Source organism: Dreissena polymorpha, chromosome 3 (assembly GCF_020536995.1).
Source record: "Dreissena polymorpha isolate Duluth1 chromosome 3, UMN_Dpol_1.0, whole genome shotgun sequence".
Classification (NCBI taxonomy): domain Eukaryota; kingdom Metazoa; phylum Mollusca; class Bivalvia; order Myida; family Dreissenidae; genus Dreissena; species Dreissena polymorpha.
In genome coordinates this window covers 141484612-141772969 of record NC_068357.1, presented here as the reverse complement: position 1 = coordinate 141772969, position 288358 = coordinate 141484612, and the positions used below count along the sequence as shown (strand labels likewise).

The following is a 288358-nucleotide window of genomic DNA, read 5'->3' as shown; positions in this document are numbered from 1 at the left end:
TTTCACAAACACAGCTCTTGTTTTTATGATGAAACTTTTCAGGGCTATATCTTAGATACAAGACTTCAACATGAAACTTCTTGGGTGTATTGATATCAATGATGAGAAGTGCCAGGCACAAGAACCATAACCCTACACTTTCTTAAATTAGAGTTATTGCCCTTTGTTGTTGTTTTTAATGTGTAACATTTTAGGGCTATATCTCAGATACGCTACAAGATTTCAATATGAAACTGCATGGGTGTATATATATCAATGAGGGGATTTCAATGCATAAAAACAATTGCGCTACACTTCAATATTTTTTTTAGGATTTCCGTATACCATACATGTCAAGGGATTTGCACCCATCCATAAACAAACTACTTTGTGGAGGTAATGAATTCAACGAATTTGCTTGTTTAATTTACATTGTTTGAAAATCAATGCTAAAATACATTTGTACAACAAAAAACACAATTTTGTTGTATTGACACTGTACACATGCCTATAAAGTAAACGTTCAGGAGTATCCTATATTGAAAAAATTAATGCAAAACACGAATCAACTGTTCGTTTTTTTTCATAAAACCTTGAGATTTCTGGAAGTTAGCATGTGTTAACATATATATTCACTACAAACTCATTTTCAACATCCACTTGAGGTTAAAATCGTTTATACACTGTGATTATTACTCTAGTCTAACAAAAGACAAACTTAATGTGAATTTAGAGATAAGTAATAATCGAAAAGGACCAAACTTATCTGGCACATTATTACTCCTGAGCAATTTTTATTCAGGAAATGAAAAGCGATATGTGAACCTTTTTTAAGCTCACCTTAGCACAATGTTCTTATGGTTAGCTATCACCTTTTGTGTGTCTTGCGGCCTCAACAGTTTTTAAATGGTTCCGGTTGGTTGAAAAACATGGCGGCAAGGGGCGGAGCATTTTTCCTTTTATGGTTATAGTAAAATCATGTTAACACTTTAGAGGCCACAATTAGTGACAGTCTGATTTTCATGAGACTTTTCAAGAACATGTGTGTGAATGATATCTTTGATTACTTTAAAAATGGTTTCGGTAGGTTGAAAAATATGGCCCCCAGGGGGCCGGGCATTTTTCCTAATACTGCTATAGTAAAACCTTGTAAACACTCTAGAGGCCACATTTATTTCCAATCTTCATGAAATTTGGTCAGATGATTTGTCCCAATGATATCTGGGAAGAGCTCGATAATGGATCCGGTGGTTGCAAAACAAGGCTGCGAGGGGGCGGGCCATTTCTCTTATATGGCTTTAGTAAAACCTTTTTAACACTTTAGAGGCCACATTTATGGTTTGATCTTCATGAAACTTGGTCAGAATATTTGTCCCAATGATATCTTGGAAGTGTTTTAAAATGGATCCGGTTCGTTGGAAAACATTGCCACCCGGGGTGTGGCATTTTTCCTTGAATGGCTATAGTGAAACCTTGTTAACACTCTAGATATCACATTTATTGTTTAATCTGCATAAAAACTTGGTCAGAAATGTTGTTCTAATTATATCTTGGATGAATTCTAAAATTGTTTTGGTTGATTGAAACACATGGCGGCTTGAGGGTGGGCCGTTTTTTCTTAAATGGCTATAGGAAAACCTTGTCAACACTCATAGTCACATTTATAAACCAGTCTTTATTGAACTTGGTCAGAACATTTTTAGCTCACCTGAGCACAATGTGCTCATGGTGAGCTTTTGTGATCGCTTTTTGTCCGTCATGCGGCATCAATATTTTCCTTGTTTACACTCTAGAAGCCACATTTATTGTCCAATCTTCATGAAAGTTGGTCAGATGATTGGTCTCAATGATATCTTCGATGAGTTCGAAAATAGTTACGTTTGCTTGAAAAACATGGTTGCCAAGGGGCGGGGCATTTCTCCTTATATGGTTATAGTAAAACCTTGTTAACACTCTAGAGGCCCCATTTATTGTCCAATCTTTATGAAACTTGGTCAGAAGATTCATCCCAATAATATCTTGGATGAGTTCGAAAATGATGCCAATTGGTTGAAAAACATGGCGGCCAGCTGGCGGGGCATTTTTCCTTATATGGCTATATATTTGCCTTGTTAACATTCTAGAGGCCACATTTATTGTTCGATCTTCATGAAACTTGGTCAGTTGATTCATCCTAATTATATCTTGGACGAGTTTGAAAATGGTTTGGGTTGGTTGAAAAACATTGCCACCAGGGGGCGGGGCTTTATTCCTTATATGGCTATAATAAAACCTTGTTTACACCCTAGAGGCCACATTTATTGTCCGATCATCATGAAACTTGGTCAGAAGCTTTGTCCCAATAATATCTTAGATGAGTTGACAAATAGTTCCGGTTGGTTGAAACACATGGGCTACAGGGGGCGGTTCATTTTTGGGTCACTTGAGGTCAAAAACTAGGTCACTAGGCCAAATTAAAGAAAAAGCTTGTTAACACTATAGAGGCCACATTTATTGTCCAATCTTTATCAAACTTTGTCAGAACATTTGTCCCAATAATATCTCAGCTGAGTTCTAAAATGGTTCCAGACAGTTGAAAAACAAGGCTGCCAGGAGGCGGGGCAGTTTTCCTTATATGGCTATAGTAAAACCTTGTTAACACTCTAGAAGTCGTATTTTAAGTCCAATCGTTATGAAACTTGGTAAGAACATTTGTTTTAATGATATCTCGGCCGAATTCTAAAATGGTTTCCGTTCGTTAAAAAACATGGCCGCCAGGGGGCGGGCCACTTTTCCTACTATTGCTATAGTAAAACCTTGTTAACACTCTAAAGTCTCATTTTTAGTCCAATCTTCTTGAAACTTGGTCATAACCTTTTTCTCAAATAATATCTCGGCTGAGTTATTAAATGGTTTCAGTTCGTTAAAGAACTAGGCCGCCAGGGGGCAGGGCAGTTTTGCTTATATGGCTATAGTAAAACCTTGTTAACACTCGCAGTCACACTTATAGTCCAATCTTCATGAAACTTGGTCATAATATTTGTCTCAACGATAGCTCAGTTGAGTTTGAAAATGGTTCCGGTCAGTTGAAAAATATGACCGCCAAGGGGCGGGGCAGTTTTCCTAATACACCTTGTCAACACTCTTTTATAAGCCAATCTTCATGAAACTGGGTCAGAACATTTGTTCTTATGATAGCTAGGCTGAGTTCAAAAATGGTTCCGGTCCGTTGAAAAACATTTCCGCCAGGGGCGTGCGAATTTTCATTATATGACTATAGTAAAACCTTGTTTACACTCTAGAAGTCACATTATAGTCCAATATTCATGGAACTTGGTCTGAAGATTTGTTCCAATGATAGCTCTAATAAGTTCCAAAATAGTTACAGTTTGTTGAAAAAATTGGCCGCCAGGAGAGCGGCAGTTTTCCTTATATGATTATATTAAAACCATGTTAACACTTTAGTTGTAATGATGATGTTGGTGCACAATGGTGATGATGGTGATGATCATTATGATGGTGGTGATGATACGTTTAATGGATTCAGAAAAATTAACAATTTAACAACCCAAATATCTAATTATCATTATTGCATTACTCAAATTAATGATTGCCATTACTTCAGTTTGTTATCCCCGCCGAAAAAATTTTTGGAGGGGATATAGTAATTGGTCCCGTCCGTCCGTCTGTCCGTCCGAAACTTTGTCCGGAGCATAACTCCAAATCTATTCAATGGATTTACTTTAAACTTAGAATATAAACAGATGGCAACTAGGAGAAGTGCAGTGACCAAGAACCATAACTCTATCTACCTTAGTTTTTTAATTATCTCCCCTTTTATATAATTTTTAAGTAAATTTTTGTCCGGAGCATAACTCTAAATCTACTCAAGGGATTTACTTGAAACTTGAAATATAAACAGACGGCAAGTAGGAGAAGTGCAGTGACTAAGAACCATAACTATATACCTTAGTTTTTTAATTATCTCCCTTTATTTAGTTTCAAAGTAAATTTTTGTCCGGAGCATAACTCTAAATCTACTCAAGGGATTTACTTGAAACTTGAAATATAAACAGATGGCAAATAGGAGAAGTGCAGTGACTAAGAACCATAACTCTATCTACCTTAGTTTTTGAATTATCTCCCTTTATTTAATTTCAAAGTAAATTTTTGTCCGGAGAATAACTCTAAATCTACTGAAGGGATTTACTTGAAACTTTAAATATAAACAGATGGCAAGTAGGAGAAGTGCAGTGACTAAGAACCATAACTCTTATCTACCTTAGTTTTAATTATCTCCCTATTTTTAATTACAAAGTTAATTTTTGTCCGGAGCATAACTCTAAATCTACTGAAGGGATTTACTTGAAACTAGAAATATAAACAGATGGCAAGTAGGAGAAGTGCAGTGACCAGGAACCATAACTCTTTTAGCCATAGTTTTTGAATTATCTCCCTTTATTTGTTTTACAAATATTATTCAACTCTCTAAAACAAATGTTGTCATACAGGCAAACACATTTCGGCGGGGATTTGGCACTACTGTGACAAGCTCTTGTTATCTTTATTTTTGCAGAAATTAATTATAGTGGTAAAACCAATAAAACAACAATTATTCTTTTATACCTAATGATAAAATATGACATTTCTGCAGTGAAAATAAACAAATTGTTATTTACACCGGTGAAAATAACACATTTTTGGAACTATTTTTCTATTTTTAGATTATCATATAAAGATTTTTATAATCACGAGTGAATTAAAATTGGTATTCCACCGAATCAAACACATTTTCCTTTTATTTTATGCTTTTTTAACCGTTTATTTACATTGTAAAGAGTTTAACTGGAGAATTTTGCTGGAATAGTGACGTCATATCGTCGAAAAAATGACGTCATTTTGGGTATTGAAATGTATTGAGGCACGCCACGGGAGAAAGGGTAACTTATCACCGAAAGGGAAACAGCTTTTAATTATTTTCTTGAAAAGGGGGCATACACGAAACAGAAAATTTTTTCATGTCAGAGTAAGAACGTTTGTTATTTCACTCATGATCATAGAAAAATAATATTTTCTATGATCACTCGTGAAATAAAAAACGATCTTACACTAACATGAACAAATATCCTCTATATGTTACATATAAATCTTATTTGACCTTTCATTCACTTATTCTACTCTCTATAAAACTCATTTATACACGTGCTTGCATTGTTGCAGTTAAATAGCCATGTGGTTATTGAGTAACATTTCCTGGAAATTGGCCCCAATTAACTGGGCAATCCCATCAAAGACCTTTTTCTTGATGTCAGATGGATACCATTAATAAGATTGATTACAACTTGAAACGTTTTAGGCCTACAGTGTGCAGTCAGCCAGTAGTGTGTGTGTGATTATGAAAGATTTGTGATTTTAACAGGTTTTATTGTTGTTTCAATTGGACATATCATTGCAAGGTGAGCCTGAAAATTGTTCCAGATGTTAAAAAAACACTATGTCAAAAATATGAACAATTTGGTAGTAAAAAAAAATAAAATTATCACACCTCTTAAGAAGCTCAAAACTGTTTGGTTAAAAAGAAAATATGTTTTGGCAGTTGTTTGTGCAAAAATAATGTATTTATACAACATATTTTTGTGCACTTAAATTACAAATAGTTTGAGAGTTGTTTTGATATGATAAATTTTCCAATGTATTGTGTTTACTTCTATATTTGCACTCATCTCATTTGTATCTATGAGAAAGATCAAGTGATGTTTTGTACCTTAAAAGAAGATCAATGTTGAATTTCTAGTACATTATTCTCATACTCATTTACTTCTATTCAACCGACTTTGATATATGATAACAATTCAACATATTGTATTAAATAAAATTTTAATTATTCAAAAACTATTTCATAAACACTCAATCTATTGAAAAAATATAGTTGTTTTCAGTATATAAAGCTGTTCTAGCAAAAACATGTAACTATAGTCATCCCCTATAACATCCAAAGATGCTGAGCCATAATGCTGATCTCATGATCTTAAAGCTGGACAACAATTTGTGGAAAAAATGTACTTCCATTTTCTTCTGCTGATGCTCATTATTAAATTACTGTCCTCATATTACTTTTATCCAAAATATAGCTTTGTCGCAACGGATAACACATGTCTATTTAAAAAAAAACCATAAATACACACACACACACACACACAATTACTTATAACGCATATATGTACATATCTGCCTAAACAACAAACCCTTTCTTTCCACAAAACAACGTTAACAACCCTTGCTTTACGTAAATGCTACTCATGTGAGAGACTCCGGGCCACCATGGCCGTCTTGCTTGTAATGATATCATGGATCAGTTCGAAAATGGTTCCGGTCTGTTGAAAAGAATGGTCGCCAGGGGGGGGGGGGGGGGCATTTTTTTCTTTCTTGCCTATATCAAAACCTTGTAAACACTCTAAATGTCACATTTATAGTTCAATCTTCATGAAACGTGGTCAGAATATGTGTTCGAATGATATCTTGGGCTGCACATAACCGGTCAGTTCCTTGGTATCTCAGGTGAGCGACTTTGGGCCTTTTAGGCCCTCTTGTTAACTTAGAATCATCTACATCTCGAACAGGAATATATACTTAATAACTACCAAGTAATAAGAGAATATAAATCACTAAGCAATTAGTTTCATTAATAAATATTACATAAGCGTTTACCGGTACCTTGCTTTAAGTTACAATAATTAAGCATACGTCAAAAGAAATTATATACAAGATGTGTAAATGACACATGACACGAAGAAAATATATTTACTTAGATCAAACGATTTATCCTTTCACACACATATTTTGATTTTTTATGACCGAGTGCATTATTTCTAGATTTTATTATTCCTTCTGCAAACAAACAACCTCACGGTTATGGTAATACGGGCAAAAGCCCGCGTAGCGGGCGTTGACCGTTCATACATATGGACATTTAGACATAAAATTGACTTAGGGATACATTTAAAAAAAATTGCCACGCGACATATATTTTCGCGATGCAATTATCTCCTTTGAATACTTATCTTGTCCATGTTCTGCCTCCGTTTGTTTAGTTACGAATTTATTTGATCCGATTTATTCGATATCTTAATGCTATTATTATCCTCACAAATCAATAAATAAAACTGTTTAAAAAATTGATTCGCTGAAACACGAACATCGGCGTTGATTTTGAGTTCTCAAATTTTTAAGGGGAGCTACCCACTGCGCATGCAGCGTCCGGTGTTTACTTGTCAGAATTTGTGACGCATTTTCCACTCGCTCTCAGAGAGCAGTTTTCCGTGTGATCATGGGCAATATTCTGGTGAGTTGTGGTTGTTATCCAGAAACACATTTATTCACAAAATTAACGAAATGCCGATTTAACATTTTAGTCTTTTAGCTTATTTTTAACGTATTTACACCGCGTCTGCTCGCAATTTGCCGATATCCCAAAAGGTTACATATAACTATATAAAGTTGAAGCCTAAAACCACAAAATCTAATACCGTTGGATTTTCGTACCAAAATCTTTCGTAACAAATCTCCCAGATTCCAAATCCATAACAAAACCAAGACATTTATAAATTGTCTGCATCATTCATCAAATTAAGATATTTGTTGGTTTTCCGTTTTTAGAAGCTGTTCTGCCAAGGCAAGAGCTGGGCATCACACACACACACGCCATTCTATCGAGCAACATTGACAGTTTTGGTTTCCAGAAATCAACAAAGGAGGGATTCCTGAACTATCAAAGTTTCCAAGCTATACACACAGTTATTAGCTGTGGTTATCTTATTTATTGGTTCTTTTGGTTTACTTTGATGGAACGTGTGTGAACTTTTATACAACTTTGAAAAGTCTATATCTGTCTATCTATAAACAAAAATCAGCTATGGCATTATACGATCAGATGTGCAAACATTGTCAAAGGGTTGTTAAATTAACAATTTGAAGGCAATTATGCAGAAGAAATATGAAGGTTCCCATGCACATTTTGTCTGTATATAGACGAGTGTCTGCCAATACAGATCAAACTAGTAATACAAAACTTACCACAAGTATGTAAAAGCACTAAGTACTTGTTGTGATCATTTTTAATAAGACAGTGTTATTCTAAACAGTAGGAAATAGCTTGTTTAGTTAATGCATAATGCCATTAATATGATTTCCTTTGTATTCATTTGCGTAATTAATAAATTGGTTGTTACTTGTTATTCCATGATAAATGTTTTATGCGCTAGTAGAAAAACCGGCATTGTTAATTTTGTAATAGGTAATTAAATGTTACTTCATTGATTCCACAGTTTTTCAAATGATAAAATTTCATATTCGTAAAAATTCTTGTATACATAAGTTGATGACAGTGTTTTAGTATTACTTATTGTGTAACTATTATTATATGTGAATGATGTGATTATTATTTTATATGAATGATGTGAAGTGTTTTGTATCTCCACACAATACCAGATACCTTTTTATATATGTACTGAATATATATATATATATATATATATATATATATATATATATATATACTAACATCATGTACATGCTTCTGCTAGAGGCAAAGCCAAGAAAGACAATGACTGACATAAATAAGTTCATATGATTACTGATAATCTATGTTTTATTGTATGTGTTATTTGAATGTTTAAATTTAAAATAAATATGGATGATATAACATTATGTTTATTTGCATTCAAATTGTAACTATACAGCTACAAACTAAGTGTATGCAGTTTAGACTGTGATTTATGAATTGCTACAAAATGGCTAGTTTTTTAGTGGCGACAAAATTTAAACTACTCGATAATAGTTTGCGAAAGAAAATTAGAACCCTGCAAGATACCTGTATTTATTAACTATTTTAATTGCAAAACAAGTATGCTGTCTTTCTGTTCCACATAATTATACATTGATAATTTAAAAAATCCTGTCAATCAAAATTAATTTGACACATCATATTATTTTGATTATGTTAAATCAGTGTATGCTTAAATCAACTGCGTTAGCAAGCTTAAGTTGAATTGAGATATTTGCTGAAACAAACTGTTTCCTGGGTAAGACCAGTACTTAGCGTCTTTAAGGTGATCTAAAGAACGCTCCCACTTAAGGGATCAATACAGAGACGTCCCAGTGACTTAGCAGACACCATATCCACTATACCGCAGCCATCGAACCAGCAGACATTCAAAATTATAAGATGCCATACCTTAAAGCTAGGAACATGTTACTCGTTTGAATATTGTTTTTTGATGCTTTACTTTATTATTGAAACCACTATAATATTTTGAACACAATAATGTCCATATATTTATTATAAATACATGGTTATCAAAAAAGCTTTTGCCCGTAAATTAGGTAACACCTATAATCATATTATACTATTCCATTATTCGGGGTAGTTGAAACGTGTAGACATAATCGCTGAAAATTAAAATCTACGCGTTTATGGCCGCTTTAAAGTATTCAGTAGAAGAATACCCGCGGCAAATTTATCGACTAAATTTCTTTTTGTAGTAACCCAATGGTGCAAATTTAAAATCCAAACACGGAAGTTTTGTGAACAGAGAAGTATTCATTTACGCGTCGATGAATCTTCGATCAACACTGTAACAGGTACACTGTGTTATAGATTAAATAACCGGACCTAGCATTGAATCCTGTGAAAAACATTAAAATGGTAAGTGTATATTTTATTTATCTTTAACCATTTCACGGTAAATACTATCTTAAATATTTCATAGATTTTATTTTGAACGCGTAATTGTATCTGGGCCACAATTTGTGTCGTTTGAACATACAGAGAGTAGTCCGGAATTCCTTACACTGAACAGTGCTACATCTTTTACGCTGTGCACAGACACAGTGATGTTGCCAAAGTTCAGGGGATTTATATCGAACCAGCCTATGAAATATTCGAATACATTAATTCGTGTCTGCTGGCTTTATGTTAAGGTCATTTAAAGCGAAAAGCTGGGTAAAACAGCTACGCAGAAAAAGCGCAAGTGTTCTATACCCATGTTATGGTCAGAGACTGGTTGACACCGTGTGAACTGCTAGGGCAACAAGTAATGCATAAACAACAAAGTACGGGTCCACAGGGCTGTCTTTATTACTACCTAATTCGTGAGTAAAAAGTATTGCTCGCAGATTTATTTTTTAGTTTATTTTCATCAATTATCTTATTGTTTGTTTTGAATTTGTATATGGTGTCAAAAATCAAAAGCTTTGTACAGGGCATTTCATCACGAAATTATAGTTTAAGTGTTATATGTATTCAAAATTCCAACAATATCTATTTAATATGATTGCAAATTTTCTTTATATTTGGTTCTCATTATACTTTTTAAATCATACTTTCTATGCTTTCAGAAGTCAAACATAGGACCATGTTGTTGTTAATTTTCTAATTTATCTCTATAACATACATAGGATGAGTGCACACACATCTCGACCGGTGCGTTAAGATACACTCTTATAACGATGAAGTGTATATATGTGTGCGTGGGTACGTGCGTTTGTGTGTGCGGGCGTGTGTGTAGCTGATTCTTTTACAATTCTTATAACACTTTATTTTCTGTTTTCCCAACAGGCGGATCTGGTAATGAACTTTACGACGACCTCCGAGACGAACCTAACAGTTAGCGCACACGATGAAACTAGTGTAAGTAAACGCGTTATAGACACATCATATGAGAAATCGTTTGGCTCGAAGTTTGGATGCTTCGAAGTTTTCTTGTCCATCTTGTTCTAGTAATCGGGGTTCGACTGAATTGTAATGCGGGGATAGGCGCGTGAAATTGTTTAACCTTGTCGTTTCACGTCTAGATACAATAGGCAAGTCACATAACACGCAATAAAATAATAATACAGTGTATTTATTTCAGTTAATATGTAAACTGATCACTGTTTTCCTCTTGTTCCATATTAGACAAGAAGCATAATGTTAAAATCCTTATAACAGTTCATTTTCTGTTTTCCCATCAGGGGGGTCCGGTGATAGTATTCGCGATTCTCGCTGTTCTGTTGTTCCTTACGTTTTTCATCTTTGCCGCGTTTGTCACTCGGCATCGTTTAAAGCTACTCAAACACGAGCGAGAAATAATAGCCTTGCAAGAGAGGAACACTGTCGCGCGGCCGGTCTCGAAGACGATTTCCCCTAAATACGATAGCGCCATCTACCTAAATGAGGTCCACATGAGAAGTCGTACCCTGAGTCAGACCTCAGCCTTATCTTTCATGGATTCTGCCAGAAAAAGAATGACCATTCAAATCCACAAAGAGCAATTGAATGTGTACGGCAAATGTTCAAAGATAGGGTTGCTGATGATGACCGCTCAGAGCTACTACAAGTCACATACAAACACGACCGAAGACGTTCCTGTAGAAGCTTTAAATGCAGTTGATGCTGCGACAAACCGGAAAACTGTCATCAGTAAGCTGTTAACTAATGATTGGCAAGAAGGCTTGCCTACGTCATTGATCTTTAATGAAAACGCCAGCACATCGAGCCAAATAGTTAAACAGAATAAGGGCATATTTATTCATAAAACGATCGGTCCAAAAGGAGGCCGTATGAACATTTCTGGCGTTACACTGGATATACCTCCAGATGCACTTGTGGATGATACCTTGGTTTCTCTGGGTTTACTTTGGAACGAGGATTTCGCTCCACCTCTAACTAAAAAACAAACCATCCTGAGTCCACTGATATTTTGTCAGCCTTCTGGTTTGAAGTTCAAGAAGCCAGTTAAGCTGACGTTTCCACACTCGGCCTACAGCATTACGTCCGATTGGGTCCCTACAGTAATGAAGAGGGAAGGAAGTCTCGAGAACCATAGTCAATGGGAAACACTGACACTAGCGGACTACTCACAGAGGGATGTCGGGAAGCATCGCATCACCTTGCATTTAAATCACTTCACTTTATATACACTTGTTGGGGAGTCAAAGCCAGCAAAAACGGCTGCAAAATTGGTCCATATTGTGGCGTTTACCAACCAATTGAAGCGAGGTTCTCTGTTCAAGCCGAGGATATATTGTCTGAACTCATACAAAGATGAAGTTGAGGTAATTTATTAAAGCAATAACACATTTTCACTTTCCTTTCGTAAACTCATGAGTAAAATTTGTAAGTAAATATGACAACGTATATTACAATTGCCAATTTAAATGGACTCGATCACAGGTTTTCATAATTTACAAATGCGTCATGAAATGTGTAATCATAATTCGGTCCGTTTTTGAGAGCCTTTACTTGAGAATAAATAAATATTGGAATCGCAATATACATGTTTTGTCATTCATGCATTTATATAAAGGATTTTTATATAACTTAGTTCAGAAAATATGTAATTTTATTTCGCTGTTGTTTTTTTGTCCAGCAAAACAGATTATAAAAATTATGATAGTAAAAAATGATTTCATTTATTAACAATTCCTGACATTATTAGATAGTTTAAACACCAATGAGTGAAAAGTAAACGATATTTTAGACACTCTATTTCACTGTCTGTCTGGCATGTTTGTTACATGTTTTGTTTTGGAACGTGATCATAGATAAGGGTCACATTGACATACATCAGCGAGATCTTTATTTGAATTTAGACTTATTCTGACCGCCTCGACAATTAAATGTGAGCATTAAATAACATTCACCTGTATACTTGTCATTGCTGTATTTATGAATGATTTTATAGCCGTTTGTACTCAGTTGAGTACATTGGCCCCTTCTTGTTTAATGTTATGAAAAATGACTTAGAATACCATAGCCCCGCAAAATAAAGATATTATTGTTTAAGGAAGTTCAGAAACTTCAGAACCAGTTTGAAGGCGTTTCTAAGCTCTCTGACACCAGCGGTTTAATAGTCCACGACACCGAACACGACATCTTGGTAGAGCTCGTCAAACTAGGCGATGGATGGCAGCTGAACGGAGAAAGAACGGAGGTGAGGGGTAAGACTAGCAGTTCATTAATTCAGGATAGAAATGGGAAGAAATGCAACTACATCTGCGGATAGACTGGTCAGGCTTGTGTAGGAATTAAACTTCAGCTGTTGGTAGATTTGTAGTATGTTAATACGGTAAAACAGAACATACGTGGATCGACATGCAACTTCAGCTCTGGACAGGGTGGTAGTTAGACCAGATGGTAAAACAGTATAGAGGTGGGTACCGGTAAGACAGGAAATACTTTGTTCGGAATACAACTTGAGCTGTAGTACGACTAGCCGGATAAACAAGATACAGGTGGGTATTGATTCCAGATCGGGTAGATTGGTAGAAAGTGTAGACGGTTTGGCAGGTTTGTTGTTGATAGGAATGCAGCTAATGCTTTGGATAGACTGGTAGTAAGAGTAGACGGTACAACAGGATGGAGGTGGGTCGGAATACAAATGCAGCTCTGGCAATACTGTCTGTAAGACTAGACTGTAAGACAAGAAAGATCTGGGTAGGAATGAAACTTCAGCTCGGGCTTTATTGGTTATAAAACTAGAGGGTTATACAGATTGGATGTGCGTAGGTTGCAACTTCAGATGTGCATAAAATGGTAGGTAGACTAGCTATTTAGACATTATTGAAGAGGGTAGGAAAGCATCTACTGCTTTGTATAGAAGGGACGTTATGCTAGACGGCAATACGGGACAAAAAATCACACACACGAAACTTCATCATTCCTCTATTTTTTTAGGTATTGCCATTTGAAAATGTGTGGCATGGTTTTCAACCTCACTGCACTTTCGTTATGCGTCAGGAGAAAACAACTGCGTATGAAATAATATGCGAGTTCCACGTTTATCAAGCAGGCGACGACAACAGATTCGCCAAGCTGAAGATCGCCGAAGCCATGCCCATGGTACGTGCAAAGTCCTTATCACGTTATCTCGGTGACCTTCCTTATTTTATAAAAAAAATTAAACGGTTTTTTTAAGCCATAAGGTAGTTTTTTTATAGCTTTTTTACATAGAAGATGACATCGCTTTTTAGCTGTTAATAGACGATTATGATGACAGCTGAGGCGCCATGAGTGCTGAGTGATGTGATGAATATCAATCTATGAAGTTTGATGTATTTTAACTGACTAAGTAATCTTGTACAATTATGAGTTCTTTTAATCGACAATGCATTTATACATTCAATTACTATAATCACTTATACAGTTGTAGTATAATCTTAATTATCTTGACACTTGTTGACAAAATGTCCGTGTTGCGGGAACGGCAAATTCTGTTTTTGTTTGCTGTTTGGCTTTGACCTCATAACATATTTAAAATGTGTTGACAAAGTTCTCAATTCACAAAAGGCCAACTCAACATCAGCCTTCCTTCGTTGAAATCTGGCAACCTGTCCTACTGACATCAAGGCAAAGGCATACACATCTCTTGTAAGACCCCATCTTGAGTATGCGGCATCCGTTTGGGATCCGAAAACACGATCCAACATCAACAAATTGGAGCAGGTCCAACGAAGAAATGCCCGCTTCTGCACAGGTGACTACCGATACACCAGCAGTGTTACTGCAATGATGAACAAGCTCGGTTGGCCAACACTAGAATCCAGACGCCAAACAGCCAAAGTTGTCATGATGTACAGGATCGTTAACAACTTAGTGGACATCAACGCCAGAAGTGTACTCATACCAGCAGGAGTGCACACCAGAGGTCATGCAACCCCCTTCATAGTGCCAATTACCTCCGTCAATGCCTACCAGTTTTCCTTCTTCTCAACTGGATTACGCCTCTGGAATGGTTTCCCAGAACAGGTGGTCACTTCCCCGTCCATAGATGTCTTCAAGACTAGGATTGGGGAGCTATACAAATAACTCTTGAGCAAAATGTTTTTATCCTGATTTTAACCATTGTTCTTCCCTTCACACGTGAACATAGTTCACAATTGTTCGACAATGTCCCAGAGAGGCCCATCACATTAACCGAGAGATAGAGATAGAGATAGAGAGAACGATGAAATCTTAAATTAAGAAAATCAGCATTAATTGCATCAAATGATCCATTCATAAGCCATAACATATGTTGAACATAATACATTGTCCGTTTGCGTGTTGATATTAATACATAAGCACCTACATTTGTTCATTCAAAATATCTATTTTTTGGCCGTTAATGTGTAACAGTGTTTGCTTTTATTTTACAGCCACCCAATTGTGTTGTCCCAAGCGACAATATTTGTTGTTGTTACAAAATCATCCGAAAACCGTAGAGCATTTTCATTATATAAAGCTGGCTTAATATAATTTGAGGCGGTTAGAATTCGGCTAAATTCAAAGGGTAATAGATACCGAATTTATAGACGAGACCCTTACGGAGATCGCTTGTATGTTATATTATTTGACTAGAATATTTTATGAACGCAAGGTTACCGTATATATCCTGTAGATAAAAATATTGGACCTCAGAAACGTCCGGTTAAATAGCAAAATAAATTTTAATGAACACGTCTTCGAGTTTAGTGCGTTTTTATTCCACCGAACTACGCATAATAGTGTTTATATACATAATATTTTCCTTGATATAGTACTTCTTTGAGTTTTATTTTTGATTTGTTGTGTTGAACATTCCTATTGTCATGAACTGATAACCCGCAACAATGTTTTTTTCCCAAACTTTAATACAAGTTTTGTAGGATAGAATTTACAGAAATGATTTGTAAATATATGTTGTTCCGAAAATCTTTGGTTTTGTAAGATTTGGATTAACTATGTTCAACCAAAATGTACCAATGTGTCTCTATATTACAATATATGTCACTTTCGCTTTTCAGGTATACACAATTTTAAATTTTACCCAAAGGACGTGTTTCTATTTAAGCCAAGTTCACCTCTGACCCCGACTGAAGAAGATCCTGTAGAAGATCTCATTAGAGAGTTAATCATTCTCCTCGATCCGCTAAACACGTCTGGTTCAGATGCCGGTGATTGGCGCCACTTGGCGGAGAAATTGAACGTTAACGTGTCAAGAATACGGTGGCTTGAGGTTCAAAGTAGTCCCACGCGCTTGTTGTTAGAAACGTGGCTGGAGAGCAAGACACCATTGTCTGAACTGAGGGATATATTGTTAACAATTAACAGACCCGATGCCGCGGGGGAAGTTGATAAGAGAGTGGCGATATTAGAGGGAGAAGTTGGTAGGACAGTAGCGATATTAGAAAGACATGCCGAATCATGACCATCGAACTTTAGGACAGTGAGTTGGGAACGGACCAAATACGTGTTTGTACAAGATGTAGTATGTTAAGTTTAGTTTAAACATACTAGTAGTATGTTTGAATTAGACATTCGTGATTTAAAGAAGAACTCCGTATTTTCGTGTACTAAAGAACGGATATCTGGATCGGAGCATAGTAAAATTTAGTTATCATTTCTATTTAATTTACATTAAGTGTAATGCAGTTACTTTTTCCATTTGCGTGACTATAAAACACTCCGTCTTATTAAATACAAACCCACCAAAACTCAACATTTGACATTGTTTAGTGGCAAATATAAAACGGTAAATTGAAAATTATTTAATGACGATACATAATTGTCGGATGTAACTTGTATAATAAAATAAACGTGTTGGTTTTCATAATCAATCTAAGACAAACATTTGTTGCATGGGCTGAAACAAGGCGCTTGAATGGATTGTTGCTTATTTAAATAAAGATTTAAAGGGGAAACACAATTACAATTATATTTAACAATTTATAGAGAATATTCTATAGGCATAGTGAATATGTTGAAATAAAATATCGTTTTTTTCATGTGTTTGTATATGTTGGTAACAAGGAACAAATCAATTTGAAACCCTCCTTCTTAAATGATTGAAAAGCGGACATTTTATATTAAATAAATGCTTTTATCGGTTTTACAAGAAGACAGATTGGTATGTCAAACGGGATCATATGACATGACTTTAAATTGTGCACGTTTTATTTTAATGCAACTATGGTAAATTTTATGGCGATTTTATTTATATCTTCTGCTGGAAAATCACATACAAACCTAAAATACAGAAGGTTAAACCAATAGAAAGCCAGTGCATCCAAAAAATACGCTTTATTTGAATCGACTATCACTTGTTTGTGTATATCCCTATTTAAATAATTTTAATTGTTTATATTATATGTGTATAGATATCGAAGTTATCGGGTGCGTGTACATGACGCTTTGATTAATCATCACCTCGACCAGCAGTTGGTTTAAGGCACATGTAATAACTAAACAAAAAAAAAATTATCAGCGAACGTCGAATGGGATATCATATTATCTAACTTAAATCTTGTTATACACTTTTAACACAGATTATTTTTGTATTTTATTATGTGTAATATTGAATGCAAATATAGTCAACCGCTTAACGCCAAAAATGCCCGAACATTTAATATTTACAGGAAAATAACAATGTTTCAGCTGTTTACGACGAGACCTGTCAAAACGGAAGATATCGTCTCTGAAATTTGTTTGGACTTTTAAAGCGTACCTCCTTTGTTGGAAATGTTCACTGCAGCCGGCTTAGAGCTGAGCATTACAGCTCGAATTGACATGAATTGTGGATACTTTAATAGATGTCACTTTATATACAAGATTTTGTTAAGATTATGTTAAAAAGGTCAGATTAATTTTGCTTTTAACTTTTGTTTAAACGTTTATTAACGGAGACAGACATTAAAATACTTCAATATCACACCACTCCCAAAACGGTTACACAATACTTACAACATTTAATGTTATGTCATTAAAATATGTACAATATTAGGTGCAAGTTAAAGTTAAATTAGTTTCAAAAAAGGTTTAGGCCACAGCTCCAAAATGAATGAGGTTTAAACGGCTCCTTCTTTTTTAGTATTTCAAATAATATGGTAAACGTATGGCATTTATTTATTAAAGTCCATTTCCTTGCATAAATATAGTTTAATAATTACCATTCTAAGTATTTCAAATTAAGTGAGTCGAAATATATCGTCGTAAAACACATACACGTGAATATAAAGGTGATTGAAAAGAGTATCTGAAATTAATACTTCACATATATTTGATATAAATTATTCCCAAACATTCATTAAAGACTTTAAATTAATATTTATTTACATAACTTGATTGTCTTTTTGTCACATGTTTATCATCGTCGTCGTTTCATCGCACAATGGTCATCCTTACTCCAAATCGAGTATGTCCTCGTCTTTGACGGGACGAACTACACGCCGAGAAATGTGAGATGTTTCTGCAGGTTCAATATGATAACCAATGCCTTTGTCTCGTAACTAAGTTACTAATTATAATTGATCCAACACAGGTACGTCGTTTTTACGAAATATGGGGGAGCATTCAATATACATCGTTCATGTCATTAAAGGCCACAAATGGATCGTGAATGTGTTTGTGTGGGAGAAAAGGCAGACAGAGAAGCTTGCGCACGAGATCAATAGTTCCTTGATCAGGCATGTAACCAGTAGACAAGCCCGTGTTATGACAAGGAAAATTAACTATAAAATCTCCAAACAAGGCACTCACTCAAATATTAGATATAGATGCTTTAAAAAGTTTGTGATATCCAGGGCCGGCTCCAGAGAGGACATAACTGGGGGGGGGGGGCACACAATTTGTTCCATAAATCAAATGCGGGGGGGGGGGGGGGCGGGGCGGCCACAAGAAGTCAGTGTATAATGTACGGTCATATATCAATACGTTTACACTTAATATAGGTGATTTCAACATAAAGAAGTAATTATAAAACGCTGTCTGTTAAAGATGTTTAATTTTTATTTAAAATTGTAATTTACATTCAACAGTACAACAAGTAACAAATACACTCAGGCTCCAAATGGTAGGGGCTGGCAGCTAAGTTTAACCACACTGAGCTGGTAGGTGGACTCTTAACATGACAAGTTCTGAAAATAAAAAAAAGAGAGACAAAAATCCATATAAATATAAAATTCAGTTGAATTAACTATGCAAACATTTTATTTCAAAATATACACAAATACCGTTGGTCTGATCAATATTTCAATTACCATACTTTATCAGAGCATGATCAAATGTGAATAGAATTAGTTAAACATGCAAAAGCTGAAAAAAGTGCACAAACCATTTGATAAAATTCAATTTTAATGAAATTAATATCTACAAGATGTATACGTAGCGGAACAGGCATACAATGTATATTATTCTATATCCAATAAATTCATCCAATCCGCATTCTTCATATGTACCACGTGACCGTCCAATATATTCCGGTATTGGATCCAAAAAGTCTGTACTTTTTCCATATTGGACAGTTGAGTACAAGTGCACTAAGCAATTGTTTTATAACGATAAAAGCCGTGACCGAGAAAAAGTATCCGAATGTACTATAATCGACTCACACGGGCGCTTGTCTTGAAAATAGCATAGATGCAATTAAAGCATTTTTAAATCAAAATTTAAATGAAACAAAGAGCTGAAGAAAAGGATATAGAATAAAAAGCTTATTAGACGTTTAAACTGTACAATACGTGATATATTTGGACTCGCACACAGTTTGAAGTCATATTGGGCTCGACTAACGGCTCGTCCAATATGACGTCAAACTGTGTGCTCGTCCAAATAAATTATATCTCCATATTGTACAGTGAAACGTCTAATAACCTATAATTATTGTATGGGCTTTATTTATTGTACTATTAGTATAAAGAAATTTGTTTATACATTTACGCTCAATCTTTTTGTTCCTATATTTCAATACTTTAGAGTTAAACAATTAAAACATACTGAATAAACTTAGCGCAATAACCTATAATTATAATACATTAAAAAAAATTCTTACCTTAGACTCGACAACTTTGGCTCAGAATCAGACTCTATGTTTTTTGGTTTGTTGAATAGACCAAAAAATCGATCCGTTGTTGCCTTTCGCTTCATTTTTATGGAGACAATGCCGTGGTACGCTGTATTATATACCGCAAGAAAAGTCTCCATATCTTATGTTCCCATGTTAATTACATCTGACAATACAGTGTTAATTGGTATACTTGACATCAAAACAAGGTTCAAGATCATCCAGACGCTTATTTAGTGTTAATGACAGACGCTTTATGTTGCCCATCCGCTTAAAATATCTGCCGAAAAGAGAGCATATCGCACTCAAGAGATACTTGCGACGGCGATAATCGAGTCTTAACGTACAACAGGTGCCCCCCTGTGGATTGTAGGCAGTAAGGTTGGAAGGGGCACGTCTTCTGTCGGAAATCGGGTAAATCGGGACATCTGGCCAACTTTGTTTCACAAAAAAACACTTACAAAAAAATAAGGCTTGAACGGTTGGGGGGGGGGGGGCGTGCCCTCGTGCCCCCCCCCCGGTAAATCCGTGCCTGATATCTGATTTCCAATTAGATCTATCGGTTTCGCAACTAAATTTAATTGAAACTGTTCACGATCCAAATATGTCCCTTCAATCATTATATAGAATTTTGAATAGCGTTCTAGAAAAGCACGCCCCTTACAATCAAAAGAGAATAAAAAGCACACATATGCCAAAATGGATAAACAAAGAAGTATGCGCGATAGAGATCATTTCCGCAAAATTAAAGACTGGTACAATTATAAACTGTTACGAAATAAAGCTACTGCATTAATTCGCAAAAGCAAGAAAGAATATTACAACAATGCTGTTAAAAATTGAACTAGTACGGCACATATTTGGAAAAATTTGAAAATGATATCTTATAATGACAATGATCAAAACTGCGCAGTCAATTTGCCAAATAAAATTTTAGTGAACGGTGTGTATGTTGAGGACAAAAGTAGGATCCTAATTGCCTTAAAGTAACATTACTACTCAAAATCAACGAAAATGTCGTACAATATTTCGTAAAATAAAGCTAAGCAATTGAAATCATTGTTCCTTATGGCCATTGTCGAAATTTCAGTGACAGTGATCATGCTGTCTTTAAGACTGAAATCTTCACGGAGTAAAGGGCAACTTCCCTACAAAGTTCATGTAGTTCGATACCATAATTCAATAAAACGTATGAAAAAACATTATTACCGTTCTTGTCGTTACATTCTGCATCAAGACTAACTGTCCAGCGCCGTTTGAAACCTTTGTTTACATACATTTCAACTAACTGACATTTTAAACATACGAGTGATTTCATTGGTCCAATGCGGAGGTGTGTCTTTACAACTGGAGATTTCATTCATAAAGAATACATGATCACTGTCAACTGGGTCATGCGTGTTGTGTATCGTGTTATTTCTTAAAAGTTGACCCAGCATTTGTAAAAATATTGCAAGACATATACATTTCCAGAAAGGAAATTCATTTCTGCGTTGAATAAGACCGAGATCGTGAAAATCGCTGCAAAATTGATGAAGATATGGCTGTTCAAAGCGATGCACCCCGTTTTGTGCTGATTTTGAGTTGCATACCTTGTTATATATATATTTGATAGTGAAATTTTTTTTTTCAGAAAAGTTAATTTTTCGTTATAATATGATTATTTATCATTCAAAATGATGTTTTCACTAATTAATATCATAGCCACACGCTAACCACCTGTGGACTAGAGTATGTGTTCTCGAAGTAGAAGACGATTTTCGACTCGAGTGCATAGTAAGTGTTTGGGAATTGTGTCATCCACCATTATGGCGTGACGGATTCATTACGGCGTACAACTTTATCTGACTTCACTACTGAAGATGAATGAGCTGCAAAATCAAGCTATTTAGCTAGCCACTGAAGGTCACAACTTATTGATTTTGGGCTCAGCTGGCACGGAGAAAAATTTCGTCGTCAATGAAGTGAGTAAAGAACTGTCAAGGCGAGGAAAAATTGTGAAATTTACCTGTTCAACAGGAATAGCTTGTTCTGTGTATAGCCAAGATGTGAAGGCAAGTACTATTCATCAATTTCTAGGCCTGATGGATGGTAGATATGGTGCCGAAGATATTTGTGACCTGTTCTTATATTCGCCACAGTTGGAAAACGTCAACAGCACAAACTGTATAATTATTGATGAAATAAGCATGATCAGTAAGCGAACTATATGCTTAATTGAAAGAGTGTGTCGTCTTAAGAATGGGGAAGAGCCGTTTGTGGGCATCAGATAGTGCTGTGCGGTGACTTTTGTCAACTTCCACCTGTAGCCAACCGACTATACAGAGATGAGGGGGGAGTTCTGCTTTGAACATGATTCATTCAATGAGTGGTTCCCACACACAAGGTGGTTCTGAAGGAAAACTTAAGGGTTGAAAGCACAAACGCCTTAACCAAAGCTATTAACGAAGTGTTTTCTGGATTAGTCACGCAGAAAAGTACTTCATTCTTAAAAAGTTTGAGACGACCTCTTAAATGTTGTTCCTGGCCAGTCAACAATCAAGCTTTTTGCCAAAAATGACTTGGTAGATGACTTCAACAGAACTTTGTCAAAGCTCTGCTGAAGACGGAGGTTCAGATCTCGAGTTACTACAGGACAAAACAGCTCCAAAATATTATGGCTGAAGGTTGGCTCTGAAGGTTGGTTGTCCTGTTATCCTAATCCAGAACCTCTCTGACAAACTCTACAATGGTTTATGTGGAGTTGACAACAGTGTTAGTAAAACAGACGGGGTGAAAGTCCAGTTCAAAGGTTTCACCAAAGTCATCACTGTACAAAAAGTTACATTCACAGGTAAGATAACAATTCCATCTGTTCTACACCTTCTACAAATGTAAACATGAATATTCTCCTTAAATTGTCTTTACTCATTTGTGCATGGGATGATTTTGCTGAAGACTACTCTTATTTAAGTTAATCAATTTGCAGAAAGCAATTAATAATGCTGATTTATTAATCAATTGACCTTGAAAAGTTTGACGCAATATGATAACTGGGTTATTATGACTTTATAAGCAACTTCTCTAGTATTGGCACACTGTTTTCAAATGTCGTCTTGTGCGAGATGCGAGAGTGTATCAATGGAGCTAAACAAAATCTCTTGACAGGAGCTTGGTTGCCTTAACCTTTAAGGTTAGGTAGTAACAATGCAACTGTGTGTATGATGCTCATGCATGGAAGACATCTTTTTTGCACCAAGCTGACCTATGAGTGTATAAGCATGGGAAACAATTTGTCTTAAGGTAGCGCACCTCTAATGATTTCCCGCGATTTCTTCGAAGGTTGAAGAGCCTACTATTAGGTGCCGTAGCCTAGTGGTTAAGGCGATAGACTAGAAATCTTTTGGGATATTCCCGCGCAGGTTCGAATCCTGCCGACGACGTATACTTTTTTGCGACGCGTTTTATTTATTTTCTAACGTAATTTGATTTAATATGGCATATAAGCTATATTGATTGTTAAATATGTTGCATTTTTTATGCACATTCTTCAATTATTAAAATTAAAACGTTATGACGAAATTGGGTGATTTACTGTTGAAAATACGAACGGTAAATCTGTCTATTTCTTGGTATTTTTGCTGTTTATAGTGTTTCTATAAAAACTAAGTTTAAAATATGACTTAAATGATACTATTTTGAATTTTATGACACTTTGTTTTTAACCGACCCAATTTTTACTTGGCTGAAATCACTTACATTTCATGGCGCTCTTCCATAGATAAAAATTTGTAAAAAATAAATGTCTGTAAAAGAATACTTATTTCATCTTGTTTAAACTTTAAACACCTTTACAGCATCTGTACACACCAACTGCATGCCCATATTTGGAAATTTGAATGAATTATGGAACTTGTATATACCCCAGGGGTGAAAATAAACTGGACAAAAGCCGAGCGTGGGGGTGGTTTTGAAAAAATCGGTATATTTTTTTAAAAAGCATGGAAAGCCTACCTACAAATTTGCATGTAGTTCAGTAAAATGATGCTGATTAAGAAAATAATTACTTAGATTATATTTGGATATGTGCCCATTAGAGGTGCGCTACCTTAAGAGAAATCTCCTTTATAATTTCATTTGGTGCGACTGAGATGAAATTAAACTTCATTTGACAGATTATTCTTATATTTCAGTGTTCAATCCATCTATGAATGAGAACAGAGCATGGAGAAAGCAGTATCCTCTTAAATTGGCATTCGGCCTCACTATCCACAAGGCACAAGGAATGACACTTGACAGGTACAGTAACAGGCCTAAAATGAGTGGGAGCTTTCATATTGTTGATGCTTTGCCAGTAAATGTCACAAGGAGACTAGCATTTTGACTTTCTATTGAAGTTGTTTTTATAACAAAACTAATGAAATAAGATAGTTAAATAAAAAAATATCTTTACTTCAGGATATGAATAATTATTATTGTGATTTCATAGTATAACAATGTTTCTTTGTATGACATGTATAAGGTCTATTTATTATCACATATCACATAAATCTACAGATATTGCCATTAACAATTTCCATGTTTCACACAAATATTCTCATAAGAGCAATATGTCCCTTTATCACAATGATTTGTACCCTACCTATTGAATTTCTTAGTATTCCATTACAATTTTTATTGTGTTGTGCCAGGTTCATGAACAAGTATTAATACTGAACATAAATGGCTGTCTGAACTCAACATGGTGTGAATGAAATTCATTTGAACTTGATTACAAATAAATATTTTCTCACATAATACATAGATAATTAAACACTCAATAATTCTTTAGCACATGCTCAAAATTGTTAAGCGTGGAGACTTGTAAGAAAACCCTAGTTCTATTAGACACGTTTTAAAACATGTTACATTGTTACTGTCATGAATGTTTATATATGTATTTACACACAACCTTTTTAACAGGGTTGAGGTAGACTTTAGGGATATATTCCCGCCTGGGCAGCTTGAGTGGCACTCTAACATACAAGAAGACCAGAAGGACTGCGGGCCATCAACTACCATCCGAGATATGCACTGAAACCTGCAAAGAAAGTGGCATACTTCATGGATCAGATCCCAATGGAAACACTGACAGATAAGAGCTGTTGCCATATAAAGATAAGGTAAATATTCAACTGTTAGCTTGAATTAGTTTTGGCAGCGACTAGTTTCGATCCTGTTGTGCAATAAATAAAGACAACAGAAAGAAAGAACCGCCTTTAATAACAGTTGATTGGTTTTAAAACTATAGACACACATAAGACTGGCTTAATACAAATAAGTTTTTAAAATATTACTTGTTTATGACTTTATTCAGTCATTTCAAAGTTTTCATTAGATTTTTTATATGGGGCAGATGATAGAGATTTGTTGGATTCGAACTAAATAAGGTGTGTTTCATTGGGCCTATTATACAGGAACCCTTATACGTAAAACATAAATGGCATATTTGAAATGTGCAAAGCAGACCACAAGTTAAGTATTATGAGCATGTAACACATTCATTAATGATTACAACACTCAGCATTAACTCATTTATGCCTAGTGGACTCTCCCATCCTTCTAAAGTGGATCAATTTATTTCCAAAATTAGCGATATCTGGTATATTTATTTCTATATTTCTAACATAAATTCCTGAAAGCAAACAGCGCAGACCCTGATGAGAAGCCGCATCATGCGGCGTCTCATCTGGGTGTACGCTGTTTGCCAAGGCCTTTTTCTAGACGCTAGGCATAAATGGGTTAAAAGTGCATCCTGATCTTTTCATGAATAAGTTCTGCTTTAAAAGCATTTTCATGTACATTTTAACTCCTGTGAGCCTGTAACAATTTGTAGTAGACAACTTTAAATGGAGGTTCTATTTTTTTCATGCAATAATCTATTTTAAAAAATGTACTTGTTGACACTTTGTTATCAGGAATAGGAAGGCGTCAAACAAATACACCAAACTTGTATTTTTTCTTCTCTTGTTAACATACTTGAAGAGTAACATATGCCACAGGTGTAGGTAAGAAAACAGCATTTTGAGCAGCTGTTTTTGCGTGTTATATTTAACTAATTATGTTCATATGTATATAATGGACCCGCATAGATATACTGAAAAAGTTTTTTGTCAAATCTTAAATTTTGAACGTTACAAAAAAAGGTGAGCACCCCTCCCCTCATTAAAATTATTGTTTATTTAATTGCACATATCAATTTTGATCAGATGTTTAAACACTATAATCCTTTGAAAACATTTTATTAAGTGAACAAAATTCAACAGACATAAACTCTTATCGTTTGGTAAAGAGTTATTAGTGTAGCATTTACCTGAACTGAAGTCTCGGCCTTCTTCCATTTCAAAGTGTTCAATGTTGCAGGCAAGAGAGGCCTATGATTGCTGGTGACCAAGCAGACAATGAAGATGACACACAGGAGCAGCCCATGTTGACAGACCCAACTGTTGAAGAGAGCTAGATACTACTTGTAAAATTTACTTATACAGTTTCTACCCAATTTTTCCATTTAGTTGTTAAACCCATATTTAAAAAGTAGGGTTATATTACTTGCTTAGCTTATTTCGGTCGGTCAGTAGGTAGACCGGTATGTTGGTCAGTAGACCTAACTGTTTCAGATCACTAACTTGAGAACTATACAAAATACAATCCTCATAATTATTTGGTATGGAGGTTGGTCATGAGCAGTAGATGACTAGGTCAGTAGGTCAATGTCATATGGTACAATAAAGGTCCATGATAGATAAATAGATTTTGATAAATAACTTGAGATTCATACTACCTACAGTCCTGATATGTTATGATTTTTGTCGTGTTTATTTATGCCCATGAAGGGTGGCATACAGTTTTTGAACTGTCTGTCAGTCAGTTAGTCTGTCCGTCCTAAAACTATGAAATTTGTCATAACTTTTGCAATATTGAAGATAGCAACTTGATATTTGGCATGCATGTGTATCTCATAGATCTGCATATTTTGAGTGGTGAAAGGTCAAGTTCAAGGTCATCTTTCAAGGTCAAAGGTCAAGATCAAAGTTTGCAATATTGAAGATAGCAACTCGATATTTGGCATGCATGCGTATCTCTTGGAGCTGCACATTTTGAGTGGTGAAAGGTCAAGGTCAAAGGTCAAATATATGGCTTCAAAGCGGCACAGTAGGGGGCATTGTGTTTAACAAACACAGCTCTTGTTTCTGTCAATGCATAATAAAAAGGTGTGATGATTATGATCCAAAACAATCTTATTTTGAGTGTATGCAGACACATTTGGGGTTTAGGCACACATGCTTTTTAAAAAGGATTAATACATAATTGGTCCTTGAAAACATTGTGACAAAAGGAGATGTTGCCCATCAGGTTCGATATATTTTTTAGTCAAAATATTTTCAAATTTCGCATGCTAGAAGATGCAAGAATGCATCTGTTGACATTTAAAGAGAAAATATTAACTCACCCTCACCACTCATATACTTATGGCTTTGATGTTTCTTGTAACTGTCGTTGATGATTTTTTCCTTTTTGTTTTGGCCTTCATGTCCACCAGAAATGGAACAGACGCTGTTGATTTTCCTGCATTGGATTTATGGGATATGGTTGTCTATCCTATTATTATACTGTTTATAGTTTTCTTGTACTGAACCACATTTGGGCTCGCATTGGCGCCATTATAAGTAGACCTTTGCTGACAAAACACATTTTCAATAACATCAGAATTTATCAAACCTGGTGTAATCACTGATGGAACGTCAAGCCCCATTTTACACAAACTTATGAATCCTCTGATGCTGATATGAATGCCCTCATGACACTGCTGACAAAATACATCCTGACATTTCCTTCTTTGACATAGAGTTATCTCGCTGTATGGTTGATTCCCAATCCGTAAACCATGTGTCAATGCTTTCAAGTTGCCTTAAGCGCTTATCACGTTTGTCCTTTATTGGCCGTATATCCCTGAATATATGAATGAGTTGTGATGTCTGTTCTATCAACTCAACAAGCCCATTTAACGCTGCACCTTTTTCGCCTAAACTTTCCCTGTACACCTTCAGAGCATGCAGCATGTCGGCATCTAACACTTGCTCAGCAAGGTGATTTCTCATTTTTGTTTGAGAGTCCAAGTATACGTGTTCATTGGTCAATTTTCGATGAAGTTGAAGCCCGTTTTGCCGATCCCATAGATAAAAAACAATAAGCATGTCCCAGTGAATTTCATATTCTTTGATTTTGACAGTTCTTGTGTACTTAACATTCTTTTCCCGGTCCCGACTTTTTTGTAAACTATTGCGGATTTTCTTCAGAACGTGTGATATGTCCATAATAAATGCCACTGGTTGAGGGGTGCAGGGGCTTATTGCAACATAACTTTTGAAATTGTCAACACACAGGTGTAAAAAAGATCTATTTGCCTGTGCGCCGTCCATGCTAGTGTACATGTACATCACTTTAAATCCAAAAGTATAGAGCAAGTATACTGCCCGCAAAAATAAGGAATCTAATTCCGATGCCTGGATATTATCAGTCACAAAGTGGGCAAAGGGAAATCGGAACCCGTTGAAGCATAGAAAGAGAAGCTGCAGTATGTGGGTTCCTATTGCCTATTCCCTACTTCCAGTTCGCAGCTGTCGAAAGGCGTCCCCCTCTGCCCCCATATCAGTGAAGCCACTTAGTTCTAGAACGCTTCCATTTTTCTCTATTTGTATGTCCTGTTGAATCGACATTTCATCAAATATTATACCACCAATTCGTTGATTTTCCTCCATTTTACGTCTACTGGCTTCCTCCCACATCCATTTGAAGACCGAGCTATCAAAGTCGGGTTCTGGTTTCAACGCATTTTTGTATTGGATAAGTATCCTCTTTGATGGCAGCACCAACATTTTGCTTTCACAAAGCATTTCGTAGCATTTTGGGCTCCGATTGTACAGTTGCAATGCAGTTCCAATGAAGCTTTTTGACCACCGTCTTCCTTTTGGATGTCTATCAACATGTTTGGATTGTTCTAACAACATAGCAATCATTACTTTTGGTTCATTAGGGAAAACCTTTGCAATGACTTGAATGCTAGTTTCTTTTTCCATCACACACATTGCATTTAACTGACAGTCATCTTTAACACATGGCAGTGTAGATTTCTGGGAAACATTTTCCTTTCCCTTAACACGAAATGTCATTTTCTGGCAGATCCTGCATGTGTTTGACTTTGATATAAATGCCACAGCCCTACGTTCTTGAGTTATCATCCGGAAACAATATAACCCCTCATGTGCTTCGATGGGTGGCATAATAATGTGAAGGAATTGATTTGGTACTGTATAAATCATTGTGATAAAAGGAGAAATTGCTCATAATGAGATTAACTGATAACATCTGGCTTTTTGTTTGGTTATGGGCTAATTCTATTATTTTATATAACAATAAATCCATTATTTATTATGCCCCCCTTCGAAGAAGTATATTGCTTTGCACATGTCGGTCGGTCTGTTGGTCTGTCGGTCCGTCCACCAGGTGGTTTCCGGATGATAACTCAAGAAGGCCTGGGCCTAGGATCGTGAAACTTAATAGGAACATTGATCAAGTGCAAAAAATGTGAAATTTCAATGCGAAAAGGGTCTAAGTGACATTTTTTCAAATAACTTTTTTGTTTCTGAAAATTCAATAATGTTTGTTAAAAATGTGATTAAAACAGATTATTCTCTATCAAACTTGCAAATATAAAGCCTTTATAGTTTATTGTGTTTATTTGATACAGTTTTAACCTTCTCCTGTGAAATTTTGAAAAATGCACTTAGAGCTGTTTCGCTTTCACCCCTAATATTGCTTTTATATTTTGCATACTTGTTTACCAACATCACCCCAACCTATATTCCCCCTCCCCATTTTTTTAAAACATCATCAAATAAATTACCACACCCCACATTATACCCCCTCTCACTCCCCCCTACCCCCACCCCCCAAAAAAATGTTTTTGTAAACATCTAATAAATTACCACACCCCACATTATTCCCCCCTCTCACCCCCCCCCCCACGCCCCTACCCCCACCCCCCCCAATTTTTTTTTAATTGTTTTTAACATCTAAGAAATTACCAAAAGGGCTAATTAGAAGGGCTAATTGTTGGGTATCTTAATCAATATATATATGTCATTTTAAAATTAGATTAATTTACAATTACAGTTAAATACATATTTTATACAGCTAGCTTTCCATCTTTAAGTTTTTCGTCATATATGGTATGTATACATTTTCCCAGTTTCTTACTGTATTAGTAAATATCATTATGTTTACACTTTAATACATATTTACACTTCGATGACGATTAACTTCGTGCATGTCGTAGTTAAATAAGCGCACGTCTCTTTGTTGTCTATAAATATTTTAGTATACAATCATATTTTGAGTTTGTTACTTTGAAGCGTTTAAATGCATTTAATATGTGTGTTACATAACATTCATGCACAATGCCAGATACGAATGAAACCCACCAATGTCACGCGAATCGTGATAGCCTGTGCCGTATTGTACAACTTGAGATTGATGTAGGGTGAACCATCAATGGAGCCAGAACAGCTGGGTGTCGCACCGCAACGCGGCATGTTTCAAGCGGCAAATGATGGCAGACGAGTCCGGGACGAGTTGTTGCAAATTACTTTATGTAAACATTATTTGATATTATGATAAGGATAAAGCCCCACATCACATACAAGGATCATTCCTCACAACGCATACAAGAATCATTCCTCAAAGCATATTCATGGATCATTCCTCAAAGCATATTCATGGATCACTCCTCAGAGCACATAAAAGGATCACTCCTCAGATTTTCACCACATTTTTGTTTATTTGTTTTGAAATGTGTATGTGTTTAAAATTGAACTAGTAACGAGGAACAATTCTAAAACATCGTCATTAATTACATGCTGGTGATTTTTTTCATTTCGTCCTTTTCTCACAAATTCTGAACATAAGCATGAGTGCATTTTTACGTGAAAATTTAATGACACTGTACATAATTGCAATAATACGAGAACTATATGAAATTCAATAAAGAAAATGATAATACATGCACACATAAACTGGTTAATCATTGTCTGAATTAAAGGCTATTCTCTATGAATAGAAATTTTATTCATTTTTTGTAATTTTTGGATTGCAATTTCAGCCATGACATTAATTTATCAGCAAGCGATGCTATCTTTTTGTAATAGGCCTCTTGCGACACTGCCAGGCTGTTCTGTTGCTGAAATTACGCTAGCTGCATTTCTTTCAAGGATCTGAAAATTATTTACAGTACATATGCATTAAAGTGATATAATGGGCATTTTTCACTGTTGAATTAGGCTGAAAAGAATTAACAGGTCAAAAGAGTTAGTTAAAATGTGGTTACTGACCAATTATCTGCAACTCATCTTGCTACCAGTTGTTTATAAAAATAATATATATATTTTATATTCGATATTCTTACGTGACCCACATGATCCGTAAAACAAAATTATGTCTTTGTGTCGTATGAACGAATCTGCACTAAAACTAAATTTAGTATCACATCGTACATACAGTTGTCAAACGAAAGTACGCTTGAAATTCAAATACATTATTTTTCTCTTTCCGAGATAATGTTATAGTATGTTAATGCTGCATTAACAAATACAAGTGTATATGCAGTGAAAACACCAAAAATAAACAACGATTGCGATAGACACCTATAAACTGTTAGATGCCCATAATATCACTTTAACTTACTTTGTTGTTAAAAGCTTTATACAAGTTAAAATTAACCATGGTATCTTAACTACCATTTTTGGTGTTTTCACTTCATATACAATTATATTTGTTAATGCAGCATCATCATAAAACAATATCCCGGAGAGAGAAAAATGAATATCAACCGTACTTTCGTTTGACAGCTGATCATGCACGTACGATGTGAATCTAAATCAAGTTTTAGAACAGATTCTTGCATACGACACTAAGACACAATTTTGTTTTACGGATCATTTTAATTAGAGGACTGGGACAATCATGTAAAATATCGATTATGATATATTATAAACAACTGGTAGCAAGATGAGTTGCAGATAATTGGTCAGGTACCACATTTAACTAACTCTTTTGACTTGTTAATTCTTTTCAGCTCAATTCAACAGTGAAAAATGCGCATAATATCACTTTAACGTGATATTATGGGCATCTAACAGTTTATAGGTGTCTATCGCAACCGTTGTTTATTGTTTGGTATTTTCACTTCATGTACACTTATATTTGTTCATGCAGCATCAACATACTAAAACAATATCCCGGAAAGAGAAAAACAATGCATTTGAATATCAACCGTACTTTCGTTTGACAACAGGTCATGTATAAACGATGTGAACCTAAATTTAGTTTTAGTGCAGATTCGTTCAAACGACACAAAGACACAATTGTGTTTTAAGGATAATTTCGACTTACGGGACTGGTAACGTAAGATATCGAATATAAAATATATTTTTATAAACAACTGGTAGCAAGATGAGTTGCAGATAATTGGTCAGTTACCACATTTTAACTTACTCGTTTGACCTGTTAATTCTTTTCAGTTAAATTTAACAGTAAAAAATGCGCATAATACCACTTTAATGTTATAAAATCGTGGCATACCCACCTCCCCATGGAGTACATGGAACGTCCTTTTCAAAATTTCAAAGGCTCTTTCTGTACAATTCCGTGTGCCGATGTGAGCGGCATTGTATCTCTGCTAAGCTTCTTACACTGAGAAGTAATAGATGATTTTCTTATGCATATCATTACATGTTGAAATTTACATTTCATTTTTTATACACTCATCAATTTTAGATAACTACATTTGTACATAAAAATGAATGGATTAATTATGTCAATACAGGGTACTGTTTTACTAAGCTACTTACGCAATTAGTCGACCTACGCACATATTCTTGCTACATTACAATTGTGTATATTTTTAATGAACTGAACATTACAAGTAACAATTGTATTGCCTTTATCTGAAAGAAATGCAATCCAATTAATTTAAAATAATTGCGTAAGTTTAAAGCTTGCGTAAGTAGGTTAGTAAAACGGTACCCTGATACGCAAATAAAATAAATACGTCTAAGATACAGTTGTTCATAGTAAATAAAATGTGTACTCTCTTTACCTGGCTGCAGGAAAGGCGTCATCAGAAAAGGACGACACGGATAACCGCTGTCACCCAGTAAATATCCACGCGAAGGGTCTGCAAACAATATATTAAAGCAAGTCATTTCAGCGATGTGTTTTTACGTTAAATAACTATAATCATACTACATGTATTCAAAACTTAACATTTCAAAGAATTTAAGAAAATTAATTATTTGAATGTTTACAATAAAATGTGTGTCATTATTTTATTTTCGACATTTTTGCAATGTATAAAGGGTTAATTATCTTAACATCAAATGGACAACTTCAAGTTGTAAAAAATATGATAGAAAGGAAATTGATAATTAAGTAATACATTGATAGTGACTGGCCAAATGCTGCCTAAAGGTGGACATCCGAATTTGTGAATCGTGACAGCATCCATGCCAACATGCGTTTATGCTAGTGAACATCCCTGTATAGTGATAAATGTATTAATAGTCTGGGTAAAATCGCTATCAAAATGATATCAAAATGATATAGGTTGATTGTGATCGTATTTTGCTCTAGTAATGAAACATCTTCATTAATTTAGTATAACACGTATTGTAAACTAGACAATAGATGAAGAACTGCACTTACGCTTTGTCGCTGTCTTGGATTACTTGCACTGAGTAACGTCCAGGATATTCTTGGATTTCCAAGGAGAACGTAAATACAGAATACTTCTAAGAATAGCAGGACCGGAACTGAAGACTATTTCCCAGAAGTCACCGCGTTTGGGGTCCGGACTGTCGAGTCAAACCGGTCTCCACCACACTCCTCCCCGTTCTAACAAGCCCCCCTCCCTAGCCCAATCTAGCTTTCCAATCCCCGTCTAAGGTTTAACCCTATAATTTTTTAATACATAACCAAATCTAAGGCATTTAAGTCATCAGGAGAATATTAAAATTATTTATTCCCACCCACTGAGCTGCCCGTCCCCAGGTTACACCATATATTACACCACACAGCTCATATCCCTTCCCCCACATGACCCACCAGAAATCTGGCCAAAACCACACCAATCCATTCACCACTCCCCCCCCCCTCCTCTTTTTTCTCGGTGTACGAGTCCACTGGACCCGCAATACCGGCTACTTAAACTTGGCTCCAGAGGGAATGACAACCAAATGCAGATGGCGCTGCATTTCTAAACAACTCCCACTCTTGGACCACTTCCACCTTCCACCAATCCGCTCATCAACATCATCACAACACTAAACATTGGACATTTATTCACATTAACAACACATAACACTAAACATTTATCCGCCGGACGAGCCTTACAGGTTATAGAGCAACCTTCCATTCTCCAGCGAGGCCTGGAGGATTTCGTCAAGGGTCGTCTGTCGGATCTGTGCAACCGTCCGGGCAACCTCTCCAACATAAGATGGGGTGTTATGCCACTTTCGCTGTACCGGCAGGTATGGCGAATCAGTTTCTACCAACAGACGATTCAGAGGGATCCTTCGAACAGCTGCTCGCTGTATCTCGTCGAACTGGGCAACTGATCCAGCGATGCTGAAGTAGCACCGAGGGAAAGCCGTCGACCACCCAAGCACCTGATCCAGATTACCACCAAAACAGTGCAGATGCACCAGCTGTGTGGGGCTGGTGTTTTCTCGCATCAACCGAAGGGCGAGGGCACTAACCTCACTTGAGTATCTGTCCTGCCCCCGGAGATGCAAAATCACTGGCCGTCTAGGACAAGCCAGCTCCAGCAGCCCCACAATCATGCGCTCCTGCAAGGGCCATTCCTGTTCAGGTGTGGTCCAGTCTAGACCTATTTCCCCCAGAGCCACCACCCCCTCCTTTCTCAACTCCGCCTCTACCAACCTCACTGCTCCTTCAACACTGGCATGAGGTTTTTTCGGATGCAGCCCAACGGCCGACCCGAAACCAGGTGCACAAGGGTATACCTCTGGGTAAGTGGCAGGATCGCAGAAAACGACAACTCCACCACTCACCTGCACTGGCACTTCCGGGACAGGCCCCTCAGCATGCCCTATTAACCTCTTCAGTGAATAAACCATGAGCACTCGACCACTCCGGTCCAAGTGGAAGTGACTATCGAATGCAGAAGGTACTACATTCCTAGAGCACTCCCACTCTTTGACCACATCCCTCCCCAACACCTCCATATCACACTCCAACTGGACCCCTCCCATACTCTGGGACTACGGCCACCTCTCTCACCTCCAACTGGACCCTCCCAGATTCTGGAACTACGGCCACCTCTCTCACCTCCAACTGGACCCTCCCAGACTCTGGGACAACCACCACCTCTCTCACCTGCACCCTGACCCTCCCAGACTCAACACTCGACTCTGGCGGACACGTCCCAGACGCTTGGGTCACTACCGCCCCACCAAGAACCTGCTCCAAGTCTTTCACGGTAACCCCTCCCCGCCATATGAATCTTTGGTTAAAAAAGTTAGCCCGAAGGCTCTCATCCCCAAGACACAGCATGGCGGCTAACACTCTCCAATGAAACAGGAGAGCGCGCGAATTCACCCGCGAGACATGGAACTCGTCCGGAACATGCCAGAGGAACCTCCGACATATCCTCTCCATCCCCTCTCTGTCCCGCTCGTACAGACAGGAATCGGCCGGAATGGCTAGTGGTAACCGATGGAGATAAATCATGGCCTCATCAATTGACCTGAAACCCAGGTTCTTGATATTGCACATGACCCCCGAGAGTCTAACACCATCCAATGCGGCTTGTCCCATGTCCGACCTCGGAAAACAGTTGGAAAATTACAGTCCTCTACATGCTTGCGTCGGAATATGACCCGCTTGTGGCAAATGGGACATTCCTTGCCAGTTTCCGTCCTCCTCCCTTTTACCGGAGACTCCTCCGTCAACTGGGACCTAGATCGGTCTCTGACCCCCGATCCCCCAGGAACCTTTTCCCTCTTTCTCGCCCTCGACCTCCCTCCGTCTTGGCCTATCTCCTCACTTGAGCCTGCTCTAAAGTCAGAAACGGCCCAAGCTGGAGCACCCCTCCACTCTAATATCTGATCCCCACTTTCCTCCACAACTGAAGACGAACCGGGACCCCCTCCAACCAGAATATCCACCTCCATCTCAGAGAGATTGAGTCTTATGTCTTTTCCGGTTGGAGCCAACTCCCACATCACGCTCACCCCATTGCCTTCCTCAATGCCCATCATTCCACTAGAGTCCTCAGCCCCTGAGGAGAGCCGAACAGTATCAGCACCCTCCTTGTGCCGAAACTCTGGGGGAACTTCGGCCGGACCTTCCACTTCCGCCTCTGAATCATAGATGAGTATGGCCTCTCCGACCGAGGTTCCCTCCACTTTGACCTCTTCCTTGACCGACAAGGGCGGAAACTCTTCCATGCATGGTACCCGAGCCGGCACTCCTGCTGTCCCGGGCACCACCATCATCCGCCTCAAACTATCAGAGATTGACCCTCCAGGGGTCCTCTGCTTCTTCGGCACACCCAAAACCCTCGCGATGAACTCATCGCTGAGGATCAAGTGACCGAACTTTCTAACCGCCGCCACAAAGGTATACTTACCCCTCCTGCGAGCAAGCCTAACCTGTCCCTCCACCGCAGCATGGACACGACCATGATCCAATGGCTGCATTGTCCCCAGATCCACTACCAAATCTCTTCCGGACACCCACAGCACCCCCTTTGCTTTGGCCTCTTCTACCTCCGAGAAGATGTTCCGGCCATCAACACGATAACCAACTCCAGCCATTCTGCAACAGAGCAAAAACAAGTCATTTGTCTATTGCCTCGCAATCACACTTTCCACACTCAGCTTGCATGCTCACTAGTACTTTTTAACCAGACCGGCATTTGGGGCATTTATACAAGTCAATTTCCTCACCTTCTTCTTCAGTCATCCCGACGCATCTCCCATGAAACCATTCCTCACACCTGTCACACGCAATCATGAAAGACCCATCATCTACCCCTTTACAGACACAATATATAGGAACACTTGACCCCTCAGCACCGTTTTTGAAACTTTCTTGCTCCTTAACAATCAATGTCGGAAAATCTTTCATCCTACATTTTTTCATCCGATCATGGTTAACGTTAACCTTCTTTCCTTTCAGTCGTACCTGATACAGGAAAGCAGAATGTTTTTTTACAACCACTCCAGGCCCTAGCCATTGAGGTAGCAATTTCTTTGCTTTCCCCTTTTTGCCGGCCACATCCAGAACGTAAGCCGCCTCTCCAACCTCATATGCTACCTGGTTTAATCGCACATCGTGGTCCCTTTTCATGTGGACCTGAACTGTGCCCAGGCATTTATGGGCTGTCTCATGAGGTGACACCATACTCTTCTCCAACTCAAGCACATGATCACTAGCAGGCAACCCTTGTGAAGGAGAGCTTGGGTACACTAACTCTGCGGAGGTATTCACCTCCCGACCGAGCTTAATGCGATAAGCAGTGAACCCAGTACTCCGACACACCGAAGACCGCATAGCTGCTGCGATGTGTGGGAGCTCAACATCCCAGGTGTTCTGCCTAGAACCGACATAGCACCGAACAGCATCCATAAGTGTACGATTGTATCTTTCCACATTACCATTAGTACTCGGCCGATACGCGGTAGTACGAGTCTTGTGGATATGCAACAGTTTACACACTTCGGAAAACAGCTCACCCTCGAAATTTGACCCCCGATCAGTCATTTACTCCATGGGTATTCCCAGCCGACAGAACACCTGATTAACCATGGCATCTGCTGTCACTTCGGCTGTCTGGGAAGGTAGTGGGATACATTCCACCCACTTCGTAAACTGATCAACAAACATCATAACGTATCGATTTCCCTTAGGTGTCACCGGGAGAGGTCCCAAAAAGTCTATATGGACCCTCTCCATGGGCACACCCGAGTGAAAGAATACCATCTCCCCTCTTGGCTTGCGAACTGGCTTCTTGCTTACAGCACATCGACTACACTCGGACACAAATTTCACAATGTCACGAGACATTCTGTGCCAGAAATATCTCCCTTTCACGCGCGCTATCGTCCTCGACTCGCCCTGGTGCCCTGCCATTGGTATGTCATGATTTAAAGCCATGACCTGCTGTCTCATTCCACTGGGAACCAACAATTGAAGACTGTCGTTTTTGGGATTTAACCTCCAAATCAGGTCATTGGCTAGTTTAAAACAATGTCGATTTACCCAGTGCAACTTGGAAGCAACGTTGGCAATAAAAAGTTCTCCATCAGGCGGATCGGTGCCATGGAATAACCATTTCCTCAGAAACTGGAATTCCACCTCCTGCGCCTGCAACTCCTTCACACTCTCGTCTTTCTCCCCGACCTTGGACGTGTCCTGGGAGTTTGCGGATCCACTGACGGTAACTTATTGAACCCTTGGTTAACATTTGTGTGCCAGTGGGACCACATAATCTACATCCTCTATGAACTTACTCCACTTTTCCTCTGCCCGCTTACACATTGAACATTCCCCGCAAGGTAGATCCACTAAACGCACACCATGCTCGTAATGATTGTCTGTATCAACACCCAGTCGAGACAGGGCGTCTGCATTACCATGCTTATTGCCAGGTCTGTGAACGATTTGCATATCGTACTGACTCAGCTCCTCAATCCATCTGGCTATTTGTCCTTGTGGCTCCTTAAAGTTTAGAAGTCACGTCAGACTACTATGGTCAGTGCGTACCAGGAACTGCCGACCAAGGAGGTAATGGCGGAACTGCCGTGTGAATCGGATCACAGCCAACAGTTCCTTACGGGTGGTTCAGTACCTCACTTGTTCTATGGTGAGAGCAAATGACCCGTAACATATGACCCTTGGGTTGCCCTCCTTAATTTGAGTTAACACTCCACCAATAGCCTTGTCAGACGCATCCGTGTCCAGCACAAACGGGTCGTTCGATTCAGCAAACCTAACACTGGAGCCTCCACCAATGCTTTCTTCAGATCAAGGAAAGCTGCTTCCTGATCATCACCCCACCTGAATTGCTTCACTACCTCGTACAACGACCTAGATCTTCCTTCGTAGTTTTCAATGAACATCCTATGATAGTTCACTAACCCCAGGAACCTTTCAAGATCCTTGCAACACAGAGGAACAGATCAACCACCACTCTGGTGTCATTAGGCGACAGCCCCAATCCATCTGGCCCAACGATACGCCCCAAAAATTCCACTTCATGTTGGAACAACTCGCATTTTTTCGGCTTCAACTTTAATTGATACGGCCTTAACCGAATGAAAACATCTCTAAGAGTTTTCATGTGCTCGGCAAATGTTTTATTCATTGCCAGGATGTTGTCCAAAAATGCGAGGACACTGTTCCACGTCAACCCCTGCAACACCAGGTTAACCACCCTGGCAATCGAGCGGGTGCATTGCACAACCCAAAAGCCATTCGCACAAATTCAAAGAGCCTGTATTTGGTGTTAAACGCCGTTTTCTTCGTATCAGACTCTTTAATTTTAATTTGCCAATACGCCGAATTGGCGTCGAGCTTGGAAAACCACTTTTAAATGGATCTCCTCGTGCACGAACGCTACCGGAGTTCTCCGCACTTTCGCCTCACCGGTTTCGCAAATCCGGTATCAATGCAGTGTTCAACGGCTGTGAGCTTTCCTAAATCAAACTCACTCCTTGCAAACACATCTTGGAACTCAGTAAGCAAAGAACTAAGCTCCTGTTGCTCCCCTATGGTCAGGTTTGCTCGTGACCTTTCCATGAGGTCATGGAGATGTGCCGGTAAAACTGCCTCTGTACCATTCTCCAGCCCCTCCACAATCCGGTCAGGAGAAAACTCCTGTGGCACCGGTTCAACAAGCCTAGCCTCTTCCGCTCTACCCACAACTCGCCCTTTCCTAGTCTTTACCGAATGATCGGACGGGTTCAGCATAGCAAGCCTCAACTTTCCTTCACCTGTATGTACCGACATAGGCACTATGAGGTCCACTCCTACCCCCTCAACAACAAAGGTATCAAGCTTAGTCTCAACAGAACAGGGTACCAATGCTACAGAGTTCGGTGGAATTGACATAGACTTGTTAACCTTAATCTTAGCCACTCTAAGACTATCACTCACCACATCCTCGCTCATTGACACTACTGTGTCCCTGATGCTTATTGTGGACCTAGGCATATCTATCTTTATTCCAGGCTTGAAGTTCAGTCCCAAGCATGCTGTCTTCTATTGGCGCGACATACACTTTCTCAGTGAATGTCTGACCCCCAATCTCAATATTGACGGGGCCAACAATTGCGCTTTTCATACACAAATCCCGACCAGCGGTCATAACCGACACCTGTTCTAATACCGGTATATCACCTGGTATTTTTTGAACACCCTATCAGACACCAAAGTCACCTCCGCCGCTGTGTCAATAACAGCCTGCACAACAAGGCCATCACCCAAGGTCAGGTATATACGAAACATTGAGTCAGACCTTACTTGACATATAACAACGGATTGGCTCTCTTCTTTTGGAGTCATGCTAGGACCACTTACATTGAACCCCTGCCGTTTAAATCTGCAAACCTTACTGTTTTGCTTTCCTTTGAGCCAAGGGTTTTCCCCTGCTCATCAGCTGTGACATTCGGGCAATCTTTCTTCATATGCCCATATCCGTTACATTTGAAACACCGGTCATTACGGACAGGTGAAGGAGTCCTGCTACGCAACTTCGGACATTCCCGCTTAAAGTGTCCGATTTCGTTGCAATTGTAGCATTGCCGGCTTGGGGAAGTCGTTGGACTCCTACTCCGCCTTTCCAGTAGTTTGTCCAATTTCCCCATAACCGCATCCAACTTCTCCTCCAACCGTCCAAATCGTTTCTCCAGAGCATCAACCCTCCCGTTGATCGTGCTCTGTTCTCCAACCCTCACCTCCGCCGATTGTACATCCTCTGCACATACTACCTTTTTCACCGCCTTTGGCCGTCCATACATCAGGTCATGCGTGTGGATTGCCCACTTCATTTTATCTATAGCCTGCTCTATAGTTTGTGAGCGTTGGTTAATCACCTGTTCTTCCGCCTCTTTCTCTCGGGCCCCCATACAGAACCGCAATATGGCCTATTGGGTCATGAAGGCATCCGGCAGTTCCCGGAATGCCTTACCGGCCAACGTCAACACTCTATCCACCCACTCATCAAGGGACTCCTCCTGTCTTTGTGTCGCACTCGAGAATGTTACCATTGCCGTCTCCGGCAACTCACGGTAACCGAACCGCCTCTCCAGTTTTTCCACCACTGCCGCATAGGTCATTTCTACGTTCCTATCCGTAGTCAGTGCATAGAACTCACTGGCCCGATCTGTCAAACACAAGCAGAGATAATCTTTCTTTTCCTTCTCCGTCCATTCGAAGATTGAGGCAAACTTCCCGAAATTCGTCAAGAAAGCCTGCCAACTCCCTTTGCCATCATACGTCAATAATTTGGGCAAAGATTGGAGCCTCGCCTTTTGTTGTCCCACCCCGGCTCCTCCCATTTTGCCCCCGTTTGAGGGTGCAATATTCTTTCTAGCCCCCTGTTCCCCTTCCTTGGCCTCCGGCTTCAAGGGCGTATCATTAGTGGGTACCCTGTCTGGCACCACCTGTGGCATAGCCCCATACCCATGCGGCATTGGCGGCATGGGTGGGAACATATAACCCCCTGGCCCTCCCATCCAAGCATAAGGATAAGGATGACCTGGCTGCCAACTACCAGGGTGCATTCCCGGATACATGGGCATGGGGTACCCCGGGTACTGCCCCCACTTTCCATTTTGCTTTCCTTACTTGGGTTTATCCCCGAATGCATCGGCGTAAAACCCGAGTATGAATAGCCACCACCTTCAACCTTTCCATTTTTACCCAGGTACATTCCCGAATGCGTCGGCATAGGCGGGTATTCCGGATATGGATGTTCTACTCTCTCATTCCAACCATCCTTATACCTAAGCCGTGCCCCCGACTCTCTACTTTTAAAAGAGTTGACTGGGGTCGACAGTGGTCCACTCAACCGAGCTTGATCGATGACCGTTGTCCACCTTTGGATGGTTTCTTTGCCATCGTCAACCTGCTCTTTCTTTTTTACCTCAGTCTCACCCTTACTTTTCTCCGTTTCCGATTTGCTGAAGCGTACCATGCTCCAGAACCCTTCGAATTCCCGAAAATGTTGGATTTGAGTTAGTAGCTCCCTTGTCATACGACCTTCACTGTCCCTAATATGTATAATTGCGTCTGCAACCTTTTTGCCAACGCCTGGCAAGGTTTGCAACTCATCCGATGAGGTTGTGTCTAGATCGACCGTGGGATTATAGGTTGCCATTGTGAGTATTAAAGACAAACTCAAAATATATTCTTTGTTTATTTATTTTATTATGTAACTTGGGAAATGCTGAAATTGCAGTCAAAAATAAACAAAAACAAAATTGAAATGGATCCTTTATTTTTTATGTATTCTTTGAAAATGCCGAGGTAGCAATGCTGTGTAATCACAAAAGATAAACTGCAGTTATGAGGAATTCTCAAGAAAAATAATCAAAATGACAATTAGTGAATTTAATCACTTAATTAACAAATAAATAAAAACCCAATAGTTCAAAATACCGCGCAGTGATGTCAATATCACCGGTGAAACAAAAAAAAATCAAAATGCGATTTAGTGAAACGAATCACTAAATGAAAATAATATGATCGCGTGGAGATATCACCTAGTGAAGATAAGAACTGTCACCATGTGAAAATATCACACAGTGAAGCTATCACATAGTGAAAATATCACCGAGCAAAATTAAAGCGGGTATATACGATTTTTATATGTGCTGAATTGTAAAATATTGATACAAATATGTTATAATAACACACAATATGCAAGAAAAATGATACATTTAAGGCGAATTTTATAAAATACAGCAAATACAAATTAGCGCCCCGAGCCGATTGTGACGAAGATAATTCGTAATTATTTTCCTACAATAACCGATGCATTCGTCTTTTTAGTAAGTGTTCATGTGTCGTATGAATCGATATCGCTGCAGGGATTTCAAATGAACCGTTAAACTAAATTTAGATTCACATCGTACATGCATGATATACATGCTGGTGAATTCGGCTGTACAGCCTTTTTCGATTTCAGAATTAAATATCTGGCTTATTAAGCATTTTTCGACACATGTTCTTCTTAACTTTTATTTTAGTTTATATTGCAATATATGTATAATAAGTTTTTTACACATTTTATATTAATCAATAAATATTTGACAAGATCGTATATACCCGCTTTAAGATCACTCAGTGAAACAAAATTCACTGCATGAGATTAATCACGCAGTGAAACAAAATATTATTAGGTGAAAATATCACCGAGTGATTCCAATATCACCAAGTGATGTTACTGTCACTGAACAGATAAGAGTTCACTAAGTGAAACAAAATTCACCACATGAAATAAATCACGTAGTGAAACAAAATATCACAAAGTGAACAACATTCACCGAGTGAATAAATACACCAAGTGACCAGCCGACAAAGCACAGCAGTTCATACAGCAGTTGTGTTAAAATTAACTGAGAAGAAAAAATATATTACTTAAAAGTGTTTGCTGTAGTGTAGCCTCCAGTATTTACGTTTAAGAAAACGAAAGTAAAAAAATCCCAAATTTGAATATAATACAGTTGATAATGACTTGCCGTTGCCTGAAATACGATAACGTTAGTCGAAAACCAAATATGAAATACAATTGAACAACAGGGAGATAACTATTTACAGAATAACTAAATTTAGAAAGTAATTACACAGTTCGATAGTAGCCTGCAACCCGGGTGAATCGCGGTACTTAAGGAATATTCATTTGCGTCTAGAAACTATCTTCAAATATCAGATAAATAATTTATAAGACAAACATATCTGACTTAACTTCATTGGAAAATAGCCTTTTTATGACGAAAATCCTTCAATTTTAACTGCGGTATCAACAAAAACAACACCACTGTCCGCCATTGTTGTTTATTTTCCCTCCCAGTTGACTCGCGGTAAAAAGGTTAAACGCCAATAATATTAAATTTAACATGAATAAACATAAAGATCTGACATACCATTCAAAGTAACAATCAATAACGTATATAACAATTAGAACATATGGAATTTAAGACATCAAATAAAATATATATCACAGTTATGTTCAAGCAGTGTCTAATTCTGATTCTCAATATTCAAATTATTGTTCATGTTCATTCATTCTTCTGCGCAATTGGGACACCTGAAGAAGCTATCTCGCCTCAAGAAACGTACATCAGTGCAGAAGCTCAGATGTACCCAATGTGCACACACACTACATTCATCCTATTTCACAAAAACAACCGAAACATCCTTCCTCAATGCAGGTGGACTACTTTTCTTACACACACAGCATACGTCATCTGTGTAACTTTCAAGAGATGAATCAATTAGCTAAATATTGAAGTGTTTATATAGCCTGACCTATCGAAATAATTTAAAAATCGATGGTGTGTAACCCCTTCACAAAGAGAATAATATTGGTAGTGTCTGACCTAAGCAACCGAAAGCAGACGAACTTAAAAAGTGAACAAGTTGAAAGGGAAATTTCATTTTAACATGGATTTTTACATAATTTTGGTTTAAAATGATGTTTTAAATCGTTTTGGGGTAGTTACCTACCAAAAATCTATTCATACTGGCAGTATAAGATGTTTTCTGTCAGATTTCAAAAGTAGGTCACGCAGACAAACACAATCCCGAGGGCGCTAATGAAATACCGCGAGTCAAAAGGACCCGCGACTCAACCGGGTTTGAGTATACGCTGTTCGACGAAATCTGAAAGTTTCAAACACACTTAAAAATATAGTAATTAGCATGAGTTCCGGAAAAAGGCGTAATACTAGTTTAATATTAGGGTAAATAGGGACTATATGACCTAAAGTTACTTAACAAATGTTTAAAATAACAGACAAACAGGAATGTTGTTAACTAAAATTCAAGATGGCTGACAATTTACTTTGTTAATAATGGCCAATTAGAAATTTAAAATACGTATAGATTTTTAGCTCGCAGCGCCATTTATTGTAAACTAGACAATAGATGAAGAACTGCATTTACGCTTTGTCGCTGTCTTTGATCACTTGCACTGAGTAAGCATAGCCTGTATAAATAGTAACAAAAAAAATCGATACACAGTCCTTTAAAATTTAATATTGACACACAACCAAAACAAAAAAAAAAACTGTAAGGCGCCTCAATTAATTTTACAATCTGTCATGATGACGTGTGTCACGATGACGTATACTTGTCCACATGTATGAGATTTTACTCAGAATTTCATGAAATGTTCACAGCAGAGCACCTACAGTGATTTATCAGGAACATCAGTGTTGAAGAGGATCTTTTGTGTTTGAGAAATAATTAATTTGAGACTTATAGATTTAAATCAGATTTTGAAGTACTGCAATATATAGGGTAATTCGCCCTTGGTTCGGACGGGTTAATAGTTTATGGTTGCTCCTTCGCACTGTGTCAGAAGCCGGGACCCGGCTTTTTACACTTTATACACAGTTACTTAAGGATCATGTTTATAAATAAATTACTCGGTTTCCGACTTATTTGCGATAAATATTGTGTAATTTTACGATACTACCAATTTAGCCCTTAAGTCGGACACATTCGCCTTTGAGACGAACACTTTTTCCCGTTGGCCTGCCCATGTAAATTAAGTTTGAAAAAACAACAACATAAGACCCCTAATAGATATCAAGAGGATAATCAGTATTATTTTAAGCACATACTGAAATAAGCCGGATTTCTTTTGTGTGTCTCGGGTATTTCGACCATATCATCATCACGAAAACGCCAACAATTATTTGGGAACGAACTGTACACTACAAACATAAATGGAAACAGGGTAGCTAACAACACTTTTATACGGTAGTTTCTCATAAAGCGTTGTTTTTTCTTTTATACATATGTTTAAATTACAAAATGCATAACATACACATAAAATTGATTACGTCAATTGATTACGTCATATATTTAGTTGCTTTCTTGAAGATTGTGTGTATAATTAAATGAGCCGCGTTCTGGGCTTAGTGCCTGCAGTGAAAGTGTAAGGAATGTGGCTGCTCTTTGTATTTCCTCCATGTAGTGTACATGGACTTGCCTACAGGGTGTTTTCCCTGATTCAAAATGTTTAAAGTGGCCTTTTCACGTTTTGGTAAATTGACAAAATTAAAAAAAGTTGTTTCAGATTCGCAAATGTTCGTTTAAGTCATGATATTTGTGAGGAAATAGTAATATTACTGAACATTTACCATGCTCTAAAATATCCATTATATGCATCTTTTGACGATTTGAAAACCTGAAAATTATAAAGCGTTGCATCGCGAAACGATTGAATAATTTATAAAGTTCTGTTGTTGTCGTAATATTTTGGGAAACTACGAGGATTGCTTATATAGGTAACAAGAAATATCTTTAAAAAAGATATACGGCGTAAATAGTTTAATGAATGAGATCAAGTATAGCGAATGTCTTTTTCTGTGCAGTTCTTAGCTGCATCACACGCAGTACGGGATGTTACGGGGAGTTTTCGCGGCTTATTTTACATTATAACATATTGCTGGTCATAAACATATAGATACAAAACAGAAAACCAAAAGAAGAATGGAAGTGAAATTTAAACATATGAGTCAACCGGCCACACGAGAAGTATCCGTATTTATAGGCGCGTTCTTCGAACAAACCTGTTTTAGTGGTTTGTCGGGCATTGTTATTTGATTCGATTATTAACAGTATCAATTATCATCGTGCTAATGCTTAAAGTGATATTATGGGCATTTTGCACTGTTGAATTGAGCTGAAAAGAATTAACAGGTCAAAATAGTTAGTTAAAATGTGGTTACTGATTAATTATCTGCAACTCACCTTGCTACCAGTTGTTTATAAAAATATATTTTATATTCGATATTCTTACGTGACCCACCCAGTCCTGTAAGCTGAAATGATCCGTAAAACAATTTCGTGTCTTTGTGTCGTATGAACAAATCTGCACTAAAACTAAATTTAGGTTCAACTCGTAAACGCATGATCAGTTATCAAACGAAAGTACGGTTGATATTCAAATGCATTATTTTTCTCTTTCTGGTATATTGTTTTAGTATGATGATGCTGCATTAATTAATATAAGTGTATATGAAGTAGAAACATCAAAAATAATCAACGGTTGCGATAGACACCTATAAACTGTTACATGCTCATAATATCACTTTAGTACATTAGGCAATATGGACGAATAATTATTGTTAAATTTATCAACAATAATATTTATCATTGTATTGTTGAAAACACATTAAGAATCTATTATTTACATACCATAATTATATTGCTGAATATCTTCATTTAACATATTTCTGGTCTAAAGAAAATTCCAGGTCACCTAGTTCACGGATAGCGTCTTTATTATATAACGATTATTTTACTGGCCGCCAACTCCGGTGATGACCTGTATATAAACTCTGAATGTCCGCGAATTGACCCGATATACCTCGCGGGTTGAAATGCAATGCTTTAAAGTGAGGCCTCGCTTCCGCTGCTCTTTATACTTTTACATGTTAACATGTTGACAGGAATAAGGAAGTAAGTACTAAATATGAGAACATAGCCTTTTAAGTATAAACGCTCTTGCGCTGGTAATACTCTGAAAATAAAAGGTGTACGCAAAAACTGTATTGATGTCGAGAATTGAGTGTAAACTGTTCTATCTATTAAGCCTTTTCATTCGAGATAAAATTGTTTCATACAGTAAAACAGTGTTACAAAGACGCGGATATGTTTCCAATGTTCTGGTGGTATACTCAAATCAGCCAATGGAATAAATGAAGTGTATTCATTCGTACCTAGCCGCGGGAAATTTTATTGGAATTTTATTGGACACTTACAAAGGTCAGGCTAAGGTGAAAAGCTGGCTTATGCAGCTTACGCCGAAAAAAATACATCCACTCATAGCATGAGCACGAATGGTCGAGTGGTCTTAGCAGGAGACTTTTTACTACAGGACTCCAGGGGTCTCAGTGGTTCGAGCCCAGTGGATGGTTACATTTTTTTCTTTTTTTAAATTTTATTCTTTTTTTCTTACTTGAGATTTTTAGGTCCAATGTTATAATTTATCAATATAAAGCATATTATGACAAGCTTCAATACATGCCAAAATCTGTGAAAAGGCCCCTTTAAGGTATGATTTCAGCGTTGACGCCGGCAAGGCACTTTCAACAACTGAAAGCGGACTTAAAACTGGTTCAAGAGATATTTCATCTTCTGGACGACTCGTGACTGTAAACGAAAGAAGTTTTTGTGAAGCGCATAACAATTAGGTTAAACATCTTTTAAGTAAGATTACATCCAGCTTAAAAATATACAACGTAGTTGCGGTTGTTTAATAAATCAAAATGTTATGATGAAATAATAATTTGTAAGTTTATAAAAGAATTTTATTCTGCGCACCAACGTGTTCCTGAACAATTTGAAACCCCCGTATTCATCCATGATAATTCGTATCTCCATTTCTCCTATGGAATCATAATCGACTGCGTTGATCTGATTGCTCATTTGATAAGCAGAAACTGTTTCAGTGCACCAAATGCTCGTGATGTCGCAAACTTCATTTGATGTGGTTATGGGCGTCTGTTCTGCCTGCGCTTCTTCGGAAGGCAGGTAAGCAACGTCGGGAATCGACCCTAAATTTATAATAAATTAGTTAGAAAATGCTTTTACATAAATACTCGACCGTAAAATTTCACAGCATATGTATTTAAAAAGCACTTCTAGGAATGCCTTAAGGCAATATATCTTCATACACTCGCACTTTTTTTTAATTATTGATTTATAAATATTTCATAAATTCCAAAAATATACATTCTTGTCTGATAACTTTCTACCTGGATTGTACGGGCAAATACCAGTCGCAACAACCTAAAGAACTGTTGGTGTCCAACAGGCACACCTGTTTTTGGCGGTGAACTCGTGCACCTCTTTGCTCCAAGACTTTTTAAGCGATTTGAACATGGACCTTACAGAAAACGCATTATTATGAAGTACAATTTGTATTTAAATATTTGTTTTGTTTCAATATGGTGTCTGTAGTTGCGATATAGATGTATAGTTAAACCTTCTTTGATTAAAAAGACCTTTTAAAAATATATGAAATTTGATGATCGTATGTTAAAATAAGCAAATGTATAAACTGAATTAATATAATAATTATGTTTTTATCAAACGGTTGCGTAAAATGAGAAGTCTTGCTTGGCAACTCCACCAATAATTTTGAGTCCTTGCTAACTGAATGAGCTCAACGTGATGGTGAGACTCGTGCCCATCCATCACGAGCATTTGGGGTCTCTCTAGTCCAAAATTATGTACATATAACAAAAATGACATCGACTTTTTTTAAATAAGCATTCTACAGAGGCTGAAATCGGTTAATAAAGCTGATACTCTTAAAATATTAAGAACTGTTTTGTTCTAACGAATTAATATGTTAATATGAAAAATACAAAAACCAAGACCAACAATAACAACCACGACACTACGAGTCTATGCAATTGTAAATAATCATACAAACGCAATAGAGCAAAGGCAAAGGACTTCGCCTACGAACCTTCAAGAAAACTTCCTCAAACCAGAGCTGACAAATTCCAGATTTCATCCAACCCGTACTCGGCACGCTTATGTGTGTTTTTGGCGGAGCGTTCTGTGTATCATAGGAGTTTAGGGCACGCATAGTTTTACCATGAACGACATGTGGAGGCAAGTAAGTTTCTGCAGCGTTGCCACAAGCCACAACAGTTACCAGTTCCCTAGATGCAGAGGCTTTTGCGTGAACTATGTTTGGACCTTTAATTGAATAACAGCTACAATTATTTAAATGTTTAGCCATGACTAAAATACTTAAATTGTTGTTGCTATAAACACGTGCTGGCATCAATAAAATGATTTTTTACGTTAAACAATTGCTTGTTGTTACCTCAAATATGTTTGTATGAGGCAACCTACTTTATAATTGTTTAAGTGATACTAATAACCAAAATGCGCGTTAATCGGCAATACACTGTGTTTAATCGTATGCTTATAATTTAAGGTTTATGGAATTATGAAATCCCCTCCACCATATTTTCGTTGCAAAACCCTTTGGGAAACTCTCCTTACCGACAACATTGCCAACGTATCTATATTATAAATCATATAATATTGGTTGTCAATAAATGATGTTTACATTCCATGTGTTTATGAAAATATTTGTTCCAAATATCCCAACTAACTTTATAAGATTGTAAATTACATTGCTTCAAAATTCACTTTTAATTTATAATCGAATGTTTAAAAAAAACATAACGCATACTATTAGAGCGCATGTAGCGACACATTTAAACAGTCGCCGTGGCTAAGTATATATGGTATCCGCCTAGCGAGTGGGGGGTCAGGGGATCGATCCCTTCTCTGGACGCTTTCTTACGGTCTAATGCACCAAGTATAGGTTCCACTCAGGAAACGGTCTCAAGAGCGCTTCAATAAGCCTTTAGCTTTCAATCAAATGTAGCAAAAATAAATAGGTTAAAACTAAACTCAAAATGTAAAATGACACATGTGCATGTATATACCGCAAAAAGTTCTGTTTAGAGAAACCTTTGCCGATCTCTGCTCGTTTGAATGCGATTTGAACCATTCTAATTCTTGCGATGCATATAAAAGGGTTCCTTTTCCCCATTTCGACCCACTGGAATCTTTTCCTGTATTTCTATCATGCAGAGTTGATGTTGGTACTCCGTAAGTTTTCGCCGCTTTTCTTAAACTGAGAGCTCCAGTAGCTACATCTGCCGCAGCACATTAGAGACCCTCCAAAGAGTATGACATTGACTGTAAATGTAAATGACGAACATGAAGACTTTGTTGTAATGATAAACCAATGTTATTTCACCACAACGATACAACATATTACAATTATAATGAGTCCATCCTTATGTCATCAATCGAACTCAAGGCGGCTTCTCGATCATTCGCACTGAAATGTTCCATGATGTGACTTGTTAAGAAGACATGGGATTTTACTGAAACATAATCAGCGTGGGGTTTTTTCAGCCGCTGACATCCACTCTAAAATTGTTTCAATAACTTTTTTCCGTACAACCGGACAAGCCTTTGTGTATGAAACATCCAGTTGGTACATACGGAAAACATACAGATGATCAAATAATGTTTCCTGTAAATATAAACCAAGCATTAGTTAGTGTAAGTGAGGTGTCTATAATGCCAACCTCTCTATTCGCCATCTTGGAAGGCACAGCAGATGTCACATGGTACATTTCCCGATGAAATGTCGTGAGTCGGAAATTATAATTATATGTAGTCTTATTAATAGTTATAGCGGGGTTGGTAGAACTCACGCAGCAGCATTATCAGCAGTAGCAGATGTGCTAAAAAGTATAAAAATGCATTTATTTAATTCGCGCTTAAGTCGGACACCCGTCCGACTCAAGGGCGAAATGTATTTGACTCAAGGGTCAATCGCCTAGTTATACAGATTTATTCTTAAAACTATGATATTTACATTTTATAATAAAAACATGTACAAAAAGTAAAAAAAAAATATGTCTGTTTTCAATGTTCATTACTCAACTAACAATGTAATATACATTCGACCTAAAAGCCGACGATATTCGTAAGTAAAATATTTGAAATTCCCGCCTGAAGAAAGTAAACATACCTTTACCCGAAGAAAGATCGATAATGACGTCATATGTAGACTGGTTTTTATCTTGCAGTAAAAAAGTCGTGCGTTTGTTTGCATATGACGAAAAAGGTGAAATAACACCAAAAACAACGTGGAAATCGTCCGACTCAAGGGCAAGGTACCCTATGCACTGTATAAAGGATCAGTGAATCATCTATCTTTGCTTTTATTGCTGGATTTCCACGGCTCGTGATAGCGACAACAAACCAATTTTTCATTTTAATGAAATGGTAGTCTTATTTATTTTTGGAAAGGTATCATCAATACAAGTTTAGATCTGTTTATTTTTGTAAATCGGACTTTGTATAGAGGAGTTACAGCCCTTGGATTGTTTTCAAAATCCGGATTTATCTGCCCTTTTTCCGCTGAATATATATTTAAAATTATTAACAGGATATATGGTTGTAATACATCTCTGAAAAGATCTCAATGAGACGAACACAGAATCGCTTTTATTTTTGACAGTATATAAGGCCACGACTTTTATATTTCTTGGTTTACAAAACCGCCGACCCTAATTTTTGGAAAATGGGAAAAAAAATAAAATCGGAAAATCGTCTTTTTTTTATATATTTGATTCCCGACCGCACTGAAAAACGAGCGAAACGAGAAAAAAAAACGATCCGGTTTGAGTACGGTTACGAATAAAATCAAGTAAGTACAATCAACGATTGGTTCACATATATTACAGAGATCGGGATATTTTTCAATGTGACACAGTATGTACCAGTCCTTTTATGGGCACTTCTCAAAATTTATTTAATTACAGACAATAGGAAACTCAGCATCAGAAAAATGTCGACCGCATCAAAATTTATTTCCGAGTCTGTGACGCAACTATATTGTTTAACATGTTTATTATATTAAACAAACCCGATATTATAGTAGATAAAAAAGTATTACCTTGCAATTTGATAATTAGTATAAATAATCCAATAAAACACTGCCATTATTTACGATATATGTGTTTAGGAATTTTGTTAACACGTCCGCCATAGTTTATAGGAACTGTACAGAAAGTTTAGAAATCGGAACAAATCGGTATATCTCGGAAAATCATTGATAAATGTATTTGTCGATTTAATGCTTAGGGCCGAGTAATTTCGGCAAATCGGAACTCAACTTGCGTAAAATACTAGCTCAATTAACCGTTAAACTCCGCCTCCATTCTCTGCAAAAGATTCGAAGGCGGAGCTATGCACGTGCTATTATTAAATTGGAGGATTGCAATTGTCTTGATCCAATCAAAAATAGCAATTGGAAAAAATGAGTATAATTAACTCTTTCCACTCAGAAGCAAAGTGAAAATGTCTATGTGCAAATAGCATAAAACCAGAAACAGCCTTCGAGTAAGGCCACGACTTTTATATTTCTTGGTAAACGCACGATTGGTTCGGCATATTGACAAAGGAAGCCAATTTTGTCGGCGCGAAATATGTCGCTTTATTGCTTCAGACAGCAAGCGGCTTTCCTTTGATGACGTCAAACTGTCAATTCACACAGACTGCACATTTTCGGAAGACTTTAACTGGCTCCTTGTTTACAATTCCAGTAAAAACACTTGCTAACATTAAACTTTGGATTAAATTATCAAAATAAAGCAAAAGCCAAGTTGACAAATATGATTGTATTAATTCGCGTCAGTTCAAATAAGACGTTTTGCGTTGTAAATCAACGAGTTTTCATGACAACAACAACTTTAACAAACATTACCGTGACGACGCGGGGATCGATCTACCTCGATTTTTTTTCATGGACGATGCCATTAAGTACAATAAGAGCAAACACATACTTTGTGTATGAGTAGTTTATCTTATATAAGATTTATGCAACGGGCATCGCATTGCGTAATGGTGCGCATCGAATGACGGAAATGAAGCGCAGTTTTTCGTTTTAGTGGGAGTAGAACGCATGGCATTTAATGGAGTGTTTAAAATTGCCTGATGTTTCAAAAGGTGCTTTTAGGTGACTCATTTCATTTGAAGATATAGATGTGTTTCATTGCATAATTTGATTTTTCGTCTCTGTGTTAAGGTTATAAAAGATATGATGTCTTTGTTCTGATGTTATTTGTATAAACTTATTTTTCCAATGATGTTTTTTTTTTTTTTTTTTTTTCGACCGCCCGATGGACCATTTTCAAAATAATTTTTGTAAACCAATAAAAAAAAAAGTCGTGGCCTAAAGGATTTACAACTCTTTAATGTGTTTTGAAAATACGAAATGCGTCCATTTTCTAGATTTTTAATGCAAAATATGGTTCTTATAAATCATTAGAAAAATCTCATTGAGACAAATAAATATATATAAATATATATGTGTGTAGATATTTAAATAAGCATGATTACGTTATAGAACAGAGAGATGTATTGGATAACAAAACCCCACCCCAACCTAAAACTCCCCAATACCCTGGTATAACCCCCAAAACAATTTTAAACGTTAGCAATTGCTGTATTCCACAACTACTTGTCAGTACTGATTCATGTCACTCTAATGTAATTTGTTTCTTAAGGTAGCGCACCCGTAATGATTTCCCGCGATTTCTTCGAATATTGAAGAGATTTTTTATCTGTTTACTAATGAATATCTAATTTAAGCTGGTACTAATGTGAAGTTGTTGTGGCCGACAGAATTTAGGGATCTTCCCGCGCAGGTTCGAATCCTGCCGACAACGCATACTTTTTGCGACGCGTTTTATTTCTTTTCTAACGTTATTTGATTTAATATAGCATGTAAGCTATGTTTGTTGTTAAATATGTTGCAATTTTTATGCATATTTTTAATTTTTTATAATTAAAACAACGTTATGGCTAAATAAGGTGATTAACTGCTGAAAATACGGATCATTCATGTTGCTTTTTTTTTCAAAACGTAAGCGGTAAATCTGTCTATTTCTTGGTATTTTTGCTTTATAAAGTGTATCTATAAAAACTCAGTTCAAAATATAACTTAAATGATACTATTTTGAATTTTATGACACTTTGTTTTTAACCAACCCAATCTCTACTTGGCTGAAACCACTTACATTTCAAGGCGCTCTTCCATAGATATCGTTATAAAAAATAAATGTCTGTAAAATAATACTTATTTCATCTTGTTTAAACTTTAAACACCTTTACTGCATCTGTACACACCAACTGCATGCCCATATTTGGAAATCTGAATAAATTATGGAACTTTCATATACCCAAGGGGTGCAAATAAACTGGACAAAAGCCGAGCGTGGGGGTGGTTTTGAAAAAATCTGTATATTTTTTTTAAAGCATGGAAAGCCTACCTAAAACTTTGCATGTAGTTCAGTGAAATGATGCTGATTAAGAAAAAAATACAATAGATTATATTTGGAAAAGTGCCCATAACGGATGCGCTACCTTAAAAGGTCTAATTTAAAGAAATATAAAGTGTGCATAAAATTGGATACATATTAAAGGGGCCGCTCAACAGATTTTGGCATGTATTGAAGCTTGTCATTAAATGCTTTATAATGATAAATGTAAACATTTGAACTAAAAATATCCAGTAAAACAACAAGAATACAATTTACAAAGAGGAAAAAAAGTAACCCTAAACAGGCCTCGAACCACTGACCCCTGGATTCCTGGAGTAAAAAGCCATCGGCTTAGACCACTCGACCATCCACGCTGATGTTTAGAGCGAATGTAGTAATTAGTTATAAAAGCAATCCTCGTAGATTCCCAAAATATCGTTTCGCGTCGATACGACGCTTTATCTGTTGGACGGCACCTTTAAATAAAAAAGATGAACTGCATGTCAGTACATTTTCTTTAAGTACGTCATGTATGAATGTAAACGATAAGAACTAAAAGTGATATTATGGGCATTTTTCACTTTTGAATTGAGCTGAGAAGAATTAACAGGTCAAAAATATTAGTTAAAATGTGGTAACTGACCAATTATCTACAACTCATCTTGCTACCAGTTGTTTATAAAAATATATATTATTTTCGATATTTTACGTGACTCACCCAGTCCTCTAAGCCGAAATGGTCCGTAAAACAAAATTGTGTCTTTGTGTCGTATGAATGAATCTGCATGAAAACTACATTAAGACTCACATCGTACATCGAATCATTTCCGTCGTCAGTTGCCAAAACCAAAGTACGGTTGATATTCAAATGGATTATTTTTCTCTTTCCGGGATATTTAGTATGTTGATGCTGCATTAACAAATATAAGTCTATTTGAAGAAACACCAAAAATTAAACAACAGTTGCGATAGACACCTATATCCTGTTAGATGCCCATGATATCACTTTACGCACAGTGGATAAACGAGTATAATTTCGGTAATCGCATGGCATGATTCACATTGAATTTTTAAAATAACATTACTACTCAAAATTAACGAAAATTTCGTACAATATTTCGTAAAATAAAGCTAAATAATTAAAAATCATTGTTCCTTATGGCAATTGCCGAAATTTCAACGCCAGATGTGGTCTGGTAAAATAGATGTTTGTTGATACAAAATGCTCGTTTTTATTATGGTTTTAACATGGTACCATTTTAGTGTTCGTGTGTCGTATGAATAGATATATTCACAGGAAATAAGCACGGAATTTATTGTGTCCACAAATAAATAAAAACGAGCATTTTGTATCCACAAAAATCTATGTAATCATACTAAATAGAGCGTTAAAATTGTGTCTATTGCTATAAGGAACACTGATCGTTAAGGTTTTAATTTTATTTTACGAAATACTTCACGAAATTTTCGTTGATTTTGAGCGTTATAGAGACTTTAACGCTTGCAATACAATGTGCAGTGGTCGAAAATATCGAAAGCACGTGCTTTTAATTGCAATACTTGGTGCCGTGATTTTGTTTATCCTCTGCGTGAAGTGAAAACAGTAACTGTCAAGCTTTCCTTTAGTGGCTGGAAATTTGGCGGCTGGAATGTATCAACGTGCTGTCAATTCATCTGCTCAGTTACAATTTTTAAGTCTTAGTCCCGGTTATGGTCGGCTAGGTTATCTGAGTATATGGCGTAGTCGTTGTCGTATTTTATATTTAACCAACGCGGGAAGCCCGGCACCTGAAAAAGTAATATTTAGTCAAAATTATCCTGTTAATATTAAATTATTATCAAGAGTTTCCTAGTGACCAAAACACATTTCCCCTATCATCTAAAAACTTTTGCTTCACCCGCTTACCAACCAACAGTGAACCATTTGCATCATCCCCTGGCCCAGTTTTTTTTAATGTCTAAGGCCCCTCTTACTAATTTACAAACGTTTACCCTTAATTCCTCCACACTTAGATTGACCCTTTTTCGATCAACCACTTTGCTGAAAGCAACACGCCAGGATCCGCTTTCTGCTTAAAAACTTTCTTTCTGAAACGTAACTGAACCTTCAAGGTTTCTTCCTTTTCGTTTACACTCTTTTTATCAAATTTAATTCCGAATCTATTTGCTCAGCACTCTGCTACTGTCTAAAGAACTGCATATCTGCAGTTTCCTTTTCAAGTTTTTCAATTCGTTTCTTTTCCTGCCTTTCCTTAGCTTCAAACTGAATCCTTTGATTTTCAAATCTTTTATTTCTAATGGCTCTATCCCTGTTCTTGAATTTGTCACGTTCATGTTTTACTTCCTTTACTTTCAAAGATAAATTTGTCTATGCTGGCAAATATCCAGCAATAAAAACAAGTATTGTTGAAGGTCTGCTAGAACAGACTGCAGGAGACCAATCAAATTGGGAGTGTTACGGAGGAACTCGATCATTTTTTTAAAGAAAACATTGCCAGCATTTACAAAAAGGATATTAAAGCGATTGCCTCTCAACGGTTGCAATTGCAAGGATAGATAACCATTGTCGGTTAAGAACGGCATGATAAATGACGGGCAAATGCTTTACAATCAGTGAAAAGTAATCTTACAGTGCCTGACAGACCATTGCGTAGAAATGATTTGTTTTCTATAGGAATATCTCCCTGTAAATGAGAATTTCCAACTTCATATATTGTCTTCCGTGCAGTTTCTGCCATATGCACAAGGGAATTTAGACCACAGAAAAAGTTATTCATGTGACTTATGGCCATTTTAGACTCTTCATTGAGTATTTCAAAGTTATCTATTACTTCGGGCACAATTTCATCGCGGTACCCTTTTACTATTTCGTTAAACTTCTTTTCCATTGAAGCCCTATCACTCATTGTTTTTTTATATATATTAACTAGTATTTCTTTCACAGCATTATCATTAGCAGATGCGGTATTAATGTCACTGATAATTTCTTTAAATGTGTCAAGCGTATGTAGCGATGACTGTGTTGCCATGTCCCTCATACCTGAGAGGAGATAATTGCCCTCTCCATCTCTACTTGCAAAAGATCCCCACTTCTGTCCGTATTACCTAGCTTCATCAGTGTGTAATGCAGTGTTTTTATGGTCAGATTTAGCACTCAATATTTTTTCTTGCAATATACCCTCTTTCTAGCGACCAGTTTTGAATAGTGCTTTTGCTGGGTAATTTATTAGGTTTCTTATTCACTAATTTTAACACACATTTAATTACACTACAAACATGTTCAGTTGACACATGATTGTTCATTAACGTGTAAACACATGCATGCAGGTCACTTATTAATTCTTTTTTCTCTTCATTGTACAACATTATAGTATCATTTTCAAGTTCTCATAATTTTTCCAAGTCATTTGTTAAATGGTCTATAGTTTCATTTAAGTTTCTTAGTTATTTTTATACATGTATTCAGTATTCTGTTCAGTCAGTCTTCCTACATGTTCATTTAAATCTTGATTTTCTCTCATGATAATATCTATGCTCTCTTTCTGTCCAAAGTCTTCCTCTCCCTCCAATAAGTTTCGCGGGTAGCTGTCCTCTTCAAGTCACGCTTTTAATTTTCAATTTTATGAGTAGCTTTCTCTAAACTTTTGTCTAACTGATTCAGTTCATTACTTAAATCTTACTGTCTTCCATGTCTTTACGGGTATCATGTAATTCTAATGATAGCCTTCAGTTTACAATTATTAATAAATGAGTATGATATGACTGCACAAAATTATACATCTATGTGTGCTTTGAAAACGTAAAAAGAATGTATCTCTGACTGTCAGTGTGTACAGGAATATCAGACTGTCCGGTAACTGTTTTGGGCGTACTTCGGCACAGCCTCAGTACCTCCAAACGGTAGTTTCATGTTCCTTTCCCAATCAACAACCAGTAAGAATCTTATTTTATCATTTATGTAATGAAAATATCAACCAACCAAACACGATCGCTCGAAAAAGACACGGCAGCAAAATTATAACACTTAAAGTCCCCCGTCCATACTTATTTTCATAGTCCGAATTGGAAGAAAATGTGTTTTTATCGAAGATATCACTGAAAAACCGGTGTGAAAATCGTTAGAAAGAAACTATATATAACGGGTTTACGTTGAGTATGAGTGCGGTTAAGTACGAAAAATTTATTATTTCGATTCTAATCACAACAATACAACACTCGTATGAATAAAAAATGATTAAAGTATAATCATTAGCAGTCTTACCGCTCTGCCACTTTTTTGTAAACCATAGCAATCACTTGCGGATTATCATGTTGCATGTTAAATGGCTGCTGAGAATTTGATTGCATTGAACCACTTTCTTCAGATGATGATTTTGGAACGGGAAAAGTGTATGAAGTCTTATGAAAGTCATCCAAATATTTGGCGCTTTTAACTCGTTGTTTAACTTAAAGTGATATTATGGGCATCTAACAGTTTATAGGTGTCTATCGCAACCGTTGTTTATTTTTGGTGTTTTCCCTTCATATACACTTATATTTGTTAATGCAGCATGAACATACATTTGAATATCAACCGTACTTTCGTTTGACAACTGATCACGCATGTACAATGTGAACCTAAATTTAGTTTTCGTGCAGATTCGTTTATACGACACAAAGACACCATTTTGTTTTACGGATCATTTCGGCTTACAGGACTGGGTGGGTCACGTAAAATATATAATATAAAATATATTTTTATAAACAACTGGTAGCAAGATGAGTTGCAGATGATTGGCCAGTAACCACATTTTAACTTACTCTTTTGACCTGTTAATTCTTTTCAGCTCAATTCAACAGTGAAAAATGCCCATAATATCACTTTAAGTTAGCCTACGATGCTTTTTATCAGACGATCCACATAGATAACTTTTCTTTCAATTTTTGTTTGACACAAACCCATAAATTGGTATACCGCCTTGTTTATTCGAATTTCTTCCACTTTTTGAATAACACTAAAGTTGTGTGAAATTTCTTCGTGAACCATAATGATTAATGATGCTGAATATATCTGAAATTGCAAGACAAAATATGTTTGTATATGCATACTTACATAAATACTGGCTGGCCATCGCTTCGCTTTCCCCGACAAAATGAAATTGAAACTGAGGTGTACTATAATGATCTGGAACAAAAAATAAAGAAAACACAACTTAAACTAACAAAAAATAAAATAAATTGGTATAAAAGAATAAATTAAAATAAAATAAATTAAAAAAGACAGAAAAAACGTAGCCAAATATCTCCGCCTGTGTATCAATATCCTCAGATACACAGCCGTCGGACATGAGGTCAATATCATACTCGAGTTCAGAGTCTGGAGGCAGTGTCTCGTCCGAGTCACACTCTGATGCTACGGTCCTGGTCGAACTAGACACTGACCCATACACTGACTCGTCCGATCTGGTATCATCACTGGCTGATCCACCATATTGAGAAAAAATATACATATCATCGTACCAATGTGGATCTTGAGCCTGGGGCACTGACTCAACGGCCCACCAAGACTCTGAATCAGGTTCAGGCATCAAGGAGGAAAATAAATCAGGATCAAATGAAATCTGAAACGGAATATCGGTAAGAAAACGAAATAAAAGATCCAAACGAGCATCATGAAAAATCAAAGTGGGTGTGGGAAATAAATGAAAATGATAATTGTAACCAAAATATGACAAATAAGGTTCAGGAACGTTAAATTCGGGATCATAATTGCGTAAATAAACATAAAGTAAACTGTCGGAGGTCACTACAGTTCTTGCCATTATGCCAAAGTAAATTTCTCGAATTTATATGCAAGTTAAAGTCTGAAGTAAAGAGCACATAAATAATTTGAAGTGAATGACAATTGACATACAACATATAAAATCACATATAGAGATAACATTAATACAATAAAGATCAATTGGACATGAGTGAATTAATCCATCACAAAAATTAATTTCATAATCATATTCAATATTCATCATTTCATGCAAAACATATTGTACATGTACTGTATACCAGACATGGCAACATGAATATCAAACTATATCTTGCACAAGTTCGCCATAAGAACACATTAAATGTACTTTCAGTTACCTATTTTTATCCCATTTACTTCTAAAACCTACGAAACTGTAGCAAGATCGATCGTTGTTTGTTTACATCCGCAAAATAGAACGTCCGATTTTATCCGGTTTTTCGCTCCAATTCACAGTTTTTTTAATGTCTATGCGCGGGCTTGCAACAAGGTAATTCGACGCGATACTTTAAACTCTAACTTAGAAATGATCATATTTTGCATATGTGCATGAAGCACCCGCGTGCTTGCTACAGTTTCTGAATAAAATGATGGGTTTTATTTTTTGCACCCCGACAGCTTGTTTTGGGTTTAAAAGCAGGGAAGGTTAGTGGGTGATAAACAAAAAATTATACAGAGGTCAATCAATCGCTTCGCTTTGACGCCATTAACTTCCAGACTTCAGAATACACCTTTTCTCGTCGAAAATTAGGTCAAAACGAGAAATGGCAATGTCAACAATATGGCGGACGCCGCATGCGGAAGTAAAATTATTCAATATTCAAGCCACGTTTTTCAATCTATTTATTCACGTTGCGCATTTAAAATGGTATTAATCGGTAAAATAATGCTTTATTTTCATATATGATATAAGAAACTGAATTGTTTACCTGCGTTTAGCTGTACAACGCCACTAAAAACACTGACCTATTTTACCATTGAGCAGAATAGGCCAATCAAAAACGCCGAGCCTCGTTGTCGTCGCTACTCGTGAACACATTTGTTCCTTATCATGTTTGGATTGACAAAATGAAATTGGAGCCACAAGTTTAAGATAAATCAGTGTTATTTAAATTGCTCAAAGGACTTACTTGTACAGTTCGCTAAATACAGTATAGTGTGGATTTATTGTTCAAATGAATAAGCATACCACTGCATAGACAGACATAAATTCATCTCACCTCTATGGTCGCACGTTGCCTGTACATTGAGGGATTGGAATCCTTTCCGATTAACATAGAACGATTCTCCATCACCTCCGGGAGAAATAATGCGAACATGGTTGCCATCTACGCAACAGATAACTTTCGGGAAACACCTCAACGCGAAAAAAACAGCCATAACGCAGCGTCGGTCAAGGGAAACATGATCACATTGTCTTTCAGTGTGAATATACAGTCAGTCACGTTCGTCACTACCCGGGACACAGTAGCAATGTCTACGCCGAAGGTTTCACCGATGATTCGGAGAAATGCCACTGACGCCAGAAACCACAATGTCAGAAGAACTTGTTGCCGTACGGTGAGAGCCTTGCTCCGTCGTGTCGGTCTCCGTAGCGACGGCTCCAACAGTCGTACAAGTCTGTCAATGTTGTCGGAAGAAAACCTGTACCTCCGGCGCACCTTATTGTCCGTCATGTCTGTCTTGTCGGTTAATTCGTCTAAATTGTCGAGGTCTGTGGTGTCTGACCAAGTGAATGTCGGCCATCTTTGTTGTGGTTAAACACGCTTACCATGGCAATGAAGTGGGTAAAAATTAGCCATGGTAAGGGCGTGGTTAAATAATGTTAAATCGTTTATACAACTGGATTAACTTAACTACGGTTCATTTTAACCATAGTAAAAGTATTAACTGTGGTTAAATCGTTTATACTATTTGCTCCAGCACTGCATTGAAAAAAACATGGTACGTCCCCAACGCATGTAACGAACATAACAAATCTACATCAAAGTAAGTTATACATATTTTTTTTTAGCTCACCTGATTGCTCAGGTGAGCTTTTCTGATCGGTCTTTGTCCGTCGTACGTCCGTCCGTCCGTTAACATTTGCTCGTAAACACTAGAGGCCACATTTCTTGTCCCATCTTCATGAAACTAGGTCAGAAGCTTTGCCCCAATAAAATCTCGGCCGAGTTCGAAACTGGGTTGTGCCGGGTCAAAAAGAAAAACCTTGTAAACACTGTAGAAGTCACATTTTATGTTCAATCTTCATGTTACTTTGTAAAATGTTTTTCTTAATGATATCTTGATTGACTTCAAAAGTGGTTCCGGTCTGTTGAAAAACATGGCTGCCAGTGGGCGGGGCAGTTTTCCTTATTTGGCTATAGAGAAACATTGTAAACACTCTAGCAGTCACAATGTTTGCCCAATCATCATGAAAGGTGGTCAAAACATTGATTTTGTTTATATCTCGGACTAGTTCGAAAATGGTCCAGATCGGTGAAAAAACATGGCCGCCAGTGGGCGGGGCATTTTTCTCTATATGTATATAGTGGCAGTTTTCCCTATTTGGCTATAGAGAAACCTTGTAGACACTCTAGAAGACACAATTTTTGTCCAATCATCATGAAAATTGGTCAAAACATTGGTTTTATTGATATCTCGCACGAGCTCGAAAATGGTTCAGATCGGTGAAAAAACATGGCCGCCAGTGGGCGGGGGCATTTTTCTCTATATGTATATAGTGGTAGTTTTCCCTATTTGGCTAAAGAGAAACCTTGTAGACACTCAAGAAGCCACAATTTTTGTCCAATCGTCATGAAACTTGGTCAAAACATTGGTTTTATTGATATCTCGCACGAGATCGAAAATGGTCCAGATCGGTGAAAAAACAAGGCCGCCAGTGGTCGGGGCATTTTTCTGCATATGTATATAGTGGCAGTTTTCCCTATTTGGCTATAAAGACACCTTGTAAACACTCTAGAAGTCACAATTTTTGCCCAATCATCATGAAAGTTGGTCAAAACATTGGTTTTATTGATATCTTGGACGAGTTCTACAATGGTTCGGATTGGTGAAACAACATGGCCGCCAGTGGGCGGGGGAATTTTTCTCTATATGTATATAGTGAAAACGTTAACACTCTAGAGGTAACATTTTTTGCCCAATTTTCATGAAATTTGGTCAGAAAATTTGTTTCTTTGATACAAGAGTTGGGTTTAAAAATGGTTTCGGTCAAACCTTGTGATCGAACACTATGGAAGTCGTTATTGTTATGCCCCCCTTCGAAGAAGAGGGGGTATATTGTTTTGCTCATGTCGGTCCGTATGTCTGTCCACCAGATGGTTTCCGAATGATAAGTCAAGAACGCTTAGGCCTAGGATCATGAAACTTCATAGGTACATTGATCATGACTCGCATATGACCCCTATTGATTTTGAGGTCACTAGGTCAAAGGTCACGGTGACCCGAAATAGTAAAATGGTTTCCGGATGATAACTCAAGAACGCTTACGCCTAGGATCATGAAACTTCATAGGTACATTGATCATGACTCGCAGATGACCCCTATTGATTATGAGGTCACTAGGTCAAGGTCACGGTGACCCGAAATAGTAAAATTGTTTCTGGATGATAACTCAAGAACGCTTATGCCTAGGATCATGAAACTTCATAGGTACATTGATCGTGACTCACAGATTACCCCTATTGATTTTCAGGTCACTAGATCAAAGGTCAAGGTCACCCGAAATAGTAAAACGGTTTCCGGATGAAAGCTCAAGAACGCTTATGCCTAAGATCATGAAAGTTCATAGCAACATTGATCATGACTTGCAGATGTCTCCTACTGATTTTCAGGTCAAAGGTCAAGTTCACGGTGACTCAACTTAGAAAAATGGTTTCCGGATGATAACTCAAGAACGCTTACGCCTAGGATCATGAAACTTCATAGGTACATTGAAGTGACCCAAAATAGTAAAATTGTTGTACTCAAGAACGCTTATGCCTAGGTTGATGAAACTTCATAGGTACATTGATCATGATTCGCAGATGACCCCTATTGATTTTCAGGTCACTAGGTCAAAGGTCAAGGTCACGGTGTTTCAACTTAGAAAAATGGTTTCCAGATGATAACTCAAGAAGGCCTATGCCTAGGATCATGAAATTTCATAGGTACATTGATCATGACTATCAGATGACCCGTATTGACTTTCAGGTAAAGGTCACGGTTACTTGACACAGTAAAATGGTTTTTGATGATAACTCAAGAAAGCATACGCCTAGGATCACGAAACAATATAATGGTCAAGTTGATAGAATTTTCATATTAAATCAATCAAAAATGGAATTGATCATGTAGATGTTTTGAATATCTTATTACTTTGTTATCCATCTGACATGTGTGCATTATAATCATTGCATCTTTTTTAAGATGTTTGTGGTTTAAAGTTTTTGTTTGTTTTGGTAATTAAACACAAAGCACTAAATTGACAATTTCCAGACAAACTAACAGTGGGCTGACCTTGAAACGATGCAAGATGGAATGTAATTCATTTGTTTGTTTTGTAATTTAAAATCTTAACATGTCAACTATGAAAACACTATACAATTATTATTTTGTTATCAGACTAGGACACTACAGTTCATATGTGCTCTAAAATATACAAGTACACAACAACAAACACACACAACTCAATTTGATAGTAACCCATTGATGCCTAAAATTGATTATGAGAGAAAGGAAGGAATGAGTCTTGCTGAAGGATACACACATTGATTGTTTATGAAGTTAATGTATGGGATCAGGAATAACATTTTGTTGTAATTTGTTGGTGTGTGAGCTCTGGTCAACAGGCTGTGTTTAAAGAAGACATTAACAATGGATATATGCTACTTCTGATAAAGGGTTCTAAAATATACTGCTACATGTACCAAATTAAGGTTTGGAATGTAAATTGCTAACTGTTGGCTACATTGATCATGACTCACCAATGACCCCTATTGATCTTCTCGTCACTAGGTCAAAGGTGACAGTCACAGTGATTCAAAATACAAAAATGGTTTTCAAATGATAACTCAAAAACACTTTCACCTAGGATAAAGACTTCATAGGTACATTGATCATGATTATAAAAATACCCCTTTTGAATTTCAAATCACTATATCAAAGATCAACATCACAGTGACTCATAACAATAAAATTGTTTCTTGATATTTACTGACAATGCTTACGCCAAGATTAATGATCTTCATAGTTACATTGATCATGGCTGGCAGATGACCAACATTATGTTCAAGTCACTAGGTCAAACGTCTTAATAACAATGACTCAACACTGTAAAATGGTGTCCAGATGACAACTCAAGAAACCAAGGTCAAAAGTCAAAGTCACAATGACTAATATATATTTATATTCACACAATGGCTGCTATTACAACTGACAGCCCATATGCAGGCATGCATGTTTTACAAACAGCCCAATACATTTGGTAAAAATTCAATGAACACACTCTTCTCAGGTGAGCGAACTAGGGCCATCTTGGCCCTCTTGTACTGTTTTAGGTTGGAAATTCTTTTTCAATAGACGTGTTTTATTATTTCACATGATCCATGCTTTTACATTAATGGAAGACATCTTTTTTGCGTGGGTAAGTATTAACAAGCCCTCTCTATCACTAAAGAAGAAAGAACCTACTGAGAGCCCCAAAAATGTTTCACTTTTAATATTTGCTGACTAAGAATGTTTATAATAAAATAAATACAAAGATTACAAATAATGATGCATTTCTGGGAACCTATTTAAAAAGAAATGACTGTTGATCTTGAGAACAACTGCATGTGTAATAATTATGTTTACACAATGATTGTCCCCTACCGGTGAAACCAGAGAGGACTTATGGTTTGCGCTCCGTGTGTCTGTCAGTCTGTCACACTTTTCTGGATCCTACGATAACTTTAAAAATTCTTCAAATATTTTCTTGAAACATGGACATATGGCATTATTGAGATTATGCACGTCGTTTCATTTTGTTCCTACGTCAAGAATTCTGGTTGCTCTGGCAACACATAGACTAGAAATATTGCTGAAGATGGTGGATCCTGTGATAACTTTAAACGATCTTCATATGTTTTCATGAAATTTGAAACATAGATAGATGGCAATACGGAGATTATGCACGTCATTTCATTTACGTCAAGAATTATGGTTGCTATGGCAACAAATAGACTAGAAATATTGCTGAAAATGATGGAGTTTTACCGGTAGGGACAATATTGCTTGACAATAGTCTTGTTTAACATGTTTTCAATAAATTGGTCTATATAGTTAATACTGTACCTTTTGTGTCTTAAAACTTAACATGTTTACGTTCACTCATCTTATTTTCTTGTTCAACCTGTGCAATATGTAAAAAGCCGGTTCGCCTCTAGTATGAATGTGGGATATTCACGTAATCTAAATTTTATAGCATATCATAAAACACTTAAGAACATCTTAAAGCAATCCGATACAATATTGTATCTATTCCTAACATATAAACAACTACATTGCGATTAGAGATATACGATCCTCCGATATAGCCTCATTGTCTAATGAAACACACACACACGAAACATGTCATTCAAGTTATTGCTGTACAGGCGCGTATATTTTTTGTAATGGACTTTCCGCGTTTTTGCGCAATTCAAATAACATCAACACAAATGGGCGACGTTACGAGAGATTTATAGATCGTGTTGTTATTCCGGTAGGTACAACGTTGTCATGTTAGCCATACTACTTTGTCGTTCTGTATATATATATATATATATATATATATATATATATATATATATATATATATTATATATATATATGTGGTGACTTAACAGACGAGAGTGATTATTTTAATTGCACGTTTATCTGACGCAGGTTTATTGAGGTATTGTAAATAACATCTTATGCAAACTCACGTATAGACAAAACAAATACCTTGATGTGCGTCAACACATTTAAATTCAATTTGATGTCTTCATCATGAAGCGTTCTATTTACTTTGTTTATGCTGTAACACTTATCTACTAGTATAGATGGAAAAACCTGTGATTGAAATTTGAAAACAGTGATGTTTACGTTGTGTTGTGGAATTGTATATCAAGAAAATTACGTGTAAGTTTGTTATGTATCGTTAATTATTTGATCTGATTTCAAGTTTATCGAAATTCTAGCTAGATCTATGACTAATTGACTCATACATGCACCATGTTCTAAAGTATATGATGTGTGCTTTAAAACGTAACACTAAGTGAAACGATACGATGAGGTGACATTGTCGAATAATTCGTAAGGTAAAGATAGGACAGCATAGTTGATATTTCGTAAAATAATCATATAATATTATATATAAGAATAATTATATATAAATAATCATAAAATACCATGACTACTTTCACCATACAACACACTTTTGTACGAAAGATTGTTAAAAACGATATCGCTGTAAACGGGTACCAAAGATGTGTACAATAGTACAGTTCATCACATGCCATAATTCTAAAAATAAGCAAGGACCGAAATAATGACCTTAGACAGTTTGAATCCCAGCAGGCGCATTTCAAGAATACTTAAATATGCATATTCGAATTTTTACAGTTTTTTTAGTCGATTCATTTAAATACATTTTTCACAAAAACGAAATTCTGTGGACATGTCCCTTTAATTCTCCATTTAATTACATTGTTGACTTAATTATTCTTCCCTATGCAAATGGAATGTGTTTTTCAAAGCCGTGAGCTAGTTTTAGAAGGAAATGTTGGGGGATAAGACGAACAGAATTATTTTGAATGGTTAAGAAGGAAAAAAACATACCATAGCATTTTTAAAACGAGGTAATAGGGCATATAAATTCCGGCAAACTGAATGTTCAATATCATTACACTATTTAGTTGATAAAGAGCTGAAATTTACCATTTTATCATTTTAAAATTAACTGTAAAACTATTAGATTTAATAGCCAGACATTACAGGCATAAAATGTTCCTTTATGCGTGGAAGCTTATTTCCAAACACGTTATATTCAGCATTGAAATTTTATTTTATAGAGTGTCGTGATTTGTAGGATAATCGAAAACGTTATTTCTCTCTTTTACGCATTAAAAATTAGTATCACACAATATAATCAATAGACTTATTTATAAATATGTTCAGTTCTAAAAGATATTTCGATAATAGTTATTTAACATAATTTAATCAAGTTATTTAAACAACCATATGAATGTCAATCTCTAAGGCCTATACATTAAGCTGTTGTTAGTTTTTCATTAAATTAAACTAGAATTAAATCCAATTACCTCAAGAAATACACGTCAAATCCATCTTGGACAGCTTCCCCGAAAAATAATTATATAGCCACCCGACCTGTTGCAAATTTGGGAAAATACAAACATTTAGGAATAGTATAAGAGTGTAGGATTTTATTGATGTATATATTAAAAATAGACACAGTTTGTTATTGTATTTATAGTTACTCATAAAACGAGTCATTGTTATTAAAATTCGCAGAAATAATAGCCGGGGTATTAATTCCATGTATAATTGCACCGAAACTTAGTCTGTGTATTAGAACCAGAAAAGAGTTATAAATATATTTACGATTTATTTACTGTTATAGTCTCGAAATTGGTTTTTCAATAAACGTGTATTTAGTTATCTAGCTCCATGCTTTCAAATTTATGAAAGGCATCGCGTTGGTCCGTATTCAAAAGCTCGTTCGTACAGTTCAGAAACCTACTTAGACCCCATAAGATGTTTGAACATATGTTGGCTGAGAATATTTAGCATAAATAAAATGTTTTGAATTTAGAAAAAACATCGGTTCTGAAGGTTCGATGGTTGATAACTAAAATGTATATACGTGCATCACTGTCAATACTCAATAAATAAACTTTTCGCTCACAAGTAAACAAAACGGTTCGTAAAACTTAAGACATACTTCTGTGTAAATCTTTACGATGGAAGGTCGAACATTACAAAAATTAATTGCCAAAATGTATGACAGTCATGCATATTGTCATAAACCCCATTTTTAGCTCTGCGTTTTCGGAGAAAACCCGAGGTATTGTCATAGCCAGCTCGTCGTCCGCCGTTTGACATCCGCCGTCCGCGTCGTGCTAAAACCTTAACATTTTGTTAAGGTTTTGAACATTGGCTCTTAAAGCAAAGTGCTTCCACCTACAACTTTGAAACTTCATAAGTAGATGCACCTTGATGAGTTCTAAACGCCACAACCATTTTGGGGTCACTAGGTCTAAGGTCAAGGTCACTCTGACCTCTAAAAAAATATTCTGACAAGCTTTCATTTATTCAAAACTGCACCCGTAGCCGAGCGTGGTACCCGTTATGCGGTGCTCTTGTTAGATTGAAGTGCATTCCTTTTTGGAACTAAATGCTATTATGCGTTTTTATATTTACTTTCGATGTTTGAAATATTCAGGTATGGTTCGCTACGCGCCAGGCTACTGTACAGTTGTGAGCTTAAAGCGAGATTATACGATTTTGTCAAATATTTATTAAAGTGATATTATGGGCATCTAACAGTTTATATGTGTCTATCGCAACCGTTGTTTATTTTTGGTGTTTTCACTTCATATACACTTATATTTGTTAATGCAGCATCAACATACTAAAACAATATCCCAGAAAGAGAAAAATAATGCATTTGAATATCAACCGTACTTTCGTTTGACAACTGATCACGCATCTACAATGTGAACCTAAATTTAGTTTTAGTGCGGATTCGTTTATACGACACAAAGACACCATTTTGTTTTACGGATCATTTCGGCTTACAGGGCTGGGTGGGTCACGTAAAATATATAATATAAAATATATTTTTATAAACAACTGGTAGCAAGATGAGTTGCAGATAATTGGTCAGTAATCACATTTTAACTTACCCTTTTGACCTGTTAATTCTTTTCAGCTCAATTCAACAGTGAAAAATGCCCATAATATCACTTTAATTTATATAAAATATGTAAAAAAAACTTATTAAACATATATTTCAATATAAATTAAAATAAAAGTTAAGAAGAATTTGTGTCGAAAAATGCGAAATAAGCCAGATATTTAATAAGCCAGATATTTAATTCTGAAATCGAAAAAGGCTGTACAGTCGAATTCGCCAGCATGTATTTCATGCATGTACAATCAAGGTGCCTGTACCACGTGACTTTTTCGGCTATGTGTGGGACAATCGGATGTCAACAAACCATCGCTTCAGGTAACGTTTCTGATAATTTCTTCATTAATTCAAAACCATTTTCAAAAAAAAACAAAGACGAGAGCCCGGTCATTGTAAAAATACACAACTGTGTTAAGTTTGCGCAAAATTAATTTAGTATTTTTCCCAAAAAGTGCAACCGCGCGTTTGAAAAGACACGAATTGAAATGCTATGTGTGAAATATTTTTTATTCTATCAACAAAAACGTTCATTATAATATTGTCGAAGGTTTAAAAATAGGGCGGACATTGTAATTCTTCATAGAGAAGCTGCATACATTGTATGTTTGCACAAATACTTCTGATTCGGAGTGTGTGCTTAAAAATGCAATAATGCTATGTGTGGGACACGTTTTTGAAATGCTATGTGTTGTATACAAACTAAACTAGAGAATCGAAAGATTGACATAAACATCAATAATATTTTAAGTCTGTCTAAATAACAAAAGTTGGTCAATAAAACATTGTTGGTGCTGTTTAGCGTGCTTAAAATATGATAATCACGACGTTCATGTTACTCAAAATTATCATGATTGTCGATAATTTATATTCATATTTTTTACTTATAGAATGCCATTTGTTTGGGAACAGTGTGGTAGAGAGGTCAAAACACATTCGGGAATCTCCAAACACAAAGCCACCTACGCACGTGAAGGAAAATATTTCTGTTGCGGCAAACCTTTTCTTGTGATTTTATATAAAATTGATTGTTACAAAATGTTAAATTTTCAGTGAATTGTTACTTCCAACTAAGGCACTTGTTTAATACACAAAATCGTAAGGATTGTTTGTGCAAGGTGTCATGTGAATATAATTGTAACAAAATTACAAAATGTGTTATTGAACTTATGGTTGTGTGCTTTTTATCAGGAATGTGTAAACATATTAGACCGTAACGAGAGTTATTAAAAAAGCATAAAGAGATAATACAGCATTATTTAAACAAATAGACAAAAGGATCAATAACTTATTTTTTCTGTAAAATCATGTATTCGTTTCTAAATCCTATTGAGCTATCTTATATATCACGCATGACAATTATTTATGTATTTTTTTTTTTAAGTTTTACAGTTTATTTCATGTGTATTTTGTTCTTTTCAGGGAGATTAAAATATTTTTGGTGCACCTTTAAAGCGGGTATATACGATCTTGTCAAATATTTATTAATTAATATAAAATGTGTAAAAAACTTATTATACATATATTTTAATATAAACTAAAATAAAAGTTAAGAAGAACATGTGTCGAAAAATGCTGAATAAGCCAGATATTCAATTCTGAAATCGAAAAAGGCTGTACAGCCGAATTCGCCAGCATGTATATCATGCATGTACGATGTGAATCTAAATTTAGTTTAACGGTTCATTTGAAATTCCTGCAGCGATATCGATTCATACGACACACGAACACTTTCTAAAAAGACGAATGCATCGGTTATTGTAGGAAAATAATTACGAATTATCTTCGTCACAATCGGCTCGGGGTGCTAATTTGTATTTGCTGTATTTTATGAAATTCGTCTTAAATGTATCATTTTTCTTGCATATTGTGTGTTATTATAACATATCTGTATCAATATTTTACAATTCAGCACATATAAAAATCGTATATGCTGAATTGTAAAATATTGATACAGATATGTTATAATAACACACAATATGCAAGAAAAATGATACATTTAAGACGAATTTCATAAAATACAGCAAATACAAATTAGCACCCCGAGCCGATTGTGACGAAGATAATTCGTAATTATTTTCCTACAATAACCGATGCATTCGTCTTTTTAGAAAGTGTTCGTGTGTCGTATGAATCGATATGGCTGCAGGAATTTCAAATGAACCGTTAAACTAAATTTAGATTCACATCGTACATGCATGATATACATGCTGGCGAATTCGGCTGTACAGCCTTTTTCGATTTCAGAATTGAATATCTGGCTTATTCAGCATTTTTCGACACATGTTCTTCTTAACTTTTATTTTAGTTTATATTAAAATATATGTTTAATAAGTTTTTTACACATTTTATATTAATTAATAAATATTTGACAAGATCGTATATACCCGCTTTAACAATCATGTGATAATAAACAAAGTGTTATCTCTTTTTTTAAACATGATATACAATAGATGGCTAACTTTCTAAGTGTCGTTTTCTTACTACTATTAAGGAGTTTAATAAATTTGAACATACTAGGTCGCTTGTAATAGAATTCTGGGATATATTTGATTCTTTCTTCTAGGTATAACGGACACATTAGTATGAAATGGTACTCATCTTCGATATCGTTACAGCTACACAAGGGGCATATTCTTTCGTTCCTGTCAATATTATGATGTCTGCCTGTTTCAATTAACAATTTATGAGATGAGAGACGCATTTTGGCAATAATCCTTCTATGTTTTTTGTTTTCAATTAAATCTAAATACGATGACCTTTCGAATGTAGGTTTCAATTCTTTATACATATATAACGATGTTGACGAATCAATGTTAGTCCTCCATTCAGCTACATACTGATCTCGCAATCTTATTTTTAATAAAGGGATGAATTTGTCGATATTAATAGATTCTGGGAATAACCATACATCTCCAAATCCTGAATGGTTAAGTATATCGCGAACTTTTGATGACCAATTCACTGTATTATTTCTTTGAACAATTTCTGATCTTTGCATATTTATAACAGTGTGTAAAATACAGTTACTTTGTTTTGTTTGATATAGTTTTAGAAAATATTTAACAATTCTTAAATAGCGTCCAATGATTAAAGGGAAACGACCGACTTCCGCATACAATGACAATGAATTAGTTGACATCTTTACATTTAATAATCTTTTACAGAATTTTCTGTGAACACGTTCAATATTATCGGCAGTTATAAACCCCCATACTTCACAATTATAATTCAAAATTGACGCAACATATGAATCGAATAACTTGAACATGATATTTATTGGGACTACCATCTCTTTTGTTATAGAAAACAATCTATTCATTGCTCTTGACGCTTTACCATACAAGGTGTGGCTGGTGGCTGGTATGTATGATCCGCCACTAGATAAGACGATACCTAAATAGTTAAAGTTACTAACTATTTCAATTTCATTGCCTTTGAATGTCCATTTATAATTTTTGTTCAAGACACCACCCTTTCGAAAAACCATTATCTTTGTTTTATCAATATTTACAGTTAAGTTCCACTTATTACAATAAATTTCTAGGTTGTCTAAAGATTGCTGTAAGCCTTCTTTGGTTTCGGAGAAAATAACTGCATCGTCCGCAAATAGGAGTAGATAAACCGATAATTGATCAAGTGTTATACCAGCGTTTAAACCGTTTTGAAGACTGAATTCTATATCATTCACAAAAAGTGAGAACATGATCGGCGATGTTATTTCCCCTTGCAATAGTCCAACGTTGCTACTAAATAAGTCAGAAAGGGAACTCATGTGTTTAACTTGCAGTTTCACATCATTGTACATCGAACGAATAATAGCCATTATCTTGCCATCAACTCCTGATCGAATCATTTTGTACCAGAGCTGCCCCCTATTTATGACGTCATATGCTTTCCGGTAATCGATATAGCAGCAAAAGAGTTTATGTTTATTATGCAGCTGTTTTTCGATTAAGGCATTGAGAATAAAAATTGCGTCGGCTGTGCTACAATTCGGTTTAAAACCAAATTGTGCATCCGTTATGATATCATATGATTCTGCCCAAGATTTTAAACGTTCATTTATTATTCCAGTGAACAGTTTAGCAAAGCAGCTTATCAGCGTGATGCCCCTGTAATTGTTAGGGTCGGAAACATTTCCGCGTTTATAAATTGGTAAAATCACTCCGGACGACCAGCTTTTTGGGAATAGTTTAGTATCTAAAATGTAGTTAAATAATATTTCTAAAGGTCTGGCTATAAAATCGATTGTTTCTTTGAAATATTCGTAAATAATATTGTCATGTTACCAGATGGTGCAAGTAATGCAGTGAAAGAAAACAATTAAAGTAAACATTAAATACACATTTGACAATTCAACAAATTGAACAACATGTATTGTTTATTACTTGGTGCGGTGGTAACAAGATCTTGCAGCCCCTTTTATGACCGGGTCGAATGAGTATTTTCATTAAACATCTTACATTATTTTCAGTTATTAAGATTTCATTTGAAATTGAGTTCATGAAGTATTAATACAATAAAAAATGTTTGTTGGTATAATAAACCCCCAAAGCCAAGACTTTCTTGCGATGATCATTTGTTACTTGTTAATTAGATCATTTATATGTTTGTATAGCAAGATTTGTTACTTTGCGAATACTGATGTACTTCTTTATGTACTTGGTGCTTTAATTTCTATTGTAACATGTGCATGCTGGTTATAAAGCAATGTTATTATTAATGAAGTGTTTATTTTGATATACTTAAGATATTCATATGGAGATGATATTGGAAACTAAATGAACTTAATAGACCACAAACAATCATCATTGGATTTATATTGTTATTTCTTATGAAACAATTGTTTTATTAACATATATACTCAGATTTTATATTAATCTAATCAATTTCATTAATAACATAGATACAAAACACATAAATATACACAAATATCAATACATACACTTGGTTTTGATTATGCCAAAATACATATTAAATGGTATGTTTGCATAGTTAGTTGAAATAGCTTTCCGTAAACATCACAGAATGAAACTGGGTCCGTCTCTGTCACTGTGGTTTTGATAATTAACTTGCCGCATAACACCTTCCGTGTGGTTTGATGGTGTTCATTTAATTCTAACACAGCTTCGCGCCTTAAAGCGTTACAAATCCTTCGACTAATCCTTGTCAAGTCTGAAAAACAACAGAAGTAAAACCCATTTTAAAGCAAGTGTTTTTACTTTCTTTGTCATTCATTTACAAAAAAGGACCGAATTTAACAATCAGGCAGAAATATCAATCATGATATTTATTTAAAGACAATAAGTAAAAAAAAAAATATAGTTCAACATAACGTGTTTGTTAAAAAAAGACCATTGGTTGGATAACAATTACGCAGTGTATTTTATTTAAAATTTATGTTCAATTAAACATAAATTGTTTAAACATTACACAATTACTTCAGTATTCCATCGTGTAACATTTGGTTAATTTGATATATTTTCAGTACAGATTGAAGTATATGTTTTAGATTCTTACAAAACTGTGTTCAGATTGAATGCAGAACTGACGGGAAAATTCTTGCATACCACACATAGCATTTCAAAAATGTGTCCCACATATAGCATTATTGCATTTGTATACACAAGACTCCGAATCAGATGTATATGCGCAAACATACAATATATGTAGCTTCTCTATGAAGAATTACAATGTCCGCCCTATTTTTTAAACCTTCAACAATATTATTATGAACGTTTTTGTTGATTAAATAACAAATATACCACATATAGAATTTCACTTTGTGCGTTTTCAAACACGCGGTTGCACTTTTTGGAAAAAATACTAAATTAATTTTGCGCAAACTTAACACAGTTGTGTATTTTGACAATGACCGGGCTCTCGTCTTTTTCTTTTTTTTGAAAATGGTTTTGAATTAATGAAGAAATTATCAGAAACGTACCTGAAGCGATGATTTGTTAACTGCCGATTGTCCCACACATAGCCGAAAAAGTCACGTGGTACAGGCACCTTGACAATTTGAATCTAAATTTAGTTTAACGGTTCATTTAAATTCATGCAACGATATCTATTCATACGACACACGAACACTAACTAAAAAGACGAATGCTTTGGTTATTGTAGGAAAATACTTGGGGGCTAATTTGTCTTTGCTGTATTTTATGAAATTTGTCTTCAATGTATAATTTGTCTTGCCTATTTTGTGTTATTGTAACATATTTTATCAATATATAACAATTTAACACATATAAAAAATCGTATAATCTCGCTTATGTTTCATAGGTAAGAATCGGCCTAGATGTCTATTTTTGAGAGTAAGAGAAATCTTGCATTTTAAGAGACAATTGGTTGACCATTGGAAAACACACACACTAGGACCAACCCTTATTATGATATTATTATTACAGCAACACATCAATTAGTGATATTAACGTCCGACAATGTTTGAGCCACTGAATGACAGCGAAAGGTCGTGGGCTGGGGTTACTTGTATTTAGTCGCATTAAATGGTTCTTGTGATGTTTAATGTGCAAGATTGCGATGGATAAATTCTGAATAACCGAATACAAATAAGCCATGCTCTGTGAAAAGGGGGTTTAATACGTGTGCGTGAAGTGTCGTACTTTGACTTCACCATGTTCTTAATACCATGTTTGTTAAAAATATATCACTTACACCCTATGTAACAGCTTTAAATTGGTTTTACGAACCCAATTTTCGACTAACGGTCTAATAATAAATTGATGTTAATTAAAAAACGAAAGTAAAAGTACAAAGGTAGTATCAATTTGATTAATTGGAAAGTTAAGATCAATATGAATTAGATCAACTATGAATAGTCAAGTAAAACCGATAAAGAAAAATTAAAATCTGCGTAAAATCAAAATCATTATTCCTCCGTGGACTTCTTATTGTCACTCATATAATGCTACTCGATGGTGGTAGTAAAGTATCGTAATATAGTGGTAGTACTCTTTGTAGGGTCAACCCTATAAAGTCGCACACCACAATCTTCGACGTATATAAGCTTCGTTGAGCTTTCATGAGCTCGCTGACCTGACCAAAAGCTGGTCCTACGAGTGATTGTTGTAATTATTATTATTATTATTAACATTCCTGGAATGCTTGTTGATCACGAAGAATCATTGTCTAATGTGTTAAATCAGTTCATCAACGCCATGCCTTTACGTTGATTGTTTGGCATGGCGTAGGCCCGTATTCAAAATGTTACTTTGAATATTTGCTGGCTAAGAATCTTAGGTTTGAAATAAATAAAATGTTTAAAATACATAATACAACAAATTATGTTTGAGAATACCTATTTTTATACGGTAAGTTATAAATGTTGATCTTTAAAACAAATGCCTGTGGAATGTGCTATAGCCCATACAATTTATTCTACACTAATAGCGGGTTGTTGTTTTAAAGAGTGAATTTGTTCACACATTTTTTGTTAAATAATGCTTTAACGATGTATTGGCATATTTTTTATAAATAGTTCTATAAAGGTAATACAGTAGTTGTAAATGTTCACATGTTAGCCTACACTCATTGGTTATATGTTGTTCAATATCGTCAAAATGTATAAAGCCGATTCATATCTAGTATCAATGTGGGATCAAATGTGCCACATTTATTTTACCAATGTTTACTTTTAAAAATCCTTCTTACTGTAGAGTACATCTGCTGAGACAAAATATCTCGGTATACAATCAAACACCTTGCTACATTGCTCTAATTATTATGCAGTGCGCTGACTTAGCTTTGTCAAGCGTCAAAACATTTAAATTCTACGCTTTTGTGTGTTTATCAAGAAGCTGTCTGTTAACTTTTTATGTAGCTATAGAATACACTATTTACTACTATAGATGAAAAACCTTTGTTGGAATTGGAAAACAGTAACAGTTATGCCGTGCTGTTGAATATAATATTAGAAAGAACAGTAAAGGTAAGTTTGTTTTTGACCGTAAATTATTTTACCTGATTTCAAATTGAATCAAATGCACGTTAGATAAATGACTTATCGACTTATGAATGCCGAATACTGTGTTTAACCCCTTACCACTCCGTTTAACGATACGATGAGCCGACATTGTCAAATAGTACGTAAATATGGGAAGCAAATTTGATATGCTGTAAACTTATCAGTAAAGAGGGGCGGCTTTCTATCATCGGGTACTATTTTTACTTACAATATTCAATATTAACCTAAGTTATTACGAATAATGGTTGAAAAAAAAACGAGATCGCTGAAAATTGGCACTAAAGATGTGTACAACCTCACAGATCAACGCAGATTAAAAATAAAATAAACTGGCTGACGTATTTTTATTAGATAATTATTCTCGTTATTAAGCTATTTAAAGTGATATTATGGGCATCTAACAGTTTATAGGGGTCTATCGCAACCGTTGTTTATTTTTGGTGTTTTCACTTCATACTCACTTATATTTGTTAATGCAGAATCAACATACTAAAGCAATATCCCGGAAAGAGAAAAATAATGCATTTGAATATCAACCGTACTTTCGGTTGACGACTGATCATGCATGTACGATGTGAACCTAAATTTAGTTTTCGTGCAGATTCGTTCATACGACACAAAGACACAATTTTGTTTTACGGATCATTTCGGCTTACATGACTGGGTGAGTCACGTAAGATATCGCATATGAAATACATTTTATAAACAACTGGTAGCAAGATGAGTTGCAGATAATTGGTCAGTAACCACATTTTATCTTACTCTTTTGACCTGTTAATTCTTTTCAGCTCAATTCAACAGTGAAAAATGCCCATAATATCACTTTAAGTACACATATTCGAATTATTACAGTGTTTTCATATATTTTATTTAAAGACATTTTTCAAAATACGACAATATGTGAACGTGTCCGTTTAATTCTCCGATAAAACTTCCTTATGATTATTACATGTGTTTGTTTCAAACTTAAGTGCCTTCTAGTTTTGAACGAAACGCTCATGTTGGAGGTTTTTATTCACAGTTAGAATTTATAATGGGTTGGTAAGTCAAAAACAACATGTTATACCATTCTGGCACAGCGATAAGGAAACATATAAATTTGATAAATTTCATATAAATTGTCCTTTTACGTTTTGTGTGATAAATAGCAGAATCTATCATCTTCTCATTTTCAACATTAAATGTAAAACTATTTATTGTAATCGAGAAACGTGGCGCGCATTTAATATTCCTGCTAACCTATTTCCCAACGTACAATATTGATTCATCTGAAACATTGAATATTCATGTGTTACTAGCTCAGCATAAGCAGTGTCATGCCTTATAACTTTGTAAATATAGGTTAATGTATGCATGCCCCCGCCGTGAACATTGCTATGGCGTACCATTTGGGTCGAAAGTCAACAAGACCTAAAAAAAGAAATGTACTTCGACGTACAATATGTACGTCGAAGTAAAAAAAATTGTACTTCGACGTACAAAATTCTACTTCGACGTTCAGTTTTTACCGACCATTGAGTGTTAGCCAATCAGAAGACGCCTAACAGCTGTTGCTTTTAGAGATATTGACATCGAACATTATTATTATTATTTATACCAAATTATGCGACTATCGACCGATAAAGGCATAGATATTGTGCGTATTGAACTTTATTATTATTATTTATACCAAATTATTTATTGACCTGGCGTGGCGGAATTAACCTCTGACTTACATGTATGCAAATAATGGTTATCACAAAATACGACCAAACCAAGGAAGATTTTATACATTTTTAATCCCGTAATCGTTTGGTAACTGTTTGGTTACCGTTGGAAATTTCCTACACAGTAATGCGCTGGACCGTGATACTCCGCCCCGCATGGTCAATAAATACTCACAACACGCTTGATAATTTTATTTTTAAAAAAGGTAACCTTGAATCTTCTTCGTATTGGTATATAATCTATTTCAATGCATTAAATACTTGAAACTTCTTTTATTTCAATTTTGGTATTTTGAATCATTTTGTCCTCAATAAAAGTGATATTATGGGCATTTGTTCACTGTTGAATGGAGCTGAAAAGAATTAACAGGTCAAAAGAGTTAGTTAAAATGTGGTTACTGACCACTTATCTACAACTCATCTTGCTACCAGTTGTTTATGAAAAATATACATTATATTCGATATTTTACATGACTCACCCGTCTTCTAAGTCGAAATGATACGTTATCCAAAATAGTGTCTTTGTGTAGTATGAACGAATCCTCACTAAAACTAGATTTAGATTCACATCGTAAATCGAATCATTTCTGTCGCCAGATGTCAAAACGAACGTACGGTTGATATTCAAATGCATTATTTTTCTCTTTCCGGGATATTGTTTTAGTATGTTGATGCTGCATCAACAAATGTAAGTGTATATGAAGTGAAAACACCCAAAATAAACAACGGTTGCGAAAGACACCTATTAACTGTAAGATGCCAATAATATCACTTTAAAAAAGAGATTCTTAACATTTATTATGAATAAATCTGAAAGAAAAGCGGCTCAAGAGACGAGTGTTTTGATTTGCTGTTCAGAGAATTTGTACGTCGAAGTACAAACATGTACGTCGAAGTACAAATTCTACTTCGACGTACAAATATATACTTCGAGGTGTACTTCATATTTGTACTTCGAAAGTACGATTTTTTACTTCGACGTACATATTGTACGTCGAAGTACATTTCTCTTTTTACCTAGTAGGTCTTGATGACTTTTGACAAAAAATGGTACGCCATACATTGCAGACTGGAATAATGCGATTTCTATTTCCACGTGAGGCCGCCTGTATGTGTGGAGGATTTCATGTCCGGCACATAATGGGATCGTTCACGAGTACATTTCGAAATAGATATCAAAATGACGTGTCGCGTGCTAGCTTAAGTGAATACGAATTCAGAGAAAGTTGATGTTCATGTCCGGTCATTTCTTTATTGTTGCTCATTGGGTTTCGAAATAAATTAGATCAAATTATAATATTATTAAAGTCGCGAGACGCATATAAGGACAATGACCCTCTCGTAAAGATCACAATCGCGGCTTACACTGAGTTTATGTGGGTGTGTGAGTTTCAATGCTTGGCTCATCTGCGTCTCGTCACGTTGTAAGTGGACTCGAAGTGGCCATTCGTAGGGAACGCGAAAACTGCATTCTGTTTTGTACGGAAGCGTATATGGTACACCCAAAATATGGCCATGTCGGATTAGTTTATATCGACTTACTGTGAAATAACATGGTTTGTCGTCATAGTTTTGTAGGTTTTTTTCCCTTAATTATACCTCATAACGACATTAAGTTAAAGTCTCGACGAAAATGTTTCCGGCTTTTCCCGAAAAAATATTTGGTCGACATGATTTAAGTCGACAAATCAACATAAGTTTTGGCTTCATGCTCTTGTGAAAATGACTTGCCATCGTAGTTTAAGTCGATACGATGAGTTATTTTTACGCCATGACCCCCTTTTCATATCATGCCGTCATAGAATATGGTACACCCCAATAATATGGTCATGCCGGATTAGTTTATATCGACTTAGTGTGAAATAACATGGTTTGTCGTCATAGTTGTGTTGGTTTTTCCCTCATAATTTTTCTCGCCATAACGACATTAAGTAAAAGTCTCGACGTAAATGTTTCCGGCTTTTCCCGAAACAATATTTGGTCGACATGATCTAAGTCGACAAATCACCATAATTTTCGGCGTCATGCAATTGTGAAAATGACTTGCCATCATAGTTTTATCCGACACTATGAGTTATTTTTTACGCCATGACACCTGTTTCATATCATGCCGTCATAGAATGTTGACATGACAGCATCAGGGTATACCATATACGCTTCCATAGTTTAGAGAACGGATTTGTTATGGATTTAGTTAAAATTATGTTGGGAAAAGTTAAACTAATCTTGGCTTAAGTTGCCATTTTGTTGTGGTAAGTTGACATATGTTGGGTTAAGTTTACATTTTGTTAAGTAAAGGTAACTTAATACTTGGTGAAGTGGACATTATGTTGGGTCAAATAACTACTTCTTTTATTTTGGGCGAATGTTCCATAATGTTGGGTTAAGTTGACATTATATTGGGTTAAGTTAAAACAAGGAAAATGTGATTTACGTTGTGTTAAGTTGATATTATGATGAGTCCGGAATTCTTACTGTTCAGTCAAATTGGTATTATGTGTATCATGTCCACCCATAGTATCGGTCCTCGTAAAGAATACATACGATTTTTGGAAGTGAAAAAAAATACAAAAACATTCATGTGTGCATGTGTTATATGCCAATATATAGTTAAATGTGTATTCTTGGAGTTATTTGCTTCATGTACAATTATCTCATAGTATCGGCCCTTCTGATTGGTTGCTAAGATTTGTAACTATGCGCATGTGTTTGTTCTAAAAACTTACTTAATGGAAAAACGAAACTCTTTCTTATGTTGTTCTTAAAATATTTTTATATTTTATTAAAAAATACGCGACATATCAAACGTTTGATAAAGCTACTATTTATCAATACAAACTAAGATAATGCGTATTACGTAATTAAAAATCATAGCATCACCCTGGAATAAACATGACCTACTTTCCAACGAACACCGGGAATCACGAGAATTACCGTCGTAATAGTCATGGGCAACCATCAAATAAATGACAATTTCTAAATATTGAAAAAAAACATTAACTTTCCAGCACTTCTTGAAGGTTTTTCGTTACAGGCATGATACTATGAGCAGGACCGATACTGTGAAAGAAATGATAGTAAAGTTACCGCAACATAATGCCAATTCAACCCAACATAATTTTCCTTAATCCAACATAATATCAACTTAGAATAATATAAACTTAACTCACCATAATTTAAAATTAACCCAACTTGATGTTAACTTACCCCAACACCATGTTAACTTGACCCAACATAGTGTACACTTAACCCATCATAATGCTATCTAAACCAAACACAATGCAAACTTAGCTATACAAAAATTCAACTTTCCCCAACATATTGTCAACTTAACCCCACATAATGTTATCTTAACCAAACATAATGTTGAATTGACCCAACACAATTTCAATTAATTTAGAAACCAAAATAAACAGTAAAATCATTTTATGGAACAATAAAGACATAACTACTAACAAGCATTGGTTTGAACGAAACATAAAATATGTAGATCAATTGTACGACTACAGAATAAACGACTTCTATTCCTTTGATTACTTATGCTACATATTCGGAATACATACAAGTAATTTCCTGATGTACTACACATTGATCAAAAGTATACCCGTACATATTAAAGCTGCTACCAATACAAATAACACACCATGTACTCTTTTCTGTCTTTCTTTTCTTAAAAAAAAATATATATTAGCATATTTTGTATAACATGTTTGAACATTATTATTGCTTCCTGGTATCAATTTGTTTTATAATCACATACATGTATACATTGTATGTCTTATATTGAATAAAAAAAAGTCAATTAAAGTGATATTATGGGCATCTTGCAGTTTATAGGTGTCTATCGCAACCGTTGTTTATTTTGGTGTTTTCACTTCATATACACTTCTATATGTTGATACTGCATCAACATACTAAAACAATATCCCGGAAAGAGAACAATAATGCATTTGAATATCAACCGTACTTTCGTTTTGACAAGTGACGACATAAATGATTCGATTTACGATGTGAATCTAAATGTAGTTTTCATGCAGATTCGTTCTTAAGACACAAAGACACTATTTTGTTGTACGGATCATTTCGGCTTAGAGAACTAGGTGAGTAACGTAAAATATCGAATATAATGTATATTTTTATTAACAACTGGTAGCAAGATGAGTCGCAGATAATTGGTCAGTAACCACATTTTAACTAACTCTTTTGACCTGTTAATTCTTTTCAGCTCCACTCAACAGTGAAAAATGCCCATATCACTTTAACCAACCATATCATTTTCCTCTCAACAAAAAGGCAGTAATGGCGTTCCATACATTCGAGTTTTCGTTTCGCTGTTAATTGGGTCTTTCTCCGACAGGGATTTCATTATTTTAGGTATCGGAGTGTTCCCAGCACTCCTACCAATTGACATTACCATAATCACGAAAGTTAATTTTTAATGCTAGCTGCAATGTCCAGCTTAACCGCGTTCGTTGAATAATTTTCAATACGGGAGTGATCGTTTGGTGTGTGTGTGTGGTGTGGGGGAAAGCCGGAGTACTCGATGGAAACCCCACATGTTCGGCATGGTGAATTCCATCCTAACTCACATGCATACCTGAAAGGGAATAGAAACTAAATTAAAAGTTAAACTATAAAAAGCTAGGAGGACAAAGCTCGCGATATTATAAACTATAATTGAATAAATTGGGAAAAACGAATTTCTGTTGCATAAAGGCAACTGTCTACCAATAAGTAATGAAATAATAACGAACATTTTTATTAAGTTTTGAGATCACATTTAGATGGAGAAAGACCAAAAAGATATTTAACATTATATTGAATATTTAACATAACATTACCTTTCGATGATTCCGTACCTTTTTGTCTCTCCTTATTTTTGAAAATGCGAGAGTTGACAGGCGATATTAGTACAAATATCGCGTTTCGCTTGGTGTATCGCGCAAAATATCAAGTATCGCTTCGTGTGTCGTGTGTCGCGGTCTGAAATTAGACCGCGATACACGAGATTCGGATAATATGGGCGATATTTGAAAAATAAAAAAATCGTGTATCTCTTCGTGTCTCGCGCAAAATATCGTGTGTCGATTCGTGTTTGTTTGTCGCCTTTTGAACGAGAGACACGATATTTTGCGCGATACTCAAAGCGACACACGATATTTTGCGCGATACACGAAGCGACACACGTTATTTTGCGCGATACACGAGGCGACACGCGATATTTACCACGATATATCGCCTTTTAAGCTACCTACACAAGGGCGATATTTCGTGGTACATTCTCGCGCGTCGCTTCGTGTATCGCGCAAAATATCGTGTATCGCTTCGTGTGTCGTGTGTGGCCCTTGATAATAGTAGGGCGAGATTATAGGTGGCACACACTGGATTCCGTAAAAAAGGGGATATTTTTACGTCATCAAGCATGTGCATCAAGCATTAACGCAGACTCTCAGCGATATTTATAATAAATGGTTAAAAAATTACTGTAGCACCGTTTAAAAAACGCGAGAGTCGACAGGCGATATAATAACAGCGATTTTAAACAGTACAAATATCGCGTGTCGTTTCGTGTATCGCGCAAAATATCGTGTGTCGCGCAAAATATCGAGTATCGCTTCGTGTGTCGTGTGTCGCGGTCTGAAATTAGACCGCGATACACGAGATTCGGATAATATGGGCGATATTTGAATAATAAAATATCGTGTGTCGCGCAAAAAAGTATGTGTCGCGCAAAATATCGTGTGTCGTTTGTCGCCCTTGATGAAAGAAGGGCGAGATTATAGATGGCACTATCCGGATTCCGTACCAAATACATGCTAAACATCGTCAATGAGGATGTAGTCAATTAGGTCACCAACGTACTAACATTGAGATTTCAGCAATCATATAGTGGGATGTGGAGAAATCGGACATGATATATATCAGTTTATCATTCAGTTTTAGAATGCCGTTTTCGTCGGTATTATTGTATGTAGGTGATCGTTTCGGGAACACAAGTGTACATATAAGTTTAATTTTATTCTGAAGGAACGTTAACGTTTGAAGTATCTTATGTATTTACTATCACTTAATATTCATTGCTGAAAAAAGTCTCGTTTAAAATAAGGCTAAAACCAGAAGTAACAAACACCGATTCTCTGTCCGACAATCACCATAAAATTATTTTTTTGAAGATTGCTGTCTAGAAAACCGTCAATATCGCCAAGGCCATTCTATCATGTTTCGTTCAGACTGTAAGGTATTTCTTCGTTACATCGTTTAATCGATGTAGTGTTTAAGCCTATGCCTCATGCCTATGTTTGCACTAGAACGGGCATTCGCACTCTTGATTGTATACAACTTATATATCATACTTGCAGCACGCCCGTATGCGTGTACAATTGTGTATCATGGTTGTGTTGGAAATAATTGTTTACCTCACATGCTATATATATGCACTTACAAATCTAGCATATACATGCGTTACCAACTCACGAATCATATGGCAAAATCCTTATTACTTTAATGTATTCACTTTTTTATTTATACATTCACATTTGCCATCAACTCTATCATCGTGGGGCATCGATCTATCGAATCTAATTAGGTTTTGTGACACATGTATCCCCCCTATTACATAGACTGTCAGTTAGTGTTTACTCACGTGAAGTCTAGTAACTTCACTCCTCAGAAAGTTATTATTATGAATTGTTAACTATCGGAAGTCTTTGTCCGAGCTAGGCCCAAGTTCAAGTGGATGCGTGTAAATTCCCACCATGGCTATGGCGAAATGGTATCCAGGGTTAACCCTTACAAAGAGTGTCGGTATGAGTAGTCGATTTTGGTACATGAAGGATCGCGAAGAATGTGGGACCAAATAACCATCATTTAGAAATGACGCTTACGCGCGGTGCTATATTAAGTGTATACGGATATAGAGAAAGTTGATGGTCAGGCCCGGTCATTACTTTATGTTGCATCATGAGGTTTCGAAATACATTTGCCCAAATCATCATCTTATCAAAACGACGTGTCGCGCGCAAGAATAATGACCCTCACGTTAAGGTCAATGTCACATTGGTGTATACAGATGCTTAGTTATGTTATTTAGATACCGATTAAATTAGACAAAATAAATCATTGTATAAAAGAATATTTCCATGAAAGGGATGCACGAAATGAGAAAACTTAAAAGCTCGATTGAAAAGTACTTGAAACATATTATATTTAAACCGAGCTCTAGGAAAACAGGGCTTAATGCATGTGCGTGTGTATATTCTTCCATTAACTTCGCGTGTTTATGATTTTTTGTTAAAGAAGTCTCTCCAAACCGAAAATACCCCTGTGGCTGGGTAAAGCTACGCTGGTCAAATATGGCATTAGACCCATTTTCGCATAACGCGGGTAATGTATGTATGATTTCCAGGCTGATCGGACATAATTGATCATATTAAAGGGTCTCAACTACTTAAATCATTATACACCAACTCAAGAGTATTCTTTCTTTTAGAGCCCCAGTTCACTACGATTGTATTACGATCAATTTTCCAACGTGACTCGTTAATTTGTAAAGAAGTTATTTGTTCACTTTGTTATTACACATTCATAAATAAATGTCAAATTGAGGACAGAAAAATGCAGTTCATGTCGCGTCGTTCTTTTTATTTATTTTACTCGAGCTATGTACATTTATACACATTTAGACGTTAACTGATTCAGTTTTCTGAAAGCCATACAGGAAGGAATTTCATGTAAACTCGAAAATCAGCATTGATCGGACGATCATATTTGCGCTGACATTGTTCCAATTGTTCTAGACAGTTTTTTTTTTGTATTATAGGTTTATCTGTGGACAATCTTTACTCCAAAAAAATATACAATTATGAAGTAAAATATAAACCCAATGTTGAATGTCCATTCATAAAACAATTAACGCTCGTTGAGGCGGACAATTCTACAGGAAATATGTTCTCATATATAGATATTTTTATTTCAGAGTTGTACGCGGTACATCGTCTATTAGACACAAAATACCGGTCATTAACGACATATTAATAAGTGGGGGGTTTTGATGACCAGTTTCAATATTATTTTCGTATTTTCTGGTTCTATTTATATCCGATTGTTTCTACGAAGATCAATATGTACGTAGTTATTCAATATAAAAGACATAGAAATCAATACCAATTTAGATTGTACGACAGGAAACTAAAAACGAACAGTTCTGTGACTGTGCGTAAAAAGGACAGTTTATCAAGATGAATTTACAAGATTTTCAGGTATGTTTATGTTAGCATTACCTCTCGCCATATTAGCGTAGGTAAATACTACGAACATTTACCCACAAAATTCAAAAAAATACAACTTTTTTCTTCTTTTTGTTTAACAAGTCTCAGTTTATTTGCAGAACAAATACACGTTTTGGGCAAAATATTAATAAAAAATACGTAAATATGACCTCAAAAATGGACTACTTAACACAAAGCATTTAACATTAATAAATAATTAAATGAATAAGTAAATACATCATTTGTTTATATAAATAGTGTTCTCGTGAAACACGTGAGAAACTAACTAGCAAGGTAATCATTTTGTTTTACATAACATGTTAACTAAATTAAGAACCGTATCTTAATTGTCTCGTGGTTGTATATGTGAACTTGTTTACAGTAAATACAGATCATTTAAGTTTATACTTAATTCTCAAATCTCGATATTGTGTAAATATACTTCAAAAGGGATATTCTCCTTCAGCCACGTAAGTGCGTCACCTTTTTACATTTATGTTTTCTTTAGCATTGTTATTATATCTTCCGATTTCATTTTCTAATGAATAAGCACTAAGTCTAAATCTTGTCAGAGATTGTCAATAATAATTATAATTTTCAACTCGTTTAATGTGGTTGACATAATAATCAAATTTGTTGTTGTATTTGCAATATTCATTCTTACGTCTTTTTAGCCTTTATTTTTAAAACCAATTTTTGAGAGTAAGTATGTTCACGATACAAAAACTTGGGTTTTAAGCTATATATATATATAACCCAAGGTATATATATATATTGACATTTAAGTATCGTCTATATCAGTAATAAACATAACAAATCAGGGTTGTCATTATTAACCGATTGCCGATCGAATTCATCGGTTAAAATCGCTAGAAAATCGGTTGTTTTTCCCGAATCTTTAAAATTGCGATCGGAAGTTTTGATGACGCAAACCGACAATAATTGACGAGGAATAAAAGTTGGTAAAGTAGAGCGACACCCGGTCATTCAGTCAGTCCCTTAACTCCGCCTAAGAACTACTGTTTTCAATGAATTTCTCAGCGAGTGGCCAATATTGATTTTTCCAGCTGTCAATCAATCTTGGTAAGCACGTCAACCAATCAGCGCTCAGGCAGCCGAATACACGCCGACCCCACGTGAAACTGTATCAAATAGCTGTACATTTCACTGATTATTACTGACCGTATTTCAACGAATGTAGCACTGTAGAGCGTAATTCACTAGTTTTTTTGTTAGAGAAAATTTTTCTTCATATTAAAAAATGCTCTTCGATTTTCTACCAAGATAAAAGATATTAGCGACCTCTGTGCTACGAAGTCATTATTCAGCATCTAAATATTTAAGTCCACGCTTTCAACGAGGAAGAATGACGTGATGTTATACATGAAGTCTAATTTTGGCATGATTTTCATCTGTACATGAAAAACACGAGAAATGTGTCTCTGTTGCTAGAATTTTCTTAATTTTCCGTGAATAATGAAATCTGAAAATGATTTCAGATAACACATTTAATTATACGCATTTGAAAACCCTTAAATTAAATAATGCATTTTGTTATACAAATGGTCATAACACATAATATAATAAGTAGGTAAATAACGTGTTTTGAGATTGCCAAACTATGCATACATATAGGTCTACATGCATGAATGACCTGACAAGTTATATCACGATCGGGAATGAAAAGTACTCGGTAAAATTTAAAGAAAGACGCGTTTTTATTTTCAGAAATTAGCTTTCACTTTCGCAAACTTTTCTGAAAGGAGGTACATGTAACAGTTTAGATTGAGTCGTTGATTTGTCGTAATTACTAAATATAAACGGTTCTCAATGCTCTCAAATCGCGTCACCTTATTCACTTATGTTCAATTGGAATTCCCCAATCCCACAATTCAATTTGTATATGCACTTGCGTTAAATGGTGGACGACATTCATCGTCAATATTGGCCGTAATTTGGTTTTGAAAAAAAAAAGAAATCGTAATAATACTGGATTATCGGGTAATGGATAGAATTGGAACATGCAAAGATCTAATAATATAATATGTTTTTACATTGTACAGTATACAAAAAATGTAAAAATCTTAAAATTTTCTGTTCATTTTAGACCTCATTTGAACTTTTTTGGGCTCTGAGAATAGCAGTATTTTGTCCCTAAAATGTCTAGAATTCGTTTTCGGTCGGGGGGCTTCGCCCACCTGACCCCCCGAACAGGGTATTTCCCTGGACCTACAAGGGGGCCTAGGCGGCCCCTTGACCCCCAGCCCAATCGGTTACTATTCCAAAATAATTCTTTGTTTACAATCATAATGACGACCCTGCAAATATTATCAAAGAGGCTAGCCTTTCTTGGCCCGAAATGTTATATCAATCGTTTGTGAGAAGGAATTGTTATCAGCATCTTAAAAGCAGGATTTGACATAACACATTTTGATAGTGTGACTTCATCCTATTAAGCATCTTACAACTAACACCCAACTGAACTACTTTTTCCCACAATGCGTGATGTATAACCGTGTAAAATATATTGGACATGCTCTGTGAAAAGGGGGTTTAATGCATGTGCGTAAAGTGTCGTCCCAGATTAGCCTGTGCAGTCCGCACAGTCTAAACAGGGACGCCACTTTCCTCTTAAACTGGATTTTTGCTTAAACGCGACCTTCTTTAAACAAAAACATATCATAAAAGAGGAATGTGTTGTGCCTAATCATCCCGTGCGGACTGCACAGACTAATCTGTGAGGCACTTTACGCGCATGCATTAAACCCCATTTTCATAGAGCACTGCTCATATGTTCCTTTGTTTAAAAAGGCGCAGTACAGTTTCATTTCATTTGATGAAGCGTGTTTAATTATATAGTGTAGTATAACCATTAATTAAATATATTTTCACTTTTAATCAGTTATAACCAGAACATTACGCAGAAATGATGACAATATTTAAGACATATGTGTTTACACGTGTGGAGCCTCGATAATTAGATGATTTTTTTCACGTTTTTATATATTAGAACAATCAAGCATTCTGCATTACTCTCTTAATAAAGTCCTGTGTAAAAATATAGCTGAAATTTGTAAAGTAGGGAAAAATAAAATCTGTGTAGTCAGTGCAAAAATCGTCAACATTTCCTGTAAGATTTCTTTGTTTGTCTTTACGTAGAGGAAATCTCTTTTATTACTTCTTTCATAGACAAAGAACAATCTAGATTAAAATTGGATTGAACGCTAAATGCCCGCTTCGTATTGTCTGATTCTGTGTGCGCGGCCGATGCATATAGTATCTCTCGCACTGGCAAGTTGATATCACACAAATTATTGACTTTGTTGATACAATTTTCATTTTTGCTAAAGAAAATCCACACACAAACCATTGGAAACAACGTGTGTTTTTTAATTAAAAAAAGTAAGCTCGCCATAAAATCTCTGAAATCCAATTATTGCCGAGGGTGTTGACGAAAATTTAATGGCGGTTAGTGTTAAAGTAGAAATATTTTACTTTGCAAATCAATCAATATTCACTACGATTAACATTAAGCATTATTAAAACGCGTAGTAGTGCATTTTTGGTTATTCTTGAAAGAATTGTTAACAATTACCAGGCAACAACATCGCAAAAGAGTTACTACAGCGTTTTATGATTTCGCAATAAGAATGTATTTGGTGTCATCTTAATATACATGGATTCACCTATTGCCCTACATATCAATCTAAATACGTACTCTAAAGACAATAACCGAATAAGTGATAGTGATAACTGAAGGGTCGTCAAATGTGTGTTAGTGTGTGTGTGTGCGATTTCTCGCAAGAGTTGTCGCCTTTAGACGTATTATAATTGCGATAACGGTCAATAAAGGGGTAAAACGAAATTCGGGACCTCGCCTTAGTCGAATCAAATTGTACCTTTGCCCTTAAACAGCCAGAAAGATAAAACAACGAATGTTACAAGTCTCGCAATAATGTTAGAAAGTAATTTGAAGGAAGACATACATGGGTGGTAACACACTTATATGATATTGTACCAAGCATAACATTTAACTCATTCAGGAATGTGTTTTATCATCTTGTAAGTACCTGTTTTCTCACAAATGGGTGATCTTTGTTTTTAAAACGGTATGTTCTTCTCTAATTATTGAAACGGGTTTGTCAATATAGATGACTCGTTGCACATTACATTTCAATGAGTGTATATGCTGTTTAATTTATTCTTTAGCCATGCATTTAGACAAGTACTTCTCAAACAATAATATACCATAGGCGTATAACGCCTCGCGCCATATACCATCGGGACATTTCCTCGACAGCCTGTCAATTACACGTACATGTATAGACGTTCTGCACGGCTCTGACGTATGTTATCGCTTATATTACACATCATAATAATGTACTCCTTTAATAAAAATAATTTCCGAACATTCTTTCGGAATTTTTATGTTTTTTCAACTGTTTACGCAATTAACGAGGTATCTCGTGTGACGTTATTTTATGACGAAACACAAGTTAAAGATGGACTATCTGAATTTTAGGGACCACACATGGACGTGTATTTTAAAGTAAAATATTTTTAAGAGCATTCGATAAATAAAAAAACGTATTTCGGATTGTGTGTTTGTAATGCATGATTGAAAACTTACATAGGAATAAAATGAACCCATCTAAACAGTCATTCGATTTATTAAATGGCATTTTAGGTCAGGATGAACTTGTTTCCAATTACAGTGTTGTTTAAATTAAATTTAGAGTTATTTTAGTGGTCTTCTGTAATGTTCTTTTGATTAATTTCGCGTATTGTATACAGATGCACTCGATAGGACTGTGTTTATTTGAGAATCCAAATTGAGATTCTTTACATATATGTTCACGTTTAATTATAAATGCGATTTTCCAGAGTGTTTCCAAATATTTTAGACTTGTTTACAAGTGTGATACCTTAATTGTTAGATCAGACAATACCAAACTTCCTCGGACCGACGGACATATCTGACAGATTATGACAAGTTCCGATCGATTTTGCAATTTCGTCGGACGAAAATGTCCGACTCCAAAAAATATAATAAATATCTTTTATAATCATCGTCTGATTCTCCGTGGGATTCCAATATTTGCCATCAAAACATGTAGAGCTAAATACGTTAATACCAGTGTCGTTTTTATGTTTTCGATCTATTTTTGTCCTCCAATAAGAATAGCTCGCACATGTTCGGTTATACGCGTTATTTTCCGAAATAACTCGGATCACGCGATACTATATTCGTAAAATATTCTGAACGAAGAGACGGAATTTGCCGAGTGTGTTCCGATGTATATGAAATACAAACTGTTGCAATTCGGAAATTTCCAAACGGATATTTATAAAGTACTAGTTCCACGCTCATATGTGCATGTCAATTCGCAAAATGCGTGAGCCGGGACCATGAAGCAAGGTGCTCGCATATGTTAGAGGTCAATTGACATGACGCCTTATCTATGATCGCTCCGCCCACTAGAATTGATCCACCAATCAGCGATCGATTAATCGGGCGCACTCGTTAGCAACGACCTGTCCGCCATTTTCTAGACAAGCTACATGTTTAGGTTCTTTTATTCCAACGAGTTTCTTTTGTTTTCCTCTTAAAAAAAACGATTAAAAATGGTTAAACGGTGTCAATGGGGATTATGCAACTCGGACAATCGATATCCTGAAAGATTAGTTGGTGACATTTAATTTATATCGTTTCAAAAGCCGAAAAGAGATCTTGAGAAGTGTAAGAGATGTATAAATACATGCGGTCGTCACCACGAACAACTGAACGTCAACACTGTCAAAGACAATTATAATATATTTTTATCGGATATACTAGCAGATTTAAATAGTTTATGTTATCGATCTGATTATCACATAATATTTCACTTTTTTTAAAATAGTTTTATCAGTTACTAGGTCAGAAGTGAGGTTCATCTACATTACTTAAAGAGAAATAAAACCCAGCATGAAGCCTAATTCATGCTGTGTTTTATTACCCTGATAGTAATGCACTTAATTGACATCATACATGTTATTTGAAGATGACATGTGATATATTATCTTATTAACGGTATCATCACATTTGCACTCATGTGGTGTCACCAATAAACGCTTTTAATCCACACTAGGAGCTCGAATGCCTAGATCTCATTTTTTAAACGAGTTTCGTTTATTTTGTTCGGATTAAAAAACGGAAATGAAATATGGCAAAAACGGTGTAAAAAGGGTTAATGCAACTCTGACATTTGGTATCCAGAAAGATAAGTTAGATGAATTAAATTTATACCATTTCCAACGCGGCAATGCGGTCTTGACAAGAGCGAGTGGAAGCTTCAAGAATTACCGAGATCCCCTTTATAGAACATTAATTTATTTCACAAACTTGAAATGCAATATAAGCAATAACTAAGCATTATTAAGTATGTATTATGTCACGTGTGCATGTAAAATAATTGAGAATTTTGGTACCCAATTCGTGTAACTTTACGAAATCCCCGTTAAAAATCGCGTTTCTGTGTGAGTCAGAAACAAGTGAAAACCATTTTGTTTTTATTTTAATAAAGACTTATCGATAAATGCTATTGTAAAAGAGATATTATTACTGATATTAGTTAACGAATAAATGCGGTAACTTCGGGAAAGTCGGTACCTGCGCGAGCGTCTGATATTGGTAGCCTTATTAATTTATAATAGCCTGACCGTATTCCATTTCGTAAAACGCTAATTTTATATCAGACAATGTCCAAACGTACTGTGTTGTTTTTGCGCTTTAAATTATAGTGATTGATAAATGTCCCATAAGCAATGTTTAATATGATTAATATCACTTTTATACGCAATAACATGTCGGATTGAGGAACCCACCCGGCGTCAGAAAGCGCGTAAAACTTCACCGAATTCCCAGTTATAAAGCGCTATTTCGTGTCAAATACACGGGTAGGGGGGGGAATGTATCGGTAATAATTTTGTTAATAACACGGGAAAATACCGGTGAAGTGTTAATTTATTGCAAATACCACCATTACACGTAATAACGGGTTCGATTTCGGTAAGCGCGCAAGCGTTTGAGAGCGTGTTTAATGTACCGATTTACCCGTTATAAATAGCTGATGTTCTCTTTAATCGTATTTTTTTTTTCATTTGCAGAATAACTAAATGGCATCAACCCCTTTACAAGTTTAATATGGTGTTAAACAAGTCCATAAAATCATCCGGTATATCGCGTAAATCTATATGCAGTCTATAGGCAAAGAAGCCATTTTGGTGTTAGCTAGTCTAGGTTTTCTTCCCGTTGAGCCACGTGATTAAGTGGGCGGAGCGATCACTGATAAGGCGTCATGTCAATTGTCTTCAATGGTAACAGCATTGCGAAGCGAAAATAACGTTGACGTATAATTGTTTTCAGGTGATTTCGTTTTCAAAATATTGTTGTCTTCTTTCCAAAAAACTATTTCACAACTAATTTTATTGTCTTTATATTTTTTGTATTGTGAGATTTGCCATATATGCTGAGGTTTCTTACCAAAGTATTACCTGGTACTGATACTATAATATTGAGAATATTGGCAAAACAAATTTGTCGAGACTCAAGTGTTTAATCATCTAATAATTGAAGGTACCTCAGATGAGCAGGAGACTGCTGAATCTGATAATGTCGTAGACTTTGACGCAGAAACTCAACAAATCAATTATCAATACTGTAAAGTTGACGAGAGTGATTACTGTTCAGATTTTCAGGAGGAAGGAGACAATGAGAAGAAGATAATCAATTATTTGAATTCCAATCTCTATTCCGATATCTGATAATATCTAGTAATATATAGTAACATACTTGTTTTATGATATTCCTAGATAGAACATACTTGATATATGTTATTATGATATAAATAAATACTATGTGTAACCGTCATTTCATTTTGTGTTTTCTCTCTTTTTGTTTGGTCTGACAAACACTCATCCGGTCTGACAGAATTTGTCAATTCGTCAGACCGAATGTCTGACATCAATCTTGAAGTTTGGTATTGTCTATTAGATCGAATATTCGCTTCGCCATTTTTATGGATCGGAACAAAAGCGCTTTTTACACAAAGAGCTGGATAAATTCCTGTGCTAAAATATAGCGTGAAATATATGCAAGATAGTGCACAACATCTTGGCAATCAATGAAAAAAACTTCAACAATTTCTGTAAGATCACTTCTTTTATGTCTTAAAGTGATATTATGGGCATTTTTCACTGTTGAATTGAGTTGAAAAGAATTAACAGGTCAAAAGTATAAGTTAAAATGTGGTTACTGACCAATTATCTGCAACTCATATTACATATTTTACGTGACCCACCCAGTCCTGTAAGCCGAAATAATCCGTAAAACAAAATGGTGTCATTGTGTCGTATAAACGAATCTGCACTAAAACTAAATTTAGGTTCATACTGTACATGCGTGATCAGTTGTCAAACGAAAGTACGGTTGGTATTCAATTGCATTATTTTTCTCTTTCTGGGATATTGTTTTAGTATGTTGATGCTGCATTAACAAATATAAGTGTATATGAAGTGAAAACACCAAAAATAAACAACGGTTGCGATAAACACCTATAAACTGTTAGATGCCCATAATATCACTTTAACATAGAGTACCGGAATATCACTTCAAATTACAATTAGGCAAACAACATTTATTGAAAAATTATAATCCTGAACAACTTATAAACATTATGTGTTGAACATTGCTGACAGTTTGCTTTTCTGTGTTTTTTTTTTATAATTCATACATATAAATCTTTTTGAACATATTTATTTCGGATATATTTTTTATATACTTCAAGAACTCACGCGAGTTACATTTACTCAGTGCGCACACTTAGTTGTTGTTTTTTCATTGTAATACGCAGTTTAACTGTGCGCTTCACCAATACTTACTTCTAGCCTTCAAAATTGTACCCGATTAGCATCTCTATTTCCTAAAGTAAACAATGTTTTGTTTTTATATAAAAATAATTTTACTAGTTTACAATCAGTATTAACACATTCATTTCCTTTAAATGAGGTGTTTTTCGGAGTGACGGAGTGAATGATTCACCATATAATGAATAAGTCTACCATGTATCCTATAGATAAAGGAATTATATCCCTTTAATTGTTTATAAAAAGACTGTAAAACATCGTAAATACGGTAAGATCTTGCAGTAGTTTCTCATTCACATCAATGTTGTTGTTATCTTCCCATACTATTTTTCATCATAAACACATGTATCGGGACAAGATAGATTAGTCGAATACTTACTAAATTATATCAATTTAGTCAATCATTCTACAATTCGAGTAAGTCAAGAATAGTCATGCCATTTAATAACGAAAACTACGCACGTTAATCGCGAGTTACGACGACATCACCGGTCTGTTTAAATCCCCTTATTGAATTGGATATTTATTTACCGGGGGTATTTTAAAATCAAATTTACTGGAGAAAAGATAAATTCGTATAAGTTCAAATCGTCAGATGGGAAATAAAACTTAATTAAATATTTATCCGTTTCAGTAGCAATAAACGATTCCTTAATCTTTATGCAAATGCAACATAGCTCATTGAAATTAACAAGTTCAATGTGACCCGAACATGTTTTCTCATAACAGATTATTAACACTAATCTGCAACTTTAAGCTGTCTTATTAAACAAAGAAATGTAAGTTAATCATAGTCATGAGAAAATTTATTATTCTCTATTATCAAAAATACCATAAAATACCATAATATCCCCCTTATAATTATAAATAACAACTTAACAATTTATTTCCTTATAAATAATAAGACATCGACGAACTAGGATAGGGTGTTTGTATTTGAAACGGCTTTCGAATTTCGAACAAAATAAAAAGAGAATACAAATTAGTAGTGACAATAATAAAACACAATTATGCCTTTATTTTTGAACCCCTCCACTTTCTAATAAACCATTTGAATAGTCTTTTTACTGTAAAAGACCAAGTTGCAAACATTTGTAAAAATATACAAGCTAACCGCCTTCAACAAACGGTCTACTTACCACACAAGCTAACTGCTTTTAAAAACTGAATACACACACCGAATGGCTTTAACAAATTAGTTCAAAAAAAAGAAAAAAAGGTCAACTTACCACCCAAGCCAATTGGCGTTACACATCAGGCCAACTGGCCTTAAACAAAGCGGTTCACTGCCCACAAAACATGCACACATAAGAAACCAACAAGTAGCTTAATACAACTTATACATAATTCATATTACTAACAGTTTCTATTCATTTTATAATAATAAATAACGCCTTTTACAGGTGCTACCAACAGCACATCCTTTAAGTCACTGATATAATGCTTTATTACTTTCCTCATAAACCTTAATTCATTGACAACGATAATCTGTCTTTTAAAGAATCTGTGACATAACTGTCTTTCTTGGACACAAATTTCCATCTAGCATGTCTTTGCCACAGTCGCCCCACAGCTTTGTTATTAACACTAATTGATGCACCACTATCATGAAATGAATGAAGCCCATATTTAGAAGAAAAATAGCTAAATTAAAGTCATAATGCCTTTCATTTCCAGTTTTGGAAAAAGAAAGAGAATTACCAAGCCAGACCTTCTCTTCTGGAATTCTCTGCAGACCATTCTGCTTCCAACCGGAAATTATTCCGTATGTCGAAAAATTTATTGTACAAAAGGATGTGAATTTCAGCCATCAGCACGTTTTTTACAGTTGTAGCGAATTTTATAAATTTGGATAACTTATATCCAGTGGGTTATCCTTTGGTTATCTTCACTTTAAGGATATCGTTTGGGTTAGCGATTGCATAAATAAGATATCCGAACAACTGCATGTTTTTATTAAGTTTTGTGTCAGATTTAGCAAAGGTATTTGACTTACGTTATCTTTATCCGAATAAGGTTATCTTTTGGATTGGCTTAAGTTATAAGTATTTATACAATTGGCTACTGTCCTCCGTGCTTTCTTGCTCCTTCTCAGTGCCGGCTTACCCATAAGGCAGGGTATGCAACTCTAAGGGGCCCAATGAGACCGTGACGACTTGACAAAGTCAATTACTTTATATCAATTTTATGTTCCGTTTGAAGGCTTTACATTGTCTTACCAAGTCACAAGCATTTATTATTTGCAAAAAAACGTATTGTTTTGCTGGTTATTTGCTTTTCAAAATGTCACTTTATAGCTATAAAATGACATTGCCAAATTTTATGTTTTGCCAGCCTTGCGCTGGCAGGCTTATTTAAAGAAGTGTAATCGACTTGACACTCGCGTTCTAGTAGACACTGGGCCGATTAGGGGCCGGGGCTTGGGCCCAAAAAGTGTCACTGTCTATGGGCCTTCACGGTGCTAATCCGGCACTGCTCCATCTCCTTAAATTATGCCCGTCAAACACACCTCGAATTGCGAATCAATAGATTTGCAAATCATATAAACCCCCTAAACGAGAAACCCGTGCATTTTTCGCGCTAAAGCCTAATGGAGAAACCCTTGCATTTTCGTGCCTTAACATTACCGTGCTTCCTCTTTAAAAAACTGTATGATACCAATACGATACCGTATTTTTCAAACCGATAATAATATCATATATTTCTATATAGAAATAAACGTTTGTTCATTATGCCATGGACATGGTTATTCTTAATATTCTCCAACGTACTCTGGTACCGAAAAGAGCGGTTTACATTAGCTGTTGGTGGTTCGTCGCGTTAAGGCATATCCGATTGCGTTGCTGGTGCCTGGATTAACGCGGCGGTATCTCTGGTCCGAGATCTGGGGTTGAATTATCGACCGTGTATGCCTTAAATTTGATTTATAGTCTGTCGCAGATCAAAGATGAGCGCGTATATCCGCCACGGGCATGTCACATGTATGGTTGACAGTTGAATTTCACGTGTGAATTCGTCACTTACGCGTTTTTCGACTAATGTTGTTTGGTCCATCACTTTCTGTTTAATAGTCAATTTATCTTGGAAATAAATGGGATAACGAGTGGTCGCTTAGAGCCCGCTACGTAGTTTCTAATTCTGTGTGCGCGGTCGATGCGTATGGCATCTCTAGCATCGGGCATTACCTGGTCGATTTCACAGTATTCATGGATTTCGTTGATGCAATTTTCATTTTTGCGAGCATCGAATATATTTTCCTAGTTGAAGTTTAAGAAGAGTTTATTATTTTTCATTAATGGATCTTTCAAGTGTACAACTTCGCCGGAAAGTTACGAATTATCGGTCCTTTTTGTAAATGCGTTCTACATTTGTTCCAACTGTAATGTGCTGATCTGTCATTTCCGTTGAAAGTTCCGTGTGTTTTTCATGCCTTGTTAGCAATCAGATGTACGACTTAATATGGTTTAAAGTTGACTTTATTAGTTGACTTCATTTTGTGGCATAAGTCATACAAGTTCAATCCTTCGTCTTTTTTTGCGATCAGTAGCCACATGCTTACCTATAATTTCTAAGAAAAAGACCCCATATGTTGAATATGAATTGTAAGTAATATGCGTATGAAATAAAATGAGGTAATGGCATCGAGAGGTCAGTTTCTTGTTGGAAAGGCATATTGCAATATTGAGTCAAAAAGCTATGGTAGAGAAAATCAACACAAAAACCATATAGGCGCACAATGTATTTTTAAGAGAAAGAAATGATAACTAACTCTTCGTCAATTCATTAAAACCCAGTTGTTGCTGAGGATTAAGACACATATTTAATAGCGGTTTAATTCAAATGGAAAGCAGTTTTTTTGTCGAATCAATCTCTCTTCACTTATTTATATATATATATATCATATATAAACGCTTGGTATAGTGTATTTTGTGATTACAATGTAATCCCAAAACACATATATATAAATATAAATTATCTTCCAAAAGCACACTTTAGTTTGTACGTTTCGGAAAAAGCCACGGCTACAGTTTTTAATTGTTTATGATGTCGCGAGTAGGGTCTATTTGGTGTCATCTTATACATGGATGCACCTATCGCCCCTTTGTGCCACTGGGAATGCGTAATCTAAAGAGGATAAGGGCTAGTGATAAGTTAAAGGTCATCATTCAGGAGGTTTGTATGCGATTTCTGTTCGAACTAGCCTTTAGACGAAGGATACTATAGTTGTGATACTGGTTAGTAAGGGGGTACCACACATTAACATAATTTGCTTTCTGTTTTCGAGGCCCCGGTTTTGTCGAATCAAAAAGTACTTGTGTCATAAGAACAACGGATGTTATAAGTATTGAAATAATGAAGGAAAGTAATTGTAAGGTAAGAGACACATGCATATTAAACACATGTATATTATTTAAACAAATAATATTCTGCGCATGGCAACAATTAACATCAATTAATTCCAGAAGAGGTTTTGTTAAAACATGTATTCGTATAAATGGGTGACCTTTGCTTTAAAACTTTTTTTTTTCTTCTCTAATTATCGAGACGTATATAAATGCATATGACTCGTGGCATATTAAACTAAATGCGCGTATATTCTGTCCAATTTATAATTCAGTCATGTATGTGTTATATTTGACATTGTTGTGACGCGTTTGGAAAATACAAATATGGAATATATGTTCCGTATTAGTGCTCATTTTTTACGTATTTGGATAAACTTGCATGTATGGAAGTGTGGGCTATTGTGTGAACACATATGCGTCGCTATAAAACGATAGTAACGTCATGAATTATTGTCTTAAACTTCAATATAATATAATAGGTATTTTCCGAATCTGCATAACTTTGGGAATTGCCATCTAATCTTTGCGTGAAAATTTTTAAACCGTGACCCATTTTATCCACCTATGGTATTTTGCTTTAAAATAATAACGGTTAAAGGGGCCTTTTCACAGATTTTGGCATGTTTTTAAGTTTGTCATTAAATGCTTTATATTGATATATGTAAACATTGGATACAAAAAGCTCTAGTAAAAAGTCAAGAATAAAATTTTAAAAAGAAAAAAAGGTAACCCTCAGCAGAGCTCGAACCACTGACCCCTGCAGTCCTGGAGTAAAAAGTCTACCACTTAGACTACTCGACCATTCTTTCGAATGCAATAACAGATGTATTTTATACTTTATATAAGCAATCCTCGTAGTTTCACAAAATACAACAGAACTCTCCAAATTATTAATTCATTTCGCGTTGCAACGCTTTATAATTTTCGGGTTTTTAAATCGTCAAAAGATGCATATAATGGCTATTTTAGAGCATGGTAAATGTTCAGTATTACTCTTTCCTCACAAATATCATAACTTTAAGGAAATTTGCGAATCTAAAACAACTTTTTTCAATTTTGTCAATTTACCCAAACGTAAAAAGGCCCCTTTAAAAGGATATTTGATTTTGAAAGGAATTTATATTTCTGAGCTTTTGTTTGCACCAGCAGAAAAGTTAGATTAATAGGCCCATTCAGGAGGAAGCTTGTGCTCGCCGTTCAATGATGTCGTTAAAACAAAAACACGCGTTTATCGACTAAGCGAACTGGTTGAATCCCCGATTTCGGAAGCATTTGAACTTGTTTGGTCGCATGCAGGTATTCCGGCTTCCCCTCCCGCTATATTAGACCAAACCGAAATTGAAAATCTTTCTGTAACAACCAAATAGTCGGGAATTGAGATTTTTTTTAAACAATTCGTCCCAACTTTCGTGATACAAAAAAAAGCAAATAAGGTATGAGATCTGAGACACACTCCGGGTCGTTACATGGTGCAAACTTATTGGTGTCTATGAATTAAATCCTCATGTTATCTTTACATGACACCAACGTTGTAACGCTGTATTTTTTATTTATTCTGTTAACTAATTAAGTGCTTAATCATGTATAAATAACATCAAACCAAAGCATTTGAAAATATTTTCGTCTTTCTGTAAAATGAAATATTAACAAGAAAAAAAGTTTTGAAGCTTGGTACACAGAGTCTCTGATTTAAAGAACAACTACAAACTTGGCAGTTATTGTTGATGTCTGCCATTTAATGACTTAATGTTGTTAATTGCATGGCATATTCACCAGCTGTTTAAAAAAGAAATATTCAAATGCACTAACTATTCGTGAGATTTTCACATATTAAAGTATTGCTATACACGAGGTACACGAAAGATGTTTCAGTATAAGGACCTGTTGTCTGGTGTTCGTAAGACGGTACAACTCCTTATATTAATAAGGCCATCAGAGTTGTGTTTCTCTTGTTCGTCTTACGTTAAAAAATATGTTTTAGCTTTGCATTGTACATGGTGTTCGTACAACGATTAAAGGCATAGTTGTCCCACTTTGGTCGTCAGATATTCGCTGTCAATGCAGTAGATATTAACCAGGTGTTAGCTGAGTATTTCAGTCAAGTTTGTTTTCTACATTGCCAACAATGTGTGTACCATGTGTAAACACTATCAAACATAATTCAACATTTAAATTTCACATGGAGAACGTTTTGACGAGTAGTCACCTGTCGTACCATAATTAAGTCATGGTTACTCATTGTCAAAGTCGGATTGAACACTATAGCAAAACTTTGTTTACAACGTTTAACCATTGTTTAACTTGATGCAATGGGCTTATTCTTATGTAGTAATTCTGATACGAATTAACAGCTCATAGCTATTACGAACAAGTCGCCACGGGAATTTGTATCTCGTGTCCATTACTTATGAAGAGTTAAGTGCTTCCGATTTGCAATCCCGATTTATAATTGTATCATATTTTTATAATTACACATGTACATTTTACGCAATTGTTGTTATGATGTATGGGGTTACAATCACGACATTTTGAAAGTTTTTGCATTAACGTTACTTTATTTAAAACAGCCCAGTTGGTATGGAACTCGTAAATATACAGTTGGTATTCGGATATCCGCATCCGATATGCGAAGAGATCCGGATGTCCATATACATGTGTACATTGAATAACCTACTTAACGTAACAACACTTTGAATTAAATATGAAGCGTTTGATAAAAAAAAATATATATACAACTAGATATATTATTTCTATGATTTCTGTCTTACAAGTGTATGTTGTTTATAAAAAGATAAAACTTTGCAGAGTGCGTAATTTCATTTTAAAAACATCGAGCAAAAGAATTTCAGAAACACAAACGTTCGACATTTTTCGAAAGTAAACTGTTATGTAGAAGAGAACTTTGGTATACTTTTTTATCTTAATGTTAAATTAGGATGAGGTATTCCCATAGAACATGTGTACATCAAGTATCGCAAGGTGGCCGCATGAAGCACACTTCTCATTGAGTGATCACCGCCGATCGACAATCGAAAGTAAATTAAGATATTAACATCGAATGTACACACTATTTTCTGAAAACAAGTCGAAACAAAATTCAATTATGCTACCTGCATTTTTTCGAAATGCGAATGTACTGTTTTCAATTTGCCCGTGACGTTCAGGGTTTTCAACTGCATTTAAAAATAAGATCAGGGTAGCAGAAGGTCGGAAAATCAAAGATAAAAGTTACATTAAGAAAGCTGAGAGCTATTAAGCAAATTTGATAAACAATTATTAACAAATGTAGGATGTCAATGTACATTAAATGTGCTTCTTAATAATGATACTTGCTTGTATAAATTTTCAATCTTAATTAGATAGTGTTACCGTGTCTGAACAGAATGATAATGTTGACGAACAAAATAAACATAAATAAGGTTGTAATGATATCGTTAGAAATATAGTTATATAATTACGCATATAATTGATACTCAGAAATAAATATACAGTTTGATATTAATTGTCTGTTAGGTTTTTTGATGTTTATATGCACCGGCTCCCCATGATTCAAACTGCAAATTAACGGATATTTGTCGTTTATTTTGAGCATTATGGAGATCTACTTAAAAATAGTCGATGCTAAACACATTGTGAATTAAAAGATGAGCATTTTTATTCAATAATTTATTTGGCTATCCAAATATTTGTTACCTAAAATTCAGGCATTTAATTTGAAAATTCTAGTTTTAAAATAATGGTTTTGTATCCATTTGTTTTACGTTTTTATTTTTACAATTAGTACACTAAGCCCAACGGAAAGCAATTTATCAACCTGTTATCCAGCAATTCAGTTTGGCACGGAAATTGTATATATTATTAAAAGAACTATGAAATTTTGGTAAGTGAATACACCGAAAAATTTCGTTTACGGATTTCTGGTCATTGTATTATTATTGCTAAAATGAATATACCTTTGTTGTAAGTACAGCCATTTAAGACTGTTGTCACTTACATGATGAATTGGGTGTTTTGAGGATACTACATCTTTATATTCAGATTGAAGAAATATACGTTGAATTTACAACACGTAAATGAGCAAACACGTTTTTGATTTGATTAAGTCATGTTTCGTAATATTGTCTACAGAAGTTTTAATTAACTTATTGTGTTAGTATTCATGTATAAATACACTAGAATTGCAATGCTTAAATGTCTTAAGATGGTTCGAATAGAATGAACTTATCTTTAACGTGTGTGACACACTTTATACACAATATTTGGTATCGCAATTTACAATCAAAAACCATTTTCAAGTCTGACATGACAGCTTCTGTCCATTCACAATTGGATAAGGGCTAGGTTAACTTGTGTTATGATTATCATATAGGTCAACGTGTTCAAACAATATCGTCGGCTGTAATTCGTTCATCCGACAAGGTACTTTTACTTACTCTTTGGAGCTGGTGCGAAAAAGACGCATGTGTGTGCAGTATTTGTACAATCATGTGGGTTTTGAGCAGTCTGAGTAACGATGGACTGCTGTTGCACTGCAGTTACTGGAGCAGATATTGAGATTAAAATTTTACTTTTCCCTTTTATTTATTCTTATACCGTTTGCTAGGTTTGATATTCTCCGGAATGGTAGCAACTATAGTAGCCGTTTTGTCCGTCCGTACGAAATCTTATTTTGATGAAATTGAGTTTGCATGGGTATGAAAAAAATTACCCGGATAATTGTTTCGTTTATACTTGATGTTTCCGTCTGTCCTTCCCTCCGTCCGTCCGTCCGTAATTCCGCATTTCCTTCCAACCTTCCGTCCAACACAGTTTGTTTCCCGCGCGAGCCTTAAATAATCAGACATTGATGAAACATGATATGCAACATCCCTATAAGGGTGGACACGCGCAGCGTTGTCAGGACGTTCAGGTTCAGTGATTGTTCATGGAGTTATTGCCCTTTTATTAGTAACACATCACTTCATTTCACGCGTGATTTCGGCATTATTAATCCAAATTTGATGATACTTGATAAGCATCATCCATACATGATTGACAGGCGCATCCATATAGTGTCATTCCGGCCCAATGATTTATCATTGAGTTTCCTTTCGATTATTAATATTTTACAATTTGTTTCCACACGAATGCACTTATTTTAAATTTCAGCTTTGTTAAGTCGTAACGGCTTTTTAGGGAGTTATAGCCCTTTGCTTAATAATATGTTTTTATTTCCTTTTCTGCGCGAGTTCACATGAGGTTATGATCCGCATTGAATAAACTTTATATTCAGCATTCAAATAATGTGGATATGCGCATAATTGTCAGGTCGCTTAAGTCGAATGATTTTTAGGGAGTTCTTGCCCTTATATTAATATTTAATTTTATACTGATATTTTATGTCCGGCGAGACGTAAGTAATAAGTGATCCGAGTTTCTTGAAATTTCACGAACAATTATATGCATTGTTCCACTCCTTTGATTTTTTCGATAATATTTGGCCTTTTTATAATAATTCCTTTCCATGTTAGATTAGATCAAGTATCAAAATCTTATGGCACGTCATATGCAGCAACTATATTGGTGCGTATAATTCAGACTCATTCGTTGAGTAATATGACGATTCATAAACAGATCTATCAAGAGACATTTGTGTATAGATCTTTGATTAGCATTATTAATATAATGACATTTTCTAATGAATTTAACGTTTCTGTATCAGAGCATAGTAACCGTTGAATCTTGTTGAATCTCAAACATCAGTATCCCGAATGTTCACGTTATGTCACTTTGTTCCGCTGCGGCGAATTTTTAAGGGAGTTATTAGCCTTTGAACAAAAGTTCGTTTCCACATAATAAACCCGTATATCGAACAATTCTATCATCGGGGGAGCTTCAATCACTGTCAGGTATATTCTTGTTTTTCTAGTAATTTGCAATAGTCGCCAATTAACCTTGATACTTTTCGTACATACACTGAAACCTGCCAATTATCTCAACCCTTACAAACACTTCTTATGTTTATACTTGCAGGCTAACGAGTCATTCCTGCCACAGATGAGCCAACAGCAGTATGCGGAAAAGCCTGGTGCGGAGCAAGATGAACCGAGTGAAAAATATGGCTGCCTGAGATTCAAACCAGCGTAATGCTAACCTAACTGTATCCAAGAATTTGCTACGACGAAATATTATTTCTAGAAAAACAATTACATTCTATAACTCAACGTGTGACATGAACATTTAAAATTAAAACGTAATGTACCTGTTCGTTTGATAATTGCTTTAAGAAAAAAACATACAAGTATCAGTCGCTTGTTATTTTTTATTAATTTAGTGTTTAACGTTGTTGTTGATTTTTTTCGTCTTTTGCGTTTGGTTGAAAATCATTGTGCGAGCACTTGATATTACACGTCGTTAAATTGCGTCATTTCAGATGTTTGCAGCGCATGAATACTATTAAGGTGCACGTATTCTGGCAGTGCGTGTTCTGCTTCTTTGAGGGCTTTATCGTGAATGGCGTCATCAACGTTGTCCTTGTCGCCTTGGAGAAGCGCTACTCCCTCCCCAGCTCTCGTTCCGGCCTTATCGCCAGTGCCAATGACTTCGGTTCCATCATTTGCTCAGTTCTCTTCGGATATTTCGGCGAGAAGCGCCACAAGCCCCGACTGATGGGAACCGGGATACTTCTGATGGCCACCGGCTCATTGGTGTTCTCGCTTCCGCATTTCATCGGCGAGGCTTATAAGTACAAAGTTTCTGCCGGTAAAAGAATACAGAGTAACCTATATTATTGATTTCATGGTGGTTTTGTCATGCCCGTTCTAACAGATTTATCGAAACACATAGCGAACTTGATCTAAGGGCTTGGAGCATATACTGAGTAATAAAAGTTATTATATATATATATTATATATATATATATGTTTTTATAATTATAACGATACGGATGGTATTATTAATGCTTGATACTAGTATTTAGCAAACGCAAAAATGTATACTAAAATTCTGATTTGCAAGTTGACCATAGTTCCATATCAACGTTAAAAAACTAATGTGGTAAATGCCTCTCAACGCTACTAAATTTAATCCTAGTCAAAATGAGTGTACTCTTTGTTTACGTACGTTTCCTTTAAAAGAACGAGTATATTTTTTAATATTCATTTTAATCTTCCTCCAATATCGACGTAGACGTGAACGCTAGCACCAACATCTGCCTTCTGGATGACAACGTCACAGATACGTGCTCCACGCGCGCTGCAGCTGACGACACCATCGCGAACTCGGTGGTGATGTACTACGGCCTGCTCATGGTGGGCAACATACTGCTGGGGATCGGGGCGGCGCCGATGTTCACCATAGGGCTCTCCTACATCGACGAGAACTGCAAGGCAAAGTTAACAGCCCTATACATCGGTAAGTAAATGGATTTCACTAAGCGTCCACCGCACCGATGTGCGCTATCTCAGATACAGTAAATGCAAGACGAAGTAGATCATTCGGTTTATGAGTCAGCTGTTTGCACCTGATGCACTGGAAACGATGTCAATACGTTAATGTATAAATTACAAATCATGCTGGTACACTTACAGGCCCTTAGTAACCGAAAACAGTAAGGTGCATCTGAAGTGCATTAAATGCAATGGTATGAGGCTTGGTATGAGCAATGTGTCGCCACGGACCTGCATACATGTAGTCCTAACATAATAACCCGGGACTACATGTCTGCTGGTATATTATTAAACAATAATTTCCCATAAGGTTTCCAAAAATCCACTGCGGACCGAAATGGCCATTCAGGCTCAGATTCAAATAACTACAACGATTGATTCGGGGCGAAATTTTCAGAACGTGTAATAGCTTCTAACTGTTAACGTTTCTTGAACGCGTTGCTTAAACATTGCGTCCCGCAGGCTGGACGTTCAGTTCCGCCGCGGTGGGTGTGGCAGCCGGCTACGTGGTGGGTGGCCAGACGCTCAGCCTCTTTGTGGACATCGACAAGGTGGATCCCGCCAGGTGAGAGGCGTGTCACGGGGGAAGGGGCATTTATCTGCAGGGCTCGTATTTACCACCATAATCTTAGACTAAATAATAAAGAATAGTCTTAGACTCAAAAAAATACCTCAGAGTTTTCATATATATGCAGCTAAACGTGGTTATAATATGAGACGCGTTCTGAGAAAACGGGGCATAATGCATGTGCATAATGCACCGGATTAGACTGTGCAGTCCGCACAGGCTAAACAGGGACGACACTTTCCGCATAAACTAGATTTTTGCTAAGAAGAGACTTTCTTTAAACAGAAAATATCATAAAAGCGGAAAGTGTCGTCCCTGATTAGCCTGTGCGGACTGCACAGTCTTATCTGGGATGACACTTACCGCACATGCATTAAGCCTATTTAACCCAGAGCGCGGCTCATATCAATAACATATTGTTCTAAACAAAGAATTATAATCGTAAGTGTTAATTGCTATTGAATACTTAACTTTCAAGTACTTTTAGTAAATTATAGTTTTAAAAATAAAAATAATTATGATTTTGTAGACTTTAGACTAAAAATTAGTTGTTAGATACGGACCCGGATCTGATGCTCGCAATACTGAATACAATGCTGAAATAGACATTTTTGCCAATGGCTTTTGAAGGAGTTATATCTGAGGTTGTGGTAAATATGTTATTTACGTGTAAGCATCACACTCAAGGTGCAAAACTGCAGGCGTCTTTGTTCATCGCTGTAAGTTAAAAAGCGCATAACGCATTGCACAATAAGTGAAAATGTTGGTGTTCAGAAAGCCACCATAATTCAGTTTGAAAGTTTTATATGATACTCGAGATAATTTGAAGTATATATGTGCGATTCAGGACACACACATGGGTCATCATTATATCTTGTTTTCATTAAACCATTATAGAAGCTGTAAGGTGTATTTTGAAATTGCATACACAACGTTTGGAAAAGTCTCAACCCAATCTTTTATTCCTATATATGCACACACGGCTTTTCATCGTAATGGCTTTAATGCGCAATTAATCAAATCATTTCACGTGATTTCCAGCGTTCCACTAACTCCGGCTGACCCCCAGTGGGTGGGCGCATGGTGGATAGCGCCTCTCATAGCCACGCTGGGCTTCCTTGCCGTCGCATTTCCTATATACGGTTACCCGAAACGCCTGCCAAGTAAGTGCGAATAAGTGGTTCAATTAAACGCCTGCCTAGAAAGTAAGAACCAGTGGTTCAATTAAAATGTTGATATCTAGAATATAGCAGGACACTGCCTGATCGCTTTTTAATATATATGAGGCATGCCGAGCCGTTGTTTTATTTGTGCCGAGCACAAAAATATCGGGCAGCTACCTGCTTATCGTACTTCTACATCCCCATTTTAAAAGAAATAATTAAATATACGTACATATTTATATTATTTGAGATGTTTGACGTGTTAATAATGATCTTATAGTTTTTCAACGAGCATACACAATTGCTTAGGTTACAAAGAAGTCCAGAAGGCTCGTGCATCAGAGGCTCATGGGGGAAACGACGAACTAACTGCCAAGGTCAATTTCGGAAAGAGTTGGAAGGATTTTCCAAAATCAATTTGGTTCTTGGTAATTAATTTATTGTACCTGAAAAGGGTTGATAGTATATTGGTAAACAATAAATATTTAAGTTATTTTTAGCTCATCTATTTTTTGAAAAAAAATTATGAGCTATTGTCATCACCTTGGCGTCGGCGTTGGCGTTGGCGTTGGCGTTGGCGTTGGCGTTGGCGTCGGCGTCCGGTTAAGTTTTGCGTTTAGGTCCACTTTTCTCAGAAAGTATCAATGCTATTGCATTCAAACTTGGTACACTTACTTACTATCATGAGGGGACTAGGCAGGCAAAGTTAGATAACTCTGGCGTGCATTTTGACAGAATTATGTGCCCTTTTTATACTTAAAAAATTGCAAATTTTGGTTAAGTTTTGCGTTTAGTTCCACTTTTCTCAGTAAGTATCAATGCTATTGCATTCAAACTTGGTACACTTACTTACTATCATGAGGGGACTGGGCAGGCAAAGTTAGATAACTCTGGCATGCATTTTGACAGAATTATGTGCCCTTTTTATACTTAGAAAATTGACAATTTTGGTTAAGTTTTGTGTTTAGGTCCATTTTATTCCTTAAGCATCAAAGCTATTGCTTTCATACTTGCAACACTTACTAACTATCATAAGGGGACTGTGCAGGCAAAGTAATGTAACTCTGACTGGCATTTTGACAGAATTATGTGCCCTTTTTATACTTAGAAAATTGAAAATTTGATTAAGTTTTGTGTTTAGGTCCACTTTATTCCTACAGTATCAAAGCTATTGCTTTCATACTTGCAAGATTTATGAACTATCATAAGGGGACGGTGCAGGCAAAGTTATGTAACTCTGACTGGCATTTGGACGGAATTATGGGCCCTTTATACTTAGAAAATTGAAAATTTGGTTAAGATTTATGTTTTGGTCACTTTACCCCTAAAGTATCATAGATATTGCTTTCATACTTGGAACACTCACAAACTATCATAAGGGTACAGTAAAAGGACAAGTTGCATAACTCTGGTTGTCATTGTTACGGAATTATGGCCCTTTTTTGACTTAGTAACTTTTAATATATGGTTAAATTTTGTGTTTCGATCCACTCGAAGTATCAAGGCTATTGCTTTCAAACTTCAAATACTTACATGCTATCATGAGGTTACTGTACCTGGCAACTTGAATTTTACTTTGACCTTTGAATGACCTTGACTCTCAAGGTCAAATTATTAAATTTTGCTAAAATTGCCATAACTTCTTTATTTATGATTAGATTTGATTGATACTTTGATGAAACTACTCTTACCTGACATACCACAATAGACTTCACCCAAACCATCCCCCGTGCCCTCCCCCCCCTCCTCCCCTCCCCCCCCCCCCCCCCTTAATTTTTTTTTTTTTTTTTTTTTTTTTTATAAGATCATCTCACAAATGACCACCACACCCTCACACTATACCCCCACCCCACCCCCCCCACCCCCCCCCCCAAATTTTTTTTTTGATTTTTTTTTTTTTTTTTTTTTTTTTTTTAAGATCATCTCACAAATTATCACCACACCCTCACACTATACCCCCCCCCCCCCCCCGATTTTTTTTTTTTTTTTTTTTTTCGCTTTTTTGGAAGATAATGTAATAAATGTCCACAACCCCACACTATACACCCCTCTTCACTCCACTCCTCCCTCCTTTGTGATTGAAAATGAGAGTCCCTTCACCTTTAAAAAGAAAATAGATGAGCGGTCTGCACCCGCAAGGCGGTGCTCTTGTTTAAATTTTGTACTGCACCGGTATTACGCCGCAAATCGCCAATATTACCATACAGTAGTATAATTATATTGGCATTATTTAATACACATATACACAATGGTTTTGATTTCCATTTGCATTCGTTGAAATCGTGTGTAAAAAAACGTTATGTTAAACATGTGAGAATGACCAATCAACTTATATGTAATCAAACTCAAGGTGACAAATCCTACGTACGTGTTCATCTGCTTCGGCGCTGCAGTCGAAGCTCTGATCATCGGAGGCATGGCGACGTTTGGGGCCAAACTGATTCAAGAGAAATTTAACGTGGACATCACATATGCCGGCACTGTTATGGGTAGGCGTTTAATTATAAAAGACTCATTTTAGATGTAGGTTTTCAGTTAGTGTTTGCACATGGACTGAATACTTCGTGGGTAGGCGTATAACATCCATACCGTTTTTCAGTCACCGTTGACACACGGGTTTACATGGTAATGATTAAGTGTGTTGACAAATTGGAAAATGGGCAGATAACATACATTTCAATGTAGGTTTTCGATCAGTGTTGACACATGGAAAAGCACAGTCATTGGTAGGTGCAAAGAATTTATTGAGAGTTGAACCCATAAGCTGGCACAGTCATGGCTAGGCGCAACGCATCCATTAAAGCTATGTTTTCAGTCTGTGGTGACACAAAGAGTGTACAGTCGTGGCTTTGCTTATAACATCCATTTAGATCTAAGCTTTTGAGTTAGTGTGGGGAAATAGGCTGGAGAAGTCGTGAGAAGGCGTTAAGCATAGATTTGGATGGAGGTTTTCAGTCAGTGTTGACTCATAGTGTGGCACAGTTTCAGCTATACGTAAAGCCTCAATTTGTTTTCACTCAATGTTGATAATGGATGGGTCCATTCATTGATATGCGTGTATAACTTAATAGTCACAATAACATCCGTTTAGACGTAGGTGACGAGACACGGGTTGGTACAATCATGTTACAGCGTATAGCGTCTAATAAAATCTAGCGTGTCCGACAGTAGAGACACACAGACTGCCAATGCCATGGGTAGGGGCGTAGGATTCATGTTTCTGTGTGTTTTAAGTTAGTGTTGAGATGTGTTTTTTAATGTCGGAACATTGGCCTGTACAGTTATGGGTAAGCGTATAATATCCATTTTGATGTAGGTTTTCAGTTCATGTTAAAACATGGTTGGTATAGTTTTTGGTAGGAGTCTGACACCCATTTAAATATAACGTTTCCATAAGTGCTTAAAAAATAGACGGGAGCTGGCGAATGGAAGTGTATACCATCTGTTTAGATGTATTTTGTATTGTTATCACGTGGGTTTGCACCGTAATGGATAGACCTATTACAGCCATTAAAATAAAAGTGTTGATACAAAAGGTGATGTTTCAATTGATTGATTGGTTGCATTGTATGATTAATGTAGATGTAGATTCAGGGTTGAAACATGGACAGGCACCGCCGTGATGGGTAAGCGTATGACATTTATTTAAATGTAAATTTTCGGTCAGAGTTGACACATGAATTCATGAGTAGGCGTATAACATCGATGTGGATGTTAGTTTTTAGGACCAATTTAGTGAATGGACACATTTGCTGCCACCGTAATTCATGTGTAGAAGAATGTCATCTATTTAGACTTGAGTTTTCTGTCAGAGCTGACACAAAGACTGGCACTGTCATAGGTGAGCGTACAGCACCCATTTATATGTAGGCTTTCATTTAGAGCGAACACATCGTCATGGATAGAACAAATGACATCCATTTAAATGTAGGTTTTCAGTCAGTGTTGACACATAGACTTGGACCGTCATAGGAGGAGTATTACATCCATTTTGAGTTCGCTTTTCAGTCAGTGGTGAAACATGGGCTTGCGGCATAATGTATAGGCGTATATCATTCAATTAGATGTCGGCATTCTGTCAGAGTTGAAACATAGGCTGACAGAGTCATGGGTAGGCGTCTGAAATCCGTATACATAAAGCTTTTCTGCCAGAGTTGACACATGGGTCGGAATAGTTATAATTAGGCGCACGATATCTATTAAGATGTAGCTTTTCAGTCGGTTCTGACAAATAGGGTGTCAACATCATGGGAAGGCGTCTGTAATGCGTTTACATGAAGGTTTTCTGTCAGAGTTGACACATGGGTTCGCATTCTAATGATTATGCAAACGACATCAATGAATTAAGCACACTCAATGAATTTTCGTAAATTTGTTTTTGTATGCTAGGCATTATCACCATACCTGGTTCCGGTGGAGGCATGCTGCTGGGTGGATACCTGGTGAAGCGTTTCAACCTAAAGTGCCGGGGCATCATCCGGATGTGTGCCGCCTTCATGGTCGCCGCCTGCCTATGCGGCCCCTTCATGCTCGCCCAGTGCCCCAATGACCCTGTGTACGGCATGGATAGCCCCTACATGCAAGGGTAAGCGTATATACTATTAGTAACATGACTTCTCTCGACCCCGTTCGGTGGGATATATGGCCTGTAAATAAATATTTTTCGAGAGCGCTTCTGACCTAATATGGGCAAATAAACGGAATCCACATGTCCAGGCTTAGACAATTAACGAAAAATATGTGTAAGTACATACCGGTCACTGTTGTGCTATGTTGTTCTGCAGCTTTTGGCTTATCGAATTTATTCAACACACGTTTGTTGTTGACTCGGAAAGTAGTTCCAATTAAACTGGATTTGATTATGAAAACATATAACTCAATATTGCGAACAATACAACTCTAGAAACTCTATCGGAAGAGGATTTCTGGTCCTTTGCCCATAACATTTCCTTATAACAAAAAAAACTGCATATAGCCCTCTGAAAACCCAACGCTTTGCGCAACATCAGCCACTGTATTTCATAAATGGATCAATATCAGCCACTGTGTTTCATAAATAGATAAACATCAGCCACTGTATTTCATAAATGGATCAACATCAGCCACTGTATTCCATAAATGGATCAACATCAGCCACTGTATTCCATAAATGGATAATAATGCCATTATAATGGTCATGAATAATTTAGATTATCCTGTTTATGATGTATTCCTTTTTTATACTCTTTGTATCCGAAACTTATCGCAATATTCTTTCCTTTTATTCTAAATTATAACCCGTAATATTTAGTTGTAAACGTATTTAATTATAAAATAAACATTTATTAGCATTATTCAATTTATTGAAATGGTTCAAAATCCCAACGCCATGTCCTTTATTTCAGCTCCCCAGCATCTGGACTAGTTTCCGGCTGCAACGAACTCTGCGGCTGCACTACCGAAGGCTTCGAGCCATTGTGTGCTCAGGGAACCATCTTCTTTTCGCCATGCCATGCCGGATGTACGGACTCCATTACCATCGACGGAAAAAAGGTATGGTCACAAACCTACAGTCTAAATGACGTGGTCGAGGTCGGGAAGCAATGCGTTACAAAATTTAATTACGACTTGTACTCGTTTATTTGAAATATAATGTTTAAATTCAAATCTTTTTTCTTTACATCAAATTCAAATCTTGTTGCTTCACATTTTAATTCAAATCGGGTGCTTCACATTTAAATTAAAATCCTGGTGCTTTACATTCAAACTCAAATCCTGGTTCTTCACATTTAAATTTGAATCCTGATGCTTCACATTTTAATTCAAAGCCTGCTGTTTTACATTTTAATTTAAATAGCAGTGCTTCACGTTTAAATTCAAATTCCGGTGTTTCACATTTTAATTCGAATCCTGTCGCTTTACATTTAAATACAAAACCTAGTGCTTTACTTTTAAATTTAAATTATGTTGCTTTATATTTACATTTAAATCCTATGTTTCACATGTAAATTCAAGTCATGATGTTTCACAGACCTATGCAAACTGCAGCTGTTTGGCCAACGCGACCACTGCCCTGTCGACCAACACGTCGCCAAGTGACGTCACTTCCTTCCAGCCGGGCAAGTGTTCCGGAAGTTGTCCGTGGCTGTACGTGTTCTGTGCAATGTTCTTGGTTACCATGGTGCTGACCTTTGCTACTATGTCACCCGGGGTCGCAGCATTGTTCAGGTATGTTCGACGCAAACTTCTAAATGTAACATCTTGATGATTTCAGTATGGTATAGTAAGTTAGTGATCTCCAAAGTTTCAGAAAGTATGAAGTATGGTATTGAACAGTGTGTTTTCTATATGATATTTTTGTATTTTAAGTACTATTTTCAAGTATGATTCTTTATGTTTTCAATATGATTAATAAAGTGTGTTATTTGGATGTGTTAAGAATTGCGTTTGAGGTATGGTATATTGGCTTCATATGAGCAGTTCGTTCTGTAATGACATGCGAAAGTCCCATGCTTCATTTTATATATAAAAATCGAATCTACAGTTTTGAAGATGTTTTAAATTGTATTCATTGAAGATGCAGAACTGTTTACAGTCAATATTAGAATAAGAGTTATTTAAGATTAAGCGTTGTTAATCAACAATAAACAAAAATTTAAAGAATGTTACAACGTTTAAAAAATGTTTGTTTAGAAAAGTAAGCAATTGGTTTATTTCAATGCCTTTCAAAGGATTAACATCGAAACTGCGTTTCTATGCCCGCAGATGTGTACCTGATAATCAGAGGTCGATAGGCATAGGTGTCAACCTGTTGTTTGTACGTTTAGTGGGTAAGCTCAGATTTGAAACTTTTCACATGCTCAATATGTAAAATCGAGCCACCGTTGAGTCAGATCCGAGATCGTCTTCAATCATAAACTTTACCATCCATCCATCCGTCCCTCCTTCCTTCCGTCCATCCGCCCATCCATTCAACCATCAATCCGACCATCAATCTATCCATTAAAGTATTCATTTAGCTATCGGTCCGTACATTTACGTGCAAACGTTCCATATTCGTTGCGCTAACCGTTTTGGTTTACATTCTGTGTGCTTACATACTGATACTTCCATTGCAAAGAATGACCTCATAAAACGTCAAAGTTCACTTTCTCGTGCTGTATAAAGTCTATTCGACAATTGTAGATTCAAATACAAGGGCGTGCTTTTCATGCATGCATTGAATACATGCTTATTCAGTATAAGATCTCTCATACCGAAATCCTACGAAATGTGAGTTTACTGGTTTCTAACCTTGTCACTGGCAGGTACGACCACGGGCCCGGTCATTCTGGGCGCAATTATCGACAGCACGTGCACCATTTGGCAGGACACGTGCGGCACGCGTGGCTCGTGCTGGATGTACGACAAGAGCGCAATGGGAACGCGTATCGTGTTGTGGTTTATGGGTCTCAAGGTGGCCGGCTGCCTACTGTTCCTCATAGCGTCCATCGTGTACAAGCCGCCGCCAACGGAGGAAAAAGTCGTTACCATCGAAACCGTAGCTACTGTAGAACATTTCAATGGTGTGGCCAATTCAGACAATGGGAATATATTTATACGGTCTAGAGACTCTACAAGATTATAGTGTTGCCGGGGTTAAGTTTGTGTTGATACTTGCGTGAGTCACTGGTTACCGTTTTGGGAATTACAACAATATATTAATTAAGTCGGAAATATATTAATATATTAACTGTAAATAAATTATTGTTTCTCATTCTGTGATAAAATATGAAACTCATCAAATATAAACAAATGCAAACAACAACCGACGGATTGTTAACAATTGTTATGTTAACAAATATGTACCTAAATAAGGAGTTAATACGATGTGATACACTGCAAGGATATTAATACATACTAAAATACACACTATTAGAAAAACATATTCACATCAAATATAGTAAATTAATATTAAATATAGATGATTCACATTCAAAGGAAACATACCTTTATTTGAAAATTGGTGATAAATCGTGAAGGCTTACACTGGCTGGGTGAGCACAATCAGTGATAGGGGAGTCGAATCTAAGTGATATCAAATATTGGAAGTTTTTTTTTCAAAAGGGAAATGTATATTTTGTGAACCGAGTCGTTCTCGGTCTAAAAGTACGGAAGCTTCGTGACTTTTACTGTACATATAAACCTTACATATTTATATACAGAAAGCCACGCTACATTAATCGAGTATAAATTAAATGATTTATAAAAAGAGATGAAATATCAAGACAATACCTCAGTACTAACGGGGTTTTGTTTATTCAATTCTAACGAATGATAATTTGGAATGTGACAATAGCTCACACATAAACTACTTGTGCTGGTGGCTATATACAAATATATGTTTCCGGTAGTAGACTTTCAAGAAATACTATGTTAACCCATTTATGCCTAGCGTCTAGAAAAAAGGCCTTGGCAAACAGCAAAGACCCAGATGATGCGGCGTCTCATCAGGGTCTGCGCTGTTTGCTTAAAGCAATTTCTATAAGAAATATTCTAAATAGAAAAAAATATACAACACATCCCTAATTTTGGAAATAAATTGATCCTATTTTGAAGGATGGGAGAGTCCACTAGGCTTAAATGGGTTAAATAATATGAGCCACGCGTTGGGAAATCCGGTGCATGTGCGTAAAGTGTCGTTCCATATTAACCTGTGTTGTTCGCAAAGGGTAATAAGGGATGACACTTTACATTTGTATGGTATTTTTCGTTAAAACAAATGCCCTTCATAGCGAAAATCGAGTTTAAGCGGAAAGTGTCGACCCTGATTAGCACGTGCGTCTCTTTACGCACCTACATAAAGCCCCGTTTTCACAGAGGGGGTCAATTATATTGCTTTTAATTAGATACTTTAAGTATTGCATGTGATTAAATAATCAACTAATCTTTTACTATAAAATTGAATTAAACATTACAAATTGCAAATTATTATTACAAATATAATACACATTCCAGATATTATGCAAAGATGGTGATCATAAAATAACCATATCCACATAAAGTATTTATTACTTTTTTCAAACATAAAATACGCATTTCTTTCAGGGATTACGCAAGTAAAAAAACTTATTTCGTCATAATACACCCACGACTTCAAGCATCCGGTATAAGGCAACAGGTATTCTGTTTACATAATATTGAGGGATTTAATACATAAACGATAACACCAACATGTAGATTAACTGAAAAGCAAAACATAAACGATAAAATTGAGTGCGTCGCTTAATATCATCAACTGCATTATAAAGTTGTCATGATCACCTACATGTATTTGTAAATGAAACTGTTGGAATGTTTACCCGTGTTTTAATATAATCAGGAATTCAGCTGTTACTACGGGTAATGTATGGCTTCATAAACATGTATCAACTATAATTTGCTGTTTTAAGTTGAATCGACACATAACCAATTATAAACCCGTGTTTTTATATTGTTACATACAAAACGCCTGTCAATGTTACCGTTTGTCTTGAGGAAGAACTTCAGCAACGTTTCTCTCATGAATGCATAGTTTCATTGAATTTATATTTAGGTTAATACTATTTGACAGTAATTTAAATCGTATCGTTAAGTAAATTTCATGTTCAAGATCAGCAACGTGTTATGGGTCACTGAATCAGAAATAAAAACATTACAACTGTCTGTTAAAAAAAGGGCACAGACATAACTTGCAAGATTAATCATTACATGTATTGAAAAAACTATGAGCCGCAATGAAAGAAGCATGTACACAAGTCCATCCAAAATACTACTCGACAAACGTTATCAAACCGAAACCACTTTTCTCGTACATTCGAATTCTTCATAAAATTTAGTAAAAAATGTCAAAGCAGGAAGATGGTCGTCGTTAATGCCTGCTCCCAAGCAGTTAATCAATGGGGCAATCGGGGCAATTTATTATTGCTGCCAGTATGCGACTGTACACACCGGTAATTTTTATTTCACAAATTTTGACGACTATCATTTGTTATAAATTGCATTGTTTGTTTGCCGTCCTAAAATGATACTGGATACAGGGAAACAATTAAATATTGGGTTTACAATCTGCCATACAATCCTTGTACTTTATCACGTTTGCATGCGACGAACACTGTGACAGCAAAGATTTACGACTTAAATTTAATCAAATAAATCGTCTTAAATGCGAGAATCAAAGAAACCGACAGTGGGCAGTTCAAAAGAAATATAATGATAACAATTTCGAAGGCATGCAAACAGCATGTACCTTACGATGAATCTGCTTCAGTTAACATTACCTGTTTCATGTATCTAATACGATGCTAGTTTAATCAAACAAAAGAACATTGTTATAATGTTATTTGTATGGTTCAAGGGTCGATCGTGCGGTCATTAATGTTCAAAACCTATAGACAGACGTAAAAAGCATTGATGGAGTGCTCAAGAAAACTCCAGGCTTATTGAGCCAATGTCGAAGTTAAGTAAAATATCCAATGTCAAATAAAACAAATCAACCACTCACATTGTGTCAAGCACATGTGACAATAGATCTGAACCGGATTGTCAAACGAAATATCAAGAATAAAGCCCAAAGTCTAAACATAAGGTCAACCATATTACCTACTTCAAGTACATTATATTGTAAAAAAGATTTACAAAGACAAGTACCTTCGTAGAAGGAACGCTCAATACCAGATTGGATTTCATACGCATGAGCCTGTCACTGTTCGAGGGGAAAAGTCAATATGTAAGTAATGAACAGGCATAATGCAAACTCACAGTTAAAGGACATATAGGAGTCTAGAAACATTATCAGGAGAAAAATGCATGTCCCCGTCAGCTAGTATTATACGATAAGCGGAACTCATTATTACAAATTAATTGTTTAATTATTGAAACTGGTGATGGCCAATGTAGAACGTATTTTGCTTAATGCAGATCATATTTTGCATAATGCGTCAATTACAACAAAACTATCCGTAATAATTTGTTCTGAGCGTAACGTTGTCCAACATGGCTGGATTTTAAAATATCTAGATATTATTAAAAGGCCGGGAATTCACCCACAAGACGATGGTCTGAACATCAAGGTCACAATTAAACAAAGAAGCTCAAAACAAAGTATGTTTCACAACAAACATTTTCCAAACACTTGTTAGAAGTTATAACCCTACTGAGATGGATTTGCGCACGCAAACTCCGAATCCTTGGGTCGAAGCTCAAGGTTACAAATCATGGACAAAGGCATACTTAGACAAATTAACACAGATTTCGACCAAATTTACTTTAAAAGACCCAACACAAGCTAAAGCAAAGAAAATACAACTGCATTGACGGTCGTATTTTTTATATTTAAAAAATGATTTTGACGACATGACAATTGTGTTTGTATCTGGATCTTGTTTTCGGTTATTCAAACTTAATACCAATGGAAGAGATAATACAAGATGGTGATCATAAAATGATCATATCCGCGTTAAGTATTTATTGCTTTTTATACAAAATAGACGCGTTACGGTAAGGTATTACCCCCGTTATATTTTGTCATTATACACACACGACCGCAAGCATCCGGTATTTGGCAATAAGTAGTCTGTTAAACATTATATTAGGGTTGTAGATTATGAAGATTGTATTCACTAAAAATCAAATCATAGTGGGGAAAAGACGATGTCTATCCGAGTGTGAAATTAAAAGACATCAAACTATCTATATTTCGTAATGGATTGAGACCTCTGCACCCTTGCATGTTACCGTGTGAAAACAAGTTGCTGACTCAGTCTGGGCCATCCTTCTCCTGCCACCAAGAAGCAATCGTAAAACTTAATAACGTTTTTTACTTTTTATCTTGTGGCATTCTTGTATCTGTGGCTGCTGCTATAGGAAAGCAAATGTCTGACTTAAAAACCACTACCTAGTTCATCCTTCTTTTCGATTAATAAATTCATTATCACCATGAACACGTAAATTTCACTCACGTGCGCGCGGTATCTTGGGGATGGTGGCAGAGGCGGGATCGTGGTATTTTAACTATTTGGGAATGGTGACCCAATAAACATGTTCAGCTAATCATCAGTTCACATACATTTAGACACGCCATCAATCATACTTTTGCGGTGTTGACTGAAACTAACCCGATACAGTTTCATCAACAGGGATCCTTAACATGTACTAATTCATCTTTACATTTACCCGTCGATTCAAGACACTGTTCATTTCTGCGTTGAAATTAACTCAAATTAGTATTCATATCGTAAGTGTATTGAACCGAACGCAAGCTTTTTTACCTGTGATATATTAATGCTTATATACATTTTTAACATAACTGGTAATACAATACATTAACTCTTCATATAAAATATAATGTACATCAATACCACACAAAGCTACTTTTATAATGTGCATCAAAAACAAGTTATAGAAAGATGATCATAAGGCCGTTTGCATCGATTGCATAAACGGTTGTAAATAATTAAGTGTGATAATTTGATTACCACATTTATTTACGTGGTTATTTTACCGCAGAATATTTTCCCTTGTATAAATGATGGTAACTGCGCGGTTATCTAATCATATACATTGTTTAACTTACCGCGGTAAAACTACCAACAATGCAACACAAAAATGCCGTAATTTTCGCGCAATTCGTCAATTTGACAGACGAACAATTTACAAAATTGCATCTGAGACTTTAAAGCGGCAGAAGCTTTCAGCAAAAGGGAAATCAAAGTAACAACTGAGTTTATTAAAACAAGACTATTGCCAAGCAATAAAAGTCCCCTACCGGCTCCACCATTGTCAGAAAATCCACCATTGTCAGAACTTTTTTTGTTGTTGCCATAGCAACCAGAATTTTTGACGTAGGAACAAAATGAAATGACGTGCATACTGTCCATATTGCCATCTATCCATTTTGGAAGTTTCAAAAATATGAAGAACTTTAAAAGTTATATCAGGATAAAAAAACACACCATTTTCAGCAGCATTTCTAGTCTATTTGTTGCCATAGCAACCGGAATTTTTGACGTAAGAACAAAATGAAATGACGTGCATAATGTCCATATTGCCATCTATCGATGTTTCAAGTTTGAGGAAAAAATATGAAGAACTTTTTAAGTTATCGCAGGATTTTGAAAGAACACAATTTTTCAGCGGTATTTCTAGTCTATTTGTTGCCATAGCAACCATAATTTTTGACGTAGGAACAAAATGAAATGACGTGCATAATGTCCATATTGCCATCTATCCATGTTTAAAGTTTGATGAAAAAATATGAAGAACTCACATTAAATAGACAACAATGCCCTCAAACGAGAGAAATTTATTAAAAAACGACCAAATTAAGCGAACAGTGAGGGATATTTCGCCTGATGTTGGGCTCGAATACTCGACTGCCGAAGTAATAACACGCGTTATTTGCACTTGAATTAACTTTTTTTTTCTTACACACGGGCGACGCAAATAACAATTCATAGATCTACAATTCATCAAGTAATGGCAGAATATCGAACAATAAGCATCTGTTCTCATATATCCGAAACCATAATCGAACTTGGCCGACAAAAAAACGTGAGAAAATATGTTCTGAGCAAGTTTCATGAATATTAGACGACGAATGTGACTTCTAGAGTGTTAACAATAACCATACATCGAAACTCACACCCTTTGTTGATGGCCATATTGTTTTAAAGGACGGCATCCATTTCAAACTCGGCATAGATATCATTGAAAAAAGTTACCCTTAGGGTAGCCAATGTTGATCCCTGGAGCAAATGTTGAATAAATAAAATTGGTACACGAAAACGATTTTAAAACTATATACATATAAGAATAACAAGTTAAACCCAGGGCGAGGCTATTTTCGACTCCAGAGGCAAGAATTAAACAATCTTGTTAGATGACCACAATAACATGTTGCATAACCATTACCAAACCTCTGGACCTTGTAGTTTTCGAGAGTAACATTTAAAACGTATCCTCTGTATTTTATGAGCGCAACAATATCAGACAAAGCTGGTCCATGTTAAACTCGGAGACATGATATTAACAAACTTGGCAGAAGTCCACTACTTATGTTTACATGTCATGTTCGAGTCTTCTTTACGCAAAGGTTTCCGATGATACGAGTTTTTAGCATAAGAGAAAGTAGTTGATCTCAGTGGAATGTGTTAAACAAACGTAATAGAGAACCACCGTATGATTTTCATGCTCAATACCAAAGCCTTGGTACTTGCGGTTTCTTTGTTTTGAAGAGAAGAGTTTTTAAGTTTTCTCTACATACATATAAGGGAAACAAGATAGCAACAAGGTGCAAATTTTAACTCTTGGGGCGAGATTTGAAGAAAATTGACAATAGATCACCTTATTAAATGTCTACTATAATACTTCTGGGCCTTTGTGTTTCATAACAGATTTTGAATCATTTTGCTAAAAACATCTTTGTAATATGTGGCGTTTAAAGGTTGAACTCAGGGTAATGCCTTAACAATATTTCACGCTAAAGATAAAACCCTGAAATGTGTTGTTTTTTCAGAGAAAGTTTCATTGTTTAATCAATTTAAAGATATGGTGACCTACATATGCAAGGATTTTTCACATGGAGCTTATTTAAATCTGCTCAGTGGTTCAGGAGGAGAAGTCGTTAAAGGAAGTAATAAACTAACACACGCACTCCACTGTCTATCATCACCACCGGAAATAGATTACCAGCGAAGCGAAAGTAAACAAAACAACCATGGAGTGCAGTCAGTATTTACCTAAAATATCTAATAATAACTCGCTCCTGGATAACTCGTGCGTGTTAGGCATCTTACAGAAAGATTAATATGTTTAAAAATGTGTATCTATCTTGCAATTCGTATTGATGAAGCGTTATTTACACAAATGTATGACTGCTTGGTACCGGGTTGAATTTGGAACTTCTCGGAGAAACAGCTTTTCTTTCATGATTACATGGTTTGCCATCGGGTATGGAGTTAATTTCCTATTCTTATATGCAATATATACCATATTAACGCTATTTATTGTCTTGGTTTGATTATTGTTCGTGGAAAGCTATTAAAGTAAAATAACTGTAGTGTACGGCGAATAGTTGTTTATGGCAAAAGTCGTGTACGGTGAATAGTTAAAGTCATGTACGGCGAATAGTTGCAGCGTATTAGCCCAAGTTTTCGCAAATTAAAATGATTTTAAGAAAATATTTTTTCAATGTACATATATTTTCTTAAAAGCGGACTTTTGCCCGATTTAATGATGTATAAATCTTAATTTTAAACGTTGTTTTTGCCCCCCGAATAAATACGCAAACACAGCACATGTGCTGACTTTGCGGTTGAACGCTACAGCGCTGTGAACAGAAAGTCAGCCAAGTTCCAATAATTACACGAGTTGAATATAAATTTCTGATTGGAATCCACTTGTAAGTAAATATTTTATCGATTCATCTTGATTTTGAAACATAACTACGATGAAATACACTAGAATCGTATTAAACTAGAATACGGACTGAACAATGGTCGATCGATTTATCATACACCGCATTGATATCTGCCTGATCTATAGAGAATAACATGTTACTATCTGATCTTTTTGTTATATATCAGGCAAGGCTTAGAATACTATAACGGCGAGGCTTGCCGAGCTGTTATTTTATTCGCACCGAGCCTGATATATTACAAAAAGATCAGGCAGCAACCTGTGTTTCTGTTTATAGCGATATTTTCATTAAAAATCGGGGACGTAGAGGTATGATTAACAGAAAAACAGGTTAGTGCCTGATCTTTTTGTAATATATCAGGCTCAGCACGAATAAAATAACGGCTCGGCAAGCCTCGCCGATATATTAATCTAAGCCTTGCCTGATATATTACAAAAAGATAGGACAGTAACCTGTTATTCTCTTTGTAGCAGGTGCCCATAAAACAAAGCATTTTTTTAAATATCAACAATGCATCAGTCGTATTCTTTGGCCATAAACGGTCTCATCGTAAAGAATATAAGTGTATTTATTTGTTTTATACCAAGATGGTCACGTATTTGCGAAATTTTCATTTATTTTCCCTTACGAACTCAAAACTATTTGTCGTACACAATTTAATTTTATTTTGCTATACACCGTACATGTCAGGTTCTATTCGCCGTACACAACGAAGTTTATATTTTAGCCAAATATTTGCATACTAACTTGATTTTTGGGCTGAAGCTGGCAAAAACCTATAGTTTCTATAATTCTATTTGCACACCATTGCAAAATTCGGCAAAATTATTATATTTTCCTCGGACAAAAGGAAAAAAGATGTCCCAATAAACTTAATTTTCGGCACCAGGTAGCTGATGATTGATCTATTTCAACACTCGAATTTATTAATAAAGAACTCCCAACTACTTACGATATAAGTTTGATGTCCACTATTAATTTGTTACACCTTTTTTTTGTAAAAACGTTCGCGATAAAAATGGTAAACTTTAGTCTTTTCACGAGCACTACCTCTTGCGTGATGTTTAATTTCGCTTCGATGGTTATTTATTTCCGGTGGTGATGATAGACAGTGCACTCACTCACGTACGGATACCACGGCATCTTGAAAGCTCTCCGTGAGCACTACAGGTGCAGGTGAGCTTTAAATACTCTCGGCTAGTGTTGTTGCTTATCTTCAATTATTCATATCAGAATACTACAGACTTTGCCAGAGCAATCTGATTAGAGATAATCTTGCATGGTATTGTGCACCTCGTCCAGTCCAAAAAAGTCCTGCACACTTTATTTTAGCTTAACAATATAAGCAATCCTCGTAGTTTCACAAAATATAACGACAACAACATAACTTTCCAAATTATTCAATCAGTTCGCGTTGCAACGCTTTATAATTTTCAGGTTTTCAAATCGTCAAAAGATGCATAAAATGGATATTTTAGAGCATGGTAAATGATCAGTATTACTATTTCCTCACAAATATCATAACTTAAACGCAAATTTGCGAATCTGAAACAACTTTTTATAATTGTGTCACTTTTTACAAAACGTGAAAAGGCCCCTTTAAGAAACCGCTGGTCGAGATGAGGATCAATTAATGCGTCATATACATACAGCCAATAACTCGGGTGATATTAATAAACATGTACTTTAAATAATGTATCAAGGAAGTTACATAAACGTACGTTTATTGCAGTCAATAAAGATGTATTTGCATGACGCTTGGCTTTTGATTGGTTTATCCTGATGTATGCGTAGGTTGGCATTTGCTTGTTCAGCAGTAGTTATAAACTAAATCACCATTAATCGATTCTATTTTCAATGACAACTTACAGTTACCATACTATTAACCATAGGTGCTTTTAAATAAGACTCAAACATAAATTTAACCACAGTTGCTTTTAAATAAGACGTACTCGCTTTCAAGTAATAATCTCGTAAGGACGAAAATCATTATTCATCTTAAGCAATCGATTAACCCTTATATTACATATAAGCTGTGCAATATTTAAAAACAGAGTTTCAAACTATTTTGTTCCGTGTTGCTAACAATTACAAACAAATCAATAGAACAGTGTTTTTATTTCAAAATATTCACCATGTGTGTAGAACTTTCGCTATCAATTGTTATAGACATGCGTCATTTTGTTTTCTTTTCAATCTTTCTTCTAGGAAGCAAAAATCCACTTAAGCGTTTCAGCAAAGTCAACACAAGTTTGTTTGTGTTTGATTATTGTGTTTGACAAACTCGCTTATGAAATGGTTATATGTGTGCTAAATCAGGCATGCAGAAACGTATATGCACCATTATCATTTAATAAGTAAAAACTAATACTTCTATATATTTTACGTAAACAAGTTACATCCGACAATTATTTTATAGTCAAGAAGGCATTTTCAATTGAAATTTTGTAATTCAAAATAAACAATTAATTGTAGTTTGGGTTTGTTGGAACTAACTAAGCCGTTATGTTTTATAGCAATGAATTTGAAGAAAACGTAAACTTAACGTAACTATTCAATTAAAATGATAACTATATTATACGATTCTCCGGGTCGAAGTCTTTCATTCTTAGTTTATTTTATGTTAAACAAACTCAGCGAGTGACCTGTTCAGAGTAAAACACGAGTTTTTCCCATCACTGATGTCCAATGCTAGCACCCTACATCCTGTACCAATATGGTACATTCTAATGGAATACAAACAAACAAGTACTCGATAGATAACATTACAACTCACTTTCTTTAATTGCGATCGTCATGACTCGGCATGTGTTTCTAATATCGCTGCTCTCTTATCAACTTCCCCCGCGGCATCGGGTCTGTTAATTGTTAACAATATGTCCCTCAGTTCAGACAATGGTTTCTTGCTCTCCAGCCACGTTTCTAACAACAAGCGCGTGGGACTACTTTGAATCTCCAGCCACCTTATTCTCGACACATTAACGTCCAATTTCTCCGCAAGGTTGCGCCAATCACCCGCTTCCGAACCAGACGTGTTAAGCGGGTCGAGCAGAATGATTAGTTCTCTTATTAGATCTTCTAGAGGATCTTCTTCCGTCGGGGTCAGGGGTGAATTCGGCTGAAAGGGAGCACGTACATTGGGTTAGCTTTTAAATGTTGCACAATTTGCATGCATTCTATTATTGGCACGCACTGGATATTTGGTGTAACTTAGCTTAAAATGACCAAAGATTCCCAGTAAACATTTATTTACAAATCATTTCTATAAATTATCTACTATGAAACGTTTTTTATATTATGAAAAATGATTGTTGCGGGGCTAATGTGTTCAATATGACTGTTAAACAAAACCCAACACATTTGAAAAAGACAACTTCAAGAAGTAATGTATGAAAAAAATATTTTCACATAAACTGTACCAGTAAATATAGACATTGAATTAATAAATGCTCTGTCCATAAGTGGAAACATACTTGTACAAGATTATTCAGTAAGTTAAGATACAACTTACACCAGATTGATATTCATCACGCGCAAAAGATGCAGAATCAAGTTTGAAGGGTTTTCGTAAAAATTCGCGTGTTACTATGATGTTTATATGGAACGAACAAATATTATCGTTAGAGGTCACATCACTCAGCTTTCATGGCGAATAAGCTTTATCAACATAAACGTCAATTAACAGTCAGAACAGCCAAAGCGTTAAACTAGCCTACTATGAACAGATTGCTGATACTGCTATATGGCTAAAACATTACAAGTATTCGGAGAATATTTTTTTTTTAATACGACCGGTCACCAAGATAACGTAATAATGAAGATGCACGTACCATGGGCATGGCTTCGGCGATCTTCAGCTTGGCGAATCTGTTGTCGTCGCCTGCTTGGTGAACGTGGAACTCGCATATCATTTCATATACAGTCGTTTTCTTCTGACGCATAACAAAAGTGCAGTGAGGTTGAAAACCGTGCCACACGTTTTCAAATGGCAATACCTAAACAAATAGAAAAACGATTTCGTGTTGTTTGTGTTTGATTGTTTGTGTCGTAGTACCGTTAAGTCTTCCCGTCCACCCAAAGCAGTAGATGCATTCCTCACCTTCTATATGCTGTCTTAAAGGCTAGTCTACCCACCATTCTATTCACGTCTAAAGACGCAACCTTCACTCTCGTCTACCTTACCGTCGGGTCAACCTTACAGTCCATTTCTATCCATCTCAATCTATTTTACAACCACGTCATAAAACCAGTCTACTCAAAGCTGAAGGTTGAATGCAAACCCATCCTAATCTTACCAACTACTCTTACTACCAGCCCATACATAGCTTTAGCTCAATTCCTACCAACCAACAACCTGCCTTACCGTCTTAACCTTCTTCCAATCTAAATTTACATTTAGTTGGACTCCTACCAACGTGTATGTTGTCTTCCCGACTAGTCGTGCTACAGCTGAAGTTGCATATCTATCCACCTCTTTAATGTATTACCGTCAAGGCTTACTACCAGTCTGTCCTCACTTGACATTGCATTCGTACCCATCCCAATCCTGTCTTACCTTCTTGTCTCACTATTAGTCTACACACAGCATAATTTGCATTCCTACCCACTTCTATCATGTCTTGAACTATTCTTACAACCAGTCTACCCACATATGCAGTTGCATTCCTTCCAATACATATGCTGACGTTATTAAAGGATATGTTTATAACTCACCTCAGTTCTCTCTCCATTTAGCTGCCATCCATCACATAGTTTGACAAGCTCTACCAAGATGTCGTGTTCGGTGTCGTGGACTATAAAACCGCTGGTGTCAGAGAGCTTAGAAACGCCTTCAAACTGGTTCTGAAGTTTCTGTACTTCCTGAAACAACATTATATATATATATATATATATATATATATTGAGTAAGGTTGTATTTGCTAAGCCATTATTCAGAAAAACATACTCAATTTTATTAATAATATTGATGAAATCATACATACATATGCTATAGGTTTACCCTTGAGGGTTATCAAACGAATATGAAATGAAAATGAAATATTCGATGAACTATGCGATATAAAATTCTCGATGTAAATGCGTGATTGACAAATACATGTAAATTGAGACTCTTACATTTCTCTATTGTGTAGTAAACCCTCGCAAAAATGGACCGAAATATTAGTAAATACTTCCTGAGATATTTCTATATATCGATTTTGTGAACAAGTGCCTTTAAATGACTAAGTGCAATATACGCCGGCATATTCACTTACATTTGTACACATGGTTTTATGCAAGGTTAATGACAACTTGTATATTAATTGCCTTTATAAATTACCTCAACTTCATCTTTGTATGAATTCAAACAATATATCCTCGGTTTGAAAAGAGAACCTCGCTGCAGTTGGTTGGTAAATGCCACAAAATGGACCAGTTTTGCAGCCGTTTTCCCTTGCTTCGATTCCCCAACAAGCGTATATAAAGTAAAGTGGTTTAGATGCAAGGTGATGCGATGCTTCCCGACATCCCTCTGTGAGTAGTCCGCTAGTGTCAGTGTTTCCCATTGTCTCTGGTTATCGAGACTTCCTTCCCTCTTCATTATCTTCGGGACCCAATCGGACGTAATTCTGTAGGCCGAGTGCGGAAACGTCAGCTTTACGGGCTTCTTGAACTTCAAACCAGAAGGCTGACAAAGAACCATTGGACTCAGCATTGTCTGCTTTTTAGTCAGAGGTGGAGCGAAATCCTCATTCCAAAGTAAACCCAGAGAAACCAAGGTTTCATCCACAAGGGCATCTCGGGGAATATCCAGTGTAACGCCAGAAATGTTCATCCGGCCTCCTTTCGGACCGATCGTTTTATGGATAAATATGCCCTTATTCTGCTTAACTATTTGGCCAAATGAACTGGCGTTGCCGTCAAAAATCAATGACGTAGGCAAGCCTTCTTGCCAATCATTAGTAAGTAACCTACTTATAACAGTTTTTCGGTTAGTCTGCGCATCGACTACATTTATAGCTTCTGCAGGAACGTCAACTGCCGTGTTGGTATGTGACTTGTAATAGTTCTGAGCGGTCATCATCAGCAAGCCTATCTGTGGACAGTTTCCGTATACATTCACTTGCTCTTTATGGATTTGAATAGTCATTCTCTTTCTGGCAGAGTCCACGGAAGATACGCCCGAGGTCTGACTCAGAGGACGGCTTCTCATGTGGACCTCATTCAGGTCGATTGCGCTGTCATGTTCAGGGGACATCGCCTTGGAGACCGGAGGCGAGAGTGTGGTCCCCTCTTGCAAGGCGATAATTTCTCGTTCGTGTTGGCGTAGCTTTAAACAAAGCCATATGACCAACGCGGAAAAGATGGCAATTGTCAAAAACAACACGACATAGATAAGTATAAGGGGTGGCTCCGTCCATTCCTGTTGGGAAAAAATAAAATAATGTGTAATAAGGATTCAAATAGTCAACCAGTATGTATGTATGTGCATAAAATGAATTAAGATGCAGATACTGTTATGTATATAAAATTGTACTTACGAGTATGACATAATTTGGTATTTGTTGCAAATATGTAACTGTATCATGCGACAGTTGTTTGGAAAGCTCAGTAATCTCTACATACTTTTAAAGAAAAGTCTGGGAGTAAGCTAACACCGTGATAACCCGACGAGAATGATATAAGTAGCCACATGAACTCCGGGTAAAACTAGGCTTCACATCGTTTATATTTCTGTTATTTTACATACAAGAAGCACGTGTGGACATATATGTCATATATCGGACATAAACTTTACAAGACTCCAAGAGGAAAAGAAACTATGATAAGTTGGAGTGTACAATTCCGGTTAAATTGTCTGTATTTGCGAAATGGAGCTTGTTATAACCTGTAACTTCTACAGGATTCATCACTGTCTGTTACACATACCGAAAATAAGCATAATATACAATAAAATTTACGAATTGCCTTATCTTGATGAAAAACAACAACTTAACTAGTTGTTCAATCACTCAGTATATAAAATAATGACAATCAATAGTGAATTGGGATTCTACATTTTAAATCAGTATGCATAGGATGACCTAAACCTATTAGTTTTATTCGTTTTATAATATGTCGTACAGCACTGTTCAGAATTAACATCGCTGTTGATCTCGCTTACGATACATCAGGTAGTCTTAAATAAGACATGGTTTATTTGTCAATGCCTACAGGTTTTTAAACAGTTAAAAAGTGCATTTAATGCAAAATGTAGAATGTATTTTTAAATTACATACATATGCCACAGTGCGTGGGAAAAAACTTTTGTTTGGTTGGGATACCAAAACATATCAAATACGTTTATGTTTTCACGTCTTATTGCATATTTCGATAGCTATAGTTAAAAATGAATTTATCTAAACAAACGTATTTATTTTGATAATTACCTCTTCATAAAATATATATTTTATTTGAAGTAGTATTCACTATTAAAAGGTTTAAGATAAATAATATATAAACTTACCATTTTTGTGTCGAAGATTTTTTTACAAGTCCGTATAGGTATTCATTAACACAGTACACCTTTTTATGAACTGATCGCAAATACACGCCTGAGACAATGAATACTTCTCTGTTCACAAAACTTCCGCGTTGGTTTCTTAAATAGACATTATTGCGTTACTACAAATGGAAACTGGTTTTACTCGATACGTTAACCTCGGGTATGCTCGTAAATCATTTATAGCCATAAACGCATAGCGTTTAAAGATATGGAACGCCATAGCTGTCTTACGTTGTTACATTTCTTTCTGTCTTCTTTAGAAGGTGTCTTATTATGTCAAACCGTCGTGATATCTTGTCCATATTTGTTGTTGTCTTGTCAAAACACAGTCGTATTATGTCAAACCGTTTAATGTGGTGCTGACTTGTCTAAATATAGTCTTATTATGTTAAACCGTCGTATTATCTTGTCCAAATGTGATGTTGATTTGTCAAAACACAGTCTTATGATGTCAAACCGTCGTGTTATCTTGTTATCTTGTCTGAATGTAGTGCTGACTTGTCAAAACACAGTCTTATTATGTCAAACAGTAACCCTGTCCAAATGTGATTTTGACTTGTCAAAACACAGTTCTACTATGTCAAACCGTCGTGTAATCTTGTTTAAATCTGGTGCTGACTTGTCAAAATACAGTCTTATCATGTCAAACATTCGTGTTATCTTGTCTAAATCTGGTGCTGACTTGTCAAAATACGGTCCTTTTATGTCGCACCGTCGTGTTATCTTGTCCAGATGTGATGTACACTTGCAAAAATACAGTCGTATTATGTCAAACAGTCGTGTTATCTTGTCAAAATCATGTGCTGACTTGTAAAAATACAGTCCTATTATGTCGAACAGTCGTGCTATCTTGTCAAAATCATGTGCTGAATTGTCAAAATATAGTCCTATTATGTCGAACCGTCGTGTTATCTTGTCCAGATGTGATGTTGACTTGTGAAAATACAGTCTTATTATGTCGAACCGTCGTGTTATCTTGTCCAGATGTGATGTTAACTTGTCAAAATACAGTCTTATTATGTCGAACAGTCGTGTTATCTTGTCAAAATCATATGCTGAATTGTCAAAATACAGTCCTATTATGTCGAACCGTCATGTTATCTTGTCCAAATGTGATGTTGACTTGTCAAAATACAGTCTTATTATGTCAAATAGTCGTGTTATCATGTCCAGTCTGCTGCTAACTTGTCTTATTACCGAATTACCGAAATCCCCGCTTTAAGTCTAAGTTTTTTCAACAGAAGTTACCAAAAGGGGAGATTGTTGATAGGTTTTTGTCTGTATCACTGATTTCTACAATAAGAAAGCACTATAATGATTATTTACCATTGAAGGTTTGTACAGTGGGGATTTCGGTACCGTCGCGCGTCTTTGTTCTCGTGTAGAATTACCGAAATCACCGCTTTGAGGCAACGTATGCTGTCAAGAGTACTTAATAATGAATATTAATATCATTATTTGCACATTAACATTTATGCGATGCCAAAACCCAATCATACCGATGACATATTGACCCTTTAAGGCGTATTTATTGGGGATTTCGGTACTCGGCGGGCAAATGTAGAATTACCGAAATCCCCGCTAAGAGGCAACGTATGCTGTCAAGTGTGTTTAATAATAAACATTAATACTTTTTTTTTCAAGTTATCATTCAAGCAAAGCCAAAAACCAATCATACAAAAGACATTTTGACCCTTTTAGATGTAAATATGGGGGATTTCGGTACTATGTGGGCGAATGTAGAATTACCGAAATCCCCGCTACAAGTCAATATTTTTCAAAAGAAGGGGGATATTGTTGTTAAGTTTTTGTCTGTGCCGCTGCTTTCTAATATCAAAAAAGCCCCCAGATGATTTTTGACACTTGAAGGTCTTTACAGCGGAGATTTCGGTACCTGATCGTGCTTGTGCAAATATGCACTATGAATTCATACTCGGAATCCCAATAATAATGTTTATGATTTAGTTTTTCACTATCAAGCTTGGATAAAAACAATGTTTTATCAGTGATTTCAGTGTATTTTGCAATATTCTATCTTAATAAATAATCAATATTAATGGGGAATTCGGGGGATTTCGGGGAATTTCGGTAATTAAGGGGATTTAGGTATTTCTACACAACGCTATATTTTGGTCAACAATATAGAAACGAACATCATGAAAGTGAACCACATCACCGATGTGAACGACATCACTGAATTTGACATAATAAGACAGTGTCTCGACAAATCAATACACATTTTAACAAGATAACACTATTATTTGACATAATAAGACTGCGTTTTGACAAGTCAACACCACATTTGAACATGATACCACGACTGTTTGACATAATATGACTGTCTTTTGACAAGTCAACGTCACATTTTCACAAGTTAACATGACGGTTTGACAAGTCAACACCACATTTGGACAAGATAACACGACTGTTTGACATAATAAGACTGTGTTTTGACGAGTCAACACCACATTTGGACAAGATAGCATGACGGTTTGACAAGTCAAAACCACATTTGGACAAGATTTCACGACGGTTTGACATAATAGGACTGTATTTTGACAAGTCAACACCACATTTGGACAAGATAACACGACGGTTTGACATAATAGAACTGTATTTTGACAAGTCAACATCAAATTTACACAAGATAATACTACGGTTTGACATAAAAGGACTGTGTTTTGACAAGTCAGCACCACATTTGAACATGATAAAACGACTGTTTGACATAATACGACACCTTCTTAAGAAGACAAAAAGAAATGTGACAACGTAAGACAGCTATGGCGTTCCTTAAAAGAGGCCTTTTCACGTTTTGGTGAATTGACAAAATTGAAAGAAGTTGTTTCATTTTCGCAAATTTTCGTTTTAGTTATGATACTTGTGAGGAAACCGTAATACTGAACATTAACCATGCTCTACAATAGCCTTTATATGCTTCTTTTGACGATTTAAAAACCTGACAATTATAAAGCGTTGCAACGCGAAACCATTGAATAATTTGGAGAGTTCTGTTGTTGTCGCTATATTTTGTAAAACTACGAGGATCGCTTTTATGAAGTATAAACTACATCTATTATTGTATACGGAAGAATGGCCGAGTGGTATTATGCGCACGCTTTAACTCCAGGACTCCAGGGGTCAGTTGTTCGAGTCATGCTTTTTTATATATTTTTTTATTTTATTCTTGATTTTTTACTAGAGCTTTTAAGATCCAATATTTATAAATATAAACCATTTACTGACAAACTTCAAGGCCCCTTTAACGGTTATGTAGAGAAGTTATCAAATATGCAGAATTTCAAGTACCATTAGGTGAAATAAGATAATTGAGAAATAATTAACTTGGTCATAAAGTAGAAACATTTTTGATGATGCGACGAACGTTTGATTCTTTGTATGTGTGAATAATGTTGGAACTTTGCAGCAGGGTACCTGTACAAGTGTTATATAAATATGTATGTATTTAAATTTATTTATTAGTAATTTTATTTGATCCTTTGACGTTTTAGTTCTATTAAATATGTTCCTCTTCGAGATATAGATGATTTCTAAATCACAAAGGGTTAACATATCGCTTTTGTTTTCGTGAATTAATGTTAATCAGATATAATAATAAGCAAAAAAAGGCCCTTAGCGATTATTAATTAGTTATCTCTAAATTCGCGCTGAATTTGCGATGTGTATAAATATAATATAATCACCGTGTATAAAAGAATTGAACGTCAAGCGGTGGTTGTGATTGAGATTGTAATTAATATACATGCACACACCTGCTTATTTCCAGCAATCGCTTGATTTAAAAGTATATATGAAACGACGGTTTGTATATTTTATTAGTTTTTTTTCAATACATGATTCTGCGCAACGTTTAATTAACAGTGTACAATAAACTTGAATTATGCATGGTGAACATGCAATTTATGGTAGATATTTTGAGACGATGTAAATACAAATATTATAGGACTTACAAGAAATAATTGAACGACTTATTGTAATGGCTTATAAATTTTGTTTTCGACTTATTGCAAATGATTTTCACAATTTCTAACTATTTTGATTTCGCAAACAAATTTTTTCAAGAAATTGCTGTATATGTTCAATGTGCACGACCAGTTGAGCCGCGTTCTGAGAAAACTGGGCATAATGCATGTGCGTAAAGTGTCATCCCAGATTAGCCTGTGCAGTCCGCACAGGCTAATCAGGGCCGACACTTTCCGCTTAAACTTGATTTTCGGCAAGGAGGGACTTCCTTGAAACTAAAAATACCATAAAAGCGGAAAGTGTCGTCCCTGATTAGCCTGTGCGGACTGCACAGGCTAATCTGGGACGACACTTTACGCACATGAATTAAGCCCAATTTTCTCAGAACAAGACACATTTAGATTGCATAATTTTAAATTTCTTCTTTTCGCTACAACAATGAAAGAGTACCTCTGCAATAATGCCACCATACAGCCCAGAGCACGAGTTAATACGGATTCTACAGACGTGATGTAAACTTTGATGAAAAACTGCATCTGCTCTTTGCGACAGACGACCAACTTGCAACGACATGCTTCGCGTATTCACATCGGTGGTATATCTATGTGAATTAAAGTTAAAGTGATATTATAGGCATTTTGCACTGTTGAGTTGAGCTGAAAAGAATTAACAGGTCCAAAGAGTTAGTTAAAATGTGGTTACTGACCAATTATCTGCAACTCATCTTGCTACCAGTTGTTTATACAATATATTTTATATTCGATATTCTTACATGACCCACCCAGTCCTGTAAGCCGAAATGATCCGTAAAACAAAATTGTGTCTTTGTGTCGTATGAACGAATCTGCACTAAAACTAAATTTAGGTTCAAATCGTACATGCATGATCAGTTGTCAAACGAAAGTACGGTTGATATTCAAATGCATTATTTTTGTATTTCCGGGATATTGTTTTAGTATGTTGATGCTGCATTAACAAATGTAAGTGTATATGAAGTGAACACACCAAAAATTAACAACGGTTGCGATAGACACATATAAACTGTTAGATGCCCATAATATCACTTTAAGCGAAGTCTTGAAAAAGATCACATAAATTCAATAGGCTTATGTTTGATAAAATAAACGTCTTTTGGAAGCTTGTTTATATCAAGTTTTTAACTCATAAATAAAGAATGAAAAGCCGGAGACCATAAAAATTTAACAGTTTCGCATTAATGTCATGAGTGTTCCCAGCATGCAGCCAACGATCCAGGTATAAATTAGAAGAGGATAACAGCCACTGATAATTGTGTCAATCTATAGAAGATCAGCTTGAGTCTGTGTGATTATGGTAATTATGGAAAATGTCGCAATTTGCATACCCTTTAATTTAAATAAAATGCGTTTAAATTTTTACAAAAATATGGGACTAAAAATTCAAAAGTGATATGTTGCTCATAATGAATTATGTATATAAGAACGGTTCAAAATTGTCGTAGCAAGTCAAATAAAATATGTTTTTTAATGGATTGCAGCTGGTTGAAGACATAGTGTGCTATTTTGGTGGCTATATGAAAGGCTCACGAAGTGTGTTTCGTGATCAGGTTAGATGGAGAAGTTTGGAGAAGTGCTCAGGTAGATATTGCAATACATTGAATATCCGTAAACAATATTTATTTAAAATAAACTTTCTTTATACATGGTGTTAAGTCTTGAAAGTAAACGTGTCAATGTTATCGTCAATTTCCACACTGCATATAATTAAATTGGATGATGTTTAAGTACTCATTTGCATTACTCGTTTTCATTTTTCTTTCTTTATGTTCACATAACACGGGCTTGTCTACTGGTAACATGCATGATCATGGAACTATTGATCTCGTGCGCAAGCTTTCTGTCTGCCTTTCCTCTCACAAAACACATTCACGATCCATTTGAGGCATTGAAGGACATGAACGATTGAATGCCCCACATTTCTCGTACAAACGACGTACCTGTGTTGGATTAAATATAATTAGTAACTTAGTTACGAGATACCTCATTGAACCTGCAGAAACTATCTCACATTTATCGGCGTGTAGTTCGCCCCGTGAAAGACGAGGACATCTGGAGTAATGATGACCATTGTGCGATGAAACGACGACGATGATAAACATATGACAAAAAACAATCAAGTTACGTAAATAAATATTAATATAAAGTCTTGAGTGATTTTTTTGCGAATAATTTATATATAATATATTATTGTGAAGTATTAATTTCAGATACTCTTTTTAATCACCTTTATATTCATGTGTATGTGTTTTACGACGATATATATGTCGACTCACTTAATTCGAAATACTTAGACTGATAAATATTAAACCATATTTATGCAATTGCCTTAAATAAATAAGTGCCATATTTTTACCATATTATTTGAAATACTTAAAAGAAGGAGCGGTTTTAACCTCATTCATTTTGGAGCTGTGGCCTAAACATTTTTTTTAACTAATTTAACTTAATTGCACGTAATATTGTACATATTTTAATAACATTGCATAAAATGTTATAAGTGTTGTTTAACCGTTTTTGGAATGCTGTGATATTGAAGTATTTTAATGTCTGTCTCCGTAATTTAACGTTTAAACAAAAGTTAAAAGTAAAATTAATCTGACTTTTTTAACATTATCTCGTATATAAAGTGACATTTATTTAACTACCCACAATTCATGTCAATACGATGTGTAATGCTCAGCTCTAAGCCGGCTGCGGTGAACATTTCCAACAAAGGAGGTACGCTTTAAAATTCCAAACAAATTTCAGAGACGATATCTTCCGTTTTGACAGGTCTCGTCGTAAACAGCAGAAACATTGTTATTTTCCTGTAAATATTAAATGTTCGGGCATTTTTGGCGTTAAGCGGTTGACTATATTTGCATTGAATAATACACATAATAAATACAAAAATAATCTGTATATACAGTGTATAACAAGATTTAAGTTCAATAATATGATATTCCATTCTACGTTCGGTGATAATTTGGTATTTTGTTTAGTTATTTGCCTTTAAACAACTGCTGGTCGAGGTGATGATTAATCAATGCGTCATAAACACACACCCAATAACTCATGCTAAATGCATTCAATATCTATACACGTATAGATCTACACAATTTAATTTATTCAACTAGGGATATCCACACACAAGTGATATTCGATGCAAATAAAGAGTATTTTCAAGATGCATTGGCTTACTTTTGGTTTATCCTTCTGTATTTTAGGTTGGTATGTGATTTTTCAACAGAAGATATAAATACAATCTCCATAAAATTTACCATAATTGCATTAAAATAAAAACATGCACGATTTAAAGCCATGTCATATGATCCCGTTTGACAGACCAATCTTTCTTCTTGTAAAACTGATAAAAGCATTTATTAAATATAAAATGTCCGCTTTTCAATCATTTAAAGTCTCTATAACGCTAAAAATCAACGAAAATCAGTGTTCCTTATAGCAATAGCCACAATTTCAACGCTAGATGTAGTATGATTACATAGATTTGTGTAGATAGAAAATGCTCGTTTTTATTTATTTGTGACCACAATAAATTCCATGTTAATTTCCTGCGAATATATCTATTGATACGACACACGAACACTAAAATGGTACCATGCTAAAACCATAATAAAAACGAGCATTTTGTATCCACAAACATCTATTTTACCAGACCATATCTGGCGTTGAAATTACGACAATGGCCATAAGGAACAATGCTTTTTAATTGTTCAGCTTTATTTTACGAAATATTGTGCGAAATTTTCGTTGATTTTGAGAAGTAATGTTACTTTAAGACGGAGAGTTTCAAATTGATTTGTCCCTTATTACTAACATATACAAACACATGAAAATAACGATATTTTATTTCAACATATTCACTATGCCTATGTAATATTCTCTATAAATTGTTAAAGATAATTGTCATTGTGTTTTCCCTTTAAATCTTTCTTTTAATAAGCAACTATCCATTCAAGCGCCTTGTTTTAGCCCATGCAACCAATGTTTGTCTTAGATTGATTATGAAAACCAACACGCTTATGAAATAGGTGTACCGGTATGTTTGTTTAATATGGAATGTAATATGTTAACATTGATAATACTATTTATGTTATTATACAAGTTATATCCGACAATTATGTATCGTCATTAAATAATTTTCAATTTACCGTTTTATATTTGCCTCTTAACATGCAATGTCAAATGTTCAGTTTTGGTGGGTTTGGTTGCTTTGTATTAAATAAGACGCAGTGTTTTATAGTCACACAAATGGAAAAAGTCACTGAATTATGCTTTATGTAAATTAAATAGAAATGATAACTAAATTTTACTATGCGGATATCCGCTCTTTAGTACACGAAAATACAGAGTTTTTCTTTAAATCATAAATGTTTAATTCAAACATACTACTAACTTTAGTTAAAATTAAAATGCTACATCTTGTACAAACACGTATTTGGTCCATTTCCAACTCGATCACTGTCTTTAAGTTCGATGGTCATGATTCGACATGTCTTTCTTATATCGCTACTGTCCTACCAACTTCTCTTTTTAATATCGCCAATCTCTTATCCACTTCCCCCGCGGCATCGGGTCTGTTAATTGTTAACAATATATCCCTCAGTTCAGACAATGGTTTCTTGCTCTCCAGCCACGTTTCTAACAACAAGCGCGTGGGACTACTTTGAATCTCCAGCCACCGTATTCTCGACACGTTAACGTTCAATTTCTCCGCCAAGTGGCGCCAATCACCCGCATCCGAACCAGACGTGTTAAGCGGATCTAGGAGAATTATTAACTCCCTTATGAGATCTTCTACGGGATCTTCTTCAGTCGGGGTCAGAGGTGAACTCGGCTTAAATAGAAACACGTCCTTTGGGTAAATTTAAAAATTGTGTTTACCTGAAAAGCGAAAGTGAAATATATTTTGTAATAAAGACACACATTGGTACATTTTGGTTGAACATAGTTGATCAAAATCTTACAAAAACAAAGATTTCCGGAACAACATATATTTACAAATCATTTCTGTAAATTGTATCCCACAAAACTTGTATTAAAGTTTGGAGAAAAAAAAACATTGTTGATGGCCTATCTGTTCACGACAATAGGAATCTTCAACAAAACAAATCAAAAATAAAACTGAAAGAAGTATTATATGAAGGAAAATAGGATGTATATAAACACTGTAATGCGTAGTTCGGTGGAATACAAACGCACTCAACTCGAAGACGTGTTCATTGAAATTTATTCTGCTATTTAACCCGACGTTTCCGATGTCCAAAAAATATTCTAATCTACAGGATATATACGTTAACCTTGAAGTTCATAAAATATTCTAGTCAAATAATAAAAAATACAAGCGAGACCCTTACGTGTCTCGTTTATGAATGCGATATATATTGCCTTTGAATTTAGCCGAATTCTAAACGCCTCTAATAAAATAAAGCCAGCTTTGTATAATGAAAATGTTCTACGGTTTTCGGATGATTTTGTAACAACAACAAATATTGTCGCTTGGGATATCAAAATAAGTTGGCTGTAAAATAAAAGCAAATACTGTTACACATTAACGTCCAAAAAATAAAAATTTTGAATGAAAAAAAAGGTAGGTGCCTATGTATTAATATCATCAAGCAAGGGGAATTTATTATGTTCAACATTATGTTATGGCTTATGAATGGATCATTTGATGCAATTAATGCTGATTTTCTTAATTTAAGATTCCACCGTTATATGTGCAATGTATTACTTTTCTAATGATTTGAGAACTTTGTCAACAAATGTTAAATATGTTATGAGGCCAAAGCCAAACAGCAAACAAGTACAGAATTTGCCCTTCCCGCAACCCGGACGTTTTGTCAACAAGTGTCAAGATAATTAAGAATATTCTACAACTGTACAAGTGATTATAGTAATTGAATGTATAAATGCCTTGTCGATTACAAAAAACACATAATTGTACAAGATTACTTAGTCAGTTAAAATACAACAAACTTCATAGATTGATATTCATCACATCACTCAGCACTCATGGCGACTCAGCTTTCTCATCACAATCGTCTATTTACAGCTAAAACGCGATATTATCCTACTATGTAAAAAAGCTATTAAAAAAAACTACATTATGGCTAAAATTCTACCAAAAAAAAGTACCGTTTATTTTTTTTTTAATAAGGAAGGTCACCAAGATAACTTGATAAGGACTTTGCACGTACCATGGGCATGTCTTCGGCGATCTTCAGCTTGGCAAATCTGTTGTCGTCGCCTGCTTGATAAACGTGGAACTCGCATATTATTTCATACGCAGTTGTTTTCTCATGACGCATAACGAAAGTGCAGTGAGGTTGAAAACCATGCCACACATTTTCAAATGGCAAGACCTAAAAAGAAGAGGAATGATGAAGTTTCGTGTGTCTGTGTGTTTTGTGTTCCTTATTACCGTCTAGCCATACGTCCCTTTTATACAAAGCAGTAGATGCTATCCTACCCACTTCAATCATGTCTTAATGACTAGTCTACCTGCCATTTTAACAGCATCTGAAGTTGCATCTTACGCACGCACCTCCAATCTGTATAACCCTCTAGTTTTATAACCAATAAAGCCCGAGCTGACGTTTCATTCCTACCCAGATCTTTCGTGTATAACAGTCTAGTCTTACAGCCAGTATAGCAAGAGCTGCATTTGCACTCCGACCCACCTTCATCCTAGTGTTCCGTCTTATCTTACTACTAGTCAATCCAAAGCATTAGATGCATTCCTATCAACCACCAACCTGCCAAACCGTCTACACTTTCTACCAATCTACCCTCTCTGGCATTCATATCCACCTGCATCGGGTTTATCCGGCTAGTCGTTCTACAGCTCAATTACCCAGTCTGTCCTTTCTTACCGGTACCCACCTCTATACTGTTTTACCGTCTGGTCTTACTACCATCATGTCAACGCTGAAGTTGCATGTTGATCCATGTCTGTTTAGTTTAATCGTATAAACTTACTACCAATCTGCCAACAGCTGAAGTTTAATTCCTACACAAGCCTGACCAATCTATCCGCAGATGTAGTTGCATTTCTTCCCATCTCTATCCTGAATTAATGAACTGCTAGTCTTACCACTCACCTCCGTTCTTTCTCCGTTATGCTGCCATCCATCGCCCAGTTTGACGAGCTCTACCAAGATGTCGTGTTCGGTGTCGTGGACTATTAAACCGCTGGTGTCAGATAGCTTTGAAACGCCTTCAAAATGGTTCTGAAGTTTCTGAACTTCCTTAAACAATAATAAACAATGACCATTATCTATGATCACGTTCAAAAACAAAAAAATGTAACAAACATGTCAGACAGACAGGGAAATAGAATGTCTAAAATACCGTTTATTTTGCTGTCATTGGTGTTTAAACTATCGAATTATATCAGGAATTTGTAATAAATGAAATCATCTTTTACTATCATATCATCTGTTCTGCTGGAACAAACAACAACGAAATAAAACAACATATTTTCTAAACTAAGTTATATAATAATCCTTTGAATAAATGCATAATTAACAAATACATGTATAGTGCGACTCCAATATTTATTTATTTTCAAGTAAAGGCTTTCAAAAACGGACCGAATTATTAGTACACATTTCATGGCGTACAGTTGTATTTGTAAATTATGAAAACCTGTGATCGAGTCCCTTTCAATTGCCAATTGTAATATACGGTGTCATATTTACTTTCAAATTTTACTCATGAGTTTACGGAAGGAAAGTGACAATTTGTTCTTGCTTTAATAAATTACCTCGGCTTCATCTTTGTACGAGTTCAAACAATATATCCTCGGCTTGAAAAGAGAACCTCGCTTCAGTTGGTTAGTAAAGGCCACAAAATGGACCAGTTTTGCAGCCGTTTTCCCTTGCTTCGATTCCCCAACAAGTGTATATAACGTGAAGTGGTTTAGATGCAAGGTGATGCGATGCTCCCCGACATCCATCTGTGAGAAGTCCGCTAGTGTCAGTGTTTCCCATTGACTATGGTTCTCGAGACTTCCTTCCCTCTTCATTACTTTCGGGACCCAATCTGACGTAATTCTGTATGCCGAGTGCGGAAACGTCAGCTTCACTGGCTTCTTGAACTTCAAACCAGAAGGCTGACAAAGAACCATTGGACTCAGCATTGTCTGCTTTTTAGTCAGAGGTGGAGCGAAATCCTCGTTCCAAAGTAAACCCAGAGAAACCAAGGTGTCATCCATAAGGGCACCTGGGGGTATATCAAGTGTAACGCCAGAAATGTTCATACGGCCTCCTTTCGGACCGATCGTTATATGAATTAATATGCCCTTATTCTGTTTAACTATTTGGCTGGATGAGCTGGCGTTTCCATTAAAGATCAATGACGTAGGCAAGCCTTCTTGCCAATCATTAGTTAACAGCTTGCTGATGACAGTTTTCCGGTTTGTCGCAGCATCAACTGCCTTTAAAGCTTCTGCAGGAACGTCTTCTGTCGTGTTTGTATGTGACTTGTAGTAGCTCTGAGCGGTCATCATCAGCAACCCTACCTTTGGACATTTGCCGTACACATTCAATAGCTCTTTGTGGATTTGAATGGTCATTCTTTTTCTGGCAGAATCCACGAAATATAAGGCTGAGGTCTGACTCAGGGTACGACTTCTCATGTGGACCTCATTTAGGTAGATGGCGCTGTCGTATTCAGGGGACATCGCCTTCGAGACTGGACGCGCGACAGTGTTCTTCTCTTGCAAGGCGATTATTTCTCGCTCGTGTTTGCGTAGCTTTAAACGGCGCCGAGTGACAAACGCGGCAGAGATGAAAAGCGTAAGGAGCGACAGGGCAGCGAGAATTGCGAATATCATCACCGGACCCCCCTGATGGGAAAACAGAAAATGAACTATTATAAGGATTTTAATTTTTAACATAATCAGCTTCTTGTCCAATGTGGAACCAAATGAAAACATTGATCAGTTTGAATATTAACTGAAATAACATGTACTGTATTATTCTTTTATTGCGTGTTATATGACTTGCCTATTGTATCTTGACGTGAAACGACAAGGTTAAACAATTTCACGCGCCTATCCCCGCATTACAATACAGTCGAACGCCGATGACTAAAACAAGATGGACAAGAAAACTTCGAACCATCCAAACTTCGAGCCAAACGATTTCTCATATGATGTGGCTATTAACTTACTTACACTAGTTTCATTTTTAATTCTTGCGCCAGCTTGTGCGATCGTCGGGGATATCGTCGATGTAAAGTTCGTTACCAGATCCGCCTGTTGGGAAAACAGACAATAAAGTGTTATAAGTATTGTAAAAGAATCAGCTACACACACAATTAAACGCACGCACACACACACGCACATACCCACGCACACATATATACACTTCACACTTCATCGGTATAAGAGTGTATCTTAACGCACCGGTCGAGATGTGTGTGTACTGTTTATCATCCTATTTATGTTATAAAGATAACTTAGAAAAAATAACAACAACATGGTCCTATGTTAGACTTCTGAAAGCATAGAAAGTATGATAAAAAAAGGTATAATGAGAACCAAATATAAAGAAAATTTGCAATCACCATCATATTAAATGAATATTGTTGGAATTTCGAATACATATAACACTTAAACTATAATTTCATGAAATGCCCTGTACAAAGCTCTTGATTTTTGACACCATATACAAATTCAAAATAAACAATAAGATAATTGAGGAAAATAAACTAAAAAATAAATCTGCGAGCAATACTTTTTAATCACGAATTAGGTAGTCATAAAGACAGCCCTGTTGACCCGTACTTTGTTGTTTATGCAATACTTGTTGCCCTAGCAATTTTCACGGTGTCAACCAGTCTCTGATCATAACATGGGTATAGAACACTTGCGCTTTTTCTGCGCAGCTGTTTTACCCGGCTTTTCGCTTTAAATGACCATAACATAAAGCCAGCAGACACGAATGAATATATTCGAATATTTCATCGGCTGATTCGATATAAAATACCTGACCTCTGGCTACATCACCGTGTCTGTGCACAGCGTAAAAGATGTAGCACTGTTCAGTGTAAGGAATTCCGGACTACTCTCTGTATGTTCAAACGACACAAATTGGGGCCCAGTTACAATTACGCGTTAAAAATAAAATCTATGAAATATTTAAGATAGTATTTACCGTGAAATGGTTAAAGATAAATAAAAATACACACTTACCATTATAATGTTTTTCACAGGAATCAATGCCAGGTCCGGTAATTTAATCTGTAACACAGTCACTGGGGGCTGACGAGGTATAAGCGTAGTCCGTTTCGCTACGACGTCGGGTATATGTTTTACTACGAAAACATTTTGTAAATACATATGACATCGAAGAACGGAACAGTGGAAATTTGTGTTTAAAACAGGTAAGATAATGCTTTTGTAATAACAAAACTCTGAATTTAAGCACAATGGCATTTCAGAGATCTGTTACATCAAATTATGATTCAACATGTGTCTGGTTTATGCGGTTAAACATTAAATATACCGCTGATTTATTAAACCGAAGTCAAGTTTCACTTAAAAAAATGCAATTAAGGTTTACAACTGTGTTTAATTGACACAATTTTACAATTTCCATAATGATGTATGTATCGTTAAGCCACTGGTGTGTTTATAAATGTGTAGGGTGATCGACTTATCAGAAATAAAGGCTAAATAGTATTATTATGCATGATCGTGTCTCTGACAGTATACGTATATGCCTCGCTACGACAACGCTTTAGCGTGTATGCGTTTCTCACGGAAGACGTATTGGTTATCTCTCAAAGGCGAAATAAAGAGAAAAAAAAATAATACAGAGTCATCGAGTGGCTGGATTTTTCCTTTTCGGAAGAGGTAGTAACAACGACAAAAGATGACCCGAAGCGCACAGTCGACATGGTAATGCACATTATTATCGTATTATTAAATTCATGACTAGGCCAAACGAAACGATCAAAATCGAAAATCCATATATAAGACGACAGTTGAGAGTCGAGAACCTAATGACGTCGGTCTCAATAAAAATTACGCATCTTCACTTTGGGACAATGCCTTATACGTTCTTTTGGATAGAGACCGACGATAGGTTTTTAGCATACGGTATTCTTTATCAAATAACATTCGTTCGATCCTCGTTATGTCCAACTCGCTAATCTCGAAACACTGCTTATGTCAAAGTAAATCCCATGTCCCAACTTCGATCCTTCTTTATCTCATACGGATTTTGATTTTTACATTGTATATATATCAAAGCGATTCTTGAAAATCTGTTATCGTCAACTAATTTTGAGATGAATTTCATGTAAGTATACATGATTTTAACTGTAAAATCAACACATGTAACAGCCGTAAGGTGTGGAAAGTAGGACCCCAATGGCACAAATCCGCAATTGCTTAATCAATGTATTGTTATACAGGTGTGGCAGTGGGTTTCTGTGACATGTTATTGTTTACTGCGAACACGACGGCCGGTAAATTTACCTCGTGTTACAAAGCGGTTAAAGCCAAGTCTCACTCTGATGCCGGCGGAGCCCCGGTGCGTGATCAGGAATCTACCTGGATGAACCGGGGCCCTACCGGGATACCGATGCTCCACCGGACGACCGGGGACAACCGGGGCTCCACCGGGAAAGTATTAAAATGTTTAATACCTCCGGGGTGAACCGGGAGTCACCGGGAACGACCGGCAACGACCGGCGTGGCACTGGGAACAACCGGGACTGCATCGGGAACAACCGGGACGGCACCGTAGCCCCACCGGGGCCCAAACAGACCCCGGCAGAGCTACGGCGAGCCTGGTGAATGCCGACAGAGTCCCGGTATAGCTTCGGTTCATAAGTAAACCGGCGCTCTGACGGTGCCGTCCCGGTTGTTCCCGGTGCAGTCCCGGTTGTTCCAGTGCCAAGCCGGTCGTTGCCGGTCCTTACCGGTGACTCCCAGTTCATACCGGAGGTATTAAACATTTTAATACTTTCCCGTTGGAGCCCCGGTTGTCCGAGGTTAAACCGGGGCGTTGCCGAAGCTTTGCTGGTGTATGATGCCGGTATAGCCCCGTTGAGTGCCGGCGTAGTGACGGTATACCGGGGCTCTGCCGGAACGCTGCCGGCTTTCACCGGGGATCAACCGGGGCATTACCGGCGACAACCGGGGCTTCACCGGGATAAACCAGTCCGGGGTTGACCGGGACTCTGTCGGGCTGTTGACCGGCTTCAACCGGGGCGGCACCGGGAAAAAGTGTGACCGCGTTAAAAAAATGTCTAAGAATCATCCCGATTCTCGCCTGTCGACCTGCGTTAGCAAACCGGTATGGACCAGGGCTCTACCGGCAATAGTGAGACTTGGGCTTAACTTTCGGTTTTCCTTTTTCTGTTTTCGTCTGCGGGTTTCTCCAGATATCCCCAACTATTTTTGTATGTCGTTACAACTTCGAGATAATGAGAATAATATATTAATAATAATAAATAATCTGACAATGGACATGCTGTGTTTATTCGTGATATCTTTTGCACAAGACTTTCTGTGACTGTAGATTTTGTCGGAATTATCAATTTGCCAGAAACCGGATTGAATGTAATATTTTCAGCATACTTGTTTATGTCGCCACCAATAATATTAAACGTGCGATTTTTGTATTGTACACCTGGTGCAGTGTCACAAGGCATCTCCCACATAAAGGACACCTTTCCGTTTGGATGTTTATGCGCACAATGAAGCACGGCATCTTTTGCACTGGGAAATGGCAGTCTGCAGTAACTGCAAACTGCATGCGATATGTTCGAAAATGATACAGAAACTTCGTTGAGTAACCTATACATTATATTTGTACTTCGTAGCACAACCAATACATACCCTGTGCGGAACCTATACATAAAGCGACTTGTAATTTCCTTCGAAACAAACCATTTGGATAATTAAAAAAAAATGTTCGTAACCTGGTTTGTACTTCAAAATGTGTAATGTACTCTGAATCAAAGGAACATAAAGTATTATTCAATTTAAGTTACCGTAATTGGCTATTTTAACAGAATAACCACCTGATGCATTGCTTCAAATCAAAATATTTAGATTTAAGCTCAAAATAAATGTAAAGGTTGCAACTACGCACAATTGTAATTAGTTTCTTATTGAAAATAAGTACCTACCATTACTGGATGTTCCGTTTTCTAATCCATAAATACCACAAAAGATTAAACTCGCCTGATTAAGTAGTGTATTTACACAATGTTTTCGTAGTAAAACATATACCCGACGTCGTAGCGAAACGGACTACGCCTATACCTCGTCAGCCCCCAGTGACAGTGCACCTGTTACAGTGTTGATCGAAGATTCATCGACGCGTAAATGCATACTCTGTTCACAAAACTTCCGTGTTTGGATTTTAAATTTGCACTGGTGTCTGGTTTTAGTTTTTAGTGGTAAGTGTTTGCATATGCATGAATTATTTGACACGCCTCGTTGTTTTAAAGGAATAGGACGCGAGCTATCGATTAAGGGGCAACAACTCAAATATTGTTTGAAAGTCTGTCGAAGATTTATTTGGATTGACATACGTACTGGAAATATTGCTTGGTTATCGACCGACTGTGAGTTAACGGCTGGACAGATTTTTTTGAAGTGAACTTTTTTGAAAGGTTGTCCAATTGCCCATAGGAGGATCAATGGATGCTTTTGATTAAAGCTACTTTTGACATTTTTGCGGCCCGCGAAGACAGGTCTATGATAAATTCTAGTTAATGACCTTGTTATGATTCCAATATCAGAGGGTGGGGATTTTTTATGGCTCTTTGTCAATTTTTTTCTCATTAAACATGATTTTATATAATTATTTGAATATATTGGGCTACTAAACAAAATACTATCCAGGGTACGTTTGTTCCACCTATGGTTTTAGTCGATACATTTGCCGCGGGTATTCTTTTACTGAATACTTTAAGGCGGCCATAAACGCGTAGATTTTAATTTTCAGCGATTATAAAAAGGAAGTTCTAAACGTTTCAACTACCCCGAATAATGGAATATTATATTACCATAACCGTGAGGTTATTTGTTTGCAGAAGGAATAATAATGCACTCAGTCATAAAAAAAAATCAAAATATGTGTGTGAAAGAATAAATCGTGTTATCTAAGTAAAGTCATACAATATCAAAATATGTATGTGAAAGAATAAATCGTATGATCTAAGTAAATATATTTTCTTCATGTCATGTGTCATTTACACATCTTGTATATAATTTGTTTTGACGTATGCTCAATTATTGTAACTTAAAGCAAGGTACCGGTAAACGCTTATGTAATATTTATTTATAAAAACTAATTGCTTTGTGATTTATATGCTTGTATGACTTGGTACTTATTGAGTATATATACTTGTTCGAGATGTAGATGATTCTAAGTTAACAAGAGGGTCTGAAAGGCCCAAAGTCGCTCACCTGAGATACCAAGTAACTGACCAGTTATGTGCAGCCCAAGATATCATAAGAACACATACTCTTACCACGTTTCATTAAGATTGAACTATAAATGTGACACATATAGTGTTTACAATGTTTTAATATAGGCAAATAAAGAAAAAAAAAAGCCCCCCCCCCCCTGGCGGCCATTCTTTTCAACAGACCGGAACCATTTTCGAACTGATCCATGATATCATTACAAGCAAGACGGCCATGGTGGCCCTGAGTCTCTCACATGAGTAGCATTAACGTAAAGCAAGGGTTATTAACGTTGTTTTGTGAAAAGACAGGGTTTGTGTTTTAGGCAGATATACACATATATGCGTTATAAGTAATTGTGTGTGTGTGTGTGTGCGCGCGCGCGGGGTGTGTGTGTGTGTGTATGTATGTGTGTGTTTTTTTATGTATTTTTTTTAAATAGGCATGTGTTACCCGTTGCGACGACGGTATATTTTGTATAAAAGTAATATGATGACAGTAATTTAATAACAAGAGGGCCAAGATGGCCCTAGTTCGCTCACCCGAGAGGAGTCGGTTCATTCAATCTTTACCAAATGACAAACTTGACCTGGATATTGTCCAGACAAACATCCTGGTCAAGTTTCATCATTATTTCATCTGCGAGTCATGATCAATATACCTATGAAGTTTCATGATCCTAGGCGTAAGCATTCTTGAGTTATCATCCAGAAACCATTTTTTCTAAGTTGAGTCACCGTGACCTTGACAGCCATTGTGTGAATACGTTATCTGGCACTGTGACCTTGACCTTTGACCTAGTGACCTGATAATCAATAGGGGTCATCTGCGAGTCATGATCAATATACCTATGAAGTTTCATGAACCTAGGCATAAGCGTTCTTGAGTTATCATCTAGAAACCATTTTTACTATTTCAGGTCACCGTGACCTTCACCTTGGATCTAGTGACCTGAAAATAAATAGGGGTCATCCGCGAGTCATGATCATTGTACCTATGAAGTTTCATGATCCTAGGCATAAGCGTTCTTGAATTATCATCCAGAAACCATTTTACTATTTCAGGTCACCCCTACCTTGACCTTTGACCTAGTGACCTGAAAATCAATAGGGGTCATATTCGAGTCATGATCAATGTATCTATGAAGTTTGATGATCCTAGGCATAAGCGCTCTTGGGTTATCATCTGGAAACCATTTTAATAGTTCGGGTCACCGTGATCTTGACCTTTGACCTATTGACCTGAAAATCAATAGGGGTCATCTGAGAGTCATGATCATTGTATCTATGAAGTTTCATGATCCTAGGCATAAGCGTTCTTGAGTTATCATCCAGAAACCATTTTACTATTTCAGGTCACCCCGACCTTGACCTTTGACCTACTGACCTGAAAATCAATAGGGGTCATCTTCGAGTCATTATCAATGTACCTATGAAGTTTCATGATCCTAGGCTTAAGCGGTCTTGAGTTATCATCCGGAAACCATTTTACTATTTTGGGTCATCGTGACCTTGACCTTTGACCTAGTGACCTGAAAATCAATAGGGTTTATCTACGAGTTATGATCAATGTACTTATGTAGTTTCATGATCCTAGGCCTAACCGTTTTTGAGTTATCATCCGGAAACCATTTTACTATTTCGGGTCATCGTGACCTCGACCTTTGACCTAGTCACCTGAAAATGAATAGGGGTTATCTGCGAGTCATGATCAATGTAGCTATAAAGTTTCATGATCCTAGGCATAAGCGTTCTTGAGTTAGCATCCGGTAACCATTTTACTGCTTTGGGTCACCGTGACCTCTACCTTTGACCTAGTGACTTGAAAATCAATAGGGGTCATCTGCGAGTCATGATCGATTTATCTATGAAGTTTCATGATCCTAGGCATAAGCATTCTTGAGTTATCATCCGGAAACCATTTTACTATTTCGGGTCATCGTGACCTTGACGTTTGACCTAGTGACCTAAACATCGATAGGAGTCATAATTATGCGAGTCATGATCAATGTTCCTATGAAGTTTCATGATCCTTGGCATAAGCGCTCTTGAGTTATCATCCGGAAACCATCTAGTGGACGGACGGACCGACATGAGCAAAACAATATACCCCCTCTTCTTCGAAAGGGGGGGGGACATAATGAGAAAACTGCCCCCCCCCCCCTCCCAGGAGCCATGTTATTCAACCGACCGGAACCATTTTTGAACTCAACCCTCGTATTAAGGAAACAAATGTTCTGAGCAAATTTCATGAAAATTGGGCCAAAATGTGACTTCTACTGTGTTCACATGTTTTCACTATATACATATAGAGAAAAATGCCCCGCCCACTGGCAGCCATGTTTTTTCACCAATCCCGACCATTTTTAAACTCATCCGAGATATCAATAAAACCAATGTTTTGACCAACTTTCATGATGATTGGGCAAAAATTGTGACTACTAGAGTGTTTACAAGGTTTGTCTATAGCCAAATAGGGAAAACTGCCACTATATACATATAGAGAAAAATGCGCCGCCCATGTTCTGACCAAATTTCATGAAAATTGGGCCAAAAATGTGACTTCTAGAGTGTTAACGTTTTCACTATATACATATAGAGAAAAATGCCTCGCCCACTGGCGGCCATGTTTTTCACCGATCTCGACCATTTTCGAACTCGTCCGAGACATCAATTGAACCAATGTTTTGACCAACTTTTAAGCGTGAAAGAACATGCATTGTGTCGTATGACGTGTTAATAATGACGTCACGAGTACGCGCACATAATATTTGTAAATAATGTTTTTTGCTTTTTGAGTTGCATTATGTGTTAAAAATATATTACATCTTGGTATCAAATTGTTTGTTTTGTTGAATCTGATTCGATTTTACAAAAATGATTACTTTATATTTCAGCACTGCCGAAATAGAGGAAAATTTATGCCACAGTGGTTTATTTCGACAATGCACGTCTGATGATGGGATAAAAGGTTTTACCTTAGCCGTATTAAGAAAATGCTCCGCCCCCTTGGGGCCATGTTTTTCAACCTACCGGAACCATTTTCAAAGAAATAAAATATATCATTTACACAAATGTTCTTGCCAAGTCTCATGAAGATTTGAAACTAGTTGTTGCCTCTAGAATGTTAACAAGATTTTACTATAACCATAAAAGGAAAAATGCCCCACCCTCTTGCGGCCATGTTTTTCAACCAACCGGAACCATTTTAAAACAGTTTACTGCTGTCGCCGCAAGATGCACAAAAGGTGATAGTTCACCATGAGAAAATTGAGCTCAGGTGAGCTAAAAAAGGTTCACATATTGCCTTTTCTTTTCCTGAATAAAAATTGCTCAGGTGTAATAATGTGCCAGATAAGTTTGATCCTTTTCGATTATTACTTACGTATCTCTAAATTCGCATTAAATTTGTCTTTTGTGAGAATAGAGTAATAATCACAGTGTATCAACGATTTTAACCTCAAGTGGATGTTGTAAATGAGTTTGTAGTGAATATATATGTCAACACATGCTAACTTCCAGAAATCGCATGGTTTTATGAAAAAAAGGAGACGATTCGTGTTTTGCATTAATTATTGAAATATAGGATACTCCAGAACGTTTACTTTATAGTCATGTGTACAGTGACAATACAACAAACTTGTGTTTTTTGTTGTACAAATGTATTTTATCCTTGATTTTCAAAAACAATGCAAATTAAACAAGCAAATTCGTTGAATTGATAACCCCCACAAAGTAGTTTGTTTATGGATGGGTGCAAATCCCTTGATATATATGGTATAATCCTTACAAGAAATATCTTTAAAAAAAGATATACGGCGTTGATAGTTCAATGAATGAGATCAAGGATAGCGAATGTCTTTTTCTGTGCAGTTCTTAGCTGCATCACACGCAGTACGGGATGTTACGCAGAGTTTTCACGGCTTATTTTACATTATTACATATTGCTGGTCATAAACCTATAGATACAAAACAGAAAACCAAAAGAAGAATGGAAGTGAAATTAAAACAAACGAGTCAACCGGCCACACGCGAATAATCCGTATTTATAGGCGCGTTCTTCGAACAAACCTGTTTTAGTGGTTTGTCGGGCATTGCTATTTGATTCGGTTATTAACAGTATCGAGAATCATCGCGCTCATGCTTAATACATAAGTCAATATGGTGGAATAATTATTATTAAATTAATCAAAAATAATATTTATCATTGTGTTGTTGAAAACGCATTAAGAATCTATTAATACCATAATTATATTGCTGAATATCTTCATTTAACACATTTCTGGTCTATAGAAAATTCCAGGTTACCTAGTTCACGGATAGCGTCTTTATTATATAACGATTATTTTACTGGCCGCGAACTCCGGTGATGACCTGTATATAAACTCTGACATTCACCCACTGGCCGCGAATGTCGACCCGATACCTCGCGGATTGAAATGCAATGCATTAAAGTGAGCTCGCTTCCACTGCTCTCTATACTTTTACATGTTGACAGGAATATGGAAGTAAGTACTAAATATGAGAACATAGCCTTTAAGTATAAACGCTTTTGCGCTGGTAATTCTCTGAAAATAAAAGGTGCACGCACAAACTGTATTGATGTCGAGAAAAACTCGAGAGAGAGTGTAAAACTGTTCTACCTATTAAGCCTTTTCATTAGAGATAAAATTGTTTCATGCAGTAAAACTTTGTTACAATGACGCGGATAAGTTTCCAATGTTCTGGTGGTATACTCAAATCAGCCAATGGAATAAATGAAGTGTATTCATTCGTACCTAGCCGCGGGAAATTTTATTTGAATTTTATTGGACACTTACAAAGGTCAGGTAAGTTAAAAAGCTGGCTTAATACAGATATGCCGAAAAAAAATATTGAAGAGTAGGGCAATTGTTTTTATGCATTGCGATCTCCTCATTGATATTTATACACCCAAGCAGTTTCATAATGAAATCTTATAGCGTATCTGAGACATAGCCCTTAAAAGTTACACACTAAAAACAACAACAAAGGGCAATAACTCTAATTTAAGACAGTGTAGGGTTATGGTTCTTGTGCCTTGTACTTCTCATCATTGATATCAATACACCCAAGAAGTTTCATGTTGAAGTCTTGTGTCTGAGATATAGCTTTGAAAAGTTACATCACAAGAGCTGTCAGAGGACAGCGCGCTCGACTATTTGAGTGCTTGACAGTAAAACGTAAGCCATCATGGGGTAATTGTTCAAATTATTCAATAAGGTCAAGGTAATAAATAGTTCAGGTAAATTTTCCACAATGTATTGAACATCTGTAAAGACATGAAACGAAAACAAACTAAATAGATGTTATTTCAAGTTTGATAGCAATAGCTTGGGTGGGAAGTTTGGACGGTTCTTCAAAAAAAAGTAAAGGGGTAGGGGGGTGAGAGGGGGGGTATAATGTGGGGGTGGGGTAATTTATTAGATATACGTTTTAAAAAAAATGTTGGGGGGGGGGAGGTTGGGGAGGGGAGGGATTCTGGTAGGGGCATGGGGTATTGTTTGGGTGGAATCCATTGTGATATTCAGGTTTTAAAGTGTTGTTTTGTCAAAGTAACAATAAAATGTGATCATAAATAAAGAAGTTATGGCAATTTAAGCAAAATGTTCAATTATCTTAGTGTAAAAGGGACCATAATTATGTAAAAATGCTTGATACAGTGGTCTGCTCTTGTTTATAGGTTGGGGTCATGTTGGTAAACACGTATGAAACATATAAAAGCAATATGTCTAAGGATATAGGAAATATTTGAGGTAGTACGCAAACTTTAACATAGATTTATCAATAATATGAGTGTAACTAAAGTAATATGCATATTGTAAATGGGGCGTGGGGTATTGTTTGGGTGGAATCCATTGTGGTATTCAGGTAATTTTTGTCAAAGTATAAAAACAAATCTGATCATAAATAAAGAAGTTTAGGCAATGTAACTAAAGTAATATGCATATTGAAAATGGGAAAAGGGCCATCATTCTTACAAAATGCTTGATACAGTTGTCTGCTCTTGTTTATAGATTTGGGTGATGTTGGTAAAGAAGTTTGCAAAATATGAAAGCAATATGTCAAGGGACATTGAAAATATTTGAGAAGGTATGCAAACTTTAACGTAGATTTATCCAAAATATGCATATTCTACGTGAAAAAAGGGCCACAATTCTTACAAAATGCTTGATACAGTTGTCTGCTCTTGTTTATAATTTGGGGTCATGTTGGTAAAGAAGTATGCAAAATATGAAAGCAATATGTCAAGGGACTTTGAAAATATTTGAGGTGGTATGCAAACTTTATATAGATTTATCAATAATATGCATATTCTAAGTGAAAAAAGGGCCCTAATTCTTACAAAATGCTTGATACAGTTGTCTGCTCTTGTTTATAGGTTGGGGTCATGTTGGTAAAGAAGTATGCAAAATATGAAAGCAATATGTCAAGGGACATTGAAAATATTTCGGGTGGCACGCAAACTTTAACATTTGCATGCTAACGGAACGCTAACGCCGACGTGAGTAGGATAGCTCCACTATATATACTTCACATATAATAGTCGAGCTAAAAAACAAGAGCTGTGTTTGTGAAACACAATGCCCCCTACTGCGCTTTAAAGCCGCATGGCAGCTATTTTAGAACAAGAGGGCCATGATGGCCCTGTATCGCTCCACTGCTGAAAAAAAGGCTGAAACAAATATTCTCTGTATGTGCAAATACTTAATATAGGCCCTATTTAAGCACATGTACACTTTTGTGACTCCCTGGGCTGGGTCAAATTTGACCCAAGGGGCATAATTTGAGCAAACTTTGTAGAGGACTACTATATCTCACTACATACCAAATGTGTTAGCCATAGGTCCTAGAGTTAAGGACAAGAATATTTTTAAAGTTTTCACAAAATAAGCAAGATATAAGCGTATATAATGTTTAATTTTGTGACCCGCGGGTCAGGGTCAAATTTGACCCAAAGGGCATAATTTGAACAAACTTGGCAGAGGACTATAAGATGTTACTGCATACCAAATTTGGTAGCCATAGTCCCAATGGTTTTCGACAAGAAGATTTTTAAAGATTTCACAAAATAGGCGCTTTATAAGCGTTTATTCAATTTTGTGACCCCCGGGGCAGGGTCAAAGATGACCCCAGGTGCATTATTTAAACAAATTTGGTTGAGGTTTTTTAGATGTCACTACATACCAACTTTGGTAGCCCTAGGCCCAATGGTTATGGACAAGAAGATTTTTAAAGTGTTCACAAAATAGGCCCCATGTAAGCAGATGTTCAGTTTTGTGACCAACCCGGGCAGGGTCAAATTTGACCCAAGGGGCATAATTTGAACAAACTTGGTAGAGAACTATTGGATGTCACTACATACCAAATTTGGTAGCCCTCGCCTTATGTTTAAGGACAAGAATATTTTTAAAGTTTTCACAAAATAGGCACTATATAAGCATATAATCCATTTTGTGGCCCCCAGGGCAGGGTCAAATTTGAACCCTGGGGCATAATTTGAACGAACTAAGTAGAGGACTATACAATGTCACTACATACCAAATTGTGTAGCCCTAGGATTAATGGTTATGGACAATTTTTTTTTAAGTTTTCACAAAATAGGCATTATATAAGCATATGTTCAATTTTGTGACCCTCGGGGCAGGGTCAAATTTGACCCCAGGGATATAATTTGAACAAATTTGGTAGAGGACTATATACCAAATTTGATAGCCCTAGGCCAAATGGTTATGAACAGGAATATTTTTAAAATTTTCACAAAATAAGCCCCTTATAAGCATATATTCAATTTTGTGACCCCCGGGGCAGTTTCAAATTTGACCCCAGGGGCATAATTTGAACAAACTAAGAAGAGAAATATTACATGTCACTACATACCAAATTTGGTAGCCCAATGCATATGATTATGGACAAGATTTTTAAAGTTTTCACACAGTAGGCCTTATATAAGCATATGTTCAATTGTGTGACCCTCGTGGAAGGGTCAAACTTAACTCCAATGGCATAATTTGAACAAACTTGGTAGATGACTATAAGATGTCACTTCATACCAAATTTGGTAGCTCTAGGCCCAATGGATATGGACAAAAAGATTTTAAAAGTTTTCACAAAATAAGCCCTTTATAAGCATATATTCAATTGTGTGATCCCGGGGCAGTTTCAAATTTGACCTTTCCCCAGGGGCATAATTTGAACAAATTAAGAAGAGAGCTATTACATGTCACTACATACCAAATTTGGTAGCCCTATGCCATACAGTTATGGACAATAAGATTTTTAAAGTTTTCACAAAATAGGCCTTATATAAGCATATGTTCAATTTTGTGACCCTCGGGGTAGGGTCAAACTTGACCCAAGGGGCATAATTTGAACAAACGTGGTAGAGGACTACAAGATGTCACTAGATACTAAATTTGGTAGCCCTAGGCCCAATGGATATGGACAAGTAGATTTGTAAAGTTTTCACAAAATAAGCACTTTATAAGCATATTTCAAATTTATGACCCCCGGGGCAGTTTCAAATTTGACCCCAGGGGCATAATTTGAACAAACTAAGAAGAGAAGTATTACATACGGTTATGGACAGAAGGATTTTTACAGTTTTCACAAAAAAAGCCTTATATAAGCATATGTTCAATTTTGTGACCCTCGGGGCAGGGTCAAACTTGACCCAAGGGGCATAATTTGAACAAACTTGGTAGAGGACCATAAGATGCCACTACATACCACATTTGGTAGCCCAAGGCCAAACGGTTATGGACGGGAAGATTTGTAAAGTTTTCACAAAATAAACCCTATATAAGCATATGTTCAATTTTGTGACCCCCGGGGCAGGGTCAAATTTGACCCCAGGGGCATAATTTAAACAAATTTGGTAGAGGACTATTAGATGTCTCTACATACCAAATTTGATAGCCCTAGGCCCAATGGTTAGTGACGAGATTTTTGAAAGTTTTCACAAAATAGGCCTTATATAAGCAAATTTATGTGACCCCCGGGGCAGGGTCAAATTTGACCCCAGGGGCATAATTTGAACAAATTTGAAAGAGGTTCACCCCAGGCACATTCCTGAGAAATTTCATCAGAATTGGAGCAGTAGTTAAGGAGAAGAAGATGTTTAAAGGAAAAGTTAACACACAAACGCACGACGGACACAGGACCATGACATAAGCCCCGCTGGCCTTTGGTCAGTGGAGCTCAAAAAAAGACCTTTGACCTTGAAGGATGACCTTGACCTTTCACCACTCAAAATGTGCAGCTCCATGAGATACACGTGCATGCCAAATATCAAGTTGCTATCTTTAATATTGCAAAAGTTATGACCAACCTTAAAAGTTTTAGGACAGACACACACATACAATGACAGACAGGCCAAAAACAATATTACCCTGATCATTCGATCCAGGGGCATAACAACAAAGGGCCATAACTCTTATTTAAGAAAGTGTAGGGTTGTGGCTCATGTGCATGGCACTTTTTCTCATTGATATCTATACACCCATGAAGTTTCATGTTGATATCCTATATAGTTTCTGAGATACAACATGAAGCGGGGGATAATAAATATATAGGACTTGCTTAAAATCATTGAAAGACATATTGTGGTGGCTTTTATCTTTTTTTTATAATGATTTTACGACTTATTGCTTATTATTGTCAAAATTTCAAACAATCTTTTTAGTTTTGCAACACATATTCTTAAAATTCTTGATATCCCTTTTTTCAGTCTACAGGTACATTTATGGTGTATGATATTTACTTTCGCTTTCATTTCGCTAGAAAAATGAAAGCGAACATCTGCATATTTGCCACCATACCATGGAGAAAGTAAAAAAATTTGTTGAAAACAACATAAATTACCACTTAAGTAAATTTCAAACTCAATAAAATCAAAAGATGCGAAATCTGATATAATAGTTGTGCGTGAATATGGTGGATGTGCTGGTGATTTAGACAGAACTTCCGTCAAACCAAGCCAATTCAAATGATTCGTTCAAATTCATCACCTAAATTATATGTTACATCATGATCAATACTGATGTTGGTTAAACAATGTATAATCTAGAGGAAAAGTGTATTGAACATGGAACTCTAATTTACAGACTCTTAATATATTTTTCTGGCAATAATACTGGTGAAAAGAAGAAAAAAACTATTTAATTCTTCTGTATATAGTCATTTTACAGTAACGATAGAATATGAAATAATTCAAAATTTATTGTATCCTAAACTCAACAAATACTGCACCTAATAACTGAAAAAATCGAATACGTTACAGTACAACTACTGGTTCTGCCAGTATTACAAATTCCACGCTAATTTGTTTCGTTCTTGAGAAACATTAAGTTCTTTAAAAAATTTACCTCATAAATAAAGTTGAACTCAGACTACTTTTCCATTCAGTAGGAGCTAGGGTTAAATTAAATTCCCACCTATTAATAGGTTTTTGACAATATATGACAAAATAAATGTTAAAAATCAGCTGTTAATGCTACAGATAATTATAACAGTACGCTAATAAATGCCTGTGTACATGTTGTTGTAAGGCAGTCTGTACACAATCATAAATAGAGTAATCATAAACAATAATACAAAAATCAATATGGTATTTTGTATAGCAGCACATTCAAACAAGAAACCGTCGGAGACGGGTGATGCTCCCCAAAGTTTTTTTTTGTCACAATATTGCACTGTATATTCAGATAAAAGGAAACGTCTTGAGGGCACAGTAGTTGGGGGGGGACAATATTTTTATAGAAAATTTCAAAGGGCCATAACTCTATGAAAATCATCCGACCAGAACCCGCTTATAATATGCACATCTCTTCTTGGTAGTGAAGCTTCCCATAAAGTTTCATTGAATTCCAGTCATTAGTTGCTGAGAAATAGCCCGGACAAGAATTGCACTATATGTACAGTTAATGGAAAATTTCAAAGAGCCATAACTCTGTGAAAAATCATCCGACCAGAACCCGCTGATAATATGCACATCTCCTCTTGGTATTAGAGCTGCCCATAAAGTTTCATTGAATTCCGGTCATTAGTTGCTGAGAAATAGCCCGGACAAAAATTGTGCACGAACGGACAGACAGACGCACACACAGACAGACGAAGCGGCGACTAGATGCTCCCCCCAAAATAAATTTTGGGGGAGCATAAAAACATTATGCAGCAATAAACAGTTATGAGGCTGTGTAGATAACATGTCATTCAAAACATTTAAACCTGTACCCAAAACAAAGACATTAATTAATTAAATTAACTATGCTATTTTCATTTAATTTCCCATTTGAGCAATGTCTTAAACTCTTAATGTTTACCTGTTCCACAAACCAAAAAAAAAATACAAAATAAAATTATCATAAATTTCACAATCCTAGTTCTGGCTACCACTTTGATTTAGCACCAAATTTAAAATTGGTACAAACGTGTATCTAACTTATGATAACATTAATAATTTCAGCTCACAATTCCCACAAAAGCAATATTGTTAAATCAACACCATAAAAATAAAACAGCAAAAATGTAAATAAATTGAATACCTGAATTAATATAGTAAATCTATTAACCAGATGTAGACAACATTCACTCTTTAATTATATATTATAAACTTATTTCTTTCTCCAAGTATGTACTGTCACCTTATTTTGCACGATGCATTCTAATTACAACTACATTTCCTGGGTATTACAAGTCTAGCAACAAGGTGCGGGGGTCTTCAACAGCAGATTTAATCTTTCTAAGGAAAGTGACTGCCTCTCTACCATCTACGAGTCTGTGGTCATAGGTCAAGGCAACATACATCATAGGCCGAATCTCCACCTGGAATACAGTTTTAATGTTTTAACATCAACAAAGAATTGATTAACTCTTCATTTATATAAACAGGTTAGTCATTGGCTCACCTGATACCAGAAGGAACTAAACTATTCTGAGAAGGTGGAATTCAGCAGAATAGAAGTCTTTTATTGTACACATATATTCAATATCTAGGCACATAATTATGACAAACTATTTTTAATTGAAACTTAGAACAATGCTGAGCAAGTTTCATAATGATTGAACTAAACAAGGTCACCGCATAACAGGTGCCTCGTTCGGCTACAGGTGCAGTTTTGAATAAATGAAAACTTGTCACTTTTTTTTTTTTAAGAAGTCACAGTGACCTTGACCTTTGACCTAGTGACCCCAAAATAGGTGTGGCGTGTAGAACTCATCAAGGTGCAACTACATATGAAGTTTCAAAGTTGTAGGTGGAAGCACTTGATTTTAGAGCCAATGTTAAGGTTTTAGCACAACGCGGACGCGGACGTCAGACGGCGAGCTGGCTATGACAATACCTCGGGTTTTCTCTGAAAACGCCAAGCTAAAAATTAACTTCAAGATAGATAACAAGGTTTAAACTATTTTATGTGATTTCAACTTTGGACACAAAAGTAAGCATAACAAAAAGCCTCAAAAGTGAACATACAAGTGGAAATGCATGTGTATACCTTGCCATTGACAGCCACAGGCCGATCAAAGATCCCATGCATGCCCAAGATGGCGGACTGGGGAGGGTTGATGATCGGTGTGCCAAACATGGAGCCAAAGACGCCTCCGTTGGAGATGGTGAAGGTACCGCCATCCATGTCCTCCACTGCAAGGTCACCAGCACGAGCCTGAAACACAACAATGAGCTTTTTGACTGTCAATGCAACATTATGGGAGGTCTAACACAACATGGGGCTTATTGACTGTCTATGCAACACTAAGGGCTTTCTCACACAACATGGGGATTATTGACTGTCAATGCAACACTATGGAGGTCTAACACATCCATTGGACTTATTCACTGTCTATGGAACACTATGGGATATCTAACACAACATGGGGCTTGTTGACTGTCAATGCAACACTAAGGGCGGTCTAACACATGGGGCCTATTGACTGTCTATGCAACACTATTGGAGGTCTAACACAACATGGGGCTTATTGACTGTCAATGCAACACTATGGGAGGTCTAACACAACATGGGCTCATTCACTGTCTATGCAACACTTTGGTAGGTCTAACACAACATGGGGCTTATTGACTGTAATTGCAACACTATGGGGGGTCTAACACAACATGAAGCTTATTGACTGTCAATGCAACACTATGGGAGGTCTAACAAAACATGGGGCCTATTGATTGTCTATGCAACACTATGGGAGGTCTAACACAACATGGGGCTTATTGACTGTCAATGCAAAACTATGTGAGGTCTAACACAACATGGGGCTTATGACTGTCAATGCAACACTATGGGAGGTCTAACACAACATGGGGCCTATGACTGTCTATGCAACACTATGGGAGGTCTAACACAACATGGGGCTTATTGACTGTCAATGCAACACTATGGGCGGTCTAACACAACATGGGGCCTATTGACTGTCAATGCAACACTTTGGGAGGTCTAACACAACATGCGGCTTATTGACTGTCTATGCAAAACTAAGGGCGGTCTAACACAACATGGGGCTTATTGAATTTCTATGCAACACTATGGGAGGTCTAACACAACATGGGGCTTATTGACTGTCTATGCAAAACTAAGGGAGGTTTAACACAACATGGGGCCTATTGACTGTCAATGAAACACTATGGGAGGTCTAACACAACATGGGGCTTATTGACTGTCTATGAAACACTATGGGAGGTCTAACACAACATGGGGCTAATTGACTGTCTATGCAACACTATGGGAGGTCTAACACCACATGGGGCTTGTTGACCGTCTATGCAAAACTAAGGGCGGTCTAACACAACATGTGGCTAATTGACTGTCTATGCAACACTTTGGGAGGTCTAACACAACATGGGGCTTATTGACTGTCAATGCAAAACTGTGGTTGGTCTAACACAACATGGGGCTTATTGACTGTCTATGCAAAACTAAGGGCGGTCTAACACAACATGGGGCTTATTGACTGTCTATGCAAAACTATGGGAGGTCTAACACAACATGGGGCTTATTGACTGTTTATGCAAAACTAAGGGCGGTCTAACACAACATGGGGCTTATTGACTGTCAATGCAACACTATGGGAGGTCTAACACAACATGGGACTTATCGACTGTCAATGCAACACTAGGGGAGGTCTAACACAACATGGGGCTTATTGACTGTCTATGCAAAACTCGTGGCGGTCTAACACAAAATGGGGCTTATTGACTGTCAATGCAACACTATGGGAGGTCTTACACAACATGGGGCTTATTGACTGTCAACGCAACACTATGGGAGGTCTAACACAACATGGGGCTTATTGACTGTCAATGCAACACTTTGGTAGGTCTAACACAACATGGGGCTTATTGACTGTCAATGCAACACTATGGGGGGTCTAACACAACATGGGGCTTATTGACTGTCTATGCAAAACTGTGGCTGGTCTAACACAACATGGGGCTTATTGACTGTCTATGCAAAAATGAGGGTGGTCTAACACAACATGGGGCTTATTATCTGTCTATGCAACACTATGGGATATCTAACACAACATGGGGCTTATTGACTGTCTATGCAACACTTTGGTAGGTCTAACACATCCATGGGGCTTATTCACTGTCTATGCAACACTATAGGAGGTCTAACACAACATGGGGCTTATTGACTGTCAATGCAAAACTATGGGAGGTCTAACACAACATGGGGCTTATTGACTGTCCATGCAACACTATGGGAGGCCTAACACATCCATGGATCTTATTGAATGTCAATGCAACACTATGGGAGGTCTAACACAACATGGGCTTATTGAATGTCAACGAAACACTTTGGAAGAGCTTACACAACATGGGGCTTATTGACTGTCTATGCAACACTATGGTAGGTCTAACACATCCATGGGGCTTATTCACTGTCTAGGCAACACTATAGGAGGTCTAACACAACATGGGGCCTATTGACTGTCAATGCAACACTATGGGAGGTCTAACACAACATGGGGCTTATTGACTGTCAATGCAACACTATATGAGGTCTAACACAACATGGGGCTTATTGACTGTCTATGCAACACTATGGTAGGTCTAACACATCCATGGGGCTTATTCACTGTCTATGCAACACTATAGGAGGTCCAACACAACATGGGGCTTATTGACTGTCAATGCAAATCTATGGGAGGTCTAACACAACATGGGGCTTATTGACTGTCCATGCAACACTATGGGAGGCCTTACACATCCATGGATCTTATTGAATGTCAATGCAACACTATGGGAGGTCTAACACAACATGGGGCTTATTGACTGTCAATGAAACACTATGGGAGGTCTAACACAACATGGGGCTTATTCACTGTCTATGCAACGCTATGGGAGGTCTAACAAAACATGGGGCCTATTGACTGTCTATGCAACACTATCGAAGGTTTAACACAACATGGGGCTTATCGACTGTCTATGCAAAACTAAGGGCTGTCTAACACATGGGGCTTATTGACTGTCAATGCCAAACTGTGGGAGGTCTAAAACTGCAAGGTCACAAGCACGAGCCTGACACACAGCAATGAGCTTATTGACTGTCAATGCAATACTATGGGAGGCCTAACACAACATGGGGCTTATTTACTGTCAATGCAACACTATGGGAGGTCTAACACAACATGGGGCTTATTGACTGTCAATGCAACACTATGGGAGGTCTAACACATCCATGGGGTTTATTGACTGTCAATGCAACACTACAGGAGGTCTAACACAGCCACAGGGCTTATTGACTGTCAATGCAACACTATGGAGGTCACACACAGTCATGGGGCTTATTGACTGTCTATGCAACACTACGGAGGTCACCCACAGCATGGGGCCTTTTGACTGTCTATGCAACACTATGGAGGTCACAAACAGCCATGGAGCTTATTGACTGTCTATGCAACACTATGGAGGTCACACACAGCATGGGGCCTTTTGACTGTCTATGCAACACTATGGAGGTCACACACTACCATGGTGCTTATTGACTGTCAACACAACACTATGGAGGTTACACACAACCATGGGGCTTATTGACTGTCTATGCAACACTATGGAGGTCACAGACAAACATGGGGCTTATTGACTGTCTATGCAACACTATAGAGGTCACACACAGACATGAGGCTTATTGACTGTCAATGCAACACTATGGAGGTCCCACTCAACCATGGGGCTTGTTGACTTGACAGTCATTGACATGCAACACTATGGAGGCCACACACAACCACGGGGCTATTGACTGTCAATGCAACACTATGGAGGTCACACACAGTCATGGGGCTTATTGAATGTCTATGCAACACTATGGAGGTCACACACAGCCATGGGGCTTATTGACTGTCTATCAGGCCTCGACACTAACGGTGGTCCGGGGACATGAGGCCCCCAGATTTTGGCGAGGACCACCAGTTCTTTCAAGCTGGGTGGTCCTCCAGGAACCCTAAATTTATAGAACCACTTTGTCTTGATTGACCTTTGAACTTTTAAAAGTGCCTCCAATGTTTAAAGAGCGGCGTATACAAAAAAATCGGTCAAATATTATCCGAAAATGTACTGCGAATCGAAAGCACGCGACTGAGCATTAGCGGCCAGCGTCTGTCAGTTGTAAATATTGATTTTCAACGATGTAAGCGACCTACAGTGCAGAGAGTATATTGAAATCACTGAAGCGTGTAAGTGTTACAAACGGTGTTTTGACTGCTATTGTCAAGTTTTATGGGGGTTATTATCCGATTATTATGATATTGAGCCAAAAAAAAGTAACACTGGGACAAACTGTCACAACGATCAGACATTATAATAATTATTAGGGCCGCTATTTCTTTAATCAAAACCATAGGCGATCGGGCTGGCAAAAGCATGTAAATTGTAATTTCTCTACAAAAACGCATGCGGGTATACACTACTTTTCTACAGGTATTTGTGAGCATTTCTGTGTAATAGTTCCATTATTATAACGTCCTTGGAAGGATATAATTTGATTAAGATACCAACAATTTCTGAAATAAAAAGTATATCGTTCACTTGGTGTAGTATATTTCGGATATGTTAAAATTCGGACCTTTAAAGATACACATGTATGTGTTTGTTTGTTGTTGATAGTTTGTAAAAAAAATTATGCTTTATGTTATTTAAGGCCACTAGAATAGATGGTGGTAATTATCTGGGCCTTTCTGTCAGGAAATAGGCGTGAAAAACTATAATTTAATTGATCCTGAAAATCATCTACCACTAACAGAAAACGTTTTAACAACAGAAGCTGATGTATGACATGTCCAAATGACCATATATAACTGTTTAACAAATTAAGTGAGATGATTTATTTTCTGATGTTTTATATTTCTTTTTCCCCTTTCAAATGATGTAAATTGGTGTGATTCTATGTTAAAATAATTAATTTTGAAACATTTAGGCAGCATACTGTTTAATACATTAATTTTAACATTGTTATATTATTTTGGTTATCTGTGTTGTTTATCAAGTTGAAAAAATGGTATTTATACACAAATAAAGCTAATTAAGACTTACGAAGGTATGACAAATGAAGGTACTTATTGTTTTTTATGTAATAATATACTTTTTAAAGTGATAATATAGGCAATGACATAAATGTAGTAAGGTTTCTTTAAATGATTGTTCTTATTAATAAGGTTGGAATAATCAACAGTTTTCACAGCGCAAAAAAGTTGCAACAAGTTTTGTTGGGCCAGTGAAACCCGTGAATGCGCGTAATTACCTTTTATTTCTTAAAAGTTTATAATAAGAACTTCCGAAACGCTAAGTTTTGGCGGCGAAGGGCAATGCTGAAGATGATAATGCTGAAGATGATTATGACAAGTATGACGATGCTGATGATATTGATGAAATACATGATATCAAAAGTTTACAAGACAAGGTTATGAGCTTTTAATGGGTTAGCTTTTAATGGCAACAGACTTGAATATAGGAAATAAAAATATGTACTAGTATGATTCTTGTACTTATTTGCCCTTACGCCGAGAGTAGCCGTGTGTTGAAACAAGAGGGAACCCTAGTTTGGATGAGGGCCACCAAAAGTTGAAAGTAGGGTGCCCTCCGGGTACCCTGTCAAAAAAGTTAGTGTCAAGGCCTGTCTATGCAACACTATGGGAGGTGTAACACAACCATGGGGCTTATTGACTGTCGATGCAACACTATGGAGGCCACACACAGCCATGGGTCTTATTGACTGTCTATGCAACACTATGGAGGTCACACACAGCCATGGGGCTTATTGACTGTCTATGCAACACTATGGAGGTCACACACAGCCATGGGGCTTATTGACTGTCTATGCAACACTATGGAGGTCACGCACAGCCATGGGGCTTATTGACTGTCAATGCAAAACTATGGAGGTCACTTACAACCATGGGGCTTATTCACTCTCTATGCAACACTATGGGAGGTCTAACACAACGTGCGGCTTATTGACTGTCAATGCAAATCTAAGGGCTGTCTAACACATCAGGCTTATTGACTTTCTATGTGAAATTAAGGGCGGTCTAACACAACATCAGGCTTATTGACTGTCTATGAAAAATTATGGGAGGTCTAACACAAAAAACATAGGGCTTATTGACTGTCTATGCAACACAATGGGATGTCTTAAACAACATGGGACTTATTGACTGTCTATGCAAAATTATGGGAGGTCTAACACCACATGGGGATTATTAACTGTCTATGCAAAACTGTGGGAGAACACCACATGGGGCTTATTGACTGTCCATGCAAAACTATGGGAGGTCTAACACCACATGGGGCTTATTGACTGTCTGTGCAACACTATGGGAGGTCTAACACATCCATGGGGCTTATTGACTGTCAATGCAACACTATGGGAGGTCTAACACCACATGGAGCTTATTGCCTGTTTTCATAAAACTTTGTGAAGTCACAAACAACATGGGGCTAATGACTGTCTATGCAAAACTGTGGGAGGTCACAAACAACTCTGGGCCATTGACTGTCAATGCAAAACTATCGGAAGTCACAAATAACATGGGGCTATTGACTCTATGCAAAACTGTGGGAGATTTAATTGGTTTATAATTGACCATGCAAATGGCAATAGAAACTTGACCATGCCACAAAACAAGGTTTCTTACCATTTTCCAATTAATTATTTGCAATTAACTATGCAATCTGAAGTTATATATGTAAGTAAGCAGCAAGTTTAGTATATAATAACTTTCAGCAAGATTTGTTATTTTATGACGCCTTAAGCCCATATTCCAGCCAGATTTACAGCAATCTCAGCAACTTCATAAAAAACTGGTTGAAAAATCAAATTATTTTTATGGGATCATTTGAAAATTTTATCAGTTGTGATTGGTCCTGAAAGAGTTACAATGCTGCAACACAACGTTCAGGAAAACATTCAACAAGAGCACCGCCTTGCAGGTGCAGACCGCTCATCTATTTATTTTTTTTAAAGGTGAAGGGACCTATCTCAATTTCAATCACAAAGGAGGGAGGGGTGGAGGGGTGTATATAGTGTGGAGGTGTGGTCATTTATTACATTATCTTCCAAAAATGCAACAACAAAAAAATGGGGAGGAGGGAGGGGATTCTTGGGTGGGATGGTTGGACAGTATTTCAAAAATAAAATAATAAAAATAAATATTTGTGTATTTTAACCATGTTTAAAAAAAAATTTGGGAAAGGGGGGTATATAGTGTAAGGGTGTGGTGGTCATTTATTAGATTTAAAAAAAAAAAAAAATGGGGGGGCGGAAATTCGGGGGGGGGGGGAGGGGAATGGTTTGGGTTTAGTCTATTGTGGTATGTCAGGTAAGAGTTGTTTTGTAAAAGTATCAATCAAATCTAATCGTAAATAAAGAAGTTATGGCAATTTTAGCAAAATTTAATAATTTGACCTTGAGAGTCAAGGTCATTCAAAGGTCAAGGTAAAATTCAACTTGCCAGGTACAGTACCCTCATGATAGCATGAAAGTATTTGAAGTTTGAAAGCAATAGCCTTTATACTTTAGAAGTAAAGTGGATCTAAACACAAAATTTAACCATATATTCAAGTATTTAAGTAAAAACTGGGTCATAATTCTGTAAAAATGACAACCAGAGTTATGCAACTTGTCCTTTACTGCCCCCTTATGATAGTTTGCGAGTGTTCCAAGTATTAAAGCAATATCTATGATACTTTAGGGGTAAAGTGGACCAAAACACAAAATTTAACCAAATTTTCAATTTTCTAAGTATAAAGGGCCCATAATTCCGTCAAAATGCCAGTCAGAGTTACATAACTTTGCCTGCACAGTCCCCTTATGATAGTTAGTAAGTGTTGCAAGTATGAAAGCAATAGCTTTGATTCTTTGGGAATTAAGTGGACCTAAACACAAAACTTAACCAAATTTTCTATTTTCTAAGTATAAAAAGGGCACATAATTCTGTCAAAATGCCAGTCTGATTTACATAACTTTGCCTGCACAGTCCCCTTATGACAGTTAGTAAGTGTACCAAGTTTGAATGCAATACAATTGATACTTTATGAGAAAAGTGGACCTAAATGCAAAACTTGACTGGACGCCGACGCCAAGGTGATGACAATAGCTCATAATTAAAAAAAAATAAATAGATGAGCTAACAAAGTGAAAATACAAAAAAACACATGATCAAAAGCAAATAGTTTAAAACATTAAACAAATGCCACAATCTCATCCTTTTCTCACCTTCTCTCCTAATGCATTGATGGTCTTCTCAATTTCAGCATAGTTCATAGTTTCTACATTTCGTATCACAGGAACAACTAAGCCCTGTAAAATACATCATAACTCTGTAGTTAATTGCATAGGTCATGCTTAAGTCAAGAATGTTGGTACTAAAAAAAACAGTCCATTTATTCATACATAGAGCTGTTATTCAACATTCTTATTATCTGTTCTTTGACGGCATTTTTACTTTTGACGTGATATACTACAAGTAACATCCAAAAGTAAAGTTTAGGAAAATAATATCAAATTATTAAGGATTCTCAGATATTCCATGTGGCCAACCCTCAATTTGTATTTTCCCTTTCTTTCAATAACCATTTGAATGTAATTACAAATTTCACTCTTATGAAGATAAATGTTGATGAAGCAAGATTTATTTGGGTATATATTTATACATAATTGCATTATATATTCTGTATGATTATTTCAGCTACAATAAAAGAACATATACCAATATCTATTCATTGCTTAGTCATTTTAAAAATGATATACTGCAACACCTTTATATGGTAGAAGTTGTATTTAGGAATAACATATGTCACAACTCCAAGTACTGCAATATCATTTGTATTTCGCTTGACATTATTTTCTTGTATTTACCAATAGAAAATGCATGGTATGTCAACATTTCCCTTAAAAGGAGCACTAAATATGATGATCAGTAACAAATATTCACCATCATACCCAGGCTCACAAGTTGCTAATAAATAATTTACGTTCATACATTTTAAATCCCTCTAGCAGTTTAAGTTTTTGAGTTGCACTCTACTATAACAATAGACTTACACACGAGTTTATTCACGCCTTACATGAAAGAGAGAGCTTAAAGTAACATTACTACTCAAAATCAACGAAAATTTTGTACAATTTTTCGTAAAATAAACTTAACCAATTAAAACCCAGTGTTCACTATGGCAATTGCTGAAATTTCAACGCCAGATGTGGTCTGGTAAAATATATGTTTGTAGATACAAAATGCTCATTTTTTTTATTGTTTTTCATATTTAATTTCAATTTTAATTTCCCGCAACAATATCCATTCAAACGACACATGAACACTTACAGGGTGTTTGTGTGTCACATGAATAGATATATTCGCGGGAAATTAAAATGGAATTAATTGTGTCACAAATAAATAAAAACAAGCATTTTGTATATACAAAAATCTATGTAATCATTCAACATCTAGAGTTGAAATTATGGCTATTGCTATAAGGAACACTGATTGATTAGGTATTCACTTTATTTTACGGAATACTTTACGAAATTTTCGTTGATTTTGAGCGTTATAGAGGCTTTAACACACTTCACATCAAAACAAATTGCAATTGGAATTGAGCTGCAGCAAAAGTAAATAATTGGCCAGACATGGTCTCTCTAACCCTTCACTTACTTTGGGTGTTGACACAGCAACACTGATATCAATATAGTCTCTATATAAAGTATCCTCGCCATCTATAACAGCGTTCACCACTGGCTGATCCTGAAGTGCATACGCTGATGCCTTGATGAAGGCAGACATAAATCCAAGCTTCAAGCCGTGCTTTTTCAAGAATGCATCCTTGTATTTATTTCTCATCTCAGTAACGTTGCTGAAATAAATTAAGACATTATGTAATGTCAGTGATTTCTTTCATTCCCCTACAGTTTGGCCTCTCACTTTGTTTGTTTTGTTGGTAATAGGTAAATCCAAAATGAAGCGTTTCATCTCATGTCAATCAGCCTTACTAAAATACCTTAATACTTGCATACCACACCCACATCACCTGACCTCATTTAAAACTTGACATTGACCTATGTTTTGACTACGCCTAATACAGGAGGTCCTAAATCATAGTATAACATCAATATGTTACATGTATATGGATGATGTCTTGAACACTTACCAACACACACAAAATCCCACATGGCCTTATTTCGACCTTGATATTAACTTACTTTTGGACTTATTTTCAAGGTCCATTGTCTTGGTTAACCAAAAATGACACATTTCTTACGATATCAATACCACTTGTTTTGATACAGCTTTGACACTTGCGTAGATGTTATATATGAACACTATCAACCCAACCAATTCACCCAAGCTCATTTTGACCTTGACAGTGACCTTCTTTTGGACTTAATCATATGGACCGATGAATGGTAACTGACAAGGCTTCATATGGACCAATGAATGGTAACTGACAAGGCTTCATATGGACCGATGAATGGTAACTGACAAGGCTTCATATGGACCGATGAATGGTAACTGACAAGGCTTCATATGGACCAATGAATGGTAACTGACAAGGCTTCATATGGACCAATGAATGGTAACTGACAAGGCTTCATATGGACCGATGAATGGTAACTGACAAGGCTTCATATGGACCAATGAATGGTAACTGACAAGGCTTCATATGGACCAATGAATGGTTACTGACGAGGCTTCATATGGACCAATGAATGGTTACTGACAAGGCTTCATATGGACCAATGAATGGTAACTGTCAAGGCTTCATATGGACCAATGAATGGTAACTGACAAGGCTTCATATGGACCAATGAATTGTAACTGACGAGGCTTCATATGGACCGATGAATGGTAACTGACAAGGCTTCATATGGACCAATGAATGGTAACTGACAAGGCTTCATATGGACCAATGAATGGTAACTGACATATGGACCAATGAATGGTAACTGACAGGGCTTCATATGGACCAATGAATGGTAACTGACAAGGCTTCATATGGACCAATGAATGGTAACTGACAAGGCTTCATATGGACCAATGAATGGTAACTGACAAGGCTTCATATGGACCAATGAATGGTAACTGACAAGGCTTCATATGGACCAATGAATGGTAACTGACAAGGCTTCATATAGACCAATGAATGGTAACTGACAAGGCTTCATATGGACCAATGAATGGTAACTGACAAGGCTTCCACTGGGAGCTTATACATTTATTATGCCCAACATCTTGCTTACTTTTTATTTCCAATCTGTGGCTTTCAGATTGGGTAAAATAATATATGTTTTAGACATTATCCAAATACTTCTTTGTTCCATTTTTTTTCCATTAAATACATTGTTAAACTGAAACTTTATAATTTTAGTGCATCTAAAGTTTCCTCTTACAAACAAGATATTTATAATGTATTCTTAAATTTCTTTAATGTGCCATTTTTGGGTAATTATGTTTTTATTTTGATTAAAAATCATTATTTGTTGTCACTGAGAAACAGCCAATTTTAGGGGGGGGGGGGGGGGGGGGGGCATTTCATTTGTTTTTTTAATCACTGATGGTACACACATTATCACTGATACTTAAAAGTCATATTCCAAATAATATTTTTTACACATTTAACATTTTCAAGCAAACAGGTCATCTAATACTAAAAAAAATATAAAATTCTAAAGTCTTCAGAAACCATTAATCTTCATGCTTTGTGTAATGTAAAATGCAAAAGAGAGCATGGGTTCACCAAATAACTTTACCTCATGTCAATTTCATTAAAAGTTGTCAACATAGCACACGTGTTTTGGGCATCCTTCAAACGTTGGGCAATCCTCTTCCTCATTCTATTCATTTTTACCTGAAAACAAGACATGCCTTTTTTTAATATCTAAGAAAACAAGATGTGTTTGAGAAACACAATGTCCCCTATATATGACCTTGACCTTGTGAAGGATTACCTTGACCTTGGGAAAGATGACCTTGACCTTTCACCACTCAAAATGTGCAGCTCCATGAGATACACATGCATGCCAAATATCAAGTTGCTATCTTCAATATTGCAAAAGTCTTCATAAAATAAGCGATTTGGGCCACATATATTTGACCTCTGACCTTGAAGGATGACCTTGACCTTGACCTTTCACCACTCAAAATGTGCAGCTCCATGAGATACACATGCATGCCAAATATCAAGTTGCTATCTTCAATATTGCAAAAGTATTCATAAAATAAGCGATTTGGGCCACATATATTTGACCTCTGACCTTGAAGGATGACCTTGACCTTGAACCACTCAAAATGTGCAGCTCCATAAGATACACATGCATGCCAAATATCAAGTTGCTATCTTAAATATTGCAAAAGTATTCATAAAATAAGCGATTTGGGCCACATATATTTGACCTCTGACCTTGAAGGATGACCTTGACCTTGACCTTTAACCACTCAAAATGTGCAGCTCCATGAGATACACATGCATGCCAAATATCAAGTTGCTATCTTCAATATTGCAAAAGTATTCATAAAATGAGCGATTTTGGCCACATATATTTGACCTCTGACCTTGAAGGATGACCTTGACCTTTCACCACTCAAAATGTGCAGCTTCATGAGATACACATGCATGCCAAATATGAAGTTGCTATCTTCAATATAGCAAAAGTTATTGCAAAATGTAAAAGTTGGCGCAAACAGACAGACCAACAGACAGACAGGGCAAAAACAATATGTCCCCCACTACTATAGTGGGGACATAAAAAGTAATTTTAAAGATATGCCACTGCAAAATAATAGTAATACATGTCCAGCAATCACAGGATGTTTTAAGTCCTATCATTCAATAAACTTTATATACTGAACTATGGCCTATGGCGGGGGGTAATTACATAAATTAAGAGGTCAAAGATGTTATGAGCTTGGCATAGAAGGTTATTAAAATATTGCTACAATACAAATACGACTTTTGCTTAATGTTGAACCAGACAGATCACAGGTACCTACCCTACTTTCACCTCTAGTTCCGCCTACTGGTCCTGCCTCAGTAGCAGCCATGATTACTGGTGCAGCAGCTTTAGGTTTTACATCCCCTACTGGTACTGAGGACATGGGAGCAGTTGGAAGGGGTCTTGGAGCAGGGGCTGATGTTGGGATGGGGCCAGCTGACCCCTTGGCAGGGGGAGGAGTCACAGCAGGGGGTGGGGGCGTGGCAGCCTTGGGAGGTGGCGTCTCAACCTTTGGTGCAGCTTTTGGAGCAGGTGCACTGCCACCAGCTGCTAGATTTAGATTGATATAGAAACTGATAAATAGACAATTATGTAACAGTGGCCAATGCTCACATACCACACATTGTAATATCTGTAAAGCACATGTGGTCGAAACCTACATCATGCTTATTGTACACCTTCAAAATTCTATGTGTTTGAAGTCATGGTATCTGAAAACTTTATAATTAAGACTTTCACACAAAAAGATCTGTAATAGTCAATAGCATATTTAATTTTATTGTAAGGCATCCCTAATTATCCATCTACCGTTTTGAACATTCATACAGATTAGAAGAAAAGAACAACATGTCTGTAATAATGATATATTTCTCCAAACCTCCGACAGTAATTGTACAGATCTGTTTTCCCGCCTCCACTGTGTCCCCATCAGCAACCAAGAGAGAGGTTATAACACCTGAGACAGGACTGGGGATCTGTATAGAGGTCTGAAATACAGAAAAAAGTTGTTACATCCAGTGCTGGTATTAAAACGCAAAAGGAATGTTCAATTTTAAGGTTTCCAAGACAAGTTGAATGCTTTCCAGCTACCATATTTACGACTTAATGCCAGCTATTTGAACTAAGGGTTCTTTCGATGGACAACCTGTTTTCAACAGAACAGGATTGAACCACATTGTACTAGACATGTGTATTTTGGGCACAGATGCCCCCACATTCCACTTTTGTCTCAAAACTCCACAAAATAGTTGTTAATAAAATAATTAATACAAATAATAGATCTAAGTATGCAAAATGTCAAACTTTGTGTAGGGAAGCATAAACAAGAGCATCGCATAACGGGTGCCACGCTCTGCTGCTGGTGCGTTTTTTAATAAATGAAAGCTTTTCAGAATATTTTTTTAAGAGGTCACAGGTGACCTTGACCTTTGACCTTGTGACCCAAAAATGGGTGTGGCATGTAAAACTAATCAAGGTGCAGCTACATACCAAGTTTCAAAGTTGTTGGTTGAAGCACTTTGATTTTAGAGCAAATGTTCAAAACCTTTACAAAATGTATAGGTTTAAGCACAAAGCGGGCGACACGACGAGCTGGCTATGACAATACCTCGGATTTCCCCGAAAACAGCCGAGCTAAAAACAACAGGATTTCACATAATAAACTAGCAAACATATGTATGAAATTAGCCACAGAATTCCTACCAACATATTGTTAATTAATTTCCAGTTATGGAATATCCCAAACAATTCCACTTGCACTTTTGAAATTCACAAGGAAAATACATGTGCTCTTTTGTACAAAATAAATTAATTGATAACCAAGTGATGCCCTAGTAAGATGATTGGATGGTATTGCAGACTTTTTTATTATGTTATAAGATGTTTATGGAAGCATCCATAATGTACAAGACATAACTAAAGAAAGACATTCCAACATACTTTGTCTGTCTCAACCTCTGCTATAACATCATCTACCTTCACTACATCACCAACAGCTGAAATGACATCCAAAAGCAGTGTTTAGCGAACAACACTTCAAAAGTTCTCTAACGCAACATAACATGGATATTTAAATTAAATGTATGAATTACATAACTACTGTGCATTCCACTTTGACCCCTGTCAAGTGTAGACCAATTTGAATTGTTCAAATACATCAATGCTGTCTGTCAATGCAACAAACACACATGACATCAGAAATAAGGCTGCAAAATACTGTGCAATTTCCTCATATATTGAACAACAAAAATATGCACCACTAAAAACAAATCATCGACACTTGTGACAATTTAATGTTCACTTAAACATCAATTTATATGCATTAAATATTACCTACATTGGAATAAGTGTCATTTAATATTTACTTATAAATATTTATATTCTCATTAAATTACCAAACAGGTAGAGATTTTACCTTTTTCCCATCTGATGTCTCCTTCTGTGATAGACTCTGCAAACGGGGGGCATTTTATAGTCTGTACCTCATTACCTTACAAAAAAAAAGAACTATTATTCAGAAAGCATCTTTGAATTCCATAGATGCATACTTGTACCTTCCTTAACTGATCTTGTTTTAACTTTAAACAGACATAAAAACTGTGCAAATATGATTAAATATTGAATATATAACATATTTAAACAATTTAAAACAATTATTTTTAACTCTTCTTTAAATTATATATTTAATTTCTGATTTCAAATGAATAAATATGTATTGATTAAATTTATAAATGTTTTGATTGAACTTTTAAAAAAGATACATACACAACTTTGAAACCAGGAAATTATCTTACAAAGTGCTGATGATGTCCTAATGTAGCGGAGGCTGTAGTGAAGAGTACATGCTGTCTGTGAACTGGATGCTCTGAAAAAAGGGGAGATATGTAACTGAGGGGTAATCACATGATTATCTTAAAGAGGTCAATATGGCCACATTCATGCAGAGACAGGTATATTTTACAGATTATTACTTTTATTAATGTTTGAATTGCTACAAAATTTCTTAGTGGGATCACAAAAACTCCGATAAGAACATTAATAGTGAGTAAACTCGAGATAAAAAGCGAATATTAATACGAAATAAACACTTATTACTTTGATTCTACACACCCATGAAGTTTTAAGCTGTAATGTTGTATTGTACCTGAAATATAGCCGTTAACAATTCAATCATACAAAAAAAACAAAGGGCAATCACTCTTATATCAGAAAGTGAAGGGTTATGGTTCTTAAGCAAGGCACTCCTCATTTATATCAAAACACCCATGAAGTTTCATGTTGAAGTATTGCATGGTACATAGTATCTGAGATATAGCCCTGAAAAGTTACATTAAGTAAGATATAAATGGCAATAACTCTTATTAAAGAAAGTGCAGGGAAATGGTTCTTGAGCATGGCACTTCTTTTCATTGATAGCTATACATCTATTAAGTAACATGTTGATATCTTATTTAGTTTCCAAGATATGGCCCTAAAAAGTTTTGTGACAGATGGAAAGACAGACTGACAGAATTACAGACTGACAGATGGAAAGCCAATGCTATATCCCTCTGCCTTTGGCGGGGTATAAAAAGATAACTGTACAGTACATTGGACTTCAGGTATTGTTTTACTTAAATAATTAATATACACTTTTTCACACTATATTATTATATGATATTAAGTAAGCTCTATAACTAAATTAGCTTAAAATCTATTTTATTTTAAAGTGATATCTATCTCATATAGTTTACAATAAGGAATTTCTCTAAAGAATTAGGTATTTTGTGTTCATCAAATTTCCAAAGTATTCAAAAAATTACTGTATAGCAAAAAACTTTTTTTTCCTAAAAAAAAACAATTCAGTTAAATATTATACAATTATTGACTTGAAGGCAATTGATTATGATCTGGGTCAGTCAATATGTTTTCCTGCCAGTTTAAATCAGATCAAATTCTAAGGTCCTCTATAGTCAACTGTTTTATTATATGACCTTTATGATGGTAATATTAAAGCATATAACAAGCATATATGTTAGGCCAAGGGTTATTATTACTGAATGATGTCAATAACAGTAAGTCAGCTGAAGCGTCCACGCTACGTTTAAACTAGTCAATTTTAGCATCTAGATTTAAGCGGTAGTTTAAGACCAAACACATACTGTATTATGCTTGGAAAACTGGACTTAAACAAATATTATTATATTGTCTTTCTCTTTCTAAGGCCACTGTCTTAGCCAATGAAAATGTGTTCATTCACAGATCATTTAACAATTGTGTTATTCACACACAGAAACCTTTAAGCAAAGAAGGCTAGTCTTCCATAGCTTAAAAATAAATAACAGCAATTCACTCACCTGATACAATGAGGCGGTGTTGGTTTGTTGAAGCTTGAGACCCCTTCCATGTAAAAAAAACAACAAATATACGAGTTCATTATGATATATTAAGTTATTTTCATTTTACAGAGTTGTATTTTTATTCCATCTCTTTCCTCAACATAAAAAATATACCATTAAATAAAGGGCCAATCCCGAGACCCCTTGAAACTTTACCATTAACAAGCAAATTCGTTGAATTGATATCCCCCGCCAATATGATTCTGGACACAAAAGTGTTATATCTGACACTCAAAAAAGCATTTTTTCAAGATACAAAGGGCCATAACTCCTTTATTATCCAATGGTGTACAATGCCATTTGGCATGCATCATCCTCTTATCCATATATATATACTCATACCAAGTTTCAATGAAATCCGCCAAAGCACTTCCAAGATATGGCTCCGGACACAAAAAAGCATTTTTCCAAGATACAAAGGGCCATAACTCTGTTATTAACAAATGGTGTACAATGCCATAAGGCGTGCATCATCCTCTTATCCATATATATACTCACACCTAGTTTTATTGAAATCCGCCAAAGCACTTCCAAGATATGGCTCCGGACACAAAAGTGCCGGACAGACGGACGGAAAGACAGACGGACAACGCCAAAACAATATCCCTCCGCCTATGGCGGGGATAATAAGGAAAACTACGCTGACACCTTGCAGTCATATTTGTGAACAAAAAGTGATATTAGATATAACATTTCAGGCTATATTTTACATGCAGCAAGAAATCTGCTGGGTGATAACAGACATACCCTATGAACTATCTGTCACATCAATGGTGATAATGGTTAAAATGGAATTGACAGCTTTGGTTTAAGACCCGATGTGTTTCATTTTTGATTTACTGGTTTGTTTAAGTAAGTCCAAACAACAACACTTTGAAAATATAGTAATAGAAAATGTCTCCGAAATTTTAATGAGCTCTGAGACATACGCAGTGTTCTGCCTTGAATCTTTACTGTTGGGGACAGGGACCCTTTAGGGTAAATAAAGTGGGGACAAAAGGGAAAAATCTGGGAACACAGAAATATATTTGTAGCAGAATTAAATTTTCAGAAACTAATAACCTTTTACTTGCACTCTAAAACTGGCTTGATTTCTTCCTACAGCCAGTCCACAGGATGTAACATTCTAATTCAAATTGAACATTTTAAATAATCAACATATTATCAAAATGTTGAACAGTTACAGGTACATAATGTCTACATCTACATCTGTCTACATCTCAGGGGTCTAGCTAGGTTCAAAATTTAGGGAGAAGTCACTTCTCCCAAAGACCAAAATAGGGAGAAGTGGCAACTTTTCAGGGAGAAATGGTACTTTTGCATCCAGGGGTCAAGCTAAGCTGAAAATTTCAGGAGATGTCACTTCTGTACAGTTGCGTCATAGGTCTTCATTTTACATGTATTTTGCGGCAAATTAAAGGAGAAGTGGTTTCCATTCAGCTTTCAATCAACTCTTTACTTGTCTTATACCCCTCATTAAACCGTGCCAATTATCATTAATCAGAAACAACTCATATTTCACACTTTGGGGGACAACATTTACAAATACAAACACACACTTAAGTGTTTATTTTTGTTATTGATGTATTTAACTGAGTTTAAGTAATATATTTAACACTTAACATGCTATTTATGTGATAACTGATAAGCTATTTCAATAATACATGTAGAGGCTGAAATGGGTGATGGAATTCAAAAGGCTGCATTTCATTTATAATAAGAGATGTCAAGTGTATAAAACCTACATTTTTCTTATTTGTAATTGATTGTAAATTATTCTGGTACTTTTTATTTTATTTTTCCTGTACAGGTGTATCAAATAAAACTTCAATTTTAACAAAACCAGTAATATTCATAATCTTCTTACTTCCTTGTAAATTTTAAGAAAATCAAGATTAAATCGAATTTATATTGTGCTACAATTTAAAAAAAATAAAAATTCATTTAAAATCTCATTTTACAGCACAGATTCCAAATCTTACCTGTGAATGAGCCCTATATTTATTGCCAGTGCTAGGTTAACTCTTCCCATTTGATCATTCCTTTGTATTGTTTTAATGGGCCATTTAACTTTGCTGAAGTATAGTTACTGGTAGCCAGCACAAGGCAATTAATCAAGGCTTCACCTATAAACAATTTTAAGAACTCTAATAGCTCCCGCCTGCGCATTTTAATGTTCAACTTTGCATGACCTGTCAATGGGGCAACTTTTGGCTGAGAATTCTTCTGTGTCCAATTCTTCACATCAAATTGATTTTAATGGTCAATGTGTGGCACAAACAAATAATTAAAAGGTGGAGAAGTTATGTCGCCTTCATGAAATTAATTAGCGACATAAATATTCCCTTGGCGAGCAAATCGCCCACTTCGCCCACTAGCGAGACCCCTGCATCTACTGGGAATTCCCTTTCAAATTAGAATTACCGATTGTAAAGGCGTTTTCTTTTTTTAGTGCTTAATGCACAAACTGCATGTAGTTTTGTTATTGTCAAACAGTAACCAAGAAAATTCTCGAAGCCAGTTTGCTTTAATGTTAAGGGGCAGACTTTTTTTTCGTCATTGCTAAACAATTTTTTGGACTTGTTGGGGTATTATTATTATCGTCATATTTTCTAATTTTACACTGCAGAAGAAAAAAAATTCAAAATTGAGTTTGCTTTCTTCGACCGGTCACTTTCCGCCATTTTGAAAGCTGTGGAAATTTTCTTGGTATTTAGTTGTTATAATCTCAACTTACCAATGAAATACATGTAAAGTGTTATTAAAGTAAATTAACCATTTGCTGTGAAATGACGTCGCGTCCAATGAAATAATTTGTTCTAGTTACGCATTCACTCTATTTCTTTACCGATTTACACATTGAATCAATTAGTTTTTATTTCTAACTTCTGTGCGCCCGCAGACCCATATACGGAAAACGGGTGGGGACAAATCTCTTTTTTTTGCGCCAATGACGCAAGGGCGCATCCACGGCAGAACACTGCATACGTCTTAACTATTTTTATACCTCACCAGAACACTTGCTATTATATAACTTATCATGTAAATGTTTTGTTGTAAAATTCCACAACATTAAAGCCACACAATTTGCCTCTGTCAGACTTTGAAATGAAATACATGTTAATCAATATATAGAGATGCAATATAAAAGTGTGCAAAATTGTCATTAAATCTATAGCCTAGTTAGCAAGTTATTTATTATTTTTCAAACAGTACCGCTTTTAAAACCAAAAGTAGGATTTCTATAAGAACGTATTCGTCAATTTTGACAAACGTTTCAAACGCAAAAAAGACAGATTTCTTCCTTGTAACTACCAGATATATTCTAATTGGCATAGATAAAATTAAATCTATAGCCTAGTTAGCAAGTAATTTATAATGTTTCAAATGGTACCGCTTTTAAAACCGAAAGTAAGATTTCTAGACATACATGTATACGTCCATTTCGACAAACACTTTTTTTTTAAGTTTTAAAGCGCAAAAAAGATGGATTTCTACCTTGTAACCACCATCTATTAATTCTAATTAGCAAAGATAAAATATGTTTATGTTTTATACATTAATTTACTATTCCAAATAAGTTGTGCGGCTTTAAAAATGTATTTACCTTTGTGTATATGCCCCTGGTATGGACGAAACTGAAATGATAAGAGAATTTTCATAATAACAAAACTTCGATGGTACAAAAAAACATTAAATGAAATAAACCATCTGAGATGTGTCTTGGCAGAAGTCCCATAGCCAATACCTGGCACAAGGTCTGGTAATCTTGTAACTATTACTACTCTAGGTTCAATTACTGGCCAGTGAACTACAAATCAGAGCTGGCCCTAAAATGTACCTGCCATGAGGGCTAGTATCTTCCATTTTCCTCCTAAGAAGATCATTAAATATGTCAGTAAAAATTCTTTACATGCTGTATGCTTTATTAATTAAATTGTTCAAATGCTCTTATTCATTTTTGTTGGATAATTTGATAAAAGCTTCATTCTGATATTTGCAAAACAACTTTCAGTCCCAGACTGCATCATCGCAAAAATTGAGAACATAACTCTTGGTTTCTGTATTTTTTAACAACTTAATTCTGACCAGGATGCTTATTCAATGAATATTGGTGTTAAATCTATAATTCTATCAGCTACATGTACCAATAGCCAGTCCAAATGCCAGTTCCCTATCTCGATGCCCCCTTTAGAATTACATTAACACAAACTTTCTGTTGTTCTTATCATTAATATCAGTTAACATCTGAAAATATGGAACAATACGCTTATGGAATGCCTGAATTTTTACAAGACATTTAAGAACAAGAGCTGTCACCATAGGATGACTTATGCCTCCTATAAACGCTTCATATAAGTTATGAGCTTTTTTCTAAGCCTAAACGAAGATTTCGAAACCTAAACGCGGACCCTCAGTTCAAGGTCAAGGTCACAGGGGTCAAAATTTGTGTGCGTATGGAAAGGCCTTGTCCAAATACACATGCATGCCAAATATGAAATTGCTATCTGAAGCGTAATAGAAGTTATGAGCATTTTTCGAAACCCAAATGCAAAGTGTGACGGACAAACGAACAGACAGACGGACAGTCCGATCACTATATGCACTCCTTCGGGCTTCGGGGGCATAAAAGTACCATTTAAATACATGAACTATCAATATAACCAAGGGATACAATTGTCAAGAGCCCTGAAGTTGAACAACACCATGGCTTGAGTAGAATTAAAAATGTGCTTCCAAAAGCAATAAATACACCAATACCTGCTAAGCTGTGTAACAACAGCCTAGACCTTTTAGTTTATTAGATGGTCGCTTTAGCGACCATCTAATGTGCTTGATGTAAAATTCAGGTCGATACGGCCTGGGTATGATTAGCCCAATTCCCGCTTACACTACGCGCGAAGAAAGAGTTGTATAATTTATGCAAGAGGTTTGAGTTCTCCAATTATGTTTATTCACAAATGGAAACATTATATTAATATCGTGTTAAATGCAATAGTTTCGAATGATGTTTTATAGAAAAGAATTAAAAAAACAATGATCGTATTGCACATGTCGCGGAGGAGATTGTTTATGAATGATTAAAATAGTCCACTTTCTGCTGCGTCTGCGTGACGTAGTATTTTCGCTCATCTCATTCATAAATCTGAGGCTGGCGATAAACAAAGGGGAGTCCGGGTGAGAATTACGCACTAGTATAAGGTTACGCTTGTTTATATTCACAGGTCTCAATTAATAACACGTTGACCACGAGTTCAACAATTATTACCGGGATACGATAGACAACATAAAAATGATTCATTATCGCTGAAACTGTTAAAAAACATTTAAATATAACAAGAATATTCTCTAAAAAATGTAGTCTTGCTGTTTTGAAATAAGGTTTGGAATTTTGGTTTCTAAATAACTTAATTAAAAACAAAAGTTTAATTATAGTGTTTTTTACTTTTAGTCGCATATTTACCGCATTATAATGTGTGTTATGATAGGCAAACCATACATTAGTAAAATTCAATCTGCCTTCGCACATAGAAGGAATGGGTCAATTAGGTGCTGCGTTTCCTTTGCTTACTTCAGTTAGAGGTCAATTCTTTACGTAAAAGCAATCACAAGGCCCCGGCTTCAGAGGAATTGCGAAGCGTTCTTACATAATTAAAGTCGTAGTCGCATGGTATTTGCGTTGAGCGTCCTATTTGGTCACGTGGTTCTTTTTCGCGGGTGTTTTGGCATTCATGATATGAGGCTATTAATAGATGCGCCTGTCGATAAACAAAGGAAAGTTTACGGGCGATAACAACGCAATAGGTTACGCTCTCACATACAACTCAATGACGTAGTACAGGTCGTAAATTGAGAGATTTGGGAAAAAGTTGACGCTTATTTATATTCTCAATTTATAAAACGTTGAACATAAGTTCAACAATAACTTCAGCGATACGATAGACTAAAAAAAATCATAATCGCTTAACCCGAATATAACAAATAATTTATAATAATAATACGAATGACCTGTTTCATAACCTCGTTGAAGCTACTACATCGGGTATTTCTGGAAAGCGTTCTTGGTTCTCAACACATAGCGGCGATCTTTTGTATTTACGGGTGCTAGCAACGCAATAGTAGAAGCTTAGTAGAAGGGTTAGCTTGTTTATATTCACAGTTCTCAATACATTGACAGTTGGATATGAGTTCATCAATTACTCAGGCATACTATAGGCAACCTCGAAAATGCTTTATAATCGCTAAAACCGAAAACAACTAAATATATTATATTAAATATATTTATAACAATACATGTCTTTAAAATGTAGTCGGCGTATACGCCGACTTTGAAATAAAGTTAGCAATTTACTTTTCTAAATAATTGAATACAATTAAACAAAAGTTAAACTATTGTGTTGTGTTTTTCACTTGTAAGCTGCATATTCACCGCATGAAATGTGTGTTAGCATTGTCAAACCACACAATAGTGTGAGTAAATAAAAAATATACTACGGGAGAGCACTTCTTATGTGTCCTCATATGCCTTGTTATGAGTATCTTTCTTCATTATCGAAATATATCGTATGTTTATATTTGATTTAAACGCGGTTTTCTTTCGTCACATTTAAATCACACGTCAATAGCGCCGTCATGCGAAAATGGGTCTTATGCGTTTCGGCAAGCGTTTGTTAAACCCAACATGTGCTCTTGCGCAGTCAGGCCATAGGCGACGCTGTTCGCTTTAAAATCACTCAATATGTTATGTTTCTCCTTACCAGAAGGAGGGATAGCTGAGTGGGCTATTTATATGAAGGGCGCATATGGAATAAGACCCATTTTCGCATGACGAGGGTCATTACAAATCTCATTGCGAATTGAAAATTCCACATTTAAAAACAATGCTTTTTGATACAAAATTGAATTCAAAATAGCAAACTTGTTAATAATGGCAGCCTATCGACGCATTAAGGAATGATTTCCAGACGTGCTGACCAAGTACGGCAAACATTATGGTATGATAATTAAACGATTTTCTCTTATCGTGACACTATACTATTTCGCTAATGATTGTTTTCTCATCTTGGAGGCGAAATTGAAATTCTGCGAGATGGATTGTAACGCGTAATTGTAACAGGGCCACAATTTGTGTCGTTTGAGCATACAGAGAGTAGTCCGGAATTTCTTACACTGAACAGTGCTACATCCTTTGAATTGAGCACATACGCAGTGATGTAGCAAAAATTCAGAGGTTGTATCTCGAATCAGCTTATTAAATATTCGAAAATATTCATGCGTGTCTGTTGGCGTTATGTTAAAGTCACTAAGATGAAAACTGAAACAGCTTCGCCTAAAAGCGCATTAGTGCTCTATACCTATGTTTATGTTAGCGTTGTTGACACCGTGTGGACTGCTCGGGTAACAAGTAAAGCATAAACAGCAATGTTTATATACTTTTATTCCTCCATATACAAGATACGAAGATTATTGTATATTTTGAATTTGTATATGGTGTCAAAAATCAAAAGTTTTGTACACGGATCTTTCATTATGAATTTATATTCTTGGTGAGATAGTCATTTGATATTAGAAAAAATATTCCTTTAATATGATGGTGACTGCAAATTTTCTTTATATTAAGTTCTCATTACCATTTTCATCATACTTTCTTTGCTTTCAGAACTTCCAAAAAAGCATGCTGTTTTTATTTTGTCTTAGTTATTTCTATGAAATAATAAGGATGATAAAAAGTGCACACAAAACTCGACCCGTGCGCTATGACACACACTTTTTTAAGTTGAATGGCGTGTGTTCATTTCAAACTTGCGATTGATTTTGAAAAATGAATTGCGTGTTAAATTATGCAATAGCGAACATCTTCAGTGCCTTCAGCGCTTTGATCTATCAAAACAATAGATGTGTTTATCAGAAACACAATGCCCCCTTCTGCGCCGCTTTTAAGCCATATATTTGACGTTTGACCTTGAAGGATGACATGGAACTTTCACCACTCAAAATGTGCAGCTCCATGAGGTTCACATGCATGCCAAATATGAAGTTGCTATCTGAAGCGACATAGAAGTTATGAGCATTTTTCGAAACCTAAACGTGAAACCTTAATGCAAAGTGTAACGGGAGGACAGACAGACGGACGGATGGTCCGATCACTATATGCCCTCCTTTGGGGGCATAAAAAAAAGTTAACAGCTCTAAACATGTCAATGGTTTAATTTGAAACAAAAATTCATAAAACAATGAAATTATCCAAATGAGACACGGGTGTGCAACTCACATTTCACACATTTAGTACCATATTAAGCAAATGTTATCTTTTTATTGATAACCCAAAGTCAAAGTTTGAATCAAAGTAAACATCTTTTTTATTGCATATATCTGCATGTGTAGCATGTCTAACCATAGTATCGGCCCTCTTAATGAATACATAAGAAATTTGGAAGTGAACAAATGCAAAAACACGCATGTGTTATATGTCAATCTAAAGTCAGTGTGTATTCTTGGACATACATGTAACAACGAAAACTGCATTTAAATTGGCAATGTTTTGACAAAATACTGGCAAGCCTTAGCTCCCTGTAGTACATATAATCTGGTTCATGTACCGGCCCTCTCATAGTATCGGCCCTTCTGATTGGTTGCTAAGATTTGTTACTATGCGCAAGTGCTTGTTCTTAAAAAGTATCTTAATGGAAAAACAAAACTCTTGCTCATGTTGTACTTAAAATATTTTTACATTTTATTCAAAAATAAGTGCCATATAATACATTTGATAAAACTACTATTAATCCATAAACAAACTAACATAATTTTGTGTTGTGTAATTAAAAATCATAGCATCGTCCTTGAATTATCATGACCTACTTTCCAACAAACACTGGAAATCATGAACATGATCGTCCTAATACTCATGGATATCCATCAAATGAATTACAACTTCTAAAATTTGAAAAACATTACTTTTCTAGCACTTCTTGAAGGTTGTTCGTTAAAGGCACGATACAATGAGGAGGGCCGATACTATGAAAATAAGGGATATGTGTAAAAAAAAGACATTTTTAAATTTAGCATTTTCCAAATTGAATAATGTAGTGAAAGGAAAACATCTTTATCATGAATGGAGCAGCTTCTACTATTTTCTGGTTTATGCACATCAATTGTGGATAAGTTCTATAACATAATGAGAAGAAAGAAGCAAAGGAATATATACCAACAGAATAGCTTATTTACAAAGAAAGATGGCTGTTGTTATCCCCACGCTTTTTGAAAAAAAGGTGGGGATATTGTGGTTATCTCCGCCGTCCGTCCGTCCGTCCGTCTGTCTGTCTGTCCGTCCTGGCCACTATCTCCTCCTACACTAAAAGCACTAGAACCTTGAAACTTACACACATGGTAGCTATGAGCATATGTGCGACCCTGCACTATTTGAAATTTTCAAATAATTTTCAATGGGTCAAAAGTTATAGCGGCTGGGGTGGGGCCGCGTCAGAAATTATCACTCATTTTTTTAGGTTATTTTACATTTACTTCTTTATTTCTACACCGATTCACTTCAAATTGATACTGGACCTCTCTTATGACAATACGGTCAATCTCAACCATGCATGGCCCCATTCCCAACCCTGGGGCGCCCCGCCCACATAGGCCACACCCACCAAAAATTTCCATTTACTATATTTTTTTCATTTCTACACGGATTCACTTCAAATTGATACTGAACTTTTATTATGACATTAGGGTCAATCTCAACTATGCATGGCCCCAATCCCAACCCTGGGGCGCCCCGCCCACATAGGCCACACCCACCAAAAAATTCCATTTACTATAATTTTTTCATTTCTACACGGATTCACTTCAAATTGATACTGAACTTCTCTTATGACATTAGGGTCAATCTCAACTATGCATGGCCCCATAACCAACCCTGGGGCCCCGCCCACATAGACCACACCCACCCAAAATTGCCTTTACTATAATTTCTTCATTTCTACACTGATTCACTTCAAATTGATATTGAACTTCTCTTATGACAATACAGTCAATCTCAACTATGCATGGCCCCATTACCAACCCTGGGGTGCCCCGCCCACATAGACCACATCCACCCAAAATTGCCTTTTACTATAATTTCTTCATTTCTACACCAATTCACTTCTAATTGATGATGAACTTCTCTTATGACAATACGGTCAATCTCAGCTATGCATGGCCCCATTACCAACCCTGGGGCACACCTAGGTCAAACATTCGGCGTGGGGATACGGGTCGGCCTCTGCCACGCCATTTTTAGTTATCCCCACGCTTTTTGAAAAAAAGGTGGGGATATTGTGGTTATCTCCGCCGTCCGTCCGTCCGTCTGTCTGTCCGTCCGTCCTGGCCACTATCTCCTCCTACACTAAAATCACTAGAACCTTGAAACTTACACACATGGTAGCTATGAGCATATGTGCGACCCTGCACTATTTGGAATTTTGATCTGACCCCTGGGTCAAAAGTTATAGCGGTTGGGGTGGGGCCGCGTCAGAAATTATCACTCATTTTTTTAGGTTATTTTACATTTACTTCTTTATTTCTACACCGATTCACTTCAAATTGATACTGGACCTCTCTTATGACAATACGGTCAATCTCAACCATGCATGGCCCCATTCCCAACCCTGGGGCACCCCGCCCACATAGGCCACACCCACCAAAAATTTCCATTTACTATAATTTTTTCATTTCTACACGGATTCACTTCAAATTGATACTGAACTTTTGTTATGACATTAGGGTCAATCTCAACTATGCATGGCCCCAATCCCAACCCTGGGGCGCCCGCCCACATAGGCCACACCCACCAAAAAATTCCATTTACTATATTTTTTTCATTTCTACACGGATTCACTTCAAATTGATACTGAACTTCTCTTATGACATTAGGGTCAATCTCAACTATGCATGGCCCCATAACCAACCCTGGGGCCCCGCCCACATAGACCACACCCACCCAAAATTGCCTTTACTATAATTTCTTCATTTCTACACCGATTCACTTCAAATTGATATTGAACTTCTCTTATGACAATACAGTCAATCTCAACTATGCATGGCACAATTACCAACCCTGGGGCGCCCTGCCCACATAGACCACACCCACCCAAAATTGCCTTTTACTATAATTTCTTCATTTCTACACCGATTCACTTCAAATTGATACTGAACCTCTCTTATGACAATACGGTCAATCTCAACTATGCATGGCCCCATTACCAACCCTGGGGCCCCGCCCACATAGACCACACCCGCCCAAAATTGCCTTTTACTATAATTTCTTCATTTCTACACCGATTCACTTCAAATTGATACTGAACTTCTCTTATGACAATACGGTCAATCTCAACTATGCATGGCACAATTACCAACCCTGGGGCGCCCTGCCCACATATGTCACACCCACCCAAAATTGCCTTTTACTATAACTTCTTCATTTCTACACCAATTCACTTCTAATTGATGATGAACTTCTCTTATGACAATACGGTCAATCTCAGCTATGCATGGCCCCATTACCAACCCTGGGGCACACCTAGGTCAAACATTCGGCGTGGGGATACGCGTCGGCCTCTGCCGCGCCATTTCTAGTTTTAAAGTTAATTTGGTGTAATAATTGCTTTGGGAATTAAGTTTTTCTATTTTGTTCACACCACTGTGTTGTACATTTATAGGAAATTGAGAGTTGTATCCCTTTTTTGCATACATGCCAGACGTCCCAATCTTGGCGGGACAGTCCTGCTTTGGGGTGTTTGTCCTAGTGTCCCGATGTGACACAATTTGTTCAACATTCGTAAAAAACGACCTACATTCTATAACTTCACAATAAAATTCGCTAATCAAGCTCTGTCTGGCTTAAATTACCATCGCTTTTACCATCACTAATCCCTTTATTGCCCCTATTAACAAACCATGTCTACTAGTCGAGTGATCCAGTGTTGTTTTTGACACCTTATAAGCCATCTATCTGCATATTATTTATTTTATTGGGCATACACACCATGGTGTTTTATTATAGGAGTCGCTAATTGCAAGTGATAGATGCATTGTAGTGAATTTAAAGCAGACTGCTTTTGTATTTCATGGCCCAAATCAAGTCCAAAGATATTATTGCGCGGTATTATGTGTATAATACCACCCGCAGCAAAAAACCTGTCGAAACATCAATTTGGTATATCAAACAAATTGAGCGCTGACCGATACACATTGAGGTTTCGCATATATTTACTTTCCTTTTCAACTGATTGTCAGAAAATAATTTGAACATATCGCATCAATCTAAATTCTGTGTTAATTGATGATTGGTTGAATAACAAGAGGGCCATGATGGCCCTGAATCGCTCACCTGACTAACCAAATACAATCCCAACCCAGATTTTATCAAGATAAACATTTTGACCAAATTTCATAAAGATTGGATGAAAACTGTGACCTCTATTGTCTACACAAGGTTTTTCTAATATTTGACCTATTGACCTAGTTTTTGACCCCAGGTGACCCAAATACAATCCCAATCCAGATTTTATCAAGATAAACATTCTGATCAAATTTTATAAAGATTGGATGAAAACTGCGACCTCTATTGTCTATACAAGGTTTTTCTATTATTTGACCTTGTGACCTAGTTTTTGACCCCAGATGACCTAAATACAATCCCAACCCAGATTTCTTCAAGACAAACATTCTGACCAAATTTCATGAAAATTAGATGAAAACTGTGACCTCTATTGTCTACACAAGGTTTTTCTATTATTTGACCTAGTGACCTAGTTTTTGACCCAAGATGACCCAAATACAATCCCAACCCAGATTTCATCAAGATAAACATTCTGACCAAATTTCATAAAGATTGAATGAAAACTGCGACCTCTATTGTCTATACAAGTTTTTTCTATTATTTGACCTAGTTTTTGACCTAGTTACCTAGTTTTTGACCCAGAAGACCCAAATACAATCCCAACCCAGATTCCATGAAGATAAACATTCTTACCGAATTTCATAAAGATTGGATGGAAACTGCGACCTCTTTTGTCTACACAAAGTTTTTCTATTATTTGACTAAGTTTTTGACCTCGTGACCTAGTTTTTGACCTCAGATGACCCAAATACAATCCCAACCCAGATTTCATCAAGATAAACATCCTGACCAAATTTGATAAAGATTGGATGAAAACTGTGACCTCTATAGTCTACACAAGGTTTTTCAATTATTTGACCTAGTTTTTGACCTAGTTTTTGACCCCAGATGACCCAAATACAATCCCTACCCAGATTTCATCAAGATAAACATTCTGACCAAATTTCATAAAGATTGGATGAAAACTGTGACCTCTACTGTCTACACAAGCAAATTGTAGACGGACGCACACATGCACGCACATACGGACGCCAACATCACAGGGTCACATAAGCTCACCATGTTACTTCGCGACAAGTGAGCTAAAAACAGTGCTCGATGCGCGCACATCCTGTTGAACAATTACACATGCTTCTGTCCCAAATGGATGTCAAATAGAGGCATGCCCCGAAATTTCACATCATGGATTCATTCTCATAGTGCATGTGCAGGCCTTTTCTGCTCCATTTTGAGACGAGAGCGCCGATGGCGTTAAAAGCATAGGTGCAAGATACAGGGAAGAATGGCGTCACGTGGTATAATGTAGTTCGATATCGCCATCCGCGAATTTCTCAAATCAATAATTTCAAACAATTACCGACTATTTAAATAGATAATCTTTCCATTTACATCAGTGTTTGAAACGCTAATGAAAAATAATTACCCAAGCCTTTCAAAATTTAAGCACGGACAGATCTGTATCGAACTATTCTTTTCACAAATGAAAATAGACGCTACCCTATTCGTCTGCGTCAAGAATTTGTCGTAAAACTTGTGGAAAGCGTTAGATGCAGACGTGCACAACAGATTGAGTTCTGAATACAGATTTCTGAATGCAGATTTTTATAGAAACTCCTCACAGAAGTTACTTCCCTTGCTTCGCCCGGTCAGTAACTTCTAGTATAAGGGAGGCCACTGTGTAGGAGATTGAGATTTATAGTGCAGATAGAATTGTTTTACGAACGAAATTTGTTTTAGGTTATAAGAAGATTTTTTAACATAAAACGGTCTTAGAAAAATTCACTAAAAACGGTGTCAGCAATATTCTTGGAAGAAAACGTTAGAAAAACGTTTCCAAAAAAAAATTGTAAGAATGACCATATACTAAATTAAATAGATATTTCGTCTGATTTTTGATCAGGTAAGGCTTCATAAAGGGCAACCGATCGATGTGGATTTTCGAAATGTGGTATATACCATAAGCATAGGTGCGTAAACGCACCTATGCTAAAAACGCCACACTGGAATTTTACTGGAATGTCAAACAAGGCGTGTCAAATAATGCATGCATATGCAACCACTTACCCCTAAAAACTAATTCCAATACAATCATAACTAGAAATGGCGCGGCAGAGGCCGACGCGTATCCCCACGCCGAATGTTTGACCTAGGTGTGCCCCAGGGTTGGTAATGGGGCCATGCATAGCTGAGATTGACCGTATTGTCATAAGAGAAGTTCATCATCAATTAGAAGTGAATTGGTGAAGAAATGAAGAAGTTATAGTAAAAGGCAATTTTGGGTGGATCTGACATATGTGGGCAGGGCGCCCCAGGGTTGGTAATTGTGCCATGCATAGTTGAGATTGACCGTATTGTCATAAGAGAAGTTCAGTATCAATTTGAAGTGAATCGGTGTAGAAATGAAGAAATTATAGTAAAAGGCAATTTCGGGCGGGTGTGGTCTATGTGGGCGGGGCCCCAGGGTTGGTAATGGGGCCATGCATAGTTGAGATTGACCGTATTGTCATAAGAGAGGTTCAGTATCAATTTGAAGTGAATCGGTGTAGAAATGAAGAAATTATAGTAAAAGGCAATTTTGGGTGGGTGTGGTCTATGTGGGCGGGGCGCCCCAGGGTTGGTAATGGGGCCATGCATAGTTGAGATTGACTGTATTGTCATAAGAGAAGTTCAATATCAATTTGAAGTGAATCGGTGTAGAAATGAAGAAATTATAGTAAAGGCAATTTTCGGTGGCTGTGGTCTATGTGGGCGGGGCCCCAGGGTTGGTTATGGGGCCATGCATAGTTGAGATTGACCCTAATGTCATAAGAGAAGTTCAGTATCAATTTGAAGTGAATCCGTGTAGAAATGAAAAAATTATAGTAAATGGGAATTTTTTGGTGGGTGTGGCCTATGTGGGCGGGCGCCCCAGGGTTGGGATTGGGGCCATGCATAGTTGAGATTGACCCTAATGTCATAACAAAAGTTCAGTATCAATTTGAAGTGAATCGGTGTAGAAATGAAAAAATTATAGTAAATGGAAATTTTTGGTGGGTGTGGCCTATGTGGGCGGGGGGCCCCAGGGTTGGGAATGGGGCCATGCATGGTTGAGATTGACCGTATTGTCATAAGAGAGGTCCAGTATCAATTTGAAGTGAATCGGTGTAGAAATAAAGAAGTAAATGTAAAATAACCTAAAAAAATGAGTGATAATTTATGACGCGGCCCCACCCCAACCGCTATAACTTTTGACCCAGGGGTCAGATCAAAATTCCAAATAGTGCAGGGTCGCACATATGCTCATAGCTACCATGTGTGTAAGTTTCAAGGTTCTAGTGCTTTTAGTGTAGGACGAGATAGTGGCCAGGACGGACGGACGGACGGACAGACGGACGGACGGCGGAGATAACCACAATATCCCCACCTTTTTTTCAAAAAGCGTGGGGATAATGATAAGTATTTTTCATTTATTTACATTTATTAAAACGTCGTTGTTGTTGTTGATTGGATATTTCTGTGCCTGGCTCTGTCACTGTAATTCAATGCTAAGCCGGGTTAAAGAGCGATGGGTACTTTCGTTTTCAAGTAAATCAAATTTAGAGTTAAAACAGTTGTTGCAAAGAAAATATAAACTTTTGGAATAAGTTTTTAGGGGAAAGAGGTTGCATATGCATGCATTATGTGACATGCCTCATTATTTTAAAGGAATAGGACCCAAGCTATCGATAAAGGGGAAAAACTAAAAAATATTGTTTGAAAGTCTGTCGAAGATTTATTCGGGTTGACAAACGGACTGGATATATTGCTTGGTTATCGACCGACTGTGAGTTAACGGCTGGACAGATTTTTTTTTAAGTTAACTTTTTTTGAAAGGTTGTCCAATTGCCCATAGGAGGATCAAGGGATGCTTTTGATTAAAGCTAATTTTTACATTGCAGCCCGCGAAGACAGGTCTATGATAAATTCTAGTTAATGACCTTGTTATGATTCCAATATCAGAGGGTGGGGATTTTATTTTCATGGCTCTTTGTCAATTTTTTTCTCATTAAACATGATTTTATATATTTATTTGAATATATTGGGCTCCTAAAAAAAAATTACAAAAAATACTATCCTGGGTACGTTACTTCCACCTGTGGTCCCTGCATGAATTTCCATACCCTTTATATTGCAAGTTGCAGCGTTTAAATCTGTGCACCACATATTATCCATCACAATACGTGTATGCTTGCTTTTAATCAAAGTAACGGGATTATGCAAATTAAACCATGACAAAATAAATTGCATTTTGATAGTTTGATAAGTATCTTGTATGGGTGAATATTTGATTAGGTTCCATTCTTAATAATAAAAATTCAAAAACACAATTAGTAAAGCAGTGTCGACAGACCGTTTATCAGTTACGTACATGTCAGACGGATGTCAACCTAAGCTGGGCACGACCTAATGTGACCCAGATCGCGATTATGAAGGCTTATTTGACGCACTTCAAAAGCTGTGAAGAGAACACCGTTACGGACATAAATACTTGTTTGATAATATTATTTTATTTCAACTTAATTTAAATGAATTTTTTGGCGTTGTTTCATTGTATAAAGTGATCATGAGTGGCTATTACATCAATTCCAAATTGTCAGTGACTTTATCTGAACATTAAGTGCGTAACGGTGTTAATACACATTTTAATTACGTTTTACAACTTTAAGAATTTCTATAAAATGTTTGGGTACATGTTTATATACTAAATTCTTCTTTCATTGGACACCTTTTTTAAGACTTTATGATGTTAAAACACGTTTGCAGTTTTTGTTGAATCTTTATGTATATAAAAGTCTTCTTTTTATGTGGCGTAACGGTGTTGTCACATTTGTAACGGTGTGGACAGATTTTCTTATACTTTCATAATCTTGTTTATTCGCATCATGTTTTTAACTAGAAAGTATGTCAGATAAGTTCCATGTAAAATTTGTGATGTTGTTTGAAAGACAATCGGCGATATGAATACGAACTTTATTCGCATTATATTGTTTGTATAAATTTGTCCACACCGTTACGATGTTGTCAACACCGTTGCTCATTCAGTGTAACGGTGTGGAACGTAACGGTGATGACATTCGGGAATTCTGACAGAACTGATTCCAATTGTATTAATTCTCCATTTTTGTCTGATAAATTCCATGTAAAATTTGCGATGTTTTTGAAAAACAATCGGCGATATGAAAACGAAGTTGATTCACACCATAATGTGTGTGTATATTTGTGCACACCATTACAATGTTGTCATCACCGTTACTCATTCAGTGTAACGGTGTGGACCGTAACAGTGATGACATTCAGGTATTTGATCATCTACAAACAGCATGCTACTTGTCTCAAAAACACATTACGCACACATTATTTTGTGGCATCTTAGAATACATAATGTTTGAAAATCATAAAAGAACAGGAAGTTGAAATAGCAAAGAAAATGGAAGAACGGTGTTGACACTGAATAAAGTATGTTTAATATTTTACTTACTTTTTGATGATTTTCACATTTTTCGCGCTCTGTTCATTGCTTCATTATGACGTAAAAGGTTGAAAGAATGTTTACTTTTCGGAAAAAGTTGTATCCCCGTATCATTCCCGTGCGGTAGATGAAATTTTCTTTGTAACGGTGTTGACTTGGAAAATTACGGACAGAGCCATAACTGACCATTTATATACTGTTCATCTGTTGCGGTACTTAATCTTATTCTCGGAAATAAAACATCAAAACATAACTTACCAATCAAATGAAATAGTTTTCATTTAACCCCATCATAATGTTTATCAGAAATGATAAAATTAGTATAAAATTAACAAAGAAAACGAAACAACGCTGAAAAATACGAATGGCTATCGGCCATTTTAGTCCTAGTTTATAACATCACTTGAGTTGCGGTAATTAGGTCAAACATGTTTACCGTAACATAATTAGTGCTGCAACAATATACCGGTATATCGGTATATATCGCAATACGCAATCCGCATATTGTATTACGATACGATTTTCATCATACCGGTACGAAAATTTTACAAAAATTCATTCACATTCCGTCCAGAAAAGCCATCCGAAATAACGATATCAAGGTAAACAAAGCAAAGCGGTGTAAATAAATTTTTACGTAAAAATAGCATTCTAAAAAGTGTATTATACGGAGTAGCGTTGTTACATGGGAGCATTCGTTCGATGCTTTTGAACAGATTATCGTTAAATTAATTGCGCACAATTGTGAATGTTTCGTTCGATTCTGAATTGAGCATTTTTAATTTGTAATCCGAATTTCGGAAACAAACTTCCAAATTTTAATGCTTACGCGACAATAAAAAAATATATAAATATCGTCAAATAAAAAGTGCTTTATCCTTTCTCTCAATAAAAACACGCGAAAATTATGCAGACATGTAGAACGTCGCATGGAAAATATGGGTGTATTTTGTGTTGTATAAAAACGGGAACATCACATCAGGCGAATTACGCGTGTTCAGTAAAAACAAAAACGTCCCAGTAGGACGTTATTTCATCACATCTTTAAATAGTAACAAATGCCATAATATTTTTGATACTAATGAAAATTTGCGAATGTTTGTGTTTCTTGTTATTCTTGAGCACATTTATAGTAAATATTTACCAGAATTTGTTTTAAAACTGGAGTATACGGGATTATCGGGTAATTGGAGTTATAATTCTGGTACAAGTTAGCAATATATTGCGATATATTGCGATACGGGTTTTTGTACTGACAATATATTGCAATACGGTTTTCGGCGTATTGTTGCAGCACTAAACATAATTGAGGTTATTTTACACTAAATTTTCAAATTCATTACCATATTCATTGCAAAGGGATATCAATGTTAAAATGTTATAGTTTTTCAAGTTTATTCATACATTTTATTTTTTTTATTTGATTAAACAGTGTTATTCGTTCATTCTTCAGCAGAACAGTGAATGCACAAAAATGTGCTGTCTCTTCTCAGGACCCTCATATCACAGCAGTATGTCAAGTGGACCCAGTGTCTGCCCTTTGCAGATTATTTCTGTCATATGGCTTCTTGTCTCTAAATTGTTTCATTTTCTGAAAATAATCAAAAAGATCTGGTCAATTATCTTTCATTGATTGTCATTGTCAACATTGTCAATACTTTTGTATTCACAAGTTTAAATGAAAGTGTTGAGCCTGACCTTTTAACAAAACTGATAGAAATACTTTTTGTTAACCGTTTTATAAAGTGTGTTGTCTGACCTAATTGATAGGCAGACGAACTTGTAAACAGTGATGAAAAGGTTGACGAATACTGATTTTTTTCTTTTTTTTACTAGATTTTAATTAAAAACATATACATTCAGCGATTTTCCTCCTTCTTTATAAAGTACCGGTAAACGGTACTTTCCCAATCGAGCGAAAATTCCCAAATTCCCAATCGGCATCTGAAAAAATCCCAATCAGCGTCCGAGTTTTTTCTCAAAACGATCGATAATTTCGTAACAAAACCCAACTTTCGGCGAGCGAACAAAGAAAATCGTATAGTTGTGTGTAACCACACGCTCGATTAATATCGGGTTTTATTATTCAGCGCGTTCAATCAATAGAGTCGTTACTGTATGCGGTTCTTTTGTCAGGCAGCCAGCGTACTGTTTGACGTCGGTTTGAAACCTCAGGCAGCCAGCGTACTGTTTGACGTCGGTTTGAAACCTTATCGTAGTTTGAAATGCCCTCCAGCACTGCCTCTGTGGAAAGGTTGTTCAGTCTAATGAACAATCTTTGCACGACCAATCGGAACGTCTATCACAGGACACATTGACAGCTCTAATGATGCTGTGCAGAGAGGGATGCCAGCAACTGAGTGATGATCAAACATCAAAGATTGTTGAAATTTTCAAAAAAATGAAAGCGAGATACATTGCTTTATAAGAGATTAAAACTACTAGTAATTGATTTTGTGTCTTCTATATAATATTTTGTTATTTATATCAACTTTATTACTTTTAGTAATGGTCATTAAGGCATGCCTGCAAATGATTATTTTAATGAGTATGTTCAATTAAGTTTGAACTGTATGATGTATTCAATAAGACCCAAACTTCACGACGCGATTTTCCCAATTTAAGGATTTCACGACTTGATTTTTCCCAATTTTGAGGTTTTCAAGACTCAATTTTTCCCAAATGGACCGGTACGGGTACTTTTCCCAATTGGTCAAGGAAAATCGCTGACATTACGAAGAAAATGAACAAACTTACCAGTATTCCACTCATTTTCACCCAGAAAGTAGTATTTCAATGAAAAACGAAAGTAAGTCTGCTTGTTGACAATGTAAACATCAGCTTGGTGGCACACAACGAAATACCGTGAGTTAAGTGATACCGCAAGTCAAGTGATGTTGAGTATAAATATTCTGCATATAAAGCTACTAAATGTAACTGTTATTAAGTTAAGATTAAATATATTTAGCTCCATATGGTTGGGTTTTTTTATTTTTGTTTGACATTCTTTTATAAAACAATCAAGAAAATTGCCCTTTAAGAATTCGGACAACACACCGTTACAAAAATACATGGGCCATGATGGGGGTTAGTTGCTTCGACAAAGCCTAAAACTGCTTTAAGCGTGTGATCTGCTAAGAACTCTTATCTAATATTGTTTACATATTATTAAACATTGTAATTATGAAACTTATCTCTGTTAATGTCTACCATTTAGATAATTGTTGAATATGGACAGTAAATGGAACCTAATAAAATCTTCACCTGTATCCAAATATAGCAACGTCAACTTCAAGATGACATTGAACGCTTGGAGGTGGAGTACATTTTAAGAAAAAGACCACGACAGATATTCATGTCAATCAATATCTTGGGTTGATTCATTCGAGATTCTAAGTCTGAAAGTTATCGTACCTTTTGATTCGAAAATAACCGACTACAAGAGGAGAACCGGCAAAATAACTGCGGTAAACTCCGCGAACTTCCAGCCATCATGGCTGCCATTAGACTGAATGAGCATGCGCATTCATAGACGGAGCATTGTCGTTTTTCCGATGTTTATGTTCAAAGACTGTTATGGTCCAACACATACTTTTTGTCAGGAAAAAGATCAGTACCCATAACTCAATAGGTATTTCGTACACAATAATGCTTATATCCACCCTTCAAGTAAACTTCATATAAACAAAGATCTATAAATAAGATCTTTGATATTTATATCTATATATAGATCTTTTATATAAATTCGGATCATTCTATAGTTTCTAATGTTTCACACTAAGAAAATAGCAATAACTCCCTGATAACAAAATAATAGCGTATTGACCTGCCAACATGCGTATATCCACCACAGAGGGAATATGAAAATAACGTTTCATCAAATTCGGATGAAGCCGTCTAGCTGTGGTTGACCACTACTTGTGATACAATTCATATAATGCCTGTCCTCTATTTAATGTTATACTAGTGCTACCGCGTATCAGTGTATTAAGCCTTAATTTGTCTTCAAATATTGGGTTTTAATCGTAATAAATCAAAGAAAACTCACCTGTTCGTTGTAATTTTATCCTTATTGTGGAGAAATTAATGTCCATCTTGATTGATGGGAGATTTTATCTCGATATCGGCTTGATTCTGCTCACGGTCGGACGCCATTTCGTTTGTTATGAAGAGTACTGCGTATCGGTGTATTAATGTTTAACCGCTTTGTAGATTACTAACATAAAGTTTGACCTGTCTTTATATACGTCTTGCAATCTCTTCTACAGTATCACAATAGATACTCTTTTTTTGCTACAGCATATTTAGGTATTAATACTTAATAATCATCGCTATAATAGTATTTAAGGTTTCTTATTATAAGGCCACTCCAGGGACCTATACAAACGTTTGTTTGTATAGGTCCCTGGCCACTCACAGGCTGTCAATCAGAGTAGCTGATAAGCCCTCGATCAACCAATCAAATATTGATGTTCGACGCTACCCTTAGGGCCTAACAGCGTCTTTTATTGCCAACATTTTGTGCGACAAACAAAGAGTGTTGCCGTATTGGAATGAACGTTTCATTTAAGATTTTGGTGGTAATGAAAGTTGATTTTGTTGAGTAAAATCCGTAAAATGTGGCCAAAAGAACTATATTGATGCGAGCTTGTCACATACTATAATTTGTATGCAGCATTATTGGATATGGATATTCGCTTTAAATAGCATCATCCTTAATTTTCTGAACGAAAACGTTTATGCGTGATAACTCTTTACCGTTCAAAAATATATGGCTATTGTGTTGTTCTAAACCTGTGTAACAAATCCTGCAAGAGCCTCAATCCTCTCGATATTTTTTTGATAGTCGGCTGACATAATAGTTGTGTATATGTCAAAGTTTATTAGGTCCTTCCGGGCCAGAGGCCACATACTGTGAATACGCGGAGTGAGTCCCAGCACTCGATCCTACCTAATTTGCTTACTAGACTCATATAAGTTGTGACAAATTTTGAATTATAGTTGCAATTTCCAGTTATTCAGTTGTAACTGAAAGTTATTCAACTTTGGTTTGGTCTTTTGCTGCGGAGGTGAACCGCAGTGCCCAGAGGAAACCCACCTGTCTGGTATGGTGAACACCTACCTACCATTAACATGCGAAAGTCCACCCCCTGCCTTTCTTCTCTAGCTATATCGATAATTATTAAGTATCTATTAGTAGGCCGATAATTTCAAAACAACAGCTTTTTGTTGATGCATAGCAGAAAATAAGTGTTTATGAAAAAAAATAATATTGAGCATTCATGCGCTCTGTGACCAATTAATTCATTTGGTGTTATGAACGTTAATTGTACCTCTCTTAATCAGAAGCATTTGAATACGCATCTGTGACGACGTGACGATTTTTTTTTCTGATTGAGTTTCAACAACGAACGGTTTATGTAATGGCATTTCATATCTTAATCAATATCCAACATCGAACCGTAGCAACTAAATTCGGATCATTCGCTCTTCAGTTAGCACAGTGGTTGGTTCACGCGATCCTCGCATAAGGGAAACAAGGTGCATCTTAGTTTGGTTAGCCACCAATAGTGAAATGTTTCACAAAAAACTTAAATAACTACACATTGCAGCTTTAATTAAAAATTCGCCCACATTTTAATGAGTCTGGTAAACAAATTAGGTAAGAGTGGGATTATATACACCCCGACATAACCCCCTTCCAAAATTAAAATACTGTTAGCATGATATTCAGAATGTGTGATAAAATAAATATCCTGAAGTAAAATGCAGCATTTTAGATAATCGTTACCTTCAACCTAGTTTCACTTTGTCCTGTAAGTCGGGTTGTCTGTCAAAAATTATATTTTTTAAGAAATTTTGGTTAAGAGTACAAAACGTATTAAAATTTGATTATTCGAAAATGGGCATATATATTTGTTATGTTTTTATATACAATTTATTGTTGGTGGCGGCGTACCGGTATGTCAACTTCTGTTCAACATATCGGGATGACATGTACCCGGTATTTAGGATATCTTTTCGGGTCCTGCTGGGAATCTCAGCTTCTTCTTCAGATCTACCATACGTTCCCAGTCTCTCGCTGAAGCTAGGATGCCTGAATTTGTATACCCGTTGCTTCTTGGTGCTGATCTCTCTTTGACGAAATTGATTAATGTTGGCCTTGTCTGCATTGGTGGATTATTTGTTCGTGCCACATGAAAGCTGTTTGCAATCTGATTGAAGATATTGTCGTGCCGCCATCAGTATTTCCCGCCCGTATGGGCTGTTCTGCAAGAAGATGTTCTCTAGGTTTGCTGGCCTGCCACATGACCTGCAGGTGGGGTCCTCAATTAGTTTCCAGGTCCGGAGGTTAGTTGGTGTAGGCTAACGTCGTAAACAAAGTAGAAATTCAAATTGGTTGGACCCCTTTGCATTTCAACCAACTGCCCCGTTTTTTCATTGCAACGGCAACCGCTTGTCTTGTCTCCTCTTCCGTCGACCGAACTTCATCCAGGACCATCCTCCTCTTCTCTGCTGGTGATGAAGCCCTCCAACTGGCTCTAGGGACACATCCTAATCTCAACATGAATGCCAGTTGTCCCCACGATGGCGCTGTACGTGTCTGAGCCTCGATTCTGCGTCGTTGACTGCCTTGTCTGCTCTCCACTTCTGACCGGTGTTGACTTCCACCCGGGCTCCACTGACTTTCTCGTCAGCACTGTCTCGCAGCATCATGACTTTCCTGACTGTGTTGACCTTGAAATCCACTGTAAAAGAGGAAATCGGAAGCTGTAGCTTGCTGAAAGAACTGTACGTACAAGTCGATAATTGAGAAGCTTCTTAATTGGAACTCCGAACCATCTTGTGATGTAGCCGCTTAGTTTCTTCTCCATAGCTTTGACAGTCGATATTGGGACGTCCTACACCAACAGAGGTCTTGATATTGATAGAACTCCATGTTGGTAGATCCAAGCCTCGAACTTCCCTGGTAAACCGCACTTGTCAACGACTTGCATCAAGTCATTTACTGCTGCCGCATCTCTATCACACTTTCCTTTGGGTCGCCCTTTCCTTGTCGCTGAGAAAGCTTCTGAACCACTTGCCATGGCTCTTTACTGGCTGCTCTGTCGCTTTAGAGTTATCCGTTGATTCTTAAGCGAAATCGGTCCTAGCTGTACTTTTCTTAACTTTATGACTAAGCTCCTGAACTTGGTTGGCTTAAACTCTAAATATTTATTTTCAAACTGTATAAATCTACCGAGCGTACATTGTAATTTTATTTACGCCGAATATCTGTAAACGAAAGAGACATTTCTTGTATTCGTATTTCTGAATAACTTAATTACTGTATATGGGTTAGTACTCGTTGGGCAAGTTTGTGGCGGTCTACTGGAGCTTCTGCTCAAACACTGTATACATCTATATAAGAGGCTAGCCGTACGGCTCTGTACGTATAGCCTTTCCTATAGAGATTGTCTAGCCGTACGGTTTATAAAGTATAGAATTGTCATTGAATGATTCAGTGCTGTCAATCAGTAATAAGTTTGTTTAAGCTCATAAAAGTTTAAAAATTCTTTATCTGTTACGGCTTCCTTTCATGTAATACGGTTGCATATTTGATTCTTTAATTAGTCGACGTTCCTATGCAATTAAGGCGTGAAAACTGTTTTAAATTAGTTGATGCATCAATATTATGAAATTCAATGACGGCAGCCGTCAAAGGTAGTTCTACGAAATTGAGTTACACAAATAATTTAATTATCTTTAAGACGATTGATAACTAGATGGTTTCATACAAGAAATATATAAGTTCACTGAAAATGGCCGTGTTTCTAACTGTTGGGGAAATATTCTCCACTTATGGTGCATAAATAGGCAAAATTGAACTGTGCCAGCGTTCAAATTGTGTACGGTTTTACAAACGTAGTTCAAGGAAAATTGAGGCTGCTAAAAGCAGATGCCCTAAGAAAACTTTCAATGAAAATCTTAAAGTGTCGGAAATTACATACAGTTGTATTTATGGAGGGAAGAACTTCAAATCAGAAGGCATAGGCAAGCGAAATCAGATCGAGGAAATAGGATAGCGTTCGCATTATTGATATTCCTTTATTAACTATAATTATATTTATTGTATATATTTGATATTTGCATGTACAATACGTATTTATGTACTCCATAACTGCGATTTCTATTGATGGCTGTAATTGTTGTTTGGCGAAATAAATTTACATTTTCATATCTCCCTTGTTTACACCCTTGATATACTATGCACGAATCGGATTTCCAACCACGACGAAACATAAACCAGACTTCAAAATCCGAGACGACGACTACACGAGCTAGTCCAAAGGCTAGAAATTTCGGAATTTGCACGTAGATCAATAATTAATCAATATATTTATGTGTTAAAACAGCCGTACGGCTAGACAATCTCCATAGCAAAGGCTATATATACACGTACAGAGCCGTACGGCTAGCCTATTGTCTAGCCGTACCGGGCCGTACGACTAGCCACTGCCTTAATACCTCTTTGGGATTGCACATTTCTCGTTCATTATTTAATGTCAACCGTTGGTTAGATATGTGTAGTAACCTGATATGTTCGTCCAAAGACATTTTAAAACTTTTCTCTAAATACTAAATACCAAATATCTATAGGTCTTTGTTAATACTATTCTAAACATAGATGGTGACGTCACTACGTTATTGTCAGTAAGACCGGTGTGTACACAATGACTTAATACGGCAAAAAGTTTCATAGATAACAAATATAAGTGCAATGTAATCCTGTTTGGTGGGGTGGGTTTTTTGAAAAAAATAGTGGCTGCATTAATGGCTGCCTCCATGAATAACATTTTTAGCAAAAGATAAAATTAAACTTAATCTGACTTTTTGAATATGATCCCGTTAATAAAGTGTCGTCTAATTAAGTCTCCACAATTAATGTGCACACGTGGAGTGAATTTTAGTAAATGCCAATTAAACAAACACTTGGCTAACTGCAGTAAACATTACCCTCAACGGAGTTACGCAACCAACCAAATTCCAAAGAAATTTCAGAGAAAATTTCTTCCGTTTGAACAGACCTCGTCTGGAACTGCAGAAAAAGTGATATTTTCCTGTCAAAAATGGAAATTTCGAGCATTTTTGGTGTCTTGCAGTGGAGTTTTCTTGTGTGGGACTATACTAAATTCCACAGAACTAATTTACAATGTTTTGAAGTCAAAGTCAAAGGCTGTGGCAAATGAGCGTGGTGAATATCCCTGGTATTACTGGTGGACATATATAAATGTTGACTTAGGCAGCTTTCCAGTGAGGATTGCTCTAGCTGCTTTACTTACTGGATGCGGTATGTTGTACAACATTCCCCAGTCTTCGAAATTAGCTTTGAAAAGTTACATGCCAGTCGGGCCAGTTACTTAAGAATTTTTACATGCCCAACATATTTTTTACATGCCCAAACTTTTTTAACCCAAATTATAACAAATCACAACATTTTAACACTTACATGCTACACATAGTAAAGCAGAACATTTGTTTCAATAGTAGTGAATACAATTACAGCTAATCAATCACTAGAATTAAGACGGTCGATCGTTACACAAGTGCTCTTGAAAAGAGTGTTCTCTGGTGTCATCGTACCATTTCTTGGCTTCCTTTTTCTCTAAATCATTGTCAATTTTCTATTTTGGAAGTGCTTTATCGGGCTTAGCCCCATCAACATACCTAAGATACTGCCTCTATGTCGACAATGACATTAAATTTTGTTTACATTGACAAAAAACGGAAGCGTATTACTTGATTGAAATGATCGATTCAAAAAGCACATTCTCGATTAATGTCTAGAGAAACTGTCGATAAGAACCGAATGTGACCGAACTGCATCGGTCAAAAACAATAACGATGGCGTGTGCAAGCAGGTGGGTGTTGTTAAACCAATCGAATTTCATTGTTTTACAACTTACGGCAAGGTGTTTGTTCGCAAAATTGTAAAATAGATCTGCAAATATCAAGAACCGCTTACGATTTTTTTTAATCAACTGTCATTTGGCTTCAATAATTTACATGCCCGGCGGGCCACAAACATGTATTTTTGTATGTGCCCGGCAGTAATTTTACTCGCCACGGGCGATCGGGCGTGTGCTAATTTCGAAAACTGATTCCCATTACCAACTTGAAATCTTTAGACTTCAAGGAAGAAAACTTCCTTCTTTGCTTCCAATATTCCAGGATTGAAAATTGCCAGGATTATACCAGGGTTGATTTTGAAATCTGATTAATATTTTACTTTGGGTAGGGGTAAAAATTTGTTCGCATGCACAATCATCAAAGAACGAATATTACTATAGCTTCCTCTGCTTCCAAAATGTACGCAAAACAATCAAGAAAATTGCCCTTTAAGAATTCGGACAACACACCGTTACAAAAATACATGGGCCATGATGGGGGTTAGTTGCTTCGACAAAGCCTAAAACTGCTTTAAGCGTGTGATCTGCTAAGAACTCTTATTTATCTAATATTGTTTACATATTATTAAACATTGTAATTATGAAACTTATCTCTGTTAATGTCTACCATTTAGATAATTGTTGAATATGGACAGTAAATGGAACCTAATAAAATCTTCACCTGTATCCAAATATAGCAACGTCAACTTCAAGATGACATTGAACGCTTGGAGGTGGAGTACATTTTAAGAAAAAGACCACGACAGATATTCATGTCAATCAATATCTTGGGTTGATTCATTCGAGATTCTAAGTCTGAAAGTTATCGTACCTTTTGATTCGAAAATAACCGACTACAAGAGGAGAACCGGCAAAATAACTGCGGTAAACTCCGCGAACTTCCAGCCATCATGGCTGCCATTAGACTGAATGAGCATGCGCATTCATAGACGGAGCATTGTCGTTTTTCCGATGTTTATGTTCAAAGACTGTTATGGTCCAACACATACTTTTTGTCAGGAAAAAGATCAGTACCCATAACTCAATAGGTATTTCGTACACAATAATGCTTATATCCACCCTTCAAGTAAACTTCATATAAACAAAGATCTATAAATAAGATCTTTGATATTTATATCTATATATAGATCTTTTATATAAATTCGGATCATTCTATAGTTTCTAATGTTTCACACTAAGAAAATAGCAATAACTCCCTGATAACAAAATAATAGCGTATTGACCTGCCAACATGCGTATATCCACCACAGAGGGAATATGAAAATAACGTTTCATCAAATTCGGATGAAGCCGTCTAGCTGTGGTTGACCACTACTTGTGATACAATTCATATAATGCCTGTCCTCTATTTAATGTTATACTAGTGCTACCGCGTATCAGTGTATTAAGCCTTAATTTGTCTTCAAATATTGGGTTTTAATCGTAATAAATCAAAGAAAACTCACCTGTTCGTTGTAATTTTATCCTTATTGTGGAGAAATTAATGTCCATCTTGATTGATGGGAGATTTTATCTCGATATCGGCTTGATTCTGCTCACGGTCGGACGCCATTTCGTTTGTTATGAAGAGTACTGCGTATCGGTGTATTAATGTTTAACCGCTTTGTAGATTACTAACATAAAGTTTGACCTGTCTTTATATACGTCTTGCAATCTCTTCTACAGTATCACAATAGATACTCTTTTTTTGCTACAGCATATTTAGGTATTAATACTTAATAATCATCGCTATAATAGTATTTAAGGTTTCTTATTATAAGGCCACTCCAGGGACCTATACAAACGTTTGTTTGTATAGGTCCCTGGCCACTCACAGGCTGTCAATCAGAGTAGCTGATAAGCCCTCGATCAACCAATCAAATATTGATGTTCGACGCTACCCTTAGGGCCTAACAGCGTCTTTTATTGCCAACATTTTGTGCGACAAACAAAGAGTGTTGCCGTATTGGAATGAACGTTTCATTTAAGATTTTGGTGGTAATGAAAGTTGATTTTGTTGAGTAAAATCCGTAAAATGTGGCCAAAAGAACTATATTGATGCGAGCTTGTCACATACTATAATTTGTATGCAGCATTATTGGATATGGATATTCGCTTTAAATAGCATCATCCTTAATTTTCTGAACGAAAACGTTTATGCGTGATAACTCTTTACCGTTCAAAAATATATGGCTATTGTGTTGTTCTAAACCTGTGTAACAAATCCTGCAAGAGCCTCAATCCTCTCGATATTTTTTTGATAGTCGGCTGACATAATAGTTGTGTATATGTCAAAGTTTATTAGGTCCTTCCGGGCCAGAGGCCACATACTGTGAATACGCGGAGTGAGTCCCAGCACTCGATCCTACCTAATTTGCTTACTAGACTCATATAAGTTGTGACAAATTTTGAATTATAGTTGCAATTTCCAGTTATTCAGTTGTAACTGAAAGTTATTCAACTTTGGTTTGGTCTTTTGCTGCGGAGGTGAACCGCAGTGCCCAGAGGAAACCCACCTGTCTGGTATGGTGAACACCTACCTACCATTAACATGCGAAAGTCCACCCCCTGCCTTTCTTCTCTAGCTATATCGATAATTATTAAGTATCTATTAGTAGGCCGATAATTTCAAAACAACAGCTTTTTGTTGATGCATAGCAGAAAATAAGTGTTTATGAAAAAAAATAATATTGAGCATTCATGCGCTCTGTGACCAATTAATTCATTTGGTGTTATGAACGTTAATTGTACCTCTCTTAATCAGAAGCATTTGAATACGCATCTGTGACGACGTGACGATTTTTTTTTCTGATTGAGTTTCAACAACGAACGGTTTATGTAATGGCATTTCATATCTTAATCAATATCCAACATCGAACCGTAGCAACTAAATTCGGATCATTCGCTCTTCAGTTAGCACAGTGGTTTGTTCACGCGATCCTCGCATAAGGGAAACAAGGTGCATCTTAGTTTGGTTAGCCACCAATAGTGAAATGTTTCACAAAAAACTTAAATAACTACACATTGCAGCTTTAATTAAAAATTCGCCCACATTTTAATGAGTCTGGTAAACAAATTAGGTAAGAGTGGGATTATATACACCCCGACATAACCCCCTTCCAAAATTAAAATACTGTTAGCATGATATTCAGAATGTGTGATAAAATAAATATCCTGAAGTAAAATGCAGCATTTTAGATAATCGTTACCTTCAACCTAGTTTCACTTTGTCCTGTAAGTCGGGTTGTCTGTCAAAAATTATATTTTTTAAGAAATTTTGGTTAAGAGTACAAAACGTATTAAAATTTGATTATTCGAAAATGGGCATATATATTTGTTATGTTTTTATATACAATTTATTGTTGGTGGCGGCGTACCGGTATGTCAACTTCTGTTCAACATATCGGGATGACATGTACCCGGTATTTAGGATATCTTTTCGGGTCCTGCTGGGAATCTCAGCTTCTTCTTCAGATCTACCATACGTTCCCAGTCTCTCGCTGAAGCTAGGATGCCTGAATTTGTATACCCGTTGCTTCTTGGTGCTGATCTCTCTTTGACGAAATTGATTAATGTTGGCCTTGTCTGCATTGGTGGATTATTTGTTCGTGCCACATGAAAGCTGTTTGCAATCTGATTGAAGATATTGTCGTGCCGCCATCAGTATTTCCCGCCCGTATGGGCTGTTCTGCAAGAAGATGTTCTCTAGGTTTGCTGGCCTGCCACATGACCTGCAGGTGGGGTCCTCAATTAGTTTCCAGGTCCGGAGGTTAGTTGGTGTAGGCTAACGTCGTAAACAAAGTAGAAATTCAAATTGGTTGGACCCCTTTGCATTTCAACCAACTGCCCCGTTTTTTCATTGCAACGGCAACCGCTTGTCTTGTCTCCTCTTCCGTCGACCGAACTTCATCCAGGACCATCCTCCTCTTCTCTGCTGGTGATGAAGCCCTCCAACTGGCTCTAGGGACACATCCTAATCTCAACATGAATGCCAGTTGTCCCCACGATGGCGCTGTACGTGTCTGAGCCTCGATTCTGCGTCGTTGACTGCCTTGTCTGCTCTCCACTTCTGACCGGTGTTGACTTCCACCCGGGCTCCACTGACTTTCTCGTCAGCACTGTCTCGCAGCATCATGACTTTCCTGACTGTGTTGACCTTGAAATCCACTGTAAAAGAGGAAATCGGAAGCTGTAGCTTGCTGAAAGAACTGTACGTACAAGTCGATAATTGAGAAGCTTCTTAATTGGAACTCCGAACCATCTTGTGACGTAGCCGCTTAGTTTCTTCTCCATAGCTTTGACAGTCGATATTGGGACGTCCTACACCAACAGAGGTCTTGATATTGATAGAACTCCATGTTGGTAGATCCAAGCCTCGAACTTCCCTGGTAAACCGCACTTGTCAACGACTTGCATCAAGTCATTTACTGCTGCCGCATCTCTATCACACTTTCCTTTGGGTCGCCCTTTCCTTGTCGCTGAGAAAGCTTCTGAACCACTTGCCATGGCTCTTTACTGGCTGCTCTGTCGCTTTAGAGTTATCCGTTGATTCTTAAGCGAAATCGGTCCTAGCTGTACTTTTCTTAACTTTATGACTAAGCTCCTGAACTTGGTTGGCTTAAACTCTAAATATTTATTTTCAAACTGTATAAATCTGCCGAGCGTACATTGTAATTTTATTTACGCCGAATATCTGTAAAAGAATGAGACATTTCTTGTATTCGTATTTCGGAATAACTTAATTACTGTTTATGGGTTAGTACTCGTTGGGCAAGTTTGTGGCGGTCAACTGGAGCTTCTGCTCAAACACTGTATACATCTATATAAGAGGCTAGCCGTACGGCTCTGTACGTATAGCCTTTCCTATAGAGATTGTCTAGCCGTACGGTTTATAAAGTATAGAATTGTCATTGAATGATTCAGTGCTGTCAATCAGTAATAAGTTTGTTTAAGCTCATAAAAGTTTAAAAATTCTTTATCTGTTACGGCTTCCTTTCATGTAATACGGTTGCATATTTGATTCTTTAATTAGTCGACGTTCCTATGCAATTAAGGCGTGAAAACTGTTTTAAATTAGTTGATGCATCAATATTATGAAATTCAATGACGGCAGCCGTCAAAGGTAGTTCTACGAAATTGAGTTACACAAATAATTTAATTATCTTTAAGACGATTGATAACTAGATGGTTTCATACAAGAAATATATAAGTTCACTGAAAATGGCCGTGTTTCTAACTGTTGGGGAAATATTCTCCACTTATGGTGCATAAATAGGCAAAATTGAACTGTGCCAGCGTTCAAATTGTGTACGGTTTTACAAACGTAGTTCAAGGAAAATTGAGGCTGCTAAAAGCAGATGCCCTAAGAAAACTTTCAATGAAAATCTTAAAGTGTCGGAAATTACATACAGTTGTATTTATGGAGGGAAGAACTTCAAATCAGAAGGCATAGGCAAGCGAAATCAGATCGAGGAAATAGGATAGCGTTCGCATTATTGATATTCCTTTATTAACTATAATTATATTTATTGTATATATTTGATATTTGCATGTACAATACGTATTTATGTACTCCATAACTGCGATTTCTATTGATGGCTGTAATTGTTGTTTGGCGAAATAAATTTACATTTTCATATCTCCCTTGTTTACACCCTTGATATACTATGCACGAATCGGATTTCCAACCACGACGAAACATAAACCAGACTTCAAAATCCGAGACGACGACTACACGAGCTAGTCCAAAGGCTAGAAATTTCGGAATTTGCACGTAGATCAATAATTAATCAATATATTTATGTGTTAAAACAGCCGTACGGCTAGACAATCTCCATAGCAAAGGCTATATACACGTACAGAGCCGTACGGCTAGCCTATTGTCTAGCCGTACCGGGCCGTACGACTAGCCACTGCCTTAATACCTCTTTGGGATTGCACATTTCTCGTTCATTATTTAATGTCAACCGTTGGTTAGATATGTGTAGTAACCTGATATGTTCGTCCAAAGACATTTTAAAACTTTTCTCTAAATACTAAATACCAAATATCTATAGGTCTTTGTTAATACTATTCTAAACATAGATGGTGACGTCACTACGTTATTGTCAGTAAGACCGGTGTGTACACAATGACTTAATACGGCAAAAAGTTTCATAGATAACAAATATAAGTGCAATGTAATCCTGTTTGGTGGGGTGGGTTTTTTGAAAAAAATAGTGGCTGCATTAATGGCTGCCTCCATGAATAACATTTTTAGCAAAAGATAAAATTAAACTTAATCTGACTTTTTGAATATGATCCCGTTAATAAAGTGTCGTCTAATTAAGTCTCCACAATTAATGTGCACACGTGGAGTGAATTTTAGTAAATGCCAATTAGACAAACACTTGGCTAACTGCAGTAAACATTACCCTCAACGGAGTTACGCAACCAACCAAATTCCAAAGAAATTTCAGAGAAAATTTCTTCCGTTTGAACAGACCTCGTCTGGAACTGCAGAAAAAGTGATATTTTCCTGTCAAAAATGGAAATTTCGAGCATTTTTGGTGTCTTGCAGTGGAGTTTTCTTGTGTGGGACTATACTAAATTCCACAGAACTAATTTACAATGTTTTGAAGTCAAAGTCAAAGGCTGTGGCAAATGAGCGTGGTGAATATCCCTGGTATTACTGGTGGACATATATAAATGTTGACTTAGGCAGCTTTCCAGTGAGGATTGCTCTAGCTGCTTTACTTACTGGATGCGGTATGTTGTACATCATTCCCCAGTCTTCGAAATTAGCTTTGAAAAGTTACATGCCAGTCGGGCCAGTTACTTAAGAATTTTTACATGCCCAACATATTTTTTACATGCCCAAACTTTTTTAACCCAAATTATAACAAATCACAACATTTTAACACTTACATGCTACACATAGTAAAGCAGAACATTTGTTTCAATAGTAGTGAATACAATTACAGCTAATCAATCACTAGAATTAAGACGGTCGATCGTTACACAAGTGCTCTTGAAAAGAGTGTTCTCTGGTGTCATCGTACCATTTCTTGGCTTCCTTTTTCTCTAAATCATTGTCAATTTTCTATTTTGGAAGTGCTTTATCGGGCTTAGCCCCATCAACATACCTAAGATACTGCCTCTATGTCGACAATGACATTAAATTTTGTTTACATTGACAAAAAACGGAAGCGTATTACTTGATTGAAATGATTGATTCAAAAAGCACATTCTCGATTAATGTCTAGAGAAACTGTCGATAAGAACCGAATGTGACCGAACTGCATCGGTCAAAAACAATAACGATGGCGTGTGCAAGCAGGTGGGTGTTGTTAAACCAATCGAATTTCATTGTTTTACAACTTACGGCAAGGTGTTTGTTCGCAAAATTGTAAAATAGATCTGCAAATATCAAGAACCGCTTACGATTTTTTTTAATCAACTGTCATTTGGCTTCAATAATTTACATGCCCGGCGGGCCACAAACATGTATTTTTGTATGTGCCCGGCAGTAATTTTACTCGCCACGGGCGATCGGGCGTGTGCTAATTTCGAAAACTGATTCCCATTACCAACTTGAAATCTTTAGACTTCAAGGAAGAAAACTTCCTTCTTTGCTTCCAATATTCCAGGATTGAAAATTGCCAGGATTATACCAGGGTTGATTTTGAAATCTGATTAATATTTTACTTTGGGTAGGGGTAAAAATTTGTTCGCATGCACAATCATCAAAGAACGAATATTACTATAGCTTCCTCTGCTTCCAAAATGTACGCAGGGTACCAATTTTGTCTGCTATTTTATTTATTTATTTCTTATGATTAGCAGGCCGCTTGCACAGAAATGACCTGTAACTGACAAAACTTCTTTGCTACTTTCAGAATATCTTACAAGTCAATGAAATATTGCAAATATGGGCCATCTTGAAATCTAAAGAAATCAGGGGTTCTGAAATATTTTAAGAGTCTACTTGTCCACGGACAAGTTGGACCCACAAATTCACTTGTCCGTACCAAAGAAGTACTTGTCCGTACTTTTAAGATAGATAAAGGAAAAGGTCATTACTAATTAAGCAAATAATACAAGCATACACTTTTGTTAACTTCTATTTTAAATTATAAACATAGTTAACTAAAAAATTCACATGAACAAAAAATACAAGCGAGATGTGCATATAATAAGATCACGTTTAAGTCACACATGATACCATCTCGGATATTTAATAATCTCAAAATGACTAGACAATTCACTTGAAATAAAATAATCTCCGTTAATTATAAGTATATAATTATCCGCGAATAAAGGAAACTCCTTACAAAGTTTACATGTACACACATCGGCAACGTTTTCAAGCCAAGGAAAATCAATTAGCCAAGACTCAACAAATTCTCGTTTACGCTTGGCGTCATATGTTTATCATATTCATACTTGGCTTTTCTCTTCTTTTCCGACGCCAAACTGATTTTATCATTGGTCTGATTAGCATCATGGCTTGACGTTGAAATGGTTTTATTATATATAAATCGATTGCAAGTCGTTAGAACATGTATGCGGCCATTTGCAATGTACGAAAAGTGTTATCTTATGCATGATTGGCTGTTGCTATACACATGTGTGCTGGTTTCTCTATTAAATTTTTTTCTTATGCGTTGCTATATATACTCGTGGACTGGTTTACTACATTAAATAATTATTATCAGAAAATAACCTACCTCCAGTTGAAAAAGTGTGCCAGTCCGCAGATAAATCATAAGCTATTTATATAAACTTTCGTTTTTGATTTTTGGAAAATAGAGTAGTTTCGTTCTCGAAAAAAAATTACCACGGAAATTTAACTTGTCCCCGGACAAGTCAGCTTTCAAAAACTGCTTGTCCGGAAGGGGAAATTGACGACTCGGACAACTCGGACAGCATATTTCAGAACCCCTGGTAATCCATTACCAAAGCCAAGCACTGCAATAGCATATTGTAAATAAACATTTTAATCAAATTGTTTATTGATTACCTATTTGCAAGGTTGCTGGTTTTTATTAACTGCATTCAAACTTTATGCGTACTTATTTTATTGTATGTGCAAAACACAAACATGTTTTCCGACTGTTGTTTTTAGCTCACCTGAGCGATAGCTCGGGGTGAGCTATTGTGATCACTCACCGTCCGGCGTCCGTCCGTCCGTCTGTCTGCCTGTCTGTCTGTAAACAATTTGTAAACATCTTCTTCTACTAAACCATTGAGCCAATTTCAACTAAATTTCATGTGGAGCATCCCTAAGTCATGGGACAAAAGAATTGTTAAAAAAATTTTGATCACATAACCAAGATGGCCGCCATGACCATATATGGTAAAAACCTTAAAAAATCTTCTTGTCAGAAACCGCTCATCAGATTTTCAAAAAATTTCACAGGGATGACCTTTGAAGGCTCCCCTGAAAAAGTTGTTCAAAGAAATTTGATTCGTCAAAAAACATGGCCGCAGGAGCTCGTTGAACTTTGCATGTTTATTCGTTTTTGCCTATTTTGTGAAACTTTAAAAAATCTTCCACATTTTTTGTCAGATCCTTTCCAAATTTGCACAGTGTCTTTATATCAATGAGGACACAAACCCTACAAAAAATGAGCATTATTGGTCCATGAAGTACAGAATTACCTCCCCTTGAATTGAGAAAATGGTGTTTATGCAATGATGTCCAAATTTTTCATCCAATTCTTTCCAAACTTGTAAGGATTTAGCATGGTTCAAACAAGGGAAACAACTACGGTTTATGCATGTTCTTTTTATTACAGATATGCCTCCCTTTAATTCATTCAAAATCTCATTTTACAGCAGAGATTCCAAATCTGACCTGTAAATGAGCCCCATATTTACTGCCAGTGCTAGGTTACCTTTTCCCATTTGATCATTCTTAAGTATTGGTCTTGTAATGCTGCTACTGCTTCTGCTACTGCTACTACTACTACTACTATTACTACTACTACTACTACTACTACTTCTACTACTACTACTACTACTACTACTACTACTTCTACTACTACTACCACTACTGCTACTACTACTACTACTACTACTACTACTTCTACTACTACTACTTCTACTACTACTACTACTACTACTACTACTTCTACTACTACTACTACTACTACTTCTACTACTTCTACTACTACTACTACTACTACTACTACTACTACTACTACTACTTCTACTACTACAACTACTATTACTACTACTACTACTACTACTTCTACTACTACTACTACTACTACACCACCACCACCACCACCATTCACAGTGACAAAAAACGTATTCACACAATGGCTGCTACTACAACTTATAGCCCATATAGTGGGGCATGCATGTTTTACAAACAGCCCTTGTTTCTATGGGATTTTAACCACAACTGTTCATGTTTATCTCCGACACATATTTTTAGGTCACCTGTCATGAAGTGACACGGTGAGCTTATGTGATCGTGTGATGTCCGGCGTCCGTTGTGCGTGCCTGCGTGTGTCCGTGCGTCCGTCCGTCAACAATATGTTTGTGTAGACAGTAGAGGTCACAGTTTGCATCCAATCTTGATGAAATTTGGTCAAAATGTTTATCTTGATGAAATCTGGTTTGGGATTGTATTTGGGTCATCTGGGGTCAAAAACAAGGTCACTAGGTCAAATAATAGAACAACCTTCTGTAGACAATAGAGGTCACAGTTTTCATCCAATCTTTATGAAATTTGGTCAGATAGTTTATCTTGATGAAATCTGAGTTGGGATTTTATTTGGGTCATCTGGGGTCAAAAACTAGGTCACTAGGTCAAATAATAGAAAAACCTTGTGTAGACATTAGAGATCACAGTTTTCATCCAACCTTTATGAAATTTGGTCAGAATTCTTGATGAAATCTGGGTGGGATTGTATTTGGGTCATCTGGGGTAAAAATCTAGGTCAAATAAATAGAAAAACCTTGTGTTGACAATAGAGGTCACAGTTTTCATCCAATATTTATGAACTGTGGTCAGAATGTTTATCTTGATGAAATCTGGATTGGGATTGTATTTGGGTCATCTAGAGTCAGGAACTAGGTCACTAGGTCAAATAATAGAAAAACATTGTGTAGACAATAGAGGTCATAGTTTTCATCTGATCTTAATGAGTCAGGTGAGCGATTCAGGGCCATCATGGCCCTCTTGTCTGATACAGTATTGTTCTATTTTTTGTGTGTATATTTTCAATGTTCTTTATGATATTTGAATAAAATGACAAATACACATTCCTGATGATATGGATGGTCTGGTTTATAATATTTGACTTGGTTATCACCAGATATTGCAACTATAAAGACTACAAACATGTTCAAAAAGCTAGGGCTAAGGGTTTCCCCCCATGGCAATGGGACTCTGCCCTTAATCCCCAATAATTGCGGCCCAACACTCCTGATTCACCAAAATGACCACCTAAGTAATTACAAATACATCTATACATATATATGGTTGTTATTGTATTTGTTATTAAACTACAGTTAAGAAGTTATGAATACCGTAACATAGATAAAATTTGGCTATATAAAATTAGTCATACAATTTTCTCTGAACCATGTATATTGTATATTTAATTTTTAGGTTAAAAATTGAGGTCATTTACTTATGTCAAATCAGAATGATTTATGTAGTGATAACTTTGACTATAATTAAATGCTGTGTTCTTACTTTTTCAGCTGTCTTTGTTCTGGCAATGTCAATGATGTACCCATCGCGTGTTGTTCGTGAATTAACCATATTAAAAGGACATGAAAAGCTTCTAATAGAGACCTATGGACCTTTTGGAATACCCAGAACTATTGAGATACCATTAAAAGATCTATCAGCAGTTTGGGGTGCTAAGAGCATCGCACAAGAGAAAACGATGCCTTTGAAAGTAAGAGGAAAGCGTTTCTTCTTTCAAGTTTTGACTGAGAAAGGACAGATACACGACAAAGAACTTTTTGATCATGCAATTGCAGTACAAAGATTTGAGGTTGAAAGATTATCTTGGCGAAAATAATGTGACATTGTTGACTTCGCATTTTATGCCAGTAAGAGGAACACTTTGTATGACACTGTTATATCTGTGTAAACTACAGAACTAAATAAAAGAAAACAATTACTTTTGTCTCCACAGTCTCCACAGTTTCACTTACAAAACAATCTTACATACTTGCATGAAATTGACTCAAGCAAAAACAAATATAGGTTTAAACCAATGTATGTGTTGTTCAACTCATGGATCAGCTCATTTTTAGTTTAATTCCTTAATCATCAGTTTCCAAATTCAAATTAGTTGGGCATAACATGCAACTTACGAAATCATATGTGTAGGTGTTTAGGACACATGTAAAACAAGACAATTTATTGAATCGATACCCCCACCTAATAAATTTGGTTTATGGATGGATGCAGAACAACTTTGCTAATAAAGGGCAGTGTGCAACAAAATTTGTTTGACTTGACCTTGGCCAAACGGACAAGGGTCTTGCATGTTCCTCACTGCCTCAGGGAATTTGTTAATTCCTTGCTTTATAGTAGAACTCTAACAAAATACACCATGATTAATCAAAATTCGTAACATTTTACCTCAGTGTGTGACCTTGAACCTAGAGACCTTAGTCTTAATGTGACACTCAGCCAGATAAAGGAGAACAATTGTAGGAAGTTATTACAGAATCCCTTGATGCATAACAAAGTAATAGATAAATTAGGAATAATTAATCAAATGTGTGAATTTTGATCCCAATTTGTAGCCTTTTACCTTGCCTCTATTGTTATGAGTCTTTAATATTACTAAGCTGTTGTTGATCGCGTTAAGTTTCAGTGCTGTGACTCACATGGTACTGGAGATACAGCTGAAGGCATTAAAATCTTAGGGTATATAAAAAATGATATTTTTAAGTAAAAAAGGCCATAACTCCGTTTTAACCGATGGTTTGCCTTGCAATTTGACAGTCATCATCTTCCTATCCATATGTACACTCAAACCAAGTTTCAATGAAATCTGCCTAGCAGTTCTAAGATGTGGCTCCTGACACAGTGTTCTTATTTTCTAGTCAAAAAGAGCCATAACTCTGTTATTTGCAAATGGATTGCATCAGCATTTTCGTACACCATCTATATATACACTCATACCAAGTTTCAATGAAATCGACCCAAGCAGACAAGAAATATGGCACCAAACACAAAAATGTATGCTTATTATTCCTGTCTGAAGGCAGAGTGATATAGTTTTGGCATCTGTCTGTCTGTCACAATTTTGTCAGTCCTTTATCCTAGAAATATATATCATTTCAACATGAAACTTCATGGGTGTACATATATCAATGCCAAGAAGTGCCATGCTCCAAAAGAAAAACCCTTCAGTTTCCTAAAAGTAAATAACAGTTATAGCCTTTATATGATTGTGTATGATGTGTGTTGAACTATATAACATTTCAAACTGAAACTCCATGGGTGTTTAGATGTCAATGATCTTGAGTGCCATGCACAAAAACTACAACTCTTCAGTTTCTTAAATAAGAGTTATTGAACATTGTTGTTTTTGTATGATGTCCATCTTATCTGTCACCACTTTTTAGAGCTATATCACAGAAATTATAAACGATTTCAATATGAAACTTCATGGATGGATCAAGGAGAAGTGCCGTGCAGTACACAAACCATAACCTTACACTTTCATAAAAACAATGTAAAAGCCCTTTGTAGTTTTTGTATGGAGTTACTTTTCAGGGCTATATCTTAGATAGGATATAATATTTCAACACAAAACTTCATGGATGTAGAGACATCAATGAGGAAAAGTACTATGCCGAAGAACCGTAACCCTCAACTTTTAATAATAGTTTTTACCCATTGTTGTTTATTTACAATGTAACTTTTAAGGGCTATATCTCAGATACCATTCAAGATTTCAACATAAAACTTCATGGTTGTATAGATGTGTTTATCAATAAGGATAAGTGCCATGCACAAGAACCATAAAAACTTTTACACTTTTAAATAAGAGTTTTTGCCCTTTGTTGTTTTGTATCTTGTCATTCTATCATAAACCTTTTCAGTGTTATATCTAACAGTAATATGTCCATTTTACTGCCATTAGTTTTTGTTCGAATATCAAGAATTGTGTGTATGTTTAACCAGGTTTTCCGAAGGAAAAACTGGTTATTAGATTGGCGAATGTCTGCCGGCGGGTTGGCGGGCGGAACAAGCTTGTCCGGGCCATAACTTTGTCGTTCATTGTCAGATTTTAAAATCATATGGCACATTTGTTCACCATCATTAGACGGTGTGTCGCGCGAAAGAATTACGTCGATATCTCTAAGGTCAAGGTCACAATTTGAGTTTGAAGGTCAAAAATGGCCATAAATGAGCTTGTCCGGGCCATAACTTTGTCGTTCATGGTCAGATTTTAAAATCATTTGGCACATTTGTTCACCATCATTAGACGGTGTTTCTCGCGAAAGAATTACGTCGATATCTCCAAGGTCAAGGTCACAATTTGAGTTTGAAGGTCAAAAATGGCCATAAATGAGCATGTCCGGGCCATAACTTTGTCGTTCATTGTGAGATTTTAAAATCATTTGGCACATTTGTTCACCATCATTAGACGGTGTGTCGCGCAAAAGAATCACGTCGATATCTCCAAGGTCAAGGTCACAATTTGAGTTTGAAGGTCAAAAATGGCCATAAATGAGCTTGTGTGGGCCATTACTATGTCATTCATTGTGTCATTTTAAAATCATTTGGCACATTTGTTCACCATTATTGGACGGTGTGTCGTGCGAAAGAATTACGTCAATATCTACAAGGTCAAGGTCGCCACAACTAAAAATAGATGGATTTTGAAACAACTATGTAACTATGAACAATCAGTAACAATGCACATTTTGATTTTTAGTTGTCTCTCTTTATCAGACTTTTTTTCTAATTGAAATCAAGGTCAATTTTACACAAGGGGGTTAACAATACACATTTTGAATTGTCTCCCTTTATCAGACTTTTTTTCAACTGAAAACCTGGTTTTGTGACAATTTTTTCCCTTGTTTTTTATATATTATAATATTTTTTAAGTTATTCAACTTATTATGATTGTGTAAGTACATTGTATGATACTAAACAATACGACAATCGGTGAACATTTCACTTGAGAGCGAAACCGTAATGGTTCTCTTCCTGTTCTTCTTTTCCTTCCAGGTAGTGTTCTGGGCTCCTCTGGAGCATTGTCGCACAATTGTGACAATGTACATGCGTAAGGGGAAACGCGTGCAAAACAGCTAAAAATCAAGATAAAAACAAGTTGCTCCAGAGTTAAGGCCTTAGAATGTCCATCATGGTCTTAAAGACGTCGAGGGATGGTGCCATGAACGTCGCTTCTGGTAGGCTGTTCCAGATGCGGATGCCAGAGGGAAAGAAGGAGTATTTGTAGACATTGACGCTGGCAAAGGGTACAAGGAACCTGTTCGCGTGGCCTCTTGTATGAGCACCAGCTGATAGTAGGATGTGCTTGGATTGGATCTCTACTAGGTTGTTTATGATCCTGAACATCATGATGGCTTTGAAGTGCTGGCGACGGGCTTCTTGTGTCCCAGTCAAGCCTTTTCATCATGGCTTTGACACTGCTGGCTTGTTTGAAGTCGCCTGTGCAAAATCAAGCAGCTCCTCTTTGCACTTTCTCAAGCTTGTCGATGTTGGTTCTAGTGTGCGGGTCCCATACTGATGCTGCATACTCCAGCTGAGGTCAGATCAAGGACTTGTAGCATGTGGCCTTGATATCTTGTGGGCATGCGCTCAGGTTTCTTCTTAAAAATGCTGTGTTGTTATTAGCTTTCTTACATGTTGCATCAATATGGCTGTTCCAGGCAAGGGTAATGTCGAGTGTGACGCCCAAGTACTTTGCTGTGTTGGTTTGTTTGAGGACTTGGCCATGTATGGAATATGAGCCGTCTATGGCTTTGCGCTTGTTGGTTATACGGATCAACTCGCACTTGCCTGGGTTAAAGTCCATCTGCCAGTCCCTCTCCCACTCTTGAAGGCGACCTAGGTCTTCTTGGAGTGCCTGAGTGTCATCTGATGCGATGGTTCTGTATAGCAAGCAGTCATCTGCAAAGAGGCGTGCTGAGGAGCTAGTTCTGCTGGGGAAGTCATTAATATAGACCAGGAACAGTAGCGGACCTAGGACCGTGCCTTGGGGGACTCCCGATGTTACTGGGGCTGACTTTGATGTCGTACCGTCAAGTGCTGTTAATTGATTCTCCCACGATGTTTCATTACATTCGGACACGTTTTACTGTGTTAAAAAACAGTCAAGAGATATTTAAATTATCTAAGCGTGTATTTGCTATTCATTACAATATGTGACTAAACAATTAAAACAACAACTGTTAAACCTTTGTTTTCAATTTAATTATTGACAAACGTAAATTGTGTTCCTTTATTTTAAAAGCATGGTATACGCCGAATATCTTTAAGAAATTCTTGATACACATTTTTATTGTTACAATATGCTACATGCGACGTCAGGGCGTATGTCTCGCTTGGGCAAAAATTTATCAACATATAATATGTTTATTGATAGATATTTGTCTACTGGGACCAGATTTATTCGGGTGTCTGTTTATGTCCGGCGACGTGCAAAGCGCGTAGTTTGCGGTGTCAACTTTTAGATTCTTACCACCCTTGAGGCCACTTTATTCGACCAATATTGATGAAATTTGGTCTGTATGATAACCTTTATATCTAGGCCGAATTCAAATCTCAGGCTAGTGGGTACGAAAACTAGATCACCTGGTCAAATCTTAGAAAAACATTGTTTGTTATGAACATATCGAGGATAAGTTTAAAACTGGATAACATCAGGTCAAAAACCTGGTCACCAGTTGAAATAATTGGCACATAATTGCGCTTCGATTATTTGTACGGGAGTGAATACAGATGCTTGTTGACCTACACGAAGCACAAAACGAGAAACAGTCACAAGAATTTCGAAAATTACTTTTGTACATCTCTTAGAAGTTAGTCAAGATTTGTATTTACTATTTTGCTATTCAGTCCATGGCAAGTGATACGTTTATTTATTATAGAACCGAAAAGGTTATTTATTGTGTGTCCAACTGTTTGTGTGTGGACTTTTATGGATATTTATTTGTTATTTCTAAACAGTAAATTACATATGTCTCCGAGAAAAGAACGCTTGTTTTAAAGTGTGTTAACTTCCGCGGGTCAGTAATTTTGCAATTCTAATGACGCGACTTTCGCCGTAATGAACTTCATGATATAAAACACAATACCAGTATACTAGTATATCACCTTCTCATATTTAGTGTTAGTGTGATTGCAACCGTCAAATGACGTTATGTATAAATAGTGACGTTATTGTTTTCGCGCGATTTCCCAAAATAAACGTTTGATAGATATGTGCATGGAATTATTGATACTATCTTGTTGCGGACTAAAATTTGAACGTTTAAAAGTGTGGCGCATTAAAAAAATGACGAAAAAGAAAGCTATTTGAAATCGCGCACTGATATTATGTTCGTCAGATGACATCATTTGACGTCGTTTGCGCGTGCGTAACAACAGAGACAACGTCATGTTATAAGTGACGCCATTGTCTTTGAGCGTTTTCCCAAACTGAACCTGTGATAAATATACAATGTAATCATGCATATATTAATAGTATCTTGCTTCGGACTGAATTTTGAACGATAAGAAGTGTGTTTTTGTATAAAATCCTTTCTTGTAAGAAAGCTAATTAAATTCGCGCACGGCTACTTGACATTCTTCAAATGACGTCATTTAACGTCGTTCGTGCGTGTGGCACACTAGCAACAATGTTGACTACAGCGCCATTGCAAAAGCGAACTCGCGAGCGATAACAAGTTATTTTAACCGTGCTAAAAATATCTTAAAATGCACCGTGAAACGTTCTAATAAAATGTATACTGTAAAAAACGAGGAGTCTGAAAAGGTTGGTCGAACACTCACAGCAGATCTCTTGTTAATAAGCGAAGATGTTCGAGTGTTTCAAGGCCACTTGCTAGCGGCTATTGAAAACACCAAACAAGATTCTCTTCAAATGGAAAACTTTGAGATTCTGTATAAAGGATGGTATCGTCGAATCGTAGCTGTTGTTCAGAGACAAATCACTGCCTTCACGCGAGCTAGACGCCTTGTGAACAGATATTGCAACACATATGATTTATCGATTAAAAACCATATCGATGGCTGCTCGGCCTTTGGGTTATGCAATGTAGTTTCATCATTAAAGAGACAACTTCAAAACGAAGAGCCAAGACAACATCCTAGCGTTAATGATGAACTTTTGAGACAATTGTTTAGGAATAAAATAGTCTTAATTTAATTGTTACATGGCACACTAGAGATTGTTGAAACTGCATGCAAAATTAAAAAGGCATTGGTTAACGAAGGAACTGAAAGTAAAAACCAGTTTGAAAAACTGTTCGTTGTAAATGAGGAAGCAAACATCGTTTTTTACCAATGTATGGGATTGAAAACCACAGCTAACATTGAGCTGATGATGGACATCTGCCGATGCGATGATTACACTCGAGAGCCTATGAACAAGAAACTGAATACCAGAAAGGCTTCCGAAGAAATAAAATATACAGATGCTGAAACCAGAAAGAGAAGATTCCAAAAATGGATGAATCTCTTGCATTCACCTATTTGCGATCAATCTATTGGAGCTAGTGTCATAAACGAGCCGAAGGAAAAGCGCATGTCTCCTTTGTCATCGAAAAGGCCAGTTATTGGTGGCTAAAAAAATGAAATGTGCTTTAGCACCTCATCTTCAAATGAAGACGATGACATTGATTTAGAAAAAGACGAATGCCTGTCATCAGATTTGGACGAGAAAGCCAAGTTTGAATACAAAAAGCAAATACGCGGACCTATTTTGGGGGAAGCATTGGATAATATGGAAGAGAAAGTATATACGAAGGTAGAGGCATGGCTTCAACTGCAGGAAATGATAAAAAAAAATCGCTGCGTGAACGGAACGAATTAACAGATAAGTTGTTAAAACGCATTGAAGAACATTGTAACCAATCACCATTGACACAATATTCAACGGCATACCGCGGAAAACAGAGCCATCACCGAGGCGATCTACGCGGCCTTGGATAACATCCGGGACAATGATGACGATGGTTTTTAACCATTTTATATCCGAAAGGAAAAGGATGCTGAAAAAAAATGCCGCGGATACTTATTTTTTTTAACCGAAGGTATATGCTGAATGAACAAATCGAAACACTTCTTGGTTTGGATCGGAAAATGATAAGCAAAGGAAAACAATTACTTTTTAAAGATTATGAGATTGATATTGCATTTGAACAAGTAATACTCCAAACGGCTAAACAGAAAATGGTCGAAGCCATTCAAGGCCTGGCGTCACACCCGGAGAGCCGAGCGGCGTTTACCGAAACAACAAGCCATCCAGACAACGTTTTCAAGTGGATGAAAATGAATTTCCCTCAGTTGGACACGCGACAATTCAGACGAACACAACAAGCGTGTTCTTACGAGAATGATATTGTCGTGGAAGACTTGGAAGACGGTTATTGCTCCACATCTAACAACTGCACAACTGAGCTACACAATCCAACGGAGATTGATTTCAGTTTTATATATAATTCTCTGTCGGAGAATTGTTTAAAACCAAAGTGGGAGCAATACGACGACTGGATCCAGTACTATATCAAGAATAAAAACCGTAAATAAAACGAAAGTATAATGCTCTCGAATGACAGTCGTAGTTGTACTACGCCAACTGACGAAATAGCCTGCGTGGAAACGGTGGATGCGGATACTGACAATATAGAAGTTTTAGAAACAGCGAAATCACACGAAGCAATTAGGTCGGACAATGAAACAAAAACAGATAATAAAAAGACACGAAAACAAAAGGAGACACACAATGAGAATAAGAAAAAGGCGAAGGAAACGGACATAAAAATGGACATGAAATCTGACAAAAAAAACGGACAAGACAACAGACAAGACAAACATCAAGACGTTGAAAAAAACGAAAGAGTGTAATCAAAAGGAGAACACTGAGAAGAAGAGCTTTGGTAAAAACTAAAACATCAGCTTCGGAAAATCTTGCCTTTCCGAAAAGCTGTATCACACAACGGGAGTGAGATTAAAAAGTCTGATCAGGCGAATAGTGAAAAAGATAATGAAACATAATTGCAAAACAATGACCTTGTTCAGACAGAAATTAAGGCTCCAAGTAACACTGAAGTAACCGTCCACCAAGAAACAGACGTAAATGAATTAAAACAACCAGAGAAACAACTGAAGTGGTTGAAAAGAGTGTTCTGCAAAACCAAATCAAGAGCCTCGAAACCAAGAACAGACTACGACTGGACAAAGGACCCGGGTTGGCAAAACGTTCAGCCGGGTACAAGTTCCGGTTTTGTAGCCGCCGAACCCCCAAGGCCTGAGGAACTCGCATTGAACGGGCGCGTTTGGTCGGACTCGGATAGCGACGATGAGGATCACACATCAGACGCTGAGCGAAAGGCGAATTACGTCGACTCACTCCTTGCTCAACTGGACAATAATCATCGATCAGGGGCCGTCGGAGTAGATAGCGACACCGCGGAAAACAGAGCCATCACCGAGGCGATCTACGCGGCCTTGGATAACATGCGGGACAATGATGACGATGGTTTTTAACCAGGCACTGCCTTTGAAGACGACGTTGAGGCTTCTCTACTCGCTCTCCTTGATACTAACAGGCGATGAGTAATCAGACAATACTTATCGTTTATATGTTATTTGTTTTTAACCTATTTACTTTAATGCATTTATTGTTAAATTAAATTGTTAAAATGTTATTTACCTCTGTCGTTTTCTCGTTTAAAACCAAATACAACTTTGATCATGTGTGTAGTAGTTCGCAAGGGTTCGAATGAGCAAGTGAATGAGAGAGATAAAGTGATATTTATGATACATACTTTTTATTTCTCCTTTTTAGTGATTTAAGAAACATACAGTAAAAATATTAACATAGTTTTAGGTACTATTTACATTAACAATAATTTACATCTGAATATACATATGTGTAAAGAGATCAATAAAACGTCTGTTTATTTTTAAACACAATAAATAACTTTAGCGTTATGCACATATAAATGAAAGTACATATACTCTTGGTTGTCTCAACATCGAGAGTGTTGGCCGCTTATAGAAGTAACGTCACTTTATCATGAGGATTAGTATCGGGGAGAATTTTACACGCTCGTAGTATTGTAAGTTTATAATATCTCAGTCTTTGACAGGAGGCGACGGCATGAATGTCGCTGTCAATGACTATGAGACCACAATGTCTGCAAAGATGTCCGAGGGTTTGTTCGCGTGTGGTCACTAGGACACGCACAGCTGCCGAGGCTTCCGTTGTTTCACGAGCTGTCTTCGCCGCGGTCCAGATGCGAGCGACCATGATGTGAAGGTGACGACACTAAATCGCGCGAATTCTGGATCCCATGTGACGTGTACCGTCCATTGCTCCATGTGATATTGGCGGATCGCATTGTTTGCTATACGTTTCCACGTCAGTTTTGGAGGAGTAATAGTGGAATCACAATAAACTGTATGATAGTTCACAAGGTTATACTTTTCCATTACTGTATATATGTTTTTTTATAAACCTTTTCTGTGATGATTTGCCTCGGATATGAAATAGCGCTAGTCGGTATTCGAATATTTGTTTTTTGTGACAAAAACTTCCTTATTTATAGGAATTTCAAATCACTTGACTCAGAGGATCACCATTTATAGGCGGCGTTTTATGCGCAAGAATAACAAAGGTAGGCACCATTTAATACATCAATGACATTTTGTTTACATAATACCACATACGTGTTTAATATTACGGTATAAAATATCATTTATTGCATTCTATTCCATAATTGTTGCTAGCTCAAAAAGTATAAACAGTAGGATATTCAAAAATTGTTGCGAGCTCAGAAAGTATTTAAACAGTAGAATATACGAAAATTGGCAAACATGAGTGTGATTTTTGTACTGTATGCGGGAGCGTATGTCCCGCGGGGCATAGCTAGGTCAACTGATGCTTAAAATATCGGGAGGGCATATGTCCGTTATCGAGGACATCTACTATGCTCCCGCAGGAAGCACATATGTGCCTCCGCCACCCGATCGTTTAGAGGCACCGCATATTATAACAATATGCTGACTTACATTAATACTATAATTAGACATTTTAAATATATTTCATTTGGCGTCAGCTGGGGCGGGGGGGGGGGGGGTTGTGCCCCCGAGCAACCGGGAAATCCCTGCCTAAAATAAATATTATCATTTGCAGTCCAATGCCAATCCTTTTCCATTATTATTATAAATATTAAGCAGCGCGCGTTCTTTGAACATACCTTATTCAACAATGTTTTTGCGTAGACATTTGAGTCGTGTTCTGAGAAAACTGGGCATAATGCATGCGCGTTAAGTGTCGTCCCAGATTAGCCTGTGCAGTCGGCACAGGTTAATCAGGGACGACACTTTCCGCTTTTATTGTATTTTTCGTTTAACGGAAGTATCTTATACGAGAAAATCAAGTTAAGGCGGAAATTGTCGTCCCTGATTAGCATGTGCGGACTGCACAGGCTAATCTGGGATGACATTATACGCACATGCATTAAGCCAAGTTTTCTCAGAACGCGGCTCATTTATTTGAGTTAAAATACATTCAGTATATAGTATTGTGAATCATAATAATCATAATTAACAATACCTTATTAATAATAAACGCATATGTGTACCCGTTTACTGTATACTGTTATAAGAAAAGAGCGTGAACTTATATCAGAGACGTGTTTTTGCGTTCCTACTTTTATGTTAACATACCTTGGATACGTTACACGATAATACGTTACGTTGGTTACGTTATATTGTGCGTTATTTTATTCAATTTTATTTATAGTATTGTTGTTATTATTTATTATCAAACTTTATTGATATGCAGAGTGTACATTTGAATGTTTACTAACACCACGTATCTATATTAAAGATATTTCTATATTATTTCGGAATAACTTAGCTACTGTTAGTGTATATGTGAGTTAATTATTGCTCGTTGGGCAAGAGTGGCGGGCGCACTCAACTAAAGCTTCTGCTCAAACACTCATGAACGAATTATGTATAAATGAGCATTATTTCCAAAACTCCTTTTTATATTATTACACACTGCTTGCTCTCTCTTTAATGATTATACTCGCGTAGTAAACTGATATAGATCTATTGGCCCGGCGACATTTTGAAATATTTATTACAATCACATAAAACTTCCATCTGGCGAAACATTTCTTATCAACAACACATGGTTACGTCAATGCAGATAACAAGCAATTGGAAAAAGTCAAAAAGTGCAGAGATAATGAAGATGCTGTGTCCGTCTTTATTTATTGATTGAGCTCAAGACTTTCCCGCCAAATGTACAGTGCGCTAACACTCTGGATCAGCAGACGATTTATTTCATAAATCAATCTCTGGGTTAATAGTCGCCATCTTTCGAACTACTTTCTAAAGTACAACAACAACAATAACAGTAGAAGACAATTTTAATTGCGAAAAGTTTAAAAATTGAGTACATGTGTCACGGTTGTTGAGTGGAATAGTGTTATTTTCAACTGTGTACGAAACATGTGAACTGGTAGTGGAATAACCGAATTGTTGGTGGAAATGGAATTGAGAAATATATCTAATAATTCATCATCGTGTAGAATAATCATCAGCATCATTTCTGTGGAACATTGCACTATTCAAAATACAAGTGTTTCATAGATATGGTGCTTTTGACATAGTTCACTAACCATCAAGACTGAAATGATTCATGCACACAGGTAAAGTAAATAATTGAATTTGTGCAGAATGTTTATTTTTTACAAATTATTATTTAATTTGACCAATTTATTTTAGATTGATTGCACTGAAACTCAAAGTCTAAAGCTTAGTAAGACACTTAAGCCAGTTTTCTGAGAAGAAACAATACTTGTTCAGAGTATAGCAGGCTCATGCGGCCTCTGGTTTATTTATTTGGCCTCGGCCTTTAACCTGGGTCGCTTTGATTTCTGGTGTTTAGCCCCCATATCAACAAGGCTCTCGACCCTATATGTAGTTATTCATATTGTTTTAAGATTTTGAGAACCCTCACTTGGTGCCAATGGGGATAAAACAGGGACCTTCTTATAGCTAGATGAATGCATCAAATATGCCAGCAACACTTTATAATCAATAACTTTATAATTGATGATTCTGTTCTTTTAACTACATTACTAATTTACCAAAACAATGTGAAACACATTTTTATGCCCCCAAAGGAGGGCATATAGTGATCGCACTGTCCGTCTGTCTATCCGTCACACTTTGCATTTAGGTTTCGAAAAAATGCTCATAACTTCTATGTCGCTTCAGATGTAACATTCATATTTGGTATGCATGTGTATATGGACAAGGCCTTCCCATACACACACAAATTTTGACCCCTTTGACCTTGAACTTAGGGTCGGCTTTTAGGTTTTGAAAAATGCTCATAACTTCTATTAAAGCGTTTATCGGGGGCGTATGTCATCCTACAGAGACAGCTCTTGTTTTTGCTACTGTCCTCTGCACAAACCATGATATATCTGCATATATGCATCCAACCAAATCAGTAAAACTATTTGTCACTTAATTACAGTAAACGTATTGCATGTTAACTTTTCACCAATATATATATACATGTCAGGCATTTCCCCAGACGGTTTAAGCACAGCGGGCCCGCGGTACCTGGACTTCGAAATCCATTACGCCGCGGCGCTTGATTTTCAGAAAAAATGACGTCGCGATGCTTGAAAAGTTTACTAGCCATTTGAAGCTCTGATCCGAATGTTGTCTGCATTCTGGCATCGACCAATTCTTAAAAGTGTTATGTTCATAATAATAGATTTGATAAGACGCGAGCACGATTTATGGGTTGTTTATAGGGGTCAATTATGGTGTGTATCCCCTAATAATGGTCTATAATAATCGATTATTACCGGTACACGTTACGTAAGAGCAATTAAAGTATGCTCGATTTTGTTTCTGTTCCATTTTAATTGCACACGACTATTCACAAAATAAACAGTCAACGTTGTTTGTTGCGGTAGTGCGTACTTGAATAACAGAACATAACACGTGTTTTATTATTACTTGCAGTATAACAAAACAAAGCGTGATTAAGAAGATTCATGTCACGTTAATCATATTATTTTAGTAAAACACGGTATACGTTTCAGCGTAATTTAAGTTATATTTACAATTAATTGAAGTCAAACGTCTCACTTGATTTGTCCCGCAAACTTACAATGTTCACACTATTTTCTCAAACGACTAAATTAACAGCATCAACATAACACGCATTCACATCAAATAGCTTATTCAATATTTTCGGAAAACGCTAAATATCTGCAACAAAGTTTTCTTTAGTTTTGATGCACGAAATAATGAGACGATCGAATATACGACCAGTCCCTGTGTCTGGGAAATCTGCAATTGCACATATCTTTGTCAGTACTACTAATTATCGTCGCTGTCAGAGAGTAAAATAAGTAAAAGTGAAAGTGTCAAGGACGTTTTAGTGATCCTGAGACCTCCAACACACGAACCAAAAGTCTCAAACAGCGAGTCAGTGGCAGCAATATTGTCCAATGTTGTCCATGGGTAACATAAGTTAAAGGAGGTAAGAACATCTTTACTTAACTAGACTTTTTATAAGTATGTAGTGAAATCAACGCAAAATAAAATCGCACGTGAATAATTATTAAAAACAGACATATAGTGTGTTAAATAAAATATTAGACACTACAGATGATAACATTTAAATACAAAAGCATATCTTAATGTAACTTTATAAACATTTACTAGACTTAAAAATAAAACAGTTGTTTGAAAAAATAATCGACCCTTTTGTAGGTTTATTGTGCAGATCAGTGCGTTCAGAAGTCGGTACTGCTCCTTGGGTACTTGACTAGACTGTTAATAATATACGTAATAACAAACGAAAATTGATTTTTTGCTTAAGCATCTATAAGTGTTAAGTCAATGAGATTAAACATTCGTATTTCAGAATAATTTTACATTTTGTTTGTATTTCAGACTGCGAGTAGGCTCAAGCACAATGAAAGGGGGTAAACACAGAAAATTCTGCTCTTTAATGTTCTGGTGATGGTCAGCATTGAAGGACCAGACAATGAGGCAGTGGACTTTGTTATTTTATAATATCAGTGGACTTTGTTATTTTATAATATAAAATATGACTTTAATATAATAAATTGAGGAAAAATAAATAAACAATAAAATAAATTTTAATGCTTTCATAGTTCCAAATGAGTGTGTATTTTATATAGGAACATGTAGAAAAAAGTGGTTAAATAGCTCCTAAGTATTGTGTTTTGTGATTAAGAAAATGTAGAGAAAAAAAAGCTTAATGGGCACCCTTTTGAAACAACCCCCATTCCGCCATGTCTTGCCGCTGTGCTTGACCAAAATCCTGGGGAAATGCCTGCATGTATATATAATTATATATAACAGATCTTGAAAAAAACTCACATCAAACTTCAAATTGTTTTAGTAAATTATAGGCTTTAATTGGTATTGTGACATTGACACCACTCATGCATGCGACTATACAATTATACAACTATGGAGCACATTATTTATGAGAAATTCCAATACATCAACATATCGTCTCAGATTTAAGGCAGATAATCTAGTGCTTTTTTGCTGCCATTTTTACTATTACACATTTTTTCATTTTATGTTATGATGCATTGATCTTGTTTCTAAATTAACCAAGCAATCATGTTAAACTTTTGAAGAAAGATGTTGTCGGATAAATATAGAAAATATAATCACTACAAAGTGAACACAATTCAGTTGAATACTGTGACCAACAAAGATTTGCCAAAGAGCAATTCAGATCATGATTTAAATTAAATACAAGAAATATGAAAGTCTGCCTATTGGATCCCAGTTAAGACTTATTTGTCAAATCTGCACATTAATTTTCCCTTAGCCATGTAGAATTGGGGACTAAATACCATCAAGTCATGTAAAAAGGAGCAGGGTATAGCATGCTGCTATTGATCTCTTGAGCTTTCACATGAATTTTACGGGTTATTTTCATACAACAAATGATATTATGTAGTGTAATGATAAAGCATTATGAGCACAAATTATATCTCTTACTAGTGGTGCAAAAATCATTTAAGTGTCACATTTCAAAAGAAAATTTATATAAAAAGGTATTACTAATTGTTAAAACGTTATAAAAGGTTATTTCAATTCACTAAAGCATTTAATTACAAGAACAAGTGCATTTTATGTCCATTACAATACATGTAACAGTATTGGCATTGTATTTATCTGCATTTGATGTGCATTTAATACACTTAAAAATGCAGACAAGACACACTTCTAACAGAAACAAATGTATTTTTTTCTGCATTTTTCCAGCATTAGTACTCTTCAAGTGTATTTTTTATCATCCCAAATACACTTTACCAGGAAAAAAGTATGTTAAAATGCATTTTTAGTTTGTTTTAAGTATATTTTCAAATGCATTAAGACACTCTTTTCTTTTGCAAAAAATGTTGAACAAAAACTTGAAAATATTTAATATACTAAAGTGTAGTAATAATTAAAGTTTTGTATGAGCATCAAAAACAGTGTCAAATTCATACCAGTGCCTATTTAGTAGCAGTAGGCCTTATATGGTCTACTTGTGGTAGAAATAATGCATTTTGTATAATACAACATACATAAATTAAAAAATATAGCTGCCCATACAGTTCAATACAATGTTCAATTAACTACACTATGCAAAGTTGAAATATGACATCAAGCTTGGAATAATCTTTTCAATAATGAATAATATGCTGTTTTAATTTATAAGTGAAATAAACACTTGCATATAAAAACTGATTTTAAATCAAAACTAAATGTTTAATTTGATTTTTAGCTCCACTGGCTAAAGGTCCTGTGTCCATCGTGCATCCATGCATAAACTTTTCCTTTAAACATCTTCTCCTAAACTACTGGTCCAATTCTGATGAAATTTCTTAGGAATGTTCCTGGGGTGTACCTCTTTCAAATTTGTTCAAATTATGCCCCTGGGGTCAAATTTGACTCTGCCCTGGGGGTCACAAAATTGAAAATTTGCTTAAATAAGGCCTATTTTGTGAAAACTTTCAAAATCTCCCGTCCATAACCATTGGGCCTAGGGCTGTCAAATTTGGTATGTAGAGACATCTAATAGTCCTCTACCAAATTTGTTCAAATTATACCCCTGGGGTCAAATTTGACCCTGCCCCGGGGGTCACAAAATTGAACATATGCTTATATAGGGTATATTTTGTGAAAACTTTACAAATCTTCTCGTCCATAACCATTGGGACTAGGGCTACCAAATTTGGTATGTAGTGGCATCTTATAGTCCTCTACCAAGTTTGTTCAAATTATGCCCCTGGGGTCAAGTTTGACCCTGCCCCGAGGGTCACAAAATTGAACATATGCTTATATAAGGCCTATTTTGTGAAAACTTCAAAAAATTTCTTGTCACTAACAATCCGGCCAAGGGCTATCAAATTTGGTATATAGTGACATCTAATAGTCCTCCACCAAATTTGTTCAAATTTAATCCCTAGGGTCAAATTTGACCCTGCCCCAGGGGTCACAAAATTGAACATATGCTTATATAATGCCTATTTTGTGATAACTTAAAAAAAATCTTGTCCATAACCATTAGGCCTAGGGCTACACAATTTGGTATGTAGTGACATTGTATAGTCCTCTACTTAGTTTGTTCAAATTATGCCCCAGGGTTCAAATTTGACCCTGCCCCGTGGGCCACAAAATCAATTATATGCTTATATAGTGCCTATTTTGTGAAAATTTTAAAACTCTTCTTGTCCTTAACCATAAGGCATAGGGCTACCAAATTTGGTATGTAGTGACATGTTATAGTTCTCTACCAAGTTTGTTCAAATTATGCCCCTTGGGTCAAATTTGACCCTGCCCGGGGTCACAAAACTGAACATACGCTTATATGGGGCCTATTTTGTGAAAACTTTAAAAATCTTGTTGTCCATAACCATTGGGCCTAGGGCTACCAAATTTGGTATGTAGTGACATCTAATAAACCTCTACCAAATTTGTTCAAATAATGCCTCTTGGGTCAACTTTGACCCTGCCCCGGGGGGTCACAAAATTGAATAAATGCTTTTAAAGCACCTATTTTGTGAAATCTTTAAAAATCTTCTTGTCGAAAACCATTTGGACTATGGCTACCAAATTTGGTATGCAGTAACATCTTTTAGTCCTCTACCAAGTTTGTTCAAATTATGCCCTTTGGGTCAAATTTGATCCTGACCCGCATGTCACAAAATTTAACATTATATACGCTTATATCTTGCTTTTTTTTGTGAAAACTTTAAAAATATTCTTGTCCTTAACTCTAGGACCTAGGGCTACCACATTTTGTATGTAGTGAGATATAGTAGTCCTCTACAAAGTTTTCTCAAATTATGCCCCTGGGGTTTAATTTGACCCAGCCCAGAGGGTCACAAAAGTGTACATGTGCTTAAATAGGGCCTATATTTAAGTATTTGCACATGCAGAGAAATTTGTTTCAGCCTTTTTTCAGCAGTGGAGTGATACAGGGCCATCATGGCCCTCTTGTTTAAATACTCAAAAAATGAAACCGTGTTCATGCTTGCATGATCACAGTTTATAAATGCTGTCAGAATTATAAAATATGCAATTACTATAAATACAAATGCCAGGGAAAAGTGCTTTTTGTACTAAAAAATTCCAATGAATATTACAATAATACATTCTGAATACTTTAGTATGTAATAAACAGTTTTTGTCTGAGAAAATCACTTAATTTTATATATTTATTCAAATTCACATAAATCATATTTCAAAAACACATCATTACTTCAAATCCTTTCACACAATACTGAAAAAAAAGCACAATTTCTGATTGTTATTGATTCTTTATTAATTTATACATGTACCATTTTTTAATCTTGATGCATCCTCAATTGTATAATGCACATCTTAATCTGTTTTAACAATTACAATATAAAGATTAAGGCTGACTCAGTAAAATAATAATCCATGATTTCTGCAGTACTTGCAGACAAAATAGGAATACTGCTGTGATATTATCTATCTATCTAATGGGATATTAATTTGGCTTCAATAGAAAAAAATCAAAGCATACACATGTATAAAAAGTGTATGTATATATGAGTTAAACTTAAATTGATTGACCATCGATAAAAAGATATTATAATATATGTATGTTTATATATATCCTTGTTAAACTAAAAATTAAATATGTATGTTTCTATTACATCATTTAGGACTTTTATTTTCAGACAAAGTAGAGTGAAGCTTAAAACAGTATCCAATTGTAACAGTCAATTTTTGGAAAATCAACATTATAATTATTTTCTGTGTTGGCCAATGTCATAATTGGTATAAAATGTATATTGAACTGGAAGTTTTCTTTATTTTAAATGATAACATTTGCTTGGTCAGCCATAATTGTCACAATCAAGTGGTCTTTTTACACTGTAGTTTTCTCACTGACTATGGGTTTGTTCCGAGAATGAGCCACACAAAGTATCGTTGGGGAGATGAGTTGTCAATTTTATGTTTATCAGTCTTTCATAATCCAGAATACCTGTAAAAAGGGAATTTGTAACTAATAATCACACAATATACACAATTAAAATTGTTTGCATTTAGATTTATTTAGTACTGCACATTAATCATTTTCCAAAAATATGTAGCAACATTACATTATATAATGCTGCAATACTAAAGTAATTTACTAATTAAAGGTCGCTGATGTGTAATGGATGTGGTGTCCACCTAATGATCTGGAGGTCACTGGTTTGATCCCCAGTGTGGGAGCATTCTTAAGAAATCTCCAAGAGACACCCAAGCACTGGTTCTAGGCCCAGGAAACGAACTCAAGAGCATTTCACATACATGTACGTAGTTAGTACTTTAAATTTAATCGAACTAAAAATGGGTTAAAACTAACAACTGAAACCCTTATTAATACATTTTATTTTGAATCAAGCAAATGTGCAAATTCATTAAAAATAATGAGTAAAATTTAAAAATTCTACTTTAAAGTAATCATGATAATTTAGATCATTTTCAGAATATTTAATGATGATAATGATACAATTATATATTCCCTAAATGATAAAAATAAAACATGTAATGTTAATTTATGAAAAAAACGTTTTAATTTTATCAATATCATGGTAATTGCAACTAGATACAGGCAATTAGATCAGAAACGTGCATTAATTATATTAACCCATTTATGCCTAGCGTCCTGAAAAAAGGACATTGCAAACAGCGTAGACCCAGATGAGACGCCGCATAATGCGGCGTCTCATCTGGGTCTGCGCTGTTTGCTTAAAGAAATTTCTGTAAGAAATATTCTAAATATAGAAATAAATATACCAGACACCCCTACTTTTGGAAATAAATTGATCCAATTTAGAAGGATGGGAGAGTCCACTGGGCATAAATGGGTTAATGAACAACCCAGACATTTGTAGTGATTTATGGTCACTATTTGATTAACGTTCTATACATAACCTGTCATAAAGGGTATTTTTTAGCCAGTACTACAATCGGCAATATAGTCTGTATTGCATACATATTCCAACGTCTATTATCGATTCGCTTCCTCAAACTGAACAAATATTTAATGTTTACATCGCGAAACGTAATGCATCCAGTTTCACTTTCGGTTTGGTTGGTTTTGTAAACACCGTAATTTCATCTTAAAAATTGGATGATAGGGTGATTAAATAATAATGGAAAAGTAAATCACTTGGATAATAGGTCAAAATGCAACACAAATGAACGTTAATAGTGCTCTTAATATCAAAGTTTAGGTAAAAAGTTTGGCGCTAGTTCAACGCGCATCGTATACAGCCTCATAACAATAGACTGACAACCTTTTGGGTAGTAAAGTAGTAATACAAGGCAATATGGCGACCGTTAGCCACGAGGCCTTTCTTACGGAGGAATCCGAGATAGCCGATGTATCACGATTGAGTGCGCTAAGTGTAAACAAGGAAGAAAACATGGCAAAGTGTGTGCCAAACGGGGTTGGGAGTACGGATGGCCCTAGAGCCAAGAAACCAAGGATCGGAGATCAGTCTGTGACGGTGGTATTAGGCACGCAATGGGGAGATGAAGGAAAAGGGAAAGTGGTCGACATGTTGGCCACATCAGCCGATATTGTTTGTAGATGTCAGGTATTTTCGCGATGCAGTTCTTGTTTACTTATGTTTGCAAATACTTTACCGGGAAAGTGATAACTTATGTTGCAAACCTTAATGAAATGCCATTTTCTTATGCATGTTTGTCATAAAATGTATCAGTTGTGAAGAATACGGGTTTTAAACAGCAAAATCATTTAGAGGTCGTAGGGACGAGTTTATAAAGTAACATTCGCACATGAGGTTCACGTACCGCATTATTCGTTCCGATAATGTACGTACTTTTTTTCGCAAAAAGTAGTGAGCGCCATAAATTGTTTCTTGTGTTTTTTTCAGAGAAAGTATTGGAATTAAGAATTGATCATTAGCTAGATTGTTTAACAACTTCATCCTTTTTTGTTATTTTACCCTGTTTCAGTCGATTTGTGTATAGCGGATTTTAGTGAGTAACGGATAGGTTAAACGTTTTTTGCAAAATACTTTTATTTATGTTAAGATTGATAGTTTTCTATGAATTGAATACAAAAAGCCTATCATTGTTAAGTCGTTTCATGTTTTTGTTGACGTGTGTCAATGTTTACAACTGTTTCTTTTTTCGAAAGCAAAACAAGGTCACGTTATGTACGCACCGTTTTTGTGACGCCAGGAAAAGTGCAGACGAATGGTTTCTTGAATTTTGCAGATTTTGTTTGGTAAACATAATGTTCATTGATGTAATATTTTAGTATTATGTGTCCTTTACAAAAGTAAGAATGCTCAGAAACCAAATTGAGGCGTACCATATAAAATAAGCATGAAAGCTGCAACTCGGGATTTAGTGAATAACGGACATGTGGTGACCCATATTCAGGAATGTGGGGATTGTCTCAAAATAAATATATACTCAATTGAAGTTGTCCAATACACATGTGGTTAGCGTGTGGCTATGATATTAATTAGTGAAAACATCATTTTTAATGAAAAATAATCAAATTATAACGAAAAATCGATTTCTCTGAAAACATATTTTACACTATCAAATCTATATATATAACAAGGTATTCAACTCAAAATGACCCGAATATAGGGTGCATCGCTTTGAACAGCCATTACTTCATCAATTGTGCAGCGATTTCCATGAACTTGGTCTTATTAAACGCAGAAATGAATTTCCTTTCTGGAAATGTACATATATTGCAATTATTTTTTACAAATGCTGTGTCAAATTTCAAGAAATAACACGATACACATGTAATCCGATAAAGACCTAAGCGATCCCGTAATGGCTAATTGTACCATAAAATTCGCGCTGTAAACAAATAATATTTTTTCGGAAATTTAAAACCGCTGGCATGTTTCAATAGGAAAGACATGTGTCTATCTAGGTTTAATGGTTTAATTACTGAATGCATGGTGTTTACGTTGAAATGAGACTCGAAGTTCTAGCTATCCATTATACACCAATCGACTGTAGTTAGAATTATTGATTAATACAGTTTTTCACCACTTTGTGAATGGGGCTAAAATTGGGTGGTTAGTGTTGTAGCTTTTTTGCTTACAAATACTTAAAAATTGAAAATAAACTTGATTTGAATACTATTTACAATGGTCCTTATACTTTTTTCCATTGTGAATGGGTCCCCCTTACCAGAACCAAATTTGAAGTTTTTTCCGAGAATTATTTTTTCCATGTGGGCAGATACCGGTACTTTTCCCAATTGGGAACAAACAAAATTGCTTTACCAAATTCCATAAATATTACCATCATAACACAGTGGTCTTGTTTCCTTCTTTAGCAAGGGCCTTGGAAATGCCACTTCCACCAAGAGAAAGGCCCCTTCCTCAAAGTGAATTTCTTTAAAATGATGCAATGTTCTCCAAAGATACTTTGGGATTTTTTTCCCTTTTATCAGTTTTGAGGATCACTTTTCCTCAAAAGTGAATGCCAGGCCCTTTCCCCAAATCAAGAAAAAAGCCATGAGGTGTGCAACCCATGCGAAAGACAAAAAAGTCTTACCGGACATGAGGTCCAATAACTTATAAAATTTTCCTGACCTGGCCAGCTTTTACCAGACCTCGTTCTTCTTTAACCAAACACAAGAAAATACCATTTATAGAGTTTCTTTTCATTATTACGACGTTCACAATATTTAACAGTTTTAAATCAATTAAATAAAAAAATAATTTTAACCCATAGTATGAAAACATGGTAACAAGAAATACCTTTAAAAAAAGATAAAAGGGCCACGGCGTTGATTTCGTTGGTGTTGATGAAAGATAAAAAGTTATATCAATAAGATAAAAAATAACGAATGCCTGTTTCTGCGAAGTTGTTAGATGCATTACAGGAAAATCAATGACGGGGTGTTGAATGAAAATTAAAACATATAACTTATAAATCAACTGGCTAGACACGAATTATCCGTACATATTTGAATTATTGTATATTTTTTAAACAATATAAAACACTAGTACTCTCATAGTGGAAATCAAGATGGCAATGTCCGTGCCGAAAAATGTATTTTCGCCATTGTTCGTTTGTTACTTTTGTTTATTTTAATTTTAAATTCTGTTCAATCTCCAGCCATATCAGAAAGAAAGTGATTAGCGTTTATTTCCTATTAATATTCTTGTTATATCTCCAGGGGTGTGATTTTTCCGCGGATTTCTGCGGATTGGGTTCTCCGGGGTCATTTTCACGATTCCCATACATTCAACAAACAAAATTGGGGAAAGTACGACCCAATCTGCGGATGTATTTCATAAGCGGCCCAAAACATCCGCATATTACACTGGTATTTTATCTTAGCATTTATTGAAACGAGCGATGTCATTGGCTGTCGCTTCCCAATTTTCCAATTAAAATCGGTCTTTTAAAATGTGTTTCAAATTTCCTTGGTGATTCGATTGCAAATTATTAATAGCGTCTTTGTGAAGCGTTAATGAATACGAACGAATGAATCTCACAAAATCTCGGAGATTTAACAATTATTGAAAAACAAAATTAAATGGGAAAGGGAAGAAACAATAGTGGATATAAATCAGAAAGCGATACCACTTTCTGAATGGGTACGAAAGATTGACTGTATTGGTAAGGCTGAAGTCATATTCTAGTCATGTGAAACAATATTGAACTACGTAAACTGTGGTAAATTGTCGTTAGTTGAACATTGTTGACCTTATGTAGAATTTAAAGGCATTAAGCTCAAACGAAAGATTGTGGTCATCATTCACAGGTATCGGAACACTCATCACAATACTAGTGACTTTGCATAATGTGTAAAGTGATTTCAAAAAGATTTTCATAAAAAGATCTTGTTGATTAGTTTAAGATGGTGTTTGTTTAAATGTCTGTTTTAAGGTTTGTCATTGCGTTATGCATGCAATTCGGGTAGTCAAAAACAGTCTACAGAATTTTCCTCCCCTCAGACTTCACCTCAATCACACCCCTGATCTCGACTTAACTCCCTTTGAACTTTCTAAGCGAGAGCAGTGATTTCAAGAATCGCGCTTGGAGTTTGTTACATCACCACCAAAAATAGCTTTTCGAATATCCGTTTTGTTTTAAAGTTAAAAAATCCATCAAAGTAAAATCAATGTCTGTATTTTTTTTACATATTCCTATTGTCGTGTTAATTTTTTACCAAAGTTGTACATATTGTTTTTTTGTGGGACACGAGGTCCAACAGTTTGGGAAATATTATCGGACCGCAGTAAATTTTATCGGATATGTCCGAGGTCCGACATCTTTCACATGGGTTGAGGTGTGATGTATTAGGGTGTTGGAAGTTGAAGCATGTTGAAGCTAATCAACTCTAAAAATCAGCATTATGATTGATACAGGCTAGGTTTGTATTGATTGTTAAAACAATTATGCTATTTCATTTTTTTTTCAGGGTGGAAACAATGCAGGCCATACAGTTGTGGTAGGAGATAAGAAGTATGCCTTTCACATGCTGCCCAGTGGAATCGTCAATCCTAATTGCACAGCAGTTATTGGTTTGTTAGCTCATTAATTACCTTCTTATTATAGCCACATTTTTGTTCACCTCTATCATATGGTTTTGGGGAAAATTTATTTATTTTTGCTTTTGTGGGAAACTCGTTTTTAACAGGGGAATACAAAGTCCAGGGGTAGTATTTGGAATGTTTTAAGTGTAAAGTGCATATGAAAAAAATGCAGAGAAGACCCCTTATAAATGTACTTTCTAAAGAATGAAAAAAGCCCTTGATCGCCAATTATTTAATAATTATATTTTGAATAAGCAAACTTTTTGAAATAAAACATTTTTATTTAATGCTTTCCGGTGGTTTATAGAGAAATATCAGTGAATTAAAACTGATAATTTCACTGTTTCAAACAGTGAAAATTATCAGTGAGAATTATCGATAATTTTCATTGTTTACTGTGAAATGACGTCATTTTTTGACGAAATGACGTCATTATCCCAGCAAAATTCTTTAGTTAAACTCTAAAACAATGTATATAAACTGTGAAAAATGCATTAAATAAAAAGAAAATTTGTTGGATTCGGTGGATTATCGATTTTAATTCACTCTTGATCATAGAAAATATATATTTTCACTCGTGGCTGCGCCACTCGTGAAAATATTATTTTCTATGATCACTCGTGAATTAAAATCGATAATCCACCGGATCCAACAAATATCCTCTATGTAATATTTCATGGCTAATTTTATAAGCATTTAAACCAGAGTGTGCACCTTGCACTTCTGAAAAAAATCTTACATAATTGGAGTTTTCAGACAAATAAGCAAAAAATGTGAGCATCGGGACGCATTTATAGTTTAATATTTTCTGCACAGTACACAGTTTATTTAAAATGTCATCTTCACACTTATTTTTTTTTCTGTTTGAAACATTTTTATTGTTTGACACCAATTGGGAATTTGGTTTATGTTGTATGTCATTTTTTTCCCTTTGAAACATTTCAATTGTTTTGACACCAGTTGGGAAATTTGGTTTATCATGTCATTTAAAATTAAATGCAACTTGTGCTTATTTGAAGCTCGATGTGTTGATTAAAAATACATGGTCACATAAATATATTACAGGGAATGGATGTGTTGTTCATATAGAACAGCTGCTAGCCGAAGTAAACAAGGCCGTGGCAAATGGTCTTGCAGACTGGCGTACAAGGCTCCTTATTTCTAACAGAGCTCATATAGGCAAGTTTTGTATCTTAGAAAGCTGGGATTTCAGTGTGTTTTTTTTTCATCTTATTTGAGACAGAAATTTAATTAAGCAAGCCCCAGTCCCAATCTCAAAATATGTGTATTTTCCCCCAATGACTGAGTAAAATTCACAATTGGATGTTTTAAAAATGGTTTTGTTTTTTGTATTGATAGAAAGAGTCAGTTAAAAACACTTACATGAACAGTTTAAGTCAAAACAACATGATATTTATGTGTTCGAAGGGCCCAAGTGCCATTCTCATAATGACGTAAAAAACACACTGGATTTTTAACTCTTAGCATGCTGTAGGTGTGAAATACCTTACTTGGGTGTTTGAAGAATTAAACTACATTTAATTTTAACCTGATAACATGTTAGTTTTTCAGGGAAAAGTTTTGAAATTTTAGCTCTTCAACTAGTTTATTTGCTGTTTTTACAATCTTTGACATATTCACACATTTTGAAAAGAAATTGTAAATGTTATCCCTAAAGAGAAATGTTGCACAATACGTCTGTGAACAATTCTTACATATTGGTACAAGGCTAACTTTATATACCGGTAGATGTTTTGTTTCGTGTGTACACATGTACTAGCCAAATTGGTATACCTCCATTACTGGTAATGGGGGCTATATACATGTAGGAGTCACTTTTGTCGGTCTGTCTGTCGGTCTGTCTCGAAATTTCATCCGATCTTCACCAAACTTGGTCACAAGTTGTATCTAGATGATTACTAGGTCAAGTTTGAATATGGGTCATGCCAGGTCAATAACTAGGTCACGGGGTCACTTAGTGTGTTTTAAACCGAAAGTTTGTCCTGACCATAACTATGTCATTTATCGTTAGATTTTAAACTGACTTGGTACACGTGTTCACCATTATGGCACCGTGTGTCGTGTGAAAAAAGTACGTTGGTATCTCAAAGGTCAAGGTCACACTTGGGGTTCAAAGGTCAAATGCTTGTCCGGGCCATAACTTTATCATTTATTGTGAGATTTTAAAATCTCTTGGAAAATTTGTTCGCCATCAGTGGACGGTGTGTGGCGTGAAAGAATTACGTCGATATCTCCAAGGTCAAAGTCAAACTTTGAGTTCAAGGATTACAGGAGTTTTTCAGCACTGTCTGCGCCTCCGGAAAAACGGAGGCACTCCCAAAGCAAACAGACCCGATCTCAAACCGAAATTAAAAAAAAAAATCCCAATTTCCAAAAAAAACAACATTTTTTTGTTTGTTTTAAGAATGAAGTGTCTTATAACTTGTGTGACTAACCAGTGTTTGTTTTGGTCAAAAATATCTGCTTTAAGGTTTTGACTGTTCAGTTATTATCTCAGAGTGTAACTGTAACTGAAAAACAAAATTGCAGTACTTGAATAAACGTTGAACATGCCCAATATTGCATCTGTTTATATAAAGAAGACAAAATAACAAATAAAAACAAATTTATTTGTTAAACCACTGAATTATTTAAGCATGATAAATTCACAATTTTTTCCCAAATGAGCCGTTTCATCGAAGCAAAAATTCCATAAATGGCCAATCTTGTTGATGAAAAATTCCCAATTCGGTCAGACTCCTTTTCCCAAAATAGGCAGAAAAACCCCTGGTTCATAAATTAGCTTGTCTGGGCCATAACTATGTCATTCATTGTAAGATTTTAAAATCATTTGGCACATTCGTTCACCATAATTGGACGGTGTGTTGCGCGAAAGAATTACGTCGATATCTCCAAAGTCAAGGTCACACTTTAAGTTCAAAGGTCAAAACTGGCCATAAATGAGCTTGTACGGGTCATAACAGTATTGTTCATTGTGAGATTTGAAAATCATTTGGCACATTTGTTCACCATCATTGGACGGTGTGTCGCGCGAAAGAATTACGTCGATATCTCCAAGGTCAAGGTCACACTTTGAGTTCAAAGGTCAAAAATGGCCATAAATGAGCTTGTCCGGGCCATAACTATGTCGTTTATTGTGAGATTTTTAAATCATTTGGCTCTTTTGTTCACCATACTTGGACGATATGTCGCGCGAAAGAATTACGTAGACATCTCCAAGGTCAAGGTCACACTTTTAGTTCAAAGGTCAAAAATGGCAATAAATAATCTTGTCTGGACCATAACTATGTCATTCATTGTGAGATTTTAAAATGACTCGGTACATTAATTTTGTTCACAGTCATTTGACGGCGTGTAGTGGGAAAAAATTCAAGAGTTCAAAGGTCAAAATGGCTGTAAATAATAATGGCATAATAATTCTTAAAAAATGCCATAAATTACATTCTCTTGTTTTGTGAAGACAGCATGCAAAATAGTCTGTGTCAATGCGGCACGTGGGGGTATACGTCACGTCTGTGACAAAGCTCTACAGTACACTCCACGCGTTTTCCCCAAAAAACGCGCTCCCTCCACGGGTTTATTTCTGCAAGCGGGTGTTCACGCGGCGTTGGGGAGCGAGGTAAAATCGATAAAACGCTCTGCGTTACGCCGCGTTCGCTAATTCCCGCGGCGTGTATTACTTTAGCCTAGTCGGTAAATGCAAACAATTTCCGTTCTTATCGGTGACCGCCGCGCAACGCCGCGTTAGCAGTGTGCTACTGGGCATGACAAAAAATAAAAACATTGTAATTTAAAAATTGTTTAAATACTGTATAAAAATAAAGATAATTGTATAGAAAATTAATACGTATAAAAATTATGTTTTTTAATTCACAGGTACGTCTACAATATGAATGAATATACGACATGTCATGCGTTTTGATAAATTCATATTTAAATCATAATACATATAACACAAGGATAAATGTTCCGTAAAATTTCCAAATGAGAATAATAATTAGTAATCCGAAACACACTACGATTTTTAATGTTAACACGACGTTTACAAATGCGTCAAATATACAGTCATCATGTATATTTCTCGACAAAAGCGCGCGAAAATTATGCTGCAATGTACAAGGTCAAGGTATACTCCTGCAAAGCGTGCGTGTATTGATTTCTTGATACAAACTTTGTAGCGCAGAGAATACTTAATTCTGTTGATTTCGGTTAAAAGTTTCTTTGGTATTTTTTAACAAAATGATATCGCGAATAAGTTGATATTTCCTCCAAAATAATTTTAAATCTAACACGCCGAATCTTTATCGTAACGGTATTTTAGTATAGTAATTATTTTAACAGTAATTGTACTGTAAACTGATTAAAGAATACATCTGGGCGGAACTGGATTAAGTGTTTGACGTTATGAAAACACCCAAAGCTTGTCTACTGACCTTTTGTGTAGACTGCTGTCTGCGGTGTTTTGACAAAAGGGATTAACATGGGTGAATGTCACTCTGCCGATTTGGTCCATAATTACTGGTAAACATTGTTTTGAATGTCGGCGCAGTTAGAATACAACTGTGAATATTTAATGCAACTATCAACTCAATAGTTACTACCTTCTTTTAGCAATCAATGGAATAACCTACCTACAAAGCGAAAATAAATGCATTAGTGAGCAGAGAATCGACTTTGTTTCGACAATTAAAACCATTCCTAATGCATTCGTTGAACTTGTTTACTCGAGTTAGTTATGCCTTCAGACAAGAAGCGGCTTTCCTTTGAAAACGTCAAACTGTAAATTCACACAGATTTGCGAGACTTTTAATGGATCGCAACTTTTAATAGGGTCATTTGTTTACATGTTCAGTGTAAAAAAATCACCTGCTAACATGAAAACTTTGGATTAAATTATCAAAATAAAAACAATGTTGCAAACTGTGTTTATATTAATTGGTAAGTATAAGTTAAAAGACGACGTTTTGTTTGTTGTAAATCAACGAGTTTTCTATACAACAACAACTACTTCTACAACCACGTCGGGATCGATCTATCTTGGTTGTTTTTTTTTAAATTGTAAGTATTATACTACATGTACATGTATGTACTTGTAATAAATGTAATTTTATTTGAAAATCAGGAAGTCAAACAAAATTAAATTGATCGTTATCTCGTAAAACTCTTGAGTTTCCCCCGCGTTGCCAACGCCGAGGGCCGCCGCGTCGGCTTATCAGTTTTGCCGATTGTTAACCGCCGCGTCCAAAATCATGCAAACGCCGCGTATCGCGGGATTTTCATAATCTCCCTCCAGGTCAATCCCCGCGGAGTAGTGAGGAAAATTGGGGAAAACGCGTGGAGTGTACTGTAGTTTAAATATAATATTAATTGTGTAAGTTTGATTTGTCTTGTGTAGATCGAAGCTTGTTAAGTACTGTGGAGGCTGTCTTCCCGAAGTCATTTCTAAGACATACACTCAACCTATCACATTGCAAGAGTATATGTTATAACAAATTACAAATATGTAGCTGGTTTTTATATTTCCCCTTTCTGATGGGACATGTCTGATGTTATCAGATTGTGTCTCGCATTTTATTCAATAAAGCACTGTCTTATATTCTTCACTTAATCTTCGTTTTTAAAGGCATGTGTTTGATTTTTCATGTAAATACCCAGACACCAGTATGACAGATAACAAATAACAGGATGTCTAGCTGTAAAGAGATCGTATGATTTGCGTTCTCAGAAAACTGGGCATAATGCATGTGCGTAAAGTGTTGTCCCAGATTAGCCTCTACAGACCGCACAGGCTACTCAGGGACGACACTTTCCGCCTAAATTGGAGTTTTGCTAAGAAGAGACTTCATTTAAACGAAAAATGTCCTAAAAGTGGAAAGTGTCGTCCCAGATTAGCCTGTGCGGATTGCACAAGCTAATCTGGGACGACACTTTATGCACATGCATTTTGCCCAGTTTTCTCAGAATGCGAATCATATCATAATTTGAAATGAGCCCCGCTGTGGGAAAATGGGGTTTAATACATGTGTGTGAACTGTCGTTCCAGATTAGCCTGTGCAGTGCGCATAGGCTTTTCAGGACAACACTTTCTGCCTAAACTGGTTTTCGCAACAAAAGGCTTCCTTTAAGCAAAAAAATCTTATTAAAGTTGAAAGTGTTATTCTTGATAAGTCTGTGGGACAGCGCTTTACTCAGAGCGAGGCTCCATTGTATGTTAGTAGGTGTTGTTGACGATATGGAGGTGCAATTATTGTTATTGCAGTGTTTGACCTGCACCAGAAAGTTGATGGACTTCAAGAGTCGGGCAGGGGCAAAGATCTGTAAGTCAGGGAGTTTGTCCGTAATTATACCAGTAGAGAGTATAAAGTGTGATGCTGATCACTTCAACTCTGGATATGCTCAATGCACATTATTATGATTTATCCCTTTCAGTGCGGGAACCCAATTTTAAAGGCCTTTGCAAACAGTTTGGATCCAGATGAGACGCCACAGAACGTGGCGTCTCATCTGGATCCAAACTGTTTGCTATTCTGATAGTATTCTTTGAAAAAAAAAATGAAGAAAATGCTTATTTTACAAATTTAGCAGACGACATTTTAGCAGACGACAAATTTCCCAGCATGCAAAGGGTTATTCACTATTTACCACTTGGATACGTATTTTGACGAATGTGTAGTTCCTTAGAAAGTTACATTAAATGTAAGACCTTTCTGACTAAATTCAAGTTTTAAAGGCTTCATTTCCAACCCTGAGTTAATGATGAGCAGCAAACTGCATTAAACTTGAACAGACTGTGAGTTACTCGCAGGCTGTTCTGGTTTTATCCTGGTTGCAAAAGCCATTTACACTTAGCTTTTATGGAGGAAAGTGTTAATTGGAATATATTTAAGTGATATGGGCATCTAACAGTTTATAGGTGTCTATTGCAACCGTTGTCTATTTTTGGTGTTTTCACTTCATATACACATATATTTATTAATGCAGCATCAACATACTAAAACAATATCCCGGAAAGAGAAAAATAATGCATTGAATATCAACCGTACTTTTGTTTGACAACTGATCATGCATGTACAATGTGAACCTAAATTTAGTTTAAGTGCAGATTCGTTTATACGACACAAAGACACTATTTTGTTTTACGGATCATTTCGGCTTAGAGGACTGGGCGAGTCATGTAAAATATCGAATATATTTTTGATATTTTTTGGTAGCAAGATGAGTTGCAGATAATTGGTCAGTAACCACATTTTAACTAACTCTTTTGACCTGTTAATTCTTTTCAGCGCAATTCAACAGTGCAAAATGCCCATAATATCATTTTAATAATTGTATGATGTAAATATCATACGATAGCAACACCTGTACATGTAGTGGGTCATTCTTTAAGTTTCCTGCAGATGGTTTGGTTCTGTCACTTGTTAACTGCTAGAATAGTTGTTTTTAAACAGTTATCTACGAAATGTTAATGAAGCTTCCTCCTGTGGACAATTACCTTTTCCATATGTTGTATTTAATTCAGTTACAGAAATATTTTACTCTAATTTCCCATTTGGGTTTGTAGTGTGTGTTTTTTAAATGACATACTAATTCCTGTCAAAGGTTTCCTTGGGTTGTGATAAATGGAACTTTGGACAGATATAGAATCAAAACTACTACGTTCAATAATTTGTTTAATAAAATCCTTATTAAAATGATTAAATTCTGACTATGTCAAGGTTGATACCAAAAGAAGATTACTTTGTTGAGATGCCAAGCTATTGATCGTTCACTGTTATAGTTTAAGAAGATTAACCTGCTAAGAATATTCCTGAATTCTGTTTGTTTCAGCATTGGTACCACCAAGAGAGGTATTGGGCCAGCATACTCTTCAAAAGTGAGTTTTACTGTTGATACAAATATCACATGGCTGAACACTGAATATCTTTACAAATGTTGTTGTAATGGATTGAATTCGGCCTAAAATGGTATCTGTCTTGTCAAAAATGACATGGTTTTGGATCTGACAATTTCTTATATAGATCAGATGTTAAATGTATTGTAAAAAATATATAATTTGGCTTTAAATGCATGAAAAAACATGTAAAAACTGCGAGACTTTGAAATGTGTATTAATTTTTCAGGCAACTCGAAATGGACTGAGAATGGGCGACTTGGTTGGAGACTTTGAATGTTTCTCCAATAGGTATGCTTAAATATTGTTATAAATACTAATCGTATGTGTGTGCATTAAAAGTTTATGAGGTCCGCCCACGCCTCATGTTGCATTATGTGTGGACCTGGCTTGTGTCCCACTACTCCTATCTAATTAACTAACAAGACTTACAGAAGCTGGGACCAATTTTGAATTAAAGCTCAAATTTCAAGCTATTTAGTTGTTTCTGAAAAGTTTCTTAATTTTGGAGTGGTCTTGTGTTGTGGGGGAACCACACCTGTATGGAATGGTGATCACCAACCAAACTGACCTGCTTCAGTCAACAGAGTTAAATAATCACCACAGAGAGTAATTCAAATATGCTGATGCTATTGGTTTAAATAATTGGTCAAAATAAATTAATGAATTGATAAGTCCAGTTAAGATAGAATATCAGATTTTTTTTTTTTAAGTGGAATATTGACTTGTATTCACTGGTAATTAGAGAAAGTTTTACTTTCATAAGTTTCTCAGAAAAAGTGACATTATGAAAATATAAGATAATTTCACTTATTTTTCTGTTTGAAACTGTTTATAACCAGTTTAAAATCATTGAAATGTCCCTATAAAACCCTAGGAAATAAGAAAAAAAAGTTAATTAGCGAGGCTGTTTTCGGAGAAAACCCGAGCTATTGTCATAGCCAGCTCGTCGTCCGCCGTAGGCGTCATGCTAAAACCTTAACATTGGCCTTAACTTTTTAAATATTAAAGATAGCACCTTGATATTTGGCATTCATGTGTATCTCATGGATCTGCACATTTTGAGTGGTAAAATTTCAAGGTGAACATCATCCTTCAAGGTCTAGTGTCGAAAAAACAAAGTCAAGGGAAGTTATAAGCTTTAAATGGACATAGTTATCTGACCTGCCCACGTATATATTTTTGTTAAATAAATCAAAGAGGCGCAGTAGGCGGCATTGTGTTTCTGACAAATATATTGTGGTAAAAGGTCAAGGTCAAGGTTATCCTTTACGGTCTATGGTAAAAAATACAGATTTAAGGGAAGTAATAAGCTTTAAAAAGGGAGAAAATTATTCAATATTGAACATAGCCACTTTATATATTTGGCATGCACGTGTATCTCATGGAGCTGCACATTTTGAGTGGTGAATCTACAGTCACGGTAGTGGCTTTTAATTATTTGCTACTAAAAATAGAGATTTGTTACAGACAATTATTTTCAAGGGAAGTAATTTATATAATTATAAATCTCATATTATATTATTTCCTTACCAAGAATTGAAGTTCTTTTCACAGTTACTGTACAGATTTATTATTTTGATTATTTATAACCCAAATGATTGATTTGTCAAAGTTGATGTTCATTACATACCTGTGGACTTATGTCCATAGATACATGATCAACTCTGGCTATGATCTCTTTTAAACCACAGGCCTTGGTTGTCAGTGATGTCTGACATGGTCATAATTGACTGTGACACCCTCCCCCCCCCCCCCCTCCCCGTAGCGGTCCATTTTTTCCCCCGGCAAGTTTTTACCCGGGGAAAATTTGGCCTAGGCCAATCTTCCCCCCCCTTGGCCAAATATTCCCCCCCTACTTTAAGAATTATCGTGTAAGTACCTGTTATCGAACAGCACCTATTATCGGACGCTTTGTTTTGGTTCTGTATGCACATGCGCAAAAGTGCGCATGACGTCACATTGATAAACAAATGGTCGCACATGAAGTCCATGATCTACTTGCCTACTTAGCTTGAAACAAATGCGCCGAAAACCGTTTAAAGGAATGCATTTATTGTTATTTACACCGTTTTGTGTGTTTTTTGCTATTACTTTTTGAATGCATTTATCAAAACGTGCATTTACACACCAAAAAGCATATTTCCGTTTGCAATTTTGATTGCAGCAGACGCAGATTTTTTGGCCGAGTCCGGGTCACGTGATAGTCATGTGACTTTGTATATACTGGAGTAGTATTTATGAAGTGTCGGTAATAGGTGATGTTTACATCGGCCCCCATTTTGTTTTGTCTTCTAGAGGTGACAATAATCAGGGAATCTTTGTTATGAATTCTTGAAGGTAGTTTATCGGAAAACTTTACAGATAAATCATTCAATGATTGAACTGTTAGTCATTTGTTAAAACAAAATGTTTTTGTCATTTTAAGTGTTTCAATTTTAAGGTAATTTAACGTAATTTCTTAGGTGTTCGATAACTGGTTCATCCACCATAATTGCAACATGACTCTCGGCCATTTTTTCTCCCCTCGGCAAATCTCCCCCCCCCCTCCTTATTAAAAGTGAAGAATAAATGTAAAAGATAAGTAAAATAAAAGATAAGAGTGTGTAGGCAGTTTTTGCAATTCTCAATCAAATTCTATTGTTAAAACTTTTACAAGGTAGGGGGGGAAAAACTGGCCAGGGGGGAAACTGGCCGAAATGTGTAGACATATAATATATTAAATAAAAATTAAGGGGGGAAGAATTTGACTAGGGGGGGAAGAATTGGCCTAGGCAACTTTTTCCCCGGGGAAAAAATGGACTAGTCCATTTTTTCCCCGGGGAAAAATTGGCCAGGGGGAAGAAATGGCCTGTTACACCGGGTTGGAGTGGACAAAATTCAAGGGAAGTAATAACCTTTAAAGGGAGATGATGGCTATACCTGCCAAATGATAAATAGAAATGTTATTTCAATGCGGCGCAGTAGGGGGCATTGTGTTTCTGACAAACACACCAATCTCTTGCACGACAGTTACATTACATTCACCTCTGTGTTGGGCTCAGAACGGACTACTGATATGAAAGCGTCTCATTCATGTCATGATCATTCCAAGCGTTGATCATTGAGGTTAACGTCACTCAATAAAAAATATGTACAATTGTTTACATTTGTTAAGTGCGATGAATGATTCCATCTGTGCAAATGGGCAATAAAATAGTTCCAAAGAGTTGCATTAAAACTCACAAGTTTTTGCATGATTTATCGTAAATTTAAAAGTCATATTAATTAATTTAATGCATGCGATCTTAAATATCCACTCAAATATACATTGAATGTGTTTGTTCGGTTTTACCTATTTGGTAGACAAAATGGCATGCTGAGCCTCAGGCAGAGGTGTATGTGAGAGCAAGGAATGACAACTCTGCGTGGAGATTAACAAACACACCTCTTGTTGGGTCACTAGGTCAAAGGTCAAGGTCACTGTGACCTCTAAAAAAAAAAAAAAAAAAATTATGACAAGCTTTCGTAGCCGAGCGTGGCACCTGTTATGCGATGCTCTTGTTAATTTATGGTTTCAATTTAAATTTTTACACAGCCCAACTGAAATTGGAACTTCATTATTCATTTGTTAGGTTACATTCCATTAAAAGTAAATCATTCTAGCACTTGCATTACTTGAAGTTTCAAACTGGGAATATGCTAATTGATAGAAATTAATAGCTATAGGAAAAAATAGACCCCCTTTGGACTGCACAGGCTAATAGGGGAAGGCAATTTAAAGCACATGCATGACGGTAAGCCCTGTTTTCCCATGGCGAGGCTCAATGATCGTTGTTTTCTTCAGGTTTGAAGCCCTGGTTGAGTACTTCAAGAAGCATCACACGGGCCTGGAAATTGACGTTGAGAGTGAACTGAAAAAGTACAAGGTCTGTATGAGATGTGGCTTCTTTTCGTATGACAATTGAGCTTTTTTGTACGGTACAATATGTACCCACCAAAATGAAGTAAATAGGATTTACTGGAATCAGCTTGGACATCTGTCTTCTGTCTCTTGACACAAATTTGTATGGAGATTTTCTCTAATACTTTTCAATCTACTATATTCCAGCGATTGTTTTTCTAGTTAGGAAAAGTACCAGTAATGTACAGTACAAATTGGGAAAAATTAGCACAAAAAACCCTGAAATTGGGTAATTTGCTTCATGAAATCTTAAATTGCTTGATGTTAATTGCACAAACAAATAACAATATTCTTTTACATGTCTTTTGGCTTGAAATGTTTAGTTTCAGTTATTATTTTATTTATATGCTTGCAGACGATGTACTTTAAGAATGAAATTGACAAAATTTTCCTTCAGTTTGGGAATATTCTAACAACAATTGTAAAATGTGTAGTTTTTATTTAATAAAAAGTAAACCTTTTACGGGTTCTTTATAATGAAGGAAAAAATGGCAGTTTTCATACTGTCCTACGTTAAAAATTAAATGTTCCCCTTTTATGCTCACCTGAGCACAACATGCTCATGGTGAGCTTTTGTGATCGCCTTTTGTCAGTTGTCCGTCGTCCGTTGTCAACGTCAACATTTGCCTTGTTCACTCTCTAGAGGCCACATTTATTGTCCAATCTTCATGAAATTTGGTCAGAAGTTTGGTCTTAATGATATCATGGATGAGTTTTAAAATGGTTGCGTTTACTTGAAAAACATGGCTGCCAAGGGGCGGGGCATTTTTCCTTATATGGCTTTAGTAAAATCTTGTTAACACTCTAGAGACACATTTATTGCCCAATCTTCATGAAATTTGGTCAGAAGATTAATCCCAATAATATCTTGGATGAGTTCGAAAATGATCCTAGTTGGTTGAAAAACATGGCCGCCAGGGGGCGGGGCCTTTTTTTCTTGTATGGCTTTAGTAAAACCTTGTTAACACTCTAGAGGCCACATTTATTGTCCGATCTTCATGAAACTTGCTTAGATGATTTGTCCCAATGATATCTTGGATGAGTTCAAAAATGGTAGCCTTTGCTTGAAAAACATGGCTGCCAAGGGGCGGGGCATTTTTCCTTATATGGCTATATTAAAATCTTGTTAACACTCTAGAGGCCACATTTATTGTCCAATCTTCATAAAACTTGGTCAGAACATTCATCCCAATGATATCTTGGACGAGTTTGAAAATGATGCCGGTTGGTTGAAAAACATGGCTGCTAGGGGGCAGGGCATTTTTACAATATGACTATAGTAAAACCTTGTTAACATTCTAGTTATGTTATAAAGTGCTGCTTTAATGTATTCTTACAATGAAGACAATGTTAAGTTCACAGGCAGCAGTATCATAAATTTATGATACTGCTGCTTGTGGTTAAGTTAATATCCTTCCTATTTCGCATATTAAACTTGCAATAATCTATAGATTCTTAAAATTAAATAACACCATTAATTCATAACCTCTTTAAAATTATTTATTTAATTCAGTTGCCCAATCTTCATGAACTTTGGTCAGAACATTATTTTCCTGTGTAGTAAAGTTTGGTTTTATTATGTCATTATTATGTACCATTAACTGTTTTATTTAATTTTTCATAACACAGAATTTTTAGCTTGGCTGTTTTGTCATAGCCAGCTCGTCGTCCGCCGCCCGCCATAGGCGTCGTGCTAAAACCTTAACATTTGCCATAACTTTTTAAATATTGAAGTTAGCACCTTGATATTTGGCATGCATGTGTATCTCATGGAGCTGCACATTTTTGAGTGGTAAAATTTCAAGGTGAACATCATCCTTCAAGGTCTAGGGTAAAAAAAACAAAGTCAAGGGAAGTAGTAAGATTTAAATGGACATAGATATCTGACCTGCCCACGTATATATTTTTGTTAAATAAATCAAAACGGCGCAGTAGGCGGCATTGTGTTTCTGACAAACACATTGTGGTAAAAGGTCAACATCAAGGTCATCCGTCAAGGTCTACGGTAAAAAATACACATTTAAGGGAAGTAATAAGCTTTAAAGGGAGATAATTATTCAATATTGAACATAGCCACTTTATATATTTGGCATGCATGTGTATCTCATGGAGCTGCACATTTTGAGTGGTGAATCTACAGTGACGGTAGTGGCTTTTAATTATTTGCTTCTAAAAATAGAGATTTGTTAGAGACAATTATTTTCAAGGGAAGTAATTTATATAATTATAAATCTCATATTATATATTTCCTTACCAAGAATGATAGTTCTTTTCACAGTTACTGTACAGATTTATTATTTTGATTATTTATAACTCAAATGATTGATTTGTCAAAGTTTTTTTTTAAATGATATAATTATCTTTTTTTTTCTTTCCTGTACTAATTTGTGAATGGTAGGGTTCATTACATACCTGTGGACTTATGTCCATAGATACATGATGACCTCTGGCTATGATCTCTTTGATAAACCACAGGAATTGGTTGTCAGTGATGTCTGACTTGGTCATTTTTTACTGTCTACAGACCCCGTCCCCCCCCCCCCCCCCACCCCGGTTGGATTGGACAAAATCCAAGGGAAGTAATAAGCTTTAAAGGGAGATGATTTCTATACCTGCCAAATGATAAATATAAATTTTATTTCAAAGTGGCGCAGTAGGGGGCATTGTGTTTCTGACGGACACATCTCTTGTTGGGTCACTAGGTCACATGTCGAGGTCATTGTGACCTCTAAAAAAAAAAAAAACAATTCTGACAAGCTTTCGCAGCCAAGCGTGGCACCCGTTATGCGGTGCTCTTGTCATAATTAACATAACTGTTTTAGTCATTATTGATTATGGTAAGCCTATCAACTAAGAGATATCTGAAGGAAAGACAACATATACACAAAAGACCCTTTTTACAATAGGCCAAAATTGATAAGAGCGCAAAGTCACGTGACTCGCAGAACTCCAGAACGAGGCTGAACGTGTATAAATTTCCAATAGTCCCGCGCAACGCTGCATCTTATTTTAACATTTCACTCTTTTGAACATTCGGAGATGTAACGACTGAGAAAAGTCAGAATAAGTGATTAATATGTACTTGACATTATAAGTGTCAATACATTTAATTAATTGTCTTGATTAAAGTACTTGTTTTTCTTCATTTTTTCACACATTTGACACGCTTTGTTAGAGCTTTAATATCGCGCTGTTTGAATAAAGATCTATCTTGTTTATTGATACATCTGTTGTTTAATAGCCCATGTGTTCCGCATAAACCTATTATCTCGTTATGATCAGATATGGTGCCGACAAATACTAAATAAAGGCATGGTGTCATAAACCACCCGTGGTAGATGCCTGGTCATTGAACATCATGTATGGTACCCCGGCCAATGTATTCTTGTGGTAGAAGTAGTACGTAGTCATTTCTAAAACGTATGTAACGTCAAATACTCAAACTAAATACTGTACAGATATTAGCCAGTTTAATCATAATTATACAGAGAATGCTGGACATTCGTCCTAGCCTAGTTTTCACACAGGCGGTCATTCGTTCCTATGTTTTTTGCACGGAACATATAGTGACATCTAGAGTCCCTGGTTTAATGACAACCTTAACATTCGTGCCTTCGTTATTTTGATAATGCGAATAATGGTTTCTATATAATTTTTACAGCCCGGACATTCGTTCCTCCGTTATTTGGACAGCCTGGAGATTCGTTCCTTAAAAATTGCTATCCTGGTCAATTATAATTATAATCACATTTTATCAAAATAATATGACACTCTGAGCATTTTATCTGGTAATTTAATATGTCGTTATTAAAATAGTAAAAAAAATTATCATGTTTTGTGTTATACTTTATATTTTGGTAATATTTTATCATGATCATGAGAATGAAAACGTTTAAAATATTCGAATATATCGACTTACACTGAGATCTCTAATTTGCCAAACCTTGCAGAAATCTGGACGTTAAAATTATGTAGGAGTATATATATCCGGTCTGTCAAAATAATGTTGGAACAATTGTCTGGGATGTCTAAATAGCGTGGGAATGAATGTCCGGGTAGTTAAAACAATGTATGAACGTATATCCGCCTTGTCAAAATTAGCGTAGGAATGATTTTCCTTGTGAAAGAATTTTCGGATACATAATCAAGTGCTTAATACTTATAAATACATTTGAAATGTTTATTAAATTTTATGCTATTACAAGCACGAAACCTATTTAGCGGGTTACCCGGTACCGCTAAAATAAAACTCCGTCATTACATAGTTTTATAAAGAGTGTTCGTTAGTGTATAGAAGAACACAATTAAAAGAAGCATTTTAATTGACCGGGGTTAAAGAGTGTTTCCGAAAATTAAAGACACACACACACAAGAGAGATTTTTGACATGAAGTGACATATATTTATCACTCATAATCACATTTAAAGAGAAATCAAGGTGCATGCGTAGACAGTTCAGTTTGCTCCACACTCGTTTTTACACTTGTATAAAAGAATTCTTCAATATTGTCTTTCACTGTAAAAGAACATTAGTTAAAGTTAAACGAAAAATGACATAACTTGTAAAAAGTTCATGTGCTTTGTATTTCTTATTGCTTTTTCTTATGATTGAGTCAACACACATTTTACACGTTCGATCGTTCGTGAAAAATATTACAGACCAACAAACATACCTTTGAGAATTTAAGTTATAAAATAACGTTTTGTATTAAACAACTTTTGTATGGATTTGTTTTGTGCAATTATCAATGTTTATTCTTCAGATCACATTTGCTCTGAGGATAATGGGTATATTGAATTTGAATAAAGATAAAATAAAATGTATATACACGTATGCACTGGTGTTGCTATGGCTTGCAAAGATGACGTAGGTGTGAGAATGTTTATTTTATAACACCTCATCAATTTATTGACTAACCAACACATCCATGTATGCATATGTTTGCCGTAATTGTAACCAGTGTCAGTGCGTGTGAAAATCCCGAATGTAATTAATTAAAATCAACTGTTTTTAATCATCGATATGCTCCGCCAAATATCTATACACGATCAGCCCCTGAAATTCGACGCGTCACTTGATATCTAACTAGAAATGGCGCGGCAGAGGCCGACGCGTATCCCCACGCCGAATGTTTGACCTAGGTGTGCCCCAGGGTTGGTAATGGGGCCATGCATAGCTGAGATTGACCGTATTGTCATAAGAGAAGTTCATCATCAATTAGAAGTGAATTGGTGTAGAAATGAAGAAGTTATAGTAAAAGGCAATTTTGGGTGGGTGTGACATATGTGGGCAGGGCGCCCCAGGGTTGGTAATTGTGCCATGCATAGTTGAGATTGACCGTATTGTCATAAGAGAAGTTCAGTATCAATTTGAAGTGAATCGGTGTAGAAATGAAGAAATTATAGTAAAAGGCAATTTTGGGCGGGTGTGGTCTATGTGGGCGGGGCCCCAGGGTTGGTAATGGGGCCATGCATAGTTGAGATTGACCGTATTGTCATAAGAGAGGTTCAGTATCAATTTGAAGTGAATCGGTGTAGAAATGAAGAAATTATAGTAAAAGGCAATTTTGGGTGGGTGTGGTCTATGTGGGCGGGGCGCCCCAGGGTTGGTAATGGGGCCATGCATAGTTGAGATTGACTGTATTGTCATAAGAGAAGTTCAATATCAATTTGAAGTGAATCGGTGTAGAAATGAAGAAATTATAGTAAAGGCAATTTTGGGTGGGTGTGGTCTATGTGGGCGGGGCCCCAGGGTTGGTTATGGGGCCATGCATAGTTGAGATTGACCCTAATGTCATAAGAGAAGTTCAGAATCAATTTGAAGTGAATCCGTGTAGAAATGAAAAAATTATAGTAAATGGAATTTTTTGGTGGGTGTGGCCTATGTGGGCGGGCACCCCAGGGTTGGGATTGGGGCCATGCATAGTTGAGATTGACCCTAATGTCATAACAAAAGTTCAGTATCAATTTGAAGTGAATCCGTGTAGAAATGAAAAAATTATAGCAAATGGAAATTTTGGTGGGTGTGGCCTATGTGGGCGGGGCGCCCCAGGGTTGGGAATGGGGCCATGCATGGTTGAGATTGACCGTATTGTCATAAGAGAGGTCCAGTATCAATTTGAAGTGAATCGGTGTAGAAATAAAGAAGTAAATGTAAAATAACCTAAAAAAATGAGTGATAATTTCTGACGCGGCCCCACCCCAACCGCTATAACTTTTGACCTAGGGGTCAGATCAAAATTCCAAATAGTGCAGGGTCGCACATATGCTCATAGCTACCATGTGTGTAAGTTTCAAGGTTCTAGTGCTTTTAGTGTAGGAGGAGATAGTGGCCAGGACGGACAGACAGACAGACGGACGGACGGACGGCGGAGATAACCACAATATCCCCACCTTTTTTTCAAAAAGCGTGGGGATAAAAATAGCAACAGCGGTAGTATTGTGAAACTGGTCTATTTTGCAGTATCTATCTCCCTTGTTTAACCTGCTGAGTCATGTTTCCCAATCTATTTTTACTTCTGCCGTAGAATTTGTTAGACCCCAGCGTTTCAAAACACTTAAAGGGTAAATAATTTAAAAAAAATGCATATTTTTCTAGTATAATGACATTTTTGGCTAAGTTGTTATTTTTTGTGTAAATCTGTACTTATTGTTTCGTCACATTTGTTATCAGTTTGTAGCAAATTAATCTATAATGGGAACAATTACTGATAAGCCATCTTTGAGAAATTCCCTGCAGATATTTATGGCAAGCGAAATGCACATTAATTCCTTAAACCACGGTTTAACAGTTAACTATATAGTTAAGATACTTTGAACCCGGGTTCAAAGTGCCGTTTGCACATTAAATTCTTAAACCCGAGTTCAAGAGTTTGAACCGCAGTTCAAAGTGTGTCTAAAAATAGATACAAATCTGTTATCTGAGACAACCAATTAGCGGAGCTTAAACCACAATTTGCTATATATAGAAGGTAAATGCCGCGATTTCATTGGTCCTCTCTTAACTATAGGGTTAAGAGACTTTAAACTGCGGTTCAAAGTCTTAAACTGCGGTTAAGAGGCGAGGAATGCACATTAATTATTTAACAGTTAATTATATAGTTAAGAAATTTTGAACCCGAGTTCAAAGTGCCGTTTGCACATTAATTCCTTAAACCCGAGTTCAAGAGTGTAAACTGCGGTTCAAAGTCTTAAACTGGGGTTAACAAGCGCGGAATGTACATTTATTATCTAACTGTTGAATATATACAGTAATAATACTAGTTGTTAATTCATGTTGTCGTTTTATTACCAAATTTATGGATGTAATCTCAATTTCTTAACCCGGAAGTGGATAGTTCCGATTTATTTACGGAACCACATACATTGATAAATATGAAAAAACACTAGTTTAATGATATAAATACTTTATTAATCAAAATCATATGTTCAACCTCTCCTATACCACTTTACCATTGTAACGATTTGGAAAACAGACCGGACTAAAACATCCGTATTAATAATAATAATAACAACAAATAAAAGCTTTATTTTCAAAACGTTACACAAAAAGGAAAAATGGAAAAATGACATGACAACATTTTTTTATGACAATTTAACTTTACTAATACAAGAATAATGGTTATGCATTAATTAAAAATAATTTAACAAAGCGGGATGCTAAGAGTTCTTTATCGACGCACTCCCACTCAATGAGGTCTATTAATGTATAAAGTTTCAAACTGATGCTATTAATACTTTTTAACGAGACAAACGACGGACAAGTGATCCCTATAAGAAAACATTGGGTAGAAAACAATATTAATGCACAGTATTCGATACAAAAGCATTTGTTCTTTAACAGAAAATACAAATGTACTATGATTTTAACATAATTATACTATGTACAACAACCTCAAGGTAGACATAATGTAATACAAATTTGTAGTTAATTAAATAAATAAACTATAAAATGAATCATAAACATAATTGTCTCGCGTTCTGAGAAAACTGGACATAATGCTGGTGCGTAAATTGTCATCCCAGATTAGCCTGTTCAGTCTGCACAGGCTAATAAGGGACGACAATTTGCTCTTTTATGGAATGTTTCGTTTTAATGATGTCTCTTCTTAGCGAAAATCCAGATAGGGCGGAAAGTGTCACTTTACGCATAAGCATTAATGCCCATTTTTCTCAGAACACGACACAATTATGCATGTTCAAAACCATTTCTAGCTACATTTTCCCACATTCTCTTTCACTATTGCTTTAACTTATATTTTAATGGGACCGTTTCATCAAAGATCGTACGACAATCTTAATTTATAACTTAAATTAAATAACAAAAAATATACAAGCTGTTGATAAATAGCTCCGCAAGATATAAGCCATCGGTAAGAAAATGATGAAATAAATGATTTTACTTGAAATAAGCAAAAATATGCTTCGGTCTGTCAAAAAAATGTTTCTTTGAAATTCGTATCGTATTCTAAATTTGTCGTACGATGTTTGATGAAACGGGCCCATAAGAATATAAGTTAAAGCAAGAATTTGACAGTATTTGAGTGATCTCAGCTATATCATACTCTTGGACACACTCAAATACTGTTTACAGAAAATACTATATTTGTAACATAATTATACTATGTACAACAACCTCAAGGTAGACATAAGTGTAATACAAATTTGTAGTCAATGAAATTAACAAACTATAAAATGAATCATTAACATAATTGTGTCGCGTTCTGAGAAAACTGGTCATAATGCTGGTGCGTAAATTGTTATCCCAGATTAGCCTGTGCAGTGTGTAAACTAGGAATAAATCGGCCTTTTTTGTGGAGATAAATAACGAAATACACTTTTGTACAAAGTCTACATCTTAACGTGTCTTTTTCGATCGTAATGACCTACCATTTATTGACCTTTTTGCCATTCAATAAAGCATATATTAAATTAAGAGTACGCTTTATGGAATGGCAAAAAGGTCAATAAATAATAATGCCGGTGTCACGGTCCTGAACAAGGGGTTTCCGCGCCTATATATGAAAAAAACTGCATATTTTACAAATTGAACTGTCTTTGCATGTATTTGTATATTGAAATCTGTTTACTAGTGATAATGAGTGACAACAATCTAGCATTTACTGATACATGTACCATAAATCTATACTTTTAATTTATTTTACGCAAGTATTTTATATCCCTATTGTGATCAAACGTGATTGCTTGTTTTCATGATATTTCGAACACTGCAGTAACGTACGATCTTTAAACGTAATAGCAGAGGTTACATTTGCCAGTACCCGTTAAATACGTTATTATTATGTTAAAACTGGCTAGTATATATACTATAATACTATGTAGTTCATGCTCATCCATTTCGGACAAATGTCTATTTGTATGCCCCCGAAAGTGGGCCTATAGTGATTGCACTGTCCGTCTGTCTTTCCGTTACACTTTGCGTTTAGGTTTCGAAAAATGTGAAAAAACGAGCATATGCCATCCTATGGTGGCAAGCATTGTTTAAACATGTTAAAATATTTTATTAATGCAACTGTTAAGTTATTGGCTTTAAACTTTGGCTTAAATGTCTGCTCAATATGCCAAGAGATGACATGAAGGCATCATAAATTGTGTTTAATGACCTGCCACATGTGGTTTAATTTTACTCAGGGACCTACACAAGTATAGGCCCCTGGAAAGGCCTGGATTTAAGAAACTCTGTTTTAGTCTGGACAGTATCCTATCATATCGAGATAATCGGTTTGTGATGAACGAAGTGGCAATTAAACACTGGGTTAAAAAGGCTTAAACAAAGAGTGTCAAAATTCGTGTGAACAATTAAAAAAAAACAATTACATTTATCAAGAGGATATATTTAATCTGTAACAAGGTAAGTTTTTACAGACATATAAAGGTTCAAATCAGTTAATACTATATGTTGATTGCATAAAATCAATCTTTGTGTTGTTTGTTTTCGTCCTTATTTGTGTTCGTTCATTGAATTGAATTTATTCTGAAAGAATTTCCATTTCTGAATATTTTTTTGTTCTTAAAAATGGTCGCGAAGATGTGCCAAATAGAGATTGTTATGGTAACCGTATCACGATGCGGTTCATCAAATGCAAACATTAGCGAAATGGCCGCTGTCTTGACGGCCAAAACTTGCGCATGTGAAAACCTGACGTCATTATCGGAATCCCCAAAACCTCCTATGATATTAATAAGTAAAAACATCATTTTGAATGAAAAAAATCAAATTATAGCGAATAATCAATTTCTCTGAAAACACAATTTTCACTATCAAATATAACAAGGTATTCAACTCAAAATGACCCGAATATAGGGTGCATCGCTTTGAACAGCTATTACTTCATCAAGTGTGCAGCGATTTCCATGAACTCGGTCTTATTAAACGCAGAAATAAGCGATCCTGTAATGGCTGAATCAGTGTACCATGACATTCGCGCTGTAAACAAATAACATTTGTTGGAAATTTATAACAGCTGGCATGTTTCAATAAGAAAGACATTTGTCTTTCGAGGTTTAATGATTTAATTACTGAATGCATTATGCATACGTTGCAATGAGACTCGAAGTCACTAGGCTTAGCTATCCGTTATACAGTCAAGTTACCATTACCGGATCAGTAGCGTAATAAAGTTGTTCTGATGAAAAGCAATAAATGTTTTGAAACTTCTTTTACACCAGTTTGATTAAATATTACTTTGCTTACTGATTCAGCACATAGTTTTATTTTTAATCGCAGGCAAAATGTATTTGTGATACCTTTTTTTCGCCGCAGAATTCATGCATTAACGGATCAGTTGTAGCCATAACGGATCACGTGATCGAAACCACTCCGGGGGCATCTAACATGCTATTTGAATTGTCGACACATGAACTGTGTTGTTTACAATGACCAAGTTACATTGCCAGTTATAAATAATATTCATTATTTTTTGTATTGTTTTCTATATGTGACCTTGTATATACACGTTTCGCATGGTGTTCTTGTGTGAATTATCTGTTGAAAAACCTAAATAGATCGAAAAGATGGGCATCTTATAAACCATGTTAATTGTTTTAATCATATCTAATCATCGGTATTGAACATGGAACATAAATAAAACATTACGAGTGAGATCATTTATTGAAAGAATCAACAAGATGTGCATATATTTTAATATATTATATTATCAATACGCATATTATCACGCTTGATCTGTTATTGCCCTAATTCTTCATTTCATTTAAGGTGTTGCAAAATCTTAAACACGAATCAAAACTGAAACGGACTTTTGCAGGGAGAAAGACTACTAAATGGCCTTTAAATTAATGCGTAAACTCTTTACTTTTCAACAGAGTTTTAGAATGTGGCCGCGAATAATGTTAAACCTCTTTTTGGAAACGAGACGGAAGTAAACAAAGTCGTATATACATGTCGCCAAAACATACCAAAATGTTTAACAACGAATAGCTCCATTTACGACTCAATCAATGCATTTAAAAAAAAACGGCCTTGAAGATGCTGTGTGCAAAATATCATCTAAAAATGTCAACTATTTATCGCGATACGCATGGTCTTCAACATCAAAGTGATGCGCTATGGGTAATGATCCGGTAATGGTAACTTGACTGTACAGTCAGTCAACCAGTTTAGAATAACCTGGCAAAAAACGTTAATTCACAAGTCCAGTCTACAATAATTTATTTCGGGATTTAGTGTCAATGTGAGATGATGTAAAAATAAAGGGTAAAATTTATTTTGTATGATAACAGGTTAGGCCAGACGGCATATGCATTTTTTTGTCAAAAATAGCCAATTAAAGTTCACCTTTTCGGAAAATTATTTAAAATCATTCAACTTACAGAATTAGTATTTCAAAACATTATCATGGCATTTGTTTTCAATCAGCATTTTTTGTATTTGAAAATAATAAAGCCTTCTATTTCCATATGCGCATTTCAAAACATAACGCATTCAATCAGTTCTGGTTAACTTTTTGCTGCATTTATCCCCCCCCCCCCCCCCCCCTGTAAGCATAATACAAAAGCTTTCTTACTAAAACTTTGTTACTTTATTCCTTTACCTAATGTATACCTTAGACACTTATCATTTTGTTTTTATTTGGGCATTATGGAAAATTAAATACAAATTAATCGGAACTGCTGATTTTCCAGAGCTTATTGACAAACTGTACACTAATCCGAATCGACTGTATTTCGGCTAGGGGTATTTCTATCAGATTTATACCATAAAAGGATCACAAAGAAAATATATTAATATAACCTTATCTGCTGCAATAACCTCACACTTTTGACGAAGTCTGCGTTGTCTGCAAAACCACTTTGAAGTTTTCTTTCTATATCTTGGAATGCTGTTTCAAACGTATGTAATAATTCACTAACTTCATCCGCCGCCATCTTGATAGAAATGCGCCAGGAACAAAACAATATCACATGACGAAATTGGTTAATAATTAATGTGTAGAGACAACCAAACACCTAAAAGTCTTAACCTATTTTTCAAAGTCTTAAACTGCGGTTCAAAGTCTTAAACTGGGGTTAAGACGCGCGGAATGCACATTAATTATTTAACAGTTAACTATAGAGTTAAGAGACTTTGAACTCGGGTTCAAAGTGCCGTTTTCACATTAAATCCTTAAACCCGAGTTCAAGAGTTTGAACCGCAGTTCAAAGTGTGTCTAAAAATAGATACAAATCTCTTATCTACATAATTCAGAGACAACCAATCAGCGGAGCTTAAACCGCAATTAGCTATATATAGAAGGTAAATGCCGCGATTTCATTGGTCCTCTTTTAACTATAGAGTTAAGAGACTTTGAACTGCAGTTCAAACTCTTGAACTCGGGTTAAAGGATTTAATGTGCAAACGGCACTTTGAACCCGGGTTCAAAGTATCTTAACTATATAGTTAACTGTTAAACCGTGGTTTAAGGAATTAATGTGCATTTCGCTTGCCATAGATATTGATCATTGCAATGTGTAACTTTTTACCACTCAGCTTTGTTAGCCAGGTAGTGTCTGATACAGTTAGAAAACCAGCATGAGGTGCCCTGAACAAATTGATAATGACCACAGACTGACAGAATCATGATTCCTAGGTACTTAATTACCCTCTCACTGTGCTCTATGCCAGATTTAATATCAGTGGTCAGTAATACAAGCTAGTTGAAGTGTTTGATATATTTTATTTTACAGAAGGAGTATTAAATGCATGTTTTTAACAATTAACAAAAAATATGTAATTTAAATGGGAACTTCATATCAAAACGAGATTCCATAATAATTCCCTTTATATAATCATATTTAAGATATGTTAACACATATCAAACGGATACTCTATGAAAACAAGAAAGAAATAATTTCAATTATAAGTTTCTGGATATAGAAATCAGAATGAGAATAACATTCAAAGTCAAGATTTACCTTTCTTATTTGCAGAGTTCATTTATCAAGATTTAATCATTTTTAGGCTTTTTGCATAAAAACGATGTCAGAAAATTGAAAATAAAATGGTAATGAATGATACACATTACACAATATTAATGAAATGAAATATAAAATCGATACATTTTCATATTTCTAAATTGTTTAGTGTAAAACAGCGTACTGTTGAATAATATGTTTATAAATTATATTAAAGTAAACGGCAATACCTTTAGGTAATTGAATTACTACTAATCAGCGGTGTCATCCTGACCGGAAATAAGCGTTTGTCGAATAAATATTTCAGCATTACATAAGTGCTCACAAAGTAACATAACCTGTAACCATCCGGCAATACCACACCTGCATACGACAGTTGAGTTCGAAAATGGTTTGGATAATTTCGATTTCAGACACTCCGATACCGATTTTTTCGATTTGATTCATCTTCAAACCTAGTTTTATCATATATTCACTCTTCTGCCTCAAAATAAACATTTCTGTTCAAAAGTGTCGCATACCTAGATATCTTGGGCATTTGTCAAATTGTGTATTTGTTTGATATATTTTGGTTGGTTCAACAGTGTTTTAAAAACTGTTGAAAATGTGTAAAATTAACATTTGTAAGGAATATTTTGCAAGAAACTGCCAAATGTCTTTCAAACTATGTCAATATTTCTATAAAACACATAAGAAAGAATAGCAAGTAAGGACTCAATTTTAATATAAAAAATCTTCTGACTTGAAGATTGTGTTGAATACACAACAATATAAAATTAAATAAAAAATCATAAGAACATCTGGAATCAGTGGAGTGATAGTACTCTCACTATTATACTTATATCCAAATCCGCTACAAGCATGTCTACCATTTAGCCGTGACAGCAACACCTGTTACCTGTAGGACAAAGCTCATTCTCTAATAAACGTAACAAATTCCCAACAGAAACAGAACTACTTTTCTGGCTGGCGACTTGAGTAGTTGCACTTGTGTTACCTCTTAGTCTTGCTAAATCAACGTTATGTTTGCATCCGTGAAGCACAGTTTACACTTTGCTTTATCAGGAGGGCTACCATCCCGAAACCCAAAATACTACCACACTTTTGATTTTAGCTTCTTAGGTGCATCTGATATTTTCAATTTGTCGGCCTCAACTTGTTTAGCCATTTTGACGCTTTGTCCGAAAGTAGACCGTAACGCGCTTATTGATTGGATGACTAAAGTAATAAGCAGCCAATCGCGCGCGTCGTAATTACAGGTAAAGATAAAACCTACAACTTCCCGTATTAAATAGTCAGAATACAGCGAGTTTTACGTATCTATGTAGATATATGTGTATATGTTAAAGAATCGAATCGAATTTAGTCGGTTTGGTATCCTAATCGAATCGACGCATTTCGAACCGATTTTCGATGCATCGAATCGTTGCAACTCTAGTGAATATAATAATTTTACAGCCTATTTTAAAGTCAAATGCATGCAATAACACTCCACCATATTCCTACGTATGACTTCATCGATATACATTGCTGCAACGATTTTGACAGTGCAGGAATTTCAAATATGTTGGATTATTCTCACAACAAACAACATATAATGGACTAAACACAAGGTAAATACAAATATATCAATATATTAGATCTTGGAGAACATTATCTTGCTTAATGCAGTGCACTGTATTGACAAAATGCGAACAACAAAAATAATGTGCACCGATATTCGGATCAGGATTGAATTCGGATGATATTTACATGTAATATGTGAAATGTACATTACAATATGTAGAAAAGTGAAAACATGTGAACAGTCTAGAAGACACATTATCTTCATGAAATTTTGACATATCTTGGAAGAGTTCAAAAATGGTTCAGATCTGTTAAAAAAACATGGCCGCCAGGGGGCCATTTGTTGTTCATTCTTCATGAAATTTGATTAGAACATTATTGTGTTTCATTGATATCTTGGGCTGCAAAGAACAGGTCATTTCTTTTATCTCAGGTGAGCGACTTTGGGACTTTCAGGCCCTCTTGTTTCTGTAATCTTATTATTGTGACTATAGGCTTGTTCAACAAACATGTAAATAGGAAACAACAATGTCTAGATGTGTCCTAAGTGGTAACATTGTAGAATTTTGGTTCTCTACTAAGTTTCTGCAAATCATGACTTTGCTGAAATGGGATGTAGCCTCTTTAAGGCAAATACAACTAGAGAACCTGACCACTCTTATAATGTTCTTTATACCAGGCTGGTTAGTTTAGTTGCTAGAACACTGGACTATACAAACACAGATTGGGGGTTTGTTTCCAGACTAGGTCACATATTTTGTGTTGTGATCTATCATAAAATAATTTTTAACCGTAATTACTCTATGTTTTCAGACACTTAAAAATAATTTAAAAAATTGTGTCCGAAACTTTAGATACAAAAAATATTCAAAAATTACAGGTGTCCCAAAATTTAGACACAAAAATTAAGGTGTTTGAAAATTATAATTATTTTGAAATAAATGCAATAAATGGATGAACAATAATTTTCTTGTGATTAACTCTTCATCTTTTTCTGCTTAGAAACTTCACAGCTTTGCTAACTTGCCTAAAATGATAAAGAATGAAAAAGTAAAAACAGAAAAAATTCTGCTTCCTTAATAGGACGACACTGTTTCAAATGATGTTGAGTCCATGATTTTCTAACAGTGTACATAGCTATTTACCCAATTACGCAAATATAATGGTCCATTGCCTCCAGGCATGCACCTGCCAGGTTTTATTACCTTAATCCAGTTGTAAAAATCCATGATCTTAATGTCACGAGATAAGCGAAAACAGGGCTGAAGTCTGTAGAATAGCACGGTAAAATAAAAAAATATAGAGGATATTTGTTGGATTCGGTGGATTATCGATTTTAATTCACGAGTGATCATATAAAATAATAATTTCACGAGTGGCGCAGCCACGAGTGAAAATATATATTTTATATGGTCACGAGTGAATTAAAATCGATAATCCACCGAACCCAACAAATTTTCTTTTTATTTTATGCTTTATTTCACAGTTTATATACATTGTTAAAGAGTTTAACTAAAGAATTTCGTTGGGAAAATGACGTCATTTCGTCAAAAAAATGACGTCATTTAACATAAACAGTGAAAATTATTGATAATTTTCACTGATAATTTTCATTGTTTGAAACAGTGAAATTATCAGTTTTAATTCACTGATATTTCTCTATAAACCACCGGAAAGCATAAAATAAAGTGTTATTAATTATGGACCAAAAACCCATATGTCCAAAAATTAAAGAGTCAAGAAAACTATTTTTGCTAAAAAAAGGTGTCAGAAAACTTGAGTGTCAGAAAACTAAGTAATTGCGGTAGCTATTGTTCCGGTACCTCTGATTTAAGACAGGCAGTTTCTGCTGTGAAACAGCTGTGATTTTGACAGAAATAATGTTTGAAAGGGCAAACAAATGCTTACAAAAACATGCTTTGCATCATAACTGATTCCAGTACTGATTCAGAATTTTGTCCCACAAATAAGACTTTGTAATAAACACTTATTCAGTATTAGGAACCAACTGATGGTAACATTTTTATGCCCTCTTTCAAAGAAAAGGGGATATATAGTTTTCGCACTGTCTGTCTGTAAGTCTGTCACACTTTTCGTGTCTGCTCTCTATTTCAAATACTTGTCATCCGATCTTTACCAAACTTGGTCAGAAGTTGTATCTAGACAATATCTAGGTCAAGTTCGAATATGGGTCATGCCGGGTTAAAAACTAGGTCACGGGGTCACTTAGTGCATTTCAAGGATTTAGCATGGTCAAATGCTCATAACTTCTATCAAAGGGTTTATAGAGGGCATTTGTCATCCTATGGTGACAGCTCTTGTTAGAATTCTTCATGTGTTTAATTTAAACATGTAATACATGTCACTATAGGACTTGGCCGAGCAGATCCGTCCACTGGTTGTTGACACCATTCCTTATCTGAACAAGGCCATTACCTCTGGGAAAACCGTGCTGGTGGAAGGAGCCCAGTCTAATGTGCTGGATATTGACTTTGGTAAGTGATTGCACTATCAATGTTCTGGTGTGCTAGATAGTTAATATGTGTACTTCTTTTTGGCATTGTCTTTGAAAGTTAAAACAATAAATTTGCTTCAGATAACTAATAGTTTTATTCTCAGTTTTGTATCAAGGAGGGATTTAACAATACAATCTTATATAATATTTGTATAATAAAAAGTTAACAGTAATGAATTGCAATAAAAATGTATGGAATTCCACTTTTCATCTCCTCATATTAAATGACTTAACAATAATCAAGTGCAAAGATCCTACATTTCATCCTTGTAAGAATTAGAAAATATGGCATTTGTTATAACCCCTGTCATGAAGTAAGCTTGAACTCCCATGGACATCTCTCGGTAGATACATACTTGACTTAAGGCATTCGCCTACACTTTTCAACATTTGAACTTTCAGTCATATTTGCTTATGATATGAAATTGAGCTTGTGCGATTTTTTTCACAGGCTTGTATCCGTACGTGACCTCGTCCAACTGCAGTATAGGAGGCGTGTGTACAGGACTGGGGATCCCCCCACACGTGATCGGGGATGTGTTTGGAGTGGTCAAGGCCTACACCACCCGAGTGGGGTCCGGGGGCTTCCCTACAGAACTCTTCTGTGTCAGTGTCGTATAGAGAATATTTGTTTATTTTGGTGTTTGTTCAAATTTGACTTGGCTCAAATTTGAGTGGCTTAGCAGTAGATGAAAATATACATTTTCTATAACCACTATTGAAATAATGTTTTGATCACTTGCTGTCAACACATGTTCTTTTAATCCCCCGCCAAAGGGGAAGGGATATAGAATTGGCGTTGTTTATTACACTGCAACGCCGATATATCGCGGTTGGTGGGGTCCAAAGATTGCGAGCGCGATATATCCGGCGCGCGATATATCTCGAGAAATGTCTAACTTAATTGTATTGTGGTTAATCTCAAATTTCCCCAATGTTTTCATTTTATATACGGCGCTGCTAAATATTTGTATAGTAATAATTGCAAACCAATTCTACAATAAACATTTTCATAACTACATACATATCTGTATTTATCATTAAAACCTAAATGTAAATAATTTTTTATTTTCATGTACGATCGCTCGCGAATCAGCTAAAAATAAGAATTCTTGCCGTAAAAAACGTATAAAATATAATTGTGCATAGATTCGAATTTACCCTTATAAATAGTCCTAATGAAGGAACTGAAACAGCATTAATGGTTTTGATACAGCATGTTTGAATTATATTTTATTAATGGGAAATTCAATGCCACACAATTCGCGATAAACCGCGGTACTTTAGTTGAAATTTACAACGACACTTTTAATGGAAATTAAATTATCTCAATGTTGTACCCACTACGAAATTTTTATTTACAAAATAAATACACACACGCCAATTTTCGCGCGCTTTTTATCAGTACAAAGAAATTCATGACCTGTAACAAAATATAACGATTTATATACCAGTAAACTGCCATTATTACCTTTGCAATGACACTAATTGGTTATTTCTTAAGTGTTAAAAACAACTCCAGCCGTGTGTATACAACACTGTCACTAAACAATTGTTTTTCACGATTCACTGCGTGCCAAGTAAGCCGCGAAATATAGGGTGTTAATACTAGCTAGAACCGGTATTTTGCTTCAGTTAGCAAATTCTCAGATTTAAACATGTCATTTAGTGATCATGCTTGTCGGATTTTTGGGAGCCATAGCCAAAGCGTGATATATTGGACAGCGCGATATACCGGTCCGCGATATGTCGGCGTTGCAGTGTAGTCTGTCTCTCTGTCACAAACTTTTCCCCACCCCGCCCCCCCCCCATTCATGCATTTTTTTTGCATTTTTGGAAGATAATGTAATTAATGACCACGCCCCCACACTATACACCCCTCTCCACTCCACCCCTTCATCCTTTGTGATTGAAATTGAGATAGGTCCCTACACCTTTAAAAAGAAAAATAGATGAGCGGTCTGCACCCGCAAGGCGGTGCTCTTGTTAAATAATATTTATTGCCCTTTGTTGATTTTGTATTATTTAACTTTTCATGTCTATATCTCAGAGACTATACAAGATTCCAACTGGAAACATTATGGGTACACATTATGGGTATACCTATACACATGTCAATGAGGAGAATTGCAATGCATAAAAACAATAACCCTTGTACTTAGTTCAGCTACTGTCAATTAACCCAATTTATTTAGTGGGGATATAAATTGAATGCATGTGCTTGTTATTTTATTCTTTAGTCTAATAAATAAACAAAATATGGGAAACAAGCTGAAATCAATGTTATAATTGAGTATGGTGGGACAAAAGGTCGAATGTAATCAAAGATTTTCTTTACCTTTCTGTAAAAACTTTTCCCCAAAATGCCAAAATCAATGTAATTTTCAACCCGAAAGAGATCAAAGTGGCCCATCTGGAAAAAGTCCTGGGAAAAACATTTTGTGCGAACATCTACAATCTGGTCATATTGTGTTTTGAGTGTTAAATAATGCATGTACACATCTTTCTGTTGGCTTCTTTAGGTCTTGTGACTCTGTTAAATAATGCACCTTTTCTGGTGCTGTATCATGGTCATGGATTCTTTCATGATATTCTTTCGCGTATTTCAGGAGAAGGGAGAGCTGCTAAGTAGCCGAGGCCACGAGTTTGGTGTAACAACTGGTCGCAAAAGGCGCGTAGGCTGGCTGGATATGGTCATGCTGCGATACTCGGCCATGATTAATGGATTCACTGCGTATGTAATTGTTACAAAGTCATACTTTTACCCCCAACAAATCCAGACAAACATCATTTTGCAAACAACTTGTCAGCTGGCTGGGCCTGGTCTTGCATTATTATTCCGCAATGATAGACTGTGTGTGTAGTAAAAAATATATATATAAAGCAATGTTTGAAATATTCACTCAAACGCAAACACTTTGATTGTAATGACTGCAAGGTTTGTTTAAAATGATCAACCTTATAAAAAACTCTGGGTTGTTTGCAAAACATTTTGAATGTTTGAACAGCACAATACGTTCTATTTGTTTTTAGCTTTTCACTTGGTTCTACTACATGAATTTGAAATCTTTATTTTTGTTTTTTAAGCTCACCTGTTGAATGCACAGGGTGAGCTTTTTGGACCGCCTTTTGTCTGATATGGTCTGTTGTGCAGACACATTTTATTCAAATCATGTCTACTCTAAAACTGGTTAGCATTTTTTAACAAAATATTTCAGAAAAATCCTTGGGTTAGCCCCTGGGGTCAAAATTGGCCCGTCATCAGGCGTCACATGTTTTATGTTGAGGAAAAACTCTGAAACAACAAGAGGCAAGAGTTGTAAAATGCCCTGGCATCAACAATTGCCCTGCCTGAAGGTGGTGTTTAAATGATATATTTAATTATTCATGCATAGCCTAATTAAAAAACAATACGTCTGAAACCATAAAGCACAGAGCTTTTAAAATTGGTATGTGACATCAGATTGTGGTCCTTTACACATTTTTTATCTATCGTTCCCCTAGGTCAAAAACAAGCCATTTGGGATTTTTTATGCTCCCAGATCGAATGATCGGGAGTATATTGTTTTTGGCCTGTCAGTCTTTCTTTCTGTCTGTCATTCCTTCATTCTGTCATTCTGTCCCAAAACTTTAACCTTACAGTAAAGTTTTACAATAATCTTTGAAATATTGAACATAGCAACTTGATAATTGGCATGCATGTGTATCTCATGGAGCTACACATTTTTGAGTGGTGAAAGGTCAAGGTCATCCTTCAAGGTCAAAGGTCAACAACAAAAAAAGTGGCGCATTAGGGGGCATTGTGTTTCTGACAAACACATCTCTTGTTTATTGCTGCGCTGGTTATTGTTTTGAGATTTTATTTTAGTTGATGTAACTAAGGCATATCCCATTTATCTAAAAAGAAATTGTATGAAATATAATTTTCTCCACGCGAACAATACAAATTTTCTGTGTGTATTTAAAAAAAATGAAATTGGTTTTAGCAGTGATCATATGGGTTGAAACTTGAAGCTTAATATGGTAACAATATGATGTTCAATGTATCTGAAAACTAAACTGAAATCGGTACACTGTAATTAAACAGTTTACCAAAAATAACCAACTGGCAAAACCTCATTTCCTAGAGCGATCTAGGGCTGTCTTGGCCCCCTTGTTTATAAAAGCATTTTAAGGTTCCCAGGCCTAAATACGTTGTTACTCTTTAAACTTGAACAGCTGGAATTTTAATTGCTTTCCTTCAGAAGGGATACGTCATTTTAAAAATCTAAAAGTACACTCTATTTACCATTGCAGTGTAGCGATCACCAAGTTGGACATCCTGGATGTGTTTGAGGAGATCAAGATTGGTGTGGCCTACAGTATCGAGGGGGAGAAGGTCACAGACAGCTTCCCAGGTAGGGTTACTGTGAATCCTAGTTGGGCTTGCAGAGCTGTTTGTCACAAACTTCTTAACCCTTTATTACTCAGAAAGGCATTTCAGCCCATTTGCAATGCCTTAAAAAACTTAATTAAATAAAAGATTTTTAAGCCCCCGGTAGGGTGGCATATAGCAGTTGAACTGTCAGTCAGTCAGTCAGTCTGTCCGTCCGTCCGAAAAAAACTTATTATATATTGGCCATAACTTTTTCACTATTGAAGATAGCAACTTGATATTTGGCATGCATGTGTATCTCATGGAGCTGAACATTTTGAGTGGTGAAAGGTGAAGGTCAAGGTCATCCTTCAAGGTCAAATGTCAAATATATGGCGTCTGTCCGTCCAAAAACTTTAACATTGGCCATAACTTTTTCAATATTTAAGATAGCAACTTGATATTTGGCATGCATGTGCATCTCACGGAGCTGCACATTTGAGTGGTGTAAGGCCAAGGTCATCCTTCATGGTCAAATGTCTAATATATGGCGTCTGTCCATCCGTCCGAAAAAAACTTTATCATTTGCCATAACTTTTTCTCTATTGAAGATAGCAACTTGATATTTGGCATGCATATGTATCTCATGGAGCTGAACATTTTGAGTGGTGAAAGGTGAAGGTCATCCTTGAAGGTCAAATGTCAAATATATGGCGTCTGTCCGTCCGAAAACTTTAACATTGGCCATAACTTTTTTAGCATTGAAGATAGCAATTTGATATTTGGCATGCATGTGTATCTCATGCAGCTGCACATTTTGAGTGGTGGAAGTTCAAGGTCAAGGTCATCCTCAAGGTCAAAGGTCAATAAAAAAATCAAAGCGGCATTCTCATGAAGCTGCACATTTTGAGTGGTTCAAGGTAATCCTTCAAGGTCAGAGGTCATAATATTTTTTGTTAAATCAAAGGGGCGCAATAGGGGGCATTGTGTTTCTGACGATCACATCTGTTGTTCTTTATCGTTTACAGTTTAAAAGGGTTCATTTCCAATCCTAATGTAATAATGAGCAGCAAACAGCATAAAACCTGAACAGACTGAAAGTTATTTCCAGGCTGTTTTTTCTTATGCCAGCTAAATATATACTTTGTTTCTGAGGGATTTAGTGCAATGGTTTCATTAAGGTTTAAAGTAGATGGTTATTTTTAAAAGCAGGACTTGAATTAAAGTATATTTTTATGCCCCCCCTTCGAAGAAGAGGGGGTATATTGCTTTGCTCATGTCGGTCGGTCTGTCGGTCGGTCCACCAGATGGTTGTAAGACGATAACTCAAGAACGCTTGGGCCTAGGATCATGAAACTTCATAGGTACATTGATCATGACTCGCAGATGACCCCTATTGATTTTGAGGTCACAAGGTCAAAGGTCAAGGTCACGATGACCCGAAATAGTAAAATGGTTTTTGAATGATAACTCAAGAACGCATACGCCTAGGATCATGAAACTTCATGGGTAGATTGATCATGACTCGCAGATGACCCCTATTGATTTTGAGGTCACTAGGTCAAAGGTCAAGGTGACCCGAAAAAGTAAAATGGTTTCCGGATGATAACTCAAGAATGCATATGCCTAGGATCATGAAACTTCACAGGTAGATTGATCATGACTCGCAGATGACTCCTATTGATTTTGAGGTCACAAGGTCAAAGGTCAAGGTCACGTTGACCCGAAATAGTAAAATGGTTTCCGGATGATAACTCAAGAATGCATACGCCTAGGATCATGAAACTTCATGGGTAGATTGATCATGACTCGCAGATGACCCCTTTTGATTTTCAGGTCACTAGGTCAAAGGTCAAGGTCACAGTGACAAAAAACGTATTCACACAATGGCTGCCACTACAACGGACAGCCCATATGGGGGGCATGCATGTTTTACAAACAGCCCTTGTTTGCTTAAGCTTTGATTTACCCTGTAACTGCTTCCTGCATTCTATCGAAATCCCAGCCTTAAGTGATACCTTAAAGGGACCTTTTAACATTTTGGTAAATATACAATATTGAAAAAAAAAATTTGGTAGACATTTGCAAATTTTCGTTGTAATTATGATCTTTGTGAGGAAGCAGTAATACTGACAATTTACCATGCTCTAAAATATCCATTATATGCATCTTTTGAAGATTTAAAAACCTAAAAAAAACGTTTGAATAATTTGGAGAGTTCTGTTGTCGTTATATTTTGTGACACTATGAGGATTGCATGTATAAAGTATAAAATACATCAGTCATTATATGAGCCCGGATGGCTGAGTGGTCTAAGCTTTAGACTTTTACTTCAGAGGTCAGTGGTTTGAGCCCAGTTGAGGGCTACTTTTTTCTTTCTTTAATTTTATTTTTATTATTTTTTACTGGAGCTTATTCATCAATATAAAGCAGTTAATGACAAACTTCAATACATGCCAAAAATGCCCAAAATCTGTGAAAAGGTCCCATTAACCTGTTTGAAAAATTCATTGAAAACTCCCAGGTTTTCTGTTTACATAAGGATTAAGATTTGGTGATTTAAGCAATATTTACATTGTATTACTAATTATGCCCCCCTTCGAAGAAGAGGGGGTATATTGTTTTGCACATGTTGGTCCGTCCGTCCACCAGATGGTTTCCGGATTATAACTCAAGAACGCTTAGGCCTAGGATCATGAAACTTCATAGGTACATTGATCATGACTGGCAGATGACCCCTATCGATTTTCACGTCACTAGGTCAAAAGTCAAGGTCACAGTGACTCGAAATAGTAAAATGGTTTCCAGATGCTAACTCAAGAATGCTTACGCCCAGGATCATGAAACTTGATAGGTACATTGATCATGACTGGAAAATGACCCCTATTGATTTTCAGGTCACTAGGTCAAAGGTCAAGGTCATGGTGACTCAAAACAGTAAAATGGTGTGGATGATAACTCAAGAATGCTTACGCCTAGGATCATGAAACTTCATAGGAACATTGATCATGACTGGCAGATGACCCCTATTGATTTTCAGGTCACTAGGTCAAAGGTCAAGGTCACAGTGGTTTGACAGGTAAAATGGTTTCCTGATGATAACTCAAGAATTATTAGGCCTATAATCATGAAACTTCATAGGTACATTGATCATGACTGGCAGATGACCCCTATTGATTTTCAGGTGACTAGGTTTAATGTCGAGGTCACAGTGACAAAAAAACGTATTTACACAAAGGCTGCGACTACAACTGACAGCCCATATGGGGGCATGCATGTTTAACAAACAGCCCTTGTTTAAATCCAGTTAATTAGGTAAACAAACATGAAACGGCTATTGTCCATTTGAAGTTGTTGTTTATTTTAGACTGTGCTTAGGAAGATGTCATATCATTTACACAAGATTTTGCTCAATAACCATCTGTTAAGAAAAAGCAACACAACTTTGCATTATTGTAAAGTATACCTAATTTAAAGGCAAACTGGTGTGGTATTTACCTATGAAAATATTAGTTAAAAGATTAAGCATGAGATTGTGATTGTCAACTTGCTCAAATTAAATCGTGGGGACAGTGGTCTAGTGGTAAGATGCTGGGCTGGGGATCGAAAGGTCCCTGGTTCGAATCCCGCCCAGACACCGGATTTTTCTGAGCAAAAAATTAATCCCACGCTTGCTCCTCTCCACCCAGGTGTATAAATGGGTACCTGTGAGGGAAATAAGCCAATGTGCCGTGGCTGCCTGGTGCGCCATATGTTAACGGACGACTTAAATCCCAGTGATCAGGGGGTTGATTGTGAAGTCGGCTGAAGAGTGTATATCGAAGCAGACTATAAACCGCACCTTTAACCTTTAAATTAGCGTGATTATTACTAGCCTGACTGCAAATATATGCATCATGGCTTTTTAATGCCTCAATGGCATTTATGCATTAAAGACATTCAGCATTTACATAGGTACATCTGTGCATCACAAACGCCGTGTTTTAAACTCCTTAACCATTGGGTGGATCTTACTCAAGCATTTACAGTTGAATGACCTTAGTGAGTTTATGTTTGTAAAGAAAGAAATTTGGCTGAGACTATATTTAGCAGAATTATTGCCCTGTGTTTATCCACTATTGAATATACGGTCCTCAAAAGCTTGTGTTTTAACTATTCAAAGTGCTTGCTCACACTTTCAAGGTGGAATGACCTTAATAAGAAGATGATTGTACAGAGAGGAATGTTGGCTGCAAAAACATCAGCACAATTGTAACACTTAGGCAGTAGTATTAGGCTGTTTTTCCACTTTAGAGTCAATCTTGCTCAAACATTTGAATGTTAGTAATGTACAGATGATTGTATAGAAAGGCATGGCGACTGCTCACCAGTTTGGGGCTTAATTATGTCCACTGTAGAATAATAGATTTTTCTTAAACAGTAGTTGTGTGTACATCAGTGTCCCTAACACATTTTTAGTCACAAATCTTAAATACAGCTATTTGGCTAGAGGTTACACAAACACTGCTATAAAAGGATTGGGACCCATGAAGACAAGTAATTATGGTATATATGGCCATTAAAACATGGATTATAACAGCATTTAAGATGTAGGATTTAACAGCAAGAAACATTTCTTTTGGTGAACAGGTTTTATACTTGGAGACCTTTAAAAAAATTGTTGCGTAGGTGTCCTTTTTTGCGCTTTTACATCAACATTTTGTATTTTTTGTATCAAATAAAGAGAGTCAAGTGTTCATTTAAAGTATGATAGTAAATTTGTACAGATAAAATCTAGTCGAGGAGAATAATGAAATGAAAAATCATGCATCCCATGGGAGGCAAGTTAAATTAAAAGGGGTTCTGACTTAAAATGTCCGGTTAATCTGTGAAGTGAATGCTATTTTACTTGACAGCGACTGACGAGGTCCTGAAGAAGGTAGAGGTGGAGTACCTGACACTTCCTGGCTGGAAGACAAACACGGAGGACGTGCGCAAGTTTGCCGACCTGCCAGGGGAGGCTCAGGCCTATGTGCGCAAGATTGAGGAGCTCATGGGAGTACCGGGTAAGTTTTGAAATGTTTAGTGTCCTGTGTGGTGTGTTCAGGAAACCCTGAAAAATCGGCTAGGTGTGTGTCTTCAAAGTGTCACCTGGATCAGCCGGTGTAGTTTGCACCTGAACTTACATGATCTTCTGAGAGTACTTTGTAAATTTATGATTAGTACTAATTTTCTATCCCAAACTGTCACTGCAAAGGGAAGTTCATGCGAGCTTGACATTAATATTATATGAACAATAGGGCCATGACAACTCTTTAATGCTCAGCATAGTTCATGGACACCAATTATTGAAGTCTTGTAAATTTAGTTGTTCATGGCCTTCATATTGCCAAGATAAACATTCTGGCTACATTTAAACAAGATTTGGGCCATAAATGTGGCTTAAAGTGTGGTAACAAGGTTTAAGATCTGAGCTGATGACTAGTTTTCAGATGCACATGATAGTGTTTTTCCCAGGCCCTTTTTGCGTTGTGCTGTGCTACGCCGCCTTTCTTAAGCAACATTTTCAAAGGCCACGCGCCCTTATTGATAACATCTTAATTGCACCTTGACAAAATTTCTAAGCTGACCTAGTATGTGAGTATTGCCCCAAGGCAGTGAAGATTCGTGCGGTTGTGAATAAGTCATAACCCTGTGTCAATATCAATCGATTTTTTTCAGTGGCTTTGCTATACTAAGCACACTAATCAGTCTGTAATGTTTACTCTTCCACGATAACATCGTGGACAGTTACTTCAGAGACTTCTGATGAAAACCTAGATGTTATCCTCGTGGACATTGTGCATTTCATGCATAATTCAGTAATGTCATTTATTTTTACTTGTAATTAAATTTAAAAAATACAAACGAGTCGTATCTTTATTGTTATTGTCTTTAAGATAATTAATTTTTGAAACAATTACTGTAATGTATACTAATCAAACAAAATGTGAATCACATATTAAACGGACATATACGCTTCTACGTTACTATGTGCACTGTCGCTTACATCATTTTAACAAGATGGCGGACTGTACAAAAAATAACTTGTGACTCTCGGCAAAAATGGCAAATAATGATCGAATTAACAATGGAGATCATACATTTAGAAGGGATTAATGAAATGCCTGTGATAATGAACAATGCAAAATGTTTTAAATACCAACAACATATTTATAATTAGTAATCTGCTCAGTGGATGTATGTCACGGAAACGAGTGTTTGACAATTGTAAGCGTTCAGTTTACTTGAAAAAGTTAAAACATCTGACAAGATTATCGTAAGAAAATGGGATAAGACAAATATGGTTTCATTTATATGTTAATTTATCTGTATATAATCAGATTCATATGCAGTGTTTTTATGCTCCCCAAAAATTTTCGGGGAGCATATAGTTGCCAGTTTGAAGTTCCTTCCGTACTTCCTTCCTTCCGTCACACTTTTGTTACAGTTTCTCATAGCACCTTCAATACTTTACCGATCTCTTTCATATTTGGCATGTAGGTACCTTGCATGGACCTCTACCTTTTGACGAGGTTTCAGGTCACTGGGGTCAAGGTCACAGAGGCTAATAATAGATTTTTTTAGGTGGATATTAACACATAGATTGACAAAGTGCATCATCAGGGAGCATCCATCAGTTTCACTGATATTCTTGTTTTCCACCATTTTGGGATGAGGCCAGGTCCCTTTGGATTGTGAAAATTCATGGTGTTTTGCCTTAAAATAGGGAAATTAGTGTTGTTATTGTTTTGCTAACAAAAGCTTCAAAATTGATGATACAAGTGTGTCCAGTATTATATTTACTAAGGTTGATCTTATATGAATGGGAGATGATTGGAAATATTGAGATCTAAAAAAATAAAATTTGGGAAAAATATATACTTATTTTCCATTGGGAATGGGTCAGGTTACCAGACCCGATTTTCAATGAAAAAAACACACACTGCATATATTGCTTTATTATGTTTGTCGTGCTGTACAGTTAACTTAAACAGCATGGAACTTAAATGTACATTGCAAGGTGAATATATTTATATTAATTAAAATAATTTAAATACATCAATTACCATTCAATGTGCTTGTTTATATATTCATGTTTTTCCCACAGCAATCTGATGCGATTAAATGTTTCTCCCAAAACAAGGTATTCATGACATGTGTTTGTCCTTTTTTGCCTAAACTGAGCGTTAAAATGCCCTTTTTGAAAGTAATGCGCCGTGCCCCTTTGCCAATCTGGGAAAAACACTACATGACATAGTGACGATACATGCCACACAACAGTTGATACAAAAGCTCTCCTTAATTATTTATTTCTCAGCTGAGCTAAAAGTGAAGATTGTTTACTGCGGAAAATTGTCTGAGGAGTATTTAATCAATTAATTAGTTTTTTTGTTGTCTCATTTACTGTTCAAAATAAAAAAGTGTAAATTTCATTACTACTGATTACGATGAACATTTAATTCATTGTTTACAATTTGTTTGGTGCTTCAAATAGACCTTGAGCCAACCAGAAATTCGAGACATCGAGTTCAACTGCATCTAGAAAATGTATAATTTACAGTAGTCAGAGTCATGAGGGAGCTGCTTCTGTAACATCATAAAGAACTGTAGTCCTTAGTTGGTAGTATGCTAATTTGTGTATAATCTCTTTTTTTCAGTGAAATGGATCGGTGTTGGTCAAGCCAGAGCATCAATCATAGAGTTGTATTAGATACTGAGAGGAAATGTGGGTTTTATGACATTATTCCTTTGTATATTGAACACTGAAGTTTGTAACAATGATTTACAATGTAATATGTCACTTGAGTCTTATTTTTAATAACAATAAAAATTACCGATATTAAAAATATTAATTAAGAGTGCCAGTGGATATGTTGATTTTCCTAGATTGGAATGGAGTATGATTTTATTGTAATGGGTAAATTGTTTAATAATAATAAATAAAAATGCTTTTTGTATGATCAGTATAATTGACATGTTTTGAATATATTTCCCTTTTTAAAGGGAATTGCGGTGGTTACTGTCATGTAAATCTTACTTATGTTGATGTTAACATGTGTATGAAATTTAATTTAACTGAATCAAATTCTAAATGCATGTGTATTTAAAAAATAAACTTGGTTTATAAATGATCTTTGGTTGGTGAAAGCTCAATAAGATTATTATATGGCAGTGCTCCAGCTAAGATTGTCGAAAGGGCTTTTTCGTCTCGCATTATTTTGTCAAAAGGGCACTTTCGAGTGTGCGTTCGTATCTGAAATGCTCCCTGTTGCATATTAGTTTTGATATTATTAATAATTGTTAGGACATATGATTTCCATTATTATTAAACCATGCAAATAAAATGTCTACAATGAGGAATAAATTAATTACAATGTAAAAAAAGATTTGTAAATAAATTGTCCTT

The 288358-nt window shown here is 36.1% G+C and overlaps 5 protein-coding genes and 1 long non-coding RNA gene across 15 annotated transcripts in view; 3 read left to right on the top strand and 3 right to left on the bottom strand.

Annotated features, from left to right (window-relative positions):
• Positions 1 to 27033: 27033 nt before the first annotated feature.
• On the bottom strand, positions 27034 to 35159 carry LOC127871730 (3'-5' ssDNA/RNA exonuclease TatD-like). 3 transcript variants are annotated; one of them, XM_052414885.1, is made up of 5 exons: positions 33570 to 35159; positions 33304 to 33402; positions 32965 to 33042; positions 32452 to 32558; positions 30813 to 31081 (listed from the first exon to the last, which is right to left on the bottom strand). In XM_052414885.1, exon 1 carries the CDS (start codon positions 35135 to 35137, stop codon positions 34253 to 34255), a length of 885 nt encoding a protein of 294 aa, XP_052270845.1. In that variant the 5' UTR covers positions 35138 to 35159; the 3' UTR covers positions 30813 to 31081; positions 32452 to 32558; positions 32965 to 33042; positions 33304 to 33402; positions 33570 to 34252. The 3 variants fall into 3 exon arrangements, with proteins under 3 accessions (XP_052270846.1, XP_052270845.1, XP_052270844.1); XM_052414886.1 differs by lacking the exon at positions 30813 to 31081 and adding an exon at positions 27034 to 27377 and having other exon boundaries at positions 33304 to 35159; XM_052414884.1 differs by having other exon boundaries at positions 33304 to 35159.
• Positions 35160 to 67370: 32211 nt separating this feature from the next.
• LOC127871723 (solute carrier organic anion transporter family member 4A1-like) lies at positions 67371 to 118858 on the top strand. Of its 6 annotated transcripts, none has more exons than XM_052414869.1 (13): positions 67371 to 67509; positions 107927 to 108036; positions 108327 to 108655; positions 109082 to 109306; positions 109804 to 109906; positions 110951 to 111072; positions 111382 to 111500; positions 113423 to 113561; positions 115462 to 115657; positions 116457 to 116604; positions 117083 to 117279; positions 117817 to 117881; positions 118359 to 118858. In XM_052414869.1, exons 2-13 carry the CDS (start codon positions 107951 to 107953, stop codon positions 118676 to 118678), a joined length of 2049 nt encoding a protein of 682 aa, XP_052270829.1. In that variant the 5' UTR covers positions 67371 to 67509; positions 107927 to 107950; the 3' UTR covers positions 118679 to 118858. The 6 variants fall into 6 exon arrangements, with proteins under 6 accessions (XP_052270829.1, XP_052270828.1, XP_052270830.1 ...); XM_052414868.1 differs by lacking the exon at positions 67371 to 67509 and adding an exon at positions 67774 to 67910; XM_052414870.1 differs by lacking the exon at positions 67371 to 67509 and adding an exon at positions 84401 to 84497.
• A 9728-nt stretch (positions 118859 to 128586) lies between these two features.
• On the bottom strand, positions 128587 to 148343 carry LOC127871722 (netrin receptor UNC5B-b-like). Its single transcript, XM_052414865.1, has 6 exons — positions 148236 to 148343; positions 147216 to 147296; positions 145803 to 146885; positions 145138 to 145284; positions 144235 to 144399; positions 128587 to 129605 (listed from the first exon to the last, which is right to left on the bottom strand). The coding sequence occupies exons 1-6, from the start codon at positions 148236 to 148238 to the stop codon at positions 129282 to 129284; spliced, it is 1803 nt and encodes a 600-aa protein (XP_052270825.1). The 5' UTR covers positions 148239 to 148343; the 3' UTR covers positions 128587 to 129281.
• A 14353-nt stretch (positions 148344 to 162696) lies between these two features.
• LOC127871711 (dihydrolipoyllysine-residue succinyltransferase component of 2-oxoglutarate dehydrogenase complex, mitochondrial-like) lies at positions 162697 to 210848 on the bottom strand. Of its 3 annotated transcripts, none has more exons than XM_052414851.1 (13): positions 210716 to 210848; positions 185689 to 185719; positions 182040 to 182082; positions 180498 to 180568; positions 180119 to 180193; positions 179644 to 179699; positions 178583 to 178691; positions 177983 to 178254; positions 176743 to 176840; positions 174650 to 174848; positions 173215 to 173298; positions 164989 to 165156; positions 162697 to 164317 (listed from the first exon to the last, which is right to left on the bottom strand). In XM_052414851.1, the coding sequence occupies exons 1-13, from the start codon at positions 210803 to 210805 to the stop codon at positions 164183 to 164185; spliced, it is 1431 nt and encodes a 476-aa protein (XP_052270811.1). In that variant the 5' UTR covers positions 210806 to 210848; the 3' UTR covers positions 162697 to 164182. The 3 variants fall into 3 exon arrangements, with proteins under 3 accessions (XP_052270811.1, XP_052270810.1, XP_052270813.1); XM_052414850.1 differs by lacking the exon at positions 210716 to 210848 and adding an exon at positions 203369 to 203501; XM_052414853.1 differs by lacking the exon at positions 210716 to 210848 and adding an exon at positions 203369 to 203501 and having other exon boundaries at positions 177983 to 178251.
• Positions 210849 to 216052: 5204 nt separating this feature from the next.
• Positions 216053 to 225502, top strand: LOC127871720 (uncharacterized). The gene is made up of 3 exons (XR_008045517.1): positions 216053 to 216630; positions 221584 to 222587; positions 225089 to 225502. It is a non-coding gene; the product is annotated as an uncharacterized LOC127871720 (long non-coding RNA).
• Positions 225503 to 242058: 16556 nt separating this feature from the next.
• Positions 242059 to 288358, top strand: part of LOC127871713 (adenylosuccinate synthetase-like) — a 48651-nt gene continuing 2351 nt past the window's right edge. Inside the window, exons 1-13 of the mRNA XM_052414856.1 lie at positions 242059 to 242256; positions 246096 to 246198; positions 247276 to 247389; positions 252491 to 252548; positions 254059 to 254104; positions 254352 to 254413; positions 257949 to 258030; positions 275433 to 275556; positions 276028 to 276182; positions 278186 to 278310; positions 279873 to 279973; positions 284826 to 284975; positions 287610 to 288358. The exon at positions 287610 to 288358 is cut by the window's right edge and continues 2351 nt beyond it. Of these exons, the coding sequence (XP_052270816.1) occupies positions 242083 to 242256; positions 246096 to 246198; positions 247276 to 247389; positions 252491 to 252548; positions 254059 to 254104; positions 254352 to 254413; positions 257949 to 258030; positions 275433 to 275556; positions 276028 to 276182; positions 278186 to 278310; positions 279873 to 279973; positions 284826 to 284975; positions 287610 to 287662 (1347 nt within the window). The 5' untranslated portion in view covers positions 242059 to 242082 and the 3' untranslated portion in view covers positions 287663 to 288358. The remainder of the gene's footprint in view (positions 242257 to 246095; positions 246199 to 247275; positions 247390 to 252490; positions 252549 to 254058; positions 254105 to 254351; positions 254414 to 257948; positions 258031 to 275432; positions 275557 to 276027; positions 276183 to 278185; positions 278311 to 279872; positions 279974 to 284825; positions 284976 to 287609) is intronic.

Excerpts from the sequence above, each read along its gene's own strand:
- LOC127871730 (XM_052414886.1), bottom strand. The coding sequence starts at position 35,137 with ATGGGAGGGGTCCAGTTGGAGTGTGATATGGAGGTGTTGGGGAGGGAT.
- LOC127871723 (XM_052414866.1), top strand. The coding sequence starts at position 88,635 with ATGAATTTACAAGATTTTCAG. Across the intron at positions 111,501-113,422 it reads CAAAATCAATTTGGTTCTTG|GTGACAAATCCTACGTACGT; the intron begins GTAATTAATTTA and ends ATCAAACTCAAG. Across the intron at positions 115,658-116,456 it reads GATAGCCCCTACATGCAAGG|CTCCCCAGCATCTGGACTAG; the intron begins GTAAGCGTATAT and ends CCTTTATTTCAG.
- LOC127871722 (XM_052414865.1), bottom strand. Across the intron at positions 145,285-145,802 it reads CGTACAAAGATGAAGCCGAG|GAAGTTCAGAAACTTCAGAA; the intron begins GTAATTTATTAA and ends TTATTGTTTAAG. Across the intron at positions 129,606-144,234 it reads TCGCCGAAGACATGCCCATG|CCGAATTCACCCCTGACCCC; the intron begins GTACGTGCAAAG and ends GCTCCCTTTCAG.
- LOC127871711 (XM_052414851.1), bottom strand. The coding sequence starts at position 210,805 with ATGGCAGCCATGATGGCTGGAAGTTCGCGGAGTTTACCGCAGTTATTT. Across the intron at positions 180,569-182,039 it reads ACACCGCCTCATTGTATCAG|AGCATCCAGTTCACAGACAG; the intron begins GTGAGTGAATTG and ends CCCTTTTTTCAG. Across the intron at positions 165,157-173,214 it reads TCAATGCATTAGGAGAGAAG|GCTCGTGCTGGTGACCTTGC; the intron begins GTGAGAAAAGGA and ends GTTGTGTTTCAG.